Below are 243,793 nucleotides of genomic sequence, written 5' to 3' on the forward strand. Positions count from 1 at the left end.
CCTCCGTTGGAGGTAGCTGCGCGCTCTACAAAATTCTAAATAAATAAATAAATAAATAATACTCCAGGTACTTCTTCCTTGGAAACTCAGTTCCATTTCTCTGCATCCAACCAGGTCAATGATTTCACCAGTGTATGTTCTTAGGGTTGCGTTTGCTTCCATTAACTCTTCTCCTAGTTCTCTTGCCAATTTGCTTTTCCACACCTTTTTGCTTATCATTGTGAAATATGACCCAGAATCAGTGACCATGTCAATGTCCACCCCACCTATGGTGATGACACACACAGGTTTTTTTACAAACTCTTCTGAGGTTCTGTGAATTCTGAACCCTTGGGTTCCATTTTGTGCATGGTAGCCATTTTGTGGTTGCCCTCACATAGGCCTATGACTGTGGCTGAACAAGTCTTTCAAGGACAGGTACACCTTAGCTCGAGTTCGTGCTGACTCCTGTTTGACCTGAGTGAACTGACCCTGTTGCCTGAAGCTGACCTTGTTAAACCAGTTCCTGCCCTTTAGCTGATCAAGATTGAGGATCAAAGCACAGGACATTGTAGAGTTTGGTATGCACACACACACCCCTTATCCTGCTTCTTATCTGTTTCTGTTCCTTCTTTTATGGTCTGTTTATGATATGGGTTGTGGTCCTTTTATTATGGGTTTGTCCGGCTTGTGTAAAAGGAATGTTAGGTATTTTGCATGCTTGCAAAAGCTAGGACTGCCCCTTACTTGTATGTTGAAGTTTGTAACCCTGAGAGCATATAAAAGGCCTCTGTTCTCTGTACTCTTGAGACTACCTCATTCAGTTGCTACGGCTTCTGTGTGACGTGGCCTCATTTATTAAATTTAATAAAGATGTCTTTTCATATTTTCAGCTTCTGTGCCAAGTTCTTTTTATTAGTAAGTATTCCCTGAGAATGAAGATTTCAGTTCTTCACTTCTTCCTCGTCATTGTTATCTCCATCTGTTATGATGAGCACACATAGATGGTATTCTGACCCGTCCCAAGATTCTGATTCTTCCTCCTCGCTCACTTCAACATAACTAATTTTCCCCTTAACTCTCCTGTAGCACACCTTCTGAGAATGACCTATCAGTCCACATTGGGTACATTTACTGTTCCTTGCTGGACATTCCCAATTATCTGCCAAGTGTTTTTTGCTCCCACATCTGAAGCATCTTAGATCCTTGCACTTCCTAGTTTTTCTTTTTGTATCATTCTCTTCCTCCTTTTAGTTTTTCCTTAGTAATTGCTTTTTCCTTCTTCCGCTTACTTTAGCTACTATTCCTGTTTCCTCCTTTTTATTCTCGTCCTCTTTTATAACTGCTTTGCTACAACGACCCGTTAATTCTTTCCTGTTTACTATTTCAATTACTTCCTTGAGTGGTTTCCCTCCTTTAGCCCATAATGTGTCCTGTATGTCGGGATTAGCCGCGCACATGACAATTTGGTCTCTTATCAAGTCATCATGCATGTTTCCGAATTTGCATGTAAGTGCCAAATTTTTTTAAGTGGATATATCGTCTTCTATACTTTCTTCCATCCCTTGTTTACGCCTATAAAATTTATATCTGTTAACTGCTGCACAAACAGTTGGCTTGTAATAATTGTCCAAGTCTTCCATGGCATTGTTGAACACATCTCTTTCATTTTCACCATGTGTTTTTTTTGTGATGTTGTTGTACACCTTCAGGCCACCTGCCCCTAAACAGTGTAGCAGTATCTTTTTCTTTTGCTCAGCCGGTAAAACCTCATCTGGTTTGTCGAAAGTCGTTATGTAATTATTGAAGTCAAGTCAAGTCAAGTCAAATATATGTTTATTATGACCATAGTCTTTAAACAATGCAATGAACATAATACTGTAAGGAGTATGCACCATAAATTCATAAAACTTTTTTAAAAGTTAATCTGTTAAAAGTGATCTCAACCCATTATCAAAAATACAAAATTCGACTAAAGATTACATTTCTTAAAACCTATATTTACATGTTAAAAACCTTTACGTTTTCTTGCCCCTACAGGCACTTTCATTCAGCTAAACTGTACTACAGTATTACATATTATTCTTGACTTCTCAGTGCTCTCAGGGCCCCCTTTATAAATTTCCCCAGGGCAATTACAATATCGATAGAGGGGATTTCTGCTAAGAGGCTGGCTGCCTGCGTCCTTGTTTTTATATCATGGTTTAAAAATACAGGCCGCAGCCACAGTTTTCTCTGCTCCAAAAGTGTCCAGCAATCTAACAAGATATGTAACAGGTCTCCTTTGGTTCCCAGTTCACACCTACAGAGGCCTTGCTGGTCTAACATTTTTGTTTTGAGGTCTCTGTTTACTAACCATGGGTTAATCCCGATCCGTAACCTAAGGATCTCTTGCCTGTACCCACGGTTTGGTAGAATGTCTAGGTAGGGGAACCAATTTTCGTTAGACCAAGCATTTAGCATATGTGCTACTGATTTTTTCTTTGCTAAATATTCTATATCTTTCAATTTGGAGACTTCTTTCCCCCTTTGCTTCAGCTCTCCTATGGTATTGAGGACTTGGTACGTTACCTGATCTACCTCAATATTCAATACATTGCAAATTCCCATCAATTTTTCCCTACTGGTCTTAGCCCATTTTAACTCACTTTTCTGGATTTCATTACGACACCAGTGTGCTACTTTTTGCCTTTCGGGGTCTTCCAGTCTCTTCCAAAATCTGACTACAGCCATCTGAGTTTGTATCACCCAGGACTTTGTGCCTATTTCTGTTCTTATGGCATGTATCATAGAAGATTGTGGAAGTGATAGGAGCCTTTTTAAGCATTTCCCCTCTATCACGTCCCAGGATCCCTTACCGCTCAAATAAAGGATCTCGGCTCCGTATAGGACTTGGGAGGGGATCATTGCCTCAAAGGCTCTAAGCAATGGTCGATGTGACATCTCTCCATAATCCCCATTAAACCTTTTTAGCCCACTTATGGAAGAGATTGCCTTTGCTTTTTGTGTTTCCAGATGGGTATTCCAATTTAAAGCCCTGTCGAACCATATACCCAGGTATCGGTACTCATTTACTGTCTCCAGTTTAAGATCGCCAATGTACCAACTAAACCTGCTTATCTTTTTCCCGAAGCATAAGGTTTTAGTTTTATCAAGGTTGATAGTTAGAAATTTGCTAGCACAATATGTATTAAAGGCATTACGTTTTCTTTGGAGGCCTCTCTCTGTCTGGTCAACTATTACCAGATCATCCGCGTACAATAGGCAGGATACCTTATTCCCATCCATTTTAGGGCTAGCACTACCCTCTACCTCAAGGTATGCCGGGAGATCTGACAGAAAAATAGAGAAATGCTGGGTGGCCAATACACAGCCCTGTCTTAATCCATTGGCAATGGGTATTTTTGGGGTCAAAGCCCCCATGGTATCCTTGATAACTTGCCCCCAATTTTCTCTATGTAGTTCCTTTATTATTATAAAGAGATTTTTAGGGATCTTTAACCTCTTTAGGGTATCCCACAGACAGGCCCGATCTACTGAATCAAAGGCTGCTCTAAAGTCGACGAAACAACAGCATAGCTTGCCGTTTTGTTCCGTCGACTTCTTAGCCATAGCCCATAGCGCGAATCCATGGTCTATAGTGGAGTGGCCCGCTCTAAAACCACCCTGTTCTGTGGGTACTATTTGGAACTCTTCAACCCATTCATTCAATTGTTTAAGTACAATTTTAGAGAATACTTTCTCTCCTATATCTAGGAGGTTGATCAGCCGGTAATTTTGAGGCGCCTCTTTGCTCCCTTTCTTGTGGATTGGTCTAATTATAGCACCCTTCCAGGTAGGTGGCATTACGCCTTCTTTTAGTACTACATGGAACAACTTTGCGAGCAATCTTGCCCACCAATTAACCTCCGACTTCAGTATTACTGCGGGGAGATTGTCTGGACCTGCTGCACGGGTTAGCTTTAGTTCTTTTATTGTGAGCTCTACTTGTTCTTCGTTAAATTTGGCTAATAGATCTTCTGAAATTTCTTGCCAAGTTTTAGCCTCCACATCCTCTCTGTGTATTCTCGCCCCGTACAGTTCCCTTATGTACTCCTCCCATGCGGCCTCACTCACCACACAGTTTAATTCCCCATCTGCAGTTCCGGCTGCTGCCTTTACTAATTTCCAAAATTGCCTTAGATTTTTATCCTCTATGGCTTCTAACAATTCTAACCAGCATTTCTCTTTATGTATCCTTTTAGCGTTCGTTACCATTATTTTGAATTCTTTTTTCAGCTTAATTAACTGCTCCTGTCTTTCTTGTGTGAAGTTAATTTTTTGCCTTCTTTGTACTGCACGTATCTCTTTTTTCTTAGATTGACACGCCACTGAAAACCCTTTCCCTCTGTTTATCTGTTTTACCCTTATGGGTTTCTCCCTATTTAAGTGTATTCTTAGACAGTGTACCACTTCTTCTAGTTTCCCTATAAACCATTCCAAGTTTTTATTCTCAAAATTTTCAGGTGCCGTTTTTATTTGCAAGGTCTTCAATTTTTCCATATATTCGTCTGTTAGTCGTGTCGTCACCCTTTTGGGGTACTCGACCTCCTGGTTAATTACAGTATCTCTCTGCGATTTCCTACCCCCTGCTAGAGTTAGGTGTAGAAGTTTGTGATCGCTCACCTCTTTTTGTTCTATCCTAAAGTCCCTGATCTGGGGGAAGTTCCAGGCTTGCAAGAATATATAATCAATAGGGCAGTTCTGTTCCCCAAGATTAAACGTCTTTCCTGCTGGGGAATCTGTCTCTATTCTCCCATTTACAAAGTGAAGGCCCCTACCTCCTAGTGCATGTACTAGTTCTGAGTCCTGTTTCGAGATCTCCCCCTTTGGAAACATAGCCGGGTTTATTCCGTACACCTCTATCTGTTCCTTGTTCCACAAGTCTACCTTTTTTGGGTTCAATTTATGGTTGAAATCCCCCGCTAATATTATTATATCTGTGGGATATTTTTCTATGGTACTGTCTACGTCCTCTTTAAAACAACTCATCTCCCTTTTGTACTCCTCCACATTATCCCACTGCATATATACATTCATTAAAATCAGCATTTTACAGTTCAAATCCCCCGTCAGGAGTTCTATTCTACTTAATTGAGCCCATTTACATTTTGTTTTCAACAGTTTAACTTCCCTCATTACTTTCGTTGATATCAATGTCAACAGGCCCCCCGAGGGCCGCCCATAGTTTTTCTTTGTGGCGGGATGATGTAACTGTAGGTATCCTTCAAAAGTTGGGGTTTCGTCGCATAACCAGGTCTCTTGGAGGCAGGCAAAGTCCATTTTATTTATGATTTCCTTAATATATTCCTGTTTTTTCTCATTGCCTAGCCCATTCACATTCCAGGTTAAGAGACTTCTTGCGGCCCCCCCCATCCTATTCTACGTCATTCAACCCACCATCTTCTTCCGTATCCAGCGTATTATTGTCGTTGGATTCTTCCATGGGATTACTCTGTAAGGACCAATTGCCCCATGAGGATTCATTCCCTGAGTTTTCTATCATAACATTTAGGCAGCCCCAGTCGCCTTCTGTTTCACTGCTGAGGATCACTTGTCTCTTCTGTAGCCCAGCATGCTGTTTTAGGAAGGAATTGTCTCTAGGGGTTATTTTTATTTCATGCTCGGGAATCATCCTTATTCCCTGTCGATTTATCTCGTTTGAGGCTTTTTGGATTGCCCTTTTTACCAGGTCCGAGTAAAGGGTGACTTTTGTTATTTCCTTTCCGTTCTTATTCTCTACAAAGCCTACCTGCTGCAGGTCTTTTGTACTTAGCCCCCTCAAACTACCGCATTTTGCAAAAGCGCTCAAAATCAGTGCCCTATTCAGGGGGCTTGTTTTTCTTGCCATTTTTTGCTTCTTTCCGGCTGGTACCAGGTCCAAGAATAGCCATTTTTTATTGTCTTTCTCATGTAAGTTCAGCTTTGTTTCATGGACCTGTTGGCTGGCAGTTGTTCTCCCTGCGTGCCATCCTTTCTTTCCCATGCCGGGTATTTCTTGAGCTTGGGGTCTTGCTGGCCTTTGCTTAATGGTCTGTTCCGCCATTATCCGGTCTTTCTGCTTTGTATTGCTGGAAGGGTGGGAGTTCTCGGTTACCTCCTTGCATGTCTGCTTTTTCCTGAATTCTCTTGTGGTCTTTGGTGGTTTTGCCTCTCCCTGCGTGTGATTACATGTTATGAAAGTCGACGCTGCGGCATTTAATTCCGACTGCACCCCCTCCACCGTTATTTTCTTCCCTTTTCTCTTTCCTGACGGTTTCGGTTTCCTGAGTTTTTCTACCCTGTTCCTGGCCCCAGGGGCTACATATCCCCCACGCCTTTTTATCAGCATAGGTCTTTTTGAGATATAAACATTGTCTACAATCTCTTCGGCGTCCTTTGCCGTTTGCTCTGAAGGGTGAGCGGAACTTTCAGAGGTTGTCATTCTTTCTTCTTCAGGTACTATCAAGGCACTTTCCTCTACAGGTGGGGCAATGACGGTTGATCTTAACCTATTTGGCATTTGGCTCTTTATCTCCCCTAGTTCTTCTTCTATTTTCTTTAGGTGCTGTTTCTGTGCTTTCATCACTCCGTTGTTCGAGAGCGTTACTTCCAGGATTCCTTGAAGTGCCTTCTGGAGTAGCAAGATTAGGTCTATCAATGAAGATGTGGGGGTTTCAGATATCACCGAATCCTGTGTTTTGTTTCTGACTGGATTTATCTGGTGGCCAGTCCTTATACTCTCTTGAAGTAGTGGCGATTTTTGCATTGTAAAGTGTTGCAGGAATTGATCTGGCACGCCTCCCCAGACATAACTCTGGTTCTGGCCTTCATTTCCCCTATGCCCTTCGTTCTCTGGTGACACCAATGAGAACATTTTAGGCGAGGATGACAGTCGGGGCGCAGAGATCTGGTGGTTTTGGCTCTGCAGTGTCTGGTTTATCGCCTTGGGATTCACTCCTTCTTCTTCTGTTTAGAGATTCTCTTCTTCTTGGGGACCTCCCTTATCTGGCCGTCTTTGATTTCCTACTGTCATGTCTGAATTTTCGCCAATCTCTCCATCAATTTCCACTATTTCTCCGTCAATATCCGATGTTATCGCTGGATTTACTGATTTATAGTGTTTCCCTACAAACTCCTTTATGGATTTTGACTCGGCCATGGACTCTTTCTGTTTCATCGTCGTTTGAATACAGCCTCTTTTCGCCTTCTGGGCGTTCTTCGTTGCCCTTTTAACTTTTCTTTTCTTGCGTTTCCCCTTGCTATTATCCATAGAGGATGCATGGCTTTCCTGGCTCTCTTCCAGGGATTTTGAGCCCTCCAATAATTTACTCCTCCCAGGATCCTCCACAGAACGTAATTTTGGCCCTCTTTTGGGTGCCATTTCTAAGTTTAGCCCAAAAGGCTGTTATACTGCTGCGGGTGGGGTCTCTTGTTAATTACTGTCGTTTTTACTCTTAAAAAAAAATTTAAAAAAAAAATTCACTTACCTCTGTTTCGCCTATTGCCTTCAGCCTGCTTGCCTTGCCACGCTTGAAGGTCTCTGTCGTGTTGATTCTCCAACTTATCCGTTGTACTTGGTCTTCTTATGCTGGGAAATTAGGTGCCCTTCTTAGATCTTCTTGGCCCCTTGTTGCATCAGGGGCCTCGTCAATCGTTGGGCTTGGTCTGGTGAGGCGTGGCTTAGGCACTGCAAGGCTAGGCTAGACTAACAGAGTTAGGCTCTATTACAAACTCAAATTCTCAATCAGAAGAAGTTTTGACCTCTGAGCCTCTCAATGGCTTTGAATCTCAAAAAGAAGGAAGGCTGCATTAAGATTCATATAGCGTTTTCCATGCGTGGAAATATTCCTTTAGAACTCACAGTGTACACAACGTTAATTGAAGAATAGCGCTGCCATGCACTTTCTTCAGGTATGATAGGCTCCCTCCCGAAGCGCTTTCAAGCGCTGTAGAAAAAGAAATAATGTTCCAAACACCTCAGTGCAAGGCGTGTCCTCGCCGCTACTCAGCGCGGCATCCCGCGTTGCAATGCTCTTTAGTTTACAGGCGTTTCCTCGCCGTTACACAGAGCGGCTCCCAGCGCGATAATGAGCTTTTGTTTCAGTGCATCTCCTCGCTGTTACACAACGCGGCTTCCAGCACGGTAATGCGCTTTAGTTTCAATGTGTCTCCTCGCCGTTACACAGCACGGTAATGCGCTTCAGTTTCAATGCGTCTCCTCGCCGTTACACAGAGCTCCTCGATGTCTGCCGACCTCTGAATCACTGTAGGCAGTTCGCGCTCACGGGAAGCACTAGCTTGCAATAGGTTGTCATGATTGAAGAATTCTTTCCATTCCTCTTTTCCTTTTAGGAATGATTGTGGAGGTGGTAGATTGTATATATTGCCCGTTGCCATTCTGATATAATAGGATATTTTCTTGATATGGTCTCCTAATTTCCTATTTCTTACGTTATCTCTTCCTTTCTTCTTAGTATTCTCTATGTTCCTTCAACACTCTAGGCACTAATAATTTCTACCACATAGGTACTTCTTCTTTTCTTTATTTTTTTCCACACACGTGTCGTCTTTTTTATTTTAAATTAATAAAGAATGTGCGGTGATGTTAATGCTTCCTTTGCGTTGCAACTCAAGTTATAATTTTCCTCACTAACGAAATTGACTCGGAGACTTCTTCACTCAATATAGCCCCCAGACGTCAGTTTCTTATAAATTTCACCTCACGCTATTAACTTCCTCATTAACGTAACTGACTCGGTGACTTCCTCACTCAATATGGCCCCCAGACGTCAATTACGTCATCACGTTTGCTCAGGAATGTGTGCTGGAGATCTGAGGCGAGTTTTTCCTCACACGCTTACCGCGTCTTCTCAAATCCGTTTCATACACGGTTTCAGGGACCTAACTGTATTCCCACACCAATCACTCTACCTCCACCAGCATTCCCGGCTCACCTCAACTCAATTTTGCAGATGTCAACTTATTGTGCTTCGGGTCTTCCTCTGTTTCCTTCAAAACACCCCAAAGTTCAATCATTATCTTAAAATCCGTTGACAGCGCTTAATCCTTACTCATAAATTATTCTTGTGCGTCCATACCCTTCACCCGATGTCTCGCGCCGCCTTCCTCATTATTTTGGTTAATTTTCAAGTCGTGGATTCTTCAGTGTGTCGGATCCCCGTCCTCGTCGCCAAATTTGTAAAGATAAATCAAGGCATGTGCATTTAACTGTACTTTATTCGAAGTATAGCGACACACTGGTAGGCAAAGCAGCGCTCCAGTCACAGGCTCACAAAATGGACCGACAACTCATAACCAACTGTCAACAGTGTCAACTGTCACTGGCAGAGCCACTGACGTAATATATGTAAATACGGGAAGTCGCGCGGCAGGGACGGGGGCATGCAGGGGACAAAGCGCGATAAGAGAGACTGTCAACGTAACAAACAGATGTATCTTTACTTTACAGATCATTAGCAGCTCAGCACAGTGCAGGTCAGGAGTGAATTCCATACTGAAGGTGGAGGACCAGTGAATGCTTGAGTCTCAGTCTCCAGACTCCGGTTAGAAAGAATTCTTAGCTGCCTAATGGCTCCAGATAGTTTTTGTGAGGATCCATGGTGCTCCAGTTGCTGTGGTTGTATTGAATTAACAATGACAAAGGCCAATTTGAACTTTACTCTGGCTTCCGAGGTAGACAACAAAGTTCCTTAACGAGAGGTTAAATGTGGCCCTCTTTTTCCATGTCAGATATTAGCTTTGCCCCTGAGTTGGGAGCAGCTTTCACAGGATAATAAAGATATTGGCATCTTCACCCGAATGTAGTAGACAAATGATAAATTGCAATGCTTCTGTGTTAAACTTCAGCAGATTTGAGGGCATAACATTTTGCAATTTTGAGAAGGATTCTTTAAAATGTAAGAATGTCTTGTGCTGACTGTATCTTTAAGGAGTTCTGAGTGTCAACAGTAGATTAATGTATGACACTCCTGCTTCCTCCATCAGGACGCTAGGTAACTCCTTATACAGGTTATACAGCATAGGTCAGTGAACTGACCACTGTGGAATGCATAATGCTACAGGATCTGAGGTGAAATCTACCATGCTGACCAGGTACTTACTTTGTCTGAGGAAGGAGGAGAATCAGCTCAAACCCTGCCCTTTATGCTCATCTGGACATCGAGGACTTGGAAGAGCATATGATTATCAACTTTGTCAGAGGCCACGACAGATCGAGAAGGACAGGTGGCACCATTGTCCAACATGCAGTGCAAACCATCCAGGATTTTACTGCATCCCTTTCAAACCCAGATGTTAAGGGGCTAGAAAATGGTTCTGTTCAATGGGAGCGGCAAGTTGGTTAGCCATGCATTCCTCAAGAACCTTGCGCAGCCACAGCACAGTTGTGACTGGATGGTAGTTTACTACATTCGGGTCACCTTTAGAGTTCTTTAACAGGTGGGTGATTAGTTTGGTCTTGAGAGACTCAGAAAATAACTTTTTCATAGGGAGGCATTTATTGGTCGCACCATGAATTGCAAAAAAACATTGAATCTCCTCTTGATTATGCGAGCTGGTAGGCTCTCGCCTGCTGCTGCTGATGCCCCTGCATCAGTCTTTGAAGGCTTCAAGCAGCTGCTAGAAGAGTTCAGGCTCTTTATTGGCCAGCAGGAAGCAGCTGAAGTGTATCCAGTATACCATTGCACTCTCTCAGGAAGGAGATACACTAAACCACCATTGAAACAGCCCATTTCACTGAACCACAAATGTGAACTCGAGCAGTTAACAGGAGTCCTGTGTTATGGCTTTTTGACCGTTTGGGCCCTTTTTTGTTCTTTTCCAGGTGCTTAAGAATCAGATTTGATCTACAACTCTCTACAGCCAAACCTCAAAATAGAGTTCTATCAGCAAGCTCAGGATTTCAGGCTGACCGTGTTCCCAGAATATGGCCTTCCCCTAATCTCCCCTACCCATCACCATTGTGCTTGCAGTCACCGCCCCTGCTCTGCGACTGCCTTCTGAAACAGTGCAACATAGAGTGCTGAGCAAGTGCCCCGAATGACAAAATACGCTTGGAGGGCTGCAGGGCACGCCACTCATTTACATTAAAGATCTAGGATGTTTGTTTTGTGTTTTTATACATGTAACGAGATTGCCTGTCGGTGGCCATCTCTATCAAATACCGTTTTTCTATCCTTGAATGTGTACCACAGCTCTGCAGAGTCTGAAACCTAGAGGTGCTTCCATCTGAGGCATGCAGCTGTCATCAGCCTGGTCCAAGGTCTCTGTCTGTCTCGTTGGTACCTTCCGGCCCTGTGGCCTTAAGTGCATCTGAAGGACGAAGCAAGAGAAGCACTTTGCAGTGAGGCATTGGGCTATGTGGGCTTTGCTTCTTGAGCAAACCATGAATTAATTACAACTTGTGATTTGGTTGTAGTCAGGAATTTTAACATAACCACACTCTTTTTCTTTTTTTGAGAAATTCACTGCGATCCATGTTGAGAAGGACTCCCTGCAACCTCAGTTATGATTGTCTTTTCATACCCAGCTTGGGAGCAGATGGACCATGTCCCCTGCTTGCATTAGAGCTCCGGCAATCCTTGTAATGAAACTGATAATTGATAATGGAACAGATAATTGGTGCAGTTCCACATCAACTTCACGTGAGGGTTTGATAGTGCCCAGAACAGGTGAATAAAGAAATTCATAGCATTCCACATCCTTCTCCAGCACCTAAAATCATTCCAAGGAAAAGTCCTTGAATGTGCTAATCCCGGGGTCTCCAACCGGTCGATCGCGAGCTACCGGTAGCTCGTGGGGACCCCGGGAGTAGCTCGTCTAGCCCTTCTCTCGGATTGGGCATAATGTGTGGATGGGGCGGGAGAACAGGATGGCGTGATGACGCGATGACGCTCCTCTTCTTAAGCTTCCGGCTTCTCTCGTCTACTGAAAACGCACTGGCATCGCACTGTCTGCCATTGTGCGACGGGTGCCAGCGCGGAGCAGTAGGAGACCGCCAGAACCTGCCAGGAGAGGAGATGTGCCTTTCGCTGCAGGTAAGATTTTTTGTTGCCTCTCCCCCACTGATTGTGCCATTTTTCGTGCCTTTTGTGTTTGAACCTCGTGCAGTGGGAGGGGTGCTTTTCTAGAAAACGGAATCAAAAATGGGCAGTGAAAGTAAGCCGCTGCTCTGTTACCTTGTGCAGCTCTTTGCAGCCAGTGTCTGTTTTCGACAGCAGAGCCAGGTGTCCTGACTGCGTGACATGCAGACACCTGCGTTTCTGCCAGTGGGGCTGGTTTCAGCCGAGGTCCTACCTAGTAAAATCCAAAATACTTGGCTTTCACTGGAGCTCTTCAGAAGTTTGTTTTACAACTTTATCTCTCCCCATGAATGCCCCTTGAAGCAAAAATTACCAGTTACTTGTGCAAGCGTGTCTGATAAGCATTTCAACAAGCATTGGCAATTACAATCATTTCAGGTTTTGTTTAGTGCAAAGATGTTTGCAAGCTTGATTGATACGAAGAAGAAATACCACATCTATAGCAGTTGGGCTCGCTTTTTCCCCCACAGAGTAAATCGTTATTTGCTATACAATGCCCAAAATGATGAGGGTTATTGGGCATTCTTGGGAATGTTAGTGGTTGGGGTGCGTTGGGTTCCAAGGGGAGGCGTAATGCTGGAGCGAGGTGGTGTCGGCGCCGAGTGCATGGGGAGAGGAAGGGAATTCAGGGACCGCAGCCAAGAGTCCAAGAGGACCGGTGCAAGGTCTGGCTGACATAATACCCACTCTGGTGGGAAAAGCTCAGCACAAGGGGGAGCAGTGTAGGATGTGGGGCATCACAAGGAGCAGCGCAAGTTCTGGGAGACCGGGAGCAGTACAACTAACAGGGAATCATAGGACTTGTGCTGAGTGCGAGGAGTGCTTGAATGGGTGACTCGTAGGGATGGGGCACTGGAAGGCTCTCACTCCCTGGTATGGGAATAGAAAATGCAAAAATAAGGGTACGAGGAGATGGGCAGAGAGAAAGGTGGGGGGTGAGAAGGTGTGAGGGAGAGGGTAAAGCATAGAGATGGCGATATAGAAAGGGAAAGTGAGAGAGGCTATGCGAGGCAAGAGTGACGGAATGGGAGAAAAAGAGAGGAGCTGAGAGAGAAATTGAGCCTGAAAGAGAGACGGGCAATATTCAGGGAGAGTGAGAAAAGACAAACTCTGAGAGGCAACAAACCAGAGACGCACAGCAAGACAGAGAAAAAACAGAAAGAAGGGGCAGCATAGAGAAAGGTAGAAAGAAAGGTTACAAGAGAGGAGTTAGAAGAGAAAGGAGTGAGTGAGAAAGCAAAATGGAGAATACAAAGGATAGAGATAGAGCAAGAGGTGGCAAGAGCAAAGACTAGAGGAGCAGAGATTGTGCGAAAAAGAGACCGACATACAGAGAGGGGGAATGAGACAAACCGCAAAAAAACAGCTACAGATAGGAAGAGAGAAAGATTGACTAAGAGAGAGGGAATGAGTTCGAGGGAAAAGAAAGTGTGGTGTAATCATGGGATGGACGGGAGATGGAGAATTTTGTAGAACGGACCAAAATACATGTTTGTGCATGGTGAGAAAATGATACAAACTTTTCCACCATTGGGGCAATCCTGCCATATTCATGGTGATGCTGACATATTGGTGGTAGACCTCCTCTCTGCTCCAAGCATGTTTAGTTACTGAACCCACTTTGCACTAGAGCTGCCATTCTCTGCATCACTGTGCCAACCACCTGAGCTCCCAAAACCGTGGAAGTGGCAGTGTGCCCTAAAAGTGACAAACCCCAGTACAGCCCTACCAGTGCCTGACCCAGACCCAGACCAGAATCACATTGCCAGTCTTCTGAAACGTCTGAGATTCAAGCTCAGCACTCTGAGACTTCATCCCCTGACTCTACAAGTCTCCAGTGATGGAATAGTGCATCCCCATCTCAATTCACAGAGCTCTGCACTCCTAGAGGTGTAAGGCTCGATGTACCATTGCTCATCTCCTGGGTCTCTCCAGTCCAGGAAGGTACAGTTTTCAGAGCCTGTTCTTGTTCAGAGATGGCCTGTCTCCCAGTTGTTAATCCCCTTTACCAGCCAATATGAAAACCTGGTTCAGTGGGGAAGGTGTTGCATACATGATTATGTTCTTGGAGGTTAAAGGTCAGCGAGCAAGGTTATAGATTTTCCAGCTGTATGCTGAACGATGTGAGGACAGGCTGCGCTATTGTAAACTTTTGACGTGTTTACTTGCAATACCCCAAAAAATTCACTTATTTTAAAACTGCAATATATTCATTTATTAGTATTGGGTTCAGACAGCTGATGCCTCCGAGCTTGGAAGCTGTCGTTTTGGCATGAAACGTAGTAAAAGGAGTTCTTGTGTGTTGAAATGCATACCAGCTTATATTTCTAATATTGCACCAAACGACTTGCTGTGATAAATGTCATTTTCTGGGTATGTGAGTAGAGGAAATAAATGTCAGAGTTCTACACTTAAATGCATCACTCAATTCTACATGATGTACAAGGTCAAACACACTACTTAAATCAGTGTAACATAAATGGATGTGCCCTCCTTTAGAAAGAATGCATTTACTAATAATAAGATGTACATTAATTCATTGTTCCTCCACCTTAGAAGATGTCTGGTCCTTGAGAAAGGGTTGATTCATTATTTTCCAAAATAATGTCATATCTCGTGTGTCCGCTGCCTGCACTTGGTTATCCCATGCCGTCTCTTGTAGCGCTATTTTTCTCTTTTTTAGAGGTTCTCATGGTTTTGATCTTTTCACTATTTCTTGGCCTAACTGTTAGGGATTTTTTAAGGTCCTGGCTTGCTTTTGACCAGCGATGAGCGAACAAACCAGTATTTCTTTTTTAGATATTCTTACCCGTGGTTTTTAAGTTGTTTGCAATTGTAGCTGTGATATTCCAAAAGGCAGCAATGATATGGGGCAAACTGGTATTCCCATCCATACATGCTTTCAATTGCAAAAGGTTGTCCTGTACTATTTTATTAAGGAAAGAGGTCACATCTGTATCTGACCACTTAATGCTTATTCCATTATTATCTTGTATTTCAATATGTGATGCTAAACATCCCCCATCCCTATAATTTGTTCTAATCCTAAGGGACAATAGTAGGGGCTGGTGTTCACTGGGCTGACTGCTGACATCATCAAAGTTTCTATTAATCTTACGACATTTTCAGATACCAATATATGATCAATAACAGAGCAATGCCTATCTCCCTCAAGGTTGGAATCACTGGTCTTCCTGCATCATGGGTCTGCTCTATGAGCTCTAGGTTATACCTATATATCATTTCATTAATGGCCTCTCGATAGGAGTTATGGGAAAAAGAGAACCAATAAAAGTAGTTCTCCTTGTTACGCCTCACCATGGGTGGCATATAATTTTTTTAAGCATTCCCAGGTCCACCATTAATAGTGAATGTGATATTTCAACATTTCAGTGTGTGGTTGAAAGTCTTTTTCTTGGTTTAATTGTCTGCATTACAGCATTATTAAAGGTGTCCATGTGGTATTCTTGCCTTTTATGGATTGAATGTGGACTTCATCAACATTTTTACTCTTGCTACAGCCTCAACAAGCAATGATGGGTGAAGAGCCAGGTCCCTCCAAAAGGCCGAAGACTTACAACTTCCATCAAGAGTGGGAGAACTAATTTTTATTTACACAAATCAAAGACAGCTGTGTGTGTTTAATCTGTGGAGCAAAAGTTGCAGTGGGGAAAAAGGGCAATGTTGAGAGGCATTTTTCAACAAAGCACATGCATTTTGAGAGGAAGTTCCCTAAGGGAAGCAGCCTGAGGTCACAAAAAGTAAATGAACTGAAATCTGCATTGCAGACACAGCAATCTTTTTTTACAAAGCCAACGGAGAAAGCCACTGCGGCAACTGAAGCATCCTTCGTAGTTACTCATCACTTGATCAAGCACAAAGCAACATTTTCAGATGGAGCAATTGTGAAGGAAGCAATGCTTTTAATTGCCCACTCCTTATTTAAAGACTTTAAATATAGCCCTGAAATTATGTCTGGCATTTCAGATGTGCAGTTGGGGTCAAACACTATGGTAAGAAGGGTATCTGCATTATCGGTCAACATGATAGAGCAGTTGGAGCGGGATTTAAAGAAATGTAAATATTTTTCTCTGCAATGTGATGAATCTGTTGATGCAAGCGATATTGCACAGTTGGCTATCTTTGTCGGAATGGTTTTTGAAGATTTCACTTATAAAGAATAATTTTTAACTCTGTTGCCTCTGAAAACCACAACCAGAGGATCTGACATCCACAATGAGATGAAAAATTATTTTGTGAAACAAAATGTCCCATTGAAAAAGTTAGTGGCGATAACAACTGATGGTGCACCCGCAATGATTGGGCGTCATTCTGGCTTCATTGCCAATTGTAAATCAGATCCAGATTTCCCTCCGTTATTAAACTACCATTGAATTATACATCAACAGGCAATATGTGCCAAGGTAATGGGGTTTGATCATGTGATGACTCCTGTTGTTAAAATTATTAATCCAATTTGTGCAAAGGCCAAGCAGCACCGAACATTCAAGTTGTTCCTTGAAGAACTTTCAGCTGAGTATGGTGACCTTTTACTGCACACTCAGATCCGATGGCTTAGCAGGGGAAGAATACTGCGAAGATTCCTTTCCCTATTGCCAGAAGTCAAAGCTTTCATTGAGTCTAGAAATGAAGATACCACACAGCTGTCAAACACTGAATGGTTGCTCGATTTAGCTTTTTTGACAGATGTCACAGAGAAATTAAATGTATTGAACTACGAGTTGCAAGGCAAAAACAAGACAGTAGCCAACATGATTAGTTCTGTGAAAACATTCAAAACAAAACTTAACCTTTTCATACAGCATGTACAGAAAAGAAAGATGCAGCACTTTCCCTCTGTGCTCCAAATCCTGTCAGAAAACAAAACTGAGGCTGAGATCCTTGACATACAAAAATACAGTAACCTCCTCTTGAGGCTTAATCAAGAGTAAGCATGAGCGCAAAATCCGCTCCGATCGCGGATTTTGCGGATTTTCGGTAAATTCGCGGTCCGCGAACTCTCGCGAATTTACCGAAAATCCGCAATCCGCGATCGGAGCGGATTTTGCGGTCAAAAGTTCAAGCGAGCCTAATTTACGATGGCGCCGGCAAGCTGCCAGCGCCATCCTCAAATAGTTACTTAATTAGCTTCAACAGGAAGCTCTAATAGATAAGATAAAGCAGGGGCTCGAGCGCCTGCTTTATTTTATCAGTTGGAGCTTCCTGTTGAAGCTAATTAAGTAACTTTTGCAGGATGGCGCCGGCAGCTTGCCGGCGCCATCGTAAATTATTTATAATGGTGAAAAACGGAGGTGTCTTCTCGAATAAATATGAGGGGCAGGGTTCATTCTGGCACGACGGTCCTGGCACAAAAAATAAACCTCAACCCCAAGCACTTACAGTCTATCCGTTACGCATGTGCCCTAGTTGAAGCTTAAATTCAGTGACTTGACTTTCACGAGCGCAATCCTCGTGCTGCTGTTCCTGTGTAACAACATTGATTTGCAGCCACACCAAAATGCAACAAAAGAAAAGCCCTTCTCAACCAGTGGTTCCTCCAGCCTCAGTGATGGTATCCCAGAGTCGCAAGAAAGTGTGCCCAGGCAGACAAACATTACGATGCAATGGTAATGGTGGATAGCGCTGTACTGCTGCGAATAACTGAACATTCGCAAAAGCCTTTCTAGTGACAGACACATTATGCTTGTTAGAGTATTTTATGCTCTGAACTTTTCGGACCATTGGACTCTTCAAGGTATTTGGGTCATTCTCCGTGCCTCGTGGGCCGGGGGAACTCAGGAACCACATAAGTGTGTTTTATTGTTAAATCCAGAAAAAAAGAAGTGCCTTCATGTTACAGTGCCTACATTAACTTTGTGATGTGGCCTCGGGACTTGGCTTGCCACGTCACGGCTGCAACTGTTCGACGTCTCCACTTGCTCTCCTGACAGTAGCCTCTCACCTGATCTCCGCCGTCCGCCTGATGCCTTTCTTCCCTTGGGCATCTCGCTTGTCTCTTCTTGAATTCTTGTTCCACAAAAACAACTTTTTCTATATCTAGCACCCTAGAATGTCCAACTGGTATCCTAATTTAGAAAACTAAAACGGCAAGTTTAAAGCCCTGAAAACTATTCTTTTGCAATGCTTAAAAATATGAAACGGTTTTACATTAAAAAAATATTGCAATGCATATTAAATTGTGGCATATTTAATTTTGTGAATTAAATAAACAACGAGCAATACACTCTTTGGAGGTTCATGTAGTGTATAAAAGTTACATCCACCACCCCCAACACACAAGTGTTTGTTTAGATTTTATTTAAATCATCTCCTTCTGTATTTGAATTATTCGCTGTATTCGCTAGAAAGTGAAAGAAATTGAAGTGGGCTCCTGCCATCCTCTGCTGGGAGACCTTAAATGTTATATTTTTGTGGGTATTTATAAACCCACACCTAATCACAGATGCATCGCTGTATGTAGAAATAGGATTTGTATGCTGCATTAGAAGACAGAGGGGCTTGCAGATGCGTGTACAATGAGAACTTTAGATAATAAATGTGTACAAATGAAGAAACACCGTATCGGTGAGTGGGAATGGAGGGAAAGGGTGCAGCGTAGGGTGCTTGTGCCCTGACTGCACCACTGAGGACAACCCTGTGCGATGGAAGATCGTTCCAGAATGTTGGTACCTGTATTGGATCTGGACCTGTGGGTGCTGCTAATCAGACGAGGTCAACGACCCTGTATTCGGGGATACAACCTCTTAGCCTGACCTCTGTGAATACTGACAGAGCCAGAGGGTTATAGCGTGGCCTGGGGACACTGACACCCAGACTCGAGCAGAGATATTTCAAAGCTGAGTAGAGCAGGGCTTGGGGCTCACTGTTACAGAACAGATAATTGCCTTGCGGCATAACTTGGTTAACCTCATCGGCCTTTGCATCCTTGACTTTCACGAGCGCAATCCTCGTGCTGCTGTTCCTGTGGCCAGGAGCTTCTGTATCTTATTCTTTATCTGCTGCTCTGATCGGTCTCTGACCTTTTATACACACAAGAGGCATGTGTACTCGCATGGAAGCCCCGTCCGTTTGGCCCCGCCCACACACTCAAGGAAGCCCCGCCCCCAAATCCGCCGATCCGCAAAATCCGCGGATTTTGCGGATCCACGATCCGTGAATTCGCAAATTCGTGAATCGTGGATCCGCAAAATCCGCCCATGCTTAATCAAGAGTTCAGTGACCGGTTTAGTGATTTTGAGCAACTGGAGCCCTGTGTGATGTTCACTTCAAACCCCTTCATGGAAGTGGATGTTAGTGACCTTTCAGAGAAAATTAGTGTTCTTCTGCACCTTGACTCTGACACCATGGAAATGGAGATGGTCTCACTTCAAAATGACATTGAATTGAAATCAAGGCAATCGCACATTAATTTCTGGAGTCTTGTAGATGCAGAAAAGTTTAAGAACATCCACACAGCTGCATTGAAACTTTTTTCCCTGTTTGGCTCTACATATCTTTGTGAATCTGCATTTTCCGATATGAACTTCATAAAATCTAAGTTTCGCACACGTCTGACTGACGAACATTTAAATGACTCCATAAGAGTTGCCCTCTCAAGCTACACCCCAGATTACAAGGCATTACTGGACACAATGCAGTGTCAAGTCTCTCACTGAAATTATTTGTATGCAGTCGTAATCAATACTTGTTCAGTCACAGTTCCTGGTGAAATCACAAATCTGTTTCATTATTAAAACCAAGATTAAAGTCGCTGCAGAGAAGAATCTTCAGCCTCCTGCAAAGCTTTTTTATTATTTGAACAAGAACAATGCAATGTGTACTGCAGGCCTGGATTACAAACACAATAAAACATAGCTGGAGAAAAGAATCTTGAGCATGTTTCCAAATGATTATTTGCAGCATAAGAACGAATCAGTTCCACATTGAAGGTAAGATCGCTTTCCATGTATGTTTGTTAATTGAGCCGCATTACAATGATTATTTCAATGACAACTATTACTGGAAGGTCTTAATTTTGGACCTTAATTTTGGACCTATTAATTGAAATGTCTTGAAGCGTCACAAATCCAAAGTCATTCCTTTTGGTGTTCTAGGGAACTCTTAAATCAGGCCTGTCTTGGGTATTTTGTTCAAACCACAGTATGGGCTCTGATGAAATTAGGCTTAAAGTCAATAAAACTGGGTGTGGGGGGGTCTCTCGGACAAATGCGCTAGTTGATTCGGGTTGAGTAGCTCACGACAATTTTAACTGGCCAGAAGTAGCTCGGACTACACAAAAGGTTGGAGACCCCTGGTATAACCTAAAGGTTATATGATTTTTTTTAAAATAGTTTTATATTGCAAACTCGACCCAGAGGTATGAGAGCGCTGCACCAGGTGTATTACAGAGGGACACATTGATTTCTAGGCACAGGGAAATTAAGTGATTTGCACAAATACACAGGATGCTTGAGTCTCCCAGACTCAAACCCGGTTCCCCAGCTTCAAAGTCAGCCACCCTAACCGTTAAGCCAAACCCTGTTAACATACTGGTGACATAGTTTAGTGAGTTAAAGAGCATATTGGAAACATCAAAATATAACCTGCAGGTTAAATGTTAAAATACGTGAGGTAGCGCTTAGTGAGTTAATACATATACTGCTGGCATATTTAGGTGACCTACAGACTAAAAGTTCACATATTTGTGGTGCAGTAGCATGGTGAGTTAGTGGACTCTCTGTAACTTTCAGTACTTAAGTTGAACTCCCAAAGGGCTCAAGTCTGCTTTTCATTTCTCCAAGGTGGAGGCTGACTTGTGAAATACCACTTATGTACCAGGCCCAATGTCGTCTGGCTGCAGTGTTGGATGCCATTAAAAACAAGGGGGATGAGAGGGACGCATGACAGTGAGCCGTCCTGACACCTCCGTGGGGTTTAATGGCCTGCCCGCGCAGGGAAACACCTCATCAATATGGACGTCCCGAGGAGTCAAGCTGAACATGAGGAACAAGCAAGGCTTTTAAGCGAGTTGTCTGGGCCATTTGGTCAGATGAGCGAGGGGCTTCGGAGGGGGAGACGCATGCATTTTGACTGCTCCCTGAAAAGGACTAATGTGTCTCAAACTGGAGAAAGTTATGCCTCACCCGCGTCAAGGGGAGCTTTACTAATCTGAAGGCTGCATAGCGCGCTGGTGACCATGGACAGGGCGCGTGGCGGCTGCGCGAGGGCTGTTATTTGTGAGGTTTTTATTTAGGGCCGCGTGGACCTGCAAACAGGCACTCCGTCATTAAAAGTCACAGTGAAAATATAAACAAGCTACCGAAAGAGCGCATGCATATGTTTTGTCCTTAACAGCGAAAGCAGAGCACGTGCATATGTTTTGTCCTTAACAACAAAAGCAGAGCGCGCGTACAGACACGGAAGGAGAGAGGGAGCAACCGAACAGAGCCGTATGTGTGCACATCTCCTGTCAACCGTAAAGCACACATCTGCTTTGTCTTCAGCTAAGCAGTTAGACGTACGTGTGCACATGTCCTGTCTTTAACACGTGAGCACATGCCCTGTCCCCCTTCGCCCACCAAACCGAACGCAATAGATCTCGCCAAGGCGGGCAGCGCATGCACTGCGTCGCTAGGTGAGACCTAAAAACATGCACTGGAGCCTTGTCTGCTTTTTCTGTTTTGTGCTACCAGACAACAGACGGTACCTTTGTTCAAGGTCCAGCCGGACATTATCCAGTAAGAGGGGGATGTGCTAGGGGAGGAGGGAGCAGCACGATCAGACTGGCATGGCATGGCAGGGCGCTGTTTAACAAAGTACCACTCTACTGCTTTAAGGCCCAGGGAAGATGGCCTTCGCCCCCCTGGAGCTTGAAACGCTGGCTGGATCAGGCAGTAAGATCCATATACTTCACTGGACCTTGCAGACATTATACAGTGCTGCAGCAGGGAACCCCCCCCCCCACCCCTTCCGCTCCTTGGTCTTGCAATGCTGGATCAAGCTGCTAGGTCCAGGTGAAGGACCCTCTTCCCTTTGCCTTTGCCCAGTGCTATGGGGCCAAAATCTGGAGCCCCCTCTCTTAGTCATTGCAGCACTACACTACGGCTGTGAAGCCCAGGGGATGAAACCCCTCCACTGGGGCTCGCAGCACATGGAGGAGTTCAATGGAAGTGGAGAACTAGCTACAAGTTCTGGTGCCAGCTCTAAAATCCTGTGATTCAGGGTAAATCACTTACATTTCCCCAGACCTAAACAAATGAATGGGACTTTTTGTAATGAAACTGGTGCTCGTGTAAAGTGCTCCAAAGACCTTGGGCCAGCCTTTTGTCATTGTCTACAAAAAAATGTCATGCTAAAGTTTAGGAATCCTTTTTGAGGAAAGACCACAGCCTACGCACTCCAAGGCACTCACATTGAGGGGTAAGGTTTCATTTTCAGTAATAGAAACCTGGCAAGTCAGGCTACATCAGGAAACAGGCTATGTTGCTATGCAAGAGACTCTCATTTTGGTGTAGCTCCTGGAAATACAGCTATTGCGACTAAATGCACTTTCTATGTCATCGGTGGTGACATGCAGACGTTCGAGCCCTCCCCGAACCTGAAACAACTCTGCCTGATGTTATCCAGAAAGACCAAATGCGATGCAGTGCGCGCAACGAAATTCGTTTTATTTATTTATCTGTTTACTTACCTGTTAAACTCCGTAATCCATACATTACTACCCCCCACCCTGCCCCTCCCCCTCCCCACGTCACCGCCCTGCAGGATCTCCTACTGCCGACCGCGGCTGTTATTAAATCTGGTGATAGCAACATATATTGTCCACAATGTTTAAAAATAATGGAAGTACCATAGGAGTATCCAATTTAAAGTCATTAATAAGTGTATTTTAGATTGACCTGGGTAATATTTATTACCACATAGTAGGGCTTAAGATACCAGATACAAAATTTACATTTCAGTCTTTGATTTGATATTGAAAGCAAATTCTATGCATTTCTCCTGATAGGTATATTCAATATATGAAAGACCTAAACATACAGTATGTTTCCATTTCAGTATATAAGATGGTAGTTAATTTTACATTTATGCTGCAGGTTCAAGCCTTTTAACAGAAGCAGAATTGTCTATCCGTGACATTGGATGAAAATATGCCTCTGGGGCTCTAAAGATGAAAAGGAAGCGGGAACAGATTGAAGAAGATAAATGTCAGCGGGAATCGTTACTTAAGGTTATGAGAAGAGGGATGTACAATGACAAGGAAAGTAACAACAACACAACAGTCTTACAGTCCCAAATACAGGAGCTAGAGAACCATCAGGACCAGCACCAACTGCCACTAGTGTACTCACTCATTATGACAACAAAGCAATGAAGAGCCTCCTGGGTCAGCAGCACAAAGACATTGCTACTACCACAACCAGTAAAGTCTCCAATTTCCAGAAACGTGACCAGGAACGTGAGTAGCAAGTTACAGAGGGCACAGTATTCCAGTCATAAGTATAGGAACCTGAAGATCAGCAGCAAGAAAAAGCCAGTCAAGCTTCCAATTTCCAAAATGAGGTGGGAGGTAACAACAGCGAGTTAAGGTCACAATTAACATGCTATCCGAACACTGTGATCGTGGAGTAAAGAACCAGTATGGCCAGCGGCTGGATATTGCAAAAGTGGCAAAGAGTGATGAAAATACTGGAGAAACTGTGGGCAGCTTCTTCCACCAAATTTATGTTGACCCTCGGGAATGGCCTACTACTTAAGATGATAAAATATGTTGCCACCTCTTAGAAAGTGGGCCTACCCAGGCTTGATTAAAAGTAAGTCATTCTTTTTCATGTGACTCTCAAAAGTCATCCCTCATTCACACTTATTTCAAAAGAGAAATGAATAACAGTCAGCAATATTTTGACACACAAAAATGCAGTATTTTGTTTCTCCTTCAAATTATTTACCACCTCTTCCATTAACACTCATCTTATGAGCAGCAGTTTGTCTGGTTGGCACCATCTTGAACAGAGCTTACATAAACATGAAAATTATCAGGAACAGCAAAATAATATTCAGAAGTAGGTGCTGCTTGAACTTCGATTAAGGAGGGAATGCCATAATTGTACACATAACCTTGCACAAAATCAGCAGGAGAGGATGAATTGATGAAATGTCTTGGAAAGGCTACTTACATTTACACAAAAAGGTGCCAGGTCTCTTGTCAGAAGACCACTGCAGCTTCCACCACACATTGCCCTGATATGCTGCCACTGATAGTAACAGCACAACTACTAACCGTAACACTCCTACAAGTGTGACAGTTTGGACTATTTCAGGCCTCCAAAGCTAAAAGAATGGATTGGGCCGCAGGTACATAGCATTAATAATTAATTGTGTTGTAGTGTTGTAGTCATCTCGAAATTACCTAGACAGCACCACCTTATGGCATGCTGCCCCTAGTGCCAGCGCTGACAATTAATTGCTGGTGCAGAGCACTGGAAATGACCGGCTCAATTTAAGCACTGCACAGTACGTAGCAGAACATATCTTGGCTTTCCGCTGCAGTGTTGACCAGTTAAACTAACCCCAAAGTGGCAGCTTTTTAGGACTAGTACAACTTTTAGGCAAATTGTTCGCAAAGTTACCGCAAATGAGATTCATGCGCATTATCTTGGAAAACAAAGTCAGGAAGAATTGATTGAGCAGATGTCGGCGATGGTACTCAAAGGAATCCTACGGGGTATCCGAAAAGCCAAGTATTACTTAGTGCTCCTTGACTGTACCCCTGGTCTGAGTCAACAAATGACATTTATTGTGAGATTTGTCAGTTCTACAAATAGATGTGCTACCGTTGAGGAGCATTACATTTAATTATCCTGGAAGAGCAAACAGGACAAGGTCTTACTGATACATTGTCGCACAAACTGGAGACACTGAAACTGCCCCTCGCTGATTTTCATGGGCAAGGTTATGACAATGGTGCAAATACGCATGGTCAATACAGTGGAGTGCAAGCTCTAATCTTTAGAGACAGCCAATGGGATTTTTTTACAGCATGCGCCTGTCACAATTCAACACGGCCAATAAACTTATGCTGAGTGAGAACATGTAGCTTGATGTAGCTGTGAAACATTTTCAGGAGCTACTTAAATTTCCTAACTAAGTATCTGCCCAAGCAGTGAGGCACCTACACCTTGTGGATTGTGGCGGTGGCAGCATTTCCCGTGCATTGTACCGCAGTGAAGAAACTTTCTCTGCGGGCTGTGGAGTTATTTGCACAACATGGTGGACCCCGCGGGCCAAACGAGGGGAGCGTGACGGGCTGCCCTGTTGCCCAAGTGAATGGCACTACGGGCCTGCCCTCGTTATGCTGTGTAGCGGGCCCGCTGAAGAAGGTGATACTGGGACTGCAGGAAGTGCTCAGCGGTAGCGGCAAGCGTGTGGTGCGGTACCACGCTGGACACTGTGGCGGATAGTGAAGCACAAGTAAGTGGACTGAAGGCCGAGTGGGGGTGCTGTATCGCAGGGGCCAGCTGGACACGGCGGGTGGAGGGGAGCTCACCTCCTGGCTGCTGCTGTGTCTGTGGAGGCCCTTCAATGGGAGCACCGCACCCCCCTGGCATCCCGGCCTGACGTGCACCCGCCGTGGGAGCTCCACCGCAGAGTGCGCCTGAAGGGCAGTGTGCAGGCCTGTGCACTAGACCCCTTAGCACTGCCAATGAGGTGAGAGGATGCCGAAGAGGAAGTGGGGTGCCCTGTAACTGCCTGTTGTGTGCTGCGAAGAGCCTTCACCAGGATCAGAGGGATCTCCGGCCTTGGTGAGGCCTGCAGTGGAACGGCTGCGAACGTGGAGGCGAATGAGTGCTGAGAGGAACAGCCTTTGTTAGGCCTCCCTGTATGTGGATCAGTCCGGATACGCTGAATGCCTGAAATGCGGGATTGAACCATTGGTCATGGTCCAGACACTAGCTTAATTCCTGGCTGCGGAGGTCAACTTTGGAAGGTGATGGGTGGCATCTGCTGGAGTGAGGAGTAGGCACAGGCCGCAATGGGACAACGCCTGCAGCTGTTTCCTGGCAGCCTGAGGCATAACGTGAACTGGAGTGCAACAAGTGTTGCGCATATTGAATAGAGAGTAAGCACTGCTGACAGCGACGGCCGCATGGAACTGCAGTGAAAGGTGTGCAGTGTTTGGCGCCTTTTAACCTGCCCTCTCGCCTCTTTCACTGAGAAGGTCAATATGGGTAAGGCGGACGCTAAGCAGACCAAGCTCACCTTTGACAATAAGTGACAAACTAGACAGGAGGAGCCCGCCTAAGAAGTGGGAGAACAGTCCACCCTGAAGAACTGGGATTTCAAGTACCCAGCGGTGCCAGGGACATGCCCAAAGTCCTCTCGGTTCCCTTGCCTTGGTATACAGAGACACGGAATACTTCTAGGTGGCGTCAGAGATCAAATTTATTAGCTGCAGCTAGTAGCAGAAATCCCAGCAATACAACACGGTGTACAACTCAAGAAACTGCTCAATTTTACTAAGGCGAGACATCCCTATTTATACACAAAAAGGTACATTTAAAATGCACGCCCCTGCACCAAAATTCAACCAATAGAAAATACATGGCATCACACAGCATCATATAGTAAAGCTCATTTTACAGTGTCCCAACCCACAAGTTAATATTTAGGCATATCTAAATAATAATCTGGAAGGCCCGGACAAACCCTTAATTGAAAGCGTAACCCATAAAATGAAGAAACAGTAAAGAAAAGTAGTTTCAGATAATGTGCAAGATAACAGAAACGTGAAGAAACTTACAAGTTAACAAATGTCTTGAATGGTGATTGGGAAAGTGGATAACGATCTTGCAGGGAAATTGGCTGGGCAGGGTCAATTCCAGGTGAAAGGCCAGCTTCTGAAATTAACTCCAGCGCACGAAGGAAACCTTAGTTAATGTACACATGACCCACAAAAGGTCAGACTGCTTTGCTCGCAGACTAACTTCTGAGGCCTACGTAAAAGGCAACACCAGATGGCAGTCACGACGCATGGCAAAAACCCATGTTTAGAAAAGAAAGTCGTGCACTTTTAAAAGCACGCAAAATCACAGAACCTCAGCCCCTCCTTTTGCCATTACGTAGGCAATAGCATAAACTCATGTCAATCTGAATCTAGGTCTATATCTATTCTCATCAGGTCATCAAGGTGTTGCTGTAACATCATCCTATTATGCTCTACTTCTCTCGGGACGGGTCTTCTCACACAGATTGTAGCACAAAGGCCACAAATGGCGGGACCACACTGGATGCATAAACAACACGAGAAAGGGATAGCTAACGCCATACCAAGGAACATCAGAATCTTCCATCCCCATTTGGACAACAATTCCCATAACCATACCATCAACGACCAGTCTCCTTCGTCCACATGAATAGACTCAGAGATCTTATGTAGTCTAGAGATGGCTTGGTACACTGTCAGGGCATTATCTGGTATGAAAACGCAGCAACTAGATCTAATCAATTTGCATACCCCACCTCTATCTGCAAGTATAATATCTAAAACAAAACGGTTCTGTAATGTCATAAGGCGATCCGCTTGAAGCTCAGCTGTAATATTGCTAAGGGCACCTGCAGTCTCATTTATAGTGGCCTCAACCACTCTCGTAAGCTGACGAATATTCCTACTATTAGCCATAGGACCCCAAAAGGGTAGGAAACCCTTAAAGAAGTCTCCAGCTTCTTGTGCGACAGTATCTTTCGCATCGATTACACCTCTACCATATCTTGTCTTATGGTAATCGGAAACAGCAGTGTATGTAGGGGGAAGCAAAAACGCTACATAACATGTGCCGGAGAATTCAGATGGCAACCATGTGTATGCTCTATCATAACAGACAAAATACGTGCCTTTAGCTGGCACGAACGGAGGAGATTTCTGGGATGTATAAACGTATGTGTGAACACACACACTCCTACCAAGCTGAGCTCTCGGATTCTGACCATTACCTTGCAAACAAAGATGACCTCGGTGGGGTACAATCCAAATAGGGGGAGACCTTCGCTGCCGTTCTTTCTCCGTCAAGCTAACACTATATGTTGTCTTATTCCAACCGACATATGCTCGTACCTCATCTTTAGGGATAGCATTATACGCGTCAATATCTCTAATCATATCGACTATTCCCCGTATCAAAGCATTCTTGCTCACGTTATCGTTAACAGAACGCACTGGAGAGGCTTCGTTCGCATAGATAAACATTGATTGGAGTGCCCAAACTGACCCATTAGGTGAAAAAGGCAAAACCAAATATGGCATTCCCTTGTCTGTAGTATGTGGCATAAGACCACACACCCAACAATTCGTGGTATTTATGACTAGCTGATGCTGATGCAACATCTGTATAAACGAATTATTCACAAATTCTGATCTTCATGTCTGTTCATGTTCAGGTAACATATGAAACTCATGTGGAGATGCAGTAGAAAAAGAAAGAGTAGGTTGGGAGGTAGCTGTAAGCGGCAATTGTGTGACATAGAAAATCCAACCCACACAAGCTAACGTAATATTCACAAGCATAAGGAAACACATTATTAAAAAATATTTGCTACGAATCAATATACATATTCGGACTTTAGAATCCACTTTCCTAACACATTTATCAGACTCAAGAAACTCCATCCTCTAACGTGCTGCTCACGGCAATTTTCCTTCTTCACTTAAGTGTGCGTCAAGATCGTACTAACGACCCTAAACCACAGACCTTATGTCAATACGCGGCTCACCCCTTAAGAACTTATACCGCGACCCTGCAGCTGAGTCCGGATGGTGACTCGAAAAAGAAAAAGTAAAAAAGTATCTTGATCTGACAAGGTGTAATTCACTATATAAAAAATTCCAGTTTCAACTTTATTTGTCCATATGTACAGTCTTTCGCGGTCTTAGATCATAGCGTTCTTTATTAGTTACAGTTGGATCCTTAAACAAAAGTTCCGGATTGGTGGTGTCAATTTTTAGATGAGGAGGCACAGCAGCTTGCAGAACATCATCATCCTCGCGTTCTGACCGTGTCCATGTCAAATGAGCATCACTAAATGGAACAAATCTAGGAGTTTTTTCACATTCAGAATCGGCTATACCTCACCTCACTCACTTGTCTTTTTTTTTATTTTTTATTGTCAACGTAAAGAAATAATTCATAGAACATTTCAATAAAGCACCCACCCCCCACCCCTCAACGAAAGAAAAAAACTATGTATAGTTTAGACAAGAGATAAAGACACAGTAGACCAAAAAAGCACAGAGAGCACAGATGTTTAAGAAAAGAACAAAAGAAGAAGCAAAATATGAAAATACGTGAGTAAAAACCACAGGGCCTAGGAGTCGGTTAAAAATAAATAAAAAATAAAATAAAAAGTAGATAAATAATTAAAAAAAACAGTATTTAGTATACAAAGAGGCTAGGGAGGAGAAGCGGGACAGAGTGAAGGTTCTCCTGACTGTGCCAGCCAAGATGTCAGTTTTTCCCACACCTCCAGGCCCTTTTTCCGTCCTTTCCTTCCTTTCTTTGTGTACACAGCGGTTTCTAGGTGATACATAGCGATAAATCTGGCTAGCCAATGTGAGAACGATGGAGGCTCCGGGTCAAGCCAGGCAGAGGCCACACAGAGCCGCCAAACTGTCATCGCAATAAAAATTAAACCATCTCTTTTCAATTTATAAGTATCTGTCTGTGTTCCGAGCAGAATAATAGTTGGATTCAGTGTAATAGGCTGAGTTGTGACTTCCCTTAAAAATTCCTGTATGCGGTTTAAGGTGATGGAGAGTTTTAAGCAGGTAGAAAAAATATGGATAGAGTTGGCCGCAAATTCCGAGCATCTGGGACATAGGGTGCCTTGGCCGGTCCCCCACTTTGCGATTGTACTAGGAGTGAGATATAAAAAGAAAATGGTTTTAAAGTGCTGCGCCTGTAGTTTGGCTGAGATTAAAATGTTCTGTGAAAGGGCAAGTGAGTTAAAAAAAAGTGGTGTTAGGAGTGTTAGTTTTGTTGTGCCATTTATCAGGTATGTGCTGTAAGTCGTCGGGGTCTGCCTATTTATGATATTATATAGCAGGCCAATTCGGGGGGTTAATGGCTTACGTAAAGTATTAAGCAGGTCAATTTCCCTGAATCCTGAGGCCCCCCCTGCTTTCCTAGACAAAAAGTTACTCACTTGTCTTATGATAAGGGCAATGGAACTTTTTTACAATGGGTGGCATGCACCCAGTTTTCTTGCCAGCTACTCTAACAGCAGTTCGAGTCACTAACAAAACTAAATGCGGTCCAGTCCACCTCGGCTCCAAATTCTTTGTTCATTGAAAATTCTTCGTGAGAATATAATCGCCGGGTTGAATTGTGTTTCCTGGATCCGCAGTTGCTGTCGGTAGATTGTCATAGACCTGTTGGTGGAGAACACGTAATTTAGCAGTCAAGTCATGTAAGTAATCCACCAACATAGGGTACTCAATACTGCTGTATTCTTTAGGACGAGGCACACCCCCAAACATTCGCAGGACGACCAAACACAATTTCATACGGACTAAGTCCCACTCGAGAATGCACAGTCGTCCTTGTTGACAAAAGAGCCAACGGCAAGGCATCCGGCCATGTAAGACCAGTGCTCGCTTGTACCTTAGCTAATTTCAGCTTCAAGGTATCATTGTAACATTCAACAAGTCCAGCAGACTGGGGGTGATTCGCTGCATGGAACTTTTGATTTATTCCCAATCCAGCACACACTTTCTTCATGATTTGACCCACAAATTCACTCCCATTGTCCGACCATACAATTCTCGGCAAACCATACCTAGGGAAGTACTCTTTCAGCAAAACCTTGGCTGTAGACAAGGCAGTATTATCTTTTAGGGGGTAGGCCTCTATCCACCTGGAAAAGGCACAAACAACCACAAGGACATACTTCAAATTATTGCATCTCTCCATGTGAATGTAGTCAAACTCTATCACTTCAAACGGATACGTTGGAGGAGCAAAATGACCAGCTGGAGTTGGAGTTCCCTTACCAGGATTATGCTTCAGACAAATCATACAATGTTTCACCACGTTCTCTGCACATTTCGGAATTCCAGCATTCTGCCAAACTGGAGCCAACAACTTGCATATTCCCTTCGAACTTATGTGAGCCATTCCATGAGCCATTGTAACCACTGGGAGCACATACGCATCAGGCAACAACCATCGCTGATGTTCTGACAAATCAACCCAACAACCTGTCGAATCCAACATACCCGTAGTCTCTCTCCAAACACCCACTTCTTTCTCAGTCGCTTGAGCCTGAATCGTTTTCACACTTTCTATTGTGTCTTCACACATTCCACCAGCCATAACCCAATTAGCTGGGCCGGCAACATACATACGGCTCATCATGTCTTTCGCTGTTTCCTTCGCAACTTCATCTGCAAACGCATTCCCTCGACCAACATCGTCCACAATTTTCTTATGCGCACTACACTTCACAATTGCAATCTGCTTTGGGAGAGTGAGAGATTCCAAAAGTTCATTCACCAACTGCCCATGCTGTATTTTTGTCCCATGCGAAGTAAGGAACCCACGCTCTCTCCACAAACGCCCAAAACTATGGGCAACACCAAACGCATACTGACTATCGGTGTAAACATTCACTCGCTTTCCTTCTGACAACACACACGCTCTCGTCAATGCAATCAACTCTGCTGCTTGCGCAGAATTCTGTGGTATGCGTGCTGTCTCAACAACTGTATGTAAAGTTGTAATAGCATACGCTGCAGTCGTTTCACCATTCGGAAGCTCAAAACACGAACCATCTACGCATAGGGTACCATCAACATCCGTAAGGGGAGTATCCCTCAGGTCAACTCTAGCTTTCGTTTCTTCCTCTGTACGAAGAAAACAATCATGCTGTTCCTGAGGATACGTCTCTGTAGAGATCGGTAACAACGTAGCTGGATTCAGCACATTACATCATTTAATGTGAACATGATTAGCCAACAATGTCAACTCGTAACCTGACAGACGTGCACTAGTAAGGTGCTGTGTCTTAGTCCTGTTCAATAAGGTATCCACTGCATGTGGGACCATCACTATCAACGTATTGTCCAATACCAAAACCAGCAGACTTTCGAATAGAAACAGCCGCTGCAGCTGTAGCTCTCAGACAACTCGGCAACGCCTTAGCAATTGGGTCTAACGTTGCTGAAAAATACGCGCATGGACGCTGCTTGTCTCCAAATGGTTGTTTCAACACTGACAACGCACAACCTTCTCTCTCGTGCACGTACAACGTGAAAGGCTTACTATAATCTGGAGTACCCAACACAGGAGCCGAACACAATGCATCGCGTAGTTCAGAAAAACTTTTCTGACATTCGTCAGACCAAGGAAGAGGATGCGGAGTATCTTTCAGAGTCAATGCCAACAGTGGTTTCGCTAGCAAGGAAAAATTGGGGATCCACTGTCTACAATATGATGTAATACCTAAAAAGGCACGCACTTCTCTCTGTGTGTATGGTACATTCATTTGCGCAATCGCTTGAATTCGTTCTGGGGTCAATCTCCTTCCCTCCTTCGACAAGAGATGACCTAAGTAGGTCACTTCTTGGCGACAATATTGCAACTTTGAAGGTGACACTTTATGATGAAGGTCAGACAAATACTGCAACAAAGAAAGAGTAGCCTCCTTACAAATCTTTTCATCATCAGCAGTAATCAACAAATCATCGACGTACTGAATAAGAGTAGCACCAACAGGTAACACAAAACCGTCAAGCTGAGTTTTCAAAGCTTGACTATAGATGGAGGGACTTTCACAATAACCTTGGGAAGCTCTCTTAAACCGGAAGCTTCAGCCTCCTAATGAGAAGCCAAAAATATCCCTATTCTCCTCAGCAATAGGAATACTGAAGAAAGCATTCTTCAAATTGATGACAGAAAACCAAGCCGCCAAAGCAGGAATCAAAGTCAACAAAGCAGTGATATCAGGTACCACAGGAAACTGTGTCACTACTATCTTATTGACCTCTCGAAGGTCGATCACAAACCTGTACACAGGTGGCTGAGAAGCATCAGTACGTTTAAGAACAGGCAAAACAGGACTGTTACACACATTACCTCTCGTTTCCTCAACTACACCCTTCTCAACCAGATCATAGACAATCGCTAAAAGAGCTCTCTCACCATCGCTCGAAATCTTGTATTGGGGAATACGAGGTAGCCTAGCATTTGATTTAAGGGTGACAACATAAGGTGGAATCTGCAAAAGACCAACATCATTTGGACCTGTAGCCCAAAGTGTATTAGGAAGCGAACGCAATTCCAGTGGCAAACAATCCTTAGACAAATACATTGGAGAAATCACTTTCTTACCAAGGGTAAGTTGTACTCCCGAAGGAGAACAATGCAATGTCGCATACAATCTTTTCAGCAAGTCCAAACCCAACAGATTCTCACCACAACCAGTCGTTAAAATAAGTGGAGCTTCCAATTCACAAGGGCCAATGGTAAGGGACAAAGGACTAGAAACCGGATTATGAACTGGGGCGCCTGGAAATCCTACTGAAACATTGGTCAAGCCAGACAAAGGTGCGCCAGGAAGTTTAGAGTGCATAATAGAACTCTTCATCGCACCAGTATCCAAAAGAAAAGGTTCTACCACACCTGATGTAATCACTTCAACATAAGGTCCACTCTGGTCTACTGGAACTGACACTACTCCCTCTCTTTGTCCTTGGCTGTCCTAGTTATCATTATAACCAGAACTCTCACCTTCGACATAGTAATCCTCAACATAATACTGTGCGGACTGACCACTCGGAACATTCTGTCTGTCAAAATAATTCGCAGAATTCTGTAGGGAAGAGGAACGCTCATTCTGAGGGATCACACCACGTCCCCTACCCCTAGGAGCTTGCTGAAAACTACCACGACCTCTCTGACCAGATACACCATTTGCACGCTGTAACAAAGCCGGACAACTATTCTTGTAATGACCTTCCTCTCTGCAATAAGTACACTGATTAGGGCCAGGAAAGAATCGCTGAACATAAGGCTCAGGCTTCTGTAACAATCTCTGAAATTGTGGAGGTTGCTGAAACTGAGGCTGATTCTGACGAGGCGGATAAGCTTGCTGCAAAAGAACTTTCGTCTTTAACTCTTTCGTTTTCTTCTCCACTTTATCCTTCTCATCTTTATCCCTATTCTCGTAATATTGTGCAGTAGCCAATATCTGGGCCGACGAAGAGACAGCCCATGAACTCTCAGAGTCCTTTAACTTATTAGAAAGTTCGGGAAGCAAATTAAAGACAAATTTATCCACAAACAACCTTTGACCACCTTCCGTACTCATATCCTGACCACTATGATCAATAAACGTCTCTTCAAACCTAGTGAAGAAATCAGATACACTCTCGTCTCTCTTCTGCTTACATGCTGCTAACTTATCCCAATTTACTCGTAAAGCGGGCATCATCGTTTTCATCAAATTAATAATGCTACCTGGTAATTCTGAAACTAGAGGTTCAGGTTTAGCACCTCCCTCCTGTCTACCATCTGCGGCAACAATATTCGCCCAGGTATCACCTAATTCAGCAGCATGATTCTCATGACGAATCTTCGCCCACAAGGGTTGGGGGACTACATTACCCATCAACATATCGATGTCAGCTAAATTCATACTACACGCTTCAACTGTCTGGGACAACTTCTTGTAATAACCAGCAGGATTCTTACGAGGGTCAGGTAAGGTCTGCTTAAGAGCCAAGACCTCTGCTCTCTTCCAAGGGACATGTACCCATACTCGCTGAAAATGAGCCGGAGCGGCCTGAATACCCAAATTTACATTAGCCTGAACTGCGTCTTTCCATACCGGAGGAACTTCTCTCATAGGATACTGTCTTGCTTTTCTTCTAACAGAGGAATCAGGTTCGTACAATGTCTGAGGCGGAAGGCTAGATCTAAAAGCCAGTATTGTCTCTACGGCATCTGTAATATCAGATTCCACTATCATCCCTTTAGCAAAATCCGACTGAACATCAAGTAGTTCCTGCGGGATCAAACCCAAATCATTATTTTCCCATTCCTGACGCAAAAACATACACATCACATTAAAAACATACCTTTGCTTAGGCGGCTCCCACTGAAAGAAAACATCCATAACTGCTGGCAAATCATATCTCGGAGCATTTAAAATCCACCTACGAGCCAACAAATCCAACACTGTCCGTTCTTCAGAACTAGGAAGCTGACTACGACTCTGCTTACGCTCTGAAACAGGGGTCATATTCAGTGACCCAAACAATGGTGACAACAAATTAGAAACCGTTTCTGTCATTCGTTTTCGAACAGAAGGAGAAGAAGCAGACATAAGAACAGGAGAATAAGTATTTTGAGGCAAAGAAGGTGTAGGGACAAGAACAGTAGAAATCGAAGATGCAGAAGCAGAAGGCAAAGGAGTTTGAGGCAAAGCTGGTAGCAAGGCTGGCGACCCTAGAATGGGTTGCGCAGGAGGAGGCAAAACCATCTGTGGAGCACCGGGTGGCTGAACAACAGCAGGAGGTTGAACAACAAAGGGTGGAACAACCGGGGGTAATAGAGGCGCAGTAGCACCCTGCACATAGGGAGGTGGCAATCTCAGTAAATGAGAGATTAAAGGATCTTTTTCAAGGTCTTCAATCACTTTTGGAGGAGAAGACGGCAAGGCCAGATAACATTTATCTATGGCCATACAACACTGTCTATCTAAAACTTCACTCGCACGCTCTTCTCCATCTTCCTTAAACTGTCTAGCAGCTTATAGTACTGACATATTCTTATCTTTCCTATCTCTCTTTGCTTGTTTAATTTCTCTCTGTTTGGCTTCCTTACGCCAAAGGTGGAAAGAGTCAAACATTTCCGGCCGGGCTTTCTTCTTAAATAGCTTAACTTCTAGATTGTCTCAAATCTCTGTTTCAAAACTACCATGTGGGGGCCATTGCAAAACACCATCCTTTTTAGTGTAGCGGACCCATACTTCATTATAAGTAATAGGGCCCACTCCGTGTTTAGAATAGAGCTCATAAGTCGGAGTTACAACCGGAGGTATCAGACATGAATCCTCCAATCGGGAATCACTGTTACTACCACAAACAAACCAATTACCAAATTTACCAAGACCAGGCATCTTGCTCACTAGTCTGGTTTAAAACTTCAAAGGGAATCAAAAAAGGATACACTCGTAAATATACAAGCCCTTCGGCTTTGGGTACTGCAGCAACCAAATCAAAACCAAGGAACCAGACAAAGTCGTGGGAGCGACCCACTTATACTTAACCAAATATCTGTCACGCCACCAGAAGACCGTCTATCGTCTCGCTTTACAAACATCAATCAGAGGGTCGAAGACAAGTCAGGGCAGCAGTCCTTCATAGCCGTTGGAAAGTGGGAAGCCTCGCAGAAAAGACCTTCGGTCCACGTCGACATGCAGGGGTCGATGAAGTGGGGGCCCTCCTCCAGAGTTTCCTCACGTGGCTCCTCGCAATCTTCGGGCTTGGACCGGTACCACTGAAGTCGCCCCACGTTGGCCGCGCCAACTGAAGAACTGGGATTTCAAGTACCCAGCGGCGCCAGGGACACGCCCAAAGTCCTCTGGGTTCCCTTGCCTTGGTATACAGAGACACGGAATACTTCTAGGTGGCGTCAGAGATCAAATTTATTAGCTGCAGCTAGTAGCAGAAATCCCAGCAATAAAACACGGTGTACAACTCAAGAAACTGCTCAATTTTACTAAGGCGAGACATCCCTATTTATACACAAAAAGGTACTTTTAAAATGCACGCCCCTGCACCAAAATTCAACCAATAGAAAATACATGAGATCACACAGCATCATATAGTAAAGCTCATTTACAGTGTCCCAACCCACAAGTTAATATTTAGGCATATCTAAATAATAATCTGGAAGGCCCGGACAAACCCTTAATTGAAAGCGTAACCCATGAAATGAAGAAACAGTAAAGAAAAGTAGTTTCAGATAATGTGCAAGATAACAGAAACGTAAAGAAACTTAAAAGTTAACAAATGTCTTGAATGGTGATTGGGAAAGTGGATAACGATCTTGCAGGGAAATTGGCTTGGCAGGGTCAATTCCAGGTGAAAGGCCAGCTTCTGAAATTAACTCCAGCGCACGAAGGAAACCTTAGTTAATGTACACATGACCCACAAAAGTTCAGACTGCTTTGCTCGCAGACTAACTTCTGAGGCCTACGTAAAAGGCAACACCAGATGGCAGTCACGACGCATGGCAAAAACCCATGTTTAGAAAAGAAAGTCGTGCACTTTTAAAAGCATGCAAAATCACAGAACCTCATCCCAGACTCATGCTATAGCAGCGCACAACGATGAGTTGAAGGCGCTCTTGCTGGAGCTTAAAACTGGCCTTAACACTATAGACTCCAAACTTGACAAGCTGACTGCTTGCCTCGACTAGGTGAAGACCAGAGTAGACACGCACGATACACAAATAGCACAGCTGGAGGCGTGAGTATCTGATGTCAAAGAATCGGCGGACATGCAAAAAATGCTGGAGATGGACAAGGTGTTAGAATTGATTAGTAAAGAACGAGGATTTGGAGGGGCGCTCCAGGAGGAGCAACCTACGCATCACGGGCCTGCCCGAATCCACCAACATCACGAGGATGGAAGATTATGTGGAAACTCTCCTGCGGGACCTCTTTGGTAATGTGCTCTCATCTGTGTTCATAGTGGAGTGGGCACACAGATCTCTGGGGCTGCACCCTGAGGTTCTGTGAATTCTGAACCCGTGGGTTCCATTTTGTGTATGGCAGCCATTTTGTGGTTGCCCTCACATAGGCCATGATTGTGGCTGAAACCAGTCTTTTAAGGACATGTAGACCTTAGCTCGAGTTCATGCTGACTCCTGTTTGACCTGAGTGAACTGACCCTGTTGCCTGAAGCTGACCTTGTTAAACCAGTTCCTGCCCTTTAGCTGATCAAGATTGAGGATCAAAGCCCAGGACATTGTAGAGTTTGGTATGCACACACACACCCCTTATCTGTTTTCTGTTCCTTCTTTTATGGTCTGTTTATGATATGGGTTGTGGTCCTTTTATTATGGGTTTGTCCGGCTTGTGTAAGAAGGAATGTTAGGCATTTTGCATGCTTGCAAAGGCTAGGACTGCCCCTTACTTGTATGCTGAAGTTTGTAACCCTAGCATATAAAAGGCCTCTGTTCTCTGTATTCCTCAGACTACCTCATTCAGTTGCTATGGTTTCTGTGTGACGTGGCCTCACTTATTACATTTAATAAATATGTCTTTTCATATTTTCAGCTTCTGTGCCAAGTAGTTATTCAAATGGCGCGGCCAACGTGGGCTTCATCAGAGAAGTGACTTTCTGTGGGAGTGATCTGGTTAGAGGACTGAAATCTACTGAGGAGGACAGAACAGGATTCTACTAAGGAGGTACTCTGTGCACAGGGATTCTGGAAATTCTTTGTTTCTGCAGCCCAGTATATTTCTGATCTTCCTGATTTTGATCCTCCACATGATGTCACTCCTGTCTGAGAACCCTTTTGGCAGTTAGAATTTGGATAACCTTTTGATTAAGAAGTACAAGTGGTTCGCTCCCACAACTTTGTTTGGTTTCTTGGTTTTGATTTGGTTATTGCAATTACCAAAGCCGAGGGGTTTGGTTTCTTGGTTTTTGATTTGGTTATTGCAAATTACCAAAGCCGAGGGGCTCGTATATTTGCGAGTGTATTGGTAGAGATAACCCCTTGAAGTTTGAAGCTAGATTAGTGAGCTATAAAATGCCTAATCTTAGCAAATTTGGGACTGTAGCTTTGGAACTTTGGAATTTGTGTTGGCCAACTTTGGATTTGTATAGGTTTGGATATGCGAATTGCAATTTGTGTAGGCAGGTAATGAGGAGATATTTCTCCATTTGGTTTAGTTGAATGGTGCACGTACAAAAAGTACCTTAAGCACCACTTTGATTATAATACTTGCGTATTCCGCAGTATTTTTGGCATGCCTGTTTTTAAGCTCGCATGGAAAAATGTGTCGCTTTTTTGGAAGGTACCATAGTGTGATGTGAAGTAAATTAGCCGGCCCCCCTAAAGGGAATATCTAAATAGGTTTAGATTTACAAACATATTTCATCCTTGGTGATTTTGTATCCCCAGGGAAATAAATATGACGTAATACAAAACAAGGATCCTTTGTTCTGCGCAGTTTTATGAATGAAGATATGCAGAACGATTGTGTTTGGTGTTCTGCTAGCCAAAGCTAGTGAATTGAGTGTATTTTCGCTTCTTGGACATACATCAGCCTGTTGGGCTGTTTTTGCAGTCTTTTGAAACACAAATGAGAAGCGTTTCTTGTAAATATGACTTACAACTAGTATTTACAAATGGTTTGGTTTAAGTACAGTCTGTGGGCTGTCCTTGGTTTCTGTCCTGAGTATTGATTTGTGGGTTAAATGTGTGTTTAAATGTCTATGTGGGTTTCCCATTAGTGCAACTTCTGTAAGTACATAGCGATGGCGCTATTCACGAAATGCATGGCTAAAGCGCGCTGTATTGTGTGTCCTGAGTGTTTGACCCCTTTCTGTTTATGTCTGAAATGAGCTCAATGTCTGTTTGTGGTTTTTCTTGATGTTTTCAGTCTATTAAGCAACATTTTGTAAGCATATTCTTGGGTCTGTTGCTAAATAAAATTGTCCTTTTTAGAAAGAAAAAAACGGCGCAAACATTTTGTCATGTTTCAAGTTAGGCGTCTGTGCTTGGGCTTATAAATGAATGCGTCTAAAAATGATAGGCAAGGGATGCAGCTTGCTCTTATATGTGGAATTATCAAAAATAATTGGGTTTACTAATTTTTTTATTAATTATGAAAAATAATTATTACAAATAAGTGCTACAAAATTAGTTTTTTACTATTCATGAAGCTTAATGCTCATACTATGACATCCTAGCATTAAAATTTAATTTAAGTTGTGCTATACCGCATAATGAGAACATTAGCATATGGAATTTCACTTAGCGCAGGCATACAAAACTCATTTTTCTAAAGATTTACATGGGATATGTCTGATTAAAAATCTCTGTAATTTGTAAAGAACATTCTGAGGATGATTAATATGTATCACAAGTATAGGATATTTATTTTTAAGTGCCCCAAACATCAAAGTCGAATTTGGGTAAAATAGACCATTTAAAACAGCATTCTTGCCATTTATGATAGCTTTAAAGTGCTTTAGGCTTCAGTAAATGCATACATTTAGGTGTAATACAAATTTGCAGACTGTCCCCATTTGGGGTTTGCTTTTAAATGGCCCAGTGAGATTCATTTAATGTTGCTGAAATGAGTACCATTGCATAGGGTAGTCACAGTAACTGTTTTAATAATCTAAGTATAGAAATAAAGTGTAGCCCCTAACAGGAGTAATATATATATCATGTGTTTTAAATAGGGTTGGTTATTGCAGGTTAGAAAGAGTTGGGAAGGTTTTTTGTCTTTTTTCAGCCTTAAGAGTGAAGAAGAGATAGAGGGCTGAGGAGCCCGCAAGGCAGATTTTGACCTTAAGGTCAGTAAGGTGGGAGTTAGGAGTAAGTGTAAACAGATGGAGAAATGATTGCTTGGAAAAGCAGTGCCTTAAAGGGTGTTGGCGCATGGGACACGCAGAGTGTCAGTGAAAGAATTTTACTTTTGGAAAGTTAAAAGGGCTTCATGTTGCAAGCTGACTGACAAGATGGTAACAGTTAAGTAATGGAATTTTTTTGTGTCTGTTAATGTGTATTATGTTTTGTCTTCTGATTAAAAGTTATAATTGATGTCTGATTGTCATGAGAAATGTCTCTCTTTTGTGTGTTGTGTATTTTTTTCTTTTTGCTTCTGCTCACAGATCATTCATGGATTGTTCTGGGTGATTTTAAGGCTGACAAGACACGTGAGTTTGGTTGGTTGAAAAGAGATGTGTTTTTGCGTAATTTCTTTGAAAAGAAATGTTTGTGCATTTTACATATTCTTGCATTTTATCCTTTTATGAATTGTTCCTGCTGGTCCTGTGTGTCAGAAGTGACACACAGTAAGTTGCATTTGACAGCCAAATCTCCACTACCTGGTGATTTGCTGTCAAAAGGAGGGTGAGGATTTTAAACCTGACAATTTAAGCAGGCCCGAATATTGTTAGTACATGACCTGGTGTTGTGCGTCACCGCTCGTTTATATATGCTATTGTTTTGTCTATGCTTTTTGTGCTTGATATACAGCGAGTATATCTGATGGCTTGACATGTCCGTTTTGTGCGTTTTTTTGCATGTTTTTGTTTTATGTTGCTGCTTGTGATACTATTGCAAGTTTACCTGTGTTGTGAAGGGATATACATGACGATGTGTATCCTGTACAACAGCTGGGTGAATTTGCGCTAAATTTCACAGATATGATATTTTTTCATCCTGTGAGCAAGACAGACAACACTTCACCAGTGCATGTCAAATTTGGCTATAATGGTATTTGAACAAAAATAAAAAAGATATACAGGAAACAAGGTTTCACCTACAGTCACGTTACTGCCCCCTCCCCTTAGGAACAGGCAGCCCTAAAATTATGTATCCTGAATTGGACGTAAGGATAAATTATAGATCTGTGACTTTTGTGCATGGTGACCTAATTTTTATATTACATTAGTCAGTTTTGTTCTGCTTCCTAAATAGTGTATGGCCTTGTACAATAAAAGAAACAAGGTTTAATTTGTTTCCCTGAAAAAGGAACTGGAACATTAGCTAAGATTACCGTATATGGTGTAGAGGCCAGCGGTAGAGCTGACTATCATGAACTATTTTGATTTTTTATGTATCACCCCCACTCTTGGTGTTGTGTCTCATGCCTGACTATCACCCAAGTAATTTCTTGTTCATCCTATAGATTTTTCTTTCGTCACTTCTCCCCTGATTGATGTTGCATCGTCCCTAGTAATTGGGGATGTTAGCTGTGTCCTAGTCCCATTTTCCCTTTTCCATATTCCTTTCACCAGTTAGCCTTCTTTTTGTTATTATTGTGTTAGGTTCACACTTCCAGATTGCAGTAATGTACTAGGAACACCTATATGTAATTATTGAGAGAAAAAATGTGTTTACCCCATTAGGTGAGGACATCCATTTAGATAAAATTCTCATATAGTTATCTATGGTAGAGGATATGCTCCCACATGGAAACCCAATTGAAGAAATTAGAGGCACTGTTTTGCTTATTGCCTTTGTCTTTGTATTCTAAGAGAATGACAGTGTGTTCTAGACCAGAATTGTCTCATGGCGTATGGCCACTCCCTCGCAGATTGCAGGCCACCTGCTGGCAATCCTCTTGTTAAAAACAAACTGTTTTTGTACTAAATTGAAGGAAAATAACAAATGTGTCCCATTTCCTACGCCACTAGGTTCTGCGGGATTAAGTCATAATAACCTGCGGACCTTTGATGAAAAGCTAATTCCCATCAGTGACAGTCCCAGCACCCAGACAGCGATCGCCAACGTGTCATCAGTGGTATCTCCAACGTTTTGTACTTGCTTCATCAGAAGGCGTTGAACATCAGAAAAGAAGGAGGAGCTGGTTTTGCCACAGAACCAGAGTTTCAGTGCAGAAGAGCGAAAGAGAATGATTCCAGTTATTTTAAGTTTTTAGTTTTTCACCTGTCATGTGCTGGTAACCTCTGACAGTAGGCAGTCCATTGAGCCCCTTGGCCTGAGTTTTGGCCACACAACCCCCCTTTTCTTTGCTCCAACGGAAAGGCAGTGCACCGGAGGATCCAAGATTGGCAAAAGGCACTCCATTCTCGTGCCCATGAAAGAGCAGCCTGAGCGTCCTCTGACACTGAATGATGAGTGTTGGAGTCTGAGAATGTTCCCGGGTCTGCACGAGATGATTTGTGCTCATGATCAATGAAGATCATGCTATCCGTAGTGTCTGCCGCAGAGGAGAGATACTGGTGCACTGCCTTGAGACATTGAGACTTTCGAATGAGCTATGAGTGTTTGCCAGGAGGATACTGAGAAGCACCATTTACATGAAAGGCCTGAATAATGAGGCCCATGCGGAAGAAAACAACAAAAGAAGATTTGATGCACAATAGAAGCCTGCCAGAGAGGCTTTTGAATGGACTCTGGGCATAGTTGGTTTCACAAGTGGTTTCCGTGCGATTGCATATAATGGGTGTTAGGAGACAAATTTTTGCTGTTTTGCTGGCATTGTTTTAAAGTAGTATTCTGTTTAGTAAAAGCAGAATAAAGTCCATTCTCTGTGGAAGAGTATCCCTTTTCATCTGAGAGCATTGATAAGATTCGCCACTGTTTCACCTGAATATATAATAAGTTTCTGAAATGCATAGGAGCCCTAAAATGTTATTAGATAATTTTAGGATTTGCTTTTGCTTAGTGTTGGGAAAATGATAATTTTGGTTGTAATAGTGGTCATTACTTTCTCCTGTTGTCCATATGTTCTGCACCCACCTCCCAACCTATGTCTTTTCCTACTACTACTTCTTTGCATTCTTTCCATACTTTACCTGAACATGAACTGGTTAGGAGGTCAGAGTTTACTAATAATTCCTATGTACAGCTTCTGCATCAACACCAGTTAGTAATGAACACCACAAATTGTTGGGTGTGTGGTTTTATGCCACATACTACAGATAGAGGTATTCCCTATTTGGTTCTGTCATTTAGTTACAATGGGTCTGTATGGGCATATCAGACGATGTTTATTTATGCCAACAAAGTCTATCCCATGTGTTCCATGAAAGATAACTCAAGTAATAGTGCCTTAGTGAAGGCAATAACGGATAATATTGACATCGATTCAGACACAGACTGAGTGATTGCCTATGTAAGGGCAAAAGGAGGGGCTGAGGTTCTGTGAATTCTGAACCCGTGGGTTCCATTTTGTGTATGGCAGCCATTTTGTGGTTGCCCTCACATAGGCCATGATTGTGGCTGAAACCAGTCTTTTAAGGACATGTAGACCTTAGCTCGAGTTCATGCTGACTCCTGTTTGACCTGAGTGAACTGACCCTGTTGCCTGAAGCTGACCTTGTTAAACCAGTTCCTGCCCTTTAGCTGATCAAGATTGAGGATAAAAGCATAGGACATTGTAGAGTTTGGTATGCACACACACACCCCTTATCTGTTTTCTGTTCCTTCTTTTATGGTCTGTTTATGATATGGGTTGTGGTCCTTTTTTATGGGTTTGTCCGGCTTGTGTAAGAAGGAATGTTAGGCATTTTGCATGCTTGCAAAACCTAGGACTGCCCCTTACTTGTATGCTAAAGTTTGTAACCCTAGCATATAAAAGGCCTCTGTTTTCTGTATTCCTCAGACTACCTCATTCAGTTGCTATGGCTTCTCTGTGACGTGGCCTCACTTATTAAATTTAATAAAGATGTCTTTTCATATTTTCAGCTTCTGTGCCAAGTTCTTTTTTATTAGTAAGTATTCCCTGAGAATGAAGATTACAGTTCTTCAACCCCCCCCCCCAAGGGCACCGGCTCGCCCAAAGCTGTTAAATTACCGTGATATTGTGCTGTGGGTGGGGCAGGAGATGGGTGAAGTGCGGCACCATGGGAATCTGTTAGCATTCTATCCTGACTTCACCCTGGCGGTACAGGCTGCCCGCTGAGGTTTTCTCCTGGCAAAAAGAATCCTTCAAAAGCAGGAGGTGCAGTACGCTATGGTCTACCCTGCCAAGTTAAAGAAAGTTAAAGATACCGAGAGGTGCTAAAACACAGGTATTTAGTGATCTCAAGTCTGCGCTGACATTCACTAAGAAACAAGAGGCACAGAAATGTAACATATCCAAGAACCCAGAGAGTGCTAAAGGAGGAGTAATGAGTGATAATAATTAACTAAGTTAAGAGGTTCTGTCTATTGTTTTATATTGTGTTGTAGCCTGGGTAGCGGAGTGGCCAATGTGATGATATTTTGAGATTAAAGATGAGTCTCTTTTGGGGCGGGACACCTCTATGCTTCAGTATGCTTTGCTCAATTACTGTCCGGCCACTAGCGTGGCATGGCCACCCTGTCTTTCTGGCAGGGGTGTATGCCAGGTGGAACCATGCCCCCCTGGGATCATTCCCTCTCAAAATAATCAGAAAAAGTTTCAGTAAGAAAATGGAAAGTCGCCAATAATCCTCAAAACCAGGGTTTTTTATTCACAATGTATACATAGTAATTAATAACCTGCAAACTCACCATGGCATTATTATAGTGGTCTCGGCAGCGTTCCACAAACTCCGACTGATCATAAAGATTCTTCCATTTTCACCCTGTGAATGCAGGTAAAACTTTGGTCAGTACACTAGTGATGTCATCTTTGGACTACTGCAACGGGCTGTTTGCTAATGTACAAAGCAGGGTTATTCAAAAACTGCAAACCGTTCAAAATGCGGCTGCCAGAATGTTGTCGGGAACCCCCAAATTCAAACCTATTTCTCACGTAATCAAAAGGTACCACTGGTTGTCAGTAAGAAACCGTATAAAATTCAAGGCATTATGCATTGCCTATAAAGCCTCCCATAAAATAGGCCACCAGTTCCTAATAAATCAGTTATCCACCTACCTTCCTAACAGACTGCTTCGCTCCTCCACTGCATGTCAGCTAACTGTACCACATACAAAAACCGTCTCCTGGGGTGACAGGTGTTTTGTCGTTACGGTGGCAAAACTCTGGAACGCTCTCCCGCTGGAGATTAGAGCTTGTCAGTCACTGTTACTCTTTAGAAGGATGATAAAAACTTGGCTGTTCAACCAATAATTCTGTCTATCGATTCTGCTTGCCGTCCTCAGCGCCGAGACGCCCCAGGGCATTTGTACGCTTTACAAATTTAAAAAATAAATTAATAAATAGTTAGGTAGCATTGGTACATCAAAAACATTTTCTCAAATTCAAAAGGCTCTTAACACTAACCCATTTCTTAATTTAGGAGAAATCTTCAGTTTGCTTCCTCAACAACTGCACTCTTGAGATGTACAACTCAGTTTGAAACATTTTCTTAACAATAGGTCAGAGAAGTATATTCTTCTACACGACTACATCAGAACTTGCAGCAGAAATCCATTAAAGTTTCATTCAAATACATGCTTTCTAACACTACCGTACAATTACGTCTTTGCCCCTTATGTTCTGCGGAAACTGTAGGGAGAGAAGACTTGCAGTGTGCAACTGATTGGAAAGGGGAAGGAGCAGGATGAGCAAAACATCAAAAGGTGCATCCATGAAAAAAAATAATGGTGTCTCACATGATAATGTATGACATTGTTCTGTATTCTGTCCATCAACTGTTGTTTTTGCATTTGTCACATGATAATGTGTCACAACTATACTACATTATTTATCACACTTCTTCTATATGACATAATAATTTTGTTTTAAGTACAACATCATTAATTCATGGTTATGCTCATATGCATCATTGAGATTACTAACTCGTACAAATAATTTGTCACCCAAACATGCACATTGAAAAAAACTTTGACTACCCCATGATTATTTTTAAATAATCACTAAAACAAACCTTGTTAATAACCTTTATGAATCATCCATTAGTTCATCGTCAAGACCTTCATCTACTTGGCGAATCATACACTCTCCTCCGATTGCTTGAATTGTTGGCACATTCAGTTCTAATCAAATTCCACATCTGTTGATCTTTTTTTAACTTGAATTATTATAGCTTTTAGTCATATTAAGATGTCTACTAATAATATATTTAAAAACACATTAAAAAGAGCAATAGCGTGATTGCACAAATCATCACAAATATTACATGGGTTAGAACTGATTGAGGAACACCAATATTCCCTAACAATTTACCTACTTTGTCAATGTTTACACCTAACTCCCTTACCCAGGATCCTACACTCTCTCATAATCCGGGCTCTGTCAATGATATAATCTCATGAGCCACATTAGTTATGTTAGTAAAGAAATAATAAATTGCTTCAATATAATTAAGAATGTATGTACAACATCTCTTTGCATTAATTACTTTGCAAACTCTGCCTTCTTTTGCCAAGAGAATATCTAAGGCAAGATGGTTCTACGTAACATTTGCTCTAATTGCTATCATTTACTAATTTAAAAGATCCCACTGCATCTACAGTATGTCTATCTACCACTGTAGACAAATGCCTAATTTTCACATCATTAATGGCTACACCCATTGGAGGAATCATTGCTCCTAAAATATCTAAAATCACTTATCCAAAAATTTCACTTTAATCTTTTCATGTGATATTCTTTATCTAACTCATCTTCATGATAAATTCTAGGAAAAGCTAAATCCAAATAACCTGAACCTACCTATTTTCTTGGCAGATTAAAATAAGCAGTGTTACCGCACATATTATAAGATCCCCTCATAAAAAGGTTCCCCTCCAAACTAATGATCTTCACTGATCTCCTAAGATTTGTTGCATACACTTTCATCCGAAAATTCTACTTTCTCCATCCCATTATATTTATTTTTAAAAAGTACGCTCTTCATTACTCAAAGAACATAACTAATATCTATTGAGGTTAGTATCATATTTGTTTTGTGCAATGACCCTCAAAAACATACCATATTTTAGATTTTGACCACATACATTAATGAACAAATTCTCCAAGGACACAGTGGAATCACACGTGGGTTTAGTAGCTAAGTGGACTATGCGTCCACTGTAGGGGCCTGTGTTCGACCTCATGGTCACAGGTTCAAATCTTGGTGGGTCCACTCAGCCTTCCATCTTTTTGAGGTCGATAAAAGGAGTTCCATTGAATTTAGTCACATAAAACATCTGTTTTCAGAGCAAAGATACCCTTGGGTGAATGTGCACTTTACAAATGCATATGTTATGTAGTTAGGTGAGGAAAAAGAAACTTCTTGTGATTAAAAAGAGTAACAAACATTTTAAAAGACAAGGAATACAAAATATATAAATTTACCTATGTCGAGACACCCCTTGCTGATTTGGGAAAATAGGGGCAATCATAACACCTGCTAATCTTCATTATTTTAATGTATTCCCTAACAATTTTGGTATACACACTACCTTTAAAACCATTAGCTCTGTGCACTTCATGAATCAGCATCACTTGTTCATATTCTTTAAGATTAGTTTCAGCTTCATATACCTCAAACATTTCTCGCAGGAATCAGTAAGCAGAGCAACAAGCCGAACAATACTAATAAAGTTATAACTATTAGCATTATCTGTAACATTGTACAGCATCTACCTTTCCCATCTTCTCATTTGGGACCAGCAAAAACTAATTTTTACTTTGCAAAAATTAAATCAAACTTTTCTTTAAAACAGTGATGTTTTTCTTCTTTTTTTGTATTTATTTAAAACAATAATAAACAAAAGAAAGCAATCATCAGTTTTGCAGTCTCTAGAAATCTGATATTTAAAAAAAGTTAAACAGTCAGTCAAACATTTTCCAGACCAGTTCCCTAGTCAGAGATCAGCTTATTTCTCTATAGAACAACTACTTTAATGCTGGATATTTATAGTCTCTATTTGACTTTTGTTTGAGTCTCTGTGTCTGAACCACTCTCCAAACGATATGGCCTTTTACTCATTTAGAAGTACTTGTCTTCAGTTTCATCTACTTCTTCTTCAGATACTGTCACTAGATACACTCACTCACATGAGGCATATTTGAAACGCTCTTTCTTTTTGATCTTTGTGCAATTAGTGATTCTCTCTCACTAGTTTCTGGATTCAACTGTCTATCAAATCCTCTTAAGTTTCATTCTTGCTCCCAATAATTTTGCTTGCAAGTTCTCTTTCTTGAGGATCCTTCAGCTCTCTCTCTTTTTCCACTGTGGTTTTTCAATTTTCATCCTCTTCCTGGCTTTGGCGTGAGCCAATTGCTCAGCTAGACTCAAACTTGAGCTTGTTCTTTGATCAAATCTGTCTTTGCCTTATTTTTCTACCATAAATCCATTTCTTACAAAAGGGGTCTTTTTCACTTTTATTTTCAACACCAATTTTTCACTGCTTTGATCAGAGTCTACGTCATCTAGCTGCAATTCATGCTTTGCTTTTTCACACAGCAGTAGTTCTTCACTGTAATCAGTCAGTAACTGGACTTCAGGAATGTTATGTCCTTCATCTAAACCTTCACTCACCTGAAATTTTTCTTCATTCTTGCTCTTGCTTTTCAAGTTGACTACACCAGTTTCAGAGAAATGTTTACCTTTTATTCACCCCTTTCAGAGAAATCCTCTACCCCCACCCCTCCCCCACCAGAGTCATGCTACAAACTTGAATGGGCTTTTTTCTGGTTGATCAGACTGTATATTTTGATCATTCACCTCATCTACTGCTTCAGCTACTCTCTCTCTCTCTTTGTTTGAGCAGGGTGGTTGTATTGAGGCATGCTTGCACACTTGCCAGTGCTATTGGTTGTCAATCTACTATGTGTTATGTGCTGTTTTCTTGATCTTGTCAAAAGAATCTCAACTGAATATGGGACATAGAGAATTAACCTATGGCCCATCACAATTCCTTCACTTTATTCAATTGCCAGGCAAACTGCTGCAACCTATTTCAAACAAAAAGGAAGACTTACAGCTACAGTATCCAATACACCTGAAAGGTACACCACTGGGCACATAATTCCTCCATGTTTTTGAATGAGAATTCAAAGTGCACATCCATCTTTTTCATGACAAAATAAGAAAATCATCATATAGTAATCAGGCATCTTGAGTGAGGGTGCAAGACACAAACTCTTTTAATTTCTTAAGTGCAACAAGGCACTCATAATCAAATGGTATCAGATCTTGTACATCGTTACATGTCAGCCTTACTAAAGGTTTGACAATTAAGGATAAGTTTGAATCTTCTGACGACAGTAGCCGACAATCTGAAAAAGCATCCAAACCCACTGTGTAGTCAGTGGTTTCCACTTAAGAATTGCACAAACACGTTCTTTAGAGACGTTACGTACACCCTTTCCAATACGGTGTCTAGATTAGTGACTTCTTTATCACAATACAGCATTTTAATACGGAAGACGTTATGCCCATTTTCAGCTAGGTGATTTTACAGGTCAATGACATACAATTTACAGTCCTCTTTTGTTTTAGATGCTATTAACAAGTCACATATGTACTGAACTGGAAATGAAATACATGGTAGTTTTAGACTTATCATTTTTTTTAAATATTTGAGAGAAAATAAAAGGACTCTTGGTGAACCCTTGTGGGAATTCTACATTACATGAGAACTTTATTTTATACTAAAAAGCAAAGAGGAACTGTGAATCCTTGTGTAATGGAATTAAGAAGAAAGCATGGTATATTTTAATAACTGTATACCATTCTGCTTCCGATGGAATCTGGAACAAAGTTATTGCTGGATTAGCTATCACTGGACAACAAGGTTCAACAATTTCATTTATTTTTCAGAGGTTTTGCATGATCCTCCATTTCCTATTCAGCTTTTTAATCCACATCACTGGAGAATTGCAAAGACTACGAAACCATTCCCTGCTCTATAATTTTTTTCAATTATCAGTTTCAATGTTTCCTTAACCTCTCTTCTGAGTCTATACTCCCAGTCCTCAGAAATATGTATTTATTTTATTTATTTGATCCTCTGCTCCTGGAAAATCTTAAGCCTATTTGTCTTCTTTCTTTCGTAGAATTACCTTGGAAAGAAAATACATACATATAAAGTTGCCTATTCTAGAAGATACAGGTCATATATAAGGGTTGAATACAAAATGTACTTATCTGCCTGGAGTCGCATTTAAAAGAAGCACACTATTCTATGTGCATGGCTATTTTACACTGGGAATGATCTATTGTAGATCCGTTTCACATGGTGTATTGCTCCTAAGTGGCTGATTGGAGTTAGCCTTAAAATAAATGTGCAAAATGGTAGCCTCTGTGCTTGTAATTAAATCAAAGTCAATAAAACCCTTTCTAACATTACTCCAGTCTCGATCAGAGAGCATCAAAACAGAATTCCCCTTGATCGCACCTCACAAACACTCCGCCCCCAAAGAAGAATAGCTCTAACAACTTTCATAACTCAACTGCGCCCCGGACATTATTGACTCTACTAGATCATAGGTATAATGTTGGTCAAATACCTGTTACTGCAAGATCATATCAGAGCAACCAACAGGGGAGCCGATTACCAATTGAACACACTAAGGAACATCAAACTCTTTTTGGTCCTGGATGGCTTTCAATTAGCAGGCCAATTCCTAGACATTTCCCAATTATATTAAGGGAGTGCTACTCTTGTAGGCTTACCCAAAGTAAGTCTGACGCCGTTAAGGGCCACATTGAACTCAGCTGCTAGGCTCATCACAGGATCCAGAGGATTTAACCACATTACACCAGATGTAAAACATATAAAATGGCTCCCATTTAAATCAAGTATGCAGTTGAATATAGATTGCATGACAAAAACAACCCATCACCTTATCTCTCTCATCTACCAGGCCAAGAAGAGCTAACTTCCTATTGTTGAAACCACAGACGTTCAACAAAAAGAAAATGTACAAACTTTCCTTCTCTGATCTAGCCCTAAGAATATGGAATGCACTGCCTCCTGAAACCAGGGCAAATCCCTTGACTACCTCCTTCAAGAAAGAAGCTTTCAAAAATTCTTCTGTTGAATAGATTCCTTGAATAGGAGCCCTGAAGGCACTCACTTTTACTATTTTCCTGTGGACACGTCTAGATCTTGAATCTGCCAGGCCGATTGCTATATTGTATGGATGTATGTCATTACAACGCATGCTTTCACAACGCATGCCTTTACCACGCAAGTTTTACAACGCAAGTCGTTACAACGACTTGCGTTGGGGGGTGCTGGATAGTGAGTAGTTTAATTTACTATTCCAACTCCAATCCCCGTGGATAGTAGGGAAGGTGTTGGATAGTAAATTAAACTATTTCCTATCCTAGAGCCCCCCCCAGCGCAAGTCATTGTAATGACTTGCGTTGTAATAGTTGCGTGGTAATGGTATATTGTTGTAATAGTTGCGTTGTAATGGTTGTTCACCTATTGTATCTGTATTGCTGCTTGCTTATTCCTTCTTGCGTGTTTTCCTGTATGTATGACTTGACTGCTATATGCACAGCGCTTTGATACCTTGACGGGTCATGTTTGTGTTAAATAAAACTCCTCAAATAATAATAATAATAATAAAGCCTTTCTAAAGCTTATGGTTACACCATACAGTGCATCCCAGGGCTAAGGGCCTGCCCTACCAAGCTAGACCAGAGTAGTGGGAGAAGAAGAGACTCACCCCTCAGAGGATCTAAAGAGAACTAAATAGCCAAGTTTTAAGTTTTTTTTCAAAAATCATTTTGGATGATTCTACTCTCATGTGGACCAACAGGGCATTGCGACACTTAGCTGCCAAATAAGAGAAAGAACAGCCCCCTGCCTGGCCCTAAAGACACGAGGTACAACCATTAGATTGGCCCTTCAAGATCCCAGATTACTTGAGGGAGGATAAGACTTTACTATGCAGAGGAGATATTTAGAGCCCTTATTATTGAGAATTTTGTGACAATAACACATCACTTTGAATGGGAATCTTTTCTCTAATGGGTGCCAATGAAGAGTAGAGAGGGCATCAGTGGCAGACGCCCTTCTAGGAAGATTCAAGACCAGATGTGCTGCTGCATTCTACAATCTATGGAGTTTCTTCAAGCTACCTTTAGTAAAAGTATTCTGCTTTTGAACTTTGGATGTGTTTGTTGCAGGAACTCCTTGTTGACCTCAGGTGCTTGAGGTGTGCTATGGAGGGAGAGATTCTCCAAGATAGCTCAGCATGCCTTAAATTGTGCCTTTTCTCATTAAGGTTGCTGTTGAACCAGGGTTTGGAGTATCTACTGGGTAATTTGTTTTAGCTACTTCGGAGCAATTGCATCCAGTATGTCTGACATGGATTGGATGTCATGTTTGGTAAGATCATTCACATGCATCATGTTTGTGGGAATAGTTAGGAGGTTGTTGCTAATAGAAAGATCGGTTAGAATAATATTTCTCAAGTCTCTAGAAAATTATCTGGGGTTAGGGGGTTGGCCCTGTCTAATCAGCACCTTTTCCAAGATAAGGAAGGAGATTAGGAAGAGATCTGACAGGGGGTTATGGATTCAAGTTGAATGGCATTATCCCTAGCGATGACTAGAAAGAGTGTGGAGACTTTATTGGGCTAATACATGACTAGGTACGGTTGAGGTCCAAAAGGAAGGCCTTGAAGAAGGTGTCCAGTATGGGGTCATTTGCGTTCCAGTGAAAGTTAAAATTAGATGTGCGACGCAGATCCGCTCGGTCTGCAGAGTTAGTTGAGTTTGCCCAGTGCAGTGTTTGGCAGAAACTCCGTTAACACGCGTAGCAGAGTTTACTGGCACAGCAGCACTAACTCCTAGCAGAGACATGAGCTTCAGCGGCAATAAGGCACCTTTCGACTTCTCTTTGAAGAACCCACCGGAAGACTTCTTCGGGCTCTCAACAAACTGATGATGACATTGTCGACAATGCATATTACACAGTGAATGATGCTGACAAATAGAATGATATTGACAGAGGTCTCTGTTGTTAGTAGCAGCTGTTATACTTACTGAGCTTGGTGGTACTCATATAATACTCACACACATACATGGATGGCGAAGCTTCTGCAGGTGCAAACAGACATGTTTAGCGAAGCTCTGTATTGGGAATTTTGCAGGAAAGTGTGTAGTGCCCGCGCTGTCCCGTAGCTGCATGTTTTGTTTTTTGTCTTTTTAGATCAGACCCCTGCCTGCAACATGACTTGTGTGCATGTGCACTGCTGTAAAAACTCTCATTGGTGCACAAAAATACAATTAAAAACAGTTTATTTATTTCATGGAGATTCTGCATTAGAGGGCGGGGCGTAACTGGATAGAGATGCCGACTGCGTGTCGGTTATATGTGTGTATTTTATGTACCTTGAAAGGATGTAAGGCTGAGCCTTGATTACATTCTCCGCAGCAGGCTCTCAAAACACTTAGGGGCCGAATATGATGGCGGACGGACCTGATACCGTCCGCCACCATAGAGTAGGAGGGACCGTCCGCTGGGGCAGCGGCGGTCCCTCCGTGCAAATTAGGATGTGAGCGCCACCCTGGCGGTCACATCCTGTATTTTTATCATTGCGGCGGGTGCTGCTTGAAGCAGCACCCGCCGCAATGACAAAAATGTAAGTTGTGCATTTGCATGCACAAAGCGGCAGGCACCTCGCGGTGCCTGCCGCTTTGTGCAGGCAAATGCAGGGGGGTACCATAGGTACCCCCCATGTGCACCCCCCACCCCCCCTTCGCCCCTGGGGGCCCGCAACGGGCCCCCAAAACAAACCCGTATGCCTTTACACGGCGGAAATGCCGCCGTGTAACGGCATCTTTCTGCAGACATCCTAATATGGCTGGCGGTGTTTGGTAGACACCGCCAGCCATGTTAATGCTTTTCCGCCGCGGGCGGAATCCGCCCGCAGCGGAAAAGCGGAGGACAGATAGTAAGACCCACCAGCCATCCTAATATGGCGGTGGGTCTTTCAAGGCTCCGCGGCGGATTTCCCGCATCCTCCGGGCCGGCGGTGGCTTCCGCCAGCCCGGTGGATGCGGGAAATCCGCAATCGTAATAGGACCCATAGTACAATAAGGGTCGGGCCATTATCTTCTGGTTCCAGTTCAGACCGCCCCTTCAACGCTAATGGTGTGCTCCAATCTCCAGAGATGGATACCACTTCTCCTGGCAGTCTGCGCGTGGCACACTTTTCCCTCTGAACCAATGTTCTCTGCGTCGGCCAGATTGAGAGGGAGGGGAAGAGGGCAGTAGTGGCACTTCCTGCCGCTTGGATTAAGAACTGAGAGCAATCGAGCTAAAATTATTTGTAAGTACAGAGCTTTCACACGCTCAATATTGTTGTTCTAAGGGTGGTTTATAAGTCTTATACATGGACTTTGTAACCAAGGAAGAGGCTAGCACTGTGTGGGAAAATGGTGGGCAGAGCTCCCCAGAATCTCTCAGATTTTCTATTTAACTCAGTGGAATTCTGCGTAGTTTTAATCCACAAGCTCCGCCCACCCCTAAAATCCCCAAGGAAGATCTGGTTGGTGTGTTGGTTCGAGTTAGAAGCGATGGTCTCCATTATGTGTTGGATGAAACATAGGCTGTTTCACAGTGGTAGTAATTCGTGTGGAGTTTGCACACAATCTTCAAATTGTTCCGTATTTTGATATATAGGTTTTCAGTTTCAGTTTCAAACACTGTGGGCCAGATGTAGGTGAGGACATTTACCGATTCGAAAATACCGAATTTTGCCGATTCGGTATTTTCGAATCGGTAAATGCTATGTAGCAAATTATTCGGTAAAAATTACCGAATCATTAAGATTCGGTATTTACCGAATCGGTATTTACCAATTCGGTAATTGCCATTCATTCCTATGGGCCTGGAAGCCCATAGGAAGGAATGGCAATTACCGAATCGGTAAATACCGATTCGGTAAAAGGGGGAAAACATTGAAGGGTCGTAGGGTGTCACTTTGACACCCTGTTGCACCCCTCATTTTGTACGGGTTCACATGTGGCACACATACGTGCCCTAAGGGCACTTATGCCTGCATCATGGCACTGAAGTAATTTGCTTCAAAATGCTTTTTTGGGGGTTTTCGTTATTTACCACCAACTTGTAGTTGGTGGTAAATAACGAATCCTAACATGGGATAAGCACTCATTTAAGTGCTCCCTACATTAGGAATTCGGTAATTTACCGAATCGGTATTTAAGAAACCGGTCATTTACCGATTCCTTAAATTACCGATTCGGTAAATTACCGAATCCTTAATTTGGGCCCCGACATCAGAAAAGCCTAATACCGGTCGGTAACGGCCGAAATTCGTTAATTTCGGCCGTTACCGACCGGTAATAGGCTTCCTACATCTGGCCCAGTATTCGGAAAAAAATTCAACCATAAAAGTAACATACATATGGCAAATAAACATTTCATACAGTCAAAATCATATTCATAGCAAATTGATTTGGCAGAAATATCAGATAGCAGCAAATTTTAAAATAGTAAAGTGCCATGTGCCCTCACAGCATGTGTAAAAAAAAGGAGCCTACATGTAAATAGGTTTCCATATCAGACAGTTGCATAATCAATGAGAACACAGCTCTACACTGCCTGATATTATGATACTTCTTTTGAAAAAGAGGAATTAGAAACAACCTATCATAAAATTCCTAGAAATTTTGGAATAATAAAAAGTTTATCATTATTTGACCAGTTTTGCCATTACACCGGCACAAAGTAGCAGCAAGATTTGACTGATACCCAAGTGGGAAACACAATAGGTATTTAACAGTATCGGCTCGAAACCTAAATAACAGAGAGCACTCCTGTCTCCCACAAGGCTGTTGCAGATAAACAGAGGGACAACCTAGGACTCTCAAGGACAGATATGCAGTGATCTGAGGTTTCCCTTCTGTACTTCTAAGATGCTTTTCCTGTGCAGATTCATAAATAATTGAGGATACTTTTCTTTTGTTATAACGTAAACATAAATTTGGCTCAGTGAAAGTCCTCTTGACCCCAATCTTACCCATTTCTGATTCAACATGTGCCAACCATGGACAGTAGCGGCTGCTTCCAAACAGGGGTGGTGGAGTGGGGGCAGGGGCAGGAAAGTAATTTAAAAAAATGACATCCCTTTAATGGCCAGCTGATGCCTTTCCTCCGTCCTCATCCTCTTCAGCTTCCTGTCCAGCCAGTGGCAGCAGGAAGCACCTGGGGAGACAGGCTCCCCTGAGCCAATCACAACGCTGCAATGCAGCATTGTGATTGGTCTGAGCACTGTGGATCAGTGCTCAGACTGGAACAGGAACTGTGTAATGCAGCCTGGAAGGAACATGCAAAGTGTGCAGGAACTGTTTGGTCGGGCCAAACAGTTCATGCGCACTTATGGAGTGCACACCACTCGTCCCCTGCTCTGGCAAGCCTTTCCCCAACCACCACTGACTGCAATAGTGAAAATAAAATGATAATGACAATGTGATTATCATTTTATTTTTCCTTTTGAGTAGTGGGGCGATGCTCCTCTACCTGGAGCCACCACTGACCACAGAATTCAGAGACCTTTATCACAAAAGAGGCAATCAAGTAGTATATCTCTAGTTAGGGATGCCTTGTCATTGCTCCAAATACACAACCAAAATATTAAGGGTCTCTCCCTAATAAAATCAATTATATATTGTAAATTCAATTCTTCATGACAGATGAAGTGGGAAGTAGAAATTGGTACACCGAGGAGTCGCCTGTAGAACTTTTTTTCTTCATATTGTTTGGCTTCGCAGTTTGACAACACCCATATTTCATGGCCATAGTTAGCAATAGAAACACACTGGGATTTCTAAATCTGCAACATACCTACCAATTGCCCCCCTTCTGAAGGGTGAGAGGGGGAGAATAACTAACCAATTGCCTTTGAAAACTGTATTCTGCGATGTACAATACTGGATGCCCAAGCAATGAATGCAATGTGGACCACGTGCCATAATATGAGACTTCGAGAAATAAGTGCAAAGGTCACGATTAGCCATAAATTCAACAAAGGCAAATACTATGTGGTGCAGTGCTGCAGGCGTGCGAGTCAAAAGCATAGCATCATCCGCATATAAAAGTGTGGGTAAACGGTCCCCTCTGACTGTGGGAACATCACTGGTGACCTTTGCTAAAAACAGGTGCAAGCCATTAATGTATAAAACTAACAAGAGAGGAGTGAGCACGCACCCTTTGCGGACGACCCTGCCAATATCAATATCATTAGACACATTTCCATTGCCATTACTTCTAAGCCTAGCTCTCATGTCCATGTGCAAGTATGTAAGGAAATGAACAAGAGAGGCAGCCAAACCCCGCAGCAACAGCATGTGCCATCATTTTGGCCGATTGACGCAGTCGAAAGTGGCACTTAAATCCATAAAAGCCAAATACAGAGACGTGCGCTTTGCAATGGTGTATTTGCCTGCTACCAAATTCAGGTTAGCATACTGCTCGATGGTCTCAATCTTGCTTCTGAACCCATGTTGGGAAGGATGCAGAAGGGACTCAGCTTGGGCCCACTACTGGATCCTATTGTAAATACCGTGCCCCAAGATTTTAACAGTGGTATCAATCAGCAAGATTGTCCTGTAAGAGCTGGGGTCATCTCTATTACCCTTCCTAAATATAGGGACAATGATTAAGGTATGCCATATCTGAATCTGCCAGATTACTAAACTCATTAGTTAAAATAGCAGACCAAATTTCGGTGTTAAATTGAAATAGGTCAATCAGGCCACCGTCGGGCCTTGGGGTTTTGCCCCTACACTTTTTGTGATTGCCTCTTCCACCTCATCCACTGTTACCTTAACCTCTGCTAATTTCCTGCTATTAGTATTAAAAATGCCGTCCACTGAGGGGGCAGCATAACCTTTTCTGAAGCAGGCTTCCCAGGTTTCACTCGTGATATGACAGTAGACCGGGGAAGCAAACTGATTTTTACAGAGACAGTGTTAGAAAGGCGACCCCGGGGGAGGCAGAAGATGTCTGACTGACCACCCCTAGGTCCACCCCTCCGTAGAGAAGTAGCCGAGCGTTACCGAGAGGCCTCCTGAATGAGGGACCTCTCCTAGGATTGTACAGCAGAGTACTCACAACACTACAAACGGACACCACACAGGAGGTCAAGTTCTCAGGCTTTTATAAGTAATAAAGGTTGCGGGTTCTTGGCAGTATATACAGGCGGATCGAGGGATCTGTAAAGTCTCGAAAAGGGGGGTAAGGTAGCGGGACAGTCTCACTCTGGCGGGGAAGGGATACCCTATGCACAGCTCTCAATCCTCGAGCTGGGGGGTTCCGAGAGGTTCGAGCCGCGGCAGCGCCAGCAGGCTTGCAAGGTGGTTCAGCGAGGTAGGCCGCGGCAGCGCCAGCAGGCTCTCAGATGGTTCAGCAAGGTAGGCCGCGGCAGCGCCAGCAGGCTCTCAGATGGTTCAGCAAGGTGGGCCGCGGCAGCGCCAGCAGGCTCTCAGATGGTTTCACAAGGTAGGCCGCGGCAGCGCCAGCAGGCTCTCAGATGGTTCAGCAAGGTAGGCCGCGGCAGAGCCAGCAGGCTCTCAGATGGACGTCGGGTTACAGGAAGGATGAGTTCGTCTGGTGTCGGCCGTGACAGCGTCAGCAGGGCTTCCAGTCCAGGATACAACTGGCGTCCTACTCCGGGGCTGGCCCAGATATAGGACGGAGGTCCTTTGATGTCCCGACCCTCTCGCCTGGGGGTCAGAGGGGCCGGGATGATGGTGTCCAGACACCCAGCAGGGGGGTGGAGCCAGCGCCCAGGGAGGCCGGAGGGCGATCGATACCAGGCGTCCGGGGACGGCTGGAGGGCCATCGAAACTCCTCTTCCTCCGGGATCTGTCGAGTGGCCACTCGACCACCTGGGTGGATCTTGGTGCCTCGATGTCGGGGCTTCGCTGGAGCCTGGGCCGGGGCCGAGGCCACGTGGTCGTGACGTGGGGGACCCAAGATGGAGTCGGGCACGGCCTCGTGCTTAGGTCGTGATGGGCCTACGCTGGAGCCAGGCCGGTGATGGGGATCCGGGATGATAGCCGGACCGGTGGTGTTGGGGCGTGCAGGGTCGGGCCGAAGGGGCCGCCCGAGGTCCGGAGGAGGGCTGATGTCGTCCTGGGCCCGCCATGCGGGAGGGGTAGGACCACGCCATGAGGCCGGGTCCAACACGCGTCCCCCCCAGCTGAAGGCAGGGGAGAGTCACCCATCTTCTTGGGGGTTCTCCTCGCCGAGGCGGAAGAATCTGGACAGGCCGTCAGCATTGGCGTGGTCGTTGCCGGGGCGATGCTCCACAGTGAAGTCCATCCCCTGCAGTGAAATGGACCAGCGCAGCAGTTTCGGGTTTTCTCCCCGCATCTGCATCAACCAACGCAGGGGCTGGTGGTCGGTCTGGACTCGGAAGTGGGTGCCGAAGAGGTAGGGCCGGAGCTTCTTGAGTGCCCACACCACGGCAAAGGCTTCCCTCTCGATGGTGCTCCACCGCTGTTCTCTTGCCAGGAGGCGTCGGCTGATGAAGGCCACAGGCCGGTCGATTCCTTCGGGGTTAACTTGGGACAGGACCGCCCCGATGCCGTGCTCCGAGGCGTCGGTTTGGACTACAAACTCTCGGCTGTAGTCGGGGGCCTGGAGCACAGGGGCGGTGCACATGGCAGTCTTTAAAGTCTCAAAGGCTGTTTGGCACGCAGGGGTCCAGTGCACCTTCTGGGGTAATTTCTTTGAGGTCAGCTCTGTGAGGGGCCCCACAATGCTCCCGTAGTCTTTTATAAATCGCCGATAGTATCCGGTGAGCCCCAGGAAGGCTCGGACGGCGGTCTGGGTGACCGGGGGCTCCCAGGCCCGGATGGCGTCTATCTTTGGTTGGAGGGGAGCTACTAGGCCGCTCCCCACTTGGTGTCCCAGATAGGTCACGGACCCTTGGCCTATCTGGCATTTGCTGGCTTTGATGGTTAGTCCGGCCCGCCGGAGGGCCGTCAGGACCTTCCAGAGGTGGGTCAGGTGCTCATCCTAATGAAGGCTGTACACCGCAATGTCATCTAGATAGGCGTCGCTGTATTCCTCTAGTCCGGCCAGCACCTGGTTCACTAGTCTCTGGAAGGTGGCCGGCGCATTTTTCATGCCGAAGGGCATCACTTTGAAGTGATAGTGGCCATCAGGGGTCGAGAAGGCCGATCGCTCTTGTGCACCAGGGGTAAGGCCGATCTGCCAATATCCCGCCGTGAGATCGAAGGTGCTGAGGTATTTGGCGGCCCCTAGGCGATCGATCAGTTCATCCGCCCTGGGGATGGGATGGGCGTCGGTCCTGGTGACTGCATTCAGTCCCCTGTAGTCAACACAGAACCGGAGCTCTGGCGCTGTTCCGGGGGTGGCGGCTTTAGGGACCAGGACAACGGGACTGGCCCAGGGACTGTTGGAGGGTTCGACTACCCCCAGGGCCAACATTGTGGCCACTTCCGATTGGATGCAGGCCCGAACCCGGTCGGGCACTCGAAAAGCTCGGTGTTTTACAGGCGGGCTGTCTCCGGTGTCCACATCGTGGACACACCACCGGGTGACCCCCGGAGTGAGGGAAAACAGATCCGCAAACTGCCCCAGCAGCTTCCGGCAGTCTTGTTGCTGCTCGGGGGTCAGGGTAGAGGAGAGCCTGACCCCTTCGAAGGAGCCGTCTTTCTCGGTGGTGCTGAGGAGATCTGGTAGTGGTTCGGAGTCGTCTTGAGCTCCGTCATCGGTCGCCAGCAGCACACTCAGTTCAGTGCGTGCAAAGTGCGGCTTGAGCCGGTTAGCGTGTAGAACCCGGTGGGGGTTCCTGGGGGACTCCATGTCTACCAGGTAGGTGACGGGGCTCTTGCGCTCCACCACTTTGAAGGGCCCCGTCCATTTGTCCTGGAGGGCACACGGTTCAACCGGGGACATGACCCAGACCTGCTGGCCCGGCTCGAACTCGATGGACGAGGCGTTCTGGTCATACCAGCGTTTCATCTCCTCTTGACTAGCCTCCAGGTTGGCCTCGGCAAGTTCCCGGAACTTCCGAGTCTGATTGCCGAGTGTCAGGAGGTACCGGTAGACATCCGGTGGGGCCTCTCGAACTGCTGTCTCCCAGCCTTCCTTGACCAGGCTGAGGGGGCCTCGAACCGGGTGTCCGTACAAGAGTTCAAAAGGGCTGAACCACAGGGATTTCTGGGGTACCTCTCGGTAGGCGAACAGGAGGCAGGGCAGCAGGACATCCCATTTGCGCTGGAGTGGCTCTTCTAGGCCCTTGATCATCCCCTTCAGTGTTCAGTTAAATCGTTCCACTAGTCCATTTCCTTGGGGATGATACGGGGTGGTGAACTTATAGGCGACCCCGCACTGTTGCCATAGGGACCGCATATGCTTCGAGATAAAGTTGGAGCCCCGATCACTCACGACTTCTCGGGGGAAGCCGACTCGGGAGAAGATGCTCATGAGGGCTCGGCCCACCACGGGGGCCGTGATGGTTCGGAGGGGGATGGCCTCAGGATAGCGGGTGGCATGGTCCACCAGGACTAGGATGAAGCGGTGTCCCTGCGAGGTGCGAGGGTCCAGGGGCCCTACGATGTCTATTCCTACTCGCTCGAAGGGGGTGGTCACCACGGGGAACGGCTGGAGCGGGGCTTTGACTTTCCCCCCGCTCTTCCCGCTGGCTTGACAGGTCGGGCAGGTTCTGCAGTGGTTATGCACATCGGTGCGCATTTTTGGCCAGTAGAAATGGGTCACCAGGCGGCTGTAAGTTTTGTCCTGCCCCAGGTGCCCGGCGAGGGGCACATCATGTGCTAAGTTCAGGAGGAAGTCTCTGAATCGGAGGGGTACGACCAGTACCCGGCCGGCCCCTAGCTCAGCAATCTTCTGCTCACTGTAGAGGAGGTCGTTGTCCCAATAGACCCAGTGGGACCCCGCGGGGTCTCCAGCGGCTTGAGTAGCGGCTTGCTGTCGAATCCCCTCGAGGGAGGGGCAGGTTTTCTGTTCCTGCCGGAACTGTTCGCGGGTGGGGCCACCTTCTTGGCGCCATTGAGCGAGTTCTGGGAGGTGGTTGAGCTCGGTGAGATCTTCTTGGTCGGGCCCTTGGGGGCCGTGTTCGGGGTCGGCGACCTCGGGGACGACGGGTGGCGGAGGTGCGGGCCATTCTGGTTCCTCGGTCAGAGCTCCCCCCGCTGGGGGGGAGGCTCGGGCGGACATGGAGCGGGTGGTCGCACAGACCCACTCGGGAAGGCCTAGCATCCCCAGGTGCTCTCTTCGTTCGACGCCAGCCCATGGGGAACTTTCCAGGTCGTTCCCAAGGAGGCAGTCCACGGGGGCATCGTCGCGGACAGTCACTTTCAGCATGCCCGACACTCCTCCCCACTCGAAGGTGATGCGGGCCATCTGGCACAAAGTCTCTGAGTTATCTGCGGACCGGACTGGCACAGGACGTTAGGAAGGATCTGTTCCGGGGTCACCAGATGGCAGCGGACCGCTGTCACGCTGGCCCCAGTGTCACGGAGGGCTTCGGTCCGGCGACCATTGATGGTGACCCACTGGCGGTATTTCTGGGTGTTGCCGGGGATCGGACCTCGAGGGATCAGGTCGTGGGTACCCAGGCATGCTAAGGTCATGGCGGCGGGCTCCCACTCGGCCTGCTCGTGGTCGTCGTCCTCTTCCTCACTTCTTTCTTCACCCAGGGCAGCTGCCGCGATCTGTCGGGCTGGGGGCCCGGTGGTGCCGGGTCGCTGATTCATCGGGCAGAGGGGGTCATTCGCATAATGACCTTGTCGCTGGCACCTGTGACACGTAACGTTTGGGCGGGGCCCCGGTCTGGCTGGGGGGCCCCCTCTCCGGCCCAGGGATGGCGACGTGGAAGTAGCGGAGGACCCCTGGGGGGCGTCCCGTCCCCGGCTCTGGCCTGCTCCGCCGCCTCGTGGTCGGTGGTTCCCCGGGGATCCCCGGCCGTAGTCTCCCATCGGGCTCCGGGGAACTTGGGTGCTCACCCATCTATCTGCCTCGACAGCGAGTTTTCGTGGCTCAGTCAATTTGCTGTCGAGGAGGTGCTGCCGGAGTTCGACTAAACAGTTATTGGACAGATGCTCCCATAGAATGAGGTCGACCAACTGCTGGTAGGAGGTGACCTGGCAGCCTCGAATCCACCCCTCGAAGGCTCTGCTGTAATAGTTCACGTATTCCACCCACGTGGTACCGGGGATCTTTTTGCAGTCTCGGAATCGCTGCCGGTACATCTCGGGGGTGAGTCCATAGCGAGTGAGGAGGGCGGTCTTCATGTGCTCGTACGAGGTCATCTCGGTATCAGGGAGCTCCAGTAGGGCGTCTCGCCCTTCGTTGATAAACTTCCCCCACAGGCCGGCGCCCCAGTCCTTGAGGGGTACTCGATGGGCGGTCATGGCGACCTCGTAGGCTTTGAACCACTGTTGGATGTCGTCGTTCTTATAGTACTCTTTGACGACATCTTTGGGTATGTGCACCTTCGTGTCCACCGGGGGGGGGTGAGGTCTTGGCCCCGGAGGTGCCCGCCTCGTTTGCCTTGGCTTTAAGTTCCATTTCTTTGAGGACGCGCTCGTGCTCGAGCATGAGTTTTTTCTCCTCGAGGGCTAGCTTCCTTTCTGCCAGTTGGATTTCTCTTTCTTGTCGGAGTCGAGCCAGATCCAATTCGTGGAGCCGGTTCCTCTCTCGTTCTCGGGCGTCTTCGTGGGAGAGGCCCGTGTTTGGGGTTGCGGGTCTCCCTCCCGCTGGGTTTGTCTCGGTCTCCGGGCCTCCGTTCGGGCCCGGGTTATCTTTATTCGGGGGTGGCGCCTCTCCGGCGTCCACCCAGGCCTGTAGGGCTGATTTAAAGTCTTCTTTGGTGCTTAAGCCAGTGGTAGCGATGCCTAGTTCTTTGCAGAATTGCTTTAGCTCCTTGTGACTGTAGTCTTCCATTTTCTCTTTCTGGAATTCTGTGCTCATGGTCGCAGTGGGTTTTTCTCGGTAGCGAGTGAATCACTCTCTGTACGATCTGCGTGGGCTCGGATCCCGGCGCTTGCCACCAATGTTAGAAAGGCGACCCCGGGGGAGGCAGAAGATGTCTGACTGACCACCCCTAGGTCCACCCCTCCGTAGAGAAGTAGCCGAGCGTTACCGAGAGGCCTCCTGAATGAGGGCCCTCTCCTAGGATCGTACAGCAGAGTAATCACAACACTACAAACGGACACCACACAGGAGGTCAAGTTCTCAGGCTTTTATAAGTAATAAAGGTTGCGGGTTCTTGGCAGTATATACAGGCGTATCGAGGGATCTGTAAAGTCTCGAAAAGGGGGGTAAGGTAGCGGGACAGTCTCCCTCTGGCGGGGAAGGGATACCCTACGCACAGCTCTCAATCCTCGAGCTGGGGGGTTCCGAGAGGTTCGAGCCGCGGCAGCGCCAGCAGGCTTGCAAGGTGGTTCAGCGAGGTAGGCCGCGGCAGCGCCAGCAGGCTCTCAGATGGTTCAGCAAGGTAGGCCGCGGCAGCGCCAGCAGGCTCTCAGATGGTTCAGCAAGGTGGGCCGCGGCAGCGCCAGCAGGCTCTCAGATGGTTTCACAAGGTAGGCCGCGGCAGCGCCAGCAGGCTCTCAGATGGTTCAGCAAGGTAGGCCGCGGCAGCTCCAGCAGGCTCTCAGATGGACGTCGGGTTACAGGAAGGATGAGTTCGTCTGGTGTCGGCCGTGACAGCGTCAGCAGGGCTTCCAGTCCAGGATACAACTGGCGTCCTACTCCGGGGCTGGCCCAGATATAGGACGGAGGTCCTTTGATGTCCGGTCCCTCTCGCCTGGGGGTCAGAGGGGCCGGGATGATGGTGTCCAGACACCCAGCAGGGGGGTGGAGCCAGCGCCCAGGGAGGCCGGAGGGCGATCGATACCAGGCGTCCGGGGACGGCTGGAGGGCCATCGAAACTCCTCTTCCTCCGGGATCTGTCGAGTGGCCACTCGACCACCTGGGTGGATCTTGGTGCCTCGATGTCGGGGCTTCGCTGGAGCCTGGGCCGGGGCCGAGGCCACGTGGTCGTGACGTGGGGGACCCAAGATGGAGTCAGGCACGGCCTCGTGCTTAGGTCGTGATGGGCCTACGCTGGAGCCAGGCCGGTGATGGGGATCCGGGATGATAGCCGGACCGGTGGTGTTGGGGCGTGCAGGGTCGGGCCGAAGGGGCCGCCCGAGGTCCGGAGGAGGGCTGATGTCGTCCTGGGCCCACCATGCGGGAGGGGTAGGACCACGCCATGAGGCCGGGTCCAACAGACAGTGGCCCAAAACCGCCTGCGATCTTTCATACAGACTACCTGTACTAGTGTATCCCACTGGTCTGTTACAACTACCTGCCATCGTTTAGCTGTGACAGCCTTCTATTGTTTCCTCAGAAAGGTAACTAGTGCTTGATCACAGTTTTTATTTCCAAGTGTTATTCTAAACTCCTGGTTAGCCACAGTACAAGCATGATCGAACCAGCCATGTAGCTTATTAAAAGGGCGTACCGGTTTAAGGAGGGCATTTTTCACGCTGGAGCCGAGATCATTGAATGTGTCCATAATACGGGGGCACTGTCCTCTTCCGACAGACAATTTTCCACTAGTCTCATATTCTTTTTTTTAATTACTTCTTGGTTTCAGGCGGGATCACGCATTTTCCATATCAGGTTTAGACTATCCGTGGAGGGTTGAAGGTTACTAGCCCCAAAATCACTTTTATGCACTTTCCTTGAAACCATTGAGAGAACAACCTCAAGGGGATTATGATCACTGAAGGCAGATAAAATAACAGATCCATACATTAGAACCTCCTCCAAACTCCTTGTGGAAAATGTATAATCAATCCTGGAGGGTGCCCCTCTACCTTCGTATGTTGGTGGAGCAATAATATCTTTCCCTGCAGTTTCCATTGTGCCCACCAAATCATGGGATGCTACTATCATCTCTAACTCCTGGCTTCTTGGATCCAACCCACCTCAGTGGGAGCTGGAGTATTCCGTCATGTAGAGAGATGAACGTTAAAATTGCCATCAAGACACAAATACAGTACATGGCATTGTTTGACAACCTTGTCAGATAACAGTACGGTAATTGGAAAATTCTAAAAACTTTGGGTTGGGTATATTGACAAAATCATTGTTATAAAAATTAACCAGGTAAAGTGTCCGGCGTAGTACCAGAAAGCTAGTACTAGCTGTTTTCCAGAACATCCACATGGCCTCATAAAGCTATATTCAACTACATTGTCAGCCCTGAACGTGATGTAATAGCTGGGATACTGTAGCAATGAAACCCATCAATAAGAAAAGGCTCAACCTCCCATGTCTCCTGCAGCATGATAATGTAGTAGCTTTTGATAAATTAAAGCCATTCAGGCACATAACTTATAGCGAAGCCCTGCGACATTCCAGCTCACAATTTGTATTAAGATACCTTTAGCAGGGGAGACAACAACAATGGGGTTAACAGCCGTGGGTAAGCCAGACAAGGACTGCTCAGGGGCCACAGCCGTTTGTAGTCATTCCATTTCTTCCACACAACACTACATCAATCCTGTTTGTGCAGGTTAGTCGGTACATTTCCCTGGAGTGATCGTCTAGAGAAGGCAGTGGTACTGCAGGTTTATAAAAATAACTGAGGGGTAGTCACATGATCCAGAAGTTGATATGATCTGGTGATTCTTTTTGTTTCAGGATGTTGCGTACATACATTGGAGCCCTAACGTTTACCACTATGCAATCACCTGAAATGTCCTTACACCCTTGTCCCACCTAACCGACCCCCGTATCATAATGATTTCCTCTGCTTTCCTCGTATAAAAATACTAAGGTCTATTTAGCCAATAAACAGTTTTGTTCTTTAGTTGTACCCATGACTCAGCTGAATCTGACTTCAAGGGAGGAACACCAGCAAGTACCAATACAAAAGGGCAAGATTCGGGTGGTAAATTCAATAGGTGTTTACAAGAAACAGTGGGCTACTAGGATTATCACAAGGGACCAGTATGGGTACCCCTCTCAGTCACTGTCTCTTTAGCTGGATTGATAATGCCCATGTCAACAAATATTGTGGCCATATCCTTACGTAGTTGGCATTTGATAGCATGTGTAGAGTCCCCCTGTAAATGATCCACTTTAGCAGGAGCAGTGTCCATCCTTATTTGGTGATAATTAGATTGGGTCTGTGGTAAAGTAGGACATACAGTATTCCGGGTATTAAAAAAATAAACTGAAATAACTAAAATATCCAGATAAAGATCTTTCTATTAAGACCAAATGTGTTATAATGGGGTTCAGTTTATCATGCAGAATCGTGCTAAATTGGGAAATCACAGAGCTAATATCATATAATAATAATCCCTGACCCTGTTCTTCTACACATGGAGGCCACTCTCTCTGTGATGCTCGAGTCTTGCATTGGGGTTTGCCCCGGATTAAGAGCGGGCTCTTTACAAAACTTTGTAAAGGCTGGTGTTTGGTTGTGGATGCTGCAGCAACTGCCCTGTGCTCCCGCCCTGGTTTTGTCTTTTCCATGACCAGGATGGTGGCAGCACCTCGTGATCGCGCTTGGGATTGGCGAAGCTGACTGCGAGTGATCTCTTCTGCTACTCGCCTCACGCTGCTACATTTATTTGACCCATTTTTAAAATCCTACTTTTAACTTCCAATTGATTTAAGAATTGTGTAGTATGTATTTTTAAAATCCACCTTTGTGTACCGCTGTGTGCGCAGCTTACCGGTCCCCCTGGGCCCCGTTCCACCGCGGCTTGCCTGTGCCGATTGACGTGGAGGGCTAGGTCGGGCGCCATCTTGGGCAGTCCCGAACCCCGGCTGGACTCGAGTTAGCGGTCCAGCTCGGGGAGGGGCCTGGGCTTCAAATAGCGATGTGCCCCAGAGCGCGCAGCGGTCTCGCGCAGCGGGCGCGCCGTCTGCGCGCCGAAGGAGCGCCAAAGGAGGGCCCGTCTGTGCCCGTCCGTGCCTCGGACGGGCCCAGGGCTAGCCTTACTGCCTCCTTTCTAGTTGACCAAGCTGGGCTACATAGGCTTACCTATTCCCGTACTGATCTTTTGAAATTGGCTCCTCCTGCCGCGCAAAGTTGCTGTCAGCGGAGAGGACCAGAGCACATTGGGACGGCTTGTCCGAGCTGTGGCTTTTCTACCCAGCTCACACTACCTTCATGTTCAGGCGCTGGTGCGGACCGCACTACAACTGTCAGAGCCGGCCTAATCAATGCTAGATCTGTGGTGAAACACGCAGCTGACATCTTCGAGGTTCTGACGGAGGGTCAGCTCGACTTACTATTCATCACAGAGACATGGCTTAATGTCTCGTGTGCTCCGACCATTGAGCTGGCAGTCCCTAGAGGTTTTAAGATTGCCAGAGTGGATAGACCCCTGGGTAGGGGAGGAGGTCTAGCAGTTATATTTAAAGAAGAGTGGCACTTTACCTCCGAGCAATTAGCGGTGGGGGTGGAAGGTGAAGTTCTTCATTTTTCCCTTATTATTTGTCCCCACTTCACGCTGGGGGGGTCCCTGGTATACAGGCCCCCAGGCCCTGCCATTCACTTTATAGAGACGTTGGAGGATTGTATAGTGCCCCGGGCTCTGAATTATCCCAGATTTCTTCTGGTTGGCGATTTTAACATTCCCGTTGACAACATTGGCGCTCTGGAATCACGCAGACTGGAAGAGGTTCTGGATCTGTCACAGCTCAAGCAATGGGTGTTGTCTCCAACTCATGCAGGTGGTCATCTTTTAGACCTGGTGTGCTCTAACTTCCCCATTAAAATGGCAGGCCCGGAAAAGGTTACTTGGTCGGATCACGACCTCAACAGGTTTTCATGGGAGGTGGATAACGGGGGTAGAACAGCTTTGACACTCCCCGTCAAACACCCTCAGAAAATTAACCTGGCTGTATTCAGCCAGGAACTGTCAAATACTCACCTGCCATTCTCACCTGAGTTGGATAAGGCGGTTGATGATTTCAATGGGTGGGTGCGACAGGCGGCGAATGCATCCATCAAACATGCGACCGCACCCAGATTTCGACTCAGCCCCTCTCAGCCATGGTTCTCCCCTGAGCTGAGGGAGCAAAAACTGGGGTGTAAAAAATTGGAGCGAGTCTGGAGGCGTGAGTATAGTTCTGACGCTAAGGCCGCCTTGCGCACTGCCAAAGGACTCTACTATGCAGGGAGAATAGCCAAAGCGGAAAATAACAGTAGAGAAATCTTCTCTATCGTTAAAGGTTTCGTGTCCCCTGTGGCAGAAACCACCACTCTTCCATCTTCTGGGGAATGGTGTGAAGTTCTGTGTAATTTTTTTATAGACAAGATAGCTAAGATTCAGCAGGACCTTACCTCTGCGTTACCAATTGGGGACTCAGGGATGAATATCTCTATTAGGTCTCATCCCTGTGATACCCAACAGTTCACTAATTTTGCGCTGGTAGCAGAGTGTGATGTTTTGCCTCTTCTTGAATGCCTTAAATCAGGCTCTCCCGCCGATCCGTGCCCGGCTCGGGTTCTGTCAGAAGTGGCCAGCATTGTCTGTGGTGATGTTACCCAGATCGTGAACCTCTCTCTCTCTTCAGCAGTGGTCCCTGCTGAATGGAAACAGGCTAAGCTTTTGCCGCTTCTGAAGAAACCAGGCCTTGATGCCACGGTTCCCGGTAACTACCGGCCTATTTCTCTTCTCCCTGCCCTGACAAAAATCTGTGAGAAAATAGTCTTCCGACAATTAGAAAGATTTGTAGAGTCCTCCAATGCCCTGCACCCAGCCCAATCAGGCTTCAGAGCTGCATATAGCACTGAAACGGCACTGGTAGAGATGACGGAGTCGATTCGGGAGTGCCTGGACGGGGGCGGCAGAGCAGTCCTGATCTTATTGGATCTCTCTGCCGCCTTCGATACCGTCCCCCATGCGCTCCTCACCGCCAGGTTGTCGACTATCGGCATTGGCGGCAATGTCCTGGCCTGGGTGTCCTCATTTCTTTCGGGTAGGACACAACAGGTCTGGATGCCGCCTCATGCCTCTAGTCCAAAACCACTCCTTACGGGGGTTCCACAGGGATCCACTCTTAGCCCCCTACTGTTCAACATTTATATCACCCCTTTGGTGTGTCTTGCGGAACAGTACAGGGCCAAGATTATAGGATATGCGGATGATACGCAGTTACTTTTCACCTGGCCTGACGATCATCTGGATATAGCAAAGGTCCATCTCTGCCTATCCTCAGTTTTCCGTTGGTTAACTCTGGCTCAACTAAAATGTAATGAGGATAAATCGGAGGTCCTCTTTTACGGGTCTTTCGCTCCTAGTTTTAAAAGTTCACTGTGGCCCCCGAATGTTCCATGTCCTAAGGAGATGGGTGGCCCTGCGAAAAACCTTGGGATCTGGTTTGGAGAGGACCTAAAATTTGAGGACCATATAAAAAAAATTGACTGGAACGTGTTTTGCTACCTTGAGAATGCTCAGGAAATTTTTTCCACTACTACCTAGAGAGGCGAGGGAGACTGTCGCCCGAGCACTCATTCTAGCAAGGCTGGACTATGCGAACTCCCTGTTCAGCGGCATTCCAGCCTATCTGACCAAACGTTTGCTGATCATTCAGAATGCCGCGGTTCGTCTTCTTTTTAACGTTCCTAGATGGAAGAGTGTTCGGTCTCATATGTCCAGCCTTCACTGGCTTCCAGTACCTCAACGCATCCTCTTTAAAACCTTAGTACTTGCGTTTAGAGCGACCCATGACCAAGGTCCAGCTTACCTAAAGAAAAGATTTACACTCTATGCCCCCACAAGAGAACTTCGATCATCTTCGCTATTTAAAATGACTCTTCCTCGATTTAAGCGAATCAGACTTGGGGGACAGTCCATTGCTGTGGTCGCGGCCCGTGCCTGGAATGCTCTCCCCTTTCATCCGCGCTCCAGTCAATCTGTAGCCCAATTTTAAAAAAATCTAAAAACTCACTTATTCAGTAGCAGTTCATCAATTGATCCTTGCTTATCCTTCTTCTCCTTTCCCACCGCGCCAGAATACTCCCCAGTAACAGTGCGCGCTACAAAATCATTTATACATACATACATACATACATACATTTTCAGGCGCAGGCTGGTTTGTGCATGAGCTTTTAGGTTAATTTAACCATGCTGGAGCAGTAGTTAATGCAGTGTCAGAAGCCCCATTGTTAACAGGGGGAATAGTAGTTAAACTATTGGCAGGTAGAGCTAGGCATTCTGTAACATCAGCAGAGGGGCAGGAGGAGCCTGCCTCATCGACTTGTTGCCTTAGGGAATGCCCCAGATCCAGATGTAGTCTGTGCTCAATCAACACGATTTCATTTGAGATTACCCCAATAATTTTTGCCAACATACTCTCAATTGTAGTAGGAGTATGTGAGGTTGTGAACATCCCTGTAATCTTTCGTTTGCCCATTGTCCAATAAAGGGAAAATGCCTCTAGCTCACATAAGCATCATGGCACAAGTATGCCGGACAATTTTGCGTGGGCCTCAAAGAGAGTGGGCATCGCCAAACCTCATCTGGCCGCATACGGGCCCGCTCTGGGCCCATGTCTTTGCCCGGGCACACGTCTGGGCGCGTCCTGCGCTGCGGGAGCCCAGGCCCAATTTTGCAAGAGCCTACGGGTGCGGACTACGAGGTGGGGGCTTCCAGCCGTGAAGCTGTATGGGGCAGTGTTCTCCTTCCAGCGCTGCGGGAGCCCAAGGCAAATTTGTGCAAGTGCCTCTGGGCACAGATGTGGCAGTGGCAGCTTCCTTACAAAGTTTGTGTCAGAAAATTGAAATTTTTACTAATAAAAGTGTTCTGTAATGGAAACTGTAAAACCTCATCATGTGTTGTATATGTATTCCATTCAGATATCCAGGTGTAGTTGTAATTCCCGACCTCTATCATCATTTCATATGCTTGCGTTCCCTCACTCTGTAATTTCTAAACCTTTCTAGGAATCTCCTTCTTTGGCTTAGGTTTTGAAAATATATCACCCATATTTTGCACTAAATAGACTAAAAAACAAGCTCCCAATCACATCAAAACTCTATAAGCAAGAGTGAACGAAAGTCATTAACAGAGTGGCTCTGTCAAAAGTCAATAGTCAACCTATTACAGCTTGACTATGCCAGCAAATAACCAATCAGAGCACAGCTTTGTGGTAATGTCTCACCAATCCCTGGCTGACCAACCAATCACAGTGTGATTCATTTGTGAACAGGGAAACAACTACAGAACCTCATTAAATGCATTAAACCAATGAACGTTTGTCTGTTCACCCTAGAAAGGATATAAGTCAGTCTTTAAGTAAAGTAACTCAATCCCAAACCATAATAAGGCCTTAATTTTGAGCAAGGTAAGAAAGCACCACAACAATACTACAAACGTTTTCATTAGGCAAATACTGACAAGCAGAAATCTACCTCCAAGTCAAAGTACCTCACTAGTGCACTTAAGGGAAGCACCGTAACTCAAGTTAACCCTTTGAACCTGAAAAGAAAAATGTGTTAATTCAGAGTCCATACAGATGGGCAAGCGGTGCCTCACTCTACACACACAATTCAAATAATCAATATATGGAGATAGTGGATTTCCAATGAATCCGATTACTAACTCTAGTCAAATTAGTAACACATCATTACAATGGTACTCAATCCACCAATCGAGCAGACAATCATTCTCACATATCCAAGAAACTCAACACAGAATCAAAAAACATAATCACAAATCATTCTTGAAACACATTAATCAACTCAATTTCATACATACACTCTGATTTCATTCAGGAACAAAAAGCCAATACAACTATTCACTTGGCAGGAGCATCCAATACCATAAAATTGGCAAGTTTTCGAAAACTCTTTTCCTTCTATTTGGGAATAAATGGTTAAAAACACAAAAATCCTTAGAAGACCCCTTAAAGAGGAGGTGTTCTTATGCTATCCAACCTCTGCTATCAAAATGTGTAGGAGGTGAACTCCAATAATCTCCTGAACCCCACTATCGAATGAACCTCAAAATGTATTTTAGGCATTTCAGCTCCTCAAGCCTATTCATTGATTTAGTGGCAATAGACTACCCTCCTCATTAATGGACAAGTTTAGCAGAGTAAAATCATAATTAGTATCATACCACTCAAAAACTGAGTTCTAGATCAAAATTAAAAAGTTAAAAGTTAATACAGAATCATCAAAATGAGCTTTACAAAGAAATGTGCATATTCTGTCACGAAGGCTGAGATACAGAACACAGACTTGTGACTCATAACTGACATCCTAGTTGGTCAATCTAAAGTGTCAAACTTCAAGGAGTACTGAAGGCAGCCTATGTAAGGAAAATGTCAAAATAATCAGAGTTTCCGGGGGAAAATGCAACACCACCACATTCTTCAAAACCAAAGGGTTTTAAACAGAATTTAAGCATACTGAATAATAAAACTGCAAAGTGCAAACTCAGCATGGCATGATCATAGTTAAGTCACATTGGCAAAACAAAAAGATTTTCATAAATTCAAATGGCTCTTAACACCATCACATTTCTTAAGGTAAGAGACATGTTTCAGTTGCATCCTCAGCAACTGCACTCCAGAGATGTACAACTTAATGTGAAACCTTTTCTTAACAATAGCTCATAGAATTGTATTCCTCTACAGGCCTACATTGGAATTAGCAGTGAAAATCCTTCAAAATTACACATAAAGTACCCAAAGAACATTTCATTCACAATACATGCTTTCTCACACTACAGTACACTGACGTCATTGCTCCACGTGTTCCGCAGAAACTGCATGCAGAGAAGAACACTTGCAGGGGGTTACTGACTGGTAGAGGGGAATGAGAAGGAGCAGATTGAGCAAAACACCACAAGCTGCACCCATTGAAAAAAAATAATGGTATCGCTCACAAAAATGTGGCCCAACTATACTACATGATTAATCACACTTCTATATGATACAATAATTTAGTTTTCAGTACAACATATTTTAATCGGTTACGGCCATATGCATCATTAAAATTACTAACTCACACAAATAAGTTCTCATCCAAAATTGTACATCGGGAAAAAAACCTCTAACATTTTTTTATGTGATGTCACTTCTAGATTTCCGAGATTTTATTATTTTTTGCTCAATTAATTAACATCGTTGCAAACTGTACATCCATCAAACAATCTAACCCAAATAAAAAGTTGAGAGAAAAGTACCAAAATGTTAAAAAGTATATAAAAACTCATAATCAATTAGCAATAAAAGCAATCTGTATTAACAGATAGGATGTTTCTGAAGACAGTTTATACGGTGTGTATCACTTACAACGCAACTTTTACGTCGTAATGCTGTTACAACGCAGCTATTACAACGCAGGATCCATTACATCGGATGCCATTACAACGCATGGCATTACATCGCAGATGCTATTACAACGCATACTATTACATCGTAAATATTGGTAAGTATATAATTTTTTTTTATTTTATTTAATATTATATAATTGATTTAATAATTATTAATTATAAATAAAAATAAATAAAAATATTTATTTATGTTTTTAAATATTATAAATTAAATGTATTAATTTAATTAATTTTTTTAATAAGTATGAGTATAGGAGTATATGTTTTGGGGTGTTTGGGTGTTTTTAGGTTTCAGGGTAGGGTTTGGGTTTTGGGATACAGGGGTGTTTTTAGGTTTCAGGGTAGGGTTTGGGTTTTGGGGTACAGGGGTGTTTTTAGGTTTCAGGGTAGGGTTTGGGTTTTGGGGTACAGGGGTGTTTTTAGGTTTCAGGGTAGGGTTTGAGTTTTGGGGTACAGGGGTGTTTTTAGGTTTCAGGGTAGGGTTTGGGTTTTGGGGTACAGGGGTGTTTTTAGGTTTCAGGGTAGGGTTTGGGTTTTGGGGTATAGGGGTGTTTTTAGGTTTTAGGGTAGGGTTTGGGTTTTGGGATACAGGGGTGTTTTTAGGTTTCAGGGTAGGGTTTGGGTTTTGGGGTACAGGGGTGTTTTTAGGTTTTAGGGTAGGTTTTGGGTTTTGGGATACAGGGGTGTTTTTAGTTTTCAGGGTAGGGTTTGGGTTTTGGGGTACAAGGGTGTTTTTAGGTTTCAGGGTAGGGGTTTGGTTTTGGGGTACAGGGGTGTTTTTAGGTTTCAGGGTAGGGTTTGGGTTTTGGGGTACAAGGGTGTTTTTAGGTTTCAGGGTAGGGTTTGGGTTTTGAGGTACAGGGGTGTTTTTAGGTTTCAGGGTAGGGTTTGGGTTTTGGGGTACAGGGGTGTTTTTAGGTTTTAGGGTAGAGTTTGGGTTTTGGGGTACAGGGGTGTTTTTAGAGTTCAGGGTTGGGTTTGTGCTTAGGGCTAATTAAATTATAATTACCATTTATAAATTAATTAAAATATATTTATTAAATTAAATTAATTAAATTATAATAATTACATTTTTAATTAAATTAAATTAAATAAATTATTTTAATTAATTTAATTTCATTACAATTTTAAACATATTTAAATTAAAATAATTTCATTATATTAATTAATTACAATTAATTACAATTTTTATTAAAATTAAATTAAATAAATAGATTTAAATTTATTAAATTAAATTAATTACTATTTTAAAATGTATTTAAATTAAATTAAATAAATTAAATTAATTAAATTAACTTAATTACATTTTTTTTTAAAAGTATACTTACCTATACTTACGATGTAATGCCATGCGTTGTAATAGCATCTGCGATGTAATGCCATGCGTTGTAATGGCATCCGATGTAATGGATCCTGCGTTGTAAAAATTCCGATGTAACGGAATGCGTTGTAAAAATCAGCGTTATAGTGACACCAATCCATATAATACATTATGAGTTCACGGTCTAAACAAGTAGAACAATGTAAAAATACTAACAACACCCTTCTCAGAGGGTTAAAGTGAAAGTGCTTACCAATATGTGCCCTTGGCCCCCCATGCAGAGTGATAAGTCGTGTTATTATGTTTGCCAATAGTTATTATGCAAATTAACTGTGAACAAAAAAGTATGCCACAAGAGATGTAAAATGGCAAAGTAGTTTGGTGCAGTTCGCAACAGATTCTGAAGCACTGCTATTGTGAAACATAAACTAAAAACAAGCATTTACAATGCAATGGTCTCGGCAATATTATAGGTAGAGCTATTGGTATTGCTCATTATTTTTTTTATCTTTTTTGTATCCCTAAATAAATGGCATTGTCATTTCTATTGGCGTTAGCTTTTTTTTTTGCATATGTGATACCTATTGCATTAGCAGAGAGAGAGTGAGGTATTGAAATAGAGGGAGAGTGAGGTAGTGATCATAATCACACCCTCACCAGAACGAGCGCTCTTAGGTTATGTACATGACATCCCTAAAACCTCACGCCGCTTTGAGGCAGCAAGCACTTTCCTACACAAAAAGCAAGGCTTAACAGCTTAATCCACTGTAACACTAACTGTGAGCTATACGCTAACTGGCAACCAATAGCATGTAGACCTTGTGACACATGGCAGCCATTGCGAGAAGAACTCCTTACATTGGAAAACACCACTAGCTCCCCATCTTAGCAAAGTCACTCCCTCTCAACACCTAAGAGGATATGCCAAGTAACGTGCCATATGACGGACCTGCTTAAAAAAAACAGATTACTTTGCGGGTCTGCTGTGGAGCGAGCCCCAGAAACGTGCGGTTCTCTGGACCCATTGGGCACATGGCGTGAGTGTGAATAGACAGAAGAGTGGGGTAAGGGGGGTGAAATGTACTGCCTATTCATGTACTTGTAAAAAATTAAGACCATAACAGGTGCCTTTGTTACTGCAAAATAGTTTGAAGGAAAAAAAAAAAGAGGGAAATGTTGGGAGTATTGAGCATCCTCATGCGACTCTAAAGCACACCGAGGCTGTGTTGTGTAATGATAGTCCCATGTTCGGTAGTGGATTGGTGCCTGCGTGGTTCACAACAATGTTCGGCATCTTCAACACATGTCCAGCAACTGCCTGACACTCCTAGTTGTGGGGGTGTCTAAATTGCATATAAACTGTCAAGATACTTCATGGTGTCTGGCGTTACTCTCAATGGGGGCGTTGGGAAACTTCGGAGGACGGAGTAAGCAAAATGAGGCAAAAGTCCTGAACAAAAAGCCACGGAATAATCTGTTCAGTGTCCAATGACATCAAGAGTGTTCCACCTCATGCTTGCCAACATTCTGATACTCAAATAAGAGAATGTTTCATTTTTCAATTCCACGAAATACCATAACTAGAATTAATACCGCATTGTGTGCGGTTCTCCTCACAGCATGGATCTAGCGCATACCTGTGCAGTGCAACAGATGGCACATTTATCGCTAGCATAGAGTATGCAAGGAAAGGGAGCATGTTTTCTTACAAACCGGGCGGGCTGCAGATTTTAGGACTTACCAAGGCGATCCCTTTCCTGCCTGCTACTTACTTGTGGGTGCCACATGGTCTACGGGTTTACCAAGGTTTACTTGGTGTTTAAGAGTGTGCGTGGAGGCTGGTGTAAGCAACGACGCGGGGGAAAGATGCTCTGGGTGCAGGAAGTGTCATGGAAAGGGTGAGCTGGTAGAGGGAAGACAGTCGGGAAACACATGCACTCTTATGGAGTGTTAGAACCTAACTAAATCAATGTACCTCAAGAATCATGTGGCTAGTGGGAGGACACTTGCCACCAACCGCAAACTGTATGGGAGTGACCGCAGAGATAACCAATTGTAACTAATGGGTGGGCTGTAAACCTGTTTTAATATTTTTCTTTTTAATTACAAGAGATTTTGCAAGCGCTCTGCAGGCGAAAACTAAAAAGCAGCGCTCCAAGGCTGCAGCGCGCTTACAGAAGTGCGGAAGGCCAAAGGTGAGAGGGCAGGCGAGGAATGAGGTACACTGGCACAGCAGGGCATGGCTCCCACCACAAACAGCTTGAGAAGCTGAAGGGCAAGGGTGAGGAGCACAAGGGCAGGGACGAATGCACAGGCAGAGCAGTGTACATCTCCCAGAACTGCAACAGGAGATGCCGAAGGGCAGGAATAGAGCTGCACCGAGATCAAAATGGGGGTTTCAGCGATGGGGGAAAAAAATAAAAAAACAAAATCAGAGAGTGTCAAGCAGGTCAGGGTAGTGGGAGAGGGAGCCGTGAGAGTTGGATGGCCAGGACGGAGACAACTTTCAGAGCGTTACCCTTACCGTCAGTCGAACCTCGGCGGCGCAGCCCTGTCCACGGTCAGCAGGAGGCTGAGAGGGGCATGCCGTTGCTTTGCTGCACAGCTCTCTGCCGGGACTGCTTCCGTGCACTCTGCTCTCTGCTGCACAGGTCTGCGCCGGGACTGCTTCCGTGCACTCTGCTGCACAGCTCTCCGGCCGGCCGGGGGGGACAGGTCCCGTGTACAGTATCTGCTGTACCCTCCTGGAGAAGGAGAGGTCCGGTGCACGCCTCAGCTTGGGACAAAACACAGCTCTCCCACAGAGACAGTGCTGCGCACACTGCCGCCTCTGAGTGAAGTGCAGCTTTTCTTCACAGACCAGCCCTTTGCTCACAGATGGGACGGCGGCTGGCTCCTTCTCCTCCGCGGCGGGACTTCCGGCTTGCTTGTAGGCCGGCCTCCGTCCTCTCTCCGTTTGCCTGTCTTCCTGCCTCAGGGGTCCGCCAATAGCAGCGCGGCCCCGAGCAGGAAAGCGGGCAGGAAGGCGGGTGCAGCGTGTGGGAATCCCGGGCCCGGCGGTGAAGTCTTTGGCAATGCCGGGTGGGCACCGGCCTTAAATTAAACGGCGATGTCCCTGGCAGGGTGGGCACCTGCCAGGGGACCCGAAAATCGCCAAGGAGCGGGGCAAATGCACGGCACAAATGGGGGCAGAGGCAGAGGCTCGAGTCTCACCCTCACTGCGGGGAAAGGAAAATGGCTGCCACAGGGTTCCGAATTTTTCGGAATCGGGGCGTGGTTTTGCTGTTTTGAGTGACGCATGACGTCACTGTCTAAAGAACAGCAAAAATTACGCCCCCGAATCCGAAAAAGACGGGGCTTGTTTGGAGTGACGTATCTCTCCTCCAATGGCTGTCCTCCGTTTAGGAAGCCAGCCAATGGAGGAGAGACGGGGCAGGAAGGCGGGACCTACAGCGCTACTAAGAATCATTAAATCTCCGGCCTAAGACTGCGCAAGCGCAGCCTTTAGGCCTTCGACCTAAAAAGAGGATCCCACCTAAAATCTAAAGTGCAAGTGCACCACAGTACAGATCCACCATGCAAGAATATGCACTCCCTGAGAAAGTGCAGGTGCAATAATATGCCACTCCCTTTGTATGTTAACCAGAAGTTAGTATGAAGATTGCCTGAGTGAAAAGAAAGGAGAGCCACAGGAGGTCTAACATGACAAGATCCAAAATTGCAAGGACATTCATTGCAGTTCACAACAGATTCTGATTAAGAGATCTGGGATCAAGAATGCTGTGCAAGCTGAACTACAGAAAACTCCTCCTTTGATCTAAAGTGCAAATGCAATACTGTGCAGATCCACCCTGCGAAGAGATGCAGATGTAAGTACAATGCAGAGTCAATCCAATCATGTCTATAAATACACCCACAGGGCTCTCCTGCAGCCGCTTCTATGTGATATGATCTATCCCAAGGTCTATTGTACCAAATGTTAAGCATAAACTGGAGAAATCGTTTTAAGAACTTAAATACAATTGCAGTTCAATACAACAGCCATCATAATCATAAGTACAGCCAATGGCCTCCACTGTCTTGAACAGAAGAAAAAGTAAGTTGGACAGCATATCTAGAAACTACAAAAGGGGGGCCTTGCTAGTGCCCCGTTGCCGCCTTGTTCAGCAATAATGATGAAGACTTTATCAATTTTAAAAATCTTGTTGTTAATTGGCTTGATTCCCCTTTCATGTAAATTATAACAAGGACCTCCCTATAAGCACACCTGGACAGGGGTAAGTATTATGTGTATGTACAGAGTGTCATAGGCATCATTCAGTAAGCATGAATCACATTCTCATTGAGTGATCCCTTCACTTAATGTAATAACTACTATATATAGAGAAAAACTCTCAGTTATTATTCCTGGCTCACTTTTCTATTATGAATGTGCAAAAATTGCTGACACATTTTTTGTTGTAATTATCGGATGGGCCAGGATTTTACAGTGTCATGTGTACACTTTTATGAACTCTCAGATTCACTTCAGCCCTGCTTCGTTTTCACTTTGTATATAATAAGCACACTGTTGAGTACTGAGATCTGTTGAGAGGATATATATCAGCAAAAGAAACCCATGTCAAACCTTTCTTGTTTGTGTTCTGAGAAATTGCCTTTATAGATAGTAGTTATTACATTAAGTGAGGTGATCACTCAATGAGGATGTGGCTCCTACCTAATGAGTGATGCCCACGGCGCTCTGTACATATAGATAAGTGATTCCTCGTTCTGGCATTCTACGACTGCCACTTTGAAGGTCCTTGTGCTCAATTGTCTGAAAATGGGTAAAGGCCAGTGGCATCTGCGGGAGGACAGGCAGGGGCATAGGCAGAGGATGTGTGAGCGATTTTTCTTCAAGGTACGACAGCCCCTACATAAAGCGTCCTAGTCTCCTGTTAAACGTCCATACTAAGAAGCTTTGAGGGGTATCAGACCAAGCCACAAGTGCAGGAGCTGAACCTTGATGTTAACATTTTGTTGGGAGTGATAAATACACCGGATTCATTTTAGGTTCATATAAGCCCACTACTAAACGTGCATTGCTTTTCGAGAGGATGGTTTGCAAATCCCCATGGGCTGAAAGTAGACTGGCTTGTTTCAGCAGAATTTTTGAAAGTTTTTTGCGGGAAGAGCAGCTTGCAAGAGTTCATTGGGCGCGTGTTGATCAGTTGCTGCCTGATAAAACCCATGCAAATCTTCCGATTTATCTTGGACGATGTCCCACAGGAGCTGCGTAAAACACCTGGATCAGCTGCCCGCACCTTGGCACAGGTAGAAGGAAAACTTGCATGGAGTACATACTCTTGGCAGGCCAGAGTGAACCCAAGGCGGATTTGTGCCCGCAGCGTGCAGAGCGGTAGCTTGAACAGGTGCCCACAATATTGACATTGCGCCGGCTACAGCCAGCTTGAAATAAGATTATTGTACACTAAGGAGCCATATGTAAGCATGGGCATCAGATTACAATCATTGAAGTTATGAACAGCAGAAAGATCCGTGTTTGAGTGATTCTTAAGCAGACGCTGGAAAGCTAAAGTGAGGGCGCGCGCTGTTGCTGCCAGTGCCTCAATGTGGGCAGGTGGAAGGCCCCTGTCGTGTAACCACACTCCTAGATATTTGAAACTAAACACTCTTTCCACTTTGTGGCATTTTTGAACCAGGACCGTAAGCGATTTTCCTTGTACCAAAGACTAACATCTTGGTTTTGGTAGTACTAAGATTGAGCTTGTTGGTTTTACAGTATTCAGCCAGGCTGGTCAAGGGTTCTTTGAAGCCCAATCGCAGTATGGTCTAATAATATAGTATCGTCAGTGTATTGTAATAGGTGCAAGCTTCTGCCTGAAATTTGTGGTGGAAATGGTTTTGCAGCACTTATGTGATCATTTGAGTAATCAATGTATAAGTTGAAAAGTAGAGGGGCCGGGATGCAGCCTTGTTTGAGGACTCTGTGTAGAATTTTGCTGACGTGGACCAGTGGTTTAACACTCATATTTTGACTTATGTGTTAATATGGATGCTCATTATGGCTGACAAAAGGCGAGATGGAATGCCCCATGCTGATAGTTTGGCCCACAGCAAGACCCCCTTAATCAAAGGCTGTGGCGAAGCCAATGAATGCACTGTAAAGGGAGCCTGCACCCTTTGTTGGCACACATTTGATAAGGGGGGACGATATACATAGCAGATTAACCTCTCTACCATTGCCCCTTTGGAAAGCAGGTTATGTGGATAGGATGATTGTTTTAATCTTGCGTCCATGCCTCTAGTTTCTTATGCAGTATTTTCGCAAAGCACTTGCCGCCCACGTCCAGAAGGGCAATAAATTGAAGGTTTTCTGGCTTGTCGAAGGAACCCTTCTTATGGATGGGAACGAGGAAGGAGCCCTCAGCCCTGCCAACTCCCCGGCACTTGGTTGCATGATAGGCAGGAGTTAAACAATGGGGTCAGTCGGGTGGACCATTCTTCTTTAGCTGCCTTAAAAATTCCGCCCGGAAGGCCATTAGTGCCGAGGGCACCGGCCAAGCAGATTGATACCCAGGTGTTTACGACCATCTCCTCTGTAATCAAGCTCAGCGTTTCACCCGCGACATCAGTCGTGTCTTGACTTGCCGCTGGCACAACCAGCAAGGGAGTAGGGTTGACAGAGCGGTGAAATAAACATCGTCCATCGGCATAGATGTTAGACAATTCTTTTTTTTCTGCTTCTCAGACAAATTATAAATCATTATCCAGAATTTGTTATAATCCCAGGCCTTTTTGCAAGAACGACCACCTTCCATTCTGTGTCCAGGACATGCTGCTTTTCCTCATAGAAATGATGCCTATAGTTTTTGCTTACCAATTTAGTTCATGCTTTGTTGAATTCTTGTGTGCTGCCCTAATGCTTCAGGTTAGCTCTCTTTTTAGGAATAGCAATTCTCGGCAATTAGTGAAGCATGGGCGCATTGGGCGATGGTTGCAGCAGTGGCGGCTTGCAGAGGGAGTGCTGCGGTGGGCATGGGCGATGGTTGCAGCAGTGGCGGCTTGCGGAGGGAGTGCTGCGGTGGGCATGGGCGATGGTTGCAGCAGTGGCGACTTGCGGAGGGAGTGCTGCGGGGGGTGGGGTGGGGGAGGGGCAGGTGGGAGCGTAGTGGACTCGGACTCGGACAAAAGACAGAACAGAGTAAAGTAGGTAAATAAATAAATACAACTATTTACCTTGCGCTCGCTGCATTGCCAACTCGGCGATGCAGCGAGCGCAACGTATTTATCTATTTAAATACTTTACTCCATTCCGTCGTATGTCCGATTCCACTAGCCCCCCCAACCACCCCACTGCCCCGCAGCACTCCCTCTGCGAGCCACAACTGGGTTGCAGGGAGGGCGTCAAGCCGGCTGTAGTCCTGCTAAAGAATTTAACAGGCCACAGATACATTTCTGCTATCTTTCTATTGAGATCTTTTTCAACGGTCAGCAGATAAACTTGTGTTTGCTTTTTCATCCGAGCTAATGCTTTGCTGTCCCACCTTATCCTATTAACGAGTTCCAAATCTGCTTGTTGGCCTAGCCAGATTTCTTTATGTTGAGGGGTGACCGTCTGCAGAGAGAACAAGTCAGTGTATGGCATGGCCACTTATAAGAGTGTGCTCAGTTTGAAAATCTGAGATTCATTTAAAGTCTTGTACGTCACCCATACATAATCTAAAATTGCCAATCTTTGGCTGACGAATGCATATATGCAGCATCATGATCAGTGATGCTCCAACCATTCTGAGTGAGCAGACCCAGAGTTTTCAAGGCACAAGCCAATGAATTAAAAGCTTAGAGCCTCTGAAAGATGTAGGAGCATTTAATGGTGGAATTTTCCATATCTCGTCTTCTATGTTGAGCCATTCTAACTCATTGGTGATCATTAACAGGTTGGCAATGAATCGCCCGCTATAAACCATGCAGAATTTAAATGATCCAGTCATAGGTGGTTCAAAATGTAAATTAACATTTTTATTGTTTCCCTATTTTTTTCTAAATTTAGATTCATGTATATGTTGGCAACGACCATAGAACTTAGGCTACATTGACCACTCGATGTAACAAGTTTGAGTATCATGACACCACCTTTTAATTCAGCCAAGATGGTTGTGCTGAACACCACATCATTGAGAATGTATGTTGAGATGCCACCAGAGGAGAGGCCACCCTTGGTCAATCGTATTGCAGGTGAGTGACAATCTGTATAATCTGACAAAGGGATAGATCATAATTGCCAGGTCTCTGGCGAACGATTATTTTGAAAGTGTGTAAATGATCCAAGTGTTCAGATGAGGAGGTGAGATTGCTGTAATCCCTTATATTCCACGAGCACATGTTTAGCAGGCATGAAAATTGGCTTGTGTTTAGGTTAGGGTTGGGGAGCACTTGCAACTGAAATCTCAGCCCGTTAGACCGCAATGACATGTTCTACTGCCTGATTCAAAGTCTTTACACGTAATTAGATTACTTTGACATGATTTACTGTTGGGATGGCTGTTGATGTCACACAAAACTGTTTCCTTAGATGGAGCAAATGTTATAGCATTATAATCCCTTGTAGGCTTTCTGACTAGGTCAATAATTGAAGGATATTTAGCCCTGGTGGGTTTGACAACCCTTATGCACCATTGCACAAACTTTTCCTTTCCTGACTTTATGCGATGAACCTTACTTTTTATTGAATAATGGAATTTCCCTTCTTACGTTACGTAATCCTTTAGCCCCTCCATGAAGGCAAAATATTTTATGTCCTATAAGGTTATATTATTCAGGCTTGGATTAGTTGCATGTAGCCCCAGTAAGTTACCCCTATTTAATGTGTCTTCCTTACCAGGTGAGGTATATTCACAATATAATGTGACACTGTTTCTGTTGCTTCCTTCACAGTCTGCAGGGTTAGTCCATGAGTTGGCAGCCAGGGGACCTGCAGCATCCTTCAAGCAGTTGTTCTGTGGGCTGGATGTCCAGTGGTTCTCTGCCTAGTGCTAAAAGAAGCCGGCAACATGTGATGGTTTTCCAGAGATTTTGCATTCTTGAGGGTACTATCATTACCTGCACCAATAAAATTCCGTTTGGACGTTTCAAAAGCCTGTTTGCCCCTGGTTAGCTCACAGAGAGATTGACTCTGCTATTTATCCTCGTCAACTGTCATGGTCTCAACAGGTGTTAAGGGGGGTCATCCTCCTTTGGCAAAGGAATATGCTTAATCCATTGGTCAGTAAGTACAACCTTAGTTGTGTGGCTCTTGTTGTGGACAGGTACCATCATATCTCCTGATATTAGAAGAAGAGGGGACTCAGCAAGGACATTCTTCTCTGAGTGTAAAGAGGATTCTGTAATAATAGCCTGATTGAATGTCTTTTTCTTAACCCCGGTTCCTTCCAATCAACAGGTAACAGGAGATCTGTTGATATGGGAGTTCTGGCCATTGCCTATGTCTTTTGAGTCCAGGGTGTGCTTGGAATCATCTAGCTGCTGTCCTGCTTTGTAGAAGGTGGTGAGCAGGTTTTGTTACGATGAGGCCCCTTTTCTTGCCTTTTATATTGAGTTACCTCAGATGTTAGCCAATGTTTTTTTTTACATAATTGAGGATGTGAACACAGTCTACTGTTCAAGAAGGCAGGCTCAGGTGAAGCAAATTGTTCTTCCACCATTGTCGAAGATATTTGCTGTTGTCTTTCCAGACTAGAGATGGAAGAGTTTCAATCCTTACTGGCAGTGGAAGAGATGACTAACCCCGTTGACCACTCCTGGTCATGAGGATTCTCATTTGGAGCTTTAAATGACCCTGTGGTAGTTTGATGAGTTACACGGTCCATATCTGCTGCCACTAAATTATCTTTGGGTGGGCTGATAACGTGATGTCAAGTTCATTATGTTGCTCCTCCTTATTTAAGCCTGCTGTTAGAGATGTCATCTCTGATGGAATGGCAGCCAATTTTTCTAGAAGATGGGCACAGGAACAGGTAACCACATTGTCCGGCATTAATTGCTGCACTTGTGTTATTAATGAATTGAGGTAATCTATTTTTTGATCAATAGCTTTGGTGTAATCAGCTACATTTTGCAAGATCATGATTTGCACATCCAGTTTATCTGCATTCAATTCTGCCGCTATTCTGATTGAAGACATGTTTTCTCCATTAATAGCTGCCTGGCAATCTCCATTCCATAATGGTTACTTTGAGAGCAGGCTTGAGATCAGGAAATGTTGTCTGCCTTAGTTATTAAGCAATACAAAAGGGGATGATGGACGGAGCGTTTGAACAAATCAAACACTCACCCCCAGTCAACTGATCTGGGTTTAATCCATCACCATTCTTTAGTTCACTCAGCCACCCCAGTTTAGACATGGCTATATGCATATCAGTCTGACCCTGTGCCTCATGGGAACAGTCCAGCACGAAATGCCAAGCCATGTCTTCCCTGGACCGGAAACAAGCATCCTGGGACCGGTTTCGGATTCATAATCCTCATCAGCCAGGCTATCTTGAATCCAGTGGCCAAGTGAACAAGGGACTCACGTCTGAGCATACCCTGCCACACTTAGGGCGAACAAAGCGATACAAAAGGGGATGATGGACGGAGCGTTTGAACAAATCAAACACTCACCCCCAGTCAACTGATCTGGGTTTAATCCATCACCATTCTTTAGTTCACTCAGCCACCCCAGTTTAGACATGGCTATATGTATATCAGTCTGACCCTATGCCTCATGCGAACAGTCCAGCACGAAATGCCAAGCCATGTCTTCCCTGGACCGGAAACAAGCATCCTGGGACCGGTTTCGGATTCATAATCCTCATCAGCCAGGCTATCTTGAATCCAGTGGCCAAGTGAACAAGGGACTCACGTCTGAGCATACCTAGAGATGGAAGAGTTTCAATCCTTACTGGCAGTGGAAGAGATGACTAACCCCGTTGACCACTCCTGGGCATGAGGATTCTCATTTGGAGCTTTAAATGACCCTGTGGTAGTTTGATGAGTTACACGGTCCATATCTGCTGCCACTAAATTATCTTTGGGTGGGCTGATAACGTGATGTCAAGTTCATTATGTTGCTCCTCCTTATTTAAGCCTGCTGTTAGAAATGTCATCTCTGATGGAATGGCAGCCAATTTTTCTAGAAGATGGGCACAGGAACAGGTAACCACATTGTCCGGGATTAATTGCTGCACTTGTGTTATTAATGAATTGAGGTAATCTATTTTTTGATCAATAGCTTTGTTGTAATCAGCTACATTTTGCAAGATCATGATTTGCACATCCAGTTTATCTGCATTCAATTCTGCCGCTATTCTGATTGAAGACATGTTTTCTCCATTAATAGCTGCCTGGCAATCTCCATTCCATAATGGTTACTTTGAGAGCAGGCTTGAGATCAGGAAATGTTGTCTGCCTTAGTTATTAAGCAATACAAAAGGGGATGATGGACGGAGCGTTTGAACAAATCAAACACTCACCCCCAGTCAACTGATCTGGGTTTAATCCATCACCATTCTTTAGTTCACTCAGCCACCCCAGTTTAGACATGGCTATATGCATATCAGTCTGACCCTGTGCCTCATGTAAATGTAAATGTAAATGTACAGGAATTTATATAGCGCAAAATCACCAAGCGGTTTCTAAGCGCTTGCTTAGGGAACCCGTCCTGGTATTCCCCTGTGAGATAACCCCGGCAGGGTATCCGCAAGGTGAAAGCCAGGCATCCCACCGCGAGGGGCCGTTGTGGAGATTAAGCAAGCTATTGCCCAGAGTCGCAGAGTGTGAACCCATGAATCGAGTAGGCACCGGAGCGAGAATTGTCGAGTCCATGGACATTTTAGGACTCAAGACCCCGCCGAGCCGGGAATTGAACCCTGGTCCCGGGCTGACCTCTGCTTCCAGGTCTGCCTCCTCTAACCAGTGAGCCACACTTCTCCACATGGGAACAGTCCAGCACGAAATGCCAAGCCATGTCTTCCCTGGACCGGAAACAAGCATCCTGGGACCGGTTTCGGATTCATAATCCTCATCAGCCAGGCTATCTTGAATCCAGTGGCCAAGTGAACAAGGGACTCACGTCTGAGCATACCCTGCCACACTTAGGGCGAACAAAGCGATACAAAAGGGGATGATGGACGGAGCGTTTGAACAAATCAAACACTCACCCCCAGTCAACTGATCTGGGTTTAATCCATCACCATTCTTTAGTTCACTCAGCCACCCCAGTTTAGACATGGCTATATGTATATCAGTCTGACCCTATGCCTCATGCGAACAGTCCAGCACGAAATGCCAAGCCATGTCTTCCCTGGACCGGAAACAAGCATCCTGGGACCGGTTTCGGATTCATAATCCTCATCAGCCAGGCTATCTTGAATCCAGTGGCCAAGTGAACAAGGGACTCACGTCTGAGCATACCTAGAGATGGAAGAGTTTCAATCCTTACTGGCAGTGGAAGAGATGACTAACCCCGTTGACCACTCCTGGGCATGAGGATTCTCATTTGGAGCTTTAAATGACCCTGTGGTAGTTTGATGAGTTACACGGTCCATATCTGCTGCCACTAAATTATCTTTGGGTGGGCTGATAACGTGATGTCAAGTTCATTATGTTGCTCCTCCTTATTTAAGCCTGCTGTTAGAAATGTCATCTCTGATGGAATGGCAGCCAATTTTTCTAGAAGATGGGCACAGGAACAGGTAACCACATTGTCCGGGATTAATTGCTGCACTTGTGTTATTAATGAATTGAGGTAATCTATTTTTTGATCAATAGCTTTGTTGTAATCAGCTACATTTTGCAAGATCATGATTTGCACATCCAGTTTATCTGCATTCAATTCTGCCGCTATTCTGATTGAAGACATGTTTTCTCCATTAATAGCTGCCTGGCAATCTCCATTCCAGAATGTTTTTTTTTAGAGCAGGCTTGAGATCAGGAAATGTTGTCTGCCTTAGTTATTAGACAATGCTTTAGTACAAGGAAAGTATCCATGCATAAAGTTTGTCTGATACATGCATCGGATTCCTCGCCTCTAGGGCCGAACAAGTGTGCGTATTGTAAGGAGGAGGGACACTGGCGTAGCGAGTGTACAGTGTTGTTGCAGAAAGTTGCGGCCACGAGAGAACGAGGTTTTCATGGACAGGGACGTGGAGCTGATGGACAGGACAGAGCCCAGCCTGGTGCGGCCTCACAGAATCGTCCAAACAGTAACTACTTTGATGACAGCAGGGGTGGTCAGTACTATCACAATGACTACGATATGGACGAGGTGACAGGGATGTTGCACAGCTAGGACAGCCAGTGACGAAGTGAGGGACCAGTTCAGATACCTGTAGATCAGGGCGGTCCTTATGTTACAGCAGATTTGCAAGGCTTGGCTAAGGACTTTTGGGTGCATACAGCTGCAATGAATAGCTCTATTTCCCGTTCAATGGTCCCTGGGGCAGCTCTGTCTGGCCATAATAATGTTTCAGTAGGCTTTTCTGGTGAACCAGTTGTAAGCCCCATCTCCAAGCCTCTTACACTGACTATAGGTCCTTTCACTGTGGATTCACCATTTTTGTTGACATCTAATTGCATAGCAAATTTTATGGGCTTGGATTTATTAATTAAGTTGCATGCTACCATTTATTGTTACTCAGAAGGTGTTTATATGACGATGGGCCCCAATGTAACTAGCACTAAACAGTGCCTGTCCATAGATGCGCTCCTTCCTGTTAAATTTAAGGATGTGCCGCACATGTTGTGGGTAACGGGTGACACGGACGTACAACTATTGCAGATACCCCCATCTCTATCAAAGTAAAGACAGTGCTATTTTGCCTCATATTCCCCGGTATAAAATAATGCAAGCAGGGGAACAAGCCTTGTTGCAAATAATACAGGATTTGATTATGTTGGGAGTGGTTGAAGAGACAACAGCTAATGTGTGTAATAGTCCTATTCTTAAGAGGGCACCTTCGGGTTCCTCTGATGATGATGTTGATGTTTATCGCTTTGTGATTGACTTGCGCGAGGTTAACAAGATAGTAGTTCCCCAGTTTCCGGTGGTGCCTGACATCACTGCTCTCTTGATGATGATTCCTTCTACTGCCAAATTCTTTTCTATCATTGATCTCAAAAAAACATTCTTTAGCATTCCAATAGACCCAGACAGCAGGTACCTGTTCGGTTTTACACTAGCTGGTAGGAGCTTTAGATTCTGTCAAGCTCCTCAAGGCTATGCTGAGAGCCCTAGTATATATAATCATGCTTTAAAAGCCCAATTGGGCTCCCTTACGCTTCCCTCAGGTAATGTATTACTCCAATATGTAGACGACCTTCCCATTGCTTCCGACACTGAAAAGGTTTGAAAAGACAGCACGCTTAAATTATTGCTGCATTTGGCTCGACACAGACATGAAGTGTCCCTTTCCAAATTTCAATATTGTCGACAGGAGGTTGCCTACTTAGGTCACCTACTATCAAGGGAGGGTATGCGGTTGACTCCCGAACGCATCAGTACCATTGTTAAAATGCCTATCCCGAAAACTCAGAGAGAGGTGCATGCTTTCATTGGCATTACTTCCTTTTGATCATCAATGGCTCCCTAACTACTCATTATAAATAAAACCTCTGCTAGCATTAACCACTAAAGATGTGAATGAATCCTTGCTCTGGACGCATGGATGCCAGAAGTCTTTTGAGCTATTAAAAGTTGTGCTTTGCTCTTCTGCCTTGCTTAGTATGCCTGATTACATGAAGCTGTTCATGCTGTATGTACATGAAATGGCTGGCTGTGCGCTCTCTGTCTTAACACAGGCCTTTGGAGGTAAGCAACGGCTGTGTGCTTATTTTTCTGCTATAGCAGTCTGAGAGGGGTCACGGCTGTGGGCGTCTCTATAGGACAATCGGCTGGGTTCGTACTTGATTGTGACCTCACAGTTATGGCACTCCATACTGTGGATACCCTTTTAATTAAGACTAAGATGCAGCACCTCACCAGTGCACATCTGATCGGTTATGAGTTAACTCTTTTTGCACCACATGTTACGATCAAAAGATGTGCCACTCTGAACCCAGCCACGTTACTACCCCTCCCTTCTAAGACTGAGGAAATTGACATACATGATTGTATCTTCAAGGCAGAGGTGAAGAACCGGGTCAGAACCCAGCGGTGCCAGGGACACACCTGAAATCTTCGTATTCCACCTGTCTTGGTATACAGAGACACGCAATACTTCTGGGTGGCGTCAGAGACCAAGTTTATTAGCTGCAGCTAGTAACAGAAATCCCAACAATACATCACATTGTATATTCCTAGGAGACTGTTCAAATTACTAAGGCAAGACATCTCCTTTTATACACCATATTCTCATTATAAATGTACACCCACTGCGCAAAATTCTAACCAATAGGGCACATTTTCTAACTGAGTATCACATTAACAAAAACCCAATTTACAGTAACCCAACCCAAACGTTAATTATTAGGAATGTCCCAAATTCAATCTTTGCAAGCCGGACAAATTTATAATTGAAAAGCACAACCCATGTAATATCAGAACATAAAGGAAACAGTAATAGATGCTGAACAAGATAAAACATGTGCAAGGAAACTAAAGGTTAACGAGGTCCTGAACATTAAGTGGCAATCTTAGACAAGGATCAAACCAAGGGAAATTGGCTTTGCGAGGTCAGTTTCAGGTGAAGAGGTCAGTTTCTCTGCAGTTCATTCAGAGTCGAAAGTTAATGTGTACATGAACTCAGAAGGCCAGGCCACTTGTTCGCCGGGCCTCTTTCACAGGCCTACGTGAGGGCAACACAAAATGGAGTCAGGCTCGAGAATTACAGAACCTCAGACCCTCATTTTGCCATTACGTAGGCAATAACCTAAACTCATGTTAATCTGAATCTAGGTCCATATCAATCTTCATTAGGTCATCTAAGTGTTGCTGTAGCATCATTCTATTATTCTCTACTTCTCTCGGGACAGGTCTCCTAACGCACATAGTAGCATAAAGACTACAAATGGCGGGACCACACTGGATGCAAAGACAACAAGAGAAAAGGATGGCCAAAACCATACCAAGGAATGTCAAAATCTTCCATCCCCATTTAAACAGAAATTCCCAAAACCATCCCGTCAATGACCAGTCTCCTTTGTCTACATGGGTAGACTCAGAGATCTTATGTAACCTAGAGATGGCTTGGTACACTGTAGGAGCATTATCTGGTACGTAAATGCAACAACTAGATCCCTTCAATTTGCATACTCCACCTCGATCTGCAAGTATGACGTCTAAAACCATACGATTCTGCAACGTCATAAGGCGGTCCGCTTGAAGTTCAGCTGTAACATTACTAAGAGCACCTGCTGTCTCGTTAATAGTAGCTTCAACAACGCAGACAAGCTGTCGAATATGCCCACTATTGATCATAGGACCCCAAAAGCGCAGGAAACCCTTGAAGAAATCTCCTACTTCTTGTCTGCAGTATCTTCCTTATCGAAGACCCCTCTACCATATCTCGTTCTATGATAGTCCGGAGCCATAGTATATGTAGGGGGAAGCAAAAACGCCACGTAACATGTACCTGAACAATCAGGTGGCAACCATGTATAGGCTCTGTCGTGACAAACAAAATATGTGCCTTTAGCTAGTACGAACGGTGGAGAAGTCTGGGACGAATAGACATAGGTGTGAACACACACACTCTTACCTAGCTGAGCTTTCGGATCTCGACCAGTGCCTTGCAAACAAAAATAACCTTGATGGGGCACAATCCAAATCGGGGGAGACCTTTTTAGTCTCTCCTTCTCAGTCAAGCTGGTACTATATCCGGTCAAATTCCAACCATCATAAGCCTGCATCTCATCCTTGGGGATAGCATTATATGCATCGATATCTCGGATCATAACTACTATTCCCTTTATCAAGGCACTATTGCTGGAGTTATCCTTAAGGGAACGTGAAGGGCGTATCTCATTTGCATAGATAAAGATAGTCTGTAAAGCCCACACAGACCCATTAAAAGAAAAAGGCAAAACCAAATATGGCATACCCTTATCGGTCGTATGCGTCATAAGACCACAAACCCAACAGTTAGTGGTATTCACTACTAACTGATGCTGATGCAACAACTGTATGAACGAGTTGTTGACAAATTCTGACCTACTTGTCTGTTCATGTTCAGGCAACGTATAGAACTGATGCAAAGAAACAGTAGTGTAAGAAAGCATAGGTTGGGAAGTGGGTGCAAACGTCTGTTGTGTAGCATAGACAATCCATCCCACATAAGCTATCGTAATACTTAAAAACATTAAAAAAACATGATAATATAAAACATTTGCTACGTATCAATGTACAGAATTTCAGTTTAAGGTCTATTTTCTCAACATCTCTCTCAGGTACAAAAGACTCCATCCTCTAACGTGCTGCTCGCGGCAATTTTCCTTCTTCACTCAAGTGTGCGTCCAGGCGTCCTAGACAACCTAGAACCACAGACCTTTTGTCGATTTGCGGTTCACCCCTTAAGTCTTATGCCACGACCCTGCAGCTGAACCCGGATGGTGGTTCGAAAAAGCAAAAAGAAAAATAGTCTCTTGTCTGAGAGAGCACAATACACAAAAAAATATTACTTTATTTGTCCTTTTTTAGACCTCGGCCTTAAACTATAATGTTCTTTATTCAGCACAGTTTGATCCTGAAAAAGAATCTCCGGATGCGTCGTGTCCAGTCTCAAATGCGGCGGCACAGCTGCTTGCAAAATTTCATCATCCGCACGTTCCGACAGAGTCCATTTCAAACGAGCATCACTAATAGGCACAAATCTCGGGACATTTTCAGTCTCAGAATCGGCAACACCTTCCCGGACCCACTGATCATACGGTAAGGGCAGAGGTATCCTTTTCGTGTGGGTGGCATGCATCCAACTCTTTTTCCCGAAGACTTTCACAACGGTCCTCGTTGCTAGCAGCACTTGATAAGGACCAGTCCACCTTGGCTGTAGGTTCTTGGACCTCTGTAAGTTCCTGATCAGAATCCAGTCGCCGGGTTGGAACGCATGTCCCGTGTCAACAGAAGCTGAAGGTAAGGTATCATGAACCTGTTGGTGAAGAACACGCAATTTAGCAGTCAAATCATGTAAATAGTTAACCAACATAGGGTACTCAATATCGCTGTATTCTCTTGGCCTCGGCACACCCCAAACATTCGCCGGGCGTCCAAAAACAATCTTGTATGGGCTAAGACCCACGCGAGAATGTATTGTCGTTCTTGTGGACAAAAGTGCCAATGGTAGAGCATCGGGCCATGTGAGACCAGAGCTCGCTTGCACCTTGGCCAACTTCAGCTTTAACGTGACGTTATAGCACTCAACCAGGACTGCTGACTGGGGGTGATTCGCTGCGTGGAACTTCTGTCTAATTCCCAAACCCGCACAAACTTTCTGCATAATCTGACCCACGAATTCACTTCCGTTATCACTCCAGACCATCCTCGGCAATCCATACCTCGGGAAAAACTCTTTGAGCAAAACCTTGGCTGTAGACAAGGCAGTATTATCCTTCAGGGGTAGGCCTCTATCCATCTGGAAAAGGTACAAACAACCACAAGGACATACTTCAAGTTATTACATCTTTCCATATGAATATAGTCTATCTGCAACACCTCGAACGGATACGTTGGAGGAGAAAAATGACCAGCTGGAGTTGGGGTTTCCTTGCCAGGATTATGCATCAAGCAAATCATGCAGTGTTTAACTAAATTCTCAGCACATTTGGGAATTCCACTATTCTGCCTTACCGGAGCCAACAACTTGCATATCCCTTTTGAGCTGATGTGAGCCATCCCATGAGCCATAGTAACCACTGGAAGCACATACGCATCTGGCAACAACCATCGCCGATGCTATGACAACTCAACCCAACAGCCTGTCGAATCCAACATTCCCGTACTCTCTCTCCACGTACTCAATTCTTTCTCAGTAGCTTCTGCCTGAATCATCTTCACACTTTCTATTGTATCTTCACACATTCCTCTTTCCACAACCCATCTTGCAGGACCTGCAACATACATTCGACTCGTCAAATCTCTCGCTGTTTCTCTCGCTACTTCATCTGCAAACGCATTCCCTCGACCCACATCATCTGTAACCTTTTTATGCGCACTACACTTTACAATGGCGATTTGTGTTGGCAAAGTAAGCAATTCAAGAAGCTCACTCACTAATTGGCCCTGCTGGATTTTCGTACCATGAGAAGTAAGAAATCCTCTTTCTTTCCACAATCGTCCAAAGCTATGAGCAGCGCCAAACGCATACTGGCTATCAGTAAAAACATTCACTCTCTTTCCTTTTGACAACACACACGCTCTAGTCAAGGCTATCAATTCAGCTGCCTGAGCTGAATTCTGTGCAATACGCGCTGTTTCAACAATCGTGTGCAAAGTTGTGACAGCATATGCTGCAGTCGTCTCTCCATTCGGAAACTTAAAGCATGAACCATCTACCCATAGGGTACCATCAGGGTTTGAAAGAGGAGTATCTTTCAAATCAATTCTACCCTTTGTTTCCTCCTCTGTCCTAAGAACACAATCATGCTGTTCTTGATCATCTGTCTCTATACAAATCGGCAACAATGTAGCTGGATTCAATGTGTTGCACCTCTTAATGTGCACATGACTAGCCAAAAGCCTCAACTCGTAACCTGACAGACGTGCACTAGTAAGGTGCTGAGTCTTCCTCCTGTTTAATAAGGTATCCACTGCATGTGGGACCATCACAATCAATGTATTATCCAATACCAAACCAGCAGACTGTCGGATAGAAACAGCTGCTGCTGCCGTAGCTCTTAGGCAACCAGGCAACGCCCTAGCTACCGGATGTAAAGTAGCCGAAAAATACGCACATGGGCGCTGCTTGTCTCCAAACTGTTGTATCAACACTGACAACGCACAACCTTCTCTCTCGTGCACATAAAGGGTAAAAGGTTTACTATAGTCAGGGGTACCCAACACCGGAGCAGAACACAATGCATCACGCAATTCAGAAAAACTCTCCTGACATTCACCAGACCAAGGAAGAGGGTGTGGTGTATCTTTGAGAGTAAGTGCCAACAAAGATTTCGCTAGCAAAGAAATGTTCGGGATCCACTGCCGACAATATGAGGTGATACCCAAGAAAGCACGCACTTCTCTCTGTGTGGATGGTACAGTCATTTGGGCAATCGCTTGAATACGCTCTGGGGTCAATCCTCTTCCCTCCTTCGATAAGAGATGACCTAAGTAGGTCACTTCTTGTCGACAATACTGCAACTTGGAAGGGGAAACTTTATGATGAAGGTCAGACAAATGTCGTAGCAAAGAAAGAGTAACCTCTTTACAAATCTCCTCATTATCAGTAGCCACTAGCAGATCATCAACGTACTGGATAAGAGTAGCACCAGAAGGCAACACAAGAGTATCGAGTTGAGTTTTCAAAGCCTGACTATAAATGGAGGGACTCTCACAATAACCTTGAGGAGCTCGCTTAAACCAGAAGCTGCGGCCTCCTAAAGAGAAGCCGAAAATATCCCTACTTTCCTCAGCGATCGGAATACTGAAGAGAGCATTCTTCAGATCAATCACAGAAAACCAAGCAGCTGAGGCAGGGACCATAGTCAATAAAGCAGTAATGTCCGGAACAACAGGAAACTGTGGCACAACAATCTTATTGACCTCTCGAAGGTCGATCACAAATCGATACACAGGTGGCTGAGAAGAGTCAGTATGCTTAAGAATAGGCAGAACAGGACTGTTACACACATTACCTCTCATTTCTTCAACCACACCTTTCTCAACCAAATCATAAATAATCGCTAAAAGAGCTCTTTCACCATCACTGGAAATTTTGTACTGAGGATGCGTGGCAATTAGGCATTTGATTTAAGCGTAACAACGTAGGGTGGAATCTGCAAAAGACCAACATCATTAGGACCCGTAGCCCAAAGTGTATCAGGGAGAGAACGCAATTCCAGCAGCAGGCAATCCTTAGACAAATACATCGGGGAGATCACTTTCTTACCCAAGGTAAGATGTACTCCCAACGGAGAACAATATAATGTCGCATGCAATCTTTTCAACAAGTCCAAACCCAACAAATTCTCACCACAACCAGTCGTTAGAATAAGGGGAGCCTCCAATTCACAAGGACCAATAGAAAGGGGCAAAGGACTAGAAACCGGGTTGCTAACTGGGGCGCCAGAAAATCCTACCGAAACATTCGTCAAGCCAGACAAAGGTGCGCCAGGGAGTTTAGAGTGCATGATAGAACTCTTTGTTGCACCAGTATCCAAAAGAAAAGGTTCTGCCACACCTGATTTAATCACTTCAACATAAGGTCCACTCTGGTCTACTGGAATGGACACTACTCCCTCTCTTTGTCCATGGCTGTCCTAGCTATCATTAAAACCAGCACTCTCGCTTCCAACATAATAATCATCAACGTAGTACTGAGCAGACTGGACGTTCGGAACATTCTGTCGGTCAAAATAATTTGCATAATTCTGGGGGGGAATGGAATGTTCATTCTGAGGAAACGTACCACGTCCCCTACCCCTAGGTACTTGTTGGTAACCACCACGACCTCTCAGACCAGACATACCATTCACACGTTGTAGCAAGACCGGAAAACTACTCTTGAAATGACCTTCCTCTTTACAATAAGCGCACTGATTAGGGCCTAGCGGAAATCGCGGAACAAAAGACTCAGGCGTCTGCAATGGTTTCTGAAACTGTGGGGGTTGCTGAAACTGACGCTGATTAGGGCGAGGCGGATAAGCCTGTTGCAAAAGAACTTTCGTTTTTAATTCTTTAGTCTTCTTCTCTACTTTATCCTTCTCATCTTTGTCTCTATTCTCATAGTATTGTGCAGTAGCCAATATCTGGGCCGAAGAAGAAACTGCCCATGAACTCTCAGAGTCCTTTAACATATTACAAAGTTCGGGGAGTAAATTAAAAACAAATTTATCTATGAACAACCTCTGACCACCTTTTGTACTCATGTCCTGACCACTATGATCAATGAATGTTTCTTCAAACCTAGTGAAGAAATCGGACACACTCTCATCTTTCTTTTGTTTGCATGCTGCTAACTTGTCCCAATTCACTCGCAAAGGAGGCATCAAAGTTTTCATTAAATTAATAATCCTACCAGGTAGTTCTACAACTAAGGACTCAGGTCTGACACCTCCTACCTGCCGACTATCTGAGGCAGTAATATTAACCCATGTATCTCCTAACTTTGGCGCGTGATCCTCATGACGGATCTTCGCCCACAAGGGTTGAGGAACTACATTACCCATCAACACATCGATGTCAGCTAAATTCATAACACACGCATCAACTGTCTGAGACAACTCCTTGTAATAACCAGCAGGATTTTTACGGGGGTCTGGCAATGTCTACTTAAGTGCCAAAACCTCTGCTCTCTTCCAAGGGACATGTACCCACACTCGCTGAAAATGAGCCGGTGCAGCCGCAATACCATGAGCGGCATCAGCCAAAACTTCTTCTCTCCATACAGGTGGAACCTCTCTCATAGGATACTGCTTCACTTTTCTCCTAACAGAAGGATCAGGTTCGAACAATGACTGAGGTGGAAGTCTAGACCTGAAGGTAAGTATTGTCTCTACCGCTACCTCAACATCTAAACCCACTATCGTTCCCTTAGCAAATTTGGACTGAACATTAATCAAGTCCAACGGAATTGGACCCAACTCATTATCTTCCCACTCCTGACGAAGAAACGTACACATGACATCAAAAACATATCTTTGCTTTGATGCTTCCCACTGTAGAAAAACATCCATAACCGCTTGTAAACCGTACCTGGAAGCATTCGAAACCTACGAGCAAGGAGATCTAACACTGCCCGCTCTTCGGGACCAGGAAGCTGACTACGTCTCTGCTTACATTCAGAAACAGGGGTCCTATTCAGTGACTCAAAGAGAGGAGACAAAAGACTAATGACAGTTTCAGTCATTCTTTGTCAAGCAGAAGGAGAAGAAGCTGACATAAGGATAGGAGACAAAGTAGTCTGAGGGATAGGAGTCATAGGGACAGAAGTAAGAGAAGACGAAGATAAGGCAGTGTAAGTCAAAGGAGTTTGAGGCAAGGCTGGTAACAAAGCTGGCGGCCCTAGAGGGGGCTGCACCGCAGGAGGAAGAACCACTTGTGGAGCAACAAATGGCTGAACAACAGCAGGGGGCTGAACAACAACAGGGGGTGAAACAACTGGAGGTAACTGAGGTGCTGTAGCACTCTGCGCATAAGGGGGTGGTAATCTCAGTAGATACCACATCAAAGGATCCTTTTCAGGATCTTCAATCACAGTTCAAAGGGGAGGTGGCAAAGCCGGATAACATTTGTCAATGGCCATGCAATGCTGTCTATCTGACACTTCAATCGCACGATCTTCTTCATCGTCCTTAAACTGCGTAGCGGCTTGCATTACTGACATATTCCTTTCTTTCCTATCTCTTTTCGCTTGCTTAATTTCTCGCTGTTTGGCTTCCTTACGCCAAAGGCGGAAAGAGTGAAACATCGCCGGCCGGGATATCTTCCTAAATAGCGCAACTTCTAAGTTATCTAAAATCTCTGTTTCAAAACTACCATCTGGGGGCCATCGTAAAATACCGTCCTTCCTAGTGTAGCGGACCCAAACCTCATTAAAGGTAATGGGACCCACGCCATGTTTCGAATAAAGCTCATAAGTTGGAGTTCCAACCGGAGGTATCGGACACGAATCCTCCAATCGGGAATCCCTATTAAGACCACAAACAAACCATTTACCAAGTTTACCAAGACCAGGCATCTTGCTCACTAGTCTGGTTTCAAACTTCAAAGGGTATCAAAAAATGATACACTCGTAAATATACGAACCCCTCGGCTTCGACTATTGCAATATCCAAATCAAAACCCAAGAAACAAAACAAAGTCGTGGGAGCGACCCACTTATACTTAACCAAAATGTCTGTCACGCCACCAGAAGACCGTCTAACGTCTCGCCTTACAAATCGTCACACGAGGGTCCAAGACAGGGCGACAGTCAGGGCAGCAGTCCTTCGTAGCCGTCGGAAAGGGGAAGCCTCGCAGAAAAGACCTTCGGTCCACTTTTCGACATGCAGGGGTCGATGGAGTGGGGGCCCTCCTCCAGAGTTTCCTCACAGGGCTACTCACAATCTTCGGGCTTCGACCGGTACCGCTGTAGTTGTCAGGGCCCGCTTTGCAGGATCCGGATGATGAATATATGGGTCCACCACCAGACATTCCCAACACACTGATTGTAATACACAGGGTGTTCGAACCATCAGGCGAGGGAAAATAAAGAAAAGGACCGGGAAAGGGGAAGGGTCAGCAGGGACAAAGGACCTGAAATGACAGAACAAAGAATATGCATCAGCAATTGGAAACAGGAAAGTCTACTCTCATGAATTCTCACTAAACCTCAAATACCTTAGACAAGCTGTAATAAGTCTTCCAGCGTTCCCCTAGGTATTTTTCTGTCATGCTCTCCTGTAAACAAGCACAACAATTACAACAATGAATAAGGCTTCTTGTAAATACCTAAACGCTGAGAGGCCTTACACACAAACACACACCATTCACAGTTGAGGATGACGCTGTAAATCCCTACTGCTTGTGCACTTGCATGATCCCATCCCAGAGAAGAATAATCAATGGCAAAGTTAAGAGGACAAGCCATATAGCACTCTGCCACGAACGTTAAAGAAAGTACACTATCCGTAGGAAGTGTTATTGAAAAGGAAAACAAATGACCCAAAAGAAACGATGATAAGCGGTAGTCTGTAGTTGCGACCACCACTAGACTCCGTAAATGATAATGTCTGAGCAATTTAAAAAAAGGTAGCATGTGGTTGTGGCCACCATCATGCTCCGCTTCCCCAACTGAATAACACGAAGGGTAAATACCGGAAGCGGGTAGTTTCGACCACCACTACCGCTCCGGTAAACAATTAGCATTAGCTGCACACAGAAGCGTGTAGAAAACCCCCACTACGCTCCGCTGCTAGAACCACACTTCAGGTTCAATAAACAATCCAGAATAGCACTCGGCAACGTGTAGCAAAAACTACTACGTTCCGTTGCTAGGATCTTCTTAGAGAGAGAAGGCTGAACCGGCACGCAAGATACATGCGATACCCAGGTTCACGAACAGAAATTCAAATACGATGATAGGCGCAAGAGAAAGCTCCCAGCGCCTCATGGCCAAAAGTACCTGAATCCGACGGGAAACAGCTCTGGACTTGCGGCGCACCTGAGATAAGGCAGTCTCCCAAGCGAAGCAATCCAGCGAGGAGCGCCTTCCACACAAGAACCAGGAACCAGAATTACGCGCACCTTCCCACCGGCCCCAGCCAGCATTATACTTTCTGATGCAAAGGGTCATGAGAGTTGTAGTCTTTCATTTAGGCAGGCGCGGGCAAGGTGAATTCTGACAGTAGTCGCCCCACTTTGGGCGCCAGTTGAAGAACTGGGTCAGAACCCAGCGGTGCCAGGGACACACCTGAAATCTTCGGATTCCACCTGTCTTGGTATACAGAGACATGCAATACTTCTGGGTGGCGTCAGAGACCAAGTTTATTAGCTGCAGCTAGTAACAGAAATCCCAACAATACATCACAATGTATATTCCTAGGAGACTGTTCAAATTACTAAGGCAAGACATCTCCTTTTATACACCATATTCTCATTATAAATGTACACCCACTGCGCAAAATTCTAACCAATAGGGCACATTTTCTAACTGAGTATCACATTAACAAAAACCCAATTTAAAGTAACCCAACCCAAAAGTTAATTATTAGGAATGTCCCAAATTCAATCTTTGCAAGCCGAACTAAATGGAAAGCACAACCCATGTAATGTCAGAACAGAAAGGAAACAGTAATAGATGCTGAACAAGATAAAACATGTGCAAGGAAACTAAAGGTTAACGAGGTCCTGAACATTAAGTGGCAATCTTAGACAAGGATCAAACCAAGGGAAATTGGCTTTGCGAGGTCAGTTTCAGGTGAAGAGGTCAGTTTCTCTGCAGTTCATTCAAAGTCGAAAGAAACCTAGTTAATGTGTACATGAACTCAGAAGGCCAGGCCACTTGTTCGCCGGGCCTCTTTCACAGGCCTACGTGAGGGCAACACAAAATGGAGTCAGGCTCGAGAATTACAGAACCTCAGAGGAAGAGACGAAAGGAAGGGTAGACCTGACCGATGTTCCCTTATCTGCCCCCCAAGGGGAACTATTTGTTGATGGCTCTTGTTTTAAGTTAGCAGATGGCACTACAACTGCTACATATGCAATCACAACACTGCATACTGTAGTTGAGACATCACAAGTTTTCTATCAGTCAGCCCAAGCAGCAGAACTCGTTGCCCTTATACGAGCCTGTGAGTTGAGTGAGGGGCTGGCTGTCAATATCTATACTGACAGTCAATACGCATTTGGAGTCGCCCATAATTTTGGACGGCTCTGGGCAGAGAGGGGATTTCTCGCTTCCCACAGGGTGAAGATACAACATCGCCCCCTTATACATAGGCTTTTGTCGGCTTTGACACTCCCCAAGAAATTAGCGATAGTGAAGTGAAGCGCCCACAAGGCAATTACTGACAATGTGGGTAAAGGGAATGCATTTGCGGATCAGACAGCGAAGGAGACAGCCGGAACGAAGATGAAGAAGATGTTTGTAGCAGGTCCTGCTAGGTGGGTGCCCGAGGTTACCATGTTTTAGGATACACTGGAAAGTGTCAAGGAGATACAGAGTGAGACAACTATTGAGGAGATAGCGATATGGCAGGAAAGCACAGCACGTTTGGATGAAAATGGGTGTTGGACTGATAGGTCAGGAAAACAGAGATGGATGTTACCAGATGCATATGTTCTTCCCATTGTTACCATGGTGCATGGGCCAGCTCATATCAGTGCTAAAGGTATTTGTAAGTTGTTAGACCCTATATGGCAGAATGACAACATCATATGGCCATGTCTGAACTGGGGTGGTGTGGAGTGCAAAAAAAAGATGGATTTAGACCCAGATCTCTGTACTGGGGTGAATGTATGACATTGTTCTGCATTCTGTCCATCAACTGTTGTTTTTGCATTTGTCACCACGAGTGGGATGGGTATGTTCAGACGTGAGTCCCATGCTCTCCACACCACTGGAGTCAAGCTATCCTGGCTGATGACGGCTGATAGCCAGAAACCGGTCCTAGGATGCTTGATTCCGGTCCAGGAAAGACATGGCTTGGCAGTTCAGGCTGGACTGTTCCCATGAGGCACAGGGTCAAGGCTGATTTGCATATGACCTGTCTGAACTGGGGTGGTGTGGAGTGCAAAAAAACAATGGATTTAGGCCCAGATCTCTGTACTGGGGTGAATGTATGACATTGTTCTGCATTCTGTCCATCAACTGTTGTTTTTACATCCCATAGACTGCCACTCACTCGGTTAAATATTGTATGGTGTGTACGATGCACATTCCTGAAAAAGGTACCCCTACGCCACCTGGTGATGTTGCACCTTCCACTTCCCCTTTTGAGGTCCTCCAGATAGATTATTTTGAAATGGACAGAGTCGACAATTTGAAATATGTGTTACTGGTTGTTTGCACATTTAGTAAATGTGTTGAGGTTTACCCCACTAAAGAAAATACAGCCATAGCGACTGCAAAGGTACTCATGAAGGAATTCTTTCCTGCCTTCGGCTTGCCACATTTGATTTGGAGTGTTAACGGAAGCCACTTTAACAGCAGAGTCACACAGTTGGTTTGCGAAGGACTCCACATCAAACAAAAGTTTCATGCTGTGAATCAACCCCAGTCAGAGGGTCTCGTTGAGAAGTACAATGGTACTCTCAAATTGAAATTGGCAAAGATTCAGGAGAGCACAGGGTTGCAGTGGCCAGATGCTTTACCATTAGCCCTCTTGTCTACAAGAACGACAGATCCCTCTAGAGCAGGATTGTCATCTTTCAAGATCGTGTTTGGGCGCCCGGCAAAGGTCTGGGGCGTCCCGCGTCCTCTGTAATTTTCCGAGATTGAATACCCTCTGCTAGTGAACTATCTGTATGAGTTAACAAAAGTCTGCGGTCTATAGGGCTGGGCGTACTTCGCAGTGTTTTGCTACGCGGACATCCGTGAAGTTAAAAAAAACTCCACGAAGTTCCGCGAGTGGCGGAGTGCAGTGTGAACTGCAGTTTGTGCTGGTATTCCTGCTGCTTGGGTAGAAATTCTACCAGAGTGGCAGCTCGCACTTGCTAACTTACCGTTTGCGAGCGAAGAAAAAACTCCGCTGCACAACGCGAAGCGGAGTTATCTGCACTCCGCGACCTCCGTGGAATGCAGAAAACTCTGCAAACTCCGCGAACGGAGCGAAGTTCACCACCAAGGCCTACTATTTACCAACAGATCCAGAACACACTCCTGCCAGCACCTGAGGGGTCTAGGCATGACATTCAGCCCGGAGACTACATTCTGACGTGCAACTTCCAGAGGAAGAAGGCCTTGGCGCCGAGGTGAAAGGGGACAGTCCTGGTGCTCCTCTCCACCCACACCGCAGTGAAGGTTGCCAGCCGAAAGAAATGGAATCATTGCCAGCATGGCCGCAAAGTACCTACATCCTTACCCTATGATCAGTGGGTTTGTGAGGGCATTGGGGAATTCAAGTGTGAGAGAGTCCCACAGTTCATCCCCTTTTCGGATGCCGAACTCACGTGGACCCAAACTGAGGATGAGAATGATGCAGTGTTTAATGCGGCAGTGCCCCCTGAGGTCAGGGCCATTCAGGGGCCTATTCTACTGGCCCATCTGTGCTTGAGTCACAGTCCATTGGCCCCTCTGTGTCTGAGCCCCCTGAGCCCCTCTTTTCTGACCCCTCTGTGCCTGGAGCAGTTAGGTACAATTTGCGCCCCCGACGGAGGAACAGTTCACCAAAGGAAAAGTCAGATTTTCAGGGAAGGACTTGATAAGTCAGGCAACAGTAGCATAGGGAGAGGTGAAATTGGTGCATTGTTTGAACACTGGACAGGATAGGTCAAAGATGCTCCCCTGGAGGGGGGTACTTTATCCAGTACGATGAGGGATTTTCTTCAAGAGCTGGTCCGACAGCTCTACTGCCGTGCTCAACAGGGCCAACTTTGATGAACAAAAGGAGTCTGCCAGCGAGGCTCTAACGGACGCTGGGAACATTTGCCTTTTGTCCTTTTTTTGTTGTTATTTTTTTGGATTCTTTCCCCCTTGGTTCTATAATGTATCCGTTTGGAGTACCTGGTTCTTAGAGGAAAGGTATCCTGTATGCTCTTTGATTGGTACGACACCTGTTTCCCCTGAGCATAAATGTGTCACTTTGGCTCCTCACAAGGGGGAGCATCGAAAGTCTTATAAGGATAATTTGTTTATTCAAATGCTCCACCAGACACATAATGCGTCTAACATGAGAAACTGTTGGGTGTATGGACTACTTCCCTCAGTGACCCATAAAAGTGAGAGGGTGGTTTGCATTGCTCAGTATGGTACATCCACCTCCCCAATTCAATACATTAGAAAGAAAGAGCATTGATCCCTGCACCATGATACAAAATGTACACTTCCAGCATAGAGCATCCCCTGGTGCTCCTGCAGGTCGAGGGCCATTCAGTAGATTGTTCTTAAGCTCTTGAATGCATACAAAGAGGTGAGAAATGGAACATGGTCTCAAAAGGAACTATCTGATTTCCTCGGATTCAACATGTCAGAATATTTCTGCCGCTGTCAATGTTTAACACCGAAGCTGCTTTCTGTGTCCAGGAAAGTGGGAAGATAGAGGTAGAGGAGAGCAGATGCAACACCACAGATAAGCTGAGAATAATAGATAGTCCACCCCTAATCCCATCCCCTAATATCTATTTTGTTGGTGGTTCCTGAGGTTATGTTTGGCTCCCCGAGTGATGGTCAGGTACATGTTATCTTTCTTACCTCTTACCCCCTGTGCATATAGCACCATCCAATTACAATAAAGACCATCAATTGCAGCATAAAAGTACATATCTGATCAGAATAAGAAGGGTTATTAACACAGATGATATAGATCAGACAGACACCGCTTTGCAGCAGTTTACAGATGTCATGAAGGGTATTATACCCTTATGGGGCCCTCTGTCCAATAGCCTTAACATTTGTCGGCTCACAAGAGTTGTAGAAGGGGTTATTACAACAGCAGGTATACTGACAAATATCACTGCTGAGCTTCAACCCATGAGACTCGTTACTTTACAAAATCGGATGGTTCTAGACGTTGTCCTAGCTGATCGGGGTGGGGCTTGTTGCATTATTGGCAGTAGTTGTTGCATATACATACCTGACTACGCCCCTAATGTGTATGCTGCCATACAGAAATTACATAGACTCTCATCTCACATACATCAGTAGAACAGCACTTGGACCCTGTCTGGGTGGTTTTGGGATATATTCGCTTCCTAGGGTTGGAAGATTGTTACTTTCCTGGTGGTGATAGTGGGTATTATCCTTACATGTTGTCTTTGCATACACGGCCTTCCCGCCTGTTGTGCCAATTGTGTGAATGCCCTGAAGCCTAAAAGAACAGTAGCAATACATGACACTAATGACACTATCATGATGATGAAGGACATCAATGATCTCATGTAAATAGATGAAGGCATTTTTGAGAATGTATAATGCCTATATTAGCTTGTAGTGATGATATGTATCCCTTCTTCTATGATATTATTTGTTCTTAGGCAGTAACAAAATGCTTAGCTCATGCTAAAAGGAGAGTCTGTTGGACTGGAAAAAAATGTTTTTCTCGAATTCTCTATGCACTGTACGATTTAAGTTAGCATTCGCTGGGCCATTTTGTATTTAGCCGCCATTTGGAGCAATGATTGAAACTAACTTCTGTCTAATTTCGCGTCTGCCTCACCGAAAATCAGCTTCTAATGTATTCTCTGTGTGTGTATTTCTCCAACTTTGAGTTTTGCTGTGCTAATGAATAGACTGTTCTTATTATCGCATACCTGATTACGCCCCTAATGTGTATGCAATCATACAGAAATTACATAGACTCTCATCTCACATACACCAGGAGAACAGCACTTGGACCCTGTCTGGGTGGTTTTGGGATATATTCGCTTCCTAGGGTTGGAAGATTGTTACTTCCCTGGTGGTGATAGTGGGTATTATCTTTACATGTTGTCTTTGCATACACGGCCTTCCCGCCTGTTGTGCCAATTGTGTGAATCCCCTGAAGCCTAAAAGAACAGTAGCAATACATGACACTAATGACACTATCCTGATGATGAAGGACGTCAATGATCTCATTTAAATAGATTAAGGCATTTTTGAGAATGTATAATGCCTATATTAGCTTGTAGTGATGATATGTATCCCTTCTTCTATGATATTATTTGTTCTTAGGCAGTAACAAAATGCTTAGCTCATGCTAATAGGAGAGTCTGTTGGACTGGAAAAAATGCTTTTCTCGAATTCTCTATGCACTGTAAGATTTAAGTTAGCATTCGCTGGGCCATTTTGTATTTAGCCTCCATTTTGAGCAATGATTGAAACTAACTTCTGTCTCATTTTGTGTCTGCCTCACCGAAAATCAGCTGCTAATGTATTCTCTTTGTGTGTATTTCTCCAACTTTGAGTGTTGCTGTGCTAATGAATAGACTGTTCTTATTATCACATACCTTTCTGACTGGATAAGTCTGTTCCCATCGCTCGGAGCGGCGAGAGCAGCCAGAGTAACCTTGACTGCAAGATAATGTGTGCCCGGTCCCAGGATTGCAACCCATCCTTCTGTATCTCGTTTGTTCACCAGCTACTAACTGGAAAATTCCAGCCTGGGCGTATCTTTAGGAGTATTGGAAATGTACTTTATACATTGCCATGTTGACTGAAGTCAGTCCCTCTGCAGCAGTCTAAGGAGGCTGGTCAGACCGGACTCCACTTGAGTGTACTTTCAATAAATGTCTTTGGTTCATATTCTCTACTGTCTGATCAACTCTTCATTTGTATGGAAGGCTGAGAGGTGGTTGTGGGTGACCCGGGGGACCCTAACGGGTCACTTCCTTCAGGTGACCAATGTGTTTGAGCATGAAAACGTGCTCAAACATATTGGTCCTGGATGTGACGGATACAAGTGGGCATAGCACCGACTTGTATGTGTGACATCAGCACGTAATGTCACAAAATGTGACATTACATGCACATACTTACCATATGTGGCCCACTTACCTCGTGACTTGATTGCATATCGTAATCAAGTCACTGTAGCTAGTGTAGTCCCTTGAGCACAGCCAATGCATCATCCCTACACCTGGGTTTAGTAGGCATAAGGATTGTGACGCATTGGCGGCGCAGCAGTCCGTAACAGTAAAAACAAACTGGTAAATATGACTGTGTCAGTTTCAAGGTATGCATTTCTGAGGCAAAGCCTACCTTACATAAAATAAAATCTGAGGCAGCACAGGCGATTCTCACATAGGTGAAAATCGACGCAGCCTGTGAAAAAGTGACGCATCTGTATCCATGTATATATGGAGCAGATGCGGGCCACCGTTGCGTCAAAAAAAGTGATGCAATGGTGGAGCATGGAGGTGCAAGGGGCTTGTAAATAAGCCCCATAGTATGATAGCTGCTACATGCTGAATCAGGAGCAAACTAGCACAAAAACTGAAGCCAACTGGCAATGGTAGCAGCGTGGACCGGGAGAGAAGGGGTGACTTTAGAGCAGCCTTCAGAAAGCTGGGAAAGCACAGGATCATTGATTACGGGCAAAGTGGTGGAGCAGTGAAGGTACAAGCTGTACCGAGTCCTAAGTCAGCCGCTTCTGACAGCGCTTAACCCTGCTGACTTGCTCTTTGCTCCTGCGCGCCCCTCTCCACCGTTCCACCAACCTGAAGAGTGGAAGTTGCAAGCCTTCCTGGACTCAGACCCATGCCAGGCCTAATATTCCACAGGAGCCTCTTCGGTGGAGGCTTAGGAGGAGGTTCGTAGCAGCTTTTCGCCTTGCCTTTCCTTGCTGCTCCTCCATGCCGCTCCGCTTCTCCTCCTCCACACGCATCAAGCCTTGTGTCACGACACATCACCGCCTCACACTGTCAGATGTCACTTCTGGTGATGTCACATAGAAATAAGGGACCCAGAATTCCTAGGACCAGCCCTGCAAAAGAAGTTAAGAGCTGCAGTCTTTTGTGAGCTTTTAAAGTTTTGAAAAGGCACTGCTGTCTGTATCATTATTTGGCATCTATCCGTAATAAGTAGAATGCATCTTTATCTGTCGTGTTGCATCACCTCTCTCTGTCTCTCGCTCACTCATTCCAATTCTTTTTATCACCCCTGCCTTTCTTGTTTCTGTTCTTGCTTCAGGAAGGGTGCAGCTGTCTGTTGCAATGTGCAACCTCTGGATGCCTGTCACACTTCTATGTTTAGGGGAAGATTGCACATTGATCTTCTATCTTTCTCTTTCTTGCTCATCCTCTCCCTTAAAGTCTCCCTGATATTCCGTAAATAAAGAAGAGTCTCTGACACATGCAGCCCTGTTAGATTACTTGGACCGTTAAGTTATTGCCTGTGTAGTCAACATGTTTTCTTCTAAGACTGGGAACTAAGCACATATTGGCCAGTGCAGCTCAATACGGACAAGCACTCCCTTTTATTCAGGTTTCACCTACATCGTACATACGCTGTCAGCGAAAGCTATTGTTCTTAACATAAAAATCTTTAGATGGACTTAGAGCCCGCCCACTACTTATCTTTACTTACCATTGGGTGGGTCCAATGTCACTCTCATTAACTTGCTTGCTGTTGGTCGGCGCATCCAGCTTCCTCCAAGGCTTCAGTTTTCGTCCCTTTGTTCCTGATGTGGAGCATGGACCAAGTCCTGTTTTCTGTGACCAGGGGCCTTCCACTGCCCTCAGGCTCCTTAAGGTACTCCTTTTTTAGGTCTCGCCTAGCGTTGCAGCGCATGCGCTGTCGCTCGTCGAGACATATTGTTAATGAGGAGATTTCAGAAGGGGACTTGAAGCTCAGCCCCTCTTTTTCATTGGCTGGCATCACCGTTTATGCTAAACGGGGGCCTGCCATTGGAAATGAGTTTTTTTTTTCTGCCGCCCTTTCCCCTTTTCATCCGGCCAATCCGGACAGGATCGTCTGCTTTGCGGCTGTCGTGGAGCTATTTCTTATCTTTAGGGGGCCATCTGTTTTCCCTCAGCTGCTTGTTTATTTTTGCATTGCGCTATCACTCAAAGTGAAAGTGAAAGCGCGATGCAAATATAAGCAAGCGGCTGCCTTCCCGTGTATTGTGATGCCCGAGTCTTTTTGTGTGTTATCACTGTTTTCTGTTTTCTGTTTTCTGCGTGGATATCCATGCGTAAGATGCCCCTTGCACTGACGGTCAAGTGAGGGCCACACAGTGCAGCGTGGCCACAGAAGGTCTAGATCACATCACTTGACCCGTACCTCCTTCTTCCCTTGCCCAAGTAAAGGGAGCCCCTTCCCGAAAGCAGATCCGAACCCCGCCAGCGGCGCGAGACACGTGTGTACCAAGAGGTGTTCCTGCAACAACTGGCTGGACAAGGAATGCATCTACTTCTGCCACTTGGACATCATCTGGGTCAAAACCCCTGGGTGAGTGCTTGCGCCAGCGCCCCCGTGCCTACCCCTTCCTGAGGTGCATGGTTGTGCAACCCCTTCGTAAAGAGCACTGTGACTGGTAATGTTTTTTTCTTGTTTGTATTCAATGTTCGGTGTCAGGGCTTAAAGAGGGGGCTGCTGGCAGGATAAGCACCAGCACCAGGCAAAAGACCCCCGTGGGCTCACAGTAAGGAGCAAACAAACCAACAGCTCACCTGTTTCCCCATTAGTGCCGAGCAAGGGCGGCAAACCGCAGACTGCTTCAAATTCCTCTGTTTACTTGTTAGCGATGATATTCCAAGTCAATGAAAACACACTTCAATCAATTGCATTCTGGATACAAACCGGCGTTTGTTTTCTACAAAATCGCACCTGCATGTAAAACCTCAACATTTATGAAATGTATTTTTCTGGGTGCGCTTTTGAACAGACCACATCGTTTTGCGCTCTAACTTTTTCAAATTGGACGACTAGTACATTAAGTCCCTATCAGGCAGTCTGCTGCGCTTTGTACTTTCACTAAATATAGCGTTTTTATGAGACATACCTATTGTTTCAAAGGAAAACACCCAAATGGAAGGAAGACAATGGGTGGGGAATGGCCAAAGACTATTAGAGTGCTCTGGCAAAACTCGCACAATATGGAGTAACCCACAGAGAAAACCAACCTATCAAATGCAGCTCTGAGTGCAAGCTGTGGCAGCCAGGGTGAGCCCAAGGCTCGCTTTTCAGATCTCTGAACATGTAAGCAAACAATCACAAGAATAGCTTACCAGATATAGAAAAGAGAAAGAGCCAAGCCGAGGTATATACAAATATCCGCCACGTGGACATCATCTGGGTCAACACCCCTGGGTGAGTACCTGCGCCAGCGCCCCCATGCCTACCCCTCCCTGAGGTGCATGATTGGGCAACCCCTTCCTAAAGCACACTGCGATAGGTAATGGTTTTAGTGTAGAGGGGAACACTAGGTGTACCGTCCAAAGGTTCCTAATCCAAAATCTCAGCGAGTTACATGGCGCCCGGTGTCCTAAAGCGCTATATAATGATACAGCAAGGCGCTGCACAGATGCATATTACATAACACATAGATCCTATGTGGGCTCCAGTTTGCTTCTGTCTTGCTTGTCTTCAGTGTTCGGTGTCAGGGCTTAAAAGGGGGCTGCTGGCAGGATAAGCACCAGCGCCTGGCAAAAGACCCACGTGGGCTCACAATAAGGAGCAAAAAAAACAACAGCTCACGGCGTGTCTCAGCGTCAAGGGATCCTTTTACTAATTCGACCCACCACCAGACTACAAAAGGCATGGAATGTGCTCGCCGTACTTTGTGTTATGTTATGACCAGATGACATTTTGGGGACATTTCACAACCGCAAATCGAGTGTCATTTAACTTCCAGTAGACGTTTGTTTTTTAGCAAATGTCGTAAGGTGTGGATCCCTGGTATTTAGATTCAGGTGATAAAGTCTCCTGACATCCTTTAGGACAGTTAAAATACACTGGAACCGAGCCGGGTGGTGTTCTGCCCCGTGGGAGAAGATCTTCGCATGGGTATTTATATAGCGCCCACTACCATGGTGAGGCACTGAGGTGTTTAGTGCAGATATTTTCAGGGTTATATCTCGGAGGAAAATAGTGGACTGAACAAAAATATTCAAAGCGATCTGAGAAATATAAGAACAACATCTTATTTGAATGCATTCAATGTGCTAATATTATGGGAATATAAATGTTATTTTACAATTTAATTTAGAACCACGATGGAACCAGGGCCGGACTGTTGTGTGTGCTGCCGAGCTAGGGGCTAATTTCTCTGTGGTGGGGACTTATTTCGTTGATGGGGACCTGCGTGCGATTTGAAATTAAAAAAGCAAAATGAATTTTGTTTTGCACATGCAGGTCCCCATCAACAAAATTAGCCCCCAGTACGGCAGCACATACAACTGCCCGGTAGCCAGTCCGGCCCTGGATGGAACTATAGAATTGCTGCAAAATGTTTAAGATGAGATTGTCAGATATGCCTTTTTATGACGGGCACATGCTGATGAGCTTTGCAGGAGTCAACAGGGCGTAAACAACATTGTAATTTACAACGCCATTACTTGATTAATGCTTCACGAGGGGGAAAAAAACAATAAAATGTTCAATGCCAATAGCTCAAAACAATGTAATTGCGAGACCTATTGCATTGTAAATACTTGGGGCCAGATGTAGGTCGCCATTTACCGGTCGGTAACGGCCGTTACCGACCGGTATTTGGGATTTGGCATGTAGGGGGCATCTCATTTACATAATCAGTATATTTACCGATTCGGTAAATATACAGAATCGGTAAAATACCGAATCGGTAAATTTACCGATTCTGTAAATCAAGATGTAGGTGGCACTTCAAAGAGTGCCACAGGCCCTTTAGGAGTCGTTATTTACCACCCAATCCTATTGGGTGGTAAAATACCGAATTCCAGTGTACATGCACATCTGTGCATGTACACCTATGCCATGTGACACACAGACATGCCCTTAGGGCATGTCTGTGTGCCACATGGCACACAAGCCTGCAATTGGGGTGCTACAGGGTGTCAAAGTGACACCCCGTTCCCCCTTCCAGGATTCGGTATTTACCGATTCGGTAAATACCGAATCGGTATTTTCAATTGATTCCTATGGGCTTCAAAGCCCATAGGAATCAATGGGGAATACCGATTCGGTATTTACCGAATCGGTAAATACCGAATCTTACAGATTCGGTAATTGTAAATTAAACATTACCTACATCTGCCTCCTTCCAATTTACCGATTCATAAATACCGAATCGGTAAAATTCGGTATTTATGAGTCGGTAAATTAGATTTACCTACATCGGGGCCTTGTTTATTTACTTTTTGGCACCCCATCATCTGTTGTGTCTTTTTTTAAAAAAGATTTTCCCAGGTTTATAGTAGCCCAAACTCAAACCGAACGGTATCGGAGCACTTGGCATGGGCACCATTTACTTTACACAAGGAAACATTATTTTTTGGCCCAAGAAGTTTCAGTGATTTGCCTATAGTCACGGCTTGAGCTGACGCCGAGACTCAAACGGAGTTTCCTAGTTCCGCAGGCGGCGGTCCTGGCTGTAACAGCCAAATAACTCTCACATAGCTATTTGGCTTTGTCAATGTTTTTCAAGATGTCGCACAGTGGCACTTAAACAAAAGAAAGCGCTACGACGTGGTGAATCGCTTTATTTACTTTGAGTCATCTTCAAAAAACGTTGACAACCCCAATAAGTCTCGCGTAGGTGAAATCTATTGGCTTTCCCAAATTGGACACAATTATTTCTTTTGGAACAAATGCCCCCTAAATCACAGGACCCTTTTGGGTTTGGCGGTGGGACAAACACACCCAGCTGCTCCAGTGCAGACCCCCAGTCCCCCCTATAATCTCCCCACCCTCTGTCCCGCCTCCCCGCACCAGTGACACATTCTGTGATTGGAGTACTGACATAGCCCGGACTGCCGGCCACCACTGCTATCACTACAGTACAGTGAGTGACTCGGGCACAGCACTCAGGGCTCCACACAGGTCAATAAGTGACGCGGCGTGTCCTCTTCGGCACACTCTGTCACGCCTGTCCTTGAACCTTGACCCTAGCGCGAGAACTTACACAACTAGGACTGTTTTAGACCAGGAGCTGGTGGGTTAAGTTGACATCATTCCTCAAACTCCTGCCCGTCTCTGATTGGCTGCGCCTCCCCTGTTATTTCCCTGGCACTGGACTGGAAGGTGTCAGAGCGAACGAGGCATCCGCGGCGGGAGCTGGAGAGGCAGAGCCCGAGGTTAGCGAGAGGGAGGGAGGGACCGTCACCGCCAGCAGGGGAGAAGCACCCCCACCGAACATCACCATGATGGCGGCAGGGAGAGCCAGGGTGCTGTGCCTCCTGCCCGTGCTGCTGTCTGCCCTCGCACGGGCACAGCCTGACCAGCAACAGGTGAGCAACACCTTCCCTCATATGTGAGGACCCGGCCGAGGGGGCGGCGAGGGTAAGGGCAGATATGCAAAGGAGCGGGGGGGGGGGGGGGGCTGAACTGGTGCTAAGGAGGAGTGAGCGAGGGGGGATGGCGGGAGAGCGAAGCTGTGCAGCTATGGAAAGCGTGAATGGAGAAAAGGGGAGCCCAGATATTGTATTGAGGGTGCATGCAAATATGGAGGTGTGAAGGAGGAAAGCAAATCATGGAAGTCGAGAGATGAGGTATGGGGAGATGCGCGGAAAGCGAGAGGAGGAAGGTAGGAGAGAGCGGGGGTGTGGAGGGGGTAAGTGGAAATGTGAATGGTGGCAATGGAACTATGATTAGGGCGACTAGAGCTAATTCGGATGAAATGAGTGAAGGTGAGCGTTCATGAGGATGAAATGAGTATATACAGAGAACAACTGATGATAACTGGATTCAGGTGAGATACAGAGAAGTCAGATTTGATACAAAGAGGTGACTCGATAGCGAATGGTGAGCAGGGTGAGTGCAGGGGGGGCGTGCAGTTATTTAGAGGGAAGTTGAACTCTGGGGCTTCCGTAGGGGTCTGCATGTGAGTGGAGATGCGGCAAAGATGAGTGCAGATACGCTGAAATGTGAGGAGATGCGATAGTATTTTATTTATAGTGTTCAGTGAAAGTATGGAATTGTGGTTGGAGATAAGGAGATTGAGTGGTGCCCTTGAGAGGTGAGGGGTGAGTTGGATGGAGACAGTGAAGGGAAGTATTGATACCGATGAGGTCAGTGAGTGGAGAATACATGAGTGCATGGGTGATCTGTGATCCTGGGCAGTGAGAGAAATACTGAAGAGCGAGTGTTGGTGATGAAGCGTGGTAGAGGTAGGAAGAGAGGTGTAAAAGTGAGTGCTTCTCCGTTGGCTGGAAGAAATGTGAGCACATGAAGGCATGAGTGGAGCAGGGTGAGGCGAGGTCTGAAGATAGGGAGGGTTAAGTGGAGATGTGTTAGGTGACGCTGATGGGGATGTGCTGAAATGTGATGAAGTATGTGGCTGGCAGGAGATGCAGAATGTGTGAGTTTAAGATGCACCTTCACTAGTTTTGTGAAGATAGCTTATCGCATATGGGATGCGGGAGAATATGCAGAACTAAGGAGGGCTGAGAGGAGATGTGGGCTGGAAGAGGTAGTCTGAGGCGACAGGCGATACTGAGAGCCGGGTTAATGTTAGGGAGGAGGCTAGCAGAGAGACGGAGAGCAAGCACTGATCGGGGGGTGAGTGTTACTATAGGAAGTGAGTCAAGATGTGGGGAGTTGTGTGAAAGCATGGCAGCCTAGTGGATAGGCAGTGGGGTGATCTGTGCTGCGAAAAGGGTCTGTGGTGGAGGTTGCCATTCGATAAACAGATATACGGTTGAGGTGAACGGAGATCTGGTTGGCATGATTGGTGATATGGAAAAGGCAAGGACAGATACTGAGGTGTTGAGGGTGCAAGGGTGGGAGACAATAGGGTAAAAGGCAATGAAGGGAAGGATGATACATGTGTGTATAGGGAGATAGAAAGGAAGATCGCAAGTGGCACGATAGCTTTGGAGAGATGACCCCACACCCAGAATTACTGGCACTGTGTTGTATCGCCGCGCCATTGCTATACCATTATGAGATAATGACACAGTAACACAGAATATCACGCAGGTCAGACTTAACATGCCTATTTACACATGTTACTCCCCTTACTGGGAAATTAACGATCTTGAGTTTCACGTGCTTTTGGCCGGTGGAACTCGGCCCTGGTTCCAGCACACCTGGTGTTTCTGGGTGCAATCAAGCTATCGGACATGTACTCAGCTGGAGTGCTATCTCCACAATTAGAGGATGGTAAAATGGAGGGCTGACTGGAGATATGGGGCCGAGTCAGTACTGGGCTAAGTGGAGATTTGAATAAGGTGAATGGATCTATGAACAAAGAGGGTGAAAATATGGATGTTGAGATGTTGGGTAGGTGAGTGGAGATGCGGGCAAGTAGGTGACTATGAGGATGAGTTGAATGGATGCACTAATTGATGAATGAAGATGTAGATGAAACAAACAGACACTCAGATGAGGTGAATGGTATTATGCAGCTGTTATTGTTAAACTGGAACACTCCAGGGATGGGTTGTGGGTAAATTGGGACCTAGGAGAGTCAACGTATGCAGTGAGGATTAGGCAAGATGCTGATGCGATTCATGGAGATATGAATGAGGTGAATGGAGACACAATTGATAACTAAGGATTAAGTAGAGATAGAGTAAAGGAGATGGATTAAGTTAGTGGCATTAGAGTGCTGGTGTCAGTGACTAGAGCGGAGTTATGGGACAGATAAATGTCAATACATTGCTGATGCGATTCATGGAGATATGAAGGAGGTGAATGGAGACACAGTTGATAACTCAGGATTAAGTAGAGATAGAGTAAAGGAGATGGATTAAGTTAGTGGCATTAGAGTGCTAGTGTCAGTGACTAGAGCGGAGTTATAGGACAGATAAATGTCAATACATTGAGTGGTTAGCATACACATGGAAAGCAATGTGCAGTGCAGTGAGTGAAGTCATGGAGCTGTAAATTAACATATTGAGTTGTGAGTGGAAGAGCAGAGGGATGCATTGATATAGAAGGGTTTGCCTGATATATGGATGGAATGAGTAGAAATATTGAACTATGCCTGGATTTGTGGAGGGGTGACTGGAACACTGGATGAGCTGAGTGGAAATGCAGATCTGCTGAATTGAAATACTTAGGTCTAGTGTGTATATTTATATATTTTGAAGGGGGAGTGGATATATGGACAAGTGAGTGGGAATATGGCGGTTGGGTGGGCACTTAAATTAAAGTAGTCAAATGTATGTTCCCTATGTGTACCACATGCCACCCAGTTCATTATTAAAATATCCGTCTAGTGAATGATTCTTCTACATGTTTTCCAAACCAAGCAGGCCTCATCATACAAAATGGCATTCTGAAACTCTTGTTGTTGGTGATTGCTCATGACATGAGAGTGGGTAAGGATATGCTTCTTACTTATCACTGAATGAAACATAAGTGCATTTCTTAGAAATGAGACAATATTCAAACTTTTCCAACTACTAGAGGAATGCCGTATGAAACCCATTCTTCAGACTTCAAACTGTCAGTTACTGCCAGTCTGATGAACTCTCCCAAATGTAAATAGCCATTGAGCTGCGATGCAGATATTGAAATAAATGCAGGCAGGTTTCACCTGTCAGACACACCAACACGTGCACGAATATTATGCTTCCAAAGTGACTGCTGCCTAGAAGGCAGCTGCTCTTCTGTACCAAGGAAATCCTTTGTGTTTAGTCATTTGCCCGCTCTAGGGTTTGTTTAAGATGTGCTGTGGTCTGGATTATTGGGAGTGTGCAGGATCGCCACACGGGCCTCTTCTTCCACTGGGGCAGCAGGGGTGGGGGAGAGTCCACCATAGATAGGACAATCCACCTCAACGTATTCTCAGTCTTCGAACCGAAAGTCCAGTATATTCCTTCGCTATCCTGTCACAGTTATTGATTCACAAGACTGTAAGTAAAGCCTGGTTTCTAGATTGTTTTGTGAGACTCCCAGATGTGTGATGTCTTCAGCAGCACTACTCCAAATGCGAGCAACAGAACATTTTTAGGAATAAAAGACGTCTGAATGGAGACATGGCAAAAACGTTTGCAAAGGACACATTTTTGGATTGATAGTTTTGGCTGGCAACATAATCTTGGGTGAAAAAATAGACGAAGTACGCATGTTTTCTCCTGTTTGTCGATGATTCCTGAAAGTAAGGATTACAGTTTTGGTGTAGCACATGAATGAAAGCTGCAACCTCCCCCTGTCCACCACCCGGCAGAGATCGGAAATAGTCCTCATGTTTTCCTACTTTTACACCAACCCTAAAAGACTCTGGGGCATATTATCAAGAACAGGTAATAAAATTATCGCCGCTTTATCGGCAGGAAACTGCAACTAAAGCGCGATAATGGGCTTGATAATAGACCCTTGTGAATTTCCATAGCAGCCCATGTTACCCAGAACCTGAGCTGCTATGGGAATTCACAAGGACATATTATCAATCCCATTATCGCCGCTTTAGCGGCAGTTTCCTGCCGATAAAGCGGCGATAATTGTGTCGCCTGTTCTTGATAATATGCCCCTCTGTGACTGGGAACGACAAGGAACTCTCCTTGAGGGTGGGTTTAGGGTTATTATCTGAGTTTGGTACTCGATTGTGGACTCCTTCCAGCTTATGGGTTCTGCAAAGACTTTGAATCTGGTGCCCGGGGCTTTATTTTCTATCCCGGACCCAGGCCGGCCCTACTCATCGCACTCGGAGAGATGGAAATGAAGAGGATATGTGTGAAATGCACGAGCATTCGAACAGGCACCGCGGGCGTCCTTTCACTGCTCCTTCTTTCCTTAGAGTTACTTTTCTAGTTTCCTGGCTCCTCGCGCCAGGATCTTTCTCTTCAAAGAACCTCTCCAGGCACGCTGTGTATCGCGCGTCGAGCAAACAGTAGGGCGCCCCATTGTGTGCTGCGCGGAGAAGCCCCCAGCCACATTAGTGGAGGCGCAGCTGACAGGCTCCAGGGGGTGCCAACAGGGCACATTCTCGTCCTTTCTGTGGGCAGTCACCAGGCTCGCCGAGGTACAGAACAGTAGCCGTCGCTTGATTTGTCAGCCAGTTTACCGCTGACGCATCTCTTCAGCCCTAGTGTCTGTGGTGCCCCCACTCCCGGGACTCCGGGAGGCCTGTCCGCCATTGCGCTCCTCCGTGCCCGGCCTGCGGGCTGCTCCTCACAGTGCCAGCTTTGTATCTGGGACACAGGTCCCTTAATGGTCTTGTTTGATTTGTGATTCGTGCGGTTCTGGTGATGCAATACTGGCACGCTTCCAGGGCGGGAATTATTTTTTTGGTCTTTTTTGTGTTCAATAGGCCAGGTGGGCATAACCGCACAGTACCCATAATCCTAAGCATTACTCCCCTGTATAAGGCACACCGTGCAAAACAAACTACGTAGATGTACGTGTTGCAGCTTTGCAGGGAGCGAGGTGGGTCCAAAGACAGCTGGGGTTTTTCCTCTCCCTGGTCCTTTTTCGGAAGCCCCCCCCCCCCCCTAAAGTCCATTCCTTAGAAGACCGATATAGAAGAGTCTAGAAACCAGGGACATCTTAAGGAATTTGGGGGCCCAGGGCCAAACGGATTTTGGGGGCCCCTGTTCAGAACAGTTTTGGATTTTTGATCCTGTTTCAGCTCTATTGGTCACTGAAAAGGCACAGACTCACTCATCCCAATTCTAAATGGGTTTATTTCTAAAATGCAGGGACAGTGAGGTGTGTTTTCAATATTGTAACACAGCAGCAGCTCACTGATATTACTGCAAATTATTTCTTGAGACCCCCCTCCCATTTCTCATACATCGGGTCTGGTTTTGATCAAAAAGAAAAAGATTTATGGATGTTTGATGAAACCTAAATACGACATTTGTCCGCAAAATGCCTGTTATAGACTCTCACACATTAAAAATAAATTAAAGGTAAACTGTATTTAAAATAATTTGTTTAAAAATTAGTCAAAGTAATCGGGGCAAGACTCTGCAGTACAGAACTGGCTATGTAGGGGGGCCACTTGAATAGCTGGGGCCCTGGGCCGGAGCCCACTTTTCCCATGAGTTAAAACGTCTCTGGAAGAAGCCTGGGTCTCCGTTATTGATGTGGGAGTCACAGATAAACGTAGTTGCTCAAAGCCATACACTTTTGATATCTTTACATTTGATGGTAATTGTGTATGGCTTTGCAGGGGTTTGGAGATGGTACCATGAGATCTGGAATAAGATACTATGAGCCCCTGAAGAAAGAAGTCGAGACTTGCGCCTCATTTAGAGGCTGGTGGCAATCAGATGTTTGCTAGAAATCGGCAGTTATCCCGCCCACCCACCTTTCGCATCTTCTCCTTCATATAGAATATGAGGTGTGTGATTTTCCTGATGGTGGCGCTACCACTGGATCCACCATCAGGAAAACCACTCCAGGAGCACCCGCTAGTGGAAGTCAAAGGAACTGCTCTTTTTTTGTCATCGCGCCGGACCTCAAAGCTCAATGTTTTTTATTTGCCCAATGTGCCAACCCCACAGTGGGCGACATGGCAGGTAGTTCTAGATTGTGCAAGTTGGTGACACAGCTGAAATACCAGAGGCAGTGCCTCTTCTGCCCTCATTTAGTGAATGATTCATAAAGGGGGGTGGTGATGGACAGAGTATCTGAATTAAGCAGAACACTCATACCCAGTCAAAAGATCAGGGCTTGATCCATCACCGTTTTTTAGCTCACTGCCCCATCCCAGTCAGAACCTGGCTACATGCAAATTAGTCTGTCCCTGGCCCAGTGCATCATGGGAACAGGACAGACCAAACTACCAAGCCAATTCTTTACTGGAAAGGAAACAAGCTTCCGGGGACCGGTTTCTGGCATTACAGCCGTCTTCAGCCCGGCTTGCTTGAATCCTGATGGTGCAGTGAGCAAGGGACTCACATCTGAGTATACCCTTCCACGCTTGTGGTGGCCAAAACGATTCATAAAGGGGGGTGGTGATGGACCGAGTATCTGAATTAAGCAGAACACTCCTACCCAGTCAAAAGATCAGGGCTTGATCCGTCACCGTTTTTTAGCTCACTGCACCATCCCAGTTCAGAACCTGGCTACATGCAAATTAGTCTGTCCCTGGCCCAGTGCATCATGGGAACAGGGCAGACATGGCAGGTAGTTCTAGATTGTGCAAGTTGGTGACACAGCTGAAATACCAGAGGCAGTGCCTCTTCTGCCCTCATTTAGTGAATGTCCTTCTATATGCTACATGATGCTATGGCACTCTTAAAAACTTCTGCAAGTGTACCATATCCTAGCCATACACCGTATTATTGCACTAGTGACCTCTCAGAAACCCTGCAAAGCACTGAAAACATTTGCTGCAGGGCCTTCTGATATTTCAGAATTCACAGTCACTAAATAAAGTGAATGCCACTGAGTTGGGAAACAATAAACTTCTGTTATAGATTGTCAAGAAGCCCATTGTGAATGTGTACAAGACTTTACACAAAGATGATCAGTAAGCAGTTGTAGGTTTATCCAGATACGCCCTTCATCCACAGCCACCTTCAGTTTGACGTCATTCACTTCTCTGCCGCTTCTAAAAGAGGGACATTATAGATCCCTCATGAGATATCAACATTCCTTCTCAGCAGTTAATCACACCTTCGATTGATAAATTTGAACAGTGATACCACATCCCTCAAACGTGGCATTAAGCAACCCTGCTACTCCAAGAAATGCACATGCAGAACTCTTCTGATGTCCCTCATCACTTTCTTGAGGTTGTAAGGCACAACCATGCATGCCTGAACCACACATTCATTCACAACACGGTCGAAAAAATGACTGCGTCTTAACTAAGCATTCCTTTACCACACAAGGCTTTACAATAACTTGCCTTCGGGAAAGCTCTGGGCTTTGCAACAGTGTAATTTACTATTCCCACTCCAGTCTGCTCAACAGTAGGTAAAGCGTTGAACTTTAACCGCTACCGCGTTTTCCCACTGTGCGCTGGAATTTCAAAAATGCGCGGTTTGTGACAAAGCCAGCTCGTCATCCGCGTAGCGCAGGTAACCACCATGACGAGCTGGCCTTGTCATCCGCATCGAAGGGGTTAAAGTCCAACACTGCTTTACCAAAGGCAAAAGAAGGAGCTGAAGCAAAGATGTGTTTTATTGTTAATTGTCTTATGAACTGGCATTCACTTTGAAATTGTCTATGAGCACATATTTAATAGAAAAAGGACCTAGGTCTCTCCTAAGAGCTTTAACTGAGATACCTGGGAGAAGGCCCAGCAACTGCGGGCATAAGTTTCACTATGTTACCTTAATTATTTTGTGATGGGCCCTCCATAGCTAAGCCTCTAATGACCGTAGCAAAGATATTACTTACCCCAAGTTCCAACTTTCAAGGACCCCAACTATTCGGTTATACGGAGTAAGAGTAATAAACACCAAGAAGTAATGTCACAGTCTTGCTAGAATTGGCTTTTTCTCCCACAAGGTGTGAGAAAAATGTATTGGTGTGAATTTAAAACACAAACAAGCATATTCTCTCACTTTGCCAATAAATTCTCAGTAAGCTCGATAACCCTACCTGAAGATGAACCTTTATTCATAGAAAGTAATAATTATTAATCCCCAGAATATTGAAGTTTCATATTTTTCGTTCTAGCACACAGCTTGATGATGGAGGTAAGCGAGGAACTAATTGATTGATCGACTCCTAATGACCTTCAAATCATTTCAGTCCAATCGATTTTCTAGCTCTGTATTTATCACTCTCCACCTCTCCTATGGAATTAATATTAGATTAATAGCTATGTTCCCTATTGTACTGTAACAGTATGAAATATGTATTTCAATAAAAAACACTCAACTATTCACTCTACTATTTTTGGGGGGCAGGAGTCCAATATAAGACTGTTAAAGGAGTAAATATTGTATGAGCCAGCAGTTTTGCACAACCCTTTTTGTATATCGGGAAGAATGTACAACCCAACCATGACTGAACAGTCAATAGAGAAAGAAATGTTAGATTGTAACCACATATTATGAATACAGTAATATTTCAAATGTCCACATAAAAACCTGATTCACAAAGCATCTTGGGCCAGATTTAGCAGCATCGTGTGCTGGTGCAAAGTCACAAAAAGAGAAGCAAACTGGTACAAATTGTTGATACTCTATTTGCTGGAAAGTAACCCTAAAACGTAATAAAATAGCGTTGTGAATTACTTTGTGTTACTTTGTACTAGGTGGCGCTCTGTGGGTGTAAGATGGGCGATCCACCACTGCCACCATTGTTTTTAGGGCTCGCCTATGCAGTACGCATGCACTGCATAGGAGATCTTTAGCCGTCGTGCAGCTCTTTTTCCAAGCACATGCTCGTGCTTGTGGCGGCATACAGCTTGCGGGAGTGCGCAGCGGCATGTCACAAGCACAAGTGGGTGCTTTGAAAAAGAGCAGACTGCTCTCCCGGCACGACATCTTTGCGCTTTCACTTTCGTTCAAAGTAAGCTCATGCGCGCGTGTGCACCTCTTGCGGGCTCACCTCCTGCTCCCTACCTCATCTCCCTCTCTCTCCTCTGCTTCAAATGTTAGAAAACGATAATGCATTTAAATCGCAACTTCCGCCTTGTTTATACTAATCGCTGTTCTACAAGCTTCTTTTTAGGTCTCGGCAACGAGAACTATTGTCGCCGAGTAAGCTCGCAAGGGAGGACAGAGCGGTGCACGAGCCGACCAGGGTCTGTGGACGCGCACACACAAAGAAAGGCAGGCAGGCAGGCACACACCAGACTTACACAGACAGACACACGCACGCACACGCACGCACACACACACACACACACACACCCTCCCTCTCTGCCCACTCCCTCTCTGCCGCCCCCCTCTACCCCCACTCACCGGGCTCTTTCCCTCTGCAGCGGGTCAGTCACGGCAGCAGGCAGGCTCGGTGTCTTCTCCGGCGATCTTCAGCTGATGTGCACGCTCACGCTGCGTCTCCTGCGCGCCCACTACGCTGTTTCGCGCCCGTTGATCCTCAGCTTGTGATTACTACTCCTTCTAACCCGGATTCTAAATTACTATTTCTTGGTTCTCTAACTCCACTCTGTTGATTCGTAACAAACTGATATTCAGCACATTTCACAGTCTCGCTTTTGCTTCTCATAAATACAATAAGATTATTTTAAGCAATGTCTACCCTTCTTTTGGTTCTGTGCCTATTATGCTTCGGACTATAGAGTTTTAGAAAGTGTGGTGGAAGATTCCATGATATCAGTGGTGTGCACAGTGCAGAGTGAGTGTGCAGAGTGCAGAGTAGTGAGTGCAGAGTAGTGAGTGCAGAGTAGTGAGTGCAGAGTAGTGAGTGCGCAGAGTAGTGAGTGCACAGAGTAGTGAGTGCGCAGAGTAGTGAGTGCGCAGAGTAGTGAGTGCGCAGAGTAGTGAGTGCGCAGAGTAGTGAGTGCGCAGAGTAGTGCGTGCACAGAGTAGTGAGTGCAGAGTAGTGAGTAGTGAGTGCAGAGTAGTGAGTGCAGAGTAGTGAGTAGTGAGTGCAGAGTAGTGAGTAGTGAGTGCGCAGAGTAGTGAGTGCGCAGAGTAGTGAGTGCGCAGAGTAGTGAGTGCGCAGTAGTGAGTGCAGAGTAGTGAGTGCAGAGTAGTGAGTGCAGAGTAGTGAGTAGTGAGTGCAGAGTAGTGAGTAGTGAGTGCAGAGTAGTGAGTAGTGAGTGCAGAGTAGTGAGTGCGAGTGCAGAGTAGTGAGTGCGAGTGCAGAGTAGTGAGTGCGCAGAGTAGTGAGTGCGCAGAGTAGTGAGTGCGCAGAGTAGTGAGTGCAGAGTAGTGAGTGCGCAGTAGTGAGTGCGCAGTAGTGAGTGCAGAGTAGTGAGTGCAGAGTAGTGAGTGCAGAGTAGTGAGTGCAGAGTAGTGAGTGCAGAGTAGTGAGTAGTGAGTGCAGAGTAGTGAGTAGTGAGTGCAGAGTAGTGAGTAGTGAGTGCAGAGTAGTGAGTGCAGAGTAGTGAGTGCAGAGTAGTGAGTGCACAGAGTAGTGAGTGCACAGAGTAGTGAGTGCGCAGAGTAGTGAGTGCGCAGAGTAGTGAGTGCGCAGAGTAGTGAGTAGTGAGTGCAGAGTAGTGAGTAGTGAGTGCAGAGTAGTGAGTGCAGAGTAGTGAGTAGTGAGTGCAGAGTAGTGAGTAGTGAGTGCAGAGTAGGGAGTAGTGAGTGCAGAGTAGTGAGTAGTGAGTGCAGAGTAGTGAGTAGTGAGTAGTGAGTGCAGAGTAGTGAGTAGTGAGTGCAGAGTAGTGAGTAGTGAGTGCAGAGTAGTGAGTAGTGAGTGCAGAGTAGTGAGTGCGCAGAGTAGTGAGTGCGCAGAGTAGTGAGTGCAGAGTAGTGAGTGCAGAGTAGTGAGTGCAGAGTAGTGAGTGCAGAGTAGTGAGTAGTGAGTGCAGAGTAGTGAGTAGTGAGTAGTGAGTGCAGAGTAGTGAGTAGTGAGTAGTGAGTGCAGAGTAGTGAGTAGTGAGTGCAGAGTAGTGAGTAGTGAGTGCAGAGTAGTGAGTAGTGAGTGCAGAGTAGGGAGTAGTGAGTGCAGAGTAGTGAGTAGTGAGTGCAGAGTAGTGAGTAGTGAGTAGTGAGTGCAGAGTAGTGAGTAGTGAGTGCAGAGTAGTGAGTAGTGAGTGCAGAGTAGTGAGTAGTGAGTGCAGAGTAGTGAGTGCGCAGAGTAGTGAGTGCGCAGAGTAGTGAGTGCAGAGTAGTGAGTGCAGAGTAGTGAGTGCAGAGTAGTGAGTGCAGAGTAGTGAGTGCAGAGTAGTGAGTAGTGAGTGCAGAGTAGTGAGTAGTGAGTGCAGAGTAGTGAGTAGTGAGTGCAGAGTAGTGAGTGCAGAGTAGTGAGTGCAGAGTAGTGAGTGCACAGAGTAGTGAGTGCACAGAGTAGTGAGTGCGCAGAGTAGTGAGTGCGCAGAGTAGTGAGTGCGCAGAGTAGTGAGTGCGCAGAGTAGTGAGTAGTGAGTGCAGAGTAGTGAGTAGTGAGTGCAGAGTAGTGAGTGCAGAGTAGTGAGTAGTGAGTGCAGAGTAGTGAGTAGTGAGTGCAGAGTAGGGAGTAGTGAGTGCAGAGTAGTGAGTAGTGAGTGCAGAGTAGTGAGTAGTGAGTGCAGAGTAGTGAGTAGTGAGTGCAGAGTAGTGAGTAGTGAGTGCAGAGTAGTGAGTGCGCAGAGTAGTGAGTGCGCAGAGTAGTGAGTGCAGAGTAGTGAGTGCAGAGTAGTGAGTGCGCAGAGTAGTGAGTGCGCAGAGTAGTGAGTGCGCAGAGTAGTGAGTGCGCAGAGTTGTGAGTGCGCAGAGTAGTGAGTGCAGAGTAGTGAGTAGTGAGTGCAGAGTAGTGAGTGCAGAGTAGTGAGTGCAGAGTAGTGAGTAGTGAGTGCAGAGTAGTGAGTAGTGAGTAGTGAGTGCAGAGTAGTGAGTAGTGAGTAGTGAGTGCAGAGTAGTGAGTAGTGAGTGCAGAGTAGTGAGTGCGCAGAGTAGTGAGTGCGCAGAGTAGTGAGTGCGCAGAGTAGTGAGTGCGCAGTAGTGAGTGCAGAGTAGTGAGTGCAGAGTAGTGAGTGCAGAGTAGTGAGTAGTGAGTAGTGAGTGCAGAGTAGTGAGTAGTGAGTAGTGAGTGCAGAGTAGTGAGTGCAGAGTAGTGAGTAGTGAGTGCAGAGTAGTGAGTAGTGAGTGCAGAGTAGTGAGTAGTGAGTGCAGAGTAGTGAGTAGTGAGTGCAGAGTAGTGAGTGCAGAGTAGTGAGTGCGCAGAGTAGTGAGTGCGCAGAGTAGTGAGTGCGCAGAGTAGTGAGTGCGCAGAGTAGTGAGTGCGCAGAGTAGTGAGTGCGCAGAGTAGTGAGTGCGCAGAGTAGTGAGTGCGCAGTAGTGAGTGCAGAGTAGTGAGTGCAGAGTAGTGAGTGCAGAGTAGTGAGTAGTGAGTGCAGAGTAGTGAGTAGTGAGTGCAGAGTAGTGAGTGCAGAGTAGTGAGTGCAGAGTAGTGAGTGCGCAGAGTAGTGAGTGCGCAGAGTAGTGAGTGCGCAGAGTAGTGAGTGCAGAGTAGTGAGTAGTGAGTGCAGAGTAGTGAGTGCAGAGTAGTGAGTAGTGAGTGCAGAGTAGTGAGTAGTGAGTGCAGAGTAGTGAGTAGTGAGTGCAGAGTAGTGAGTAGTGAGTGCAGAGTAGTGAGTAGTGAGTAGTGAGTGCAGAGTAGTGAGTAGTGAGTGCAGAGTAGTGAGTAGTGAGTGCAGAGTAGTGAGTAGTGAGTGCAGAGTAGTGAGTGCGCAGAGTAGTGAGTGCAGAGTAGTGAGTGCGCAGAGTAGTGAGTGCGCAGAGTAGTGAGTGCGCAGAGTAGTGAGTGCGCAGAGTAGTGAGGGCAGAGTAGTGAGTGCAGAGGAGTGAGTGCAGAGGAGTGAGTGCAGAGGAGTGAGTGCAGAGGAGTGAGTGCAGAGTAGTGAGTAGTGAGTGCAGAGTAGTGAGTAGTGAGTGCAGAGTAGTGAGTAGTGAGTGCAGAGTAGTGAGTGCGAGTGCAGAGTAGTGAGTGCGAGTGCAGAGTAGTGAGTGCGCAGAGTAGTGAGTGCGCAGAGTAGTGAGTGCGCAGAGTAGTGAGTGCAGAGTAGTGAGTGCGCAGTAGTGAGTGCGCAGTAGTGAGTGCAGAGTAGTGAGTGCAGAGTAGTGAGTGCAGAGTAGTGAGTGCAGAGTAGTGAGTGCAGAGTAGTGAGTAGTGAGTGCAGAGTAGTGAGTAGTGAGTGCAGAGTAGTGAGTAGTGAGTGCAGAGTAGTGAGTGCAGAGTAGTGAGTGCAGAGTAGTGAGTGCACAGAGTAGTGAGTGCACAGAGTAGTGAGTGCGCAGAGTAGTGAGTGCGCAGAGTAGTGAGTGCGCAGAGTAGTGAGTGCGCAGAGTAGTGAGTAGTGAGTGCAGAGTAGTGAGTAGTGAGTGCAGAGTAGTGAGTGCAGAGTAGTGAGTAGTGAGTGCAGAGTAGTGAGTAGTGAGTGCAGAGTAGGGAGTAGTGAGTGCAGAGTAGTGAGTAGTGAGTGCAGAGTAGTGAGTAGTGAGTAGTGAGTGCAGAGTAGTGAGTAGTGAGTGCAGAGTAGTGAGTAGTGAGTGCAGAGTAGTGAGTAGTGAGTGCAGAGTAGTGAGTGCGCAGAGTAGTGAGTGCGCAGAGTAGTGAGTGCAGAGTAGTGAGTGCAGAGTAGTGAGTGCAGAGGAGTGAGTGCAGAGTAGTGAGTGCAGAGTAGTGAGTGCGCAGAGTAGTGAGTGCGCAGAGTAGTGAGTGCGCAGAGTAGTGAGTGCGCAGAGTTGTGAGTGCGCAGAGTAGTGAGTGCAGAGTAGTGAGTAGTGAGTGCAGAGTAGTGAGTGCAGAGTAGTGAGTAGTGAGTGCAGAGTAGTGAGTAGTGAGTAGTGAGTGCAGAGTAGTGAGTAGTGAGTAGTGAGTGCAGAGTAGTGAGTAGTGAGTGCAGAGTAGTGAGTGCGCAGAGTAGTGAGTGCGCAGAGTAGTGAGTGCGCAGAGTAGTGAGTGCGCAGTAGTGAGTGCAGAGTAGTGAGTGCAGAGTAGTGAGTGCAGAGTAGTGAGTAGTGAGTAGTGAGTGCAGAGTAGTGAGTAGTGAGTAGTGAGTGCAGAGTAGTGAGTGCAGAGTAGTGAGTAGTGAGTGCAGAGTAGTGAGTAGTGAGTGCAGAGTAGTGAGTAGTGAGTGCAGAGTAGTGAGTAGTGAGTGCAGAGTAGTGAGTGCAGAGTAGTGAGTGCGCAGAGTAGTGAGTGCGCAGAGTAGTGAGTGCGCAGAGTAGTGAGTGCGCAGAGTAGTGAGTGCGCAGAGTAGTGAGTGCGCAGAGTAGTGAGTGCGCAGAGTAGTGAGTGCGCAGTAGTGAGTGCAGAGTAGTGAGTGCAGAGTAGTGAGTGCAGAGTAGTGAGTAGTGAGTGCAGAGTAGTGAGTAGTGAGTGCAGAGTAGTGAGTGCAGAGTAGTGAGTGCAGAGTAGTGAGTGCGCAGAGTAGTGAGTGCGCAGAGTAGTGAGTGCGCAGAGTAGTGAGTGCAGAGTAGTGAGTAGTGAGTGCAGAGTAGTGAGTGCAGAGTAGTGAGTAGTGAGTGCAGAGTAGTGAGTAGTGAGTGCAGAGTAGTGAGTAGTGAGTGCAGAGTAGTGAGTAGTGAGTGCAGAGTAGTGAGTAGTGAGTAGTGAGTGCAGAGTAGTGAGTAGTGAGTGCAGAGTAGTGAGTAGTGAGTGCAGAGTAGTGAGTAGTGAGTGCAGAGTAGTGAGTGCGCAGAGTAGTGAGTGCGCAGAGTAGTGAGTGCGCAGAGTAGTGAGTGCGCAGAGTAGTGAGGGCAGAGTAGTGAGTGCAGAGGAGTGAGTGCAGAGGAGTGAGTGCAGAGGAGTGAGTGCAGAGGAGTGAGTGCAGAGGAGTGAGTAGTGAGTGCAGAGTAGTGAGTAGTGAGTGCAGAGTAGTGAGTAGTGAGTGGTGAGTAGTGAGTAGTGAGTGCAGAGTAGTGAGTGCAGAGTAGTGAGTGCAGAGTAGTGAGTGCAGAGTAGTGAGTGCAGAGTAGTGAGTGCAGAGTGCAGAGTAGTGAGTGCAGAGTAGTGAGTGCAGAGTAGTGAGTGCAGAGTAGTGAGTAGTGAGTGCAGAGTAGTGAGTGCAGAGTAGGGCAGGTGAGTGCAGAGCAGGGCAGGTGAGTGCAGTGCAGGTGAGTGCAGTGCAGTGCAGGTGAGTGCAGTGCAGTGGAGTGGAGTGGAGTGGAGTGCAGTGCAGTGGAGTGCAGTGCAGTGGAGTGGAGTGGAGTGGAGTGCAGTGGAGTGCAGGCGAGTGCAGTGCAGGTGAGTGCAGTGCAGTGCAGGTGAGTGCAGTGCAGTGCAGGTGAGTGCAGTGCAGTGCAGGTGAGTGCAGTGCAGGTGAGTGCAGTGCAGGTGAGTGCAGTGCAGGTGAGTGCAGTGCAGGTGAGTGCAGTGCAGTGCAGGTGAGTGCAGTGCAGGTGAGTGCAGTGCAGTGCAGGTGAGTGCAGTGCAGGTGAGTGCAGTGCAGTGCAGGTGAGTGCAGTGCAGGTGAGTGCAGTGGAGTGCAGGTGAGTGCAGGCGAGTGCAGTGCAGGTGAGTGCAGTGCAGGTGAGTGCAGTGCAGTGCAGGTGAGTGCAGTGCAGTGCAGGTGAGTGCAGTGCAGGTGAGTGCAGTGCAGTGCAGTGCAGGTGAGTGCAGTGCAGTGCAGGTGAGTGCAGTGCAGGTGAGTGCAGTGCAGTGCAGGTGAGTGCAGTGCAGTGCAGGTGAGTGCAGTGCAGTGCAGGTGAGTGCAGTGCAGGTGAGTGCAGTGCAGTGCAGGTGAGTGCAGTGCAGGTGAGTGCAGTGCAGGTGAGTGCAGTGCAGGTGAGTGCAGTGCAGTGCAGTGGAGTGCAGTGCAGTGCAGTGCAGGTGAGTGCAGTGCAGGTGAGTGCAGTGCAGGTGAGTGCAGTGCAGGTGAGTGCAGTGCAGTGCAGGTGAGTGCAGTGCAGTGCAGGTGAGTGCAGTGCAGGTGAGTGCAGTGCAGGTGAGTGCAGTGCAGGTGAGTGCAGTGCAGGTGAGTACAGTGCAGGTGAGTGCAGTGCAGTGCAGGTGAGTGCAGTGCAGGTCAGTGCAGGTGAGTGCAGTGCAGGTGAGTGCAGTGCAGTGCAGGTGAGTGCAGTGCAGGTGAGTGCAGTGCAGGTGAGTGCAGTGCAGGTGAGTGCAGTGCAGGTGAGTGCAGTGCAGTGCAGGTGAGTGCAGTGCAGGTGAGTGCAGTGCAGGTGAGTGCAGTGCAGTGCAGGTGAGTGCAGTGCAGGTGAGTGCAGTGCAGTGCAGGTGAGTGCAGTGCAGTGCAGGTGAGTGCAGTGCAGGTGAGTGCAGTGCAGTGCAGGTGAGTGCAGTACAGGTGAGTGCAGTGCAGTGCAGGTGAGTGCAGTGCAGGTGAGTGCAGTGCAGTGCAGGTGAGTGCAGTGCAGGTGAGTGCAGTGCAGTGCAGTTGAGTGCAGTGCAGGTGAGTGCAGTGCAGTGCAGGTGAGTGCAGTGCAGGTGAGTGCAGTGCAGGTGAGTGCAGTGCAGGTGAGTGCAGTGCAGGTGAGTGCAGTGCAGGTGAGTGCAGTGCAGGTCAGTGCAGTGCAGGTGAGTGCAGTGCAGTGCAGGTGAGTGCAGTGCAGGTCAGTGCAGGTGAGTGCAGTGCAGTGCAGGTGAGTGCAGTGCAGGTGAGTGCAGTGCAGTGCAGGTGAGTGCAGTGCAGGTGAGTGCAGTGCAGTGCAGGTGAGTGCAGTGCAGTGCAGGTGAGTGCAGTGCAGGTGAGTGCAGTGCAGGTGAGTGCAGTGCAGTGCAGGTGAGTGCAGTGCAGGTGAGTGCAGTGCAGGTGAGTGCAGTGCAGTGCAGGTGAGTGCAGTGCAGGTGAGTGCAGTGCAGGTGAGTGCAGTGCAGTGCAGGTGAGTGCAGTGCAGTGCAGGTGAGTGCAGTGCAGGTGAGTGCAGTGCAGGTGAGTGCAGTACAGGTGAGTGTAGTGCAGTGCAGGTGAGTGCAGTGCAGTGGAGTGCAGGTGAGTGCAGTGCAGGTGAGTGCAGTGCAGGTGAGTGCAGTGCAGGTGAGTGCAGTGCAGGTGAGTGCAGTACAGGTGAGTGCAGTGCAGTGCAGGTGACTGCAGTGCAGGTGAGTGCAGTGCAGTGCAGGTGAGTGCAGTGCAGGTGAGTGCAGTGCAGGTGAGTGCAGTGTGTGCAGTGCAGGTGAGTGCAGTGCAGTGCAGGTGAGTGCAGTGCAGGTGAGTGCAGTGCAGTGCAGGTGAGTGCTGTGCAGGTGAGTGCTGTGCAGGTGAGTGCAGTGCAGGTGAGTGCAGTGCAGTGCAGGCAAGTGCAGTGCAGGCGAGTGCAGTGCAGGCGAGTGCAGTGCGTGCAGTGCAGGTGAGTGCAGTGCAGGTGAGTGCAATGCAGGTGAGTGCAGTGTAGTGCAGGTGAGTGCAGTGCAGTGCAGGTGAGTGCAGTGCAGTGCAGGTGAGTGCAGTGCAGTGCAGGTGAGTGCAGGTGAGTGCAGTGCAGGTGAGTCCAGTGCAGGTGAGTGCAGTGCAGTTGAGTGCAGTGCAGTGCAGGTGAGTGCAGTGCAGTGCAGGTGAGTGCAGTGCAGGTGAGTGCAGTGCAGTGCAGGTGAGTGCAGTGCAGTGCAGGTGAGTGCAGTGCAGGTGAGTCCAGTGCAGGTGAGTGCAGTGCAGTTGAGTGCAGTGCAGTGCAGGTGAGTGCAGTGCAGTGCAGGTGAGTGCAGTGCAGGTGAGTGCAGTGCAGTGCAGGTGAGTGCAGTGCAGGTGAGTGCAGTGCAGGTGAGTGCAGTGCAGGTGAGTGCAGTGCAGGTGAGTGCAGTGCAGTGCAGGTGAGTGCAGTGCAGTGCAGGTGAGTGCAGTGCAGTGCAGGTGAGTGCAGTGCAGTGCAGGTGAGTGCAGTGCAGTGCAGGTGATTGCAGTGCAGGTGAGTGCAGTGCAGGTGAGTGCAGTGCAGTGCAGGGGAGTGCAGTGCAGTGCAGGTGAGTGCAGTTGAGTGCAGTGCAGGTGAGTGCAGTTGAGTGCAGTGCAGGTGAGTGCAGTGCAGTGCTGGTGAGTGCAGTTGAGTGCAGTGCAGGTGAGTGCAGTTGAGTGCAGAGTGGTGTGTATTGACAATGTAAATGACAATGCCATTTATTTATGATTTAAAGAAAAAAAAATGTCATGAGCAATGCCAATAGCTCTACCTTTAATGATGCCGAGACCATTGCATTGTAAATGCTTGTTTAAGGATAGCCATGACTTCTTTGACTCGCTCCTCTTCACAGCTCATCTCCATCTATGGCTTCAATGAGACTTTCCCTTTAATTATTCCTGTTTGTAGTTTTCCATGGACAGGTCATTTCTGTAACTCATCTTGTTAGGCTGGTTGTTCAATTTGTATGGCTGTGCTTGCCTGCTTAATTTGCTATACGTACCACAACCCAAACTCGCGGAATATTGCAGATTGTTGGGAAAATTCACTTTCGGCCTTAACTATATGTTTACAGTTGGTAATACATTAAATTACGCCTGCTAGGAAATTAAAAGGAATCCAGGCAGGCGAAAATGGCTTTACCACACTGTATTTCTGAGCCACAAATGTGAAAAAATGCTCATGCAGTAATTCACCATCAGTGCGTGGGAAGTGGATACACAAATTCGTGGTTAGCTTTTTAAGATTATGAACACCCAGAAATGTTTACATTTGTGGGCACTCACAAACTCTAATCCTAAAATGGTTGGAGATGTTCTCCATAAAACGGCTGGAGTAACTCCCTTTCTAGAACAGGAAGGGTAACAGCCGACTTTCAAACTTAGGGGAGATTTAGGAGAAGGGGGTTCTCAATGGAGAAATAGAAAATAAATGTAACCGGGTGCCATTTCCCCCCGTCTATGCCAAGCAGAATACCACACTGGGGATATGGAATCCAAAGAAATATGTCACATGGCATTCCCACAAGTAGCGCCTGCAAATCTGCCCCTAGCGCTGCCTCCCATGTATACTAGTAATGCCCATGATTCCAAATCCTACAAGTACTTTTATTGGTGCAGATAAACTATCTGCTTCTATGTCCCGCAATCTCTGGGTATCCGTCTATGGTTTATTCAATAGGGTCTCAATAGAGGAACACTAATCTGAGGTTTGAAGAGGAGGCTGCTGGAGAACCTTGATGGTCCAAGTCACACACTCGACATTTGTTATGCAACTTGTCTAACTGATTCCAGTTTCACTGCGAGAAGCAGTTCTCGATACATAGACATTTTTTCTGTAAACATATGTTTAAAGGTGACAATTGTGCTATTACGCCTGTTCTGCTAGCCATGGATGTATACATGGTATGCAGATATGCATCCACTACTGCTTAATCGTATGGCACATCTGAGCCCAATCGAGTATCAGCAAACCCCATGCCAGGAGTGGGTAGTGGGAGGACCAATGGCTGGTTTTCCTTGAGAGTTTTCCAGTACATTCAGACATGTGAGTTTGTGGGCGTTCATAAACTGTTCCCCGACCAAACTTGAAATGGGCTGAAATGTGCTCGGCCTTTGGCTGCAGTAAATTCTCTTCCCGGTCCAGACAGGAATCAGAAGTTTCTCCAAGGGGAGAAGAAATGTCTCCACTGGGATTTTGGTTGTTATTAAAAATAGAAAAACAATAAAATCATAAAAATGTGCTTTTGCACGTCATCAGACCACATTTCCTGAAGGCAGTTTTGTACTATTGGTATTGTACCCAGGCAAATGGCAATTTCAGAAAATGCCTCTTAATATTCCCGGTAGTATGCTGGGAAAAGCTCGACTCGCACGGGTTTCCAGGTAGACAGGATTGGAATGCTTAAGAATTAAAGACAATTAATGTCCCTTTCTGTTTCCTGTTAATGTAATTCGTAAGTTGAATTTCTGATAACTTTGTCACTTAATTGGGGATCTGTTCATTAAACTGTGTAATCATTTCATTGCACCCTATACTTTTATTGTAACTCCCGAGTACAGGATTGAAAACAAATGGACAGGGCTTTTAGGATTCTCCAATTCACTTATACTAGATTCTTGTTTAATCCGCTGGTCTGATCTAAAGGCCTAGGGATGAATAAATACATATTTAAATTAAGCCCAGAAGACCAAGCACAGACTCCAGTTTGTTCCTCACTACATTTATTCTTAAGTAAACAACTCAGTCTGCCATGACGCGTTTCAGCCGATAGAAATGGCGTTGTTTAGACACTGACGGCACCTTTTTAGAAACATATATACAGTGCCATGTGACTCGTAGACATGAAAAACTACATCGGACATTAAATCATACATGTTACGCTGCTCAGAAAATATAATTACAATTTCATTTCAATTAATAGGGCAATTGTATTGTTAATAACTCATTTGTCAAACAGCTGTAATGCAAATTACTAAAACAAAATTATTAAAACAAACATATTTTACAACTGTTTCGTTTTGTTATGGTAATAATACCTGAGTTGTCAAACAGCTGTAATACAAATTATTATAATTAGGTACTTTAAATAATCAATTCTATTACATATGTCAATTGTGACAAATCATTAATGCTGCAACGTTATTAATCAACATTAACAGATTACCAAACAAATGCCATTATCAGAAGAAATTACGTCAACCATAAATCCTTACTGAAAATAAATATGCAGTAAGGATTTTAACCAGGGAAGGCTAGTGGGAAATGGACTGATATTTACTAAGAATGAGCGAGTCAGACGTTTTCTTAAGAGTGGATCACTACCACCATTTTCCCATAACAATAGGTCTCGCCTTTGGGACCTTATATGTGTTTAGCCATGCAACAGTTAATGTTGTTGAAGTAAGGATATTGTGCTGCATAACTAAATACTTATAAGGTCCCAAAGGCGAGACCTATTGGCTATGCCAATGCTTGTTGCTGCAAGCGCTGTCTACTTCTGACCTGCTCCCTGACCGCCACTCAGCTCCATCTGCTGAAGCCCGGCGCCGCCTCCCAGCACGAGTTCGCGCCCGCAGTGAGCGCTGCTGCTGCCATTCTTCCTCCTCTAAGTTTACTTCCTGATTGTGCTGTTCTGTTATTTTCGCAGTTTTCAGTTTTGTGCTAGTGTTCTTTCCCGCTCTTTCGCCAGCTCTACACCCCCCCACCCCGTCTTCCCTTCTGTATCCCCTGCCTCTACCCGCCACCCCCTCCTGAGGCCATGCCCCCTCGCCGCCCCGCTCCCGCCTCCCAGCTACACCTTCCTCCCTCCCCACCATAAATGGTGGCCCCCCCTCCCGGATGCGCGCAGCAGGCGCGCCAAAGGCAAGCCCGTCTGCGCCTGGACCACGCCCAGTACCAGAATCCCTGGACCTCGCACACGCCACAACACCAGACTCCGATACGATGCCAACACCCTCAACGCCCTCAACACCGGCCAAGACCGCTGCTGCTTCCAAGCCGCCCCAAAACACACCCATGGACCCTTCTCCTGCCACAGTTGCAACTTCACATGCAACAGAACCACCAAAACCCCAAGGACCGAACCCAACCACCTTCGATGCATTCTCCTCAACACCTGCTCCACACGCAAACATGCCATCGAGCTCTGGGACTTGCTCGACACATCCACCCCAGACGTGGCCTTCCTCACCGAGATCTGGTGGAACGACTCCTCGGCACCGGACATCGCCATAGCCATCTCTGAGGGCTACAAGATCTCTCGCAGAGACCGCACCAACGGATTCGGAGGAGGAATAGCCATCGTCCACAAGTCCACCCTCCAGGTCCATACCTGCGCAGACGACTCCCTCAGCTCCGCCGAACACCTCCACTTCCAGATCCACACCGATCCCAACACCACCCTCAGAGGAACACTTGTCTACAGACCTCCCGGACCACGGCCCTGTTCAGCAACTCCATCGCCGACCTCACCAGCAACACGCACTCGCTTCCACAGACTACATCCTCCTCAGGGACATGAACTTCCACCTCGAGAACAACGATGCCAACTCCACCACCCTGATAGACAACCTCGGCTTCCGACAACTCTTCACCGAACCCACGCACGCCGCCGGCCACACACTGGACCCCATCTTCTCCACAAGCACCCACGTCGCCTTCAACAACACCACCAAACTCCACTGGACTGATCACCACTGCATCCACTTCGCATTCAAGAAACCAACCACGCACCACCGCACCCAACAGCTGCCTCGCCGCTGCTGTAGCAAAGTCACAGAAGACCAGCTGACCTCCACCCTCTCCCAGAACCCACCCACCGACCCCACCGACCCAAACGCCACCTCAGACAGTGGATCGACGACTGCACCAACACTCTCAACCTCAACAGCAAGAAAGCCGCCTGGTTCTCCGAAGTTATCCAGACCTCCAAACACGCATGCCGGAAGCTGGAGAAGAAATTGCTCCACGACCGCACACCAGACAGCCAAGCTGCCCACAAGAACGCCATGCAGACATCACCACCTCATCAGAACAGCCAAGAGATCGTCCTTCAAAGCCAGCCTGGGTAACAACGTACACCACTGCAAAGAGCTCTTCAGCATAGTAAAGGAACTCTCCAACCCCAATGCCAACACTAACGAGATCCCGCCATCGCAAGGACTGTGCGACTCACTGGCCACCTTCTTCCATCGCAAGATCGCTGACATCTATGACAGCTTCGACACCCGTCCGCCCCGACCACGACAGACCCCACCCCAAACGCCACCTGCACCAACCAGTTGACCTCCTGGGCCCACGTCAATGACGACGAAACACGCAAGGCCATGAACTCCATCCACTCAGGATCACCATCAGACCCCTGGCCGCACCACGTGTTCAACAAAGCAGACACCACCATCGCTCCCCAACTACAGAAGGTCATTAACATCTCCTTCGACACAGCGACATTCCCGGAAAACTGGAAGCACGCCGAAATCAACGCCCTCCTCAAGAAGCCCTAGGCGGACCCCAAGGACCTCAAGAACTACCGGCTCCCCTTCCCGGCGAAGGTCATTGAGAAAATCGCCAACATACAGCTGACCCGCCACCTCGAGGACAACAACATCCTAGACCCTTCACAGTCCGGATTCAGAAGGAACCATAGCACCGAAACAGCCCTCATCACCGCCACAGACAACATCTGGCGCCAACTAGACAACGGCGATACCTCAACCCTCATCCTCCTGGACCTGTCAGCCGCCATCGACATGGTCTGCTGCCGTACACTAAGAACATGCCTCCAAGAAGCCGGAATCCAGGAGAAAGCCCTGGACTGGGCCAGGTCCTTCCTCACTGGCAGAACCCAGAGAGTCCGCCTCCCACCCTACTGACCCGAAGCAACTAACCTCATCTGCGGCGTACCCCAGGGCTCATCCCTCAGCCCGACCCTGTTCAACGTCTACATGGCCCCCCTCGCACAAGTGGCCCGCCAACACGACCTAAACATCATCTCCTACGCTGACGACACCCAGCTCATCCTCTCCCTCACCAACGACCCGCACACTGCCGAAACCAACCTCCACGAGGGAATGAAGGCCGTCGCTGAATGGATGAGGATCAGCCGCCTGGAGCTGAACTCGGACAAGATGGAAGTCCTCATCTTCGGCCCCACCCCTTCTGCCTGGGACGACTCCTGGTGGCCGACCAAACTTGCAACAGCACCGACGCCCATGTACCACGCACGCAACCTGGGAGTCATCCTTGACTCCTCCCTCTCCATGTCCAAGCAGGTTAGCGCCGTCTCCTCCTCCTGCTACAACACCCTCCGCATGCTTTGCCAGATTTACAAGTAGATCCCGACTGAAACCAGAAAAACTGTGACCCAAGCCCTCATCTGCAGCTGGCTGGACTACGGCAACGCACTCTACGCAGGAATCCCGACCAAACACCTACAGCGACTGCAACGCATCCAGAACGCCTCGGCTCGCCTGATCCTCAATATCCCTCGACACAGCCGCATCACCCCACACCTAAGAGACCTGCACTGGCTCCCCGTCAACAAGAGGATCACCTTCAAGCTCCTCACCCACGCACACAAGGCACTCCACAACACCGGACCAGCCTACCTGAACAACAGACTCAACTTCTACACCCCCACCCGCCAGCTCCGCTCCGCCAGCCTCGCCCTCGCTGCCGTCCCGCGAATCCAACGAACAACCTCTTGCGGCAGATCCTTCTCCTTCCTCGCCGCCAAGGCCTGGAACACCCTCCCCACCCACCTGCGGCAGACCCAGGATCTGCTCACTTTCAGGAAGCTCCTCAAGACCTGGCTCTTCGAGCAGTAGCAGCACCTCCTCCCCTCCCCGCCTTGAGACCTCCACGGGTAAGTAGTGCACTTTACAAATCCAATGATTGATTGATTGATTGATCTACTAAAAATGTTTGACCTGACTTTGCACACAAAAAATAACAGCTCCTTGAGGCAGGCACTAGCGAGTAGAATTGTTCATTTATCTCCTAACTTTTGACACATTGCATTTGTGTTGAACTCTATAGCACACATGCAATGTGGGAAATGTTTAAAAGGATATATAAGCAGAATATTTTGTATTAGAAGGGAACCCTTTCAATATAAAACCTAGACATCATATACATCTTTATTCTTTAGAGTAAGGTTTGAGACTGTTGATAGGCGGCCTGAAGGAGCGCCACTACTGGGGAAGCGAGCAGTAGTGCGGTATCTTATTACTTATAGTGCTCACCTGCTCTTTGCTTCTAATCTGTGTTGCACTATAAACCAATACATTTCCACCTGCCTCCTTTATAGGCCTGGGCGAAGTATGCAGAGTTCTGCAAGTGACAGAGTGCGACACCTTGCACTGCTCGAGCTGATTTTTAGCACCGGGTGTTTGTCCCACGCTGTAACATCAGCACAAACAGCACCATGTGCTGCTTCTGTTTGCCGCTCGAGTAGATGTTCTACTCGAGCAGCAGCTGCCTCAATGCGAGCGGAAGGTTTCTCAACATGAGCGGTAGCGACCATCTGCGACCGTTCGTGCTGAGGAATTATCACCGGGAGGTGGTCTGGAGTAAGATTTTCCTTACTTGCACTCACCAACTTAACATTGGTGAGCCACGGGAGAGGAAAAGCTCCACGCTGCTACACAGCGTTTTTCAAAACTCTGTGCTCTACTTGGAGGGTGGAGTGGGAACAACTCTGCAAACTCCGTGAGCGAAGCAGAATTTCACGCCCAGGCCTACCCCAGGGCTCAAAATGTCAAACCTACCCTCATGAGTAGTCAGGTAGTCCAAAGCTATCCTAGCAGCTAATTCACAAAGCCAATTTTTGCACGCAGAGGTGTTACTTATAAAAATATATCTGTATTCTTATGTATTGCCTAGAGGATGGTATAAACACTAAGTCTTTTTTTCTGCGATTCCAAACTGCAAACAGAATGACACCGGTGCAGCAATGGTAGCAAAGTGAATTAAAGAGTAAAGTCCCCTGCTTTTGCTTTGCAGTTGAAGGAAGATAGAAGTTTACATGAAACATGTTGTCTATGTAATGAAATAAAGCTCAATTTTTTCAAAATGGACACATTTTATAGCCCTAAGCAAACAGAGTGTCTGCAATTCAGAATCTGCACCAGGTGGGTTACAGAACACGCTAGGCACATTAAAGGAAATGTGTACAATCATTAATTTCCCTGACCTTGGCCTACGTGTGTGGTGAAATAGGTACACAGTACTTGATCTTCTCAATGCGTAGGTGTAATGTAGCTTACAACTGTTTTTTTAACCTGGGTCAGCGTGTTCCACTCTCTAAGCCTATCTCTGATTAGTTTCATAATACAACTTTGTCAGAGTTGCATGGAAAGGTGCCATGGGTTGGGGACCACTAGGACCCCAACATTAGTTCATGCAAGTGATCTTTCTTCTCTCCTGGAGACTGAAGGTGATGGGTCCATCTACATTATGAGCTGAAGAGGATGAAGTGGGCTGGGGCCGATCAGGAAGGCAACATAACCCCCATTCACCGCCAGGTCCTTTTCCCTATTGCTAAACATTGCTTTCTTCTCTGATAGAACTTGAACATGTCCATAGGTGCGTGGGCATTGTCTATGGCTGGAGGAGAGATGCATGTTTAGTTCCAATTGAAACCCATCGCTGGCACTTGTCAGAAAGTTAGCAGTCTCACGTCCAAAAACACACATGCCTTATACTTACAGAAAGCAGATCTTTTTCAACATAACTATCAAGCCTACCTCCATTTTGCTTTAGAATCTGGTCACCTCGTGTCACTTGAAAGATGAGCTGCCCCATAATATGTGGGAAAATCTTGTGTGTGACTTCACAATAGGTACATTTACTTTTAGACGTTATTTTCACGTTTGGAGCATGTGGCAAAATAATGTATGTGTTTATAGCACTTACACAATCATTAGGCCTCTTCAGAGCACAAATAAAAATAAAAAATGATCAGAAACGGAAAACTGCACTCATGCCCCAGAAAGCAGATTACATCACCAACGATACTAATTCGATGAGCTCCAAATATAAAGACCGACAGCAAAAGACTATTAGCCTATAAAAGCGTTCTTTCCTTTCCTTCTGTTGTATTGTGTGGTTGGTATGACTGGAAATTATCATAACATGTATTTGTCAAGCACAATTTCACTACGGGGGGCACTATGATGCAGAATAACAACTAAATGATTCACATTATATCACTCTTGGAAGGATGAAAGGCTGAATGGACCTACCAAAATTCAAGCCCATGAACATTAGATAAAACTGATATTTCTGCAAAAGATTCAAGGGTCTGTTTAGCCATCCTTCCCATCTACTTATTAGGGATGTGCATAATTTCGGGAATTTTGCATTGCACGTGTTATGCAAAGTTCCTGAAATTACGCCATTACACAATGTAACGACAAAATTGTAGCACAATGGCGCGGGTACAGCCCAAACAATCAGAATACGAGCAGCTGTTGTTCCTGGCAATAGCGTTTTTTGTGGGTGTTTTTAAATTACGAAATGCTTCTTGGCATAAAAAATTGACATCAGTGTGCATAGGCGATAAGATATAGCATTAAATGACTGACTTGCTTTTCAAATAGTTACACTTAATTTCGCAGAAATTTCCATTTATTACCCAAAAGTTAAGTATGCAATTTTTGCACACTCCTAACATATATTGTGCGTGATATAGATATATATATAATGAAAGTTTGCACCTCGGTTTTGGCTGGAAAGTAGATACATTTCCATTGATGTCAAGGTTAGTACCGGTATACATTTCTTCATGTGTTGAAGCAATGCCATTATGCATTGTCTAGGTTAATTAGATCCCTACATTTTCAGATTGGTTCCACGTTGGATTCAAAGGGGCCAGCCCTTTAATTATGTCACAATTGCATTTAATATGCAAAGAGGCAGCATCACACATAGGGACATTCTGGAATATCTATTGGTGTGATTGTCAGACTTGCAGGGCTGGATAAAGGGAACTGATGTTTTTCTCTGCATTGGATGGAACCTTTCAGCTAGGGCAGCTGGGGTGTCTCGGACTGGGGGGCTGATGCTGTAAAAATGAATAAACTAATGATGTATGCTTGGTTCTGGGCATTGAGAGTCTATGGACATTTCTACGTCTTTCCTATAAGAATGTGGGCTCACTGTGCCCCACGAGGCACCTGGCTTTGACGTAGCTCATTTGACATGGTATAGACCCCACAATATTTTGGCGAACTTGGCTCACATGTCTGAAAGTAATCTCGTCATCATATTGATCATTCTCAATTTCCTTGAAATAAGAACTGGAGGGAAAAGAATCTAATTCAGATACAGATTCCTTCCACACTGGGACTGGGATCCAACAGAGAGAAGCTGTTTTTTTTATTTTCCTAGCAAGGACCAGAAGCCATTAGAACCTCTAACCATTATGGCTTCCCAGTACTATGGAACATCCCTGCCTTCTTTGTGAATGTTTTGCTATTCCAGGATCAGAGGGTTCTGGAAATAGAGGTGCAGGGTTGGTTGCTGAAACCCCAAAATAACCATGCTGCAGTTCGATTTTGAAAGAGCAATAAAGATGCCTTTTAATTTTGTGTTTACATTTTATCTTGACACATTTTTGTACATTTAAAGACAGAGGTGAAGTGGCACGCTGTCTTTCAACAAAGTGCTGCTTATTCTACCAACATGGAGATTGGTGTTTACTTTTGTTCCTAGGACTGCAAAGTGAAAGGATTTCATAAAGTGAACAATGTGACTGTTTTGCAGCTAAAAGATCATAGGATGCAATTTTTTTCTAACACACAACAGAACGTAAATACCTATAAATGAACAGTACAAATATTTCAAAATATATCAGCAGCGAGGAAAATACAAAAAGTACGTTTTTGTATTTCTGAAGTGAACAAAGACTTTAATAGGTTCAAAACAAATCAAAATACTTTACTTTGTGATTTCGTAAATGATTAATATTTGCTCAAACACTATTTCCACACATTATTATTTGTGCACTGTATTTTATCAGTGAAACCAGGGCTGACTTTAGGGCGGTGTGACCGCTGTGGCTGCACCGGGTCCTGACCTGGCGGGGGCACTGACTTCGGGGAGATGGGGGGGGGGGCGCTGTGTTTAGAAATATCTTGGATTTAAAAGCACCTGCTGCAGATTTCCTTGTGCATCCAGCTTTCAGGCAGCAATAAAAATGGCATGGTAATTCTTGTGATTAATGTTCCGGCTGGAGAAAGAGAACAGAGTTTTGTCTGGAGGCAGTTTTGACTCACCATAAAGTAGCGCAGGGGGTTAGTATGCCTGCTATAAAGAACAGATCTGTATTTTGTGTTGATAGCTGAGTGGATTAGTAAATGCATACAATGCACAGTGATTCCGTCAAATGGGCAGCCATCCTGTGCGGTGCAAGGTACATGGTACATGTTAAACATTAATATAAGTGAAATGTATTTGAGACAGAGGCTATAGAGAGATGAGGGGTACTTTTGCAGGGTGGTAGTGAGGGAAACTGAGGAGGAGGTCATATGTGGGGGGGGGCAAAAAGAACGATTGTCACACTGGGCGCCATCAGCGCTAAAGCCGAACCTGCGTAAAACGGTATATCTGAGCTGGATTAGTGACCATTATAACAGGGAATGTGCTCTCTTTAAATGACATTGCGCTACCACATCATGCTGTAGTAATATATGTGTGACAGTGTGCTCCAAAACGCATCAAGAGTTACTTACATATTACACCCTACTACATATCATTTGCTACACTTGTTCTTTGTGTGGCACTTCTATTTTTCACAATCCCTATGAGTTTAGTAATGTAAAATTTATGGCACCACCTCCACTCTGAAAAACAAACCCCATTTCTGAACCGCATCCTTCTGTGTAAGTCACCACTCGCAGAGCTCAGTAAGCAAATAACCCACCTCTTACGTGCAGGGATTACAAATCAAATCAAGGCAGGAAATGACATTCATGAACTGTGCCCCTTGACGCTATCAGGCAGCTGGTTTCCCAAGCAACAGGCAAGTGCAGAGCGACAGAAGGGATTTTAAAGGCAGGAAGGCATCTGTCAGCCGGACATTGTAAATGTAAAACATAACTGGCAGGGTTTCAGATTGCCATGTGTGACATTTTCATAATTTCAGTGTAATTATGAGTGGCATTTTAACAACTATGGTTGCCATTTTCTTGCGAACGACAGCAAGCGATGAAGATGAGAGAAACATTTAAATATCAGAAATTACACCCATTTGAGGAATGAGAAACTCTAAGGGGCAGATTTATGATAACTGGCGCATCCCCAGGGATGCGCCAGTTATTTTGCGCCGCTGCTCCGCCACCCATGGTGCGCCGCATTTACAATGCGGCGCACCATGGGGCAAAAACGGCACAGATGCGTGACGCATCTGTGCCGTAAAGGTGCCGCATTGCTGGAGTTGCGTCGCAAGCGCGACGCAGCTCCAGCAAGGCTCGGGGGTGCCCCATCTTTACAATGCTGCGTCAAGACCTACGCCTGCTTCAAGCAGCATTGGCCTGAAAGTGACTGAGTGAAATCTTATACATTTCACTCAGCCACTTTTGCGAGGCGCACCTGCCCCGGAACGCCCACCCTGCGCCGGAACGCCCACAAGTGGCGCAGGGCTTTACAACGTGACGCATCTGCCTAGATGCGTCACGTTGTAAATGGGTCGTAGGGATGCGCCACGTTTACGCCGCAGTTGCGTGACGCAAACGTGGCGCATTCCCAACATAAATCTGCCCCAAAGATCTTAAAACTGTTGTAAAACAGAAATGGAAGGGCACTAACCTAGTAAAGAGCAGTTACTCACAGCTAATTCTCATGAAATAAATACAGGTTTGCGCACGTGTCGTTCATGTCAGTTGACAGCTACTGTAAACGGCTAAACGTTTCTACGTTCCTCTCTGGCAGAGAAATCTGTCTGGGTCCTTTGAAAACCCAAGTTTAGCCTAAAATACAACGCTTTTCAGCTGAGAGCCCTTGAATGAGGCCTGCAGACCTTTGCCCTGGACTCCTCTCAAGCGGGGTGAGGAGAGAGTGGCCCATTAGGCTGAAGCTGGCACCCCGTCTGCAGGAAGGTGGGCGACCGATGGCTTCTGTCACCTGGGTTTGTTTGCAGTCCAGACTGCCCCAGAACCAGGCCCGGCTCCAGGAAGTTTTATTTGGGTGGGCCAAGGATACATTCGGGTGGGCCACTGAGGGCCGATTTGTCGCATATGTCAAGCCAGGACTGCTTCTGGGCCCTCCTTTTTTCTCCTTAGTCTTACTGGGCCCAGAAAAAAACACTCTTTTCCAAATCTCTTTCTAAATGTTATCACTCTCAAAAGGTGGGTTTTTTCCATGTAATGTCCCCTTGATGGCAAGAGGAGGTTTCTAAGTTGAGAGTATCAGCAAAGTGATACTACTCGGGCTCCCTCTTTAAAGTATGCTCCATAGTTTTCCTAATCACCCAACTGTTAATTAAATAAACGAGAACAGAAAGGCCATGACAGGGATGGCTTTAGTGCTGGTGCGAAAGTCTTTTTTGGCACCCCACCAATGACCTCTTTATCCATAGATGTCTTTACAACCACCCTTTAACAGTGTCCTTCGTCTCTACGTAGCCGCGCCCCCTCATGACCTCCTCCACAGATTTGCTCACTACCACCTTCCACTAGTGCCCCTCATCACTCCTTAGCTCCACCCCCAACCCATGAACTCCTCCTCAGATTCCCTCACTACCACCCTCCACCATTGCTCCTCATCTCTCCGTTGCCCCTCTCTCATGTGCATTTCATTGTTGTATAGCGCTACTCATATCACTGTAGGGTGTCGCAGTACTTTACATCTTGCACCCATTATACAGAGACAATAAATTAGTCTACAGGGAATGTCCCATAAGCCAATAAGGATTACATGGTTTAGAAATCCCGTCATCCATACTGGTTCGCAATATATTTTACGAGGGTTTAGTCCGGAGAAGTACAAACTCAGGATTTAAAGAGTACTCCGGTGATTGGGGGTTGGCTTTACTGATACACATTTATACCTGCCTAAACAAACTCTTTTTAGCAACATTGGAATAATGAAAGACTGGGGAAGTTCTAACTATATCACAACACAAGAAAGCGAAGATTATATGCAGCTCTTTAATGACAGTTCATAGGTCACTGTCCTATGTTAGGATAGTAACTTCTGAACTGCAAGTAACACAATGATCTCTGTAACAAAGTCAGTAACCCACTAAGCTATCCACATAAAATAAAGTTAATCTACATTTAAAAATCGACCAACAGACAAATGATTGCTCTCTAGCAGAAACGTACATCACCAGTTATCTGAACATTTTTTATTGTTGTACATCGGTGGCAGATTTACTGCCAGGGGCAAAGCTCATGTTTGGGTGGGCCAGGCTCATGTTTGGGTGGGCCCCCTAGAACCGGACCTGCCCAGAACTGCCCTGAGAGGCCAATTGCCGGCCCTCTGTAAACTGCATCCCAGTTGGCCTTGGGAGCTGCTGGATGCCCCTGCTTTGCCCTAACCACCCTCCGCACTGCCCCTTCTTTTTTGGAGCCAGGTTGCAGATGCAGAGTGAGTCCAACTCACAGAGTCCCTGAATAAGGGTAGCACGCTTTTGGCCTACAGTTGGGCTCCCTCGCTTCACCGCCTTGTGGTACCGGGTCCTGCCTCTAGGAGTCACTTCAGCACCGACTGCCTGTGGCTGCTCCAAAGCGTCACATTAAAAAAAAAACACACGAGCAAAACACAGCAGTGCAACATGGCCACAAGAAATGGCAATCTGCTCCCATAATCAACTGCATGCTCTGCAAACAAGCAGGTGCAAAGTGTGTGCCTCTATAATAGTCATCTGTGAAACGTGCCCATAATTAAAGAGGAATGTATCGTACCAGACAGGCTGTGCGTGCAAGCACATTAGGACCGTAGAACTTTAAAATCATGATACCCCAGGGACTAGGCTGGGCACTTCTGGTGTCGAGGGCCAGCGGGCGCCAGACTGGTGCTGGCCGGCCTCCACAACCGAACTCGGACCCCGCCTGCGGCACCGCCGGGCAGCCAGGCATGATCGTGGGTCGCAGCACAGCTTAGTTACATAACTGCAGTCAGAAAAGTTTTCTGGGCAGCTGCAAACCACTCCAGCCACCAGTTTGTGGTTCAGTAACCCGCTGGTGTGGGACATGATTATTAGCGGCTGCTCTAGCCTACATGTTTACCGACAGCTGAGCAGACACACTTTCTGATTCAACTGCCGCGGTGGGCAGCTGGAGCAGGACCCAACCACATATCATTCTGAGACTCAAGAGACTCACGCCTGATCTCACTGGCTGACTGTCAGTGTCTATATCTAGCCATTGGGCACTCACTGACTCCTACCAGGTCAGTGAAATGGTAATGCCAGAGACACGCAGTACATCCAATCATAATGAGGTCTGTTACATTGTAACAGTAGCAGCTGCCTTAGAGCTCAGGCAGCCCCAGAGCTTGTTGGGAACACCATACAGCGCACGCTGACGCTCTGAACTTTCACAGCAAAATATGGTGGGTTAGCAGCTAGTGCTCTGGGCGCTTGACAGCCCAGGAGGCATAACATTTGCATGACTTTGCATTCCAGAGTGGTGATGCAGACCACCACACTGAAATGCGTTAGTCTAACGCCCGATGCGTGGTATTTGACAGGGCTGGTGAAACAGTAAGGTGCCACTAAACCATCTCATAGACGGTCGCACACACGGCATGCACACTGTAGGAAAGTAGAATCTGCTTTTATGATTACCCCGACTTTTTGCCTGGTGCTAAGCTTTTACTGACTAGTCTGACTAGGTTCCTGCTAATCAGGACCCCAGTCAACCTTCTTTCTCCCTTAAATTGTAAAGATAAGTACTTACGAACATCCCAGATTGGATACTGAAGTAACCTTATAAGTCCTTAGTATACAGTACTAGGGTACCCAGGGCATAGGAACCCCGAGGTCCCCGATGGGCTGAAGCTTGCATTATGCCACCTATGGGCGACCATTCAAAATTGAACGACAGGCGCGCCATTGCAGCTTGTGTAAGTTGGTGCTTGCACCACTTACTAAAGATATAGGTTTCTTATATCTAGGGTCACTTACTAAAGATATAGGTTTCTTAAATCTAGGATCACCCCTAGAGCAGGCCTTTTCAATTCTGAAAGCAGGGTGCTTGGTTCTAATTGAGAGGGTGCCCCTACATGAGCAGGACACCCCTACAGCCTAAGGAGTCCATTCTCCTGGGTTGTCAGTAAAGCAGCCATTTACCACATAGAGGGGCACAGCGTAATTATGCGATGACCACCTTGAAAATGGCTGCAACTAATCATATCATGTTTGGTATCCAGTAGAGCACTCTGTTAGGCTCTCAGTATTTCTGGTGCCAACCTTCTAGACTGGGACAGCGCAAAAAGGTTGCTGCTGACCAGAGACACAAATCTGTCCTCCTGCTGCTGAGCCAAGCTCAAGTAAGGGAAGGTAGACCAATAGTCATCCTGTCACAGGGAGGTGTGAAAATCTCCCAGACAGGATTTAGTGTATTGGGACCAGGTGGGTGTTCTTGCAAGTACCACTAAGTCTGCAGGAGGGGCACATTTGATGTCCCTGTGCATAGTCCAGTTCAGACCACTCCTGGGAGTTATTGGCTCCCGCTCTGGTGCGAAACTGGACAAAGGACATGGGAGTAACCTTGCCCCTGTTCAGACCTTCCCCTGGGAGGGTCCCCTGAATCATCCCAACCCTTTCCTAAGGGTACTTAAGAACTTGCCTGTGGGCGGGTCCCTAGATTAGTTGTTGGATAAGATTCAGATCAGACACCACTTCTATCGTCTGGGCACTCTAGACTTCGCAGGACTCAACTTTGTCTCCCTTCCAGTCTGCTGCATCGTCTGTGCCTGTGCACCTTACAGAAACCTCCTAAGGCCTGTGGGCATCAAAGACACCTGAAGAAATCTCAGTTGTAGTGAAGGAGTCACTCCCCTGCATGTGCAGGCACAACAACTAAGTGGACCAGTCTGCTGATCCCGAGCTCCTCTGGACTCCGTAAGGTTCTGCAACACAGGTGGTTGTTTTAGACAGCCCCTGAGGCCTGGTCTGCCCTGCCCTCTTACCAAGTTTGAGGTCATTATCGCTTGTGGGGGGTTGCAATAACCGAAGCCCTGTGCGCCGCGTCAACTTGCAGTTACAAAGGCTTGCTGGCTTCCTTCCTAGAAGATCTTTGGGCTCCAAGTAGCCCCAACCTCAAGCACCTCCAGTGACCAGATTCTTTAGCCACATCACATTGTGTGTACCATGGCCTGCATCTTTTGGTGAGCTGCTTGATGTCCTCTAGCGACTCCAGTGCCTCTGGCCTGTGGGTACATTTGAGGGTCACACTTGTTTCTGTTGCCCGCATTTTCCCCATCCAGCCCTCCCTGTAGGGCCCCATACGGTGCCCACTCCCCCATCACAGTCCTGAGGACGACCCCCTCGTAAGGTGTCAGTAAACCTACAATATACTTGGGGTCATACTTTGTGTATGAATTTGACTTTGTAATCTATGCTTTTGAGAACATGACGGTGTGATCAAATAACACTGTTCAATCATTCAATTTATGCATTGTCGTTTGTAAATATATGATATATGTTTTATGTATCTTGTGGCAAAGTATTGTTTACTGGGACCATTCTCTACTGTACTGCCTATCACTCAGGTCCCAGTACCCTTGGGTCTACCCATATATATAACTAGATCTACCCCAGCACTGCTTAAGACATAAAAATCCTGGATGAAACTACAATTTTAAAAGCAGCTTTAAAAGCCTCCTGGCATTTACAAATTAGGCGTTCCATGGGCTCCGGGCCGCAAATGTGATAAAAAAAATTAATAACTTGCATAATGCAGTTCTGATAAATGTTCCATAAAGAGTTCTCAGTCTAAGAGAGCCCGTTGTTGGAAGTGGGTGTGCTGGAAAGACCTCATTTAAGGGTGTATGAGCAGAAGGGGTCCGTCCCATTCCTCAATCCTTCCCCCATGATCCTCTGTATCGGGCAAAACGTTTGGCCAACTATTCTGGGGAAGAGGCCTAAAGCATTGAAGTGTGGGGCTTTTTAGGACATTATTGTTTTTCTTCTCAAAAACCTTGTCCAAGTAGTTGTCGAAATTCCAAACCATAACCTGAAGAGGTTACCCCAGAATGCACTAATGAACTAACACTACCATCAGGGCACGGAGTGAACAAACCTCATACAGAGCGCAGCAATTATCATTTTCACATATGAGCGGAGTGGCTTGGCTGCTGAATAACTCAGACATAGGGAAGAAGTGTCCACCACAGAATTTTGAAGGTGTTAATTTGTGGGTCTACAACCAAAAAAGCAGGTCTTCATGTTAGCCTTTATTGCGTGGCACCTCCAAGAACAGGGGCACCGAAGCACCCGGGGCCTCATTTATGAGAAATGACGCATCACTGCGTGAAAGTAGCGATGCGTCACTTCTCAGTGTGCACACCTTGCGACATGATTGATGCGTCATATTTATAATATGACGCATCATGTCGCAAGAGGTTACAGATACGTCAGGATTTCTGACGTATCTGTAGGCGCAAAAGTGACGCATTGCTGGAGTGTGTCACAAAAGTGACGCAACTCCAGCAATGTGTACTTTCACATGGGCAAGTCCCATGCTGTTAATGCCTGCGTCAGTCTTATGCCTGCCATCAAGCAGGCGTAAGATTTTGACGCATTAGCGGCCAAGAAATGGCGCAGTGAAATCATATAGATTTCACTGCATCACTTCCATGACCCTTTCTTGCGTCAAAACGCCCCCCTTGCATACATTATACCTGGCGCAGGTATAATGTGGCGCAGGGGTTTACAAAGTGACGCATCTACCTAGATGCATCACTTTGTAAATATGGCGCAACAAGGCACATTTTTTACGCCACTGGTGCGTCACAAAAAGTGACGCACCGGCAGCGTAAAAGTGACGCACAGCCTCATAAATGAGGCCCCCGGTTCTCAGTTTTCCCACATGCGAATTTGAAACTCCAAATCATCGAATTGTACAAGGAAGGAAGAGGTAAAGATGATTCCTTGAAATTGTTTGAACAACTAGCCATAGCTGTAAGTTAGTTGGTACAATAGTGGTAGGCAGAATGAATGCCAAGATTATTGATGAAACCTAAAGACACAAGAGGAGAAGCTTTTGGAGGAAAAGTGTAGCATCAAGAAATGCTAGTTGCATCCCTCAAGACAGAAAGGGCTGGATCCAACCCGTTGTCATTGCTAAGGAGGCATGATCTAAAGGTAGTGAATTTATGGGTAGCTTGGAACTCTTCTAGACTCAGACAGGCAATGAATACAAAGGCCCCTGTCTCGCTTATTTGTAGGTCTCCTAGTAAAACTGTCAATTCGTTCATAAAATGTAAGCTTTCCCATGTTCAGTATTGGACCATGGGGCTCTACCTTTAACTTGAAAAACACAGGGTGTCCCAATCTACAGTCCCAAAGGCTGGACTAAGGAACTACTGTATGTGCACATTCGTGGGTCGGACAACAGGACCCAGTGCAGACCTATCTGGTATTTTTAGGTCGCTGAACAAAAAGGCAAGAGGTGAAAAAGGTTCTGGTATGACAGGAATATAAGTGCTGTAAGTACCAACGGGTTTGGTATTACTGTTGCTCACACAAAGGGCAATTGACAAAGGTAATCCCAGGTAGTTTTTGTAAAAGTGTATACAAATTCTATTATCACATACAATATAAATTGCTAATATTTGTTTAAAAACATAGGTGATTTCACATCACAATTTAATACACAGTTATAAAAAAAGCAAAACATGATACATAAAACAAGAATCATTGTAATGTCGACGCGGCGTTTCGTTTTTTCTCTTATAGAACACCTTCTTCAGGACAGATATTTAAAAAACACAGAATTACCAACCATTGATAATCATAGTGTTGTTTTCTTATACACATGTTTACAAACTACTTTGTTGTCTGTACACATTTCTAATTGGCAAGCACTCCGTTTTTTTTATCTAAACACAATTCCTGTCATTGACCTTATCATGAATCATATAATTAATAAGCAACCATTTATACAAAAATCACATTTTGTCAAACAATGTTGCCTCTTCCTTAATCCTAATGGTTACAGTCAGTATCTATATGGACTAATCTCCTATTTTTAAATCTGAATATAGAAACCAAGGTGTTACATACCTCTAAGTAAAACAATATTAAAATCATTTGTTCTGAACCCAATTGTATATTGAAGTTCGTTTTGCCTCAGCGTCCCTTCACTCTTGTGGGTCTATTGGCTACCAATGCTTCTTTTGCTGAGAATTGCAACTAGCTGGAGTGAAATCAGGAGAGAAAAAATATTTGTACTTTATATTTTGTACATTGTTTAATATAGCCCTTCCTGTCTTATAGCTATAGATGGAATTCCATAGTACCTTTGATGATTGTACGTATGGCGATACACACTGTCCGGAGGAGCCACCAATATGAAAGAGATACTTCTTCTTAGTGGTATTTCTAAAGGTAAATAGTCGGGATGTGTATTAATACACCATCTCTCTGTTGTGTTTTGTTGTGTGTTAAAAAATAGGGTGCATGCGCTCACCGTTTGTTAGTTGTGCGAATCACTGCAGTGGCAGACCTTCTTTTGCATTAGGCACCGGCACATGGAGACTTGGGGGTTGACCTCCCGCCTCTATAGGGTTTCACACTCGGATCTGGAAAAATGTTTTTTAAAATTTTCTATTATCTGCCCATTAAGGTAGTTAGTCATACTTTTATCATCTATGCTGATTTTTGCTTTATGGTATCTCTGTCATATTAATTTTGGCAATTATTGGTAGGTGCTTCTCTTAGTGTTTATATCTCTAAAGGAGTAGTTTTTTGGTGTATTGTCCTGACTAGCACTGCTATCAAGAGCTATGGTTATGGTGTCTTATAACCTCTTATCACAGCATCAGGTATTGTTAGTGTTCGTATTCTACGTCAAAATCACGGGGGGTATAACATTAAGCCCACCTTAATTTATGCTAAAAACATACGGACTGGTGTCATGTTTTAGGGCCACTATTCCTACCGTGGGGTTGAGATGATTTAAAGTTTTAATTATTGTTAGCAGTATTCGAACTTTAGCCTCAAATTCTGTAACCCTCTCAGCTGTCCATTTTTGCTAAAGGGTCCTGCCGTGACTTTGGTTTTAAAAGTCTGAGGAGAGTATCCTATCAGGCCTACCTTAGCAATATCATGCGGCCTCCCTGCTCCTTCTCGTCACTGCGTCGCCCGGTCCGTCTACTTGTTTTTAAAAAGCGGATAATCTATCAGGGGTTTTTCTCCCTGTTTTATATTAACCGCATTTCAATAGGTAGAGACGTCGGGGCTCCGTGATTGGTTAAATAACGGCCACTCAGGGTTGCGTTGCTACAGTAAAAATAACGCAGTTTGCCATGGCTGTCATCCGTTATTTCCAGCGTGATTTGTTAGATTTTAGCCAATAGGAACTCCGTTGCTGCGGTAACCTAAACGCCTTATTGCTGAAAACACATTTTTACCCGCTCTGAGTATAGAGCCGCGTGATTGGTTGGCTGGTGGCCAATCAAAACTTCATTACTATGGTACCCGGATGTATTAGTGCCGAGGGCGTCATAAGTTTGGGGCCGCGTGATTCGGTAGCGGCGATGTAAATAACACCTAGGGATTGGTCGATGGATACCCAATCATGTTTCACTGTCGCTATGTTTATAGTAGTAGTATATTGTCCCCATTGAGATGTACGGGCGTTATATAATTAAACAGCTGCTGTTCTATTTGTGCTAGTTCCAGTACTATTTATATCGGAACCCTCTATGGTGGATTCCCATACCCTACATTATTTTTAGTGTTCTATATTAGGTCCGCTATTGACTAATCTTGTTTCTATTGTTGTGGTGACTGTGGCTGTATCTGCTTGATATTATTACCCTATTGGCCCTCGTGTTCGTAGATCTATTCTTTATTTGTTTGGTCATCCTATCTTACTGTAACCTATGTCTAACGGTAACTCACTGCCATTATACAGTCTTTGCGGCTTTTATAGTGTGTCTATCCATCCCTATTGCCATGTTGTATTGTGTATCCCAATTGTCAAGTGATATCTGAGGCCATATGGAACAAAGTGTGCTAGGTCTCAGCTTATTGCACATTTCGTTCCCAATCTTCTCTGCTGTTTAGGCCACATCTTACACTGTTCAGTCGGGACATATAAAATTGTTCCCGTTTCTTTCTTTTTGTGTTCATATTTCCACCTCTTGCGTTGATTATTACTGTTTCTAGACCCCACCACTTTAGGTCGTCTATGCTGTGGCCTGCTATCTTCCAATGTTCCATCAGTGGGGCACCCTTCTTGTTGTTTCTAATGGCCGACTTGTGTTCGTTTAGGCGGATCCTTACCTCTCTAGAAGTCTCGCCCACGTAACACAGTTGGCAAGGGCATTGTATCAAATATATCATATTCTTTGTTAGCCCATGTTGAGGACAAACATGTATTCCATCAAGATGCGCCCTTTTTTGAAAATGTATCAGAGTGGTCTAGATACATAGACGATATTTTTTTCATTTGGACAGGCAGCATGGACACTCTTACTGAATTTTTAGACTGGCTGAACTTGGGAGATGCAAGCCTCAAATTCACCTCACACAAAGATCGTGAGCAATGTGAATTCCTTGACATCATAATCAAACATACAGAAGGTTCACTAAATGTCGAGTTGTACACCAAACCAATAGACAGAAACACCATGCTGCACTTCAACAGCAACCACCGGCCCTGTCAAAAAAACAACATTCCGTTCGGGCAGTTCTTAAGGTTGAAGAGGAATTGCACGACCATAAAAGATTATGAGAGACACGCCGAGATCCTGAAACAAAAATTCTTAGAAAGAGGGTACCCACGACGCATGATCCGTCATGCTTACAAACGAGCTAAATACTACAACCGAGAGAACTTGTTTAGCGAAAAAGGTGCATCCCCCAATGAGCCACAACCCATAATCTTTGTTACTAACTTTAATCAGGTCAGTAACAAAATAAAAAATATCGTGAACAGGAATTGGCACTTAGTCACCAACAAAGCACATGAGAAACTACCTAAACCTATGTTCTCATTTCGGAGAAACCGGACTTGTTGAAAAATTCCTGAAGTTATGACAATCTTCAGTCAAGGGCGTGACGGCTTGGCAATTTATGCTGCACTCGGGCTTCCTGAATGAGACGATCTCATTTACTAAATAAGGCTCATTTATTGGCCTCCTCCTTCTCAAAATAACTGCTCAGAAGCTGGTGCATACATGTAGCAGGTGATCTATCGTCATTGAGAGTGCAGCATAAATTGCCAAGCCGTCACGCCCCTGACTGAAGATTGTCATAACTTCAGGAATTTTTCAACAAGTGAAACATCGACGACATTAGCCCATAGGACACTCACCCTACGGCAGCTAAGGGTCTTCAGAAATATCCCTTTGTCCTGAAGATGGTCTCCTCAATTGTTTATTAGAGACCGAAACGTCGACTCACGCATTTTCTCTGCTAAATTCAATGTACTGATTGTGAAAAGGGAGAAAAGCTTAAACAATTGTTCCAAAGAAGTGTTCAACTTATTGTTTTAACATGTACTTCTTGTAACATTGTTGATATTGATTGTGTACCCTTTTTTTAACTTCTTGAAACGTATTAAATACAAATACTTCATATACACCCGTTCTTCTTTTGCCCTTTATGTTTAGATCACCCAGTGTGACTGTTTGAATTTGAATAATTAATTCTTGTTGCTTTCTTGCACGATTGACCGAAATCACTTTGAGTCACAAAATTTGCGCTATTTGCTTGAAGTTATAAATAAGATGAACAAAACCCCTTGAAGGTACCTTTACCCTATCATACTTCCTGCCCGAACCCTCAAGGGTATATTGGGTTGCTCGCTTTTCTGATAACATTTACAATGCGGCGCACCGTGGCGCACGGATGGGCAGACGCGTGTCACATCCCCTGGGGGAAAGGCGGCGCATTGCTGGAGTTGCGTCACAAGCGCGATGCAGCTCCAGCAAGGCTCGGGTGCCCCTATCCCTAACATGTTGAGCCAATCCTTATGCCTGCTTCAAGCAGGCGCAGGGTTTTGAGGCAGCATGGCCTTAAAAGTGACTAAGTGAAATCTTGTAGATTTCACTCAGCCACTTTTAGGAGGCGTTCCTGCACCAGAACGCCCCCACCCCTGCGCAGGAACGCCCACATGTGGCGCAGGGCTTTACAACGTGACGCATCTCCCAGATGCGTCACATTGAAAATAGCCCGCAGCATGGCGCTGGCTTTGCGCCGCTGCTGTGTCACAAAAGTGACGCAACGCCAGCGCAAATCTGGCGTAATGGGCTTGTAAATTTGCCCCTCTGTGTTTCGACTGTTTTATTCCTTCCAAAGGCCATATAATAAGCCTTTTTAAGTTTCAGACCTTGAGTGCTCCTCAATGCAGTACTAGCCACCTATAAAATATTCCAAGCAATTTAAAATAAACACCTGTGAGGCCTGATTCACAAAGGTAACTCTTTTGAGTACGTTTACACTTTTGAGTAAATTTAGTACTTTTCGGTTTTCATAAACTGCACTTTTGTAGTAACTTTCTCTATTGTATAAAGTCCAGCACTATAGATGGCCAACCACCGGTACTGCAACACTCTCCGATTGAAAATTATGGAGTTAGGGACTTAAAATAAAACCCAGTAGTAACCATTGTTAAATTAAATAAAATCATTTAAATTAATTATAAATATAAATAAATATACATGAATGTAAACAATATATAAATAATACATATTTTTAATTTCTTTATAAATACTAAATATGTTTTATTTTTAGTATTAAGCATTATTAACTCCAAATAATAAATATATACTATTTTAGTACATGTGTAATGTTTATAAATAAATAAGTACTATTTTTCTATATTTTTCATCCCTGCTAAGATATTGCTGCTGTACAGTTCAGGTTCAGTCACAGATCAGTGGCTGCAGTCGTGGGCATAGGGAAGTGTGTGTCTGCCCATGTGAGAATGTGCCTTAAAGTGAGCAATGTATTATTAGGTCTGGCGTTAATCAAGGCCTTTTATATTTAGTAAAAAGTATATAGTTTGCATACTTACAAATGGGGCCGACAGGCATCCTTCTTCACCCATTGGTCTGTTTAATCTTTTCTTCAGTTCACCACAATTTACAACATGGAAAGGGCCAGCCCACTTGAGACATTGGTTCCTTTCTCAGTGAGTGACAGTGTTTGGCGGAAGCACAATGTATTTAGCCACAGAGAAAGTAGTCTAGTTCAGTGCCAGGGATTATTGAGCCATTGTATAGTTTTTCATGGGCGTGAAACAGATTTGAAATGGCGTGTGCATGTGCTCATCTGTCTGTGGCTGTCTTTTCTTGTACTACTTTATTAAAAAAAACATGCAAGGATGCCAGCCTGGATGAGTGCATGCATGCGTGTCCACAGAAGGCTATCTTCAGATGTTTTTGTGAAAATGTATAACAAAAAACATTTACAGATGGCCACTTATATGTCAGCATATGTGAGCAGGCATGAGTGAGCATTTTCTAAAATGTTTTTGCAATAAAGCTTTAGAAAACATGAAAAAACCCACAACCACCATTGTCAGCCAATGCCAGGTTTATTGGCTTGGAGAATGCTTGGTCTTTATAGCAGACTCACACAAACTTAAGTAAGTCCCTGCCTGAATGTAACAGGGATTCGTATAGTAAGGGAGGCTATGGGGCTGGGGCAGAGAGCAGTATAGCATTGATAAAGCAGGTATGTTGGCTCTTACCCAGTTTCTTAGCAGAACCTGACAGCAAAGATGTCGGGTAATCCGAGGAGTTGATAGTTGGTAGTTGGTAGGTGGTGGTTAAACACTGATGTTAGCCGTCTTAGACTAGGCGAGAGGGCATGGACATGTTAACTCTTGCTTGATATAGATTGCACAAGTGGTCTATATTATGCTGTAGCAGTTTTATATTTGGTATTGACCAGGTGGGTCCCATGCAGGTAAGAGTGACAGGCGGTCATTGGGGGTGGGGAGGGTAGACAGATGACAACAAAGGAAACTTAAATAAAAATAAAGATAGCCACTTACCTTGCGCTCGCCACATCACCGACTCTGTGATGTGGCAAGCACAAGGTAAGTGTTTTCCTTTTTTTAAAACTTAAGTTTCCCTCGTCATCATATGTCGACTCCCCACCACCACTGTTCTTACCTGCATGGGCTGCACCTGTAACCAGTTTTTTTTACTGCTTTTCATAAAATGTGATGTCACATTTGCATTTGGAAAAGGATTTCCCAATAAGCTTTATTGCTGCTGTTGTTAATTATGCATTTTTCTACTCTGCCTCCTGCTGAAGCACGCTCCCAGGGTTAGTGAATGGCAGGTTGCTTTTCTCTGGAGACACATTTCACCTTCTTCAGACAGGGACGATTTAAAACAAGGCATCCTGTCCTCTATCCCTGGGAATAGGATTCGGCAGTGGTACACAAGACATCCTGGGCAAGCTTCATACCCTGTGCTCACCAGACTGGCCTCGATTTCTAACTTGTTGCTCTGTTCGCCTTGCTACATAGACTGGTGGCATCTCTCAATCAAGACACTGGTCACTGATCTCTCCCTTGCCACACATTCTCTGTATCTAATTCTAGTCAAATTCGCCTGGCACTGTGGTCGCACTGTAGAGTGTATTCTCGAATGTAGTAAATAGCCTACTCTACTTGGGGCCATTGATGAGCAATCTACCTTGCCAAGCATTAACCTACTTGTATCATGCTGCAGAAGTCTGTGAAACACTAATAGACATATTTATCAAATATTTAGCCTATGCAATGCAGCAAACCACCTTCTAGTGCTGTGCTTAGGGAAAGGGACAGGGCAGGAATATGCCATATTTAATATTATACAGCACATACCCACTAATGTGGAAGAGCGTCGCCCCACAGCTCTATCAGCAGTGTAAAGGAAAAATAAAATGCTAAAAACTGAACCTTATTATCATTTTATATTTACTATAATGGACTGCAGCATGGTTAGGGTGGGGTGGGGTTAGGCTCGTTTAGAAGGGAGGAGTGGATGGTGCGCCTAAGTGTGCATGACGGTTTGGCTAGCCGTCTTCGGCGGGCAAAACCGTCATGTTCACTTAGCATGTTCTTCATCTGGTTGTAATGCACAGCCTGGGTGGAGAACATGCACAGGCTCCTACTCCCTTTCTGAGCGCTGAACCATGGCACTCAGGCCAATCATGACACTGCTGTCAATGTGACAGCAGCGAAGTGATTGGCCAGGGGAGTCTGAAAGCCTGGGTGTTGCCGGGATGAAAGAAACTGTAGAGGGCAGAGGAGATTCAGCGACTGGCGACCGGTGACAAACGCCTCTGCCCACTGCCACAGTTTCCTGACAGCCCCACTGTGCATAGCTGCTCTCAATGCAGGCGTTGTAGACCTTCTGGCACAAAAACAGTCCTCTGGTACTTTTTCTCTTTCTGTGTGTGCTGCACATTGCAAAACACATAGAAAGAGAGAAAAAGGAGGAGAAATACACATTTCTCCTCTTTATTTTTATTTTATTTTTTATTTATTTAGAGAGTTTTATATAGCGCTGGCAAAACCCGAGGGTATTAGAGCGCTTTACAACATGTACACAGGTGAATAAGAGATAGCAGACAGACAGAGCAAAAAGGAGAGTCTGTGGGAAGGCACTGCAGTGAAATTGTCGAAAGGTTAGAGGTGTCGAGCGAGGAGGTGATCCTTGAGTTTTTTTTAAGGTCACAGAGATGGGGTTGGTTCTGAGATCTGCTGGTAGTGTTTTCCAGATTTGAGGGCATTTCCCGAAAAGGAGCACGTCAGAGCTTATTGTTTGAAGCTCTTTGGGGGGATGAGAAGTAGCTTGTTGGTGCTCCTCAGGTTTCTTCCCTGGCCTGCCTTGGTGAGCTTGGCTGCAAGGTAGGCTGGTTTGCCAGTGTGATGTATGTTGTGGGTGAGACAAGCAGTTTTGAACTGACAGCGAGCTTCAACGGGGAGCCATTTGAGTTTTTTCAGGGAGGGTGAGCTATTATTGTGTCTTTTTGCTCCAGTGACCATCCTTGCTGCTGTGTTTAGAGTTGTTCTCATGGGGGCTAGGCGGAATTTCGCTGTGCCTGTGAGGGTGGCATTTCCGTAGTCTAGTCTGGGCTTGCGTTGCAGTCTTGAGATCATTTGGCGGGAGGAAGGGCTTGATTTTGTTGAGTAGTTTTAGTTTGTAGTGGGTACTCCTAGTCGTAGCCTTTATGTGTCTGCTCATTTTCAGGTTAGGGTCTAGTATGATGTCCAGTGACTTGGCGGAGCTGGTCAGGGTACAGATGAAGTTTAGGGAGTCTATATGCTTAATCCATTCTTGGACCTGGTGGGTTTTTCCGTCCTTGGAGAGGAGAAGGATTTCCGCTTATCTTGGATGCCTTTTATGACTCCCTTAGAGAGGCGTAGCATTTTGATGCATTCCCAGGTCTACCACTGATACTAAATCTGGGAATGCAACAAAATTCATAGGTGGGTGTGTGGGAACACCCACATAACGCCTCCCTGGGGCAGAGTAACGCAAGGCAGCAGCTTGAGCTGCCTTGCATTATGACACATTTATCTCTATTTGTTCCTACTCAAAATATTCCGAAACAAATATTAGCGTTTGAACAAATATTAATGTAGTCTATTAATAAATTAGAAAAAACTAAGAAATATGTTCAAAGGAATATTACCTCTAAACAGCAGGCAGCGATTCAAAGTTTGAGATCCGACACTTCAGTGATTATCAAACAGGCAGACAAAGGCGGGGCAGTGGTAATCTGGCCCCGCGATATGTATTTAAATGAAGGACGTAGCCAGGTCAACAATGAAACCTGGTATCGGCAAGTTCAAGAAGACCCAGACCAGTCTATACAAGAATTCATCTAAAAAACTCTCCAATTGAGCATAGATGGAGGATTTCTGAGACCGAAAGAATATGAATGTTTAGCTAAAACATTTCCCAGAATGACGATTCTATACTTTTGCCTAAAATTCATAAAAATCTTAAGAAACCCCCAGGCAGACCAATTGTCTAGGGGTGCAATTCAATTTTGGAACCCATCTCAAAATACGTGGACTACTTTCTTAAACCATTCTTGAAAGAAGTCCACTCATATTTAAGGGACACTACAGATTTCCTTTCTAAGGTGGAAGGGACACCTTTTGACGAACACACTCAGGTGATGGTAACACTGGATGTTACATCACTTTATACACAGATCCCTCAGGATGAGGCACTAGAGGTAATGGAATTGTAAATAGAGAGCAGAGATCGACCCCATAGCGTTCCGACACCATTCATTCTAAAACATGCAGAGATAGCTCATAAAAAGAACTATTTTAAGTTGATGAACAATTCTTTATGCAGGTGAAGGGCACCTCCATGGGATGTCTTTATGCCCCAGAAATGGCGGTGCTCTACATGGCTCAGTACGAGAAAAGATTTGTTAAAAATAATAACCCCTTCAGAGATAAAATAAAACAATGACTACGGTACATTGACGATATCTGGCTCCTGTGGCAGGGGAGCCAGATAGAGTTGATGGTGTTCCATGAATGGCTTAATGCCCGACATGAGGACCTTAAGTTTTCCATCCAAAGTAGTAAAACCCAAATTACTTTTTGGGATGTTGAAATTACATGTGCAAGAAACCAGCTCAAAACATCACTGTATAAGAAAAAGACAGATAAGAACACAATTTTGCATCATAGGCCCATCCCAGGAGCTTAAAAGAAAATCTCCCATATGGGCAGCTCCTAAGAATAAGGAGAAATTGCACACACACTAAGGAATTTTAGGAGCATGCAACTAATTTTTGTACAGAAATGAGCCAAAGGGGGTATCTAAAGAAGCAGTTGAAGCATTCTTTTAAAAAAGCCAGATTTACACCAAGAGAAAGTCTTCTCCAGGTGAGAGAGAAGAAGGAACTAGACCAATTAGTATGTGTGACAACTTTTGGTCCTGAGACTAATAAATTCAAACAAATAATACTTAAAAATTGGCACCTCCTCGAGGATCTTGAGTGCTCTTTTCCTAAACCCATATTTGCCATGAGATAAAACCAAAGTATAGGCCAACAGATTGTGCGGGCCGATATCTCATTACCCAAACCTAAAAGCGATTTGTTATCGAAATGGAACTTAAAACCAGTTGAAGGCCATCACAGGTGTGGAACCTGTGTGGCCTGCAGCAATACAATTGAAGGCACTGAGTTTATCCATCAGGGCGTAAAATGGAAACATTTTGGTTTTTCAAGTTGTAAAACCAGAAATGTTGTGTGTGCATTACCTCTACGTCCCTCGTCCTCGACCCAGTCATCACTCATGAGGTATTCCACACGACAGGAAACAAAACAGGAAACGCTTTCTGACTCCACCCACCCTCCTGTCAGGTGCTATAATACACCTCACCACCAGAAGCAAATCCTGTTTTGTTTCCTGTCGGTTGGATGCTGATGGGTGACGCTTGGGTGAGTGCCGGGCACTTACCTGCTTCGTCTGTCCTGTGGTTTCCTCCTTTGCTGGGCCTTGGGGGTGCTCATGGACCTCCGTGGGACTCTTTTGAAGGCGGGCTGCTGGGCTTCCTGCACTTCACTCGTGACGGGGACCCTGGGTTGCGGGGCTTCTCGGGTCCCCGTGGTTTCTGCCCCTGGATCCTGGACACTTTGCTTGTCTCCGCGCGCATTTGGTGGCTGTTACCCTCGCGCCCTGCCCTTTGACGGACGCAGGGGCGTGGGCTCATTTGGTGGAGCACTCGCTTTGCTTGCGGTAGGTAGGTAGCGGACTGGCTGCCCGCGTTCTCCGTTCTTTTAGGGCGGGGCACGCTCACCTCCTGGCTCCGGTTCCGTCCCCCCTTCGTTTGGCAGTGCGGGGGCCGTATTTATTCTTGTGTTGGGCCGCGTTGTCGAGGCTGGAGGTGGGATGCCGTTCTCGTCCTCGGATACTCATTTTTGCATGAGCGGGCACCCGGGTGGGCTCCGGGTTCCCTGACTTCCTTCCTGATTGGCTGCACGGCTCCTTGCGATGACGTCATCGTCTCCTTTCCGCCCTGATGACTCGGGGTGTTTTTCCTTCGTCGGAGCTCCTGGATGTCTCGTTTTTCTGCCCCTCCTTCTACATCCTCGGTTTCCAAGGGGCTGCAGCTGTGGGGTGAGTGTTTTCCTCCTATTTATGGCGGGATTCGTTTTCTTTTCTTCTGTGCCACTTGTGGAGTTGCTGTGCGTTCCGTGCTGCTTTGCTGGTTTGCTGTGTCTTGTGGATTTGCTGTTTACGATGGGGAAACACCATAGGAAGAGAAAGCATGTCTCTCCTGTTGGGTCGTCCTCTTCCGACAGTGGTGATTCTGCCCCTGGTGGTCGGAGTGCTGGTCTGGGTGACTCGAAGAGGCTGAAGCTGCTGATTTTGGAGACGCTGTCCGAGCTCGATGCTTCCAAGAAGGGTGCTGGGGGTCGCTCAGAGTCCCCTGCTCACCTTTATTCTGATATCTCCTCCTCTGCTTCCTCTGATGAGTCCGCTTTGGGTGCGGTGGATCTGCAGGGCAAGTACATTTCAAGGGAACTGTTGCCTGATATTCTTGGTCATGTTAGGGAGAATATGGGTTTCCCTGAGGTCTCTGTGCCCAGTACCTCCCAGGATGCTGTTCTGCCGCAGTTTCGGAGGCCTGTGTCTTCTTCCATGCCCGTCCACCCCTTTGTTATGGATGTCCTTCTTAAAGAGTGGAAAGACCCGGACCATATTTCTTTGCCCAGGTTCATGTCTAAACTATATCCTTTGCAGGATTTGGAGGTTGCCCTGCCTGATTCAGTGCAGGTGGACTCTATTGTTGCTTCCCTGGTGAGTCGGCCTTCCATGGCTGATGATAATATCCTGAAGGATGGAGTTGATAAGAAGATAGACTCTGCTCTGAAGAAGTCCTATGCTGGCTCTCACCTGGCTCTTTGGTCGGGTGTTTATGGTGCTTATGTTGCACAGTCTTTGTTGGCTGACTTCAAGACTTTGTTTTCGACTATGCAGGAGGGGGGCACTTGTCCGGAGTTGCTGGAGTCTATGGAACGTCAATCGGAGTTCCTTTCGGACATTGCCTTTGACTCGGTCCGGGCCTCTGCTCTGTCTTGTGGTTCCTCTGTGGCTGCCCGTCGGAACTTACTGCTGCGGGGTTGGAAGACGGATGCGGCGCAGCGTTCTATGGCCTTACGGTTGCCGTTTTCAGGTACTCTTCTTTTTGGGGACGCCCTGGAGGACAAGCTCCATAAAGTCTTCAAGGAGAGGAAGCATTCTTTGTCCTTCCGTCCTGCCCCTTCTCATAAGGGTTCCTCCTTTTCGAATGCCAGGTCCTTTCGCCAGCCTTCCAGGTTTCAGCAGTCCTCGTTTAAGGGCCAGCGTGGTGCTCGTGGGTCCTTTCCTCGGAGATTCCAGAAGAAGCCCCAGCCGGATGGTGGATCTGGCGCTCCTCGTTCCTGACTACGCCGCTCCAGTGCCCGATCTCGCTGGTGGTCGGCCCGCGGTTGGTGGGAGGCTGCGGCTGTTCCTCCCTGCTTGGTTGTTGACAACCTCCGACCAGTGGGTACTGGATGTTGTGTCCAGGGGTTACCGGATAGAGTTCCTGTCTCCTCCGCCTCCCTCGGGTGTTGTGGTGACCCCCTTGCCTTCGGACCCGTCTCGTCGTCTGGGGTTGTTGGAGGGTGTTCAGGTTCTGTTCAACAAACTGGCGATTGTCCCGGTTCCCCCCCTGGAACGTGGACTGGGGACTTATTCGGTTGTCTTTGTGGTCCCGAAGATCACGGGGGGTTTCCGTGTTGTCATCAATCTTCGGGCCCTGAACTTGTTTGTGCGCAAGATCACTTTCAAAATGGATACTTTGCAGAGGGTGATCCCATTGATCCAGGAGGGCTGGGTGTTCACCTCTCTGGATCTCCAGGATGCGTACCTTCATGTTCCGATGGCGTTGGTGGATCAGCAGTACCTGCGCTTCTGCCTGGAGGGTCGTCACTGGCAGTTTTGCGTCCTCCCCTTTGGTCTCCGGTCCGCCCCCAGGGTGTTCACCAAGGTGGCGGCTCCCTTGGTGGCTCATCTCCATCTCCTGGGGGTGTCCGTTTTTCCTTACTTGGACGACTGGCTGCTGCAGGCTCCATCTCCAGAGGTCATGTCTCGCCACCTTTCCTTGACCATGCGTACGCTCGAGGATCATGGGTTCCTGGTCAATCTGCCGAAGAGTCACCTGGAGCCTGCCACTCGGAGAACTTTCATTGGGGCCGTGTTCGACTCAGATCTGGGCATGGTTTTTCTCCCGGAGTCCAGGATTCTGCGTCTTCAGTTGCTGTTGAGGAGGTTGCTTTCCCGGGATTCGGCTCCTCTGCTGCAGTGGCTGGTGGTTCAGGGCCACATGTCTGCCACGGTGTTCACGGTGCCCTGGGCCAGGGCTCATCTTCGGCCTCTGTTGTGGCATGTTCAGAGTTGGGTCCCCTTTCCTGTCCAGGACTTCTCGATTCCTGTGCCTGTGACTCCAGAGTTGGTGTCTGCTCTCCAGTGGTGGCTGGACTCTTCGAATCTGTCGAGGGGCATGTGGTTCCATCCTCTGGCCCCCTTGGTGTTGACGACGGATGCCAGCGCTTTCGGTTGGGGTGCGACTCTGGGCCGTTGGTCGGTGCAGGCACGTTGGCTTCCTTCGGAGTCGCACCGCTCTTCCAATTGGAGGGAGCTGTCTGCGGTGGAGAGGGCTCTCCGCCTTCTCAAGGATCATCTTCTGGGGTGCAACGTATTGGTGAGGTCGGACAACACTGTGACTGTGGCCTACATCAACCACCAGGGCAGTACCCGCTGCCTCTCCCTGAATTTGGTGGCATGTGCAATTGCGAGTTGGGCCGAGTGTCATCTGGTGGCTCTCTCTGCTGTGCACATTCGGGGTGTGGACAACGTGGTTGCCGATTCCTTGAGTCGGAAGTTCCCGTCCTCTCTCTCCCTGTGTCTGGCCCCTCGGATTTTCCGGTTGCTCTGCCGGAGATTCGGGACTCCGGTTCTGGACCTGTTTGCCTCCCGGTCCGATGCCTTGCTTCCCCTGTTCTGTTCCAGGACCCCGGAGTCGGGGGCTTGGGGGTGGATGCCTTGTCTGTCCTTTGGCCTCCTTGGTTCCTCTATGCGTTTCCCCCCTTTCCTCTGATCCCTGCTTTCTTACTGAAGGTTCGACGGGTGGGGGCTCAGGTGGTGGCTGTTCTCCCTTATTGGCCTCGCCGCTCCTGGTTTCCTCTGCTTCTGGGTCTGGCGGTGGGCCCTCCATGGATCCTGCCCCGCTACCCCTCTCCACTGTGTTCCCCGTCTCCCTCCCTGTTGGTTCCTCTCACCTTGGCGGTCTGGAGGTTGAACGGTTGTCTCTTGGAGTCCGGGGTCTGCCCGACCACCTCATCACTGTGATGCAGGCGTCTCGTCGGAAGTCCACTCTGTCCTCCTATTCGAAGCACTGGGCTTCTTTTTCTTCTTGGTGTGTTGCCCTGGATCTGTCTCCTACCTCTTGTGATGTTTCTTCTATTCTGCAGTTTTTTTTGGATGGTTTTCAAAAACACTATACTTTGTCCACTTTGAAGGGTCAGTGGGCTGCTATTCGGGCCTTTCGTGATCCGGCTTCTCTTCTTCCTTCAGACGGGTTGCTGGTTTCCCGTCTGTTTAGGAGTTTCTCTCTTTCTGCTCCTTCTGTCCGCTCACCGGTTCCTCCTTGGGATCTCTCTTTGGTTCTGGGTGCCTTGCAGTCCCCTCCCTTTGAGCCTTTGGATTCCGTGGAGTTGAAATTCCTGTCTTTCAAAGTTGCTTTTTTGGTGGCTGTTACATCTGCTCGGAGGTTGGGAGAGCTTACGGCTTTGCGTTGTTCTCCCCCCTTTTTGAGGTTTCTGGACGACGCTGTGGTCCTTTCCTTGGACCCCGGTTTTGTGCCAAAAATTCGTTCCCGTTTCCATTCCTCCCAGGAGTTGGTTCTTCCTTCTCTCTGTCCTTCTCCTTCCTCTCCTTCTGATGTCTTGCTACATTCTTTGGATGTGAGGAGGGCGTTGTCTGTTTATTTTGCTCGTTCTGCTGGGTTTCGGTCTTCTGACTCCCTCTTCGTGACCTTTGGTTTGGCTGGTAGAGGTAAGGCTGCCTCTCGTCTTACTTTGGGTCGCTGGATCAAGGCTGTGATCTTGTTGGCTTACCAGGGCTCTGGTTTGCCTTGCCCGTCTGGGGTTCAGGCGAGGTCTACCAGGGGTGTGTCTGCTTCCTGGGCTGCCTTCCATGGGGTTCCCCTTGAGGAGATCTGTAGGGCGGGTACCTGGGCGTCCGAGTCCACGTTTGTGCGACATTATCGCTTGAATTGTGCTCTGTCTGGCCGCCCTAATTTTGGTTCTGGTGTGTTGCAAGCTGTGGGGATCCCCCCATCTGTTTGATTCTGTTTATTTCTGTTTGTTATTAAACTGTGTCTTGCTGCACTCCTTGGTGTCTGTTCTGTTTCTGTTTGTGGTGTGCCAAAGGCCTTTGTGGGGTTGCTTTGGTATGCCTCATGAGTGATGACTGGGTCGAGGACGAGGGACGTAGAGGTAATGCTATGATTACGTACGGTAATCCCCATTACTCTTAGTCCTACTCGTCCTCGACCCAGTCATACGACCCGCCCGCCCTCCCTTTCCAGGCCTTTGGTGCTTGGTACATCAGGATTTGCTTCTGGTGGTGAGGTGTATTATTGCACCTGACAGGAGGGTGGGTGGAGTCAGAAAGCGTTTCCTGTCGTGTGGAATACCTCATGAGTGATGACTGGGTCGAGGACGAGTAGGACTAAGAGTAATGGGGATTACCGTACGTAATCATAGCAATACTCTGTCCTTGCATGAAAGTGTACATAGGGAAGACGAATCAACAGGAGACCACTAGGATCACACAGCATAGAACGCAGATAAAAATTAAGGTGGTGACACTTTATTGAGAGATTGCATGAGGAGAATGATTTTAAATGGACAATTTTAGCTACTATAAATGTGGCTAAACATCCAATGGATGTGGAAAAAGCACTGCTCCAAAAAAAAAGCATTTTGATTTTGAAATGTAATTGTGCCCAAACTGGTCGGAACAACATGTTGGAAGTAGCAAGAGTATAGTAAAAATGTGAAGATGACCTTCAGATGAAGCTTCTGAGAAAAAGTAGTGCAGATAGGAAAAAACAGGTCCCATAATGCACCATGAAGTGTAACACGAATCCCTAGGTCCACCAGGAAGTTATATAAGGGTCAGCCCCTCCCTGAGGACGTCTGCCACAACATCGAGTTGCTGTGAAATTGGAGACAAATTGCAGCCAAAAGCACTACATGTGAAGGTATGCCCCTCTTTAAACGAAGCATTGGTACGGTAGGTTTAAACATGACCAGTTTTTAGGTTTTGCCTGGCGAAAAGATGCGCTCTGCGCATCTTTTTCGCGCAGGCGAAAACCTGATGAGAACTGTAGTGTGGCTTTGGGTCGGCCCTCGTCATTCATTGGCTGGCTCCATAAATGGAGCCTAGCCATTGGACGAGGGGCCTGTCCGTCAATGCCGGACCAGATTCGGGGGCGTTCCCGAGATTCTTTGGCTTTTGCCGACGTCACGCGACGTCAGCCGAATCTGGTCCGGCATTGCCGGCACTTCTGCGATCCTCCGGTTCCTACTCCCTTCCACCACGGAGCTGGTGATGGTAAAAGCGCCTCTGCCCCGATTGTGTCTTTCAGCTTGCGGCCGTTATCTCGCTTTTTGCACAACTGTGCACGCCCCAAGACTTGTCTTCTCGAGAAAGAAACTAGGTTTTCTAGCGGCAAAAAAAATGTATAAATTGAATTTTCCAGCTAATTCCGCTAGGTGGCAGTCATGTGCTGCAAATGGCGCTCGATCTGTGTTACATTTCGCCTAAACGAAGCGTTCAGGTTGCACTCGTTATAAATTTGAGCAGTGAGTGAGTCACTGATAGCAAAAATAGAAAGATGTCTTGCGCCACCCTTTTCAAGATTGTGTCTCTCTACTAGGGCAACCGCTGCGATTCCTTTTACGGGGCTCCCAATTGCTTTTCAGGAACACAATCTTCCGCGCGCTCACACCTGCCAATGGAGTTTGAAAGCACCCGATGAGCTCTTGAATCGTATGAGAGAGAGTATTGCGGAATTGGAATCCTTCTGCCTCGGAGCACCGCAGATCAGACTGCGGGCCTGAATTTGATCTCGGTGCTCGTGTTACTCCCTCACAGCCGTGGCAACGAAATATAAATTCCATAGGAGATAATGGATGCATAGAAAAATATGAGCTCTGTCCTAGTGGCTCTGTTACCCCCAGTGTACAGGAATACGTTGGTAGTTTTTGTAAACACAACTTGACAGAAATTTGCTAAATCTTCAGTTGGGACACTGTAGCACCCTCCGTTTCTGTGTCCTCACCCTATGCCTGTCTTTGTCAAACTTTTGTTTTTGTCCTGTTACTCTGTTCCATCTTCATCCCGCTGCACACAACCGAGGTGTGCTCTTCGATCCTTTGCTTCAGTTCTTCCGTCCGTACTCTCCAGTCATTGACAGTTGTCAGTGTCCATTGCACGGCGTCCTGAAGTCCGGTCTGTTTCTCCGCTTTCCTGGAGACAGAATTCGGACTCTTACCCTTGTCTCTACCCAGCTAAAATGTTATCTCTCTTAGTCTCCCTGATCACTGTCTTCATCCTCTTCAGGCTGTCTTCTGCTCCTCCATCCATCTCTTGCTTCCTGTGAACTGGTCATTCGTGTATTCGTGACCTTGCTTCTCTCTAGCTTACCTCCCTTATCCATCGCTGCTTCTTGTACTTAACAACTCTGGTCTATGTTTGTGCTCCTTGTAGTCTGTTCCGCATCTGGTCATTTTTTCCTTCTTGCTCATAAATATATGTGTGTGTGTATACATATATATATTTATTTATTTATTTATTCTTCTTCTCCTCCCTCCACGTTCTTCTCTTTGCCTTCCTTCTTTTTCATTTCAACTATTTTAACGACAGTGAAAATAATAGGATAATAAATACACATAAGAACTTATTTTGTGTAATAAATTAAATACGTATAAGAATATTAGCAGTTAGCTGTAATACATGTTGTAAAATAAAGTTAAGAATATCTACAGAAGCAGCTGCTGTGCCATTGCATTGAAAATTGCAACACAAAGTTTGCATTGCTGGAGCAGCTTGTTTAATTGTTCTCGAAAGAACCACTCCATTTTTCCGGATTGGTATATGCAGGAAAGGAAAACTGATTACAACTTAAAGAGAAGTGAAAGATAGTGGATAAATGAGTGTACGTCACGAGGAGATGACTACAGCCAAATAAAGACACAGGAGGATTGGAAGGCTGAGTAACGCTGTCCGTTCCATTCAGCAATGTATCTGTCTCAATCTGTTGATATTGTCTATATCAACATTAGCTAAAGTAAGTAAGCCATGCCCACTATGTATGCAAGAAAAGTTTGTGCGCTCATATTTAGTTTCTTCGGATCATTTGTAAGTCCAATGCAAGTATCAAATCTATAAGCACTAATTATCCATTCTTTAACCCCACGCGTGCGGCGCATTTTCCCGCTGTGCGCTGACTTTTGCGAAAACCCACGGTTCATGACGAGCTCAGCTCGTCATGAGCGTACGAGAGGCGTAACTCATGACGAGCTGAGCTAGTCATGAGCGTCGAAGGGGTGAACTTACATTTCAAGAGTTAACACTTCCAGACCAACCACTGTTTTGTTTACTTCTCCCTTGTTATACACATGTTTGAGTAGATCGTGCTCCACTTCTTTGCAAGGGGATTTTACTAGTTTGCATATATATCTATCTATCTATCTATCTATCTATCTATCTATATATATATCTCCTACTGGCGGTCTCCAGTTGGTTGTTCTAGTTGAGACCTATTTTCCATAGGAAATCCGCGACATTCTATTTGGAATAACTTTGGCGCCAGTTGACGAATCTTCGTGACATTTTCAAAACGTATGGCCCGGTCCATTCCACTCCTATCCTGAAAGTCTCGGAGTGATTCGTCAAGCGGGGGCCGAGAAAAAAGGGGGGTCCCCAAACGTGTTTTCCTCATGCAATTTCCCTTAGAAACCTTTAATCTCAGTTGCAGCCCGAACTGCTCAACGGAATTACACCAAATTTGGCAAAGAGGTAGCCCGTGGTTCAGGGTCGTTCCTTTGGTTAAATGGTGTAAATCCGTTCAGTAGTTCCTGAGAAAATAAAAAGTAAAATCCCATATATATCTATGGCCGCGGAGGATCTGCGCACCCTGCCGAGTTCGAGCTATATGCCAATTGGCTGTCAACACTCCAAACCAGGAAGTGTTGGCAGCCAGGCACAAGAAAACAGTGAAAAAAACAGCGAAAAACACACAAAGGGGGCAGGGTAGAAACACCCTGACCCCCCTAGGCCTGCTCAGGGGGGTCCCACAAGTGTGGTATATAAATAAATAATACCGGATCTATTTTTGTCTAGGCATAGCAATAACAGATAGCTCAATAAATAAGAGTCAAGATTCGAGGTAGTAGGAGTTTTGCAGGTTTAATACAGCATAAAGGACAGGAACAGGACAACCTGCATAGGAATAGGATGACAGAGCCCGGCAGCTGCCGGGGCTGGATCTGGGATGAGCGCGCTAACATTTAATAACAATACACGACCATATATACTAAAACAGTTGCATTACAATACATACGATAGGCGGAGCAGTGGGTGTGGTCAATAGCAGTCGCGAAAGATAAAGGTGAAAGTAGGTGTAACAGAGGCGTATACATAGACATGTGATGCAAACGTAACAGAATATGTCATGAATGGGGTGGAGACATGGAGGGGGCTATCTAAGGAGCCGGGACCTCTAACCTGATGGTGCGCGCAAACTGGCAATGACGTATTACTAGGAAAAGCTGGGGGCTACGAACTCTGTGCTAGGAGCAGAGACTGAAGTCTGGAGAGTCAGGGCGACATGTACCTAAACAGTATCTAGTATCTGATGTTTAGAGAACATGTTGATATAAACTAGAAGTCAGGAGGGGAAAGGCTAACTTGATTCTAAGACTGGAGCATGCATTATTCTACATGTAGTGCGTGATGAAGAATATTAAATGATCATTAATACAGTATTTCTCTAACATGGAGACGTAAAGGCTAGACAATGACGGAAACTATTGATGCGATTCAGTAGCTTTAGGAATGCAGAGAAGGAGGACTGAACTGATAACTGGAATCATAACATACTCTTGGCAGACTCAGAGGCAGAGCCAGGCTGAACCGGGCACTGCAAGGCAGGAAGTAAGTGAAGGGTCAGGAACACAGGTGGGGGCTGTATCGCTCCTCAGCGAGGCTCAGGAGACAGAAGCTGAATCTGGTGTCCAGGCCCTTTGGAGGCCTAGAAACGGGAACTTTACAATGAAATAACGTGCACACTGAGAAACGTGGCAACGTAGCTTTACATAGGCCTGATATTCGTAGTATTCACGAGAACTGGAAACTGACATACTAGAGGTGGGCACAAATATAATTGCGTCTTTAATCGAACATGGGGAATACATATGCATATTAATCATGCACACATAACATATGATGGAGGACGCGTAGGGACACAGAACATGGCAAAATTTACTTTTCCACATTCCCTCCTTGTCACTACGTTTCCATCAGGAAACATCAATATTCATGATACCATCTATCATTTCATACAGTATCATTTGCTCGTCTCGAATTTTCTTGGAACGGGTTTTAGAACGGGACTTGGGACTAGGAATACAAGAGGTAGCACAAATGCCGCAAATCGCAGGGCCACATTGTATACAGAGGCAGCAGCTGAATATGATCGCTACTGCAATACCTAGAAAGGACAATACTTTCCATCCCCAGACGGAAATTATATTCCAGAACCAACCGGACCATGTCCAGGTGCCTGGATCTTGGTGTAACAGATGGGCAATTTTATGGAGTCTGGTTATAGCTGAATAAACAGACGGTGCGTTATTTGGAATGAAAATGCAGCAACTAGATCCGATGACTCTACAGGCCCCGCCCCTATCGGCCAATATGACGTCAAGGACGAGACGATTCTGTAAAACGACAAATCTCATAGCAGATTGCTCTTCAGTTAAGTTACCTAGAGCAGAGGCAGTCTCATTGACTACTGCTTCAAGGGTTCTGGTTAACCTACGAATTAGCTTACTATTCTGGATAGGTCCTATAAAGAAGAAGAAACCTCTATTGAAATCTGTATACTGTTCTAGAGCAGTTTCAGTATAATCGACAATCGGGGACTCGATCTCCCTTCTATGTCTAATGTGTACTAGATGTGTGTTTCTATGATAATCAGGTGGGGCTAGGAAAACAGGTGGCAGTAGGAAGGCAATGTAACAGGTTCCCTCCCAATCGAGGGGCAGACGAACATATGCGGTCTGACCACAAATAAAATAAGAATGACGTGAAGCTTTGAAAATAGATTTCCCACTGTCACTATATTTGACAATAGTAGTACAATCACTATGTCCTACATGTACGGAACCATTATTTCTAACACATAATTCGCCTTTGACTGGTAGTACTGAAATAGCAGGTAAGTCTGGAGTGGAATCAGACTGAACATTCAGGACCATGAAATTCGAAGAATAATTACCTAAATTGTAAACTTCGTTTTCTAGATCTAACCCTGTTCTGTGGGGAAGACCTTGCTTGTCTGGAAAACATGTACTGTTAAGAAAAGACATATCTGTTGAGGATGACGTTAACGTGGACCATGCTCCACACGAACCATTATGTGAAAATGGATAAGGAAAGAGTGGCAGAACTCCCTTCGGTGTCTGAAAAGGGGGGAGTCGACCACACACCCAACAATTAGTGGCATTGCTGGTCTGGTGTGAATAATGTAACATGCGGATAAAAGAATTGTTACGCATAGCGAGGCGGTAAGAGAGTTCATGAGGAGGCAGATCACTAAACGTGTGCTCTACTGTAGCATTAGAGGACTTATTTACATGAGAAACTGGAAAATACAAGTAAAACGCATAACTGGTGCAGGAAATCATAATACTGAGAAATAAAACGAAACTTAGAAAAATGATACATCGGATTGAGTTTTGACTAACTCTCTCACTATGGGGGTCTATTTTATACATGTCAGAAACCGGTCTAACCGTTTCACCTAGGGGAGGACTTAGACAATCAAACTGGCTGACTTATTTTACTAGACCTTAACTTTTTCTTATATTCCTGTTGCGGAGTTGTCTCTAACAGGGAGGGTGCAGTATCAGTGTCTTTTGCGGGACAGTCCTTAAGAATAGTACTTTGGCAGTCCTTTAAATCCTCGGAAATGTTCTTTGAAACTGGTTTCAATCCATAAAACCTTTTGATATGCGAAAGATGCACCCAGCCTTTGCGTCCCTCCAACTTCACGGCTGTACGGGTGGCCAGGAGGACCTGTCGGGGCTCCTTCCAGCGAGGCTCCAGCGGACTTGAACGATCGAAATTTCGCACTAGGACCATGGATCCGGGAACGATTTCATGCGGTGCCACCTCGGTATTGTCTGGAAATGCGGCGGCAACCTGTGAACGACAAGAGTTGAGGGCAGACATCAAGGAAGCTAGGTAATCTGTCAGCATATTACTTGAAACATCGGTAATACTTCGGGGTCTAGGAGTATCCCACATGTTAGGGGGGCGGCCGAAAACGACCTCATACGGGGACAGACCTGATCTGGAATGTGCGACCATGCGCATATAGAACAGGGCGACCGGCAGAGCTACTAGCCAGTCCACACCTTTCTCTTGACAAACTTTTGCAATGCGGATTTTCAGGGTCTGATTATGTCTCTCTACGAGACCGGCTGCTTCAGGATGGCGTACACAATGGAACTTCCACTGGTACCCTAACAAAAGGGACACGTGTTTCATCAACTCGGATGAGAATGGCTGGCCGTTGTCAGAATATACGACCCTAGGGAGTCCGTAACGGGGGAAGAACTCACGAACCAACTGCTTGGCAGTGGTCGCGGCTGTATAATCTGGAACTGGATATGCCTCCGTCCACCTGGACAAAGCGCATACAACTACAAGGACATACTTGAAACCTCGACATCGCTCCATCTGAATGTAATCCATCTGGAGGACTTCAAAAGGGTGGTCAGGGGGCTGGAATCCACCTTGTTCCACCGGGACACTTTTACCTGGATTAAACTGACAACATATCATACAGGTACGGACTTTCTGCTTGGCTGCAGCTCGTAAATGCTTGTTGAACCAAATATTCTGGATACTGTCTAACATAGCTTTTTCTCCTAAATGTGCTGGACTATGTGCGGTATTAATAATGACTTGAACCATAGAGTCGGGGAGAAACCATGTGGCTCTACCCTTCGTTAACCATCCTTGATCTGTCTGTACCCCTCCTTGTTCGGACCATTTCTTGATTTCATCGGGAGTAGCATGTAACTGGATATCTATGACATCTTGAGTAGGGTCTTTGACTGTCATACATGTAATCGGATCTGGAGTGTGTGTCAGTGTCTTATTAACTGGAATGTCTGGTGTCTGAGCTGTAAGCTTGGCTGTGCGATCTGCTAGATCATTACCTTGAGAAATAGTGTCAGTAACTTTCGTATGTGCTTTGCACTTCATGATAGCAATGGATGTCGGTAAATGTATTGCATCTAACAGAGCTTGAATAAGGAGACCATGCTGAATCTTGGTTCCATGAGAAGTCATGAAACCTCTCTCCTGCCAGAGCACTCCGAAGTCGTGTACAACTCCAAATGCGTAACGTGAATCTGTGTAAACATTAACTTTCAGGTTCTTGGCGTGTATGCAGGCTTGAGTCAGAGCAACTAGCTCTGCTGCTTGAGCAGACAGGGTGTCAATACGGTGTGTTTCAATAACTTCAGTGTCGGTAGTCACTGCATACGCGGCTACTAGTTCTCCTGTACTAGTTCTCATGCATGAACCATCCACATAAAGTGTCAGGTCGGGATCTGGTAATGGAATATCTGTCAGATCTTGTCTTGGCTTTGTCATGATGTTAACTACTTCCACACAGTCGTGTGTGGCAGAATTCGAAGTAACTGATGGTAACAATGTAGCAGGATTTAAAACGTTGCAGCGTCTGATTTCTATGTGTGGCTGGAACAGTGTCAATTCATAACCTGTTAAACGTGCAATTGTCAAGTGCTGAGTTTGTGTTCGGTTTAAAAGAACTTCCACGGAGTGTGGAACTTGTACTGTCAGGGAGTGTCCTAATACTATGGAATCACTTTGTCTGATAGCTAGTGCTGTGGCTGCAACTGACTTGAGGCACGCAGGCAGAGCCTGGGCTACAGGATCCAATGTGCTCGAAAAATAAGCACAAGGCTTGTATTGTCCTGCTTGATCTTGTGTGAGGACAGATAATGCTGTACCTTCACGTTCAGTGACGAAAAGTGTAAAAGACTTACTGTAGTTCGGTGTTGCTAGAACTGGAGCTTGACATAAAGCTTTCTTCAACTCATTGAAACTAAGTGCATGTTCAGATGTCCAAGGGAGGACAGTCGATACGGCTGCCTCCTGTGTCGTTAACTGTATCAGTGGTTTAGCTAGAAATGCATACTGAGGAATCCATTGTCTGCAATAAGAAGTAAGGCCAATAAAAGCACGTACCTCCTTCTGGGTCTTTGGCTGAGGAAGACTCGCTATTAACTGGATACGGTCTGGTGTCAACTGCCTACCCCTCTTGGACAGTAAGTGTCCTAAGTAGACCACTTGCTGGACACAGAATTGAAGCTTCGAAGGGGACACCTTGTGTCCCATCTCGGCTAGGAAATACAAGACTGTAAGGGATGCTCGCTCGCAAGCACGTTCAGAACGGGCTGTGATCAGTAGATCATCGACATACTGGAGCAGGGCAGTGTCAGTTGGCATGTGAATGTTGTCTAGTTGTCTCTTGAGTGCTTGACTGTAAATACTAGGACTTTCTGTGAAACCTTGAGGAGCGCGTGTGAACATATAGCTCCTTCCATTTAAACAAAATCCGAAAAGAAACTGGCTGTCTGGATGAATGGGGACACTGAAAAATGCGTTCTTGAGGTCTATGACTGAAAAAAATGTGGCTTCGGAATCAATGGCTGTCAACAGGGAAGAGATATCTGGGACAACTGGATACTGGGGAATAATACATTTATTAAGTTCCCGAAGGTCAATCACTAAACGATATACTGGAGGTGCATTTGGATCAGTACGTTTCATGACAGGAATGATCGGAGAATTACATACATTGGAGTCAGTTTCTACAACTACTCCTTGAGCCATGAGCTCGTCAATAATTTTGGATAAGGCTGCTACAGCCTCAGGTGGCAGTCTGTACTGTCTTATTCGTGGCAGGACTACACCTGGCTTGAGAGTCACACGATGGGGTGTGATTTGCATAAAACCAACATCAGTTGGACCTTGCGCCCATAGATGCTGCGGAACATTGGACAATCTCCGATCAAAATCTCGTAATACATAGTGACCCTTGAAGTCACGTAGGAACAATCGTATTCCCTCTGGGGAACAGCATATAACTGCACCTAACTCTTTCAGTGTCTTAATGCCTAATAGATTTTCTGGACATGACTTAGTAAGTAACAGATCAGTAGTGCGGGATAATGGACCTACTTCTAGAGTAACTGGCTTTGATATTTCATTTACAATAGGCTTTCCTGAAAATCCAAGGGAAACATTTCTAGAGCCTGAGAGCGGAGCCCCTGGAACTTCGGCGTGACTTATAGTGGTCCTACTTGCCCCTGTATCAATCAGAAACTTTCTGTCTTTCCCTAATACTTGACTATGAACATAGGGACCTTCTTGATCTACAGGTATCTCGATGAGAGGCAAGCCTACCTCCCTCTCTAGGCTGTTTCATGAATACGGTTGATACTCTGGATACTCGGACTGTGCATACTGGTACATCTGCTGTGTAACATGCTGTGTTGCAGCGATAGGCTGCGGTGCTGTAACTGTCTGTGGTGCATTCTGTGACTGAGGAGTCTGTGTAACTTGTTCTTGTCTAGGCGGACGTGGTCTTTCTTTAGTCTTACCGGTAGCTATGTTGTGTTTCAGAACTGCACACTCGTTTATAAAATGACCTGGCTGTTTACAATAATTGCAGTTCCCTTTAACGGGAGCTGCAGGATGACTGGCTTGATTTGGTCCCCTCTTCTGACTGTCTTGAGGAACAGATTGTGCAACTAGTACTTTCATTTTCGTGTCTTTCATACGTTTTCTCTCATGATCTTGCTCTTCTCTGATTCTATTCTGGTGGTATTGAAGCATCTGTAACATCTGGGACGGGGTATTAGCTTGCCAGGTACTTTCGACTTTCAAAACTCGGTTTTTAATTTGTGGACTTGAATTCTCGACTAATTTAGTAACAAAAAGATGAGGGTATGATTCGCTACTTGTCTTGAGGCCACTGTTTATGGTAAAACATTTCTCAAATCTGGAATAATAATCACTAATATCTTCATCTTGTTTCTGTTTACAGGCTGAGATTGCATCCCAGTCTTCTTTTCTAGTTGTCAATAACCTAGGCAAAACTTGTATTAATAATTCTGGTAATTCTTTACATTTATCTCCAAGACCGGTACCTGGTACTCGTGCCTTATCTTCGGCTTCTAGAACTGCCCAATCGATCTTTTTCTCTCCCACCTCCCATTCTTTTTCTTTGAGTTTCTCATATACCCCTGCGGGCAACAAGACTTTTAACATTTTAATGATATCTGGATACGTGTATTCTCCCATACGGAGCATGTCTTTTAATTCTCGGTGGAACCCTGCTGGATCTTTATCATGACAGGGAATTAACTTTTTCATCTCTAGGAGTTCCATCTTTGTGATCGGGGTGTAAACAAACACTCGTTGCATTTCACCACCGTCTGTCTTAATTGGATGTACTTCTCGTAACGGATTCTGTCTGTCTATGTAAAAGGGTTTACTTTCTGGGGGTGAGACATGAACAAAATGTGGGTTCAGAAACGTTCTGTATTTGTGGCGCTGTTCTAGAATGACACTAATCAAATCGGTACCTAAACCTTTCCATTTGTACTGGAGTAACTCGTTCAGGACATCGTGTAACGGACCTGGATCAGAATGTTGATCCTCATACAAAGTAATGAGGTGTTGAATCATATACATACCCGCCAGTCGTTGCTCGGCTGGGGGCATTTTCAGAAACATTTGTGCCACTATTTCGTCTGGAAAAGTGGTAGAATCAGTAATCCATCGGACTGCTGATCGGACTAGTTCTTGTTCATGCATAGTACTTAACTCACTATAACCGATCCGTGATTTCAGAATGTGATCGGTAGCTTGAAATACTTGTTCTAGTGAACCTTGTTCTGATGCTGGATGGTGAAAAACTGGCTTGTATTCTAGACGTAAATAGCGATCTGGGAATCTAGATTTTCCTACATACGCTATTCTGTCGGGATTCTCGTCCTCTACCTCTTCAGTATCAGAGTTACTTTCTTTCTCGCTTACTCGTGTTTCTTTGCGTTGTTCATGTATCCTTATTATTTCTTTACGAATCTTCTTGTACATATTCTCTATACTACTGATGGTCTTATGTTTACCCTCGGCTATATTATCACTCCACCTTGTCAGAATTTTCATTTCGGCCGGATCTTTAGTCGGGTAATCTTGTTCTCTTATTAGACAATTAATCAGAAACTTTAATATCATGAGCTGGACTTCAACTTTTCTTTGGCACATGACGTCACTAATACTTTCTGGATCATTCCCTGTACGGATGAAACGATATATTCTGTCTAGATCTTCTTTCATATCTGGTAGGGTGACTAGATACTCGGTCACCTTTCTCACGCGTAATGAATATAAAACCATATTATCCTCGCCTGGGACTGGATCATAGCCACATTCGGTAAGGGCTTTTCTTATTTCTGCAACAGACTGATACCTGGGCGTACGCTGTGACGCTTGTGCATGTATTTCGGCTAACGTTAAACGCTTGTGTGGCGGCGGGGTTCCTGGAGGACCTCCCCCTGCGGCCCCTAAACTAGAGTCGTCTACTGATGCTCTTCGTCCTGGCAGAGTGGGAAATGGAAATGCAGGCTGGACTTGTATGGCGGGCTGGACCGGGGGTACCGTAACAGGTACTCCGGTGTCTGGAGGAGCGGGAAGTGCCTGATTTACAGGGACTGGCGGAGCAGGAACAGGATTTGCATATTCTGGGACTGTGTCGTCCAAATAGGACGAAATGAAAATATCAGCTGCGGTCGGTTTGTGACGTAGCTTGGTCGGAACTAATGGTGGCGGAAAATTACTGAATGCCTCCGGGGTCGCTTTTGGCAAGCCCTCGGCAAGAAGAGGATACATACCCTTAATAAGGGCATGCCTCTGTCTGTCTGACTGTTCGGTTTTGACTCGTTCACCTATCTCGATTAATTCCCTTTCTTGGGCTCGTTCTAAGGATTCTCTACTTAATTCTGACTTTCTGATTTCTTTTTCGGTTCTTTTATGAGATTCTTTGCGCCATAACTCGATGGCATCTTTCTGTGACTGTCTGGCTTTCTTTTTCCATAATGCTTCTTCTACTCTCATGATGCACTCGGCATCCCACGTACCTGATACGGGCCATCTATACTTTTCTTCCAAACCTTTGGTGTACTCTACCCATAGATCTAGATATAATATGGCGCTTATGCCATGTTTCTGATACATAAAATGACCTGGACTGTCCCTAGGCGGGACAGGAACTGCTGCTTCTAGCAGACCTTTTCTGGTTTTTAACTGACGCAGTTTTGAAAAGAGCGGCATGACTGAACTATAATCTGGACACAACACAATACACAATAAACACGATAATTACTTCACACTCATACCACGACATTAAAATACATGAATAACATTCAGAATAACAGTTCGAACAGAATACTACCTGGAATACGGAAAACAGAATACATGAATTTTCTCGAGAACAGAACTGACTAGAACAGAAACTAGATGCACTGCTGAAACAGTACGAAACTTACCGGTCTCATACAGAGACACGTCAGGACCCGCATCCACCGAAGTGGACACTTCGTTTTGTGGGTCTGTGTACCACCAACCCACGGACCAGAGTCAATTAGATTGACCCTGTCTAGATACTACCCCAGCAACGGTACTCACCGGGCAGCAAGAACGGAAGGCCTCGGACTGGACTGGACTGCTTCGACGCCGGACGGACGAACTTCGGACTTCTGTTACGGGTGGGCCTCCGGATACCTCGGACCTTGGACTCTCGGCTTGGGCTCTGGTCGGGACTCGCCGCGTTCCTCCACCGCCTCGTCTGGATGCTGGACCGCCTCCTCCGTCTCCTCCGTGGGCCTGAGGGATACTTGAAGCAGAAATATCTGCACGTGCACGGTATGGTTCCGTCACGGCTGCAGAGGGTCAGGGGGCCGGCGTGGCTTCACCGGCGCGTGGGGAAAGGGCAAGTCCCTATTCGGGCGCCATTAAGTGGTATATAAATAAATAATACCGGATCTATTTTTGTCTAGGCATAGCAATAACAGATAGCTCAATAAATAAGAGTCAAGATTCGAGGTAGTAGGAGTTTTGCAGGTTTAATACAGCATAAAGGACAGGAACAGGACAACCTGCATAGGAATAGGATGACAGAGCCCGGCAGCTGCCGGGGCTGGATCTGGGATGAGCGCGCTAACATTTAATAACAATACACGATCATATATACTAAAACAGTTGCATTACAATACATACGATAGGCGGAGCAGTGGGTGTGGTCAATAGCAGTCGCGAAAGATAAAGGTGAAAGTAGGTGTAACAGAGGCGTATACATAGACATGTGATGCAAACGTAACAGAATATGTCATGAATGGGGTGGAGACATGGAGGGGGCTATCTAAGGAGCCGGGACCTCTAACCTGATGGTGCGCGCAAACTGGCAATGACGTATTACTAGGAAAAGCTGGGGGCTACGAACTCTGTGCTAGGAGCAGAGACTGAAGTCTGGAGAGTCAGGGCGACATGTACCTAAACAGTATCTAGTATCTGATGTTTAGAGAACATGTTGATATAAACTAGAAGTCAGGAGGGGAAAGGCTAACTTGATTCTAAGACTGGAGCATGCATTATTCTACATGTAGTGCGTGATGAAGAATATTAAATGATCATTAATACAGTATTTCTCTAACATGGAGACGTAAAGGCTAGACAATGACGGAAACTATTGATGCGATTCAGTAGCTTTAGGAATGCAGAGAAGGAGGACTGAACTGATAACTGGAATCATAACATACTCTTGGCAGACTCAGAGGCAGAGCCAGGCTGAACCGGGCACTGCAAGGCAGGAAGTAAGTGAAGGGTCAGGAACACAGGTGGGGGCTGTATCGCTCCTCAGCGAGGCTCAGGAGACAGAAGCTGAATCTGGTGTCCAGGCCCTTTGGAGGCCTAGAAACGGGAACTTTACAATGAAATAACGTGCACACTGAGAAACGTGGCAACGTAGCTTTACATAGGCCTGATATTCGTAGTATTCACGAGAACTGGAAACTGACATACTAGAGGTGGGCACAAATATAATTGCGTCTTTAATCGAACATGGGGAATACATATGCATATTAATCATGCACACATAACATATGATGGAGGACGCGTAGGGACACAGAACATGGCAAAATTTACTTTTCCACACAAGGACCCCCAAACCCCCCCCCCAACCACCCCCCCAAATTGTTTTTTTTAAATCGCGGGATGCACGGAGGATCCACACATCCCGCAGCGGGGAAAAAAAAACAAAGCATGGGCTCCCGCGCTTTGTTTTTAATTAGCCACCGGGATGGGGGGGGGGGGAGGGGCAAGTCCCGAGGCTTTGTTGAAACTAGTGGGGGGCCTCTCAGCCCCCCTCCCCCCAGCCTCGGGGACCACCACCCCCGGGGCTTCAAAATTCATGGGTGGGGGGGCTCAAAGGCCCCCGCCCAAGCCCCGGGGACCGCCACCCCCTGGGGTTTGTAAAATAAATGTTTGGGGGGCTCAAAGGCCCTCCCAAGCCCCCGGGACCACCCCCTCTCCCGGTTTTTGAAGATGTTGGGAGGGGGGGGGCACGCGGCCCCCCTCCTGGAGCCTTGTCATGGCCCTGGGGACCCCCACCCCCCCCAGGGCCGGCTCCTCGCAGCTCCCACCCTGTCATTGCAAACTGCTTTGCTTCATTGAAGCGAAAGCAGGGAAACCTGCTCTCGCTTCAATGAAGCAAAGCAGATTGCTTTTCCACATGGGGAGCAGCATGTTAGCTGCTCCCCATGTGGAAAAGCAATGCCGGCTCCCGCAGGAGGCGGGGAGCCGGCTGGGACCGTGGAGGCATTGGGGACCCCCAACGAAGAGGGCCAGCCCTGGGGATGGGGTCCCCGGGGCTACAAGTGGCCCGGGAGGGGGGCCACGCGGCCCCCTTTTCCTTGTAAAAAAAAAAAAAAAGAGGCAGGCCGGCCCCGGGGGATGGGGTCCATGGTGCCATAAATAGGCCTGAGGAGGGGAGCCACGCTCCACAGGGCGTGTTTGCAGACATGTCACCTCAGGCCACACTTTCCTTCACCATCGTGCAAACGTGCCACGTGGTGCTTACTGGAGGTACCTAGTGGGCTAGTGTGAGCCTAGGGACCCTCAGGACTCAACCTAGGACTCAATCTTTCAACCTAGAATGGCCACAGGGCGCGTTTACACAGTGGTGAAGGGAGGGGATGGGGCGTGAGGTGACTTGTGGAAACACGCCCTGTGGCGCGTTTTAAGTTGGGGAAATAATTCCCCTTCAATCCTGAGGGACTCTGGGGGCCAACTAGCCACCAGGTGCTTCCAGTAAGTGCCACTGCGCTGCATTGCAGAGAGGTGTTGCAGGCCGTGCCCCTTTTTACACCTCTCTGCAACATCAGTGATGTCATTTGAGATGTCATCAGTGATGTCATGAGTGATGTCATTGACCATGTCATGAGTGATGTAATATGTGACGTCATCAGCAGTGCATTGCGGGCACGCAAGTTATATTTAGCTGATCTAACTATAACGGGGGAATTTCAGTGGTTTTGTACAAGTGCAATGTCCAGCTAACTATAACGCCCCTGAAACCTATGGTTTTTTCAGTGAATATATATTATCCTTCAGTCCTTTTTTGGGTTTCGCCTGCCGAAGGCTGCGCTCTGCGCAGCTGAAATCCTTTGTTGACAATAAGGACTTCGGGAACGTCCCCCGGCTCTCATTGGCTAGCTCCATAAATGGAGGCTAGCCATTGGGTGCCGGATCTGTCCGTCAAGGCCGGACCAGATTCGGGGGCGTTCCCGAGATTTTTTCCCTGGGCGGAGTTACGTTTTTCCCGTTCCCTCCCCTTTCCCGCCGTCCGTGTCCTCTCCCGCCCCCCTCCCGCCGTCCGTGTTCTCTCCCGCCCCCCTCCCGTCGTCCGTGTTCTCTCCCGCCCCCGAATCTGGTCCGGCATTGAGCCGGCACCCGCCTTCCTGCTCCGGCCGTCTTCTGCGTCTCTCCTCCCCCTTTCCCGCCCCCTCCCGCTTGTTTCCTGATGGCGGCACCAGCCGAAGATGGAGGCGTCCTTTCCCTTGCCGCAGAGCTCAGGGGCGCAGCCTGAGATCGCTCTGCTCTGGCAGGGACAGTGAGAAGCGGCCGCCTCCTGTTTACACCATGAAGCGGCCACGGCCGAAAGAGACGGTGGAGGAAGGTAGACTTGGAATCATTTAAGGTGGGCCATTTGTTATTGCCATCCTTTCGCCTTCAGCGTCCTTTTCTTCACATCTCCCCATACTTATTGCCACCATTTCCACCTCACTGTCCAGTGTTTCGAAGCACTGTGGAGTGACTGAAAGATTGGATAATATATTATATCTTGCACTTGGCACCTCAAGATTTTCTTAGCAGGGAAATGTTCTGCTCATAGCAAGCAAATAACTCAGGGAGTGGGCTATATCTCAATGAGAGTTTAGAAACATTCCAGCATGTTAGAAATCAAACACCGGCCTCTATAGTAGTCTGTTTAAGGAGCATTTGGTAATGTAATTTGGTTGCAACACAACCCTGCTCCACGCTGTTCATAGGAGCTCTAGATGGCAAACTGCAAACCATTCATTTTATTGAGCTTTCTTTCAGCATAGTACGATATGCATCTTTTGTGCATTTTAAATACCTCCCGCCGTCTGTGTCCTCTCCCGCTGTCCGTGTCCTCTCCCGCCCCCCTCCCGCCGTTCGTGTCCTCTCCCGCCCCACCTCCCGCCGTCCGTGTCCTCTCCCGCCCCCCGTGTCCTCGTAGGTGCTTGTTTTGAAAATGGGTGAGTCGAGTTGAAATGCATATGGTGAGATTCCGGTAGCGTGAAAAGGGATCCTCTCTGTGCCATTTAACCCACTAAGTGGTACAGTCCATGAGTTTTGATAAAGACGAGGGGGGGGTAAATTCCTGATGTTTTTGGGAATGGGTTACTGTGGGGGGCATCCCTGTTACCTTAAAAGTAATCCGTAGAAACTCTGTATTTTATACTTCACGGATTTATTTCAGTGGAGTCGCCGAGCTGGGGCTGTCTCGGGGTGCCCTAGGAGCCCCTCTTCTCGTGCTAGGTTTTCTCCCGCCCCCCTTCCTCTCTCGGCTCTTCCTTTGTGCCTGGCCCGGGGGTGGGAGTGACCGAGCCAGCTCTGGCCCAGGGCAGCGGCATCCTCCTGCTGTGAGGCTTCCCTATCTGATACAAACACTCGCTTCTATAGACACTTCCAGCTTTCTCTTTTTTTGTGTTTTTTTTTAAGCCAGTACTGTTTTGTTATTGTTTATAAAATATATATCCCGTTGTTTTACTTATTTTGCCTTATACATTTTCACCACTGGTTACAAATTACTTTTTTCTTCATTTTTGTATAGATAGCACTCTATCTATATTGCAAACTAGCGTATTCTTTTCACCCCCCCCCTCTCTGGTTTGGTTACACTTATTTAAGGGTCTTTTTTAATTTATTTTATTGGAGCCCAATAAATTACTCACAAAATGGACACTTTATAGGGAACTGGTATTGAGACCCCATCCTCATGTAGGAAGAACTCGGTTTTGCTAGACCTGACGCATTGTTAGTTTTCGGAAGGGGTAATTGATGTGTCTGGCATTTCACCAGTCACCCCCACACAGTTCTGGTTGCGATAAAGCGATGGCGTTGTGTGATTCACCAGTCAGCCACCGAGGTAGAACTTTCTCTGAAAATGACCGAACTGCCAAGGTCAGCGGTTTTAAGGTTTTTAGTGATCCGAGTAACTAACTGCGCTGCACCTTCTTCCATTGTAGCCCAAGTAAACAAAAGTATTGATTACAGTAGATGGCATGGGCCGAAAACGGGAAACATGGTCGATCATCTACTGAACAGGGTTACATATGGATAATTGTGTGTGTGGAAACCTTCTGTGGGCTTTAAAGCGATTTACATCATTTTGATATAACCATTAGGGAATATAATAAGCTTACCCAGGATGTGTATATACTATCCCTTGGTATCGCCCATTGTGTGATCCTCGTTAAATCAAGCCATAATCAGTTCGCTCTGAGTCTTAAGTATAGTGTTAAAAGAGAGGCACGCCCTATTTTTGGGGCGGGGGGGGGTAGTCCAAGACCATTTGCACATTTTCGTCCATTCAACAGCCTATGGTGTTCAGCGCCGCCTGCAAGGATCTATTTGTAAACTGTAGGTCAATGTTTACACTTACCAGGAGGTTATGGGTGACTCAGCAGTTATTCTGCATAGCGTAAGCTTTGCCCTTGGGTGTTGTGACGCATTACGAAAATTCAAACCTTTACCCTTGATAATACCTATGGGATACAACATTCTTCCTCCCAACGTTTCCTCTTTTTCTTGCTTGATAAAAGGGGCGCGAATTAATTTCTTGACAATAATACGTTTTTCACTGCTCGTCATAACAGCAAAATCTTGCTCGTAGCGCTACTTAAATCGTGTTAGTTGCAGTGTTTATTATATATTGAATATGCATGGCTGCACGGGAAGGATTGTTTACACCCATAAGAAGGTGATGAGATGATGGGCATGGAACAGTGTGTATGCCGTAATGTAAGAGCCAAGCTCTCTGCTCCCTATTTTCTCTGGCCGCAGGTGAAGTGACATTACTTCTATAATTAATGCATTGGTTGCTTAACGAAAGCCCCGGATATCAGCACTGTATCTCTTGAATTGCTATACCATGTGTTGACCAGTTATAAATGTGTTCTACTTTATCAAGTTGACATGCACTACGTTTTTGAACTATACATCTGGTTACCTAGAATCTCCCGAGCTAAAGTACCACGAGGGACGTTTCATTATGGAAAACATAAAATTGAGTAGGCAACCAACTTTATTTCTGGCTAAAACGGGTGTTCACCGTCGGGTTCTTGCTTATTTTTTAATTTTCTTACACTTTATCCAACTTAATCAACAAGGTAATACAAGGTATACAAACTCACTAAAATTTGCAATTGCTAAAATTCAGTTGTTTAATCAACATAGAAGATTTTACATTTTCTTGCCTGGTTCTTCAGGTTGCGGGAGTGTACTGGGAATTAGAAGTTTCTGCCTAAATTTCAGTTGATCCGGGACCACAAGAGATTAAAGTGGGGAAGGGACGTGAATGTATAAAATTAATTAATTAGTGACCAATTCAAATGTTCGGTTTCTTTATATGTATTTATGTATTATTTTAAATAAATCTTCCTTGCGTCCTTTCTCTTGGCTCGTGTGCAGTTACACTGTTTGATCGGTAGTATGCGCACCTCTTAGTGCAAGTCCGGTAGATTTTGTTGTTAGAACCCATCTTCACATCACTTATTTCCTTGAGGAATGTTGTTATCCGACCATGACTCGAACGTTGCTAGTGCACGGTGTCGGGTGTAAAAAAAAAGAAGAAATAAGCGTAACAGAAAAGTGTACATGTGGAAAATTAGTGCGTTTTGGTGAACATTATCTGCGCCATCTTGCCTCTTCCCCTGATGCCACACTTTTGTCGTGCGCGCCCGCCATTTTAAGATGCCCCGATCAGAACCAACCCTTTTGCATGCCGCTGGCCCCTGACATAGCCCTTTGCCTTCGCTAAGCCTGCCCGCTGACCACCCCCCTGCTTGCGCCTGCCTTGAGTCATAAACCCCTCTTCGGCGCTGCTCTGCCCCCGGCCCTCATCCTGTTCCCAGCGCGACACCTCCCTGCTTTCCTTTCATGATCTCCGGCCCTTAGATGCAAACCCCCTTTTTCCCCGTGTGCCCGTTTTGTCCTCCCCATTCCCAAGCCGACACCCAGCTCTGCCGATACCACCCTCGCCCCTCCCCGTACAATAGAAAGCTTCCCCCATCAAAGAAATCCCCGGGTTGATCAAAGCCCCCACCCCATGAGATCCAATCAGACTCCCCTCATTCCGTGAATCGGCGGATTATCCAGCTGCGCGATGCTCATCACCTGTTGTGATTAGGGTGGGGACTTCAACTGTTAATGTGTGTGGGAACGGGCCCCAAAGGGGGATTCCGGGTATGTCTTTCCGTATATCAAAGCTTTGTCACATGTATGTAAACTGCAATAAAAACCATAAACACTGTATATAAGGGGCCAGGCCTCAAACGTAAGTTAGAGCACCTCAGAACGATACCTTCTGTCCGTTTCGTTGTGTTCTCCTCCGGAGAGAATAAAAACCTTGTTTCCTGCTTTCTAGTCTCCAGCGCCTGCCTCTTCATTGATTTAAATAACTAGAGGGTCACAGAGGCAATACCGCCGGGCAAATATCGATTGTCCCCGACCCGATTGAAACTGTTTTTACAATTGGCGTCCCAAGCGTGGGGCCCATCAGCGACTCGTGGATCCAGTGGGAGAGGTCCCGACGACAGAGTGAACGACTGCAACGATCGGGAGAGCTCTTGCCCAATAGACCCTCGTCTGGCAGCCGATCATCCGAACTTCACTAGTTCCGAACAGACCTCTCTCGAGTGATCTACGGTCCTGACTGGGAACCATCAGGAGTGCCGTGAGAAATACGAGAAAAAGAGGACGATCGGGCGCTGGATTCGGAAGACAAGAAACTGTCCACATGGTCCGGGTAAGGTCGTGTTGCCACGACTAGTTGCGAAATTTGTCTTGATTGCTTGATTGTTCAAAATACTAGTATTGCCTTGTTTATTTTTATTTAGAGATTCACTGTCTGCAAACGGAGAAGCAACAGGCTCTCTCTCCCTTTGCAAGCAGTGGAGGATAAGTAGGGTAGCAGCCGTGCTTGTTCTTTTTCTCCCCCACTCAATAATTGCTTGAAACTGAACTGTTGTTCACAAACTATTGTTTCCTGGAGATTCTCTGTCTGCAAGCAGGGAAGAGACCATCCTTTTTGCAGATAGTGAAAAGGGTAGGTGACGCAGATCTTTGCGGTCCTACTCATTCTCCCCATTGTTATTTTGTTGGTCTATTGGTTTTTTTGGATCCATGAGGTATTCACTGCCTGCAAACAACGTAGAATAGAAATATTCTGTCTAGTCTTTGCACCTAGTGATAAGATAGGCAGTGCTGACTTTTTAGTCCCTCGTTACGAGCCGTCATGTCTGTCTTCTCCCCATTGATAAATAGCCTGTTTAGCCCGGACCGGGTGTTAGAGGTGGACCATATGGCTCCACTAGAAGGCACCCCTAATAAGGACATGTTCATAAACTATGGGTTAGTTACCATAGCTTATAATAAATTATGGCACAGGTATACCGAAGATAGCCAAGACAAACAGTGGCCACTGGCAGGATCCTTCGACCTTGATAAAATAGAAACGTTAGAAATAGCCCTTCGAAATAATAAGACGACGCCAATTATGCTCGACAGTCTCGGTATGTGGCGCAGAGAGGCTACGAAACGACAGAGAAAAGACGAGGATAAACCAAGTAGGGAAATATACCGACAGGACAACCCCAGGACACCGCTACCCACAACTTATCCCCCGACACTATACAAAGGACGACCAGACTTAGGGTCAAACCAATGCGCTTTTTGTAGGTATGTCGGACACTGGAAAGCCCAATGCCCGACTCTACTGAGCGTGAGTAGAAGCAAAGGGCCGACAGGAACGACAGACCGACAGTACGAGAAAAGGCGCGAGACAGAGAAGAACCCGACTTACATAGACAGGCCAGACAGAACCACCACGTTTGATTATGCCCGATGGCACAGATTTCGCCAGGAAAATCTCAGCGGCATGATCAAGTTCTCCTAGGTCGGGCAATGTCAAGACGGGAACCCAGCCTCGTTTAAAATTCACAGACGGAAAGAGATAATTATGACCAATAACTGTTTCTTATATTTGTCTTGGGTCTTTGTATGTCGTACTTGTACTGTCCCCCGTCTGAGTTCGTGTGTATGTAATGTACAAATCTGCGTCATCCCTTTTACACGTGTTTCCGTGTTACTCGACCCCTGTTAGCAGAAACTTAGCATAAAAGCAACCTGGAAAGAAAGAAATGATAAAACAAAATCCGTAGAACATTAATAAACTTGAACTTTTAATTTAACACAACAAACAAGGAATAATAACGATAAACTGTAGAAAATGGAAGTCAAACAGAACATTCGCCCCCCCCCCATTCTGGAACCTTCCAAAGTAGGGCAGGGTTACGGCTACGCCCAACCAACGGCAACCCATATAAGGCGAGCCCCGCCGCCAACTCTTGGTCAGGAAATCTTAACGTATGGGGGAGCCGGAGGAGAGGCGGGAGCCCGCAGCCTGGGCATTTGCAGGTAGTCCCGCCACATGTCTCTTTGGCCGGCCGCAACGGGCCTGGAAAGACTAAGGTAGTCCCGCCACATGTCAAGAGGAGAGCGAGGCACCTCTTCCTTTTCTCTTCCGTCACGGCCGCAGCAGTCCTGGACGGCGGGATGTCCTGCACGTACCTCCACAACAATTTGTCCAAGTTGGGCTGGGAGGGAGAGGCGACGCGGACGAGCCTCTCCCACCTCCACCGGTAGGAGGTTTCCCAGCCCCCAGCCCGGCGCCGAACACCCCCAGTCAGGCGATGGTGCCCATACTTCCACAGCACCGGACACACCATGGTGGCACCCCAGTATTTGCGCAGCACCGAACGTACAATGGTGACGCTTGGGGAACACCGGATGTGGAGAGGCCTTCATGCAGGGCGATGAAAAGGAGCGGCATGGAGTGCACCGGGAGAAGGAGACGATGTGAACGAGTCTCCCTCGCCCCCCCAGGTGGGGGCATCACAGCTGCACCCCAGCTGAACGTCCCGCTCTCACAAAACAGGGACCTCTTCCCTTCACTCCAAAGGGTCTCTTCCATTCTTGCAAACTCGACGAGAGTGGCCCCTGTAGGGCCTCAAAATGGCGTCTGGATCCGCTGGAAGGCGGGCCCCGGCCACTAGAGTAACTTTGGCCAGCCATACAACTCGAACATTTGTCCCATGGAGCACGAGCCCCCATCTCCGACAGCATCTCCGCAGCCTTGAAGATCATGCAAAGGTCCCCGGCGGAGCCTTCGGCCTTTGCAGGTTTCCGGTAAGGGACGGCTGCTTCGATCGCCAACGAAACAAACATGACATTGCCACACCTTCTGTTAGCGTGAATTCTAGAACTGCCGAAAAGGACTCTGGTCCAGAACCGCCGAAAAGGACTCTGGTCCAAACTGCCAGTAATGGAAACATTTCCCCCTGATGCTGCTTCCGGACTGTGCCGGCCCCGCCCAAAATGGCGCTGGTATCAATCGGAACTTACGAACACCTCGTGGTGTTCCTTCGCACTAATATAAACTTGATGTTCTGAGATTTTTGTGATCCTTTGTACACTTGGCTAGAAAAGACAAGGAGAGCTCACTCGACGAACAGTATGAAAAGATCCCCGTTACAAATGTTGATTACGAATATACAATGTATTATATTTTTATAACTGATGTAAACCTCATTTACGATGCATACGTACGGTATGCATATAGGAAATCTGATTACAACTGTTATGATTATGTTTCTAAATTATGAAAATGTATGCCCCCCAACCCCCGGCCAATTAATAGACGTTTTAGTCTCTTACAAATGAATGAGTAAAACTTTCCGATGTTTTTTACTGTTGCAAACGACACCCCCCACTGTACGCACTTTAGCCATTGCCACGACCGACCAAATACGACCACACCCTCCTAATCCATATGCTGAAATGAATTTGCAAATTAAAATCTTTGAAACTATGGACGGGTATTGCATGTTTTATTTTAAAACAATATGGGATGGGTAGGAAAGTTCTTTTTCTGTGCACCCTACTCTGCTCTCTCTTTAAGGTTAAAGGAAGATGGTTGCCCAGCCTTGGAGGACGGATCGGATCGACAACACGACGCTCCGCATTAAAAGTACGCGACTGACTCATGAACTCTCGCGTAGAGGAAGACCGTGACTTCCAAGGATGGGTAAAACGAATGGTGTAAATGAGGGAATGTAAAAGGAGGGTGAAATGAAATAATGTAAATATTGTAAAGTACAACGTTCCGAAGTAGCAGGGACCCAAGAACCGAAGAACTTTAGAACGCCACGGCGTCGAAAGAGGTTTAAGGATCCCGATAGTGAGATATATCCTTTGACTAGATACCTCGCACTAGGCACCTCTGGTTTCCTTTTTATGTTTCCCCGCACACGCCCTACATGAACACACTACCCCCCCTCGACTCCGAAAACCATATCCCCGGGGACCCTGCCCCAAGGAGGAAAAGACGAGTAAGAGGTAAGTAAAGGACTTATGAATCCATGTATTTGAATGCGCGCGAATGCTGTCTCCCCCACCCCCCCTCTTTTCCTCCCTCTGCAGGTTACGTCAGAAATTACAGCCGAGGTGTGGCGAAGATCTGAGACCTTGCCATGTCTAAATACACGAAACGGACTAGCGCCGCAGGGTGGTGCCCAAGCACGCCTGCAAACTACTCACGTATCGAACAAGCCCGAAAAATTAGCACAACCTGATAAAAAGTGACCACCCTTAAACCAGACCGGAAGAATGAACCCATGTCACGTATGATGCGAAACTGTGAGGGAATGTGTGTGTGTGTGTGACTGAAGCGTTGACCCAACTGGTCAAAGGACCGAGAATGCGAGAAAGTGCGACAAAATGGTACCTCCTTTTTCTTCTTTCCTTTTCTCAAAGCACGTCCCCTCTACCCTGCCTAATGCTCAAACTGCATGATTACAAGATTCTACCGCGGACTCGTGAATACCCTTTACTGTGTAATGCACTAAATAGCCTTTCTTGAATGCACTGCCGCCCTCTCCGTTGCACGTGCACTATTTAGCCTGCCGTTGCACACTCTCTCTCTCTCTCTCTCTCTCTCTCTCTCTCTCTCTCTCTCCTCTCTCTCTCTCTCTCTCTCTCTCTCTCTCTCTCTCTATTTTTTGCACTACCACTCTCCCGAGTGGTTAGCCCCGAAATTGGCAGATTGCCACCCCTAGCACACCACCTAATTGGCTTCAAATACCGTCAGTATTTGCACAAACATTTGTCTTTAATACAATCACCCTGAGGCCGCGTCATTACCTCTCCTTTTCCGATAGAAGTCAATGAACCCAGGTTGGGCCGTAAGGGAAAGGACAGGTAAGACGACAGAGGTTCCCTAATCTGGCCCGAAATAAGGGAACTACATGTCAACGGCTCCTATAGTACAACACAAGGACCTCAGAATACGCGACCCTCCCCTCCCCGAATCGTCGCAATACCCAAACCAGAAAAACGATCACCCCCGCTACCTAATTTCTAATTTAATTCTAATTTAAAATGCTTGTAAAGCGCAACATACACCTTGCGGTTTCTTGGCGCTGAAGGTTCAGTGGCTGAGGGGAGGGAAGACCGGGGAGAAAATTTAGGCGGGGAAAGCCTGGCTAAATAGGAAAGTTTTCAAGTCTCCACGGAAAGAAAGGTACTGAGTTGCGGAACGGAGGTTATCAGGGAGAGAGTTCCAAAAGGAAGGGGCCAGAGTAGAGAAATTGGATCCACCCCATTTTTTGCGCGAGAAACGGGGGATCAGGAGAAGGGACTTGGAGGAGGACCGGAGGTTTCTTGCAGGGACGTAGGGTTTGATAAGTGAAGTGATGAAAGCAGGGGCAGTGCCCTGACGGGCCTGGAAAACCATGCACCCGATTTTGAAGAGGGAACGTTGTTTCACGGGGAGCCAGTGGAGTTTCTTTAGGAGGGGGGTGGAGTGGTGATAACGTGGGAGGCCAAATATCAGTCTGGCCGCCTGGTTCTGGATGGCTTGGAGTCTACGCAAACTATAGGCAGGGATGCCATGGAAAAGAGCGTTGGCGTAGTCCAAACGCGAGATTACCAGGGCGGCCATGATGGTCTTGAGGGCCTGAGGGGTGAAGAAGCGGGAGACAGAGCGGATGGTTCGAAGAGTGAGGAAACAGGAGGAGACCACGAAGCTGATGTGTGAGTGAAGAGTGAGCTGATTGTTCATTTTTACACCCAGTGTTTTGACAGTGGTGGAGGGGGAGGGTGCAGGGCCGAGAGAGGGGGGCCAGAAAAGAGAGTTCCAGGGACTGGACGAACCACCAGTGAGAACCAGCTCAGTTTTATCAGGGTTCAGTTTAAGGTGGTTGTGATTCATCCAGTCCCTGATGAATGTCATAGTAGACTGGAAATTGGAGACCGAGAGAGAAGAGGGGGACAGATCAAAGATGAGCTGGAGGTCATCCGCGTAGTTGAAGACGGTGACCTCCAGCTGCTGGAGAGCAAAGATGAGAGGAAAGATATAGAGATTGAAGAGAAGGGGGGAGAGGGAGGAACCCTGGGGAACACCGCAAGTGACAGGGAGGGGAGTGGAGGTGAAGTCGCCTAGACGGACCGCCTGGGTGCGGTCCCTCAGAAAGGAGGAGAGCCAGACAAGGGCTGATCCCCCGATGCCAGCCGCCTTGACACGGGTGAGTAGGATGGTATGGTCCACCGTGTCAAAGGCGGCGGAAAGATCGAGGAGGACCAGTGCCTGGTGGTTGTTGTCATCCATGCCCTTTCTGAGGTTGTCTAGGACGGCGACTACGACCGATTCTGTTGAGTGCCTGGGGCGGAATCCTGCCTGACGAGAAGCCAGCCCCCCATTAGCCTCAATGTGGGTGCTCAGAGCCGCGGTAACATGGCGTTCCATCACCTTGCCCAGAAAGGGCAGCAGGGAGATGGGGCGAAAGTTGGACGAGATAGAAGGGTCCGAGCCGGGTTTCTTCAGCAGGGGTACGATGGTGGCTGCTTTTAGTACCGGGGGCACCACACCCTGTGCCAAGGCGCTGTTGAGGAAGGCAATCGGGGGATCAGGGCAGCTAGAATAGATTTGCTGTAGGATGCGAGCGGGGCAGACATCCGCCGGGGACCCAGATTTAACTTTGGGGAGAATCGACAGAAAGGATTCCTGAGTGAGGGGAGGGATAACAGTGAAATGATTTTGTACTGGGGGGGGGGAGGGATCGACGAAGGTAGGCGAGGGTGAAGGGATATTGGCCTTGATATTGGTGATCTTATCCACGAAGTAGTTGTTTAATTGGTCGCAGAGAAGCTGGGAGGGAGGGATTTGGGGCGAGGCTCGATCTGAGAACGCCAGGTCGTTTACGATGTCAAAAATAGCCCTGGGTTTGTTGGCGGCCGACATTATTCTCGTAGAGAAGTAGTCGGTCTTTGCAGCTAGGATTGCTGATTTGTAATCAGCCAACAGTGTCAGAAAGTGGGTTTTTAATAACGGGCAGTAGTTCTTCCTCCACTGCCTCTCCGCCCTCCGAACGCTCAGCTTAAGTTCTTTTAGATGGTCGTTAAACCATCGGTTAGAGTCCTTAAGCCGGCGGATGGAGATGCGTCGTAAGGGGGCCTCTGAGTCACAGGCTCCAGCCAGCCAGGTGTTAATGGCCTTGGCCTGTGAGGCCGATGATAAGCCAGAGAGGGGGGGGATGGAATTGTGAAGCAGGGAGGTCAGGGAGGGGAGATCCAACCTGTTCCAGTTCCGCGCCCAGGTGTTTTTGGCAAGCGGGGTTTTGGGGGATGAGTTGTGGGGGATGGAGAAAGAGATGAGGGCGTGATCGGACCAAGGGCAAGGGGAGACCGCCACCGAAGCCAGTGGGAGGTTAAGAGCCCAGACCTGATCAAGTGTGTGCCCGTGAGAATGAGTGGGGACAGAAATGTGTGGGACAAAGTTGAGGGAAGACAGAGATTCGGTAAATTCTTTTGAGGCGGAGCACTCGTGTGGGTCTGAGGGCCAGTAATTAAAATCCCCCAGCACCAAAACCGAGGCAAAGTTGACCGCCAGATTTGCCAGCAGGTCTTGGAAGGCAGGTAGAAATGAAGGCGAGGGCTGAGGGGGGCGGTACATGAGGAGACAAGTGATGGGAGGGGCGGTCTGGAGGGAACGGGCCACCAGGAAGTCGACAGGGGCCATAGGGGGAGAGGGAAGTAACTGGAAGTGCAGATCTGACCTAGTAATTAGTGCGACCCCACCGCCCGCCCTGCCGGCCGGTCGATCGGCACGTAGGGCCACGTAAGACGGTGGAAGGGTGGCCAGGAGAGCGGGAAGGGAGGTATCGCAATACCAGGTCTCGGTCAAGAGCAGTAGGTCAGGTTTCTCGGTATCGAGTAGGACGAACAGCTCGTGGTGATGCTTGACCGCCGACCTGGTATTGAGTAGAATAACGGACAGAGCTGGGGTGGAGGGGGGTGGGTCAGGGCAGGGGAGGCAGGGTGGCAGGGGAGATTGCGGCGGGGAGTGCGGCAGTGCAGGGAGGGTGGGGGCAAGGCCCAATGAATCGACGAGTCTACGGACAGGGTCCGGAAGTGGCCAGGTGCCTTGGAGGGCGATAAGGTCTTTGGAGGAGTATGATATAGTTTGGGCATAGCGTCGTGCCCCTTGCCCCGGTCGGCCGCGGACGGGCGCAGACGGGCTTGACTTATGCGCGACTTCGGCGCGAAGTCGGCGCTCCCGCTGCGCTCGTCCGCTGCGCGTTCTGTATTGACACATTAATAAAGGCGGCCGTAAAGGCGGTAAGGGGGCGTGGCCTGGAAGTGGGCGTGGCCAGCCGGCAGGAGGGCGTCACGTGAGCGATGGATCCGCTGCACGGAGCCCTCGATGTGCAAACAGCAAGTAGCAGCAAGGTACAGTTTTAAAACACAATTTTAGAGTAAAACACAAAGCGTCTCCCGGCTTCCGCCTCAGGAGCAATGAACCAGGTGAGCGCTCGATAGCTGGCGCTTAAGAAGGGCGGTAAGGGGGCGTGGCCTGGAAGTGGGCGTGGCCAGCCGGCAGGAGGGCGTCACGTGAGCGATGGATCCGCTGCACGGAGCCCTCGATGTGCAAACAGCAAGTAGCAGCAAGGTACAGTTTTAAAACACAATTTTAGAGTAAAACACAAAGCGTCTCCCGGCTTCCGCCTCAGGAGCAATGAACCAGGTGAGCGCTCGATAGCTGGCGCTTAAGAAGGGCGGTAAGGGGGCGTGGCCTGGAAGTGGGCGTGGCCAGCCGGCAGGAGGGCGTCACGTGAGCGATGGATCCGCTGCACGGACCTCCCCTGTCTATGTCCCTGGTTGTCTCCCATAAAACCCCTGTCCTTCCTAGTTAAGTAACCGGGCTGTAAAAGGTTACGTAGGACCCAGAATGATGTTTTACAAGGTTAACAGACTAGACCAAGGTAAAGAAATCATCAAAATGAACCCCGCAGTAGTTGAAAAACAGGATGCACCGATAGAAAGGAAATGTTTAGCCATGTTCGTCTCTCAGCAAAATACCTGTGTAGTACCATGTTGACGACTCACTGTACCCTTTTGTAAATGTGAAACTCTAGAGAACGGCATATCTTTGCCAGATTTGTCTCCCGAAGGTGGGTTACCATCAGATGAACCGTCATGCCTGTAATAAATGATTATGAAGGAAGGTCATAGTAAATCCAGCAGGTCCGCCACCGGTCATTCATATGCCAGTTGTGAACGTTAAAAATGACGGACATTTTCATTCTTTGCCTGGAGCTGGGAGAGAAATAGACTTTTTTGATTATCTTCATCCGAAAATTTTCTAAAAAACTGTCTTTTCAAACTTGTTTAAGGGTACTGCTGTTGGAGGAGAGAAGGACCGGATGTGGGAGCACGAGGCCCGACTGCAGACTAAGGGACACCTGCGACATTAGCCAAGGCGAGACCACGACTGAAAAGAGCTGCAGGACGAGGCACTGTTTTCGACAGCATGAAAAGAAAGGGTCGACCTGATGCCCCTGCTCGACGTCCAGTGCCTGTCGACAAGTCCCCGCTCTCTGAATTCCGTCACACGCCCGCCTATTTGAAGTCTCTCGTTCCCCTAGTTTGTTCCTAATTTGGCCTTGCTCCATCCCCCTTTTTTCTCTGACCTACCCTATAGACTGTTTTGAACGCTCTTCTTCCATCGGAACTTTCTGACAATCACCTCAAAGGACACGGGGCGAAAAGGACCTTTCCGACCAGAAACGCGAGGAAAGGGTCGTGCCCTGCAACGCAGAACTTAGAACAGAGCCGGACTTGTAGCTCCACCGCCGGTGCTCAACAGCGCCAACGAAAGACCACAAAGAACAATGAGAACTCGTAAACTTCGAACATTTGACATCCTCAACCACCGTTTTTTTTCTACGCCTCATTTCTCTCCCAGCCACCATTGTATTGATCCTGCTCCAATCCGAATCCGAAATATGTATTAACCTACCAGTTTATGTTATGATATGTACTTGCTGCTCGCCGTTTTTGTATTTCATTCCTATGACTTTCCTGCTGAACAAATTTATCAAAGTTCATCAAATAGGTGCACCTCCTAAAAACTAGAAACCTCAAAATGTATTGTTTACAACTCTTTATCTTGGGTTTCCTACCGTTTTCTCTCTCATGCTCACCACAATAGACCCGAGTAGAAAATGAACCAACAAGATGTCTTGAATATGTTAAAGGAGGGACTGTGGAAAATTAGTGCGTTTTGGTGAACATTATCTGCGCCATCTTGCCTCTTCCCCTGATGCCACACTTTTGTCGTGCGCGCCCGCCATTTTAAGATGCCCCGATCAGAACCAACCCTTTTGCATGCCGCTGGCCCCTGACATAGCCCTTTGCCTTCGCTAAGCCTGCCCGCTGACCACCCCCCTGCTTGCACCTGCCTTGAGTCATAAACCCCTCTTCGGCGCTGCTCTGCCCCCGGCCCTCATCCTGTTCCCAGCGCGACACCTCCCTGCTTTCCTTTCATGATCTCCGGCCCTTAGATGCAAACCCCCTTTTTCCCCGTGTGCCCGTTTTGTCCTCCCCGTTCCCAAGCCGACACCCAGCTCTGCCGATACCACCCTCGCCCCTCCCCGTACAATAGAAAGCTTCCCCCATCAAAGAAATCCCCGGGTTGATCAAAGCCCCCACCCCATGAGATCCAATCAGACTCCCCTCATTCCGTGAATCGGCGGATTATCCAGCTGCACGATGCTCATCACCTGTTGTGATTAGGGTGGGGACTTCAACTGTAAATGTGTGTGGGAACGGGCCCCAAAGGGGGATTCCGGGTATGTCTTTCCGTATATCAAAGCTTTGTCACATGTATGTAAACTGCAATAAAAACCATAAACACTGTATATAAGGGGCCAGGCCTCAAACGTAAGTTAGAGCACCTCAGAACGATACCTTCTGTCCGTTTCGTTGTGTTCTCCTCCGGAGAGAATAAAAAACCTTGTTTCCTGCTTTCTAGTCTCCAGCGCCTGCCTCTTCATTGATTTAAATAACTAGAGGGTCACAGAGGCAATACCGCCGGGCAAATATCGATTGTCCCCGACCCGATTGAAACTGTTTTTACATACATGTTCAATGATCCTGGAAAAATGTGCAGCTATGGCCTTTTAAGAGCAGCTCCCGCTCCTGGGGAATGAGTCTGGGCCTGGTGATGCTGCCGCTGGGCTGGAACAATGTCCCTTGATGCAACCAGTGTTTCGTTTTAAATTGAGGCCCTGCGAGGAAGTAGAGGTGCAGGAACCAATCCATGCAGTTGTGCAGGCAGTGCAAACATCCACAAAGTGATGCATGCAACCAGTGTGCTGTTTTAAAAGGCGGGCCCTGTGTGGGAGGAGAGGTGCAGCTGTGGTAGAAAAGGCCTGTGGACCTGAGACAGGAGTGCATCCCGTGACACGAGACAGCTGTGCACGTGGGCGCTGCACACAGCTGGGCTAGAATATTGTAAACAGACTTAGGCATACAGCAATGAGAGGGAGCTAGTGACTTTCTGTTCCTGTAGAGGCGCTTTAGGTGTAAATACTGCAGTGTTGTGTTTGGTATAGGATTTAAGATGCAATATTAATTTTTTTTGTTTAAATCTTGTACAGATATTGTATTGTTTGCTAAGAACTGATTTTCGATAATAATGTTTTGAATAAACACAACCTGTGTGATGAATCCAAATTACAGATATTCAGTATTGTCAGTGACTCAGCTTAGTTGGAGGGTGCGGGATCCAAATTGGGTGTCTCCCTGGCCCAAGCAATACAGAGTGTTACTGATTCTTACTCAACCAACTGGCTAACAGACATGTTGAAATGCAATCATCTTATCCCCAAACATCAGCTGATCAATTTTTGAAAATAGCCATATGTTGCTATCAAATACACATTTTCTTTTTGAAAAGAGCAAACAAAATGACAAAAGCTTATTAAGAAAAAATAAAATAAAATCTGTTTTGCCACAAATATCTTTTCATTTTTCGTAAACACACATTTGACAATCAAACTTCAATTTGTCATTTACATCACATACTCACATGCATCACTGCCACACATGAATGCCATGTATCACTATCTCATGCCATGGAGGTCTACAATATGCCAAGAATCATCATGCTTGGATCAACATTAGACCAAGGGTGGGAATCCTGATGCCATGTGTGCAAACAACAAGAAGCAAGTAATTGCCACGGTTATACCTTGGCCACCACTATACTAGGTTGAGCAACATCATTCAGTGGTGGAAACCAATATTTCAAAAATTGACATCAATATGTCAGAGGTGGCATTTGCCAGCGGTTGCCATCATGAAATTGATTCTCACATTATGCAAAGCATTTCCACCTGTATGCCATGGCCACCAATACCAAAGGTGGGAACCATCAATACGCTAAGAATTCCAATCAATATGCCCGGGACAACATTTTGCCAGGAGTGGGAACCATCTTTTATATTGAAGCCCTCAATATGCAAATAATGAGTGCTAGGGAGTGAGAGTGACTAGGCAGTGCTAGGGAGTGCAGAGTGACTAGGGAGTGCTAGGGAGAGCTAGGGAGTGCAGAGTGACTAGGGAGTGCAGAGTGCTAGGGTGTGCTAGGGAGTGCAGAGTGCTAGGGAATACAGAGTGACTGCAGAGTGCTAGGGAGTGCTAGGGAGTGCAGAGTGACTGCAGAGTGCTAGGGAGTGCAGAGTGACTGCAGAGGCTAATGGCAATGTAAATGACAATGCCATTTATTTATTTATCTATTTTCAAAACCAACACATAAATACAAATTTTGTCATTTACAATGCCAATAGCTCTAACTTTTCCAAAGGCGAAACCATTGCATTGTAAATGCTTGTTAGTAATACCACTTTGCTCCCGTAGGAACTGCAGGCAGAGAAAAGTCAATTGGCAACAGCGTGACCCGCGATTGAAATATATCAAGGTACGCGTGTTGTTTGTTCGTAGCAGAAAGCCTACATAAAAAATGCTGTAAGGCAGCAATGAATTAATGAAATAATCTTGTTGTCAGATTGAAGAAGGAACGCGGGGACGGAAACACATATGACCGAGGGAAACTAATCTGGAACAGTGCGACCCGTGTTTGAAACAAACGGAGGTACGCGTTTTGTTTTGGCATAATTAAAAGCATTTGGAAACAATGCTGCAAGCCACTGTTTAGTTGCACCGTTTAGTTAATGGAGTGTCTTTCTCGCTAGTTTGAAGTAAGAACTCGGCGAAGGAAACCGACTAGAATATATGCCTGACAAAAGCTGTGGGGTATGTGCCCTTCTTCCTGTAGCATTCAAAAACAACAGAGATTGTTTAAATACGGTCATAAAGGAACTCTAAATAAAGTTTTATTTCTCCAGAGAAATAACTTGTTGGGACAAAACCTAAATAAATATAAGGCCACCCAGTGACTTCTACCAAGCAAGTAAAAAGGTAGGATAGTGTTGAATACTGTATATACACTCAAACGGGCCTCATATGAGTATCACTGACCACTGTCGTACTGCACAGTACTTAGGGGAGCCCCCTCCAGGCTCAATCAGGAGCTCTCTGGCCAGACTGCAGGGCCGATGGGGCCCCTTGGAGCTAGCCCCCCCTCCCCCACCACGTGGGCTGCGGGGGTCTGTGTTACACCCCTGTCACTGACATTGTTCTCTGTTTAACAGAGATCTTTTGAATGCAAAGAAACTACAGAATGAAACCTATGAGGAATAAACAAAGGCACCTCCTCAGGTACAAGAGAGCGTAGAGATAGTGATAATGGATTAAACAATGAAAGTACGTTTTTTTATCCCCCCTAAAAATGTTTTTTATTTTTGTTTACATCTTGTACAGAAAATCTGAAAGCCCTGATGAGAATCCAGGCATTAATTTCCTATGGTTCGAAACGCGCCGGCATAGTAAAGGAACACAGAAGAACAAGGATTTAAATCTAGTACTTTATTAATCTAGAATTAAGTTCTATGTGAAACACTAAGCGATTAATACTATTGTGCTCCTTTGGATATTAGATATTCTGTCCAAAAAAAACATTTAGGACATTGATTCACTTATTGTAACCTGTGAATAAGGTCATGAGAATTGGTCTATTTATTCAATCTTTTTTGTGTAAAGTTGTGTACTGTGATGCAGTTTGTTCAATCTGTGTTAATGAACATGTGGACTTTAAATGTCTTGTGTAAGTTTACTTAGAAATGTTTTTGTATGTATTGTTAAAAATCTGGATTATTTTTCCTTTTCACGCTTGTTTTAAAAAAAAAAAAGGTAATGAAGATATAAATGTATGAAGAAGGTATAAATAGAATACCTGGACAAACAAAAAGAAATGTGTTTGGCCATTAAGCATTAAGTTAAAAAACTTTTGAATAAATTGAGATTCAGGCAACTCTCTTTTCTACGTACATTTACCAAGCAAGGCAGGATCATGCGGCCTGGTAAATGTTATTCTAGATTTTGAATTTTCCTTGCATGGCACAAGGATGTTGCAAAACCATGAAAAATATGCCCCTCAAACTTTGATGTTTTGTACTGCTGAAAAATTTATTTAGATAAAGGAAGGAGGCTAGACTGACAGAAATGTCCATTTGTTCCTGGTAAGAATAGCCCAATTGGGACATGAAGCACAGCTTGATAGACACTTCTCATCTTCATGTTTCAGGTGGACTGTTACAGCTCTGTGGATGGAACTGTGCATAACTATGGTGCGCTCACCATTGATGACGCGCAGTTTGTTCCGTTCAGGCAATATGCTGGGAAGTTTCTTCTGATTGTGAACGTAGCCACCTTCTGAGGACTGACCCTGCAGTATCTAGGTAAGAATGTACGCGTATTTCTGGCAGTCTATGCATAAAGGTGGACAATGCGATGTTTCAATCAATGTGCACAAAGATGTAGGGCCTCATTTACAATAGAATGGAGCACCGGGGTGCCGCAAGCAATTTTACAGAGCCGCGCCGCATCACCCTAAAAGTGCTTCAATGTGCCGTATTTACAAAGAATACGGTGCATTCCTGTACTGATCCCTGCTCCGGCGCTAGAAAAACAGCCTAGCGCCAATGCAGACACTCTTGCGCCATGTTGCAAGGGAGCCTGTGTTGAGGGGGAGATTGATCTTGTGCAGGTAGGGACACCTTTCTGTACAAAATCGATTAATTGAGGTGATTTCCTCCTTCTATGCGTGCTGCAAAATGGCAGCACACATAAAGGAAAAAATTTGGAGAAATAGGGATATTTCTTCTTGTCGTGCTTCGCTAACACCACCTCATTTCTCCTCATAAATCTGGGAATGCTTCAGATTCCATGAGTGTTGCGTGAGATTAATGCATGAAAGGGGCCCATAATTACAAGCCCATGAAAAGCCATATAAAGTGGCTTTGCGTGGCCTTGTAAATATGCTGCAGCACTTTGCGCCACTTGTGTCACTTGCTCCGGTGGCACAAAAGTGCTACTAGGGCCTCGTAAATAAGGTTGCGGTGCACCTAGTATATCACTGGGGATGCAGTATATGGAAACTGGAGCCACTGCTCACAGAGGGTTTGGGTTTTATGCTGCATCTGATCGGATTTGCCTGCCCCCAGAGCTCTGCAATACTCTGTTAAATCATTCTCATAATGTTACCCTGTGTAATAGGCTCTCCTCAGCTCATCAAACGTCTGATGTTTCATTGGGGCAGAGAATGATGGGTTTGAGTCCCTCTTGGAAATAAGAATGCAGTCAGTAGTCTGCCATGCTCTCTTTTACAGAACTGAATGCACTAAACGAAGAACTGGGACCCTACGGCCTTGTCATCCTGGGCTTTCCTTGCAACCAGTTTGGGATGCAAGAACCCGGAAGCAACGACGAGATCCTCCGCGGGCTCAAGTAAGTAGGGCACGTCAGTGTCTGTCGGGGGTGGGGCGGTGAGGGTGGCATCAGTATAACCGCTCTACAAATGGCTGGGACACCTGAATGTGGAGTTTGAGTGGATGTGGTTGGAGGAAGAACAAAGACTGTAGCTAAGGCCTTGTCCCATCACATTACTTCTCGTTTGCATCTCTAAAGATAAACCTTTAGGCTAATTGCATGACCACTTGATGCAGCAGCCCTGCCTCCATGTGAGCATGGTTTGCTATTCAAAAGGTTTTTTCCTTCTATTTACTTGAAAGTAATGAAATTGAAATCAACATTACAGTTACTTAATTGCAACTAGAGCAATAAATACAGCTACATTAATATGTGGTGCAGACACCATCCCCCTCAACAGAGACCAGGAAAAAGTTAGTCATAGCACTACATAGAAGTTCATCAAAACATTATTGGGACATTAAGCTCTGCACCTTTAGAAATATGTGAATCCCAGAACAGTAAAGATAAATGTTCAAGGAAACGTTCAGTACAATCTGTGAGGTAATAACTGCGCTACATGTCACACAGGGTACATAGAATTACGTACTTTAAAATGCATCTGGAAAATTAACTGCGCAGCAATCTCAATGCAGCGTAATAAAGACAAGCACACGGGAGACAGTCGCAAGGTGCATATAGACAGGTTGTCTTTCTTTGCTTGTTAATGGATGTGTGCATAAGGCGATGTGCCTGCCAATATACACCTTCACAATGAAGTGTACTTGGTGGAGATTCTGCAAGAAAATTCTACACAAAGTGATATTTAAAACGATCTATGCACACCTTTGAGCACTCCAGTCTGTTCACTGCAGACACGTGTGCAAATCCGTATACATAAGACCATTGACTCGTGTGTAGCGCATGCTACATACGGTCAATGGATGCACGTTTTGCACCACAATGTGCAAGAGCTTCTGCAGACAGGTTTCAGCAAAAACAATAAAAAAAAAAATTGGCTTGTGCAAGTAAATCCTGTGCACTGGCAGTGCCTTGCAACCGTGTGTGTGTATTTATGCATGTAAAAAAGATTGAAGCTTAATCTGCTGTTACCTAAGGAGTAACTTCACTATGTGTGAGTGGCGCTTAGGCCGCTCACGGCCTTGAGGCACCCATATTTTGCAAGTGTGAGGAAAGCTTGGTATTCTCACGCCTGCATCTGTGTGTGAGGTAAGCTTGGTGTTCTCGCACCTGTGTCTGTGTGTGAGGTAAGCTTGCACTGCTGCTGACTGCTTTCCCTTATGTGTGAGAGTCCTGCTACCTTCCCTATAGTGCTTCTGTGTGTGTTTGGATGCGTGTGCGGTTTGTGGGCTTGCCCCTTAGTTTCCATTGTCGCTCTGTACACGTGTGCTTGAGCATTGACGTTGTTGTGTGAAGCTGGCACTGGCTTAGACGTAAAGGTGCAGCAAACCTGCACATATCTGAGACAGAGGAAACAAGAACTTTTTCACACTAAGATCATTTGCCCAATTAATGGTCTAAATTGTGTCTGTGTGTTGGGGAAAATTGGTATTCTCACACCTGCGTCTGTGTGTGAGGAAAGATTGGTATTTTCACGCCTGCATCCGTGTGTGAGGTAAGCTTGGTATTCTTGCACCTGCGTCTCTATGGGCCAGATGTAGGTAGTCTAATACCAGTCGGTAACGGACGAAACTACTGAATTTCGGCCGTTAACGACCTGTATTAGGCGTTTGAGATGTAGGTGGCCAATTTACAGATTTGGTAATATACCGAATCGGTATTTTAAGGAATCGGTAAGTTACCGATTCCTTTAAGGAATCGGTAAATTACCAAATCTGCAATGTAGGGAGCACTCAAATGAGTGCATTGCACAGTTAAGGATTCGGTATTTACCACCAACTAAAAGTTGGTGGTAAATATCGAAAACCTTTGGAAAAGCATTTTTGTGCATTTCCAAAAGTGCCATGTGGCAGACATACTACATGCCCTTAGGGCATGTATGTGTGCCACATGTGCACACATGCACGATTCAGGGGTGCAACAGGGTGTCAATGTGACACCCTGCCACCCTTGAATGTGTTCCCCCATTACCGAATCGGTATTTACCGATTCGGTAAATCCCATTCATTCCTATGGGCCTCCAGGCCCATAGGAATGAATGGAATTACCGAATCGGTAAATACCGATTCGGTAAATACCGAATCATACCGATTCGGTAATACTTACCGAATTTTTTCCTACATAGCATTTACCGATTCTAAAATACCGAATCGGTAAAATTCGGTATTTTGGAATCGGTAAATTAGGATGACCTACATCTGGCCCTATGTGATGTAAACTTGGTATTCTCACGCCTGCATCTGTGTGTGAGGTAAGCTTGGTATTCTCGCACCTGTGTCTGTATGTGAGGTAAGCTTGGTAGTCTCACACCTGCGTCTGTGTGTGAGGAAAGATTGGTATTCTCACACCTGCATCCGTGTGTGAGGTAAGCTTGGTATTCTTGCGCCTGCGTCTGTATGTGAGGTAAGCTTGGTATTCTCACGCCTACGTCTGTGTGTGAGGAAAGCTTGGCATTCTCACTCCTGCATCCATGTGTGAGGTAAGCTTGGTATTCTTGTGCATGCGTCTGTGTGTGAGGTAAATTTGGCATTCTTACACCTGTGTCTGTGTGTCAGGAAAGCTTGGTATTCTCACGCCTGCGTCTGTGTGTGAGGTAAGCTTGGTATTCTTGCACCTGCGTCTGTATGTAAGGTAAGCTTGGTCTTCTCACGCCCGTGTCTGTGTGTGAGGTAAGTTTGGTATTCTCGCACCTGTGTCTGTGTGTGAAATAAGATTGGTATTCTCACACCTGCGTCTGTGTGCGAGGTAAGCTTGGTATTCTTGCGCCTGCATCTGTGTGTGGTAAGTTTGGTATTCTCGCACCTGTGTCTATGTGTGAGGGAAAATTGGTATTCTCACACCTGCGTCTGTGTGTGAGGAAATCTTGGTATTCTCACGCCTGCGTCTGTGTGTGAGGTAAGTTAGCACTGCTGCTGACTGCTTTCCCTTATGTGTGTGAGTCCTGCTACCTTCCCTATAGTGCTTCTGTGTGTGTTTGGATGCGTGTGCGGTTTGTGGGCTTGCCCCTTAATTTCCGTTGTCGCTTTGTACATGTGTGCTTGAGTATTGACAGGGTTGCGTGAAGCTGGCACTGGCTTAGACGTAAAGGTGCAGCAAACCTGCACATATCTGAGACAGAGGAAACAAGAACTTTTCCACACTAAGATCATTTACCCAATTAATGGTCTAAATTGTTTAACTGGATCCACGCTGGAAACGGGAGAGGACGGGCTCGAGTCTCTTTTAAGACCAGCTTTGATAGCAATCTTCATCTTGGCGGGGCCTCTTATCTGAGTCTCCACCTCCAGCACCCTCAGATCTGAAGGCTCATTCACCATCATTACTGGCACAGTGGTTCCTCAGTGCTCTACACTGCACACACAGCCGAGAAGAGGTCACCTGTACACATACTGTTGGGGCACACAGAAGAAAATAATCCGAGAGAACTCTGGTGCTAACATTAGACATAATGAGTAGAAATGATGCTTTGGCTTCCAGCCCTATATTCTCTAACCTATAAATATATAATCCTTGTTAAAGGCTATGGGATCCATTAAAGATTCCAAATATGGGGCTTTTGTCTGCCCCAAGAGGGTTCCTTGAAGACTTTTCAACTTGTTTTTCAAAACATGATTAGAGTCTTCTGACCTTGAGAGATGTGTTTAGAATTGTGTTATTCTATGCAGTTTTTACACTTTTGTCAGGTATTTGCCTGGTCTGATTGTATTTTTGACCTGTTCGCCCACTAGTCACAAGAAATAGAACTGCTGATGCAGGTTTATGGTAGTAAATTGAATGCCTCGTGCATTCCTATCCATAATCACTCCTCGCATTTTGGAACCAGTGGTGGGTTCTACTCCTAACATGCCTTTCTTGTTGTATAGCCTGTTCCCTTTCAAGTTGAATCCAAAATTGGCCCGTCAGACATTTTTTTTACCAGGGATAAAGCTACAGTGATTTTCAGACTCACCTTGAAGTTTGCCTTCATTGATAGCTTGTACCCCATGTGGTTATCTTTTTCTCTTTTTAAAGAGCTTGTGAAATATTTCACCCCTATAGATGAACGCATGCTCTCCCTCTAAGCAAAAACTTCCTACAAAGACATCTGGCTGGCTGCATGGCATACAGAGGTTAGAACATTGAAGCAACAGCTAGAGCTATGAGGTAACACGAAGAAAGCCTCTATTATAGGCTCAACATAAAATATCAAATAAAGGAAATGTAATTATTTACGAAAAAATTACTTTTGAGTCAAATGCTTCTATTTCTTCTTTCATATTGTCAAAGCCAAATATCACTTGAAAGTCTTTGTTAACACTGTCTCAAAGCATTGGTGCCTCCAAAAATTTGCCAGCGCAATGTCACCGTGGTAAGCTGAACAGTGAGTGAGCTTCATGTAAAAGATCATGCCGCAAAATATGGAATCATCCGAACTTGTAGATGAAACCTTGTGCCACATGTCGAGACTGCAGACTCCGGGCCCACTCTTCTCTCAGACTTGTGGCCCACTCCATGATCAGGGCCACCGTTGGCTTCTTAAGGACCACTCCTCATTGGTTGCTACCAAAATTAAATATTTGAAGTTCACCGTCATTTCAGTCAGCGGCACAATGAAAACATTGACTAACGTCCACTCGTGGAAACTCCCTCATCCCATGATCATGGCATTATTTATTTATTTAATTGCCTTAATATAGTACCTTTATCCAAACTGCATAATTACCGGTGATGTACAGTATTTTAATAACAGCCAAAGCTAGGTCTGATAACACAGGGACAACATGTGCGCCTTTGATGTCAACAGATTAGGATCAGTTCCTGAAGGGAAAGGAAGCTGATCCCATAACAAAAGTGTCAAGCAAGGTAAGAAGTACATGAAGGACCAGGCGCAGGCAGCAAACGCGAAGAACAGACCGCAGAGGACGATTAGGGTTTATGTCGAGATCAAACAGTATGGTTAGGGAGGATCCATAGAGTGAGTACGGAGGTAACAAAGAAGCCAAAGAAAGAGAAATGTAGAGAGAAGACAAAGAGCCAGCAGATCATTTCCAGATCCTCGCTGGTCTGAGGTCAGGGCTTTAAGTGTGGGGGGGGGGGGGGGGTCTGTGGGGGGCTGAGCCCCCCCTTTTTGTTTTTTGAGGGCCTCGAAAGGGGGCTCTAGGGGGCTCTATTTTCGGGCCTCAAAGGTAAGGTGAGCAGACGTCCTGGTTTTTGTTTGGTGTTACTAGTGTGGGTAACATGTCTTGATAGTAAGAAACTGCCAATTTCGTTTTTTCACTATTGAAAGGCTATCTTGCCCATGGGATAACATGGGGAATGCTGTGTGACATGTTTACCTGCATATCGTCCCATAACGGCAAGATAGACATATGAAATCTGGTATCCCTGAACTCAGGTGTGCAATACCCATTGGACTCAAAGGGCTTCAGCCCCCCTCCCCCGTCGTGCGTCTCAGCCGCCGGGATGAGATGCTTCCCGGGCACACACACAGCCGGACCCGAGCACTTCACAGGTCTTTAAAAGACCATTTGCATATTAATGAAGAATTGTTGTTGTCTCACCCCTTCTAAGAGCCCCTGCAGCTCCACTCTGACTATTGCTTAAAGATTCAGCCCCCCACCGAAATTTTTTCTTAGCCCCCCTGAAATTTAGCCCTAGTGGTGCCTCTGCCTGTACTCAGAATTTAACAACACATCCTTTAGTGAAGATGGTTTTTAAATTCTAAGTTTGGAAATAGCAAATGTTTTTTAAAGTGTTTGGTATTTTATGGCTTATACTTAATAAATATACTTTTTTGCCTATTTTATTATCCTTTGCTGGATGCGACATCATGATTTTCTTAAGCACACAATGCTAGTTATCTTGATTTCGCCCACGCCCCTACTTGGTTAAGCCACACCCCTTTAAGAGATGTGCCACGCCCCTTTTCGAGCACCCCCAGGTTTTTTCCCCCCACTTAAAGCCCTGTCTGAGGTTGAACCTGCAATGCGTCAGTGTTCACCATTGGCTGCAATGGCCGGCTGTGCACAGACGCCCTAACCATGTTAGACCTCACCCTCCCCTTCACACCACTCAATAACCATTTCCATGTGCTGCACTCAGTGCTCCGATGATTAGAATGTTCGTGGCAGCACAGGAGTCATTGTGTGAGACTTGGCCCATTTTCTCCAAGCGCTCATATGAAGTGCCACAGGAACGGGACTAGGAGTCCCAGGTGCAGGGTGGCTTGAGAGGTGGTATCAGACCTGGTGATCAGCTCAGCACAGTGGGAAACAGAAGGACATTACGATGCACGTTGAACCCAGAGTTCCGGGATATAAAAATAGTTTGCTATATTTAGCGTTCTCACTGATATATTAGGCTGCAGAGCCGTCATGCAATGGAACAAACTGTACTAAGAAAAGTGTGAGGGCAAAAGGAGGGAAGCGAGGATGACACAATTGGGATGGGTCTGTCCTTACTGAGAGATCTACAGGATCTCTGGGAGCTATTTATGAGCCAGTTTGCGTCGCTCTTGCATCACACAACATGGTGCAACAGGAACACAAACCTTACATGTGACTTACGAAGCCACGCAAGGCCACTTTGTGTGGCTCTGAGTTGCTTCATAAATCTAGAGTAGGACAACACAGCGCAAATCGGTGTGTTGGGTTACTCTGACGTGGGACGGCGTTCGATTGCGTGGTTCTTCCCACGCAACTCCCGAGGTTTTTGATGCATTCCCACATTTACCAAAACTGGTACACATGTGTCGTGTTCTGCGATGCGCCACGCACAGGAATCACACAGGACACAGATCATGTGCAGAGGTACCTCTATATTTGGATATATCGTCTGTCTGTCTGGGCACGTCCGCCCTCGTCCTCGTCCTGGTGTACAATGCCCTTTCCTGTCCGTCCACAGGAAGTAGTCCGGTGACCTGGTCACCACCCTGTGACCCACAGGGTCCTAGTGTCCGGTCATCACATCCCCCCCCCCTGTCACAACAAAGTCTTTTCTACATGCACAAATTCCTGGTCTGCTGTCCACACTATGAAAGAGAGAGAGAGGGAGAGAGAGAGAGAGAGAGAGAGAGAGAGAGAGAGAGAGAGTCTCTACATTTCTTCTATCAGTCTCTGTCTTTTTGCACTCTCTTCTTGGTCTTTGTTCTCCGCTCTGTTCTTGTTCTCCGCCTTCTTCTTTGTGTGTTTTCATCTCTCCGCTTGTTCCTTGCTCTCTTTCTTCCCCTTCCGGTGTTGTTATTGCTCTTTCCCCTTCTTCCATCTTGAACTCCTTGAAGTGTGAGCTGTTTCTTGTTATTTTCCGATGATCTGAGACCGCAGTCACCATTGACCCTTTTACTCCAGTCACTACTAGAGGATCTTTTGAAAAAGGGCTGTCAGATTTCCTTTGCTGTGTTTGTTTCACTATTACTAAATCTCCTTCCTTTAGCTTGTGCTCAGCTGCATTTCTCTTTCTGTCAGCATATTCTTTCATTTTCTTTTTCTCTTGGTTGTCTCTTTCGGCAATCTCTCTTCTGTTGGTGTCTGTTCTGGCCTCTGTTTGTGGTAGCCTTGTCCTGCTTGCTCTTCCTAACACCAGTTCTGCTGGACATCTGCCCGTGGTGCTGTGAGGGGTGTTCCTGTAGTCTCGTAGCACTTGACAGAGCGCTTGTCCAATTGAGATCTGTGTCAACTTTGCTCGCTGAATTGCTCTTTTGATGGTCCCCATAAACCGTTCTGCCATTCCGTTGGCTTGTGGCCACAGAGGAGTTATTTTCCTGTGTTTGATTCCCAGGTAGTCCATGAACCTGCAGAATTCTTCTCCTGAGAATGGAGGCCCATTGTCTGTTTTCAGTGTTTGTGGTGAGCCCCAGGCAGCAAATATGTCATCTAACACAGGTAGGGTGGCACTTGCCGATGTCGATGACACTTCCCTCACTAGTGGAAATCTTGAAAATTCGTCAATCACTACCAGCAAGTACTTTCCAGTCTCTAGTGGCCCATAGAAGTCTGCTGCTAGTTCCGTCCATACTGCCAAAGGCAGTTCCGACATCTTCAACGGTGTGGGCTTACTAGACGACCCTGTTACTTGACAGATGTGGCATTGTGACACTTCGTCCTCCACCATACTGTCTAGTCCTGGGAACCACACTCTTTCTCTCAACATCTTCTTTGCCGCTACCATTCCTCTATGTGACTCATGAGCTATCTTAACGGTCCTCTTTCGCAGCCGATGTGGTATTACAATCCTTGGACCTCTCATCATGACTCCGTTCTCTGTCTCAGACAGCTCTTCGCCAATCTTTTTGAACGCCAGCAGTTCTTCTTTGTCGACCCCTTCTTCTGTGACAGTGTTGCTATTGATATGTCTCCATCTTTGTAGCCTCACTATCGTTCCTACTGCCTTCATTGTTGGGTCTCTTTTTGTCTCTCGCTCCAATTCTTCACTTGTTATTGACGCTGGAGTGTTTTGTTTCACAATGAAGTTCAGATATTCTTCTGCCATTGTGGTACCACCTTTTTGATGCGGGAGCGGGTGCCGCGACATATAGTCAGCCGGGTTTTGGTCTTTGCCTGGTTTGTGTACTATTTTGAAATTATAGTCCATCAGCCTTATTCCCCACCTCTCTATTCTTGGTGGTATTTTCGCATTTGGGTTGCCATATATGGTCACTAGTGCTTGGTGGTCCGTCACTATTGTGAACGGTTTTCCATATATGAACATGTGGTAGTGCTCGCATGCCCATACTACTGCCAAGCTCTCCTTCTCTGGCTGGGAGTATGCTTTCTCGACATCCGACAGACTCTTGCTTCCGTAGGCTACTATCTGTCGAGGTGAATCTTTTCCAGGTTTGTGTTGTGCTAGTATTGCGCCCAGACCTACCGGGCTGGCGTCTACTGTTAGTTCAGTGCATAAGTTCGGGTCAAAATATGCCAAGTGGTCTACTGCCGTTACTGACGCTCTTATTTCTTCAAACGCCTTTGTGCACTCTGTGGTCCATTCAAATGTGTGTCCTTGTTTTGTTAGTTCTCTCAATGGTGTGCTCACCGTCGCGAAGTCTTTTATATACCTCGCGCAGTAGCTGGCAAGGCCAAGAAAGGATCGCACTTCAGCGACGTCTTTTGGTTCACTCGTTTTCTCAAGCGTGTCTATCTTGCTCCGGTCTGGCCTCATTCCTTTCCGGGAGAATATGTGTCCGAAGAATACTAATTCTTCCCTTCCCAGTTCACATTTTTTTTCATTTACTGTCAGGCCCACCTCTACTAGCCGTGAGCACACTTCCCTTAGTGCCGTGTCGTGTTCTCCATCTGACTTCCCAAAGACCAGAATGTCATCGCTGTAGTTGAGACTGTTCTTTATCGGTCTTATTATCTGCCTGATCGTTTCTTGAAATATTTCTGCTGCTGAAGATATTCCAAAACTCAGCCTTTTGTAGCGAAACAATCCTAGGTGCGTTGAGAACGTCGTTATGTACCTGGACTGTTCGTCCAGCTCCAATTGATGGTATCCCTTGCACAGGTCTAGTTTGGAAAATGTTCTCATTCCTGTCAGGCAACTTATCATGTCGTCCAGATGTGGTCCTGGATGACGTTCTCTTTCGATGGCTGTGTTTGGTATTCTCATATCCACACAGATTCTTATCTGTGTGGTGTCCTTTTTTGGTACAGCCACTATTGGGGACACCCATGGCGTTGGCCCTTCTGCTGGCTCAATGATGTCCTGCGCTAATAGGGCCTTTATTTCTTCCTCCACCTGAGGTTGTAGATGTATTGGTACCCTTCGGTGGTGTTGTGCGACTGGCCTGACAGCTTCATTTATGTGCAGCGTTATTAGTCTTCCTTTCAGCTTTCCTAGTCCTTCCGTCAGGTTTGGGAACTCCTGTAGTATGCTCTCCTTTTCCGACATGTGGTACGTCATTTTCAGTAGGCCCATTACTTTTGCTGTTACATTGCTTAATAGACACGGTGCGGGAATGTCTCCTCGTAACACGTGTATTTCTTCTGTGACAGTCTTGCCCTTGTGCGTCATGGTGTCCGTGAATTTTCCCATGTTCGTGACGGGATTTTGTGCACCCCACGTAAATACTCTTACGCTTGATGGTTGTAGCGGTGGCTTCCTCTTCATCTTGTCCTATTCTGTGGCACACATGATGTTGCACGTGGCTCCGCTGTCCAGTACAAATTCAGTTTGGTGGGGCCCTACTTCAATGGTCACCCAGTCCGTCTTCTTTATTGACTTCCTGTCTATTAGCCTGATGTGTTCCTCTTCCTGCCCTCCATCTGTGGTCATGAGGTATAGGCGTTCTACTTTTCTTGTTGTTTCTTCCTCTTCCTCTTCTCCTCCTGACTCTCCAGACGAGCTCCTCTCCGTCGCGTCCATGTGCCGTACATGTCTTGTTGATGCTGCTCTTGGCCTTCCGGGCCTGCCACGTTCATTTTTAAAGTGCCCACCTTGGCACATGGTAGCGAAATGGTTGCTTCTGTTGCATTTCTTGCATGTTTGACCGAATGCTGGGCATGGTCCTTTGTGAGGGAATTCTAGCCCGCACCTGTAGCATTGGGAACTTGGGGGCATATTATCAAGGGGGTTTATCTCCGCTTTTTGGCTTTAAAAGCCAAGAAAGCGGAGATAAAATTATCTCCCTATTACCAAGCTGTCGCTAACACCAGTTAGTGACAGCTAATAGGAGATAGCGACCATCTTGGGCCCCGCTTTGCATGTCAGTGATATTTATCACTAATGACATGCAAAGTGGGCGTGCCAAGATGTTAGCGACTGGAAACAGTCGCTAACATCGCTATCTCCTATTACCAAGTTTTGGAGATATTCGCGCTAAGTGCGAATATCTCCAAAAGCTAACACCTGCCCTGAGCAGTTCTTCACCATGTTATCCAATGGGAGGTGGATAACATGGCTAAGAGCATTTGCTCGATAATGCATGAATATCGCTGACTTTTCAGCGATATTCATGCATTGCGGCCGTTTTTTATCGCATTTGCGATAAACCTTGCTAATAGCAAGGTTTATCTGCGATAAAAATCGCCGATGTGCGGCGATAATTTTTGTCTCTAAACAAGTTAGAGACAAAAATTATCGCTAGTTGTTGGTAATATGCCCCTTGGTTTTTTCGCCGCTTGTTCCTTGTGTCCTCCCTTCCAGTTCCCTTTCTTGCCTGCATCTGACAGTCTATGTATTTGCTCTCCCTTTCGGTCCATCTGTTTCGCTTGTATCATTGCTCTTGCTTCGGCCCTTGCTAGATCTAAAATCTTTTCTAGGGTGATCGGTTCTTTTAGTAGTCTGGTGCGAAATTCCGTGTCTCGGCAGCCTTCTATCAGTTTGAGGCGAAGTGCCTGTTCATTGTCATATTTTTCAAATTCGCAATGTGCTACTAGCTTTCTCAGCCTTGTTGCGAAATCATCCATTGACTCTTCTGGTTGCTGATATGCCATGTGAAAGGAATATCTCTCAAAGTCGACATTTCTTTGGGGGTCAAACTTGGCCGTTAGACATTGTTTTAACTTCTCATAGGTCTCTAATTCACTCTGTGGCAGTGTTATGAGGAGGTCATCCACCTCATCCCCCACATAGTTTAGGAATAGATCCAGTTTTTTTCCGTCCACCACATCAGTCGCCTTCATGTATCGTTCAAATTTTATGAGCCATTTCTCCCATCGGATGCCCACTTGTGGTTCCGATACAGTGAAAGGCACTGGTCTGCGGAATTGTGCGCTTTGCTTTGTTTCGGACATTTCTCTTGTTCTTTCCTGTTCTCCGCTCTATTGCTGCTTGTTCAACCCTTATTTTCTTATTTTGCCTCTTTTGCCTTTGCTTGTGCTTGTTTGGGCCTTTTTCTTACTTTCCTTCTTTTTCTTGCTTTTTGTCCTTTTATATGCCCCTTTTCTTTTGATGTTGCTCTTAGGCCCACTTGTCGTCGGTATTTATCCTTCTTTGTGCCTTTTCTTCTCTTCTATCAGCACTTTCCACTGTTTTTCGCCCTTTGCCTGACTTTAAGATGGCCGCCGTGCTTTTTCTCTGTTCCGATTGGCTTGTACAGCCTGATTCTAAGATGGCCGCCGTCTTCTCGCGAGACTTAGCGGCCAATCGCGATGCAGCCTGACTTCAAAATGGCCGCCGCACATGTTCTTCGTCCCTATTGGCCCTCGCGCCTGGCCCCAATATGGCCGCCGAGATTCTCGCGAGAGCTCGCGCTGGCTTTTCTTTTATATCTTGAAACTCGCGCTCTTTGGCTGGCGCTTACCGGGCTCGTTTCTTCTTCGTTTGCGGCGGTCGGGGTGGGCTCCCACGTCGCTGCTTTCTCCTGGATGGCGCTTCACTCTTCCCTCTTCCTTTTTGACCACGACGTAATCCAGGGTGGGCTCCTGGTTCAAATCACGATGTTCAAATCACGATGCACAGCATGCAGTCCGTCGTCCTTCGTCGCCAGATGTCGTGTTCTGCGATGCGCCACGCACAGGAATCACACAGGACACAGATCATGTGCAGAGGTACCTCTTTATTTGGATATATCGTCTGTCTGTCTGGGCACGTCCGCCCTCGTCCTCGTCCTGGTGTACAATGCCCTTTCCTGTCCGTCCACAGGAAGTAGTCCGGTGACCTGGTCACCGCCCTGTGACCCACAGGGTCCTAGTGTCCGGTCATCACAACATGGGAACGCACCAAAAAGAAACGCCTTCTCAGGTGAGGCGTACCAAAGAGAAATATCTTTATTTCTGCTCTCTGTCTCTACTACTGTGAACTGAGGGGGAAAAGTAACTTGAAAATCAAAGCAAACCAGAAGTTTTTGGCCTTGTTACCCGGCTGCTATTTTTATGTTTTCGCCATTGTTCTGAATGTTGCATAGATTAGATAATTTTTTTTTTAAAATGACATCCCTGATAAGGTTAGACCATTTGGCATTGCCTGAGCTTGTTTATTTAGGAGTCCTGTCTGCCTCCTTGGTCTTTTGAGGGTGAACAGGAAGTACGGGGTGGATTTTGAAATCACAGGAAGCAAAGCAGGGAAGAGAGGAGAAAAAGATAGCAGTAACGTGATGGCGGCTTGTATAGCGTGCTCGGTGCCAGAGCCACCCAGGACGCCGCGGTACTTCTTGCCACCTCCCTTTCAGCTCCACCCCAGCCGTGCCCGGTTCCTCCCTCCCCTGCAGCACCCTTGCCGGGTGATTATCACGGGAGAGGCTGGTGGAGGCCTGCAGCGGCAGGAGAAACACATATTTAGCTCAAACGGCCGGAGATTGACTGTTGTTCCAGGAGGCCCTGTTTCCTAACCCAAGCACAGAACTGCCTGCGGTTCTTTGTGTTTATGAATGAATTACAGCTCGCGTGAGTGCGCAATTCATGCTGTGTGTGTGTGTTTATACGCGTGTCCGTGCTTCCTGGTGTGTTGCAATGAATTAAGATGCTTAATATGTTTGTGCCAGACCTGGACATTCCTTTATTTGTACCGCATATCATTGTGTGTGAGGTTGTTTTGCATGCGTGTGAAAGTGTTTGTGGGTTCAAGGCCTCTTCTGGTGTCTGCTCGCAGTCTGGCATTGTTCCTCTGCTTCCTTTGCAGGTACGTGCGGCCCGGAGGAGGGTTCGTCCCCAATTTCCAGCTTTTTGAAAAGGGAGATGTCAACGGGATGAAGGAGCAGAAGATGTTCACCTTCCTGAAGGTGAGTTAAGTTCACACAGGGGCCTGTGTACCCAGCAGCCAGGGGCAGGGCCGGCTTTAGGGGAGTGCGACCGGTGCAGTCTCACTGGGCGCTGACCTGTGGAGGGAGCGCTGACCTTAGGAAGGGACGCTGTGTTTAGCAATATCTTATGATTGGATAGATGAGGGGCTTTTTTGCCGGTGATAGTAAGAGAATCCGAGGCGGCTGCCATGGTCCGTGCCAAAAGTGTATATGGACTCACGTGCCTCTAGCGCAACAGCCAGCCGAGGAGGAGGCAACAGCGGCTTCCAGTTGTGTGGCAACTATCAGGCCGCCCTGGGACCATACTCCTCTCTCTGCCTCTGTTAACTCCTCCCACTGTTGCCCAAGGTCACACGATTTAAGGCGGGGATCAACTACTGGACAAATAGGGGATAGAAGAGGTTTCTCGCCACTCACGCCCACCATCACACCAAAGAAGCGAAACAACATGGAAGTTACAGAGGAAGTTTATTTATATTTTCAGGTCCCTATTTACGAGACACTATCGCAACATGGTGCTGCAAGTCATTTTGCTGCGCCACGCTGCGTTAGTTTCAAAGCACGGGGATGCAACATATTTACAACAACATGTCACATCTATGTGCTTTCCCCTGGGCTGATGCATAAAATGCTGCCATGCGCCAGCACAAGCACCCTTGCACCATTGTGCAAGGACGCCTGCGTCGTGGGGACATTGTTTTTGTGCAGGAAGGCGCACCTTCTTGCACAAAAACAATAATTTGAGGTTATTTCTCTTCCAATTCATGCTGTAGAATGCAGCATGCATTGAAAGAGGAAAAACCGGAGGAGAAATGAAAAAAATTCTCCTCGGTGAACCTCGCTACGCCACCCCTAAGGTGGTATTGCCTTCTGACACATTTCCAGGTTTATGATTGCTCATAAATCTGGAAATGCATCAGTGGACAGGAGTGTTGCGTAGGAACACCCACAGTAACACCCCTATCATTCCCCTAGCACACAAAGTGTTACGTGAAAATTGCCGATTTTTCCAAAAACACGTAATTCCACGCAGGGTGGCTTTACGTGCGCTTGTAAATATCACGCAGCAGGCTGCGCGACCGGTGCATAACTCAGCGTGACACACTAGTGTCGCAACTGGCTAGTAAATAAGTCCCTGAGAGTTTTCTACAGCAGTGTGTGCTTGTCTAGGTTACACCTGAGTGCTAATTACAATACAGAGAGAGCGAGAGAGTTAAACGCTGGATCTACTCAGACCAACAATCTGCCATCACTGAGGAGTTTCATTGAATGCATGCTTGAACAGTTTCGTTTTCATGAATGTGGTTGTGTGCTGAGGATTCATGCAGGGGGTTCCACAGTCTTTGGTACCTGGAATCCAACAAATCTGCTTGTATAGTACGCTCAGTTGTGTACCCCGTAGATAACATCCTATCAATTGCCAAGCACATACAATACAAAAGACAGGCCAGAAGTTTGTTGGTATTTGTTGTAGGCTGTAGCTTTCTTTACTTCAAATGCAAACTCCAATCATATTAAACTTCGCACATCATTTCTTTGCAGATTTCTTTATGACAGAACTTTGGTAGACCTCGTCGAAATCTGGGCAGTCTTAGACACCCAACAGAAGTCTTTGTTGTTGCATTTATGGTTCCTTAAATAACACATCTTTATGCAATATATCATAATCTCTTATTTACAAGTGAATGCAACCATGGAACTCCAAGACACCTTCCCTGCTCCAGAGATCGACAGGGAGACACACCAATGAACTGTCCATCTGTGGGCACCCCAAGGGTAGGGCCAGAAGGTCTGGCCCAGCAGCAGGCCAGTCCCTCCTCCAGCCATGCCCGCATCCACCATAGCCTCTCATAGCAAGGGGAGACATCAATAAACATTGTGCCGTCAGGTGATAATGTTACATATTTTATAGTCACTTCCACCTTCTATTCCCCAGGCTTTCTTAGAGCAGGGCATGTGCGGTTGGGGTTTTTGCAGCCTCAGCATGGCCCTTTTCTAAGGGTGATGATGCCAAAAGAGGGCTTTAACTCTGCCACTGAGGCTTGCAAGCTCATTTCCCATCCCATTAACTGATGTCACCCAGGTAGAATAGGAGCTGTGCTTTAGCAATGGAGGAAATGGCACAAAGGAGCAGAGGAAAGATTTCCCTACTACAAGATGCTAAATACAGCTGGCTCTCTTGGATCGATTAATGACACACCTTCACTAGTTGCAGAGTGCTCTTTGCAGACTTCTTGCACTTAATGGTTCATTGAGAGATAAGGTTTGCTATTGTTGTATACAGGTCGTTTCTGTTGGGCAGAGAGATAGATGGTGGCCATTCGCAACAGATATATTGGTTACGTCTGCCCAGTAAGACTGATGCATAAAGCATAGAACTTTGAACTTTATTCTTGCCCCATCTAGCGGACAGTGAGGTGTTTCAAGGTTGGTTTTATATGGACACATTGCCACAGGCTGTGACACATTCTGGTCCTTGACACCTGCCTAAGTTTGGAAGCTCAGTGTAAACCATGATTACTGTGCCCTAAGCAAGCCTTTACAATGGCTCTCTCTCTCTCTTCCCCCTTCTCGGCTCAAACCTGTTGCCACCTTGGTATAGTGGAAGGATTATATTAAAAAAAAAAAAAAAAGAGTTGCAGAATAATTAACACTTCATTTACTTGATTGAAAGAGGAAAGTTCAGAATCCTGACTTCTGATCTTCTCCCACACTGAAGGGCCACTCGAATGGCAGTGAATGCTGCTGAGGCAGAGTCTTGTGTTTTGGAGATGAAGGCTGCTAATATCGCGCAGTCCAGGCACATGGAAACTTTTAATCCAGAAAAATGCATGCTCTGTAGAAGAGGACATGTCGGCCAGGTTTGCTGGGCTGTTTTCTGGGTGGAAGTGAATATGAGTACCATTGGCGTACATCTGGAAGCTACCCGGTACTGCTCTAGAAGCAGTACCAATGGACGCATGTGGAGCTTGAAAAGAAGACACGATATGGGCGATAGCTGTTGTACACCACTTTGGGGCAGATTTACAATAACTGGCGCATCCCTGCTTACCAGCAGGGATGCGCCAGTTATTGTGCGCCATGCCCCCGCCACCATGGATGCGCCGCATTTACAATGCAGCGCACCATGGGGCAAAAACGGCACAGTTGCATCATGCATCTGAGCTGTAAAAGCGGCGCATTGCTGGAGTTGCGTTGCAAGCGTAACGCAGCTCCAGAAATGCTCTGGGGGGCCCTATTTTTACAATGCTGTGTCAATCCTTACGCCTGCTTCAAGCAGGCACAGGGTTTAGACGCAGCATGGGCTCAAAAGTGACTGAGTGAAATCTTGTAGATTTCACTGAGTCACTTTTAGGAGGCGTTCCTGCACCGGAACGGCCCCTTCCCCCTGCGTAGGAACGCCTACTTCTGGCGCAGGGCTTTACGTGATGCATCTCCCAGATGCGTCAAATTGTAAATACCCCGCAGCAAGGCGCATCTTTTGCGCCCCGCAACGGCGGCGTAAAAGAGACGCAAGGGGCTTGTAAATCTGCCCCTTAGTACTTTATTGAATGTCATTTAGAAGTATACAATGAAAGGATTAAAACTAAAATAACCAAGCTGGTTAAGACAACCAATGAAACCAGACGGCACAGATGCCGGTTTGAAGTACCGACGGAGAGAGCGGTGCTTCATTTCTTTCCTGAGCCGCAGCCAGGTGGGGTGAGGTCAGCACATCTTACACATCGGCATACAACCGCATTTGTAAGAAGATACGGAAGGGTCCACCTAGGAGGTCCAGGTGACTTGTATACCAGTATCTAAATTTGTATCACGTTTTTAGAACACTGTTTCTTCTTATTTGATTCACTTTTTTGTGCAGTAGCAGTTCTTGACAAGGTCCTGAAGAAAGCAAGGCCACATGGCCGTCATTTGCTGAAACATGTTGACCACGTTCCACTCCTAGACAGTTCATAAATTTCCTCTGTCTTTGCTATTTTTAGGTTTCGGCTACCGTCCCACTGCGTAGCAGTGGGCGGAGCCGAAATCTTATGTCTGTAGTATGGGGGCCTGAACACGCCCCTCTTCTCGATTGGCTGGCCTCGTAAATGCTGGCCAGCCATTGGAGGAGAGGAGCGTCACTGAGTTCAGGGCCCGCCTTGACGCGATTCGGGGGCGTTTCTGGGTCTTTTTTTAAGTCCCGCCCTCTCCTCTTCCCATTGGCTGGAATTTTACCTTCCAGCCAATAGGAAGGGGAGAGCACGCCCCCGAATCCCTACAGGACGCTGTGCTTTCCGAGCAGCGTCTACGAGGCCATGAGGTAAGCCTATTCGTCCGCTGTGTGTTACTGGGGCATTGGCAGATTACTCGGCCCTGCAAGGGGTTAACATCCAGCAACAGGTTTCACGAGGGGTGGACCTGCGCCCTCGAGCACACACTGTACAGTACCTTGGTAGGGGTTGTCGTGGACAAATGCGGGGGGACAGCGGTAGACCGGGACAGGGCTCAGCAGGGCGCCTGATGTGGGTCCGGCTCGTTACGGCGTCAAGACGGGCGGCGCTGGAGCGGGGCCTCCGAGGGGCTCTGCGGGCTTTCAGGGACGCTGTCTGTGTCCGGGCGTAGGTGTCCCTTCGACGCGAAGCTTTAGGGAGATCTGGGGCGGAAATGCCACATGGAGCAGCCTGTACGCGTTGTACAGGGCAGCTCCTCTTGATGCGGCGCGGCCTCGGGGATCTCTCCCGGTGCAGTGCAGTGCAGTACGCCTTCACCGGCTGGGGAGATAGGTCAGATCCGCAGTGAAGCAATCAAGCTGGTACGGCGCAGCCTCAGCGGGAAGGTACGGCGCGGAGCTGCTCATGCCTGTTCACAGATGGCGAGGCTGAATGAACAGCGACGACAATAATAAAGAGAAAACCGAAAGCGTCATTATGAGCCGCATAATTCCCTCTTGTGGTTTTAACAAGCAGCAATATAGTTATTTGGGTTTTCAAAACTGCTTTCTTTTGGAGTGATGCAGCGCTGCTACGCAACCTTTGAGGTGGAAATGAAAACAGAGGCACGAGAAAAGTAACTTAGCATTTCAAAGGACATCCTTCTATTTAATGCCTTCGGTACAACGCGGAAAAGAGTCAGGATTGCATACGGCCTGCGGTTAGGGTGAAATGTAAAACACGCGCTATAATACATCTGTGTTTTGCTTCGGCAGACTGACCTTTTCCATGTGTGGAACCGGGCACACGGATGCGCCCCGGAGTCGGTTTGAGAGAGTATACATAAAACGCGTTAGTCTGCGAGAAAATAAAATCCAGGGGTCAGACATCATGCCCTCGCGTGAGGTAGTTTGAGATGGGAAGAGAGAAGAAAGGGTGGGGGTGGGGGGCTGTGATTTTTTTTTACTGCTGGTAGGTGTTGGGTGCTTGACCAGAGAAGCCGTGAAACTCGTTAATAATAACGGGCGGACGTACACTGACCCCGGGGGCAATGCTCATCTATTGATTTAATTGTTTAAATCACACTGCTTAATGGTCCCGGTCGGAAAAGTGTGCAGCTACTACAGGGGCAGCGAGGTTCGCAGAAATACTTCCTTTCAGCACATGTTTTTGATGTATAAATGGGAACCAGGTGTCGGCTTTGAAAGTGTAACGGAAATCCCCCTGGACTGTCAGTAGCTACGGGCATAAGATAAAACAGCTAAAATGTTCCATCTGCTTTAATTCTGAATTCTGAGATATGTATTGTTGATGCATAGACAAGGCAGTTATTTCCCAGGTCCAACCTTTCTGACGTGCTGGCCTACTGGCTCAAATGAGAGAGGGACTCATATTAGCTTTTGTGTCTGATGCGAAAATATTGATTTTCTAGTCATGCTTACGACTTCATAATTTTAATTTCAAAGTTGAATTGAAAAGTACAGTTGTTCTTTGAAGCTTCTCACATCCTACAGTCAGTTCAAGGTATAGGCCGTTGCTTATAACGTTGAGGTCGGAAAAACGTTCCAATACCTTTAAAGTAAACCACAGGCTACATGGGTGTGTGGGTATGAGACGCTCGTCATGTCTTTTATTTCTGATATTTATGTTTCCTTTGTCTTCATTGCTTGAATTTGCTTGCGAGGCAGTGTCACTCATAGTTGTTGAAATGTAACTCATAATTACACTGGGATTATGAAATTGTCACACATAGCAATCTGAAACCTTGGCAGCTATGTGGTCGAGGGCGCGAAGCCCTTCCGCTGCTACATGCAGGGGCGTTTCTGTGCCCACCTCACCCTCCTTCTGCCTTGAATTTCTCTGCCGGTGTCCTACAACTATTTTGTGCCGCGGCGACCTGTGCCAGGCTGTGAAAGTACAGTCCGAAGTCTGCTGCGCCCAGACCTTGCATGAGGACTTAATCATTAGCTGACCAGCTCAGTGACCATATGTCGGCTGAAACGACGTTCAATAGGGTAAGGGATGGGGTAAAATATGTATTCTGTAAAAGAAGGCTTCCCGTGAGTTTACATTCCGGAGAGACGAGGCAAACACACTAGCGAAATGCAGAAAATTGTGGACATGTCAATGCGGGAATCCCAGTGCAAGTAACAGAATAGACATTCATAGATGTTAATACGCCGGCAATGGGCACCGAAAAGGCACATTCAGTGCTCCATTGGTGTGAATTGAGGTAACTCAGACTCCGGCTTGGAACTGTCATGTCGTTGTCTTCTCTTAAAGTGTACTTAGCGGTGTAACAGCTTGGGTTGTTATAGGGGGTTAGTAAGCCCCCATAGCGATGCCGTGCTACACTAATTGCAGAAGGCGCTGCACAATTTATGTTAACACAACACAGACCTAAGCTGCCAAGTTTTTCAATCGAGCTTTGTAAATTGTTGCTGGATGGTGTCAACCCCGATTCTGCCACTAGGAGTCCCTGTAACTGAACTCTGGCCACAGACCTGTCATCAGACAAAAGTAATCTTACAGAGCCCATATTCCTCGTGCGCCCACACAAGTAAACACTTAAGTCTGTAATGCGGCATTAAAACACATAGGCGCGCCTGGAAATTGTCAGTGAGCGCATGAAGTGGCCACCCATGGAAACCGGTCACTGCATTCGAAAGTTGTGCTTTTCAGAACAGCATAAATGCTGGAACTATTCGGCCTGTTCTTTATCAACAGAAAGGGTAACAAGCACTGGCGTTGCCAATAGGTTTCGCATTTGGAAAGTTGGAGCTATTTGTTTTGTAAATGACATTTTATATTTATATATCGTTATTGGCATTGTCAATAACAATATATAAATATAAAATGTCATTTACAAAACCAATAGCTCCAACTTTCCAAATGCGAAACCTATTGGCAACGCCAGTGCTTGTTTAAACATTGGCTTTGGAAGCTATATCTGATTAAAATATTTTTCTGCTTCCTAAACCAATTTTAATTACACTCCCTTCTTCTTTTTTTGCTATCACAGCTTCTTTGCACTGCACCTTAGCTAGTTACCCCATGAGCCACACCACTCATTTATATACATCCAATCACTTCTGACAAGAAAGTGACCCCACACTGCCAACAGGAGGGACCCTTTTTCCATCCATTAGGCCCTTTTCTGTGTGTCATTAGGCAGTTGTTTGCTGTGCGGGCCTTTGGAACCCCAAATGATGAAGGGCGGTTCCGAGTGGTGACTGATGGGTGTTCAAGACCATACACATGTTTGGCTTATTCTCATTTCTTTCTGAAAGTGTTTGAAATCTGGTTTGTGGTACTAATTCCCAGTCGACATTCAGATAATCCTTGTTATCTCTCCTTGACCCTCTGATACTTTTTGTTGATATAATAATTAATATTATACAAGCCAAACAGTGAAGTAAGGATTTTCTAGAGAAACAAAAGATGAATTAAAGAAAAACAGTTAAAAGCTGAAGATGCATACAAACCATGTTACTGGACTAAGAAGGAAAAGTCTGAATGCATAATGGATTAAACAAGGTAATGAATAGATATATATTATCAGACAGGGTAGAGTGAGAGGGTGTTACAAGGGAACATAACGATGAAGACTGAAAAAGAAACGGCAACGGGACACAGCAAAAGACTAAAAAAGAAAGAGAATCTATGAAAAAATGCAATATTAGAGGCAAAAAGAAAAAGACAACACGATCAAAAGAGAAACAATATCAGGATACACGGTTCAAAAGGGAAATAATGAAAGGATGAGGCAATAGAAAGTGAAACCATGAAAGCTTACAGAATGGAACAATAATAGGATGAATGGATCAGAAAGAAAAGGTGCACGGGATTGGAATGAGAAACAATAAAGAGATTAAGTGCTAAAACTGAAGGAATCTTATTTTCGGACAGGGATTAGAAAAAATATATAATGAACAGCGAGTAGGTTTAAAACAGAACCAATGCAAGGAAAGGTGTATTTTAAAAGGAGAATAATAATGTTAAAAATCGAACACAACACATAAGGAGGTCCAAGCCCAACCAGCGTTTAATACAAAATAGCAGGTAGCCAAGCAAAAATATCAAAAGACAATTGTCATTTAAATTGACCCCGGCTGACGCTAGAAAATGGCCAGGTGGAGCAGCAGGCTTAAATCATGTACATTTTGGTGAGGCATATATACATTTCCTGCTAAAACACATCAATGCAGAGAGATTATGTGACAGCAATTAGTCTCAGCAGCAGAACGCATCTAATATGCAGGGATCTGAATCTTTCCCTCCAAGGAGGCGGAGAAAGGCATTGATAGGAAGCTAGTTAGCATCCATGTCCACAAATACAAGAATCTCCTCACAAAACACTGCTTCCTTTTGCTAGGTTTAAAAACAAGGTTGTACTTACTAAAATATGCAGTGTACAACATGGAGCGCCAGGGTTCCTGGGCCCAGCAAAGCCATCAGCAAATGCAACACTGTAATGGTTTAAACTGAAGGAAACCCTATTTCTGGTCGGCCCACAATGAATATATTGATAAACATTCATTCCTACGTTTTCCTTCCTTGCAGAACGCCTGCCCCCCTGTTGGCTTCAGCTTCGGGAATCCCACCAATCGTCTCTTCTGGGATAACCTCAAACTCAATGACATCAAGTGGAACTTCGAGAAGTTTCTGGTTGACCCGGATGGGAAGCCCGTCAGGCGCTGGCACCCCCGAACCAACGTGTCCGTGGTGAAGCGAGACATCATTGAGTTCCTGCGGGCGGCGCGCAGTCCACAGAAACAAATTTACAATCAAGCAGAGCAGAAGTAGAGGCCCCGCGTGCAAGAGGAGTGAGGGGGAGAATGAGAGACAATGTATGTGTGAGGTTCAACAAGGGGCACTGATTTTGGGGGTGGACCTTCAGAGATCTTTTGTTTTTAAATTTGGGCCTCTGTGCCATCCAAGTGTCTGCCGTAAACATTTCACACATTTCCCAACTTCCAAAATACAGAAGGATGGCAACACAAAAACAAAATCGGCCTAAAGTACACCCTCGAAATCTCTGCTTCTCTGCCACCAAATATGCCATGTGCGTGTGCCTGTGTGAAAGGCATTGTTAATGGAAGAATAGGAGTTTGTCCATAAGCTGAAGTAAAATCAGGTTTTTGCTTTTATGACTGTGTATTATAAAGTATTTCAATGGTTGTATGGGTTACAATGAGATGTTTCTTCAGGCGTAATTTGAGTTCGTTTTTTAAAGGAAAGTGTTTAGAAAGAAATGTCACTGTGTAAAGGACAGGAAGAGCGTTATGTGAAAGAGCACCAGAATGACATTTCATATACGTTTTTATCACGGATGGAAAGGCCAAGAAAGAGAAGGCACAAAATGTGTGATTGTTATGTGTGTCAGAGGCACTGACTACTTTTGGGTGACTGAGGAGCAGAAATAAGGAAAAATCCAGAAACCTCATCTACTGGGACATTGTTATCAATTTACTGCAGTCAGGAGCTTACAGTTGTGATGTCCCCAAAAGAACTAAAGCAGCATTTGGATAAAAAATGCTCACATGTGTTAGGAGCCCCCACTTTCACCAAAATCCCTAATGAATACACCTGTTTTTAGACTAAAATGTGTAGGGCCCCAGTGCATGTGTAACACCCTCTGGAGCAAGGGTTCAGAGGTGTGATCAGAGTGTAACGCTGTGAGGAGATGTCCCCCGGAGAGCAGAAGAGCGCACCAGCATGAAGGACCGGTCCAAAAACACGCTGTGGAAGGACCAGCCCAGAACCCACTCTGGCCTCAGAGCAGTTCTTTTAGTGCATTCAGTCTGCTCTGGGATCCCATTTTGGGGGTGCACTGCTTCCAGCCCCTCCAGGAATCTCTTACCAACTTACCTGGTTACCGTCAATGCAAAATAAAAAACAATTTCTGAAACACGTGTCATATTTGTACATGGGTGCTCGGGAGCATAAGTGTGGCATGATGTGTGTTGGGGGGGGCTTAGGGCTCATTCTACCTATTCAGACAGAGGTACAATATTTACATGGTCCCGGACAAGAATGTGAACACGTGTGCGTAAGAGCGTGTCAAAGTTTGTACTAATCATGGATTGTTTCCAGCACCTTTAGGCAAGATAGTAACTGTTTTATGCACAAGAGAACCACAGCTTTATTATGAAGACCCACCATACTTAACATTGAAACAGTTGGAGAAACGTCCTATTTATTATCCGGCTGTACTTTCCTTGGGTCAACTTATTGGATGTGATAACCAATCCTGGACACACCCATGCACAGTGACTGGACAATGGATGCAGTAATTTAATATTTGAACCAATATAAAAATAACAAGTCATTTTAATGATTAAACCCATGATAAAAGGATTGCATTTTAAAATAGCTCTTATTTTCTTATTTCAAAAGTAACTTATCTGTCTTATGGGCTCGTTATTATTTTTACATGGTATTAGATTAGATTCTTACAAGTTTTCTCAATTTTAGTCCTTCAGTATCTAAACAAGCAAATCACGATGTCATTTAACAATGTCCTCAATGCCACTTTAAAATTTAATTTTAATTTAATGAAGTAATGCAGCCCATTAATAATTAATTTTCTCAATATCTTTGTCATTTACATGCTTACAGGCCTTTCCAAAATATGCATCTTTAATTTGTACAGGAACACACAGAAAATACAGTGTGTACTTTTGGTTTTCAGTTTCAAATATTGACATGCGGCACACCTTTTTGTTCTGTCTTTCTGATATTTTATGACCAGTTGGCATCTGTTTTGCCTGGTCAGCATTTCAAGGATGTTGAGGGAAAAAAACATGTATTCAGTTACAGAACTTCTTATATGTGGTGAGGAAAAACTCACACAAAGTTGGATTCATGTTGCCTGCATAGGTATTATATTAGAGTGAAACTAAATGTTGGCAAAATGTCCACATTCTTCTGTTATTTGCCTGTAATTTGCCCCCCTTACATTAATGAGGAACTCATATTTCACATTCTTTTGAAGCTACAGGCAGAGATCAGAAAAATATAGGCAAACCTTATCAGTTTTAACTGACTGAAGTTCTAAATTTTATTTAAATGCTAAACTTCGTTTTTGTTACACGCAGCAATTGACTAATTGAGCTTCTTCATAAAAGCGTGTACAACTATGGGAATCAGTACTACAGGAGTACTCTTTAATGTACTCTTATTTGCCTTTGTGAATTGATCTTGAAATATCCAACTCCCTCTTAGTAAAAATGCAAAGAGGACACACTCCTTTATATTTGTACTAACTGTATATTAATATACTATGAATATTCCCATTTTAGATGTTTTGGGGACAATTCGCAAAGGCTCCAAAATTTCTTTGTGAATAGGGCCGTTTGTTTATTAGGAAATGTACTTTTAAATGAATGTATGACGTTACAAAGCATACATTTACAATGCATGCACTTACAACGCAGTTTTGACATCGCAACATCCACTACAACGCATTCCATTACATCGCATGACAATTCATCGCATATTTAAAAACTACCTTTACAACGCATTCCATTACATCGCATACTACCTTTACAACGCATACCATTAAATTGCATTTAAGGTAATTATTGGATAGTGTAAGGGTAAAAATTACTATTCTAACTCCAGGGGGTACAACAGTATGTTAAGTGTTGGATAGTGTAGGGGTTAAAATTACTATTCTAACTCCAGTGGGTGCAACAGTAGGGTGAGTGTTGGATAGTGTAGGGGTATTATTATTATTATAATTACACTTATTAAGCGTGCAGCTTCCCGTGAGGTTTCCCGGCGCTAAGGCAAACAGAACGATATACAAGATGAGAGGAGCGTCAGACCAGCAGATTACGTATTAAATAGCCAGGTCTTAATTCCTTTACGGAAAGTCAAGAAGCACAATTCAGAACGCAGAGGTAGGGGTAGGGAGTTCCAAAGAGAAGGTGCTAACAGGGAGAACGAACGGCCTCCCATTTTAGCTCTCTTGACACGCGGTATCTTAAATTTATTCTGGGTGGATGACCTAAGTGTGCGGGGGGGGACATATGGCTGCACTAGAACAGATAGGTAGCGTGGAGCTCTTCCAGTCATGATTTTGTGCATGAGACATAATGCCTTGAATTTGACCCTGCTCTCAATTCGCAGCCAATGCAGTTTGCGCATGTGAGGCTTGGCCGATGTTCTGGCAGGGAGGTTACAAATAAGGCGAACAGCCATATTTTGTACCACCTGGTACTTCCTAGTTACCTCCTTACAGGCACCCAGGAGTAAGATGTTCCCATAGTCCAGGCGTGAGGTGACAAGAGCCTGGACTACAGTCCTCAGGGTGTCGGCAGGCAGCATCCACGTTATTTTCCTCAGCCACCTGATGATGGTAGTACAGGTGGCGGACACTTTCACGACGTGTTGCTTGAAGGACAATTGATTGTCAAGGAGGACCCCCAAATTACGAGCAGTCGTCGTTGGGGTAGGAAGAGGGCCCATCTTCGGCGGCCAATGTTGTGGGCCCCAGAGCGAGGTGTCAGAGCCAAACAGGAGCAGTTCTGTTTTGTCCCCATTTAGTTTTAATTTGTGCTCAAGCATCCATGCAGATATTTGTCGTAGTCCAATTTGAAGGGAAGAAGAGGGAAAATTTTTATTGGTGGAGAGTGAATAGATGACTTGAGTGTCATCGGCATAGGAGTAAATTGTGAGACCTGCCTGTTCCGCCAGAAAAGCAAGAGGTCTCACAAACAAATTAAAAAAAAGAGGGCTAAGGATAGACCCTTGTGGAACACCGTGCTTAGAGGGGAAGATTGATGAAACAGATGTAGAAGAAAAAACTTGAAACGTGCGATCAGAAAGGAAATTAGCAATCCAGGCCAGGGCGGGACCACCGACACCCACAGATTTCAAGGTGGACAACAAGATGGAGTGGGAGACGGTGTCAAATGCGGCACTCAAATCAAGTAATATGAGTGCCACTGTCTCCCCATTGTCCACCTTTTGTCTAATGGATTCAGACACACCAAGAAGAGTGGTTTCAGTAGAGAAACCAGCCCTGAACCCGGATTGAGAACCATGAAGAAAATTAGAGGTTTTGACGTGAGAATTAAGCAAAGAATTGACGTGTTTCTCTAAGATTTTAGAAAAACATGAAAGCAAAGAAATAGGGCGAAAATTAGATGGGTTGTTGGGATCTGCGTTGGCCTTTTTTAATAATGGAACCACCATAGCGTGCTTCCATTCATTGGGAACGATAGCTTCAGTTAGAGACGCGTTCAGAACCTTCAGAATGATATGGAGTAGGGCTGGATCCAAAGAGCTCAGAACTTGTGGAGGCATTGGGTCAAGGGGGGAACCAGATTTAATGTCTTGCAGATACTTTTTTAAAAGTGTAGGGGAGATAGGATCCTACCACTACCATACCTACAACTATGCGTTGTAATGGTATGCATTGTAATGCCTGCGTTGTAGGGACATGCGATGTAGTGTCATGCGTTGTAATAGTATGCGTTGTAATGCCTGTGTTGTAGTGACATGCATTGTAAAGGATGTTGCGATGTAATGACTACGTTGTAAGTGTTGTGCGATGTAATGACTGCGTTGTAAAGGTTATTTCCCATTTTAAATCACCGTGAATCCCATTGAAACGCTGGTTATGTTTGAACATTTACCCATTGCCCATTTGTGAGTTTTGGTGATGGATAATCTGAAATAACTTTTTCCTCTTTTGTTAGATTTGTAATGAGTAGAGCATAGTATTATTTTAGGATTTTCAATTCCTTTTACTCAAAAATGAGTTTACAAAAGCAGGATTTTTCAGTTCCAAATAAGATACCCTCTCTCATTTGCAGTATTCTCCAATCGAAAGCAAAGAATAAACTTACAGAATGTCTTTTGGTGGAGTGCTCTCTTTCATCAAAACACAGTGGAGACGTGGATATTGGGGTCTATGTTCTGCATTCCTTTCAGGCTCCTTGTGTGCAGCGCACTGTCTCTGAGCTCTACATGGTTGAGTATAGTAACTACTCGTTTCAAATAGTGATTTGAGAATGGACGGAGAAGGGAGTGATAAAGACAGTGGAAGGGAGTGAGACAGACAAAGTGGACTGGAATTCCCTCCTGAGCTGGATTCGGCACAGGTCAGGAGCGGTACAGGAAGATTCCCTGATGGGAGTAAGGGACATCAGGGCATCACGAGCTGCAAGGGATGGGAAGACCACGAGTTAATACTGGATACCGATATGCAAGGTTAGTATCCCAAGACTTCAGTTTACTAGTTTCAGTGGTGGATTTTGCAGTGACAAACCTCCTCCAAAACTTGATACTGGGAGGAGACCCCAAGACGCCAATGAAAACCAAACCGGACAAGGCCTGAGGAAGCAAGACAGAGAAAGGCAAGGTACCTGAAGGTACCAAGAAAGCAAAATATCCACAAAGGGAGAAGGTGGGTGGACTAGAGACTCGAAGGGACCAACACAGGGAAAACCAACACAGATGAGGGATGCAAGGAGAGGTGCTGGTGTGAATGAGGAGCCACAGCAACTAATCACACGTTAGTAGGCATCTCATAAATGGTAGTTAGTGCCCTAAGTACTGACTCTATCCCTTTTACACAGGAAGTATCTGAGAATCAGAAAGTGAGTACAGCCTTCAGGTAAATGTCTGGTTAGGAGTCTAGTGATTCAGTCCTTCCAGATACCATAGACTCATTCTCCAAAGTCTCCAACACTGATTTGTCCTATACATACTTCGTGTCTCTACAAGACTGAAACCTGCCAATTATGAGAAGTACATATATTTTTTGTGTGTTCATCTTTTACCTACCTTTTTTTTGCAGTTAGGTTTGGAAATAAAAAGAGATCCTACAACTTAGAATCTCCATAAACTCACAACCATGTGGAACATTCATACTCTTCACGTTGTGGCTAATGGTCATTTAATGTGGTACTATATTTTTGCTTCAATACATCATGAAGGTTAGGTTTTAATGTACAAAGTAGACCTTTGACATTTTCATCTACCCTGGTAGCAAAATGCGTTTTCAAAGTTTTCACTCATAGACAATAACAGAAATTCCATGGAAGTGGATTTAGTTATTCTTTATTTATTTAGTTAATCTAGATTTATCAATTCCACTTTCATAGCAGATCATCCTTTTTGATTGCAAATTGTTATTGTTATACACAGTTCAATGAACAAACAGCATAGTAGCACATTACATGATGTGATATGGTACATGCAGAAGTCAATAGATATTGACAATCACAGATTTTGAAAAACACAATAACATATCAAATATATGCCAGGTTACATTTGCATTACAAGCAAGGGTCATATTCCTTCAGTTGGTTCAGGTTACCAAGATAGAGGTCAGTCCTCCACAGCCAGCTCAGGCCACAGTGAGAGGAGTGGTATACAACATTGTCCATGTACAGCAAGAGGCCGGCTCTAAAAGAGAGGGTATTTCCAGAACGGCCACCAGGTTCACTGCGAGAATCTATTCACATCACAACTACAGTCAGTGCTCTAGAGCGGTTTTGTTTCGCAAATAGGATTGCAGGAGACCTCAGGTGTCTTTTGCTCTATTGGCAGGAGGCATGGTGGAGTAATATGGTTTTAATTGTTTGTTGCATTGGACCATATCATACAATCATCTCTTAACAGTGGGAGTTATATCTCTCTCCCAGGTGCATGCACCCGTCTCATTGACAGTAAACGAGGGATGGAAATAAAACATTGTACGCTATGCTGAATGTTGGCAGTGCACCCAAAGTTCCATCATTTGAGAAGGCTCAAAAGATAATTCAGTCATCTCAGAAAGAATTCCAAATATTTGGATCGAATGTGCACAGGAGACTGCAGGAAATTGAGAGTAGCTTGTATTCAACCATTGTGAGAAGTTAGCGGTCTAGCCTTTGCAAAAACTTAAAGCAGATAAGGCCAGCTGGAAATTTGCAACAAGTTCTCCATCAGCTCCCAGCAATAGTGTCATCCCTGTTTATAATCGTCATCCTCAATATCAGTCTCCAAACTCAGTCTAGCACTAGGGATCGCCACAGGATCCTCAACCTGCAAAGTAAAATACACCATAGTCACTAAGGAGCATATATATGAGAGGCTTATGCCATCATTGAGTCACTTTTAGTGATGCAACAGCGATGCAAACCTTTCAACCATATCAAAGAGGCCACGCAAAGCCACTTTGCATGCTTTGAATTGCCTCATAGCTCTGGAGTAAGGCAAGGCAGCGCACATCGCTGCATTGCATTACTCTGCGTTAGGGAGGTATTCCACGGGTGCTGCTGTGGGTGTTCCCATGCAACACCCATGGATTTTGACGCATCCCCAGATTTACAAGAGCATGTAAACATGGGAATAAGCCAAAACCGTATGCCTCCCCAGGGGAGGTGCAACAAAGAGAAATATATGTATTTCTCCTCTATTTTTACCTCTTTCTATGTGTGCTTCATTCTGCAGGACACAAACAAAGAGGAAAAAACTGCCAGGATTGTTTTTGTGCAGGAAGGTACACCTTTCTGCACAAAAACAATGCTGCCTACAATTCAGACCCTGCATTGGTGCTAGGCAGCCAAAACAGGGCCAACGCAGTGAGAAAGGACAGGAATGTGCCTTATTGCATAGATACGCCGCATTCCTGAACTTTCCTTTTGATAAAGGGCAGTGTAACAAGGTGACTTGCTGCACTACACTGACCAAAATACCATAAATCTGGGCCTAAGTGTTTGTTAGACTGGTTGACAATGACTGTCTCCAAGGCCTCACAGGAAGGGGGCTCCAGCTGAAAGGAGGGATTATATGCTTTACATAGTGCTTGATGTCTGAGGTACGTGAACTCTTCCAGTGCTGTGCAGTCTAATTCAACCACAATGGATGAGTAATCAATAAATTGCTCATAAGGGTAGATATCCCCAAATTACACAATCCCTAGTTACTAAATCTGCAGGGTGTCAAGCATGAGGTAATGCAATTGTCAATTTATGCTGTTCCAAACTATTCTTGGCATGCCACATTTGAGCTATTGGCCGACCATTGCCCCTTGGGGATAGGGAAGTACTGTATCATGTTGAATCGCTGTGTGTGTCATGTGTGGTGGAGGATGTCTCCAGTGGTGGGTGAAGTGTTCCTGGGCGCAATTATCATACAACTCAAAGTCAGACACCCCAAGATCACCTTGTTTGTAGGGCAATGAGTATTTCTCAGTGGATCCTCAGCTGCTGGCCTGCCCAGGCCAGAGAGATCATATGGTTCTCAGATTTGTGAAGAATTGTTTGGCCAGGATGACTGGGAATTTGTAAAAAAAAAAAAAAAGTATAACAGCCTGGGCAGGGTGATCATTTTCATCATGACCAAATGGCCATAATTGAGTTGGAAAGGTGTCTGTATTTTTTGACCTGTTCCTCTGTCTTGACAATGGCCACCCCATATTTTTCAGATGACACCACACTTGTCTTGGCTTACCCATATTCCTAGGTATTTGACTGATTTTGTACACCAGAGGATAAGGTACTCCAACTCAGTGGCACAGATGTGAGTGTCAACAAAAACATGTGAATTTATTCCAATTAATAGTGATGCCTGACAATGTTTTGAATAGCGTGAATTTCCTAACAGTGAAGCAGAGATTGCGAGCCGGGTTGTGCAAGAGTAGAGTAATGTAATCTGCATACTTAGAGAAGGTAAGATAGTGGGGTGATATTAAGGCTGTGTTGCTCGTGTAGCTGCCTGATTGCACATGCCAAGGATTCAGATTGTAGGACATCTAATAATTGGGCGAGAGATCAGAGCTGCTAGAGTGCCTCTTCCCAGGGGTTGTGGGTTAAATAGTAGCCAGTTTGATCGCACACTGGCCATTGGCTGCATGTACCGGAGTGTCACCCAGCATCGGAACCTATTGGGGAGGCCCATTCTAGATAGATTGATGAGCAAAAAGTCCCGCTTTAAAGAATCGATTGCCTTTGTGATGTCCAGAAAACACTGCCACAATATTCAATACTGGGTTCAGCTGTTGCATTAAGTGATACAGAGATCGAAGGGTATGAGAGATAGACCTTCCATGGATAAATCCCACCTGGTCAGGAACAGTGAGGTCTGGCAACAAGAGTAGCAACCAGTTCGCCAGAACTTTACAAGAATCTTTATGTCAACATTCATGAGAAATAGCGGGTGGTATGAGTCGCACTACGAAGAGGACTTACCATGTCTTAGAAGTTCCACAAGTGTTACCTCTCTGAAAGAAGGGGGCAGTATGGCTTTCTCCAGCACCTCATTATACTCTCTCAAGAGTCAAGAAGCCAGCAAATGTGAGTAACTTTGTAAAACTCTGCAGGGAAGCCTTCACTTCTGAGAGTTTTCCATGTGGGAAGGCTTGACATCAAAGTTGTGATCTCTTCCAGAGCAATAGGGTCATCCAGCAATTGTCACTGTGGGCTGTCCAGCCACGTCATAGCAATGTGATCAAAGTATGCAGCATACTCTCCTGGGGAGAAGGATGTGCACGAGGTATATAAATTAGAGAAATAGTTTGCAAACCCCTTTTATGTGACAGCTGCCTCATGCATGGCATGTCTGTTATCTCCCTCTAGCTGAACAATAGTCTGGGGTGCAGCTCGGTCTCTCTGGCTCACCGTATTCCCTGGCTCTGGAGTGCCTGTGTAGGTATTTCTGTTCCTGGTCTGCTAGCTCAGTGAACTCTGCCCGATTAGCATGTAACCTCACCAGCACTTGGGCATCATAACGCTGTGAATTTATTTTAGTGCCTAGAAGGTCAAGCTGAGTTTGCAAGGCCCAACAGACCACATGTTAATTAGCAATACAGATGCACTTAGCTAGAGGCAAGATGGCGGCCGCAGGGAAGGCTGTGTGAGCAGCTCGGTACCTGCTCCGGGTTTGGAAGGAGAAAGAATGAAGCGTTTTACTTACCCAGCCAGACGGATCCGTGCAATTATGCATTTCTGAATCTCCTGTTTTATTCGGTCTTTTTAAAAGGTTTTTCAAAAGGATTTTCAAAAGGACTAAAATTTCGTGTATTAGTATCGGCATCCTGAGGGGGAGCATTCTCTCTTTACTGAATACCAGCACGCATCTGTAGGGTATGACTACGCGCGGCGTGGCTTGCTGGATGGTTTCTCGGCTTGTGCTCTTCCGATTGCTCCGAGCCCCGGTGTGGCGGCTCCCGTCTTTTTTAGCGCAAGCCTACTGACAAGTGGTTCGGGGACGTGGAGGTACTCGGAGTAGTATGCCCCCGAAGCTGAATACGCGAGGTGCGAGAGGCGAGGCGAATCCCGCCCCAAATGAAAGCGCCGAAAATGGTGAACACGGCGAGTTGGGAGAGACGGGAAGAGCAGAGAAAGCAACAGAACCGTCTCCCGCAGGTACGAATAGAAGGAAGGGGGTGAGCGTTCAGCGAAGACGTGTGTGGCTGCACAAACTACTAAACAGGGGATTCAAACTCTCACTGAACTGTTTGAGAGGCAAGTTTCTAAAAACGCTCAATCACAGCCACTGCAATTAAGTAACGAAATTGTAACACTGGCTGGAAACAATGAGACGGGCTCCCCCGTCTCCCCCGTCTCCCCCCCTATTGCTACTGTATCAAAGATCCCCGCAGTGGATACGATAAAGAGACCCTTGGATGGCATTCAGTTAGAGAAAGAGAAAAGAATCTCTGGCGATACATCTCTAATGAAGGGAATTGTGGGAGATGAAGTTTCTATGACTATTGAGAATGCTCTTCCGGATGGTATTACCGGCAGTTTGGATAATCTTGTTTCTGAGATAAACTCTTTGGCGTTAACAGAAGGTGCTCCTGTACATGATTTGACCGGGTCTCAAGATGTTCTTGATAACTTTTATTAACTGTTTGACCACTCTTCAGATGAAAGCGGAAATGTAAGTAAAGATTGGGCTGACTATCAGGAAGAGGGCAGCAGTATTGATGAGGAGGATGAGGAGGCTAGATTGAATACTGCCTCACCAAGATCAGTAACAACTACAGTTAAGAGGCTAAAATCTAGGAAAATGCTGCATACCAATTCCGAGAACCAATCTTTAGATATGGGCGGGGCATGTTTTGACAATACGTTGTCGGGATCTCCTCCTTATGAGAATCTTGAGCTCGATGGAGTATTGGAAACAGGGCAGCAGAGTTCCGAACAAGAAATTACGTTGTCAATGATCTATCATACTATGATGGGTCGTAGATCGGAAATTAAGGCAGAAAATACCCGTACGCAGGCAACATGTCGAAAAGTGCAGAATGCCTTGCGGCAAGTGATTAAAATATGCTCCGATACAACACTGAGAATGACTGAAGCAGAGACAAAAATCTTAACGTTAGAGGATGAACTTGTTGCACAGAAAGCAGAGATTAAAACTATCAGATCTCAACGCGATGATATTAGCTTCAAGCTCTCCGAGTTGGAAAATCAGGCTTGTGGGAATAATCTACGGATTTTAGGTGTCCCTGAAAAGAGAGAAGAAGCAGATGTTCGTAAATTAATTTGTGAACTTTTTTCAGAGGCATTTCCTGAACTGACTTTGTGGGACTGGACTATGGAGATCCAGAGGGCACACAGGTTTCCATTTACTATTAAAAGAGGGGGACAAGGAGAGGAAGATCGCCCTAGAGCCATCCTGGTTCGATTCAGTAATTTTTTGGCACGGGAAGCAGTTTATGGGCGCCCTAGACCAGATAAAAAAAGACAGGCAAAAGGCTGCAATTTTTTTGTTCGTCCTGATTTTTGTCAGGCTACAGTTTCGAAACGTCGGCATCTCCGTCAGCTTATTCCAGGGTTTCAAGGAAAGGGGGACAATGGTTTATCTTCAAAATCCGGCTAAGCTTAAAATTGTTGTAAATGGCCAAACAAGTTTTTTTTTTACGGAAATTGAAGCCAAAGAATACTTGTTGTCTCTATAGTTCTCATGATCATGGCTGGTTAAGCATAGCTGGTATTGGATATAGGGGTTTTTTTTCTCTGGTTTTTTTCTTGTCTGTGTGAGTATTATGCTTTAACCTCTTGGATGCTAATGACAAGGTCAGCTCGTCATGCAGTCCACTCCATAGCATTGAAGGTGTTAAGGAAATGATCAGTTTAGACTCAAAAGAATAATGTTGTTCTCCTTCCTGACCTAGGAAAAGGGGTGGGGGGGCGGCACTCCATATTTTTCAGGGACTGATTGTACCTGTGCCTCATATGGTGGGTTGGGAAAAGTGGGTGGGGGCGGGGTTGCTAGTAGGGGGTGAATTGGGAGGTGGGGGTGAAGGGGGGTGAAAAGTCAGTAGCATCCATGTTTTTGGAGAAAATTGCTTTGGACTTTTTTGAATCTCATTGTCGCAAGAATGGCTATATAAAAGAGGAAAAGAGTTATGTTTATACTCAGAATGTAAATACTTTGTGCTTCTGTTTTTTTGTGTGAAGATGGATAGGAAATTAAGGATCTGTACTCTCAATATTTGTGGGCTCAATGACAGGAAGAAGAGAGATATATTGGCTAAGATTATTTTATTATCTCAAATTGATATATTATGTCTGCAAGAAACTCATATTGCTTGGGCAAAACGAGGACTGTTGCAAAATTTAGGATTAGACCTAGTGGCATGTTCAAAACAAACGGGGATTAAGAGAGGGGTGGCTATTTTAATCAGACCGGGGTTAGGGATATGTATAAAGAGCTCGGCAGATAAATGGGGCGGTGGGCCATTGTGGAATGTAAGATTAATCAGAATAAATTTACGCTGTGCACAATATATGGGCCGAATTTGGATGATGCCGAGCTCATGAATTTCATTAATTCTGAATTAGCTCAATGGCCCCAACCAGTGATCATGTGTGGGGATTTGAACATATATTTGGATGCGAATTTTGATATCAGGGGGAATAGGGGGTATTCAGGAAGAAAATATCAGACTTTTAGGGCATTGCGGAATTTAATTGTAGAACACAGGCTTAAGGATGTTTGGAATTTGCTTCATGTAGGCGATCCTGGTAATACTTTTTTTTCAGCACCCCATAAAAAATGTGTGAGTCTAGATTACTTTTTTGTCTCACAGCAAATGGTAGGCAAACTTAATTTAGAAATTCTTCCTAAGCTTGTATCCGATCACAACCCCCTAATATTAGAATTAACTCTGGACCCACACACAATCGAGAAGAACCGGTCATGGTCTTTTGAAAGGAACTTACTACTGGATGAAGACTATCGCCAACATATGGTCAGAGTTATACAGGAATTTTTCAGATTTAATAAAGAGACCGCACCGAATGAGATAGTTTGGGATGCCTTTAAGGCGATAGTAAGAGGGGAAACCATTAATTATTCCAACGCGCGACGGAAGAGAGGGTGGGCTAAACACAAGGATGACTTCGATTTGGTTATGGGGGCAGAACATTATCTAGCCAACGCAATCAGATTAGGCCAGGATATCGATATAGCACAGAGAGACTTAAACTATTAAAAGAGCTTTAGTATATTCTAACATTGCAGATCAAATCGCTCTTAAATATAATCTACATAAAGAACAAGTTTATGAATTTAGTGAAAACACGGGAGAATCCTAGCAAAAAGATTACGGCAGAAAACAGTCTTTAATGATATTGAAAAAGTTGTTGATTTAAATGGGATTTTACAAGAAACCAAAGATGGGGTTCTGGAAGCATTTAATAAATTTTATCAAGATTTATATATGGCTCCAACAGAAGCGATTGTAGTGGGGACTAGGACCGTGGAATATTTGACTAACTTGGAAACCACTATACTTATGGAAATTAAAAAAGAACAGCTATCCGCACCTATAACTTGGGATGAAATTGAAAAAGCCATATTAGGTTTGTCTCCGGGCAAAGCTATGGGACCGGATAATATCCCACTAGAATTTTATCGTACCTTCAGAGAGATACTTAAGAAAGAGCTAGTTGAAGTGTGTCAACAAGCGTTTCGTGGTAATCCCCCAACCTCATGGTCCGAAACTATTATTGTTATTTTTAAGAAAAAAGGGAAGAAGGAAACAGAGATGGGGTCTTTTAGACCAATCTCACTTTTGAATGTGGATAGTAAGATTTATTCAAAAGTATTGGCCAATTGAATGAACAGTATTATGTCTAATTTAGTTTCAAAAAGACAACATGGTTTTATTTCAAAACGTGATGCTACAGATCATGTTAAAAGAATAATCTCTCTTCTTGACTGGTCTCAAGCTACGAATTCTCCTGTCGCGGTAGCCCTGTTAGATGCTGAAAAAGCATTTGACAGGGTTTCCTGGAATCTTTTATGGTCTACTTTAGTTTGAAAGGGATTTCCGAGTGAATTTGTTCAAGCAATTCAGGCATTATATATCAATCCGAAGGCCGCAATACGTATCTCTGGGAATCTTTCGAAAAATGTCACTATAACACGGGGGACAAGGCAAGGGTGTCCTTGCTCCCCCTTGTTATTCGCTTTATATATCAAACCTTTTTTAAATAAATTAGGAGATGTAGGAATTACCCCAGTTCAGATACACCGGGTAGAATATAAAGTATTCGCATATGCGGATGATATTGCCATTGTAACATCGGATATTAAAGCCTCTTTGCCAAATATAGTGAAAGCAGCTGAAACATTTTGGGGGTATTCGGGCTATAAATTAAACATTTCGAAAGCCCAGTTAATTCACTCAGACGCTGGTCTTCCAAAGGATATGAGCTTCGCGTCCGAAGCCCTATATTTAGGCATTAAAATTTCTGCAAAAATTGATGAAATAGTACGGTTAAATACAGACCCTATATTAGGTTTGGCTACTAAAACTCTGGAAAGACTGAATAATCTTCATTTATCGCTGTATGGGCGGAGCGGTGTTTTAAAAATGTTCATTTTTCCGAAATTTCAGTATTTATTTCGCACAATTCCTCTCCTCTTCCCTACATCTTTTTTTGTTATGGCCGACAGAATGTGCTCCAGGTTTCTCTGGAGCTATAGCAGATCTAGGAGGGCGAAGAAATGGTGTATACTACCTAGAGAGAGAGGGGGATTCCGTGCTTTCGTTTGTATTACTGGGCTGCACTATTACAGCATATGGGTGTTTTGATCTCTCATGATGCTATAATAGAAGAAGCAGCCAGCCCGTCAATTTATGAGATGGTACTTGGTAAAGAGGCTAAACAATGTTTAGTTCGAGAAATTGAGCCTAGCTATTATAAAAAGACCAAATTCAAAATTCTTTGGGCTGCTTTTGAAATTTGGAGGAAAGTTAAAAGTAGACTAGGTTTGAATGCTAATCTGAGTTATACTCCTCTTGACAGCTGGTCTATACTATCAAGCGTATTCAGGGATCAGGTGATGATCAGGTGGCAT

General features: G+C 45.8%; 1 protein-coding gene across 1 annotated transcript; it reads left to right on the forward strand.

The window, feature by feature from the left end:
- The first annotated feature begins 114,868 nt into the window (after positions 1–114,868).
- On the forward strand, positions 114,869–229,379 carry GPX3 (glutathione peroxidase 3). The gene is made up of 5 exons (XM_078653614.1): positions 114,869–115,067; positions 204,099–204,252; positions 205,183–205,300; positions 218,939–219,038; positions 228,032–229,379. The coding sequence occupies exons 1-5, from the start codon at positions 114,981–114,983 to the stop codon at positions 228,272–228,274; spliced, it is 702 nt and encodes a 233-aa protein (XP_078509740.1). The 5' UTR covers positions 114,869–114,980; the 3' UTR covers positions 228,275–229,379.
- Positions 229,380–243,793: the final 14,414 nt, after the last annotated feature.

The sequence above is a fragment of the Lissotriton helveticus genome, chromosome 7 (assembly GCF_964261635.1).
Source record: "Lissotriton helveticus chromosome 7, aLisHel1.1, whole genome shotgun sequence".
Taxonomy (NCBI): domain Eukaryota; kingdom Metazoa; phylum Chordata; class Amphibia; order Caudata; family Salamandridae; genus Lissotriton; species Lissotriton helveticus.